Source organism: Hyaena hyaena, unplaced genomic scaffold (genome assembly GCF_003009895.1).
Source record: "Hyaena hyaena isolate Hyena2069 unplaced genomic scaffold, ASM300989v1 scaffold_245, whole genome shotgun sequence".
Lineage (NCBI taxonomy): Eukaryota > Metazoa > Chordata > Mammalia > Carnivora > Hyaenidae > Hyaena > Hyaena hyaena.
The window spans coordinates 1,154,798-1,443,155 of record NW_024080878.1 but is presented as its reverse complement, the minus strand read 5'-3'; the positions used below and the strand labels follow the sequence as shown (position 1 = coordinate 1,443,155).

At 38.7% G+C, this 288,358-nt stretch overlaps 3 protein-coding genes, 1 non-coding gene and 1 pseudogene across 6 annotated transcripts; 3 read left to right on the top strand and 2 right to left on the bottom strand.

Annotated features, from left to right (window-relative positions):
• Window positions 1–4,758: 4,758 nt before the first annotated feature.
• IPO7 (importin 7) lies at window positions 4,759–56,074 on the bottom strand. Its single transcript, XM_039244614.1, has 25 exons — window positions 55,856–56,074; window positions 43,201–43,282; window positions 39,471–39,624; window positions 37,888–38,046; window positions 33,787–33,943; window positions 32,184–32,273; window positions 29,107–29,201; window positions 28,671–28,755; window positions 26,154–26,288; window positions 25,662–25,761; window positions 24,629–24,705; window positions 24,352–24,468; window positions 21,806–21,895; window positions 21,223–21,388; window positions 20,885–21,045; window positions 18,006–18,134; window positions 15,571–15,637; window positions 15,367–15,492; window positions 14,815–14,912; window positions 13,277–13,372; window positions 12,404–12,624; window positions 12,105–12,310; window positions 10,243–10,449; window positions 7,711–7,827; window positions 4,759–6,898 (listed from the first exon to the last, which is right to left on the bottom strand). The coding sequence occupies exons 1-25, from the start codon at window positions 55,937–55,939 to the stop codon at window positions 6,801–6,803; spliced, it is 3,117 nt and encodes a 1,038-aa protein (XP_039100545.1). The 5' UTR covers window positions 55,940–56,074; the 3' UTR covers window positions 4,759–6,800.
• Window positions 21,477–21,660, bottom strand: LOC120240055. The gene has a single exon (XR_005530571.1). It is a non-coding gene; the product is annotated as a small nucleolar RNA SNORA23 (small nucleolar RNA).
• A 64,676-nt stretch (window positions 56,075–120,750) lies between the features above and the next one.
• TMEM41B (transmembrane protein 41B) lies at window positions 120,751–147,673 on the top strand. Of its 3 annotated transcripts, none has more exons than XM_039244623.1 (8): window positions 120,751–120,776; window positions 123,066–123,191; window positions 134,494–134,611; window positions 136,801–136,929; window positions 141,850–141,943; window positions 142,567–142,671; window positions 143,818–143,956; window positions 145,981–147,673. In XM_039244623.1, exons 2-8 carry the CDS (start codon window positions 123,071–123,073, stop codon window positions 146,148–146,150), a joined length of 876 nt encoding a protein of 291 aa, XP_039100554.1. In that variant the 5' UTR covers window positions 120,751–120,776; window positions 123,066–123,070; the 3' UTR covers window positions 146,151–147,673. The 3 variants fall into 3 exon arrangements, with proteins under 3 accessions (XP_039100554.1, XP_039100553.1, XP_039100552.1); XM_039244622.1 differs by lacking the exon at window positions 120,751–120,776 and adding an exon at window positions 122,866–122,941 and having other exon boundaries at window positions 123,069–123,191; XM_039244621.1 differs by lacking the exon at window positions 120,751–120,776 and adding an exon at window positions 122,866–122,941.
• Window positions 147,674–163,211: 15,538 nt separating this feature from the next.
• LOC120240049 lies at window positions 163,212–165,717 on the top strand (annotated as a pseudogene).
• A 6,171-nt stretch (window positions 165,718–171,888) lies between these two features.
• Window positions 171,889–284,660, top strand: DENND5A (DENN domain containing 5A). Its single transcript, XM_039244588.1, has 23 exons — window positions 171,889–172,031; window positions 212,066–212,137; window positions 212,908–213,017; window positions 214,716–215,373; window positions 223,017–223,204; window positions 233,506–233,823; window positions 243,192–243,407; window positions 244,034–244,268; window positions 256,603–256,753; window positions 257,441–257,534; window positions 260,649–260,780; window positions 263,972–264,124; window positions 269,063–269,147; window positions 271,922–272,006; window positions 272,727–272,855; window positions 277,330–277,451; window positions 278,664–278,809; window positions 279,385–279,503; window positions 279,905–280,086; window positions 280,702–280,784; window positions 281,278–281,401; window positions 281,953–282,121; window positions 283,629–284,660. The coding sequence occupies exons 1-23, from the start codon at window positions 171,923–171,925 to the stop codon at window positions 283,810–283,812; spliced, it is 3,864 nt and encodes a 1,287-aa protein (XP_039100519.1). The 5' UTR covers window positions 171,889–171,922; the 3' UTR covers window positions 283,813–284,660.
• The last annotated feature ends 3,698 nt before the right edge of the window (window positions 284,661–288,358 follow it).

Sequence of the window (288,358 nt, the reverse complement as noted above, 5' to 3'; positions counted from 1 at the left end):
GACTGTTATTAGGGTGATGAGAATTAAAATTTGAATGCAGCACTTGGCTGGCTCAGTTGGGTGGAGTGTGTGACTCTTGATCTTGGGATCATGGATTTGAGCTCTATCTTGGGCCTACAGTTCCTTAATAAAAATTAAAAAATAATGAACTAGTAACAACAAAATATGAAAATACAATCTCTAAGACTGTTTCCAATCTCTAGACTATTTACAACTGAATAACAATGAGTAAAACTGTTCTTACTTTAGAAACATCTCATGTTACGTTTTAGAGAACTTTACCCAAATTTGACTTAAGAAGAGGGGTGCCTGGGTGGCTCAGTCAGTTAAGTATCTGACTTGATTTCAGTTCAGGTCATGATCACAGTTGGTGAAATCCAGTCATGCAGATAACATGGAGCCAGCTTGCGATTCTCTCTCTCTGCCTCTGCCCTGCACACACACTCTCTTTAAAAATGAATAAACTTAAAAAATAACATTTTGAAGAAAATGAAAATGGGGATATTTATATAAAATTTGCCATTTTGAGCTACTTCACGAGTAGTTTTTAGTATATTCACAAGACGTGCAACCATCCCCACTGCCTAAAATATTTTCATCAGGGCATCTGGCTGGCTCAGTTGGAAGAGATTTGACTCTTGATCTTGGGGTCGTGAGTTTGAGCCCCATGGGGTTTTTAAAAACTTAAAACTTAAAGAAAAAATAAAACATTGTCATCTTCACCAAGAGAAAACCTTTATCCTATATTAGCATTCTTTCTTCATTCCCTCTTCCACTCCCATGACCACTAATTTGTCTCTGGATTTGACAATTCTAGACAAATGTTCATAAATGGAACATTTTGACTGGACTTTTTTCACTGTTTCAAGGCTCACCCACATTGTAGCATGTTAACAGTACTTTATTACTTTTTATTGCTAATATCTGGTTGTAGGACTGAATATACATTTTGTTCATCCATCAACTAATGGTTATTTGGGTTGTTTCCACCTTTTGGCTATGTTATGAACAATTATGTGCATGTTTTTGTGCAGACTTGTGTTTTCATTTCTCTTGGATATGTAAATCTAGTAGGATTTCTGTGTTCCACTATTTTGAATCTTCTGAGGAACTTTTCTACAACAGATAAGCATTCTCATCGGCAATTTATGAGTATTCGTTTCTCTATAACCTCACCAAACTTGTAATTGTTCACCTTGATTACAGACATGCTAGTAGGTGTGAAATACCTCCTCGTGATTTCCCTAGTGACCAGTGACATTCAGCATCTTTTTCTGATACAGGCCATTCATCTTTGGAAAAATTCATTTTTTTAATTTTTTAAATGAGCTTTATGCCCAATATGGCACTAGAACTCCTGATCCCAAGATCAAGGATCATATCCTCAACCAATTGAGTTAGCCAGGCAACCCATGATTCCCATTTTTCAATTGGGGTTTTTATGTTGTTGAGTTGTAATTGTCCTCTCTATATATTCAGGATTTACAAATATTTTCTCACATACTCTGGGCTGTCTCTTCACTTTGAAGCAGTTAAAAGTTTTGTTTTTTTTTAACATTTATTTATTTTTGAGAGGCACAGAAAGACAGGGCATGAGTGGGGGAGAAGAGAAAGAGACACAGACAGAATCCAGAGCAGGCTCTAGGCTCTGAGCTAGCTGTCCGCACAGCCAGATGTGGGGCTCGAACTGAGATCATGACCTGAGCTCAAGTCAGACGCTTAACAAACTGAGCCACCCAGGCGCCCCAAAGCAGTTTAAAGTTTTGATGAAGTTCAAGTTACCGGTTTTAACCATTTGTTGCTTGTGCTTTGGTGTTAGATCCAAGAAACTGTTGCCTAGTTGAGATCACAAAGATTAATGCATTTTTTCCTAACAGTTTCAAAGTTTGAGGTCTTCTGTTTAAATCTTTGAACCACTTTTGTGTATGGTGTGAGGGTATATACCCAGCTGTCTCAAAACCACTTGAAAAGATTTTTATATTGAATGGTCTTGGGACCCTTGTCAAAGTCAGTTGATGGGGCACCCGGATGGCTCATTCGGTTAAGCGTCCGACTTCAACCCAGGTCATGATCTCAGTTTGTGGGTTCGAACCCGGCGTTGGGCTCTGTGCTGACAGCTAGCTCAGAGCCTGGAGCCTGCTTCAGATGCTGTGTCTCTCTGACTCTCCCCTGCTCATGCTGTCTCTCTCAGAAATAAATAAAATTTAAAAAAAAAGTCAGTTGACCATAATTTAGTTTTATTTCTGTACTCTCAATTTTATTCCATCAGTCAGCATGTCTACATTCTCCCACCATCACCTCACTTTAATGATTACCAAGTCACGTTCACTTTCAAGATTGTTTTGGCTATTTTGAGTCCCTTGCATTTCCATACAATTTTATGATTAGTTTGTTAATTTTTGTGAAAAAAAAGTAGCTGGGGTTTTATAGGAATTACACAGAATCTGTAGATCAATTTTGGGAGTGTTGCCATTATACTTTCATGAATATTGGATCTTTCCACTTAGGTCTTTTTCCAACAGTGTTTATAGACTTCAGAGTATGTTCAGTTTTGTCAAATTTTTTGATGCAATTATAAATGGAATTTTGTTGCTATTGTATAGAAATTTTTTTTTTAATATTAATCTAGTGACCTGCAACCATGATAAAATCATTAGCTCTTTTCTGTGTGGATTCCTATAAACTTTCTATAAGATCATGTCATCTGCAAAGTTTCACTTCTTCCATTCCAATCTGGAAGGGTTTTATTTCTTGCCTGATTGCCCTGGCTACACAACCTCAAGTAAAATGCCAGTAAAACAGGTTACTTGATTGTCTGGTTCTTGATTGTAGTTTTTTACCTTTCATCATTAGGTCCTTTAATTAACTTCTTAAAAAAGGTTTTTGAAGGGCACCTAGGTGGCTCAGTCAGTTAAGCAACCAACTTCGGCTCAGATCATGATCTCATGGTTTGTGGGTTTGAGGCCCACGTTGGGCTCTGTGCTGACGGCTTAGAGCCTGCTTCAGATTTTGTCTCTCCCTCTCTCTGCCCCTCCCCCATTAGCACTGTATCTCTTCTCTCTCTCAAAAATAAAATAATGAAATAAACTTAAAAGGTTCTGGTAGTACCTTTTTTCAGGTTGAGGAATTCCCTTGTATTTCTAGCTTCAGCTTATTAAATGATTTTTTAAAATCTTTTTTGGTAATGTTTAATTTTGAGAGAGAGTGAGCACAAGCAGGGGAGGGACAGAGAGATACAAAATCTGAAGTAGGCGTCTCAGAGCCCCATGTGGGGCTTGAACCCATGAACAGTGAGATCATGACTTCAACCAAAGTCAGACACCTAACCAACTGAGCCACCCAGGTGCCCCTAAAAATCATAAAGAGCACCTGGATGGCTCAGATGATGAAGTGCCTGACTCTTAAATTTGACTCTGGTCATGATCTTACAATTATGAGATCAAGCCCCGTGTTGGATTCTCTGCTGGGCAGTGGAACCTGCTTAAGATTCCCTTTCCCTCTCCCTCTGCCCACTTGCATACACGCATGCACTCTCTGAAAAAGAAAAAAAAATATCTTTAAGACTTAGATAGGAAGCATTTAAATATAGGATTCAAGTATTGACTGTAACTAACAAATTTCAATCTATACATGAAAGCAAAATTGAGACCTATATATGATTGCCTAAGCTTTAAAGCCTAGAGAGGGGGGATTATGTAACAAAGAAGTTACTTAAAAGATACTTTCCCCTTACATATTGATAAAATCCCGGATTTCTAGCTGGGTATCTAGTTTCCTTTTGTAAGAACCACATGCACCAGAGTGGCCAGCTTCATCAAGGGTAAAACCTAGAATTCAGGGATGCTAATAAACAGTCACAGATAATCTTCACCAAAACTTAAATTATATAGAACAAAACTGACATTTTATAACGGATAAGTTTTAATGTAATTTTAGGTAATTCATTTTACAAACATTTATGGAATGCCTACTATGTTTAAGGCATTGTGTTAGATCTTCCCAAACATGTGGTTTAGTCATATTAATACAGTTCTTAATGACTTTTTCTTCATGCTTGCTTCAGGGCCTACATCTGGAGCTGAATAAAGGCATATAGTCATAGGGCTGTGGTCTGGTCATCCCTGCTCTACACTCTAGTCTCTTCCAGAGGTGAGCACAGCAGTCACTAGCTTGATAAGGTGTGTAGCTTAGTAATCACCATTTATACCTGAAGAGAAACAGATTAACTTTAACAGTGATAAATGAATACCTTTTTAAAAAAGATAGCTTAAGTTTACAAAAAGGTGAAGATTCTATGCTTTCAGCCATTAAACAAAACAAAAATTGAAACCCAAACCACCTCATAATTAACTTTCAGAAGTTAAAAAGTTATAGGTTAGTGAAAATGGGAAAAGCTGTGTGTTAAAATAAATAATAGCCACATGCAACCAATACTCTTGAAATTATCTCAAGTCCTACCACCTTATCCAGAAGCACTGACAAATACCAAGGTGCATAATCTGTAAGAATCTATAATTTGATGTTAATTTTAAGGAAATACTGTGAATAACGGAGATATATATATTTGATACATTAGAAACTAACACTGGAATACTATTTAATATTAAATATAATTTAATTTTAAGGTCTTTAATTTCTATTAAAATCTGTAAATGGAGATTAGATTGTATGACAGAGGAGACCACAAAACTTCTCAAAGATGTACCAATACATTTTCTTGGAATAAAAGCTCAGCAAATGAGAATTTTCATACTGTGCATGGGAATAACTAAAACCTTTATTAGATATGGTTTTCCAATAACAATGTGAAAATTGGAATTATCAATTCAAAGAGCATTGAAGTCTGAAATTTAAAAAAGTAGACTAGATATTAAGGGATAAAAGGTAAAGGAAGACGAAAATGTTTAATACTATTCAATATATCCCCTCTGTACACAATGTTGCATATATACAACTACTCCATTTTAATTTTATTGATTTTATATAATAGTGAAATCCCCTTAAGCAACCTAGGGTATACAGATGGTGTCCAACTTGGGGGAAAAAAGTAGAAACACACTTGATTAACAGTTTTCACCCACACATTTTAGACAGACAATTTTTTTCCTTTTTTGCCAAGATTTTCATACTAAATTCATAAATATAGGAAATACTTTCACTCCTTCAGTGTTAAAATAGAAAACCAAACAGTGCCAACTGTAATGGCTTAATTATTGGCATACAAGAAAAACACACCACCAATGGGTTTTCTTCATTATGCGTTTTAAATATCAATATGTGCATCTGTTTCCTTTTTACAGTTATAAATTTCCTAGTCTGTTATAGACAACAGCTTTTAATAGTTTTGAATCCATTGAGATGTTGCTTTCAATTTGAAATATTGTGTGTATACATGTATATAAAAAAATAACCCAATGTATGACTCATCTGACAGATGTTTAAGATCAATAAAGGCTTATTTTTGAACATGCAGTTAGGAGAGAAGGAAGCAAGCCAACCTCTCCACATTGTCTTTGTTGCTGGCTTGTTTCTGCAGTGGTATCATTAGTGGTTTTTGGAGGGAACCGTGTGCCTTCAGCCTATCTATTAACATCAGATACCACAATCAACAAGTGGGGTAGGGGAGATAGGGAGAGGTGGATATGGGCAGGTGTTAAATGTAAATTTTAAAAGTGTGCATTTTGCACTCTTTCCAGGTACAGGATAAAAATAGGCCAATAAGGAAAAAGTTTTATAATTAGGGAAAAAACGGCAATCAAATCAAGACATAATAGCCGAATTAAGTTCTTTTAATAGATTGCATATATAGATGTTTAACCATACTCTTTGATCAACTCTTTAAGAGTAGAACTTTATATCCGATTTACATGCTTCAAATATCACCTTTCTTATTTGATACAGTAAGGTCTTGTATCCAAGTATCCACTTGTACACTGAGAGCTTTAAGAAAAAACAGGACAGAGGGAGTTGCCATTTTTTAGCAGCAATGAAATATCACTAACCCCTTTTAACATACCGAATTCAAGTCACTATCAGAGGTGAGTGCACCACAAAGTCACCAGGTACAAAATTGCTAGTTCATTTTTAAATTAATAACTTGAAATTACCCCTGCCCCCCACCCCATTACATCCCTTCCTTTTATAAACAGCAAACATTTTGCTATTTTATACATAGGCTAGCAGGCTTGTTTCAATATGAAAGTGCTAATTCATTTACAGATTTTTTTTAATCAGTTATGTAGTGCTACAATAAATGTCCAATAATCTACATAGGAACAATCTCTGATGAATGAAAATGATGAAGATTGAATAAGGCTATTGATTACCTTATCTTATTTACATATAAAGAATAGATACCCAATGGTGAGGAAGAGACAGAAAATGGACAATACTCATAGGTGTAAAAATTACATCTACCTTTGAGCTTATACTGTAAATGAGACATTTTAAATAGTCCTGTAGCCCATGCCTATTTTTTCCTCAGAAAAAGAAAAGCTGCCTTCATGACATCCCCTCATTTCAGATTTCCACAGTGTCACTTGAACTTTCAGTCAGAATCTTACTTTCTTCAAAAAATAAAGAAAATACCGCCCCAAATTACCTCCCTCCCCCCCCCGCCGAAATCCCTCTGGTTTCTTTTTCAGTGCCAAGTTGCATGATCAGGTCCCACCTCCTGGGTTTTTTTGTCCATCTATTGATCAATTAGTTTAGAGTAGATAACATGAACCAGTTCTGGAACCGCTACTAGGAGGAACACAAGCTCTTCACTACAATCACACAGCAGGAAAGAAAGTGATAACTCAATTCATCCCTGGTGCCGGGCCTCCAAAATTGAAAGAACTTGGCACAACTGGAGCACTGAATTTGTATCCTCCATGCTTCTCAATCATTTTGGATTCTAAAAAACAAGTAAGTGAAAGTTTAATACAGTATCTGATCTTACTACTTTGGAGAAGAGAAGGAACTGACAGATGTTAACAAAAGCTAAACCTGCTACTATTAGCCAAGACGTTTCAAAGTTGTCCTTGTCCCCCTTCTCTTACATAGGAATAAAAGAGAGGTACATTATATACAGAAGATAATCTTACTAGCTGTATGCTACTGACTTCTTAGCCAACTTTCACTTTCTTATGTTACAAAAAATTTTTAAATAAACCTTTTTGAGTCAAATACTAAATCAGGATTCAGTCTTCAAATCAATCTAGTGCTGGCAAATCCAAACATAAAATACCTTAAAAAGCTATGCTTTCTTTGTAAGGAGGATACTTCCCTGAATATTAAACTAGTCTAATAGTATTAAGACCTATAGAAAATTGGTAGGCTGTCTATCTAAAATGTCCTTTTCTGAAAGGCATACTGAAATGTCTGAAGATGGTAATATGGGATGATATTTGAGATTTCCTTTAATATACCTCCTAAAAAACTGTTTACACAGTAGAATTTTCTACTATCAAGCCATCACCGAAAGCTTGAGCAACTGTATCAAAGCTACTGTGTACTGAAAGTAGTCTTCCATTACACTTAAAATCAGTGAACTATGGCTAAAACCAGAATTCATTTCTTCATTCCTTCAGATTTCCTTCCTTCAGAATTCCTATCACCTGCAACAATTGTAGGTTTTATATAATTTTAAATCATTTAACTTAAAAATTTTAAAGCTCTATTATGTCATTAATTACATTAAAGATGTGTTGTGGTCAATTGACATACCATGGGCTGCTCTTCTTTGATCAGCCAGAGTTGCTATATCCTGTAACTGTTTTCTTTGCTCTTCATTAAGACCATGAGTCAAAGCCTGATACCACACAGGATTACGATTTTGTATAGCTATCAAAAAGAAAACAAGGGGGAAAATGGGCAATTATACGAGAGGCCTGGTAGTTCCTTTCTATTCTGTTCCTTCTAGTTCACCTCCAGTACCGATATTCTGATCTATTTTATATTTTCCCAATAATAATTTAAGTTACTTCTTTGTGAAACAAAAGATATAGGGACAAAAAATTCTGGTATGGCTTTATGTCTCAAAAAAATCTAATCATTCTCATAATTTATATCTCTAAGCAAATAAGGAATCAGAGCTGAAACCAGGTCTTATATAATTAAGTAACAAAGTAGGGAAACCAAAGGCTACTTTGGTTATAATTCTCAAAACCCTTTAAGGGAAGGAAAAATAAGATAAAGACAGAGAGGGAGGCAAACTATAAGAGACTCTTAAATACAGAGAACAAACCAAGGGTTGCTGTAGAGGTACTGGGTGGGGGGATTGCCTAAATGGGTGATGGGCATTAAGGAGGTCACTTTTTGGGATGAGTACTGGGTGTTATAGATAAGTAAGGATCACCAAGTTCTACTCCTGAAACAATTATTATACAATGTTAACTAACTTGGATTTAAATTAAAAAAATAAAAAATTCTCAAAACCCAACATTAAAAAAAATGAGAAACACTGAGTAGATCCAAGAAAGGAGTGAGTAGTACAAAATAAATGCCTTATTTTTTTCTGTACTGCCTCATCAAAAACCTTTTAAAAATATATCTACTATCTTCTTCCATGGGTATCTCTGCAGTACTTAAAACGCTCACATTAGAGCTTAAAATAATGGTCAAACCCAATCTAAGACCAGGTATTAAATTCTCAGTGTTTCATGAAAGCATGCACTAGATAAATTGATGTAGAAGGGTACCAAGTCTGACCATGTATTTCCCTATTTCAGTTGAGTAGCTATACAAAGGGGTAGGTGTGTGCTGAGTTAATCAAAGAAAAAAAAGTTCTCTATATAAGACTTTCCACAAAAGTTTTTACTTTTTAAAATGTTTTTAATAAATTATTTTTGAGAGATAGATAGAGACAGCTGAGCAGGGGAGGGTCAGAGAGACAGGGAGACAGAATTTGAAGCAGGCTCCAGATGTGGCTCCTGGGTGGCTCAGTTGGTTAAGCGTCCGACGTCGGCTCAGGTCATGATCTCACAGTTCGTGGCTTTGAGCCCTGCATCGGGCTCTGTGCTAACAGCTAGCTCAGAGCCTGGAGCCTGTTTCAGATTCTGTGTCTCCCTTTCTCTCTAACCCTCCCCTGCTCACTCTGTCTCTCAGATATAAATAAAACATTAAAGACATTTAAAAAAAAAAAAATAGAAGCAGGCTACAGAGTCTGAGCTGTCAGCACAGAGCCCGACGCAGGCTTGAAACCACAAACTGTGAGATCATAATCTGAGCTGAAGTCGGACGCTTAACTGACTGAGCCACCCAGGCACCCCAAAAAATGTTTTTAGAACAGTAATTCCAAGAATGGAAACTGATTTCCTCAGGTGCCAGGTATTTTGTGGTGAAACCTGACATTCAATCACATGATTTTCTACTTCTACTTTACTGCATTTACTATGCATGGGCCTTCTATTATGAGTCCTCCCTGGGATTAACATGTATTTCAGTCTATAAATTACAAAGTCATAAACAAAAGCAAGTCAGTAGTTACTGGCACCTCAATCAGTTCTTGCTGCCTGCTATGTAGTTCAGAAGCTATTGGGTTTCTCTAACCTCGTATCAAAAATGCTTCATCATGAGATTGGAACACTAATGCTTTGATTACCAGAAAATACTACATCAAAGTTCTCATAATATATAGGACTGATAGTCAACATTGTCATTAACTGTGGGGAAAAGGTGTTTCAAATATAGTGCCAATTTAAATTTCTTAGGCTGGATGGAACTCAGATGTTATAGTTTGTTGAAGTCCAAGTAAAAGATGGTAAAGCCACACACAATGTGTTACAGGAAAAAAGAAAAGGGGTTCTGAGATCACTAATGCTAAAAATGGTCAAATTCTCGAAAGTCAATTGTGGTTTTGGCCAGGGGAAAAAAAAGATACACAAATACATGAACACAAGAAACATATATAAGAGTGGATACTTCAGGAGAATGCTGAAAGGCTAGGAATCAGAAGCGGGAAAGATGAACTGTCATTGTATAAACTTTCAACTGTGCTATTTTCCTATAATGTGCATGTTTCAGCATGACAATCTAATCTAAATAAAAATAATAAAATAAGGAAATACTGTGAAGCTCTATGGTAACAGCAGAAGTAACTTTGGATACTTTAGCTACCAATCCCTAAATTATATTCTAGTTTTGGTCTTATAACACCTAAAATTCCTTCTTTAAGTGACAGACACAAATGAGAACAGATGGATTCAGGGAAATGGATCATATAGAGCTATCTAAGTTACATATAACAAGATGACTTACTTTGAAATATAGCTTTAAATATCTGATACTCATCAACAGGGTTATCTTCATCATCAATGATTGTGGAATAGCCTTCCAGAGCAGTCTCCTCAGCATCATCCTCTTCCCAGTCTTCATCATCTCCATCCTCACCTGCTTGCTTAGCCAAAATCTCCAAATATTCTTGCCCATCTTCATCAATATCATCTTCATCACTCCCCAATTCCTCTACCAAGTCATAAATAGGTACATATGTTAACAGTGAAGTATTCTTATTCTGTTACTCAACCAAGTAACAATGACCACAGTCAGTAAATTACAAATCACAACTGAATAAATTCAAGTTTCAGGATGGGGTATTTAAATACTCAGCAACAGATGCATAGGAGCACATGTACCCCAATGTTCACAGCAGCACTCTCCACAATAGCTATAACATGGAAAGAGCCTAAGTGTCCATCAACAGATGAATGGATCAAGAAGATGTGGTTTATCTATACCATGGAATACTACATGGCAATGAGAAACAATGACATCTGGCCATGTGTAGCAACATGGATGGACCTTGAGGGTGTTATGCTGAGCGAAATAAGTCAGGCAGAGAAGGACAAATATCATATGTTTGCACGTATAGGAGGATTAGGAGGAACTTGACGGAGGAACAAGGGGGAGAAGAAGGGCAGAAATGGTGGGGGAAAAGGAGAGAGGCAAACCATGAGAGACTCTTGAATGCTGACAAAAACTGAGGACTGATGGATGTGGGAGGGAGGGGGGATGGGCATGGAGGAGGGCACTTTGGGGATGAGCACTGAGTGTTATGTGGAAAATAATTTGACAATAAACTATTTGTAAAAATAAATAAATAAATAAATAAATACTCAGCAATAGGGGCACTTGAGTGGCTCAGTTGATTAGGTGTCCAACTCTTGATTTTGGCTCATTATCTCATGGTTTGTGAGACCAAGCTCTGTGTCAGGCTCTGTGCTGACAATGTGGAGCCTACTTGCGATTTTTTTTTAAATGTTTTTTATTTTTTTCTGAGAGAGACAGCATGAGCAGAGGAAGAGTCAGAGAGAGAGGGAGGGAGACACAGAATCTGAAACAGGTTCCAGGCTCTGAGCTAGCTCTCAGCACAGAGACCAATGCTGGTTTCAAACCCACAACCCGTGAGATCATGACCTCAGCCGAAGTCGGCTGCTTAATCGACTGAGCCACCCAGGCACCCCTGGGATTCTTTCTCTCTGCCTCTTCCCTACTCAGAAACACTCTCTTTCAAAATAATTAAACAAATATATATATAAAAAATTCTCAGCAATAGAATAAAAAAATTATCATAGAAATCCAAGAAACCCAACCACAATTCTTAATGCTAGAGGTTTGAAAAAGGAATACGTAATATGAGATTCAGCTCTTATTGTGCTCTGAACCTTACAGTATATACCCAACCAAATACCAATACAAAAATTACATAGTTTATGTTATATCCATAGAGTACCTTTTTTGAGTTTCTTTTTTAAACCATTTAGTAATTTCTTTTAACCAACTTTCTATCAATTTACTCTTACAGTCTATAGTGTTCTACAGGTAAAATGTATTAGCCAACACCTAATTACACTTAGGTGTTAGCACTAACAGAAGATTGATGTTTGCCCACACTCAAAACCATAAATGCCTGGAACTGCTTTACATGTTGGAGATATAGCCAAAGTTCCTGCCTTCATATGCCTTACTCTAGTTGGAAAATAAGGCAATCTTTCTATGAATGAATGAACATGAAAGCATTTGGCTATGATCCCCTATTTCTTTAGGAGAAGGACTAACAAACAAGTCCAATGATATTTCTAAGTCAGTAAGTTTGGCTTACTCCACCACAAATTCCTTACCAGTTTCATCATCATCTTCAGCTTCATCATCGTCATCACTGTCATTCTCATGTTCTGCATGACAGGCATATGCTCTTTTTAATCCATTAAACAAAAGGATAAAAGCTGGCAAAATCTGTCCAGAAACCTGATTTAAAACTTGTGGTATTTGTTCCATATCAATAAGAGCACACAAGCCCAGAACACACATCTTTCTGTCATGAAGCCTAAAAAATAAACAAAACAAAGATTTTCTTTTTTTTAATAAGCAAAGTTTCTCACCAAGTTAAAAAAACAAAGATCGAATGTATGTCACTTACCCCAAGAAACAATCAACATCATTAAGCCACTGTGTAATAAAATGATTTGTAACTGGTTCAACATTATTAGGGAAGCGAAGATTTTCTAAGGTATTCAGAAGGAGGTGTGGATTATAATACAAAGCTGCAATGGCAACTTGTAGGCACATTGTCCGAAGTTCACTTGTCTTCACCTCTCTTGTCAGTCTCTCTAAAGCTGCTTCCACAAATAAGGGAATGCACTATAAAGACAAATAGCAAAATATTCTAAAACCGTAATAGTAGTCTAACCACCCCACCCCTATTAACTTGTTGCCTCAAACAACCTCTTTTTCTCCCCAATGGATACCCAATAGTTTTTATTGTTGAGGCATTCACTGATAACCCTAACTTTAGAGAAGACAAATCTTCACTGAGCCTCATCACAATAAACAACTGGATTCACAATATTCTTACTAATAACCTTATTGTGGTAATCACTTCACAATATATGTGTATCAATTCATATTATACCTTAAACTTACATGACGTTATATTTCAATTATATCAACAGAGCTGGGAAAAAAAAATTCCTACTGAAACTGAGCATGGAAATTTAACAACTAAATCTATCTCACTACAAAGTGATAATGTGGCAAACAATACTCCCGCAGCATACTATAAAAAAAAAGTCTCACTCTGCATAACAAGTAGCCATAAAACTTGTCATATTTTAACACATATTAAACATATGATCATTAATTTTAAACCAATAATTTAAAAATGTTATCTATAATGTCATAATAAACAGTAACATACCAAATATACAACAAATACCCCAAAAGAAAAAAACTGGAGAGAAAGATTCTCTCTCTGAAGCCTCAAACAGGAAACATTAAACATTCCCTCACTGACCTGGTCAATGCCACGCCCTTTGCACTGTAGAATGATGACCTCTAACAATTTTGCTGCATGACACTCTGCATCTTCTCCTGCAACTCCTGTAAGAACCTGATCAACACAGAATATAAAACTGCAATGAGGCATCATGAAACCTTTAAATCAAGGAATTTCTCTGTCCCCTGTCTACAGTCTCTGGAGTTTTTCTTAAGGTATTCTAATTCATATGTATGACTGTAATATTCATTATAAAGACTATAATCTGAAACAACAGGATTTGGGAGTTACTGGTTGGTCTTATTTCAGCAATCTTAACATCCTGGTCTAATCAAATCACTTCCCCTGTAGTGTCATCCTGGACTACTGCATGTTGAAAACGACTATCTTCCCATATAACCATAGTAGCTAAAGCACCATACCTTTCTTAGGGATATCTGGCTCTTATGTAAAGTGATAAACAAACAAAGGAAAAGGCTAGGAAAGCCTTTTCTCTCTACAAGTGTCACAAAATAAAAAAGTGTCATTGAAATGAGAAAGGAGAAGAAAAAGCAGTCTATTGATGGCAAATGCTGCTCCCAGACAAGAAATTTCTGGACTTGTGCTAGTTAACACCAGAGGACTCGAAGTGTTAAGGAAAATAAACAGTATGGATATCAGTGTTCCCAGAGTAGTAACATGAACTGTAATTGGCAATAAATAATAATATACCAGATAATAATTTTGTGACAAAGTGTTCAAAAAGAAAAGGTATCAATGAGACAAACCCATCTTAAAAAACCCATGGAACAAAATCATTTTTTAAAATGCTTGGTATTAAACAGCCTGCTGCCTCTCAACACTGTTAGAAATGCAAATGCTACCCAATTATACTGATTGATATTGAAGGACCCAAATTCAACAATTTTATTCCCTACCGTCTGTTTTAGAAAAACATTATTAAAAATAAATAAATAAATAAATAAATAAATAAATAAAATAACTAGTCTGCTTGGGTGTCTCTGTCAGTTAAGTGTCCGATTCCTGGATTTCAGCTCAGGCCATGGTCTCACTGCTTGTGGGTTCAAGCCCTGAATCAGGTTCTGTGCCTGGAATTCTCTCTCTCTCTCTCTCTCTCTGCTCCTCCCCCATTCATGCTCTCTCTCTCAAAAATAAATAAACATCAAAAAAAATCAGTTCTTGATTCTTTCCTTCTTCTGATCCAAAGCCTAGCAAAGAACTAGGCTAAAGTAAGTAAGCTCCAGGCACTCTAAAAATCAAAAAACATTTATAAGTCCAATTAAATGTCAGGCAGAAAACAAATACGTGTCAAAGCCATTACTGTGGCATCTGGGAATCAGTCTTTTTTAGTTTGTAGCTTTTAAAGCTCTTATTCTGTCAGAACCATATATTTGCCATAATGTATCATGTATCTTCACTCTTTACAATTTCATACTTTTTGTAGTAACAGCTGAATGTATGATGATGTTGTATGTATCCTAACATTTAATTAATGTAATGTATTTAAATTAATTAATCCATAAATTTAATCCATAAATTACTTAAATATGACCTACCTTTTTACACATACTATATATCATTTCAAGATACTTGGTATCCGAGAGAAGTGTGTCTGTATCAACTGTTACATAATTATGAAGCAGAGGCATCATATCTATATTAATAAAAGCATAAAAAATATTTAAAAAATGAATTAAACCAAATAATTAATAAAAGTTAACTATCTTTACTAATATAAATACTTTGTTTCTGAAAAAAAAAAAAAAAAAAAAAAAACTTCTTAGGAAAAGAAAGCAAATATAAGGTTGTTTGGTCCCTAACTAATAATAGGTGGTATATACTATACAAAGATTATTATCTATTATACAAAAAAGACTAACAGAGGACAAGAAGGTGAGACTATGTGTTAAAGAAAACAAACCTAAAAGGATAACTAATCAAAATACAAAATGTAAATCAATGTTATCATCCTTGAGCATTAACTGCTAGTGGTAACATCTAAACAAATGAAGCACTTAGAATATTCAATAGCATATGTTCAGGTGATATACTAAAAATGAGTCAAATTGGGGGGAAATTCTCAGTATTTCTATGCTGACTTGACTTACCTGTAAAGTAATCAAACCCATCTTGCTGAAAAACCTCAAATACCAGAGGTAGTAGCTGCCACATTTGTGGAGATACTTGTTGACATGTCAGACTATGTGCTAAAGAGAAGATCTCCTCATAGAACTCTAAAAGAGAGTATGAAGTCATTAGGACAATGCTTGCTGATGTAAAAAAGCAGGAATTCTAAACACAGAGGTATATACCTAAGACATGTTGTTGTAAAACAGTTCCAATGACCTGTAAGCAGATGCCCTCAAGCTGTTGGGTTATCTAAAAGAGAAGAAAAAAATCTTCTGTAACTGCCTTATATCACTGAATTATTAAATAATGTAAATGTAATTCACTGCTTATTGAAATATAAAGTCAGTATTTTAAGAAATCATTTTATTTTTAATTTTTTAACGTTTATTTGTTATTATTGACAGAAAGAGACAGAGCATGAGCAGGGGAGGGACAGAGAGAGGGGGAGACACAGAATTCGAAGCAGGCTCCAGGCTCTGAGCTGTCAGCACAGAGCCCGACAGAGGGCTCGAACTCATGAACCGCGAGATCATGACCTGAGTCGAAGTCGGATGCTTAACAAACTGAGCCACCCAGGCGCCCCTTAAGAAATCATTTTAAATCTTTGTTTTGAAGTGACTCATTATAAAATTGTGGGTCAATATGGAATTTAATTTAATGAAATACCATTATAATGAAACAAACACAAGGAATAACATGTAGTTTACTTAAAAAGGAAAAAATAATATCCTGGGGAAATGTAAATAATTATGAAAATAAAGGATCCACATCATTCTGTGTTTATATATAATCATTCCAGATGTAACTGAAAAGTCACTGTCAGTGGCTAACAGCAAAATTATTCCAAAGAAGGCATTATTCCTACCATGCCCACCAATTCTTAAGTCACCTCTTATTTATATAATTAACTCTTATTTATATAATTACATTAGATATAGGGAACCATGCCCCAAGCCATATTAAGAAAGACTGAAAATACAAATTTCTCTTTAACTGTCAGTATGGTCCTCAATCAGATCCCGAATCCATGGAAGCCATCAGAATGTTTAAAAGGTGGGGAGGGGAGAAAGATAAAATTTACTAATTGAATACAGAACCCGGACATCCATTTCAAATACTTACAACACTGTCAAGTCTTCAAATATATAGTGACAATTGATTTGTTAACCATAAGGCAGCTACAGAATTCCTCATGGCTTCTGTCTATTTCCAATTATAGTCTAGAATACAAATAGCTTACAAAAAAATGTCATATTGCAAAATGCAGTTTGCAGATAACTTGAAGACAGGATTTGTGGATATAGTATCTGCACTGGAATTCTTTTTTTTTTTTTTTTTTTTAAAAATAGTTTATTGTCAAATTAGTTTCTACATAACACTCAGTGCTCATCCCCAAAGTGCCCTCCTTCATGCCCATCCCCCCCTCCCCCCCACATCCATCAGTCCTCAGTTTTTGTCAGCATTCAAGAGTCTCTCATGGTTTGCCTCTCTCCCTTTCCCCCACCATTTCCGCCCTTCTTCTCCCCCTTGGTCCTCCGTCAAGTTCCTCCTAATCCTCCTATACGTGCAAACATATGGTATTTGTCCTTCTCTGCCTGACTTATTTCGCTCAGCATAACACCCTCAAGGTCCATCCATGTTGCTACACATGGCCAGATTTCATTGTTTCTCATTGCCATGTAGTATTCCATGGTATAGATAAACCACATCTTCTTGATCCATTCATCTGTTGATGGACACTTAGGCTCTTTCCATGTTTTAGCTATTGTGGAGAGTGCTGCTATGAACATTGGGGTACATGTGCTCCTATGCCTCAGCATTTCTGTATCCCTTGGGTAAATTCCTAGCAGTGCTATTGCTGGGTCATAAGGGAGTTCTATTGTTAGTTTCCTGAGGAACCTCCACACTGTTTTCCAGAGGGGCTGTACCAGTTTACATTCCCACCAACATGCACTGGAATTCTTAACACCAAATTCAGGATACTGGTTACCTCTAAGGGAAAGAAGCAGGGAAATGAGACTGGAAAGTGGTACCTCAAGGAATTCAATAACATCTACCTGAAATTATTTTTCTTACTATAGTAGAAATAAAATTTAAAGGATATAATACAAAATTTTAAAATCTAATAAACTTAGGTGATAGTTAAAGGGTATTATTGATTAGAGTTTTCTCTGTTCTTTATCCTTATGTCTTAAGTTTTTTCATTTTAATTTTCATTTTTTAAATGTTTATTTGAGTGGCGCTTGGGTGGCTCAGTCGTTTAAGCATTCGACTCTTCATTTTGGCTCAGGTCATGATCTCATGGTTCATGACGGGTTCCACGCCCACACTGGGCTGTGCAGTGACACTGAAGAGTTTTTCTGGGATCTTCTCTCTTCCTCCCTGACTTGCTTTATCTCTCAAGAAGAAAACTAGAAAGATGACAGTAATGGTAGCAGAACACTGTGTACTTGACACCACTGAGCTATATACTTAAAAATGGCTAAGATGGTAAACTTTATGTTATGTGTAGTATATCATAATTAAGAAACAAAAGCAGTAGTACAGTTGCTGAAGAATGGCTTTAAATTCCCTAAAACCTGCATCAAAACCTTGTAATGTTGGATCATTTTCTTACCTCTTTATGATCTTCAACTACACTAAGAAGTGTGTCAATGGTATTCAGGATTCCCATAGCAGTAACTGCTTTGTCATCACTTCCTTCTTCATCTGGCCCAGTCTGGATTACCTGATTAAATGTCATTGCCTAGGTTCAAAAGAATATAATTTAAGCTTACCATTAAAGCAGTATAAACACATTTTGCTCTAAAACTTCATTTTTAAAATGTTTTCACTGGAATAGCAAAACCAATCTATATCACCAAACTGGTTAATAATAATTAAGAGTCTGGACTGTATAATCAAACAGTACAGCGCTGCCACTTAACTAGGTAACCTTAAAGTTACTTGACCTGTTTCCTAACATCTCACAGAGATACTGTGAGGATCAAAAGAGGCAACGCATAGAAAGTCTTTAAATTGAGAATATTTTTATTAATTTTATTGGCTAACATTCAATAATGCCCAAATACAGGCATATTTTTTTAAATTATTTATTTATTTTTTTTACAAATAGTTTATTGTCAAATTAGTTTCCACATAACACCCAGTGCTCATCCCCACAAGTGCCCTCCTCCATGCCCATCCCCCCTACCCCCCACATCCATCAGTCCTCAGTTTTTGTCAGCATTCAAGAGTCTCTCATGGTTTGCCTCTCTCCTTTTCCCCCACCATTTCCCCCCTTCTTCTCCCCCTTGTTCCTCCGTCAAGTTCCTCCTAATCCTCCTATACGTGCAAACATATGATATTTGTCCTTCTCTGCCTGACTTATTTCGCTCAGCATAACACCCTCAAGGTCCATCCACGTTGCTACACATGGCCAGATGTCATTGTTTCTCATTGCCATGTAGTATTCCATGGTATAGATAAACCACATCTTCTTGATCCATTCATCTGTTGATGGACACTTAGGCTCTTTCCATGTTTTAGCTATTGTGGAGAGTGCTGCTATGAACATTGGGGTACATGTGCTCCTATGCCTCAGCATTTCTGGATCCCTTGGGTAAATTCCTAGCAGTGCTATTGCTGGGTCCTAGGGGAGTTCTATTGTTAGTTTCCTTAGGAACCTCCACACTGTTTTCCAGAGGGGCTGTACCAGTTTACATTCCCACCAACAGTGTAGGAGGGTGCCCGTTTCTCGACATCCTCGCCAGCATCTAGAGTTCTCTGATTTGCTCATTTTAGCCACTCTGACTGGCGTGAGGTGGTATCTCAGTGTGGTTTTGATTTGCCAAATACAGGCATATTAATCAAGGTTTTTTGTTACAAAATTCAATCATTTTCCAAGAAACTTCTGAGAAACAAAGGATGGAGTCAGCTAAATCAGTTTAATATATTATAAACATATAAATATATATAGTCCGTTGAATATTTGACTTTTCTATTATTTTTTTTTTTTTACTTTTGAGAGAGAGAGAAGGAGAGAGACAAGAGAGAGCACATGCACACATGTGCAGGCAAGGGGCAAAGAGAGAGGGAGACAGAAGACAGAACTCGAAGCAGGCTCCACATCGTCAGCACTCAGCACAGAGCCTGACCCAGGGCTTGAACCCACAAACCGTGAGATCATGACCTGAGCCAAAATCAAGAGTAGGATTCCTGAACGACTGAGCTAAGCAGACACCCTGAGTGTCCGCCTCTTGATTTCAGCTCAGGTCATGATTCCAGGGTCATGGGTCGGATTGAGTCTACACTCAACATGGGGCCTGCCTGGGATTCATTCTTTCCTCCCGACCCCGTCCCTCTCCCCTGCTCACACTCTCAATTCCCAAAATATTTTAAAGAGGTCGGGGGAGAGGGGGTTCACCTGGTTGGCTCAGTTAGCTGAGGGTCTTACTCTTGGTTTTGGCTCAGGTCATGATATCACAGCTCCATGGTGTTCAAACACTGCACTGCCAGGGCAGAGCCTACTTAAGATTCTCTCTCTGTGTCGCTCCCTGACTCATGCTATCTCTGTCTCACTCTAAATAAATGAACTTAAAAAAAATTACTTTATATAACACACACACACACACACACACACACACACGAATGTGTGTTGTGGACGTGTACACTTCAAGGGTGAGTCCCAGTTCCACCATTCTAGCTTGGGCAAGTTACTTCACCTTTTTATAGCTTACACTTTCTCTCAGTATAGGAATATTCTTTTTTTTTTCTTAAATAGTTTACTGTCAAGTTGGTTTCCATATAACACCCAGTTCTCATGCCAACAAGTGCCCTCCTCCATGCCCATCACCCCCCTTCCCCTACCCTCATCTTGAATGTGCTCAGTTTGTTCTCAGCATTCAAGAGTCTCTCATGGTTTGTTTTGCCTCTCTCCCTCTTCCCAACTATTTTTCCCCTTCTTCTCCCCCAAGGCCCTCCGTTAAGTTACTCATAATCCACCTATTCATGCAAACATATGGTATCTGTCCTTCTCTGCCTTATTTCGCTCAGCATCACACCCTCAAGTTCCATCCATGTTGCTACAAATGGTCAGATTTCATTCTTGCTCATTGCCATGTAGTATTCCATTGTATGGATGAACCACACATTCTTGATCCATTCGTCAGTTGATGGACCCTTAGGCTCTTTCCATGTTTTGGCTATTGTTGAGAGTGCTGCTATGAACATTGGGGTACATGTGCCCAGTATAGGAATATTCTTGAGGCTCCTGGATGGCTCAGTTGGTTAAGCAACAGACTCTTGATCTCAGCTCAGGTCATGATTTCACAGTTTGTGGGTTCAAGTGCTACATCAGGTTCTGTGCCAACAGTGCAGAATCTGCTTGGAATTCTCACTCTCCCTCCCTCCCTCTCTGTCTCTCTACCCTGTTTGCATTCTTTTCTCTCTCACAATAAATAAACTTTAAAATATTTGCTGTAAGTAATGAGTAAGTGATTGGTTCAAAAAACATACCAAATGTTGTGTCATTTCTACTGCAATAGGAGTAACTTCTTCACTATATTCGCATATCATTTTCTGAATTACATTGGTAAGATCATCATTTTCTGTTTCTCTTATAATATGAAGGAGAGCCTGCATTACAGGTCTGATGAATGGTGTGATATATTCTTTAGCTGTGATAAAAAAAAAAGAGAAAGGAAATTGGAAACAACTAAAACTCCTTAAAACTTGATATATATAAAATAAAAAATAGGTACTTGCACATAAAAGACAAGGTATCAAGTTTCTAGGATGCCTTGTACAATTATGTGTAAAAACACTGCATTATTTTTGAGAGCTAAATTCTTTACCCTTTTCTTGATTGCTGATCAACACCTGAAGTGCAATGGCAGCTTCCACTTTCACAGGCATTTCCCTATCATCAATCAGACATCTTCGAGTCAGCTCTAAGGCTGTTTGTAGGTTCTGGTCACTTTTGAACTTCACTTCACAAAAATAGTGAAGGACCCAGCAAGCCTTTAAAAAAAAAAAAACAATGCAGTGAGTTACTATAAATATACTACATTAAAATGCCCGAAGCTACAGAACCTCTATTCCCAAAGTTGTGTGTGTGGGAATTTGGAGGCTGGACAGTGGTAGTTATGTCCAAAGAGACAACACTAGACCAGTACTATGATCCCAACTTATTCTTTGGCTGCATGATGTTTGTGTGGATAGCAAGATCTGAATGCAAAACACAGGCAGACACTGCTATCAGACACAGATGAAAACCATGCACACATTACAGCAGCCATTTAAATATTTACATGAAACAGAGATAAATGAAATATGGCTTTTAAGGTGAGCATTAAAAAGGTTCCACGTAAAAGTCCACATAAGCAGTTATTCATTGCAAGGCAGAAGTATATAAATTAATACAGCTTCAAAACATACCCTTGCTCTCATATAGCCTAGATCACTGCTGAAGAGAGGGAATACATGATTTTGCAACATGTATTCCATCTGATCTTTGTAGATCTTTTTCTGCAAATATAAAACAATTATTATTGAAAGAATTCCAAATATAACCTTAAATGCCAAATAAGTACACTAATGTTAAAAATCACTACTGATGTCAAAACATACATTTAGTCTGATTCTTTGTACCTCAGTATCCATATCTAATTTTTTCATTCTCAAACATCACCATCAAAAAACATTGAATACCTTTTCTTTAATCTTTTACCTCATTTGCTTAGAAAATAATTACGCCAAATCTTAACAACAATCATGTTTGAATAACGTAAGATTATTCTTGGTTAATTTTATTCCTTACCTTATAATAACTATCACAATGAAAAAACCTCTCTAGAAAAGTTCTTAAAGGAATATAACACAGATTGAGAAAAGACCTTGCTTTCAATGTTAATCTGGTATCTAAAAAGACATTCTCATAAATCTTAAAGTAGGATCTTTTCTATTTAAGTGGTAACAAGCTTTTTTAAGAGTTCCTGGAATTGTATATTTCATGAACATTAAAAATTAATAAACACTTCAAGAACTAAAGACTAAGATATGGGAACTAAATGAAATGTGGGATCCTGCACTAGATCATGGACCAGAAAAAAGGACCTTAGAGGGAATTCTTGCAAAATGTGAAAGGGATCTGTAAGATTAGTTTATAGTATTCTAGCAATATTAATTTCCTGGTTGTGATAATGTGGTACGGCTATCTAAAATGGTAGGTAACAGTAGAGGAAGACTAATGGGAACTATTTTTCCAATTTTTCTGTAAGTCTAAAATTACCTAAAAATAAAAAGTTAAAACAGAAAAATCTGTACTTTTCAAGACCACTCACTCAAAATACAACAAGTAACCACTGTCTTTATAAACTAACAGAAGGATGAATAGACAGGTATAAGAAGAGCTGAAAAATACACAAAATGTACCTACAATGGTGACATGGAACAAAATTCTTGGGAGTTGGATGATTCTGTGACTAAATATTTACTTGTACTTTGGTTACCATTTATTAACTTTTAAGCAAAAACAAATTTTAAATTTATGAAGCCAGACACAATGTATACAATTAAGTTGAAGTTCTTAAACATAAATCTATAACTCAGGGTCATTCTTTACTGGAAAATTTATGTCAAAAAACATGATGTTCCTAGATTGCAAATGGATACATTCATGTTTATAAATTTCCTTTAAAGATAAATTTTTCAAAGAAAACCCCCCATATCTAATAAAAACATGGAAATAATTCCTGCAAAAAGAAGTAACTTCAGCAGAAGTAGCAAAACTAAATATAAACTGGACATAATTTCAAAATCATATCAAAACGTGTACCTCAAAGGACATCAAGTAAAACGATAACCCACAAAACGGCAGAAATACCTGCAAATCATTATGAAATAGGTCTAGTATTGTTTTTTAATGTTTATTTGTTTTTGAGAGAGAGACAGAGCACATACAGGGGAGGGGCAGAGAGAGAGGGAGACACAGAATCTGAAGCAGGCTCCAGGCTCTGAACTGGAAGCACAGAGGCTGACGTGGGGCTCAAACTCACAGACCGTGAGATCATGACCTGAGCCGAAGTTGGATGCTCAACCACCTGAACCACCTAGGCATCCCTAGAAAGGTCTAGTACTTAGAATATACAAAAAACTCTTAACAATTCAACAATGCAAAGACAAATAATCTAGTTAGAAAATAGGCAAAGAATTTGAATAGATCACCAAAGATAAACAATGGCCATTATGCACATCAAAAAAGATTCTCAATATTGTTAGCCATCAGGGAAATGTATATCAAAACCACAATGAAATATCATTTGACACCAATTAGGATGGCTAGTACAATAAAAAAGGTCGTAAGAATCAGTGAAGACAAAGAAACTGGAAACCTCATGCATGGCTGATAAAAACAAAATGATACTACTTCGGAAAACAGCCTGGCAGTTTCTCAAAAAATGACAGCAATTTGACATCTAGGTATGTATTACCCAAAAAGGTAAAAACATTATGTTCACACAAAAACGTGTATATAAATAATCATAGCTGCAAATGGATACAATACAAATGTCCATCAATTGATGAATGGATAAATAAAATAAATATACATCAATACAATGGAACATTATTTGGCAACAAAAAGGAATAAAGTACCGACATGTGCCACAATATCGGTGAACTTTGAAAATATTGTGATAACTGAAAAAAGCCACTCCGAAAGGAGCACTCATTATAGCATTCCCTTTACATGAAAATGTCCAAAATAGGTAAACTTATACAGAAGACAAAGAGTAGATTAGGGGTAGCCTAGGGCTGAGAAGTCTGGAAAAAAATGGAAAGTGACTGCTAACACTTAGGGATGACAGTTATACAATTCTGTGTATATAAACCCCTAAAGGATACACTATAATGGGTGAACAGTATGGTATGTGAATTGTATCTTAATAAAACTGTTAATAACTTGCACACAAAAGAAGAAATACCTTGAGAAGTATTTCAGCTAAAGATCCAATCATATGCAGGGCTCCATCTTTTTTTCGAGGATCAGCATTTGGTTCTGTAAGAATCTGGTAGCAAAATCCCATTGTCTTTTGCAGTACCTAGATTAAAAAAGTAAAGTAATACTTTACTCGATTTACAAACACTCCTTAACAAAATCAAAAAGACAAAATGACTTACATGGCTAACATTAAAAGCTGAGTGTACATCTGAACAAATTTTCAATATTAAAGCAAAAATTATCTACATTAGATAACCTACCTCTTTCCTCTTGCTACAAGCTGTGAACAAAAGTGTTTGGGCAGCAGTAGTGGGAGAAATGAAATCTTCAAACACATCTAAAAGATAAATTTAAAATTAATACAAAACCCAGTAATTTCCATTTCTTCAACAAACATTTTCACATAATTTACAAATGATGCTCTGTACAAAACAGACCTTAAAATTTTTCTAAATCTTCATGCAAGGTATGGAAATGAACCCAGATTCCTATATAATTTTACAATAGCCTAATTTCATGTCTTTTCTGTACAAATTAAAAGGTTAATCCATCAATTTCTCCTAATGATTATTTTCTTTAATACAGAGCACTTCTACTGTGAGAATTTCTACAATATGGTCACAAAATAATCATCTACTGCAAATACAAAAGATTTTGGTAGGAACAAGAACTAATATTCAACATTAGCCAAATTACAATTCCTTAGTTCTATGCGGAGACTCCATGTGATACAGCTTCCAATATGCATCCTCTCAATTCCCGAGCGTATGACTGACATGAGATCCAAAGTATAGTTTAGACACTTAGTATTAAGGTATAATCTTGAATTTGCAACAATTCTGGCATTTGCCAGAAACACATCCACAAACTGTAACTTAATAACACTACTATATTTGTGTCTGTTAAAAATGAAGATCATCAGGGTGCCTGGGTGGCTCATTCGGTTAGCTGTCTGACTTTGGCTCAGCTCATGACCTCACAATTCGTGACTTTGAGCCCTGCATTGGGCTCTGTGCTGACAGCTCAGAGCCTGCAGCCTGCTTTGGATTCTGTTTCCCCTCTCTCTGCCCCTTCCATGCTTGCACTGCCTCTCTCCTCTCAAAAATAAACATTAAAAAAAAAATGAAGATCATCATGCCATAACTAATGAATAGACTGTAAGAAGTCTAAACAATGGATAAATTACATTAAAACAATATTTTTTAGTACCAAAGGTGAGGCCTTAAAACTCCCCTTGGCTTATTATACAAACTTAGTTACTGACATTTTGTTTCTAAGAAAGTGAAAATTTACCAAACTTCATGCGTATATATTCATAAGGATCTTCTTGCCAAAGTTCTTCGTCAGCATCTGTATAGCACATCAATGGAAAAATAACATCTTGGATAATGCCCTGTGATTTAAGAGTTAAGAAAGTAACCTTAGGTCAGTCTTCCAATTTAAATCCTGAATTTTGGTTAAGTGCTAAAGCCAAAGCAACCCTATAATATATATTTTAAAGCTTAATATAGAACTTTAACAATGATTCTCAGATCAACTGTCAAAGTACATACTATTATCCTTTGTGCAAGTAATTATAAAATAAGATATATGTGTCTGTAGGTAGCAATTATGTATTCTGAGAAAAAAACAATATGAAATTTTAGTCCATCAAATCCTAGTTATAATAAAGCAAATACCTTACTCATACATAAGTCAACAAAATATGCATTATTCGTATTTATGATAATTAATGTTATTTCTATTATATTTCCCAGAAAAACATTTCAGATAGAAAATTATTACTTGTATATGAGGCTTCAGATTCTTCCAGGTGAGGGCATGTGAAACTCCTTGATTAATATAATTTAATGTCTGTTGTAAAACTCGAGGAGCCATATATTGCTTCTCCTTGTACTGATATAATACCTTTAATAAAACCTTTGAAAAAAATTTTGAGCAAAAAACAAAAGTTAAATAGAAATTTTAACCACTTATAAGCCAGCAAAAACATCTGACATACATATCTTATAAGTACCGCGTGCTAACCGATTGCGCCACTGGAGCCGTGCTGACATACATATCTTAATACCCAAATCATCATTATAAAATAACCACATTATTTTTAAAATATTTTATTTTTAAATAAAAATAAATAAAAATAAAATATTTTTAAAATAATATATTAGAGAACCATATTTAATCTCAAGGTATTCCTATAAACAAACATAATACTATGTCAAATGACTAGTTTTTGATTAAGTATAGAAAGAGAAAACCATATGTTACTTACTGAACATTATCATAGTTTTCTGAGACAGCCCTGTATTGTTAGTTACCTCCCAAAAAACCTTGTCCAAACCATGTCTGCCATAATTTCTAATTCTACTTGATAGTGTCAAGATTTGGCCCACAGACTTCTCATAGGTCTGTGAGGTCAAAACTATTTTCATAATAATGCTAAAACTTTACTTGCCCTTTTTACTGTGTGACCTCTGCATCAATGTTACAAAAGCAATGGTGGCAAAACTTCTGGTGCCTAACTGAATAAAGGAGTGGCAGGCACCAAAGTGTACAAGCAGCTGTCATATTCTTTACAACCATATTTACTGCATAACAACCTTTCCTTAAGAGCTTTCTTCATGAATCAGAAATATAAATAAATATTATTAAACGAGGAGTATATATGTAGCACTTTTGCTACATATCGAAGTATGGTGGTTGGAAGAAAAAATGAAGCAATAGTTTTTCCCATCAAACACCACAATATACTTGAAAGAAAAAGTGACAAATTATGGTATTATGGTTATTTACTTCTGTGTTTATCTTTCCTCAAAAATGAAAAAAAGAGCTTTTACCCTTCAAGGAAAATAACCAAAAATAACCAAAAAATGTTACTGGTGCTAAAATCTGAGTTTTCAAACAAAAATTAGAATTCTCAAATTCTACACCTAAACATTTAGATCTACTTAATCAGCTTTCCAATATTTAAAAATATCTCCAATGACATCAATGGTGATATTAGCTAATATGATTTTTTAATTTTTCTTAAATGTTTATTTATTTGAGAGAAAGTGTGTGAGTGGAGGAGGGGCAGGGTGAGGGGGAGAGAGAAACCCAAGCAGGCACCGAGCTGTCAGTATAGAATCTGACAAGGGGCTGGATATCAGGAACTGTCAGATCAAGACCTGAACCGAAATCAAGAGTCAGACACCTTAAACAACTGAGCCACCAAGGTGCCCTTGTAATTGTTTTTTAATATGAATAATGAAATGTATTAACATTTCCAATGTTAATTTTCAAAATTTTCCAAATGACCATATATTACAAAATCATGCATGGATAAAAGACTCATTCAAAGTGCAATATAGATCAATAGGTGTTAATGTACCAGAAAATATTTGTTCTTACAAACTCTATATTGCAATTAACCTTTAAGAAACTACCACCTGGGACGCCTGGCTGGCTCAGTCCATAGAACATGCAACTCTTGATCTTGGACTTGCGAGTTCAAGCCCCAGGTTGGTTGTAGAGTTTGCTTAAAAAGAAAGAGAGAGGAACTACCACTACCAAATTTTGATGTGGTATCAAAGAATTTCCACAACGATATGAAAAGTCTATTAAGACATTCTTTCCAGGGCACCTGGGCGGCTCAGTTGGTTAAGCGTCTGAGTCTGATTTCAGCTCAGGTCATGATCTCATGGTTTGTGAGTTCAAGCCCTGCATCAGGCTCTGCACTGACAGTGCTGAGCCTGCTTGGGATTCATTGTCTCTCTCCCCTGCTTGCACTCTCCCTCAAAAACAAATAAATAAAGTTAAAAAAAAAAGGCCTTTCCTTTTCCAACTTATCTCTGAGCACATGCCACACTGTTATTTATGTCCACCAATACAAAACAGACTGATTACATAGGTAGATGAGTATATATCTGTCTTTTCTTAAGGCAGACACTATTAGTAAAACTGTTTAATAATGCCATTTCCCTTTGCTAAAAACTTTTCATTTGGGGAAACAGTTACTTAAAAAAAAAAAAAATCACATGTATTCTGTGTTATAAATATATAAGAAGTTTGTTATTATTTTTAAATGAATTAATGCTCTTAAAAATTTAACTTCTAATATGACAAATACCACTAGATATAACTCACATAAATAGAAGTTTATTGAGGTGCTCAAAAAGTTAAAGAGAATAATGAACACCTAGGACCAAAAATGAGAACTGCTACAGAGTTCACTCAGCTTTGGATACCAATAAACTATAAAGAGCAAGACAGAAATTAACCTAATAATGCCATGTTTCAACTTAGAAAAATTCTTAGACTTACCTGCTGGACACCAACAGCAAATGCCTTCAGAAATACTTCAGCAAATTCATTATACTCCTTGGAAACATTGCCAGGGCTTCCATATCTAAAAGAACATTATTAAAACACTCATTGTTTCTTTTTTTTTTTTTTAATGTTTGAGAGAGAGAGAAACAGCAAGGGAGAGAGAGCATGCGCGCGTGTGTGCAGGCAGGGGAAAGAAGGTAGAGAAAATCCCAAGCAGGCTCCTTGCTGTCAGCATGGAGCCCAAAGCAGGGCTTGATCCCACAAACTGTGAGATCATGACTTGAGCTGAAAAGAAGAGTCAGATGCTAAACTGACTGAGCCACCCAGGTGTCCCCACACTGTTTCTTTATAGTGCTTTATATATCAACACTTATAAAATCAAGAGCTTGAAAAAATAAACTTAAATCATCATATACAGAGAGAAGCTTACCTTTCAAAAAGCCTTGCTAAGATATGTAAAGCCCACTTCTTACATTTCCACCATGGTAACTCAGGTCTATCGTCTTCTTCAACTTGAAGTGTTTCCTTTAAAGAGATATTTATTTAAAAAATGTAAACAGATATATTTTAAAAAAATAAGTCTCTTTTTTTTGTTTATTTATTTTGAGAGAATGGAAGAGGGGCAGAGAGAGCGATGGAGAGAGAAAAAGAATCCCAAGCAGGCTCCACAATGTCAGAACAGGCCCAGGTTGGGGCTCTATCTCACAAACCATAATACCATGACCTGAGCTGAAATCAAGCGTCTGACATTTAACTGACTGAGCCACTGGCATCCTTCAATTTTCAGTTTTCTTAAGTCAAATTTGGGTAAAGTTCTCTAAAAGGTAACATGAAATGTTTCTAAAGTAAAAACAGTGTTACTCATGGTTATTCAGATGTAAAGAGTCTAGAGATCGTAGGTAGTCTTAGAGACTGCATTTACTCAAGAAAAATGAAAATTTGTGACTATAAAAAGATTTCTGTAAGAACATTCATAGCAGTTTCATTTGTCCTACTAAAATCTTAAAACTACTCAGATATCCATCAACTTGTGAATGGATACATAATAGTATACCCACACAACAAAATACTACTTGGCAATAAAAAAGAACAACCTACAATACAACATGAATACATAAGAAACAAACTACTGCCACACAACATAAATATATCCCACAAATACATTATGCAAAACAAGATAAATGCAAAAAATTACTTTTATTAAGTTCTAGTACAGGCAAAACTAATCTATGGTGCTAGAATGGTAATGGTAGGAATGACTAAACTAACTACCAGCAAATATTTTAGGTGATTACATAGATACATATAACAGATAACTCAGTGGACTATTTATAGTATGCGCATATTTATAAATTATACCCAAAAAGTAGGGTATATAAATGAAAATTTTTTAATTATATTTTGTGGGGCTCCTGGGTGGTTCAGTGGGTTGAACAACTGACTCTTGATTTCAGCTTAGGTCATGATACCAGGGTTGTGGGATCAAATGCCACACTCAGGCTACACATGGAGCCTGCTGAAGATTCATTCTCTCTCTCTCTCTCTGTCTCTCTCTCTCTCTCTCTCTCTCGCCCCCCTTCTCTCATGCTCTCTGAAAAATAAAACCATGAGAGATTCTTGAATGCTGAGAACAAACTGAGGGCTGATGCGGGCGGGGGAGAGGGGAAGGGGGTGATGGGCATGGGGGAGAGCACTTGTTGGGATGAGCACTGAGTATTATATGTAAACCAACTTGACAATCAACTATTTAAAAAAAAAAAAAAAGAAAAAATTACGGGGGCACCTGGGTTGCTCATGGAGTTAAGCATCTAACTCTTGATTTCAGCTCAGATTATTAGATATTATGGTTCATTGAGATTGAGCCCTGCATCGGGCTGTGCAACTGACAGCATGAGGCCTGCTTGGGATTCTCTCTCCCTCTCTCTCAAAATAAATTAAACAAAATTATATTTTGTATCCGTTAAAAGTGTACAGAAAAATACACACCAAACTAGTTTCTTGCAGAGTAGGAGAAAAGTCCTATTTATTTCTTCTACACTGGTTTTTTTTTTTTTTTTAGATAAAAATTTAAGCAATAAACACAGGAGGTTGGTCTCACTTATGCCACTAATAAAATTATTTTGGAGAAATTACATAACCCGTCTAGGTCTCTATTTAAAATGAATTCAGGGGCGCCTGGGTGGCTTAGTCGGTTAAGCGTCCGACTTTCGCTTAGGTCATGATCTCGCGGTTCGTGGGTTCGAGCCCCGCGTCGGGCTCTGTGCTGACTGCCAGCTCAGAGCCCGGAGCCTGTTTCAGTCTGTGACTCCCTCTCTCTCTGACCCTCCCCTGCTCACTCTGTCTCTCTCTCTCTCCTAGAAAAAAAAAAAAAAAAAAAAAAAAACTTCAAAAAAAAAATGAATTCAGAGGGTTTTTTTTGAGGATTAAATAATTTAAAGTATGTAAAAGCACTTAAAACACATTATATATTTGGGACTTATGATTCTCCTACCTCTCTAGAAAACTAGATTATAAAAAATGCTATTTTAAAAATTGTGATTAAATTAAAAAACACACAGCTGGACAATTCTTTATGTACTAAAAACCAGTGAATCATACACTTTGAAAAGGTATATCTTATGGAATATGGCTATCTCTCTACAAAGCTGTTATTTTAAAAAACAATGTAACTAACTATAAAGGTTTATTAACTTGCTAATCAAATTCTTCCCAATTCATGAGTGTCTGAAAAATTATTAGGATAAAATCAAACTATGAGTGTCTTAAAAAAAAATATATATATATCACTGTGTTAATTTAACATGTGTAACACAATGATTTGATATATGCATATACCGTGAAACGATTACTACAGTAAATTTAAGGAAGGTAGTCAAAAGGCATAAACTTTCAGTTACAAGACAAAAAAGTTCTGGATATGTAATGTTCAGCATAGTGACTATAGTTAACAATACTGTGCTGTATACTTGAAGGTTGCTAAAAGAGTAGATCTTTAAAATTTTTATCATAAGAATTTTGGGGGCACCTGGGTGGTTCAGTCAGTTAAGCATCTGACTTCGGCTCAGGTCATGATCTTGCAGTTCGTGGGTTCAAGCCCCATGTCCGGCTCTGTGCTGACAGCCACCTTAGAGCCTGGAGCCTGTTTCAGATTCTGTGTCTCCCTCTCTCTGACCCTCCCCTGCTCACGCTCTCTCTTCCTCAGAAATAAAACATTAAAAAAAAAAAAAATTTTTTTTCTAACACTGTGAGATGATGTAATCAGAAGAACATACAACTCTTGATCTATATGTAAGTACCTAAATATATGAAATATATGAAATAACCCTTTACAATTTTTTACTTAGTATATGCATATATGTAAGCAAATAAAATGGTCTCTTTATCTAGAATAATTTGTATTGTGCATTATATAAACTCTTTAAAAATTTACAGGAAAGATCAGTTAAAATTTTCAAAAGATAAAATTAAATATTTAAGTAATATAAGAACACAAAGAGACTTACTTACATTAGGTACATCTCTGTTCACAACAGTCTTTAAAATTTCTATCCATTCTGTCAGGTTCTGTTGATTTATCAGCTCCAGTGGTAATGTATACTGAATGAAAATCAAGAATCAATTATTTTAAAATCCTTACAAAAGAAAAATCTCACTTCCTTTAATTCTTCACAAAACCTACAAAAAAGTATTTCATTTAATTCACTGTTTTTAGTACACAAGCAAATTTCTTATTTAGCTGATTTAGACAGTTATCTACAATGGAGAATTGTGGCAATGACAGTGGGCATCTTTGTCAACGAAATTACTGGGCATATATCTTATTTTTACCACAGGAGTGACATTGTGGATTTCTAATGAATGTCTTTTATCAAGTGAAGAAAATCTCTATTCCAGGACTCCTAAGAGTTGTTTTTCTTTTTTTTTTAAAGGAGAAATGCTTATTAAATTTGATCAAATGCTTTATCTGGTATTCTTAAAAGATGGTTACTAGTCTTTTTTCCCTGTGTAATAGGAGTTAAATCACAAAAACTGATCTGTTGATCCACTCTGTGTTTCTTGGATAAATCCTCTCTTTAATGGGCTCATAAAATCAATATCCTATTTAGAATTTTAGGATATCTATTTTCACAAGTGAGCATACCAGGGTATGCTAGTGTCAAAAGATTAGCTGGGGAGGTAAATATTCTGCCCTATGCCCTAGAATAATTCATAAAAATAACTTAATCTAAAAAAGTTATAATTTTACCAATTAAAAAACAAACAAAAACAGTATAGATAGGATATATCCAAATCACTTTAAAATGCCCTTTGCTTAAGACTGGGAGATAATACATTGTCTCTACAGAGTTAGCAAATGAATGCAAAATCCAACCAAACAATAGAGTCAGTCAGTTACGATCTTTGTGGAAGTAAAAATCACAGGTCTATTTAAGTGATATTTTAAAAGTTAAGTAAGGGCATGAATTGAACCAAAGGTCGTAGTAGATAAGATGAATCCTTCTATGGCTACATGGCACAAAAAGAACCAGACTTTGAATCTTGATCAAAAACTGTTTCATATAAATAATTACAACCCACTGTGAATATACATACAAGTGCTTTCTTAGTGGATATCTTTTATCACAGAAAGATTTAGAATACGTAAAAATGATGAAGCCCGTTATTGTGTGTCAGTCAAGTCAACAGTATTAACATTTTTGTGTTAAGCTTAGGAACAGGTTTTGCAATTACTTGGACAATCTAGGTACATTTGGCATATCAAGTTCATGCTAGATATAAACTGTAATTTCAGTAATTTATTTTCAGACTTGTGAATGCTTAAGGTGAAAGGCATAAAAAATTTTTACTGATTTTGTAAACAGTGTTAGACGGTTTAAGGGAGTTTAAGATTGACCAGTTATAATTTCAGATTTACTGAAATTGTGTATTTAGGGAAGTGTGGTTGGTTAGACTTTTAACATACTTACAATTCTGGCAATTTATATTTGACTAGCAAATGATCCATTTAATCTATATTTTCAGATGAAATTTTTAAGATATGGAAATTCTTTATCTTTTAATGTAGCAAAGATAGACATTTTACATATAAAAACTGCTTTATAAAAATTACCTGAACAAGAGCATAGAAGATCTTGAAAATCTGTTTCTGGATGAGGACAGACTGATCAGACTGATCAGAAAGAAGCTGGATAAAACGGTCCTTTAGAACTGGCAGAAAATGCTGCATTGCTGCTACCAATGGGCTCCGTTCCTCTGGTTTCTTGTACCTTTGGGTAGGAATACAAACTAATTCTGTAAGAATTTATTTCACAATTTGATTTATATGTATAAGTTACAAAATTAAACTGCTTATTTGTTCACACAAATATATAAGGAAATACTTCCTAAGCAACTTTAGAGTCCTAGAAAGAAAAAGAAAAACCAACTATGAATCAAATCACAAGCAACAGCAACCTAAGAAAAACCTGAAATAATAATAAAATGTTTAAGATTTTCTGAGCATTCATTATGAAGCCAATAATCTTCCAGGCTCCATTAGTATCCTTACTTCCATAGTTTGAGAAAACTAGGGCATAGAGAAGTATCCTTCCCTGCACAGTCATCAAGGTATGAGCCTCAGCAGTCAAGATCAAGATCGGCCCTCTTAACCATGTCACTACACAGTCTCTATTTGTGAATACTGATACAACTGAGGAGCTACAATGACTTGACTTTTAAATATTAGCAGCTGATTGGTATAAAATCAATTATATACTATCATCCTTGTTATTTACATACCAAGAGCATTAAGACAGAAATGGCATCTATAAAGCAGAAAATATTCTACTTCTAAAAGTACTCTAGGGGCGCCTGGGTAGCTTAGTCGGTTAAGCGTCCGACTTTCGCTTAGGTCATGATCTCGCGGTTCATGGGTTCGAGCCCCGCATCGGGCTCTGTGCTGACTGCCGGCTCAGAGCCTGGAGCCTGTTTCGGAGTCTGTGACTCCCTCTCTCTCTGACCCTCCCCTGCTCACGCTGTCTCTCTCTCTCTCCTAGAAATAAATAAAACATTAAAAAAAAAATGTATAAGTACTCTAAACAGGAAGATCTTTTGTAACTTATCTGGCAACAAAACCTGACTTAACAGGCTATTTATGACCTTCACTTATCCCATCAGAGTGGATATTCACATATTTTGTAGCAGATATAATAATGTGTGCTTGAAAAAAATACTGAGTGATGGTTCAATTTCAAAGGAAGTGTTTAACATACCTTAATTATGTAAGCCTTGTTACCTTTCTAAAATCCATAAAATCTTGAATTCAGGATCATATTTGGTTAAGGATGTGCGTAATGAATTGCTGATCTGGGGTGCCTGGGTGGCTCAGTCAGTTAAGCATCCGACTTTGGCTCAGGTCATGATCTCACGGTTCGTGGGTTTGAGCCCCACATTGGGCTCTGTGCTAACAGTTAGCTCAGAGCCTGAAGCCTGCTTCAGATTCTGTGTCTCCCTCTCTCTCTAACCCTCCCCTGCTCACACTGTCTCTCTCTCTCTCTCAGAAATAAATAAAACTTAATTAAAAAAAAAAAAAAAGAATTGCTGATCTAAGTGAGAAACTTCCACATATAGATTTCTTAACATTTTAACAGTATTATTTAAAAAGGTCTTTGGCCTATTTCTTAAAAAATTAAATTATACTTCAATTTAAAAAAGTTGTCAAATATGCTTCAGTGAAAAAAATTTTAAGTAACTTAATGGATTAGAAATATAGGAAAGACACCCCAGCTTATTATTAAGGAATAAGCAAAAGCTCTGCAAAATACAGACTAGTTATTATTCTAAAACACACAATTTATCTTTTCAAATTATACTACTTTAAATTGATGTTCCCTACCAGACTCCAGTTTTATCTACTGGTAGCCTTCCTGAAGGAAGAAAATGTATTTAAGAATTGAATATCTGAGCACATTTTTAAAAGGTAAAAGTAAAAAGGTCAGATTCCTTCTTCCCTACTGGATGAAATTAGAACCAAAGTAAACTGTCCATAATAAAAAAACATCAGGACAAATGTTCTCCCTAATAACAGTCGAAGACTATTAAACAATTAACTGACATTATTTTAAGTACTGTTTCCATGTGCTAAGAAATTACTCGTAGCATACATTTTAAAACATTATCTGTACAGTTGAGTAAAAAAAAGAATTTATGAAAGGAAGCCATTTGCACTCTCCAATCTGAGTATACATTCAGTAATTATAGAAAATATTTCCTTTTAACAATAAAGGTAGAACTATGTTATGTGCTTCTATTTATCTAACCCAAATGACCACCCACATTAAGAGTGTTTGAGTACCCATTTCATATTATACATTCTTCTTTCCTATCTCCTTCTCTGTATCAAGGAGGGGGCTACAAGTTAGATGGTACTAGTTGCCAATCTAAGCTAGTTGGTATGTAAAAATAATTATGGTAGGAAACAAATTACTATCCCATAAGACCTGAAAGTTCCTGAAAGCATGAAATTTTGACACCAATAAAATCGGACTACCACAAGCTATAATGTGCCAATGAGCCATGCTCACCAGAAAACCTAAGTACTAGTCCATCACTTTTCTTTTAAAAAACAAAAACAAACAACAAAAAAATTCAATGGTATATCAGTATCTAAAAGAGTCACACCCAAATTCTCCATCATGGCATTCAAAACTCTTTAACATGGACCCAATTACTAGACCAAAATTAGCCCCCACCTCTCAACAGAAATTATCCGTATCATAGCGGTCTCCTCACTACCGACTAAAGACAGTATCTCATTTCCACCTCTGTACCCTTCTTTCTTTGTTCATACTACTCCATATGGTGTGACATGCCTTCCTTTCCAAATGCTCCTTCAATGCTCCTTCAACTGACAATCATTTCCTGAGCCATCTATGCTCCTACAGACCACCACAACATCCAATTTCTCCATGAATTTTCTTAGAACTGCTTCAGTCCACACAGATCCCTTGTGAACACCTTTTGCTCCACAATCAACACTGGCGGAAAAGGAATGGGATGGAATTCCAATAGTGTAGCAGCCTCCTATGTCTCCCATTAAAAATCCCTGTCACACTCTCTCCTGCTAAGATTATAGGACAGGAGAGATTTGAACCTCCTCAATGACAATAACAGATTATTGTTATTCTCTCTCATTTTAGTCACTCACTTACCAGAACTACAACAACTGGCACTTTGACAGAGGTTGGAGCAACAGCTGGAACATTCCTTAGCAGGAAGATGGGTAGCTGGTGGGAACACAAGAAAACACCAGTACCAATGCTGTAAATGGTATTTCTCTCCTGCTCAGAAGAAAAGCAGCAGTTCATCAGCTACTTTGAACTGGGACCCAAAAAGGGTATTGGAGGCTAACTACAAGCCCCAGAATTAGAGGGCTCACAATGGTATCTGTGTAGCTGTTAGGACTGGAAATAAAGCCACCATCATGGTGTTAAGTGTTCCTCATGACTTCCTCATAATTTTCTAACATCAAAACTTTTAAGTGCCTATAAATTTCATTACTTTCACTACACATTTGGAGATAACCCATTCAACATTTGGCTTACCACTTTTGGGCTACGCCTCAACTTCCAAGGTTATACATTTTTTCTTATCCCTAAACCCAGATCTAAAATGATCCCTTGCCCTAATATATTACTAATTACTTATATGAACTATAATTTGTTCAAATATGCAAACACTGAAACAGGATCTCTCAAAATACAATGGTTAAAAATGATCATATGAAATTTCAACACATCCTTCTTAAAGGATCTTATCAAGACTCCAAATTAAGATAAAAAATTCACAGAAAACCAGAAGTTAAATAAAGAGCTCTAATGCTCAAAGTACTCTGCTACCCTTCACATTTTAAAAAAGCTTATGTTTAGTTTAGGCCTTTAACCAGCACAAATTGATGAGCCCATATTGAGAAATTAAAGATAACTCAGTTTTTGAATAGCGAAACAGATAATAAGAAAAAAGGGCATAAGGAGTTTCTTAGTTGAATGAACAGAAGCAATTGTAGAATTAAAATATGAATGCTATTTCAAAAAGAAACTACTGAATTAAAATCAACATATAATTCACTAAGTTTTATATACCAAACGTAATTTAGGATGTTCAAACAGACTACCTTAAAATTTCCAAGCTTTCCCTACTTCTCAAATGTCTGTAGAAATTGAGAGACACTTACTCATAATTTTTCACAAGCTGATAAAGGCAAAGAAGAATTCCTAGCCAACAAGCACTGTTATCAGACTGAAGATAAAAGCCAATTTTGTCCACAATGGCAGTCCAGCGGCTTGGATAATCGTGTTTGATGATATGGTGAATGCATGTAGTAAGCTGTACCCTGAAAGTCAAAAATAAACAATAAAGAGGAAGAAATGCTACCTAGATAAATTCTGCTCAAAGAAAATGGCTGTTTAGACAAAAATAAGTCACTGGGCAAAATCCACCTGTTCCTATTGATTTAAAAGAAACCCAACAAATGTTACAAGTGTAAGTGATTTTGGGGGCCCTGGGTGGCTCAGTTGGTTAAGTGTCTGACTTCAGCCCAGGTCATGATCTCATGCTTTGTGGGTTCAAGCCCCACACTGGGCTCTGTGCTAACACCTCAGAGCCTGGAGCCTGCTTTGGATTCTGTGGCTCCCTCTCTCTGCTCCTCCCCGCTTGCTTATTCTCTCTTTCTCTCTCAAAAATAAAAAAAAATTAAAAAAAAAAAATTTTTTAATGTGGGTGATTTTATTTTTCACCTCTATCATCCTATTATAAAGTGATAAGTTTCATTTAGACATAGCTATTCTCATTAAAAATTCTGCAAAATCATATAAAAATAAGAGCTTTTAAATATCAAGACTATAGGGGCACCTGGGTGGCTCAGTCAGTTAAGCATCTGACTTCAGCTCAGGTCATGATTTCACAGCTCTTGGGTTCGAGCCCTGCCAGACTCTGTGCTGACAGCTCATAGCCTGGAACCTGCTTCAGATTCTGTGTCTCCTCTCTCTGCCCTTCCCCTGCCTCTGCCCAGTATCTCTTTCCTTCATCAAAAAAATATATATCAAGACTATAAAATATGGGGCACTTGGGTGGCTCAGTCGGTTAAGCATCTGGCTCTTGGTTTCAGCTTGAGTCATGATCTTGCAGTTTCATGAGTTTGAGCTCTGCACTGGCAGCATGGAGCCTGCTTGGGATTTCCTCTCCCCATCTCTCTCTGCCCCTCCCCCACTTGCATGTCTCTCTCTGTCTCTCTCTCTCAAAATAAACTTAAAAAAACAAAAACAAAAAAGAACAAGACCAAGACAATAAAATATAAAGTATATGATAGCATTCTAAAGTTTTTGTTTTACTCCTGTTCACCTGATCACTATGTTTCACAAGTTTTACAGGAAGTTTAAAAGCTTTAGGTTTCTAGAACTGTAGAAATTGCAGTAAGAAAATACAAAGAAATTTGCCTGTAACAGTATTTCTTAAGTCTACTGCTATAAAAATGACAGGTCTTTAGGGGTGCCTGTGTAGCTAAGTCAGTTAAGCATCTGACTCCTGATTCTAGCTTAGGTCATGATCTCACAGTTACATTAGATCAAGCCCCAGAGCAGGGGCTTGAGATTCTCTCTCTCCCCCTCTGCCCCTCTTCACTGCTTGCACTTTCTCTCTTTTTCTAAAATAAAGTTAAAAAATAAAAGGACAGGTTTTTATGTTCTGAAAAGACCCCCTCCCAAACTCCACAAATTATATACCTGCAACAATGGGTAGGTTTTAAAAATAAACATATACCTGATGAGCTCAGGAGAGTGGATAATAGCTTCTACAATATTTTCTCGAATACAATGTCGATCTTCTTCTGGAATAGTATAAGGAGATATATCTCCTGGTGCTGTTTCCCGATCAGGCCAATACTGTGTTATCATATTTTTCAAATAGATAACACCTAAAACGTAGATCAATTTGACAAAAGAGTATTTACTGTGAAAGCACTATGAATACCCCTTATAAGTGTCCACACCTCAATTTATTTCTTTCAGAGCAACCACTGTTAGTAAAGCTATCCTTTTTAAAAACAAAATACTGCATTCTATTATCTTAAAAGTTGATAATCAAAATATAAGCTTAATTCTTAGCTACTGTTTTGACCTATAGCCTTAGACAACTCTGCAAATAAACACACTATACAAACAAAACTGTTAAGACTTTTTATATCACATTTATTCCTAATACTTTTTATCCTGTTTTCTGTAGGAAAGCCATTTAGCTTAATTTCACCATATTAATTTTCTAAATGAAGCCTCTAAAGATAAAACCACATACACATACCAATATAGCTTCTACAATTAGTAACACTACTATATACTGAATGTTTGTGGCCCCCTCTCAAGTTCATGTTGAAATCCTAACCCATTATGTGACAGCATTAGGGCTGAGGCCTTTTGTAGGTGAATAATGCCTTTAAAAGAGAAACCCTAGAGGTTCTTCCCCTTCCACCATATGAAGTTCTAAGAACCAGAAAGTGGGTTCTCATCAGACACCAAATCTCCTGGCTTCTTGATCTTAGATTCCTCAGCTTCTAGAATTGTGAGGAAAACTTCTCTCATGCAGTCTATGGTATTCTGTTACATCAGCCCAAACTAAGACACACAAAGGCTGTTATTTTTATAATAGAAAAATTACAGTATAAAAACCTCTAGTCTATAAATTTAAGCATTTCATTAATATATCACAACCATACTACTTCAAATTCATTTTATTTTATGGGAAAATCTGCTATGTTTAAAAATTACAGATTACTATTTTCTGTTACTAATCATACTGCTATCTTGAACATTACTAGTTAACATGAAATGACCTAGATTGCTAACAATGCTTTTTATCCAGTCCTCCCCTTCCCAGGAGAGAACCCTCAATCACAAATGTATAAGATGTATAGGAAAGGGAAAGTACTCAAAATTAATCAATTACTAAATTCTACAAAACATCAACTCTTCTCTGATTAGTAATAAACTCTTACCTGAAGTTTTATACCTACTTGAACAAGGATAACTGATACATCTATGATTTTTATATTCTACTTTGTTTATCTTAGTAACTAAAATAATACCCCACCTTAGAGTATGGCAAAAAGAGATTAAGACAATACATTAAAATGCCCTTCAACAAAGTTTTCAGACAAACTACATCTACAATAAAGAACACTGACTCAGGGAGCCTGGGTAGCTAAGTCAGTTAAGCGTCTAACTTTTGATTTCAGCTCAAGTCATGATCTCAAGGTCATGAGACTGAGCCCCAGGTAGGGCTCCATGCTGAGCGTGGAGTCTGCTTGAGATTCTCTCTCCCTCTCTCTCTGTCCCTTCCCACTCCCTCTCCCTCTCAAAAAAAAATTTAAAAAAAAAAACAAAAAAACAAAAAAACTCTGACTCAGTATATGTAACGTATTTTAGACTACTATTTTCAGAATTTTGATTCCTCTGCTCCAAAAGAGAACAAAGATTAAAATTAACACTTAATACACCCTTATGTCCTCTGCATAGTATGTCTATCACCTAACAGTTGCCACCACCATATGCCCTATACTAAAGAGTAGCATTTAATTACTATTTTTTAAAGTTTATGTATTTATTTTGAGAGAGAAGGAGAGCGTGTATATGGAGAAGGGGCAGAGAGAGAGAATCCCAAGCAGGCTCTGTACTGTCAACACATAGCCCAACATGGGACTCAAACTCAAGAACCGTGTGTGACATCATGACCTGAGCCGAAATCAAGAGTCGGATGCTTAAGTGACTGAGCCACCCAGGTGCCTCAGGATCATTCAATTATTACAAGAATGTAACTTTTAAAGTAATGACTGTATTTTAAAATTTTGACTAACTCCACAGTTTGGCTTCTTCTAGCTTTGTACATACTAAACAACTTTCTGGAACAATTTAATTTTGCTAATGCACATAATCAAGTCTCAAAATATTAAGGTCCCTCCTAAATGCTACTTTCAACATCTTAGTAAAAATCTGAGATTTAAAGGCAAAGATTCTTATTTAAAAGAATAACCAAATGGGAAAATAACTTCATTAGTAAAAGAGAAAGGACGGTTAAAATAATGATTTACTGCTCACCAGGGTCCCATGAAATCACTATATTTTACAGGCATAAAAAATACTCTATTATTGTGCTACTTACATTCCAGTATTATAAAAAATAATAAACTTATATCCATTCATTTAATTTTTTTAGTATTTTTGGTGTATCAGGCAGTATTTTAGGTACTGGGAATACAATTGTTAATGAAACAAATCTAAAATTAAATGCTAACAACTGAGAAATGGTTCATTGCATATGGCACATTATGGTAAATTAGCCACTGAAATACAAATTTTAAAGCACTATGTGAAGAAAAGGGAAATGATTACTATACATTAAATGAAGCAAAAAAATTTTAACAAAACTGATATAGGGAAAAAGAACAGCAAGAAATAATATCACAACAAAACTGGTTTTTCTAGAATGGTGAAATTATTAGTACTTTATATATTTCCTATAACAAAATTAATGTATCTGCAAATAAATTAAGTAACAGGACACTAAAGATGTGAATTCCATTATTTTGCAGACTAACAGGTAAAATCAGAAGTAGTGTACCACATTTTCACAGACTATTTGGTACTGAGAAAACTGCTCAATATCTTGTTGAAACTGGAACTAAGAAATACAGTAGTCCTCCCCATGCACAGTTTCACTTTCTGTGGTTCCAGTTATCCGTGGTCACCCACAGTCAGGAAGCAGATGATCTTTTCTGACGTATTACCATAAGGTCAACAGTAGCCTAGCATCATGTCAAAATGCTTACATCATTTACCGCACCACATCTCACTGCATAGGCATTTTATCTTTTCACACCATCACAAGGGTAGGTACAGGAAAAGACATTTTGAGAGTGACCACATTCACATAACTCTCATTACAGTATACTGTTATAACTGTTCTAATTTTTATTAGTTACTGTAGCTAATCTCTTACTTGCCTAATTTATAAATTAAACTTTATCATTTAGTATGGATATGTAAGAATAAATGTAGTATATATAGCATTTGGTACTATGAACAGTTTCAGACAATTACGGAGGGTCTTAAAATATATCCACCATGGATAAGGGGGGAACTACTATTGTATTTTCTAAATGATTAAAACAGTAAAGGCAAACACTAAAGAAACAACTACATAAAGAGGTTTGTATCTTAGAATCATCTATTGGGCAAGGAAACGGAATAAACACAATCTTTTAATAAATCCTATCAATTTCTCTTTTTAGCTTCTCTTTTAATTCAACGAAATATCACATTCTTTTAACTCTACCACCAAATACCAAGGCACTAGCTGTTTGTAGTAAACACTAGAGGGCAAACCAAGTTTCAGGGAAGAAATTCAATGAAGGGCCATCCCAACATACCTCTGCTATTCTACCATAAATCTTTTAAATAGATGATTTACATAAAACCAAGAAAATAATTTAGTAACTTGCCTGCCTGTCTCACAGGTAAATCCAGTTGTTCCGACATGGTAATCTGAAGCAGTGTTGAAACAAAATTCAGAGACTTGTGTGCCTACAAACAAAAAAAATAGGTTTTAAATTTCTGCAAATAAATATTCTCAGTACTCTATTCCACTGTTTGGCACAAAAGGCTACCCACCTACAAGCTGGTCCCAGCCTTATATCCCATCATTCACCACCTATGAACTAAAAGAAAAATTTAATAGCTTAACTCCTAAAATATTTTGGAGGTTTGTATTTGTCTTCCCATTTATCCTAACTAGCATTCTTAGCCTACACTGGCAGCAAGAGCTCAAAGACAATATCCTCAGTAATGCCCATTTCCCCAATTCAGTAATAATTTCTCAATAGAGATATGTTCTACTGAGTGGCTGCACTCAAACGAAATCAGTAAAAATTAACAGCCTGGAAAGTGGTTTCCAAGGTGCTAATAATGTTTTACTTCTGAATATGACTATTTTACAGAGTGTGTTCAGTTTGTGAAAATTAATCAATTGTACCTTTATAATGACTATTCTGTATGCATGTTACATTTAAATATAAAATTAAAAACCAACAGCTTTGAACATGTTAAACATAGGATACAAACTATAGGGTTATTTAATACATTTATATGAAATTCCAATGCAACATATACAGAAAATAATGAAATATACCCAGAATGCTACTATAGTTTGATCTTGGGTGGTAGGATTATTAAGGAGCTATTCTTCACACATTTTCTATTTTCCAGTTTATAATAACAGACCCTGGTCACTTTCATTAACAGTACAAAAAAGTTACATAAAGACTCCTAAAGTTGTCGTATTTGTTTCCAGGTTTTCTAAAAAAGAAATGGGGGCACCTGGGTGGCTCAGTCAGTTAAGTGTCCAACTCTTGAATGCAGCTCAGGTCATGATTCCAGTGTCATAGGATCTGGCTCTATGCAAGATATGGAACCTGCTTAAAATTTTCTCTTTCCCTCTGCCCATCTCACACACACACACACACACACACACACACACACACACACACACACGCACTCCCTTTCTCTCTTAAAAAAAAAAAAAAGCAAGACTACCTTTACCTGAACATTTATAGCAGCATTATTCATAATAGCCCTAAAGTGAAAACAACCCATGTCTACCAACTGATGAATAGACAAGCAAAATGTGGCTTATCCATACATAATGATAAAATATTATTTGGTAGTAAAAAAAAAAAAATGAAGTATTAATACATGCTACAACATATGTGAACCTTAAAAATACACTGTATGAAAGACACCAATACTCCAGGACTAGGAGGTGGCAGAGGGCAGAAGGGGAGATGGAGAGTGACTGCTAGCAGGCAGAGTTTTTTTTGGAGGGGTCATGAAAATGTTCTAGTTTGTGGTGATGGATGCATAACTGAATATACTAAAAACAACAGAACTGGATACTTTAAGTGGTTGAATTCAAGTTATAAAAATATGCAAAACTGAACTATGAAAATAAGTGCTTACTTTATTATTCTTTTAAGTTACTTTGCCTTCAAAAACACAAGTACAAATCTCAAAAATGCAAGTGAGGAAAAGAAGTGTTACTTTCTTTTTTTTTTTAATTTATTTCTGAAAGAGAGAGATCGAGCGAGCATGAAGAGTCGGAGAGAGGGAGACACAGAATCTGAAGCAGGCTCCAGGCTCTGAGCTGTCAGCACAGAGCCCGACGAGGGGCTCAAACCCACGAACCGTGAGATCATGACCTGATCCGAAGTCGGACACTTAACTGACTGAGTCATCCAGGTGCCCAGAAGTGTTACTTTCAGGCAACTGAGCTAGACCAAGTGGTAAGAAAAAAAGGATGTTTCTGACTACAGAAATAGCACAAGCAAACTCAACCTGGGACATTTGTATACCTGCCCTCATACAAATTTCCAACCAGCTGAAATCCCTAATGTCTGTATTCTCCCAAAGAAGGTAACAAATGGACATAAATACTAAATATCAGACATGAGATTCTCAAGAAAATTCAGAGCAAAAGTAGATTAGCAATTACCCAGACCTAGGATACAAGATTAAAATGGAAAGACAGCTTATTGAGAAAACAAAAATATTCCAAAACTAGACTGTGGTGATAGTTGTACAACTTGCTGAATCTACTAAAAATAAAAACCACGGAGTTTCACTTAAAACAGTTGTACTTTACAGCATGTAAATTATACCTCAATAAAGTTTAAAAACGAAGGAAAAAAGACTATGGATTGGTACCATTATAAAACAGTGATCAAATAAAGATACACAGGGGCGCCTGGATGGCTCAGTCGGTTAAGTGTCCGATTTCGGCTCAGGTCATGATAACACGGTTCGTGGGTTCAAGCCCTACAGCGGGCTCTGTGCTGGCAGCTCAGAGCCTGGAGCCTGCTTCAGATTCTGTGTCTCCCTCTCTTTCTGACCCTCCCCTGCTCATGCTGCTCTCTCAGAAATAAATAAGATCATTAAAAATAAATAAATAAATAAAGATACACATTAACTGTTTAAACAGGAAAACCTATCCTTTTAAGCTCTAGGTTATCTCTACCAACTTTTTGGCATTCTTGGGTATAGCAAACTATAACATTTAAAAGAATTCCTACCACACATTAACTGTTACATTTATTATCGTATATTTAAAAGATCTTTGTATTTATTTCATAGTAATTTAAAAGTAATTTTAAGTAATTTAGAAGACAAATTTAAGTAAAACTATCACTAGCATCATTCTTTATCACAAAGATCCTTTAAAATCTGAGTAATTGGGGTCCATGGGTGGCTCAGGTGGTTAAGCATCTTACTTCATTCAGCTCAGGTCACAATCTCAGTTTGTTAGTTTGAGCCCCAAATTGGGCTCTGAGTTGATGTGGAGCCGGCATGGGATTCTCTCTCTCTCCTCCCTCTCTCTGCTCCTCCCCTGCTTGAGTGTGCTCTGTGTCTCTCTGTCTCTCAAATAAATTTTAAAAATAAATAAAATCCGAGTAATTATGGTATCATTCTCAACAGCTTGGCAAACATTGATGTGGGCCTCAAGATGCAGTATGAGTTAGAGATGCTGGCACTAATTATAGGCCCCTCTTCAAGTTCCTGGTTTCCAGCAATCAGAAAACTAGAAGAACTGAAGGAACAAATGGGTCATCATACATCATTAAGTAGAGCTACAACTGCTAATACTAAAGTTTAAAAGCTGCTAACCACAACACAAAATTACCTTTCTAGACAACTTCTTACCTTCTCATTGTCATCAACCCAGATAATTCGACATTCACCCTTAATCCATTTCATCAAAATTCTTCAACAGTCACAACTCCAACTCCATTTCCTTTAATTCCACTCCAACCTACTTACTGGTACTTACAATGTGTCAGATGCTACAGAGATAAAAGATCACTGTAAGATAGGGTGGGGTATTAATTCTAATTGGACATAAAATTTTGAGTTGGGTCCAAAAGGACTTAAAACCCATACAAAATGGTGGGGAGAGGATTTTTTTTTTTTAAATGTTTTATTTATTTCTAGGAGAGAGAGAGAGAGACAGCGTGAGCAGGGAAGGATCAGAGAGAGAGAGGGAGTCAGAGACTGAAACAGGCTCCAGGCTCTGAGCTGCCAGTCAGCACAGAGCCCGACACGGGGCTCGAACCCACGAACCGCGAGATCATGAGCCAAGCGAAAGTCGGACGCTTAACCGAATAAGCCACCCAGGCGCCCCGAGAGGATTTTTAAAAAGAAAAGTAGAATGGGTTATATTCAGGAGATTATGTAGAATGGGTTATATTCAGATTATTAGGAGAATGAAAGACAATAATAAAAGACAAAAATGAATAGGTAAATTGTGACCACATCAAGATCTAGTTAAGTGTGAACTTTTTTTTCCTCAAATTTTTACACAACCAGATAAGGAAGATGAGGTCTTCAAGCAGTATCAAGGATGTACTTCTAGGATAGATGAACATAAAACATCACAGGTGGAAAGCTGTTATTACAACAGGTAATAATAGGCCTGAAAAACTTCTATTCCAAGGGCAGCTTCCCCCACTCCGCCAAATAAGTCTAACTTTACAAAAGGAAAAATGATTACACATATCCATATCCACATAAACAAATTTCGCCAGACCCTATCACCCTTTAACCTACAATCTTATCCCAACCTCCTTACTAGCATTCTACTCACTAACTCTGTATTCAGAAAATTGTTTTCTGTAATGTTACCAATAGATTAAAAGCTTTTCCCACCAAAAAAAGTCTTAATTTTGTTTAACCTCCCTCACTTAGAAATAACAACCCTTTCTTTTTATAGCTTTTTACTTACTACATAATTCGTGTTGACGAATTCTAACAGAAAATCTAATCATTTGAGTAAAAAGGAAACGAAATTATCCACAACAAACCTTCTTACTTAAAACTCCTTTGCTTGGCTTCCTCCTTTTACATGCAATTCTCCAGTCTCCTTTTTTCTGTTTCTCAAAATTCCAAAAATCGGCATGGTCAAAAGTGAAGTCCTCCAGTCCACCCCACATCTCTAGACCACACTCCCTCCCTCTCAATTCACCAAGTCACCTTTCCATTGTTGCTTTCTCTCCTAACCTTCAATTGCACATTCCCTATTGCTTGCTACACATTTTCCCTCTGATGTTTACCAGCTCCTCTAATTGACTTAAAACTTAAGTCATGTTTTCTCTAGGGCGCCTGGGTGGCTCAGTCGGTTAAGCGTCCGACTTTGGCTCAGGTCATGATCTCCCGGTTCGTGGGTTTGAGCCCCGCTTTGGGCTCTATGCTGACAGCTAGCTCAGAGCCTGGAGACTGTTTCAGATTCTGTACCTCCCTCTCTCTGTCCCTCCTCTGTTCACGCTGTCTGTCTCTCTCTCTCAGAAATAAGTAAAAAACATGAAAAAAAAATTTTAAGTCATGTTTTCTCCAATATCAGTTTCTCCTCTAGACGCACATTTTCCAATGTAATTACCTAATGTCAATATCTTTGAAAGCTAACTCTTTAAGAGGTAACTTTTTATTATTTTTCCCCACTGGAATGCAACCTGAAAGACCTTCAATTAGCTACTGTACTTAACACTATTTACAAGAGAAAAGATGGGCACAAGGGCACTGAATACATATCAGACATCAGAGTACATAAATGAATACAGCCAGATAATTTAAGAGCAGAGGGATTTCTAACTTTTCTGGATTACTAGAGAATTTGACAATTATCATCCCTATTTTGTCTACCCAAAACATTAGGCACAATGAGGTTAAGTCATCATAGTGGTAGAATCAGGACCAGTCTGAAGCTCTTCACTAAGTCTTCCAGCCTTTCAAGAGGAGTAATACATGGGGGCGCCTGGGTGGCTTAGTCAGTTAAGCGTCCGACTTTCGCTTAGGTCATGATCTCGCGGTTCGTGGGTTCGAGCCCCGCATCGGGCTCTGTGCTGCCAGCTCAGAGCCTGGAACCTGTTTCAGTCTGTGACTCCCTCTCTCTCTGACCCTCCCCTGCTCACGCTGTCTCTCTCTCTCTCTCCCCTAGAAATAAATAAAACCTTTAAAAAAATAGCAGTAATACATGAATGCTTTCCAACTAAGGAGTTTAAAAAACTTAATCATATTAGTAACCAAAAGAAAAAAACCCACTTTAAATCAAACATCATTAATGTGCCACTGATAGAAGCAAACAATAAGTAAAATAATATAGGCATTTACTGTATCTGAAAAAAATTTTTCTTATAAACATTAATAAGGCAATGTCTTTCTTTCAGATCTTTAACATGCTGTATCACTAAATAACTTGCTAACAGCCAAACTATCCAGATACTTTCCCTCTCCCAAATTCATAAGAGTATCTACTTAAGAGATATTCCTAATTAAGGAATTTTACCTGCTCAGACTACAGACTCTTCTATCTTCCAAAAATATATATTTTATTTTCACAATATTTTGCTGAATTTCTAAACATGCCAAACTGTCCTTATAAACATGCCATCATTTTGTACTTTTCCAGACCTAAGATTTTCACTAATTGAAAATTTCAAAAGTCCTTTAGTAAAACAATCAAATTCACCATTTATAAATAAAAATGTATCACTTACAATAGTAATTGTGATCATCTGTAAAAATCCTAGAAGTGACTCAGGTAGTTTAAGTATTTAAATGATAAACACAAAGTATCAAGAAATGTATCAAAACTAAGTCCACTTACGTTTTCACATAAAGCATGAGAGAAAGCTGCATTTCTAACTGCATGACCATTTTATAGCACATTAAGCTTAGGAATTAAAGGTTTAAGATGCTCCTAGATAAGCCTTCTAATTCTACTTACAGCATTTTTTCTTGCTGCAAGTATTAAGAGGGGAAGGAATACTGATGCTTAGATCTGATCTGCCTTAACCAAAGTCAGATTTAAAAGCTTCCTTTCCAAAACTTACACATAGCTCTATTATAAGTCCCACCACATGTCTTATAAGGCCGTGTTGACTGTGAAACTCCAGAATGGTAGGATTCATGAATTTCTTTCAATCAATTACTTAACTCAGCACCTACCACAAACACATTTGCTATTAAATGAACTAGACTGGAAGCTGTCATTCTAAATGAACGTTTCAAAAAATTTTTTCCTGATATTATATTTAAAACTCAAGTTCAAATGTGAACTTCATAGGAGTGAGGACTTTGTCTTATGTAGAGTATTAGATCCATTAAAGATAGGATTTGCCACATGATAGTCACTCGATTTTTATTTATTTATTTTTTAAATGTTTTATTTATTTCTAGGAGAGAGAGAGACAGCGTGAGCAGGGGAGGGTCAGAGAGAGAAGGAGTGACAGACTCTGAAACAGGCTCCAGGCTCTGAGCCGGCAGTCAGCACAGAGCCCGATGCGGGGTTCGAACCCACGAACCACGAGATCATGACCTAAGCGAAAGTCGGATGCTTAACCAACTAAGCCACCCAGGCGCCCCAGATTTCTATTTATTTTGAGAGAAAGCATGAGTAGGGGAGGAGCAGAACAGCAGGAGAGAGAATCCCAAACAGGCCCAGCACTGTCCATGCAGAGCCCCAATGTGGGGCTCGAACTAATAACCTGAGCCAAAGTTAGACACTTAACCAACTGAGCCACCTAGGCTCCCCTCAAATACATACATACATATATATATATATATATATATATATATATATAACAATTTATTGATTTATTTTGACAGAGACAGACAGACAGTGGGAGAGGGAAAGAGAAAGAAAATTCCTGACTGAGCAGGCTCTGTCCTGTCAGCACAGAGCCCAAGGTAGGGCTGGATCCCACGACCATAAGAGCACGACCTGAGCTGAAACCAAAAATCGGATGCTTAACCAACTAAGCCACGCAGGTGCCCTTCTTCATTTAAAAAATAACAGCAACAATTATTTGTTGAATGTCTATGCTCAGCTAATACTCCCAAGATAAAAAAAAAAAAAAAAAGTCTTCATCTACAGATTTTATTCCCATTGGAGAGAAGTTCAAAGTGAATGCACTTTTAGAGTAGAAGAGACAGCAATCATCTAGTTCAAATAAAATTAAAATAGTTCAAATTTAAGAATATATAAAGCTAGGTATTAAAAAGGTGAGTTCTGAGTTTACAAAGTACCACAGAAGGTCAGAGTAGGAAAAGATGGCATTTAAGATGGTATTGATGAGATATGTGAATAGGAAAACTTTTATTTTTAGATAATAATAAGAGTTTAACAGGAGGAATGAGCAGCATGAGCAAAGGTTTGTATGAAAGGTTTCCATTGAATACTGGCAGCTAAAGCAGGAAGAACGCGGAGACTACGGTCTATTATAATAGTCTGCCAAAAACCTTCACAGATGTCTTAACTTTATCTTATAAAGGAAGAAACAAGTTTTTCTGAGTGAGTGAGTGACAGTGAGAGTAGGAAGTAGCAAACAGTCTCTGGAAACATAACAATGTTGAATGAATAAATCCAAAATGTCATATATTTTAGACTTCCTAAAAAATTTTAAAATTGTACTTCTAGATCTATAGAAGTCAATTAATCTCAAAGTATATAATTAGATGACAAATGACCATTTTCTGTACACAAATCTACTTTAAAGATGATTTGGGGTGCCTGGGTGGCTCAGTCAGTTGAGCATCCGACTTCAGCTCAGGTCTTGATTCCACAGCCTGTGAGTTCCAACCCCGCGTCGGGCTCTGTGCTGATAGCTCAGAACCCGGAGCCTGCTTCGGATTCTGTGTCCCTCTCTCACTCATCCGCTCCCTTGCTCATGCTCTGTGTCTGTTTCTCTCACGAATAAATAAAACATTAATTTTTTTTTTTAAAGTTGGAAAGATACTTCTATTATTCAAGTTCTTATTTCTCCATGCGTACAACAAATATTTACTGAGAGCCCATTGTGTGTCAGGCACTGTGCTTATAATTGTGCCAATTTTCATGATACAATAATGCTATCCACTAACTATCGCAGCGTCCAAATAGGAACTTGTGTTCTTTCTCCATTCATTGTCCACTAAAATATACAACTACTATAGTTAGACTGAGACAGGAAATAAAATTTATGGTATGGTAGACTTGTTAATCAACTGGCACTGACGCAGTCGTTCAAATAACCTGGAGGGAACTTAGCAGGTTCCAAGCACTTTCCTCATTTTTTACATGCATCATTTCATTCAACCCACATGACACAATGATAGACATACTATTACTACTTTTACTTTGTACATAAGGAAAATGATGCTTAGGGGCGCCTGGGTGGCTCAGCCAGTTAAGCATCCAACTTCAGTTCAGGTCATTATCTCATGGTCTGTAGGTTTGAGCCCTGTGTCGGGCTCTGTGCTGACAGCTAGCTCAGAGCCTGGAGGCTGTCTTCGGATTCTGTGTCTCCCTCTCTCTCAAAAATAAAACATTAAAAAAATTTTTTTAAAGAAAAAGAAAATGATGCTTAGAAGTTAAATAACTTTCCTAAGATCCTCTAGTTAGTACAGAACTTCTCATAGGTTAAGAAAAAAAACAAAAAACCCAAACAACTAAGGGAGTTTTCAATCATATTTCCAAGAATGCTTGTACTTTTTAATGGTTTTCTCCAGTCTTTGAGGCAAAGTTTGTTACATGAAGAAATTTCAAATTGAGACATGACAATGTGGTCTAAAATTATAACAGCAATGAGGAAAAAAAAGATCAAAAGTCATGCCATGCTACAGAGTAAATCAGTGGGGAATACTAAAATATGTCTTGAAAATATCTGCCAAGAGTCTCCTTACTATGGTCTCTAGCAGTCTCATGGAACTGTCTTAATTTTATCTATATGAAATATAAAAAATAGATAAATACTCTAAAAATTCTCTAAGGAGAAGTGGTATAACAGCTAAAGCCTATATTGTTTGTTATGTCATAATAAAGTAAAAAGCCTAACACTGACAAATCAAAGAATTGCAGTGACAAAAGACAAAAATTCCTCACCTCATGAACCTTGAAAATCATACTGGTGAGAATAAGTAAAATATGCATGACAAACCAGTGCTACAGAGAAAAATAAACTAAGGGAGATATAGTGTGCCTGGGGTGTCATAGCCTGGGAAACTCCTTAGTGATATGGAGACAATTCAACCATGATAGAGGGAAGTAAGAGAACAAGTGTGAGAGATAACGGAGAAAAAGAGCATATGAAAAAGTTAAGTGCAATCACTGTGAGGTAAGAGCACTTCGTTTTTGTTTTATCTGCACTATTAATAACTTTGATAACATATACAATTTTTACAGTTTGTGATTACTTCACTTGGCTGAAAGATTCACTCAAATGTCAATGATCTTTTTCTTTTAACTAAGATTAACCAAAATATAACTAGTTGAATAAAATCCGTATGGAATGATTGGATTGCTTTATCCTGTCTTATCCAAAATCAGGAAGAGCCTGATGGAAATAAATGTTAGTTCCTCATTCTTGCTACAGTCAAGCTTCTTCAAGACTTATCTGGAATCTATTTCCTAAATCAAGGTTCTGCCACCACAAAAGTCAAACCAAAAAATATTGAAATGGGACCACTTCATTAAAGTGGAATGAAGACTAGAGAGGAGAATATTCTAATTAAAAGAAAAGTTACCTTGGGAAAATTAGTAAAAAATCAAGGTATAATAATTGAAAGAAATTTGAAAAATGTAAACAGCTAACAATTACAGAAATACAGGCTAAACACCAAATTTTCTTTCACAGAAAAAGTGTTCCCTATTCCAAAGTACTCCAAAACTCTAACAGAAGCTTAACAGTTAAGTAAAAAATGCTATAAATACTATTGTTGATTCATCTTCCAAAAATCACATTGTGAAATATTTATCCCAGGTCTCGTTACAAAATGTCAGCGTATATAACCAGACATTTAATAACTGCCTGAAGAATGAATGAATTTCAAATTTTTCTATAAGGAAATCAACTTTTTTTTCAAAAAGTAATTTTTAAAATTAATAATTACACACAGCATGTTCAGGCAGTATAATAAAGTCATGATAGAAATCACTGTGACTGAACTTTCATTAATACTTCATAAACAAAATGTCCATCTTAACCTGTGTCTATCATAAAAATAAATCAAAATAAAAAATGATCCATAACCACCTCCATAGTTTCATAATGGTTTAATATGGGAATTTGTTTCAGCGCATTATTTTACATCCAAAAGAAATCTAATCTCCTCCCAAGGTGACTCTGAGCCTAAAAATTTGAGCAAGGAGCCCTGACTGACTTAGTGGGTGGAGTGTGGGACTCTTGAGCTCAATGAGGGTGTGGGATGGAGGACCGCCTTGAGGGTAGAGAATATTTAAAAACATCTTAAAAAACAACTGTGAGCATCACTCTTGGTATGATCTAATGATGGTCTCATTCATATATGTAAGATTTAACTTTTTTAGGGGCACCTGAGTGTCTCAGTTAAGCAACTGACTACAGATTTCCACTCATATCACAAACTCACTGTATGTGAGTTCGAGCCCGGCTTCCGGCTCTGTCGGTTCTGTGCTGGTTCCCTCTTTCTCTGCCCTTTCCCTGCTCATGTGCTCTCTCTCAAAATAAACATTAAAAATTTTTAAAAAGTTTTATCTTTATCTTGAAATAATTTTACACCTAATTTGTCTAAACTCTGTGGGTGGTCTTCTTAAAATGTTAAGTTCCTTGAGGGCAGAGATCTCTAAAACAGCATTGTACACTGAAGATGCCCAATTAGGATTACTCCTGTAGCTTCTGGAAAGTAAATATAAATAATGTTTGGGTTTTTAAAAAAATTTTTATAGTTTTATTTATTTTTGAGAGACAGACAGCGCATGAGCGGGGGAGGGCACAGAGAGAGAGGGAGACACAGAATCTGAAACAGGCTCTAGGCCCTGAGCTTCCAGCACAGAACCTGATGCGGGGCTTGAACCCACAAACAGCAAGATCATGACCTGAGCGGAAGTCAGACACTTATTCCACTGAGTCACGCAGGTGCCCCTAAATAATGTTTTTAAAAGAGTTACCTACCAGTTAAGAGAAGTATAAAATAACTGAATTTCTACTTTAAAGAGGGACTTCTTTTTCCACTTAAAAATAAATGTACACTGAACTTCACAAAGCTTGAGCTCAGACGTATACCAAAAGACAATTATTAACTGGCATAGAAAATTGAAGGGGTCCTGTTAAGAAGCCTTTAAAATACTCACTAAAATATGAAAAGCTGCAGAAATTTAGAAATCATAAAACTGAAAATAATACAATAATATACCCACATCTTAAGGCTGTTTTCCAAAGGCGGTCCCTCGAAAATAAAGAGGAAAAAAGGAACCAATCATTAGCGAGTTGATATGGAGCTCGGCACATTTCAAGGCACTCTGCCTTACACTGATAGTCTCACTTGACTGTCACAGCAACCTTGTGGCCTAATTTTATGAATGGGAGACACTCAGCATCAAAAGGTTAAGCGACTTGCCCAAGGTCAGTCAAGAAAATTAGTGGTTCAGCTCTACCTAGAAGGGTGCACTCACCTGACTTTCTACTACACTGTCCTGCCTCCCCGACTGAGGCATTATTAGAGTAAAAGAGCAGTGAATCAAACTGCACTTTGATTCCAGCACTACCCTCATTCTGCTTACGAGGCGGGGGCTTCCTCTGAAAGCTTTCCCTCGCAGTTCAGTCGCAGAGAAGAAAAGTTGTGCCCATCACCGATCAGCCCACTGAAGTGACAGGCTGACAGGCGCAGCCCCCAAAGGACCAGCTTCTGCATTCCCACGAGCCCCTCCAAACCCGGCGCCTGCGAGACTGCTCCCGGAAACGTCTGAAAAACCTTTCAGTGAGTTTCGCCCCCTCCTGGGCGCTAGGAACCAGCTGGGTATGAGCCAGAGGGCGGCCGGCCACCCGAGCCAGCCATGTGTCCAGCCCGTCACGCCCGCCTCGCCTCAGCCGGCTCCTCATGCCTTGACCGCAGCCAGAGGCCCAGCTCAGGATCCGACGCAAAGGCTGCCTTGGCCGCCGCCACCACCGCAGCAGCAGCCTGAGGCGCCCCGGCGTGGCACTCGTAGTTAGGTTCCCGCCCCACCCCTCCAGTTGGGCCCCTCAGCGACGCCGTCCGCGCCTCTGGCCAGGCCCCGAGGGCTCGGCCTGCCACAGTCTGCCGCCCGCCCGGCGTCCTTACTTCATTGAGCTGGCGCTCCGCGGCCTCACGCAGGGCTGGGTCCATGGTGCCCCGCAGGGCCTCGATAATGGTGTTGGGGTCCATCGCGGCGCGGACTCGGTCAAACCCGGGGCTCGGGTGCTACTGGGCCAGGAATAGCGCCGCTCACTGCGCACATGGACCCACCGCGCTCCGCAGCGGCAACCGGCGCGAAAGGAAAGAGAAGCGCCAAGGCCCCGGATAGAACCTCTTCGCCTCGGCGTGGAGGCGGGAGATGCTCCAGCCACTTCCTGTCGGCGCGCCCGCGAGGCGCTTTGGGAGATGTAGTCCACGTGAGCTTTCCGAGCCCACGTGGCTCTGAACTGTCGCTCCTACAGACAACTCTTGCTTTTCAAAAAGGAAAGACGTTCAAACTTCACAGTAAAAAAATTAAAACAATCAGACACAAGGATTTCCCATAATAATATACCTCTGGTGACCGTGAGGTTAATCTAATGCAATGTGTGATGCAATCCATTGCTAGTAGCTCTGTAATGGAAGGTAAGGTAATCTTTTGAAAAGCAGTTTGAGATGTGTTTCTAAATGCCATAAAAGTATTCATCATCTTTGCTCCCAAGTATTCCCATTCATGAGACTTTATCTTAAGGAAATAACACAAAAGATTAAATTACCTTTATGTGTGAAAGATATTATAATATTACATATTTATGATTACCAAATACTAAAAATACGGTTTTTATTGAGTATCCAAATTTTGGTAGGAACTTTCTATATAAATCACCTGTAAATGCAGAGTAAGAGCATAATCCCTATTGGAATCCTACCTACCTTAAAACAGTTAAAGAAATAGTTTCAGAAAGGTTAAATAACTTACCCAAGGTCACTTAGATAGTAAAGTTCATCCAGGATTTCAAACCTAGGATGTTTCTGTTCTAAAAGATTTCATTCTCTTCACTGTATCACTCTACCTTTCAAGAGAAATGTCGAGTGATATGTGAATTGTTAAGCAAATTAAAAGAATTCAGTCAGTTAAATATTTCACAGGCATTAAAAACTACAAATATCATATACCTTGGTGTGCGTGGGTGGCTCAGGTCATGATCTTCCGGTTGGTGGATTCCAGCCCTCGTCAGGCTCTGTGTTGACAGCTCAGGGCCTGGAGCCTGCTTTAGATTCTGTGTCTCCCTCTCTCTCTCTCTGTCCCTCCCCTGCTCACACTCTGTCTCTCTCTTTCTCAAAAATAAGTAAACTTTGAAGACAAAAATTTTAAATATATATATATAATATACCTTGTAACAACACAAAAACAGTTATGTGAGGACACGGCTTTGTAACATGGACAAAGACTGGGAAATAAAGCTGACAAATAAAATTAATTGATTTTCTAGGATGCTGATATTTTAAGTAATTTCCTTTCATATCTGTCTTCATTATAATGAAGTTATATAAACACATATATACTTCAAATGAATCATAAGCTTTAAATGCAACTTGTTAAAAGATCACTTATTGTGTTCAGTTTGCAAGAAGGAGAAAGGGGGCACAAAAGTCTTTCCCTGGAATAGTGAACTTCACAATATTAATATCCCTTATATGCGGACCACTGTGCCTGGAATTGTGGTTTACATAACTATTCCTAATTTACAAATGAAGAATCTAAGACTCACATAAGCTACGTAAATTGTGAAAGGTCATAAAATCTCCATAATATAACCTGTTGTTAGCTCTATCAGGGTACTAATACAATTTGTTTAAGAATTTCTTCTCCCTGGGGCATATGGGTGGCTCAGTTGGAAGAGCATGTGACTCTTGATCTTGGGGTCATGTGTTCAAGCCTCACATTGGGTCTACACACCTTAACATTACTTAAAAGTAAAAATAAACTTAGGGGCGCCTGGGTGGCTTAGTCGGTTAAGCGTCCGACTTTCGCTTAGGTCATGATCTCCCAGTTCATGGGTTTGAGCCCCGCGTCGGGCTCTGTGCTGACTGCTAGCTCAGAGCCTGGAGCCTGTTTCAGTCTGTGACTCCCTCTGTCTCTGACCCTCCCCTCCTCACGCTGTGTCTCTCTCTCTCTCCTAGAAATAAATAAAAAAAACATTTAAAAAAAAAAAGTAAAAATAAACTTAAAAAGAAAGAAAAAGATTTCCCCTCCTTACCCATCCCTCAATAGTGAGGCCCTTGAAAATAAGGATTATGTTTTATTCACTTTTGTATCCTTACCTCCTACCATGAAGCTTGAATGTCTGCTAAAGAGTTCAGTAAATGTTTTAGTGAATAAATGAAAAAGGGAATGAATGAACTCGTAATGACTTATGGTGGCTCAACCAGAATTGAAACCTCAATCTTCATTATTCCAAAGCCGTCTTTATTGCACTACTACGTATCTATTTTAGATTCCAGAATTGACTTGTCCATCATGAAATTGTGACAATTACAGCATAGCACAATGTATGTAAAAGACCTGACACATAAAATGTGCTCCAAAAATATTTCCCTTTCCCCGAAACTGAAAGGGAGAAATGGTGATGGAAAAAATTATTTTTTTTACATTTTTAAAAATATTTATTTCTGAGAGAGAGAGAGAGAGAGAGAGAGAGAGAGACAGCATGAGTATGGGGAGGGTCAGATAGAGAGGGAGATACAGAATCTGAAGAAGGCTCCAGGCTCTGAACTAGCTGTCAACACAGAGCCCGACGTGGGGCTCGAACCCACAAACCGTGGGATCATGACCTGAGCCACCCAGGTGCCCCGGAAAAAATTATTTTTAAGCTATAGTATTGGAAACTGGGAGCCAGCAAGGTTTGCACATGTAAAGCTGGAGTGGGGCCTGTGTGTCATTTCAATTTGCAATATATGTGCTGCCCAAGTGAGCACTAGGCTGTGTCGCATGCTTCAGAGAGAATAGAGTTCATAGATACCATTTAGGGAGCCAGTTCCTTTATCCACACAAGGATTTTGGCTCCAGGATCCTTCAGAAGCTTAGCTGGCAGTGTGATTAGCACACGCAACTTATTTGTAAGTTTATTTATTTATTATTATTATTATTTTGTCAAGCTGTTGACACAGAGAATGTGACTTATGTGACTGGAAATTTAGATGTGAGCTCCTCCAGGGCAGGGACCATGTCTATCTCTCTGTGACAAACACAGAAATGAGCATGTGTTCAATAAATAATGTGAAGATTAAAGAAAGAAGTGCTATGTTAGACCAGTATAAGCATAAATAGATAACCTTACCTCACTGCTCAATCCCAATTCCCAAGCCACTATAGCCAATATAGATATGTAGGCCTTCTTGGGCAAGATTAGCCTAAGGAAATCAGAAAAGTATAAAATGAAAAGTTTTAGAGCTGGTTTTGAACTGGAATGGAATTGGACAAAAATAGAGGTAAGGAACAATACAAGGGGTGATTTGGTTAACTGGGCTTGTAAATGATGGTTTTGTTGTTCAAACAGAAAACAAAAGCAAAAAACAAAAAAAACTCATGTCTTCCTGCAGGTATGAAAGGAAAGGAGGGTTCAGGGAATGACCATACAGCTATACTATAAGGGAATAAAAGAATTAATTTTCCCTGTACACACCTCCTTTGGAGGCTTTCATAGATGAACACTGTGATAAGGTTTTGATGATAAATACCTAGCACCCAAAGTTATCTTAAGGCCTAGACTGATCTGTCTGAGGTGACTGGCTTTTGTCAAGACATCCTATAATTACTGAAACTCCACATCCTATACATCTTATATTAGCCCTATTTCAGATAACAAAAATATTTTAGATAAAATTTTTCATAAAATTTGTTTTTTTCACTAATAATAATCACCATAGCTAAGTGAAATTCATTTTTACATCTTGGTAGGATTTTTACTCTAAACAATTCAAAATGTAGGGGGTTAGAGTGCATGGCTGGCTCGGCTGGTAGAGCATGTGACCCTTGATCTTGAAGTTGTGAGTACAAACCCCACTTTGGGATAGAGTTTACTTTTAAAATAAATAAATAAAATAAGCTTTCCTGTGCCTTATCCTTTCCCAGGTGTCTGCTCACTCCTGGGACCACAATCTGGAAAAAAAATGTAGGGGGCCTAAAAAAAGACCTAGAAGCCAAGAAAAGAGTGATTATGTTCTGAGGCACTGTGCTGCCTTGGGTAAAACTGTTATCTCACTGACCCTCAGTTTGTGTTTCCACCTGTGAAATCAATAAATAATCCTGCCTGGGCACCCAAAATTATTCTGAGAATCAAATGAGTCTGGGAAGTGATTTGTAACTATAAAGTTCAGAACAAAAGTAAATTGTTGTTGGTATTAAAGAAAGGGCTGAGGAGAAAGTCAAGTAAGAGGGTAAAGAAAGAGAGTTAAAGAAAGCAAAGAAATGAGGACTTTCTGTACAGCATCCTTCATAGCAGCTATAATTCTGCACGTTCAGCAACTTGGTATGTATGTATCTAAAAGTATGTGCAAGACAAGGTAAAAGACCACCTTGTACTGAAATTGTCACACGAAGACCATTTTTTATTGTATTTCTTTTAAGTACATTGATCTAAACAAAATTGAAGTTTGTGCCCTAAACCATAGAAAAATTTTTAAAGATCAATTCATCAAGGTATAGTTTACATAAAATTCAATGAGTTTTCATAAAGTTATATACTCATTTCACAGTACCACAGTCTACATATAGATTATCTCCATCAGCCAGCCCTTCCCAGTTAATCCTTAAATGTTCAGCTCTGTGCCATGTACACCCACTGAGGTGCTATCACTATCAATTAGATTTGCCTTTCCTACTATTTCATATAAATGGAATCATTCAGTAAGTACTTTTTGTGTCTGGCTTTTTTCACCCACTATAGTGCTTCTAAGATTATTTCCATGATGTTGAGGTTATCAGTAGTTCCCTCCTTGTTACTAAATGGCAGTCTGTTGCCTGGATATATAACAATTCGGCATCCATCTGTTGGTGGACATTTGAGTCATTTATAGTTTTTTGCTATTGTGAATTAAGCTGATATATACATTTGTGTACAAGTCTGAATATAGATATATGTTTCATTCCTCTGGTAAATAGCAAATAATGGAATGGCTGATTTGTTTTAAAGATTTTTTTTTTTTTTTAAGTAATCTCTACACCCAACATAGGGCTCAAACTTACAACCCCGAGATCAAGAGTCACACACTTTACCATCTGGTAGTTAAGCATCTCTGGAATGGCTGATCTGTATTCTAAGTGTGTATATTACTTTATAAGAAACTGCCAAATCATTTCTGAATTGGTTGTACAATTTTATATTCCCACCAGCAATTTATGGACATTCCATTGTTCCATATCTCCAACAACAGTTTGAATTCTCAGTCTTTTTAAGTGTATATAGTAAAGTGGATGTGTAGTGGTTATATCATTTTGCATGTCATAATGCACTATATGTATTTCTCCGATGACTAATAATATTGAGTTTCTCTTCATTTGCCATTAACCATTTGTATCATCTTCTGAAGTGTCTGTTTTGCCCTTTTTTTTTTTTTTTTTTTACAAATAGTTTATTGTCAAATTAGTTTCTACATAACACTCAGTGCTCATCCCCAAAGTGCCCTCCTTCATGCCCATCCCCCCCTCCCCCCCACATCCATCAGTCCTCAGTTTTTGTCAGCATTCAAGAGTCTCTCATGGTTTGCCTCTCTCCCTTTCCCCCACCATTTCCGCCCTTCTTCTCCCCCTTGGTCCTCCGTCAAGTTCCTCCTAATCCTCCTATACGTGCAAACATATGGTATTTGTCCTTCTCTGCCTGACTTATTTCGCTCAGCATAACACCCTCAAGGTCCATCCATGTTGCTACACATTGTTTTGCCCATTTTTAAAATTTGGTTGTTGCCTTACTGCTACTAAGTTGTAAGATACCTTGGGTACAATTTTGTCAGATTTCTATATTGTGAATATTTTCTTTTAGTCTGTGTCTTTTCATCTTCTTATCTTTCAAAAAGCAGTTGTCTATTTTGATAAATTCCAATTTATATACTGTTTCTTCTATAATTAAGCCTTTGTATTCTATATAAGAAATTTTTCCCACCTAGATTGTAAAGATTTTCTCTTATGTTTTCTTCTAGAAATTTTGCAGTGTTAGCATTTATGTTTTGAACTTTGGTTCAGTTTGAGGTGTGTGTGTGTGTGTGTGTGGTGAGGTAAGGGTTGAGGTTATTTGTTTCTGCATGTGGATGTCCAGTTAGTTAGTATAGCACAATTTGTTAAAAAGTTTATACTTGACCACTGAATTACTTTGGCTCCTTTGTTGAAAATCAATTGACCAAATATGTATAGATCTATGTTTGACTTCTCTACTCTGTTCCATTGATCTATTTATTTATCGCCATGCCAATATCACAATGTCTTAATTAATGTAGCTTTCTAGTAAGTCTTAAAGTCAAGTAGTGTAAATCTTCCAACTTTGTTACTTTTTTTCAAAATTGTTTAAACTATTCTAGGTTATTTGCATTTCAAAATACATTTGGAAAATTCAGCTTGCTAATTTCCAATTTTTAAAAAGTCTGTTGAGATTTTGATAGATTTTTGAAAGATATTGCATTTAATCTACACATCAGGAGAGCTTGGTTGAGTCAGTCAGTGGAGCACGTGACTCTTGATCTTGGGATTGTGGGTTTGAGCCCCATGTCAGGTGTGTAGATTACTTAAAAATAATCTTAAAACAAAATCTATAGAGGTGTCTGACTGACTCAGTCAATAGAGCATTCAACTCTCAATCCCAAGGTCATGAGTTCATGCCCTACATTACATCAACTTGGGTGAAATTAACATCTTAACAATATTGAGTATTTTGATCCTTGAATATGGAATATACCTCCATTTATTTGAATATTTAAAAATGTTCTCTCAGCAATATTTTTAGTTTTCAGTACACACATATTTTCACACACATTTTCTTAAATGTATCCCTAAATGTTTCATGTTATAGTCAATAATATTTTAAAATATTTCCACCTGCTTTTACTTATATCTAGAAATACAATTGATTTTTCACATTTGCCCTTGTATTCTACAGCCCTGGTAAGCTAACTTATTGATTTTAGTAGTTTCTTTTCTAAATTCCTTATTATTTTCTGTGCATATAATCAGGTACTCTGCATATAAAAATGGTTTTACTTTCTTCCCATTCTTTAGCAGTAGGGTTTTCACAGATTCTATGACATTGAAAAGATTTCTTTTCATTTCTAGTCTTCTTTGAGTCTTTAACATGAATAGGATGTTGAATTTTGCCAAATATTTTTCTAGAGCATTGATATCATTATATGGATTTTCTTTATTCTTTTAATGTGGTGAATTATACTGACTGACTTTCACATGTTACCTTCCTAGGATAAGCCTCACTTGGTCATAATGTGTGAACATTAGAGAAAACATTATGTATTGCTGAATTCCATTACCCAGTTTTTTTGAGGACATTTGTATCTATCTCCATGAGGGAAATTGGTCAGTAGTTTTCTTTTCCTAAATGGCTTTACCTAGTTTCAGTATCAGGGTAAAGCTAGTCTCATAAAATGTACTCCTTCCTCCTTTGTTTTCTGAAAGAACATGTGTAGAACTGACATTATTTCTTCCTTAAATATTTGGTAGAAATCATCAGTGAAACTAACTGAGCCCTGGAATTTTCTCTTTGGAAAGATTTTGAATTATGAATGCAAGCTTTAATAGCTATAGGACTATTTAGATTTTGGGGGGAAAGCACACTAAATTTTAATTTTGTTATTATTATTTTTAGTTATTTCTTTAATGCTCTCTCTTTTTTGATGAATTTTTAAAAATTGAAATATGAACTATTGGGGCCTCATCAATATAAAAAGCTTCTGCACACAAAGGAACAACCAACAAAACTAAAAGGTAACTGCCAGAATGGGAGAAGATATTTGCAAATGGCATATCAGATAAAGGATTAGTATCCAAAATCTATGAAGAACTTATCAAACTCAACACCTAGAAAACAAATAATCCAGTGAAGAAATGGGCAGAAGACATAAACAGACACTTTTTCAGAGAAGATATTCAGATGGCAAACAGACACATGAAAAGATGTTCAATATCACTCATCATCAGGGAAATACAAAACAAAACCACAGTGAGATAGTGCCTCATACCTGTCAGAATGGCTAACATTAACAACTCAGGAAACAACAGATGTTGGTGAGGATGCAGAGAAAGAAAAACCCTTTTGCACTCCTGGTGGGAATGCAAACTGGTCTAGCCACTCTGGAAAACAATATGGCCATTCCTCAAAAAACTAAAAATAGAACTACCCTACAACCCAACAATTACACTACTAGGTATTTATCCAAAGGATACACAAATGCTGATTCGAAGGGGCACCTGCACCCTAATGTTTAAAGAAGCACTATTAACAATAGCCAAGTTATGGAAAGAGACCAAATGTTCACTGACTGATGAATGGATATAGAAGATGTGGCATATACATACAATGAAATATTACTCAGAGATCAAAAAGAATGAAATCTTGCCATTTGCAACTATGTGGATGGAACTAGAGTGTATTATGCTAAGTGAAATAAGTTAATCAGAGAAAGATAAATATATGATTTCACTCATACGTAGAATTTAAGAAACAAAACTGATGAACATGGAGGAAGGGAAAGAGAAAACAAGATAAAAAGAGAGAGGGAGGCAAACCATAAGAGACTCTTAAATATAGAGAACAAACTGAGGGTTTCTGGAGGGGTGTTGAGTGGGGGGGAATGGGCTAAATGGATGATAGACATTAAGGAGAGCACTTTTTGGGAAGAACACTGGATGTTACATGTAAGTGATGAATCACTAAATTCTACTCCTGAAATCATTATTACACTATATGTTAACTAACTTTGATTAAAATAAAATTTTAAAAATTAAAAGAATAAATAATAAAATACAGGGGTGCCTAGGTGGCTCAGTCAGTTAAGCGGCTGACTTCAGCTCAGGTCATGATCTCACAGTTCATGGGTTCGAGCCCCACTTTGGGCTCTGTGCTGACAGCTAGCTCAGAGCCTGGAGCATGCTCCAGGTTCGGTATCTCCCTCTCTCTCTGCCCCTTCCCTGCTCACACTGTTTCCCTCTCTCTCTCAAAAATGAATTTTTTTTTTTTTTTAAATATTTTTATTTATTTCTAGGAGAGAGAGAGAGAGACAGCGTGAGCAGGGGAGGGTCAGAGAGAGAAGGAGTCACAGACTGAAACAGGCTCCAGGCTCTGAGCCGGCAGTCAGCACAGAGCCCGACGCGGTCCTGGGTGGCTTAGTCGGTTAAGCGTCCGACTTTCGCTTAGGTCATGAGCTTGCGGTTCGTGGGTTCGAGGACCGCGTCGGGCTCTGTGCTGACTGCCGGCTCAGAGCCTGGAGCCTGTTTCATTCTGTGACTCCCTCTCTTTCTCTCTCCTAGAAATAAATAAAACATTAAAAAAATTTAAAAAAAATAAATAAATTTTAAAAAACATTTAAAAAATTTAATAATAAAAAAATAAAAATTGAAGTTTGAGGCACGTGGGTGGCTCAGCTGATTAAGCGTCTGACTTCAGTTTAGGTCATGATCTCACAGTTCATGAGTTCAAGCCCTACATTGGGCTCTCTGCTGTCCACTTCAGTTCCTCTGTCTTCCTCTCTCTCTCTCTCTCTCTCTCTCTTTCTGCCCCACCTGCACATGCTCTCTCTCTCTCAAAAATAAATAAGCATTTAAAAAATTAAAATTATAAAAATTGAAGTATAGTTGATATACAATATTGTATTATTTGTACAATTCATTTGTACAACATAGTGATTTGATAATTATATACATTACAAAATGCTCGCCATGGTACAATGTTGTTACCATCTGTCACCCTATAAAGTTATTATAGTATTATTGACAATATTCCCTATGCTATATTTTATCCTCATGACTTCTTTATTTTATAAATGGAAGTTTGTATCTTTTGTAAAAAATTTTTAATGTTTATTTATTTTTGAGAGAGACAGAGTGTGAGAGCTGGGGAGGAACAGAGAGAGAGGGAGCTACAGAATCCAAAGCAGGCTCCAGGCTCCAGTAGTCAGCACAGAGCCGGACGTGTGGCTCAAATTCAAGAACCACGAGTTCATGACCTGAACCAAAGTCAAACACTTAACTGACTGAGCCATCCAGGCACCTCTGGAAGTTTGTATCTCTTAATCCTCTTCACCTATTTAACTCATTCCCCCATCCCACCCCTCTAGTAACCACTAACTTGCTCTCAGTATTTATGAGACTGTTTCTGTTAAGTTTGTCTGTTTGCTTTGTTTTTAGATTCCACATATAAGTGAAATCAATGATATTTTTCTTTCTCTTTTTGATTTAGTTTACTTTGCCTAATACCCCTTGCTCCAATCATGTTATCACAAATGGCAAGATTTCATTCTTTTTCATCACTGAGTAATATTCCATTATTTATATAGACAGAAAGGGAGGGGCTCTAAAATTTCTCAGCTTTAACATGAATGAATACTTCAATTTTCTATTCTGTAAAATAGGAACGATAGTAATTGTATCATTAGATTGTTGTAAGATCATGTATACCAAGCAATTACCACAAGCCGTGCACATAGTACTGGAAACTCAACAAGTGGTAATTTGAACAGACACCTCACCAAATTAGATAAACAGATGGTAAATAAGTATATGAAAAGATGTTCCATGTCATGTCAGTAAAGAATTGTAAATTAAAACAATGAGACACCAGGGCACCTGGGTGGCTCAGTCAGTTAAGCATCCAATTCTTGACCTCAGCCCAGGTCATGACTTCATAGTTTGTGAGATCAAGCTCTCTGTCAGGCTGTTGACAGCATGGAGCCTATTTGTGATTCTCTCTCCCTCTCTCTCTGCTCTCTGCCCCTCCCCAGTTTGTGTGCACTCATGCGCTCTCTCTCTGTCTCTCTCAAAATAAAATAAATAAACTTAAAAAAGAAAAAAACAATGAGATACCACTATATACCTATCAGAATGGCTAAAGTAAAGAACATTGATAACACCACATGCTGGTGAGAATGTAAACAACAGAAGCTCTCTTTCATGGCTAGTGGGAATGCAAAATAGAACAGCCGCATTGGAAGACAGTTTGGCAGTTTCTTACAAAACTAAACATATTCTTACCACATAATCCAGCAATTGCATTCCTTGGTATTTACCCAGATGAGCTGAAAACATATTACCATCCCAAAATCTGTAAATGAATGTTTACTGTAGATTTATTCATAATTGCTAAACTTGGAAGCAACCAAGATATTGTTCAATAGCTAAATGGATAAATAAAACTATGTGCATCCATGTAATGGTATATTACTCAGCAATGAAAAGAAATGAGCTATTAAATTACAGAAAGACAGGAGAACGTTACGTGTATGCTGATAAGTGAAAGAAACCAACATGAAAAGATTACATACTATATGGTCCTAACTGTATGACATTCTGGAAAAGGCAAAACCACGGGGAAAATGAAGAGATTAGTGGTTGGCAGAGGTTCAGTGGATGGGAATACAGAAGAACAAGTGGAGCACAGGGGATTTTTAGGTAGTAAAACTATTCCACATGAAACTGTAATAGTGGGTCCATGTTCTTATATTTGTTAAAACCCATAGAATGTACAACACAAAGAGTGAATATATTAATATCTGCTCATCACTTATAACAGATGTACCATATTAAAGAGAGATACTAATGATAGGGGAAACTATGTAGGGAGGAGTGAAGGGACAAATGGAACCCTTTGTACTTTCTGTTCACTTTTTCTATAAACCTAAAACTACTCTGAAGAAAATAAAGTGAATTCAAAAGTCAGTAGTGGTAAAATGATAAAATTATACAAGTGGAGAACAAATTGGTAGTTATCAAGGGTAAGAGATGATAATGGAGAAGGGGGACTATAAAAGAGATAGCACAATGGAGATGTGGTGATCTGTGCATGTGATAATATGACATAGAACTACACACATACCAATTGACACCAATGTCAATTTCCTGATTTTACTATTGTGCTACTTAAGATATAATGGGGGGGTACACCTGGGGGACTTAGTTTGTTAAGCATCCAACTTTGGCTCAGGTCATGATCTCACATTTCATGGGTTCAAGCCCCACATGGGGCTCTGCGCTGACAGCTCAGAGCCTGGAGCCTACTTTGGATTTGATGTCTCCCTCTTTCTCTGTCTCTCCCCCAGTCATGCTCTGTTTCTCTCTCTCTCTCTCTTTCAAAAATAAACAAACATTTAAAAAATGTGTAATGGGGAAACTGGGTGAAGAGTACACGGGATTTCTCTGTACTCTTTTTTTAATTAACAGTGTTATATTAGTTTCAGGTGTACAATATAGTGATTCAACAATTCTACACATTACTCAGTGCTCATCATGATAAGTGTACTCTTAATCCACTTCACCTGTTTCATCCATTCCCCCACCTACCTCCCTTTTGGTAACTGCCAGTTTGTTCTCTAAATTTGAGAGTCTGCTTTTTTGTTTATCTCTTTTCTTCTTGGTTCATTTGTTTTGTTTCTTAAATTCTACATAACGGGAAATCCTATGGCATTTCTCTTTCTTTAACTGACTTACTTTGCTTAGCATCATACATTCTAGATCCATCTATGTAGCTGCAAATGGCAAGATTTCAACTCTTTTTAATGGCTAAGTAGTATTCCATTAAATTATATAGATGATATAGATATAGATGTAGATCATATCTTCTTTATCCATTCATCTATATGAACATTTGGGTTGCCTCCATCTTTTGGTTTTTATAAATAATGCTGCAATAAACATAGATGTGCATATATCTTTTAGAATTAGTGATTTCATATTCTTTGCTTTAAAAAATTTTTTTATTTAAAAAATTTTAAATGTTTTATTTATTTATGAGAGAGAGACAGTATGAGCAGGGGAGGGTCAGAGAGAGAGGGAGACACAGAATCTGAAACAGGTTCCAGGCTCTGAGCCAGCTGTCAGCACAGAGCCCGACCCAGGGCTCAAACCCACAAACCGTGAGATCATGACCTGAGCCAAAGTCGGACGCTTAACAGACTGAGCCACCAGGTGCCCCAGTAATTTCATATTCTTTGAGTAAATACTCATAATAGAATTACTGGATCATGTGGTAATTCTTTATTTTTTTTTAGTTTATTTTTATTTACTTTGAAAATGACATGTATATACACACATATGACAGCAGGGGAGGGGCAGAGAGAGAGAGACAGAAAATCATAAGCATGTTACATGCTGTTAGCATAGAGTCCAACACGGGTCTCGATCTTACAAGCTGTGAGATCATGATCTGGGCCAAAATCAAGAGTTGGTTGCTTAGCCAACTGAGCCACTCAGAAGTACTGGTAATTCTATTTTTAATTTTTTGAAGAATCTACATACTATTTTCCACAGTTTATCTGGACTATGTTTGCAATCTCTTGTGAATCTATAATTGCATAATAAAAAAGTTTTTAAAATAGATATCATAACCAAGAGACATCTAAGTAAATATGAATGTTAAATGCCACTTAGTATCATAGGTGGGATTCTAGAAGGAAAAATGGACGTTAGGAAAAAACAGGACATCTGAATAAAATATGGACTTTAGTTAATAATGATATACCAGTAGTGGTTCATTAATTGTAACAAATGTACCATACTAACATAAATGTTAATAATAGGGGAAACTGGGTCTAGGGTATAGGGGAGCTTTCTATACTATCTTTGCAGTAATTCTTCAAATCTAAAGCTATTTTAAAATAAAATTGTTATTTAAGAATAACAAAGAAATGGTGGCAAGCTAATAAGATACATAAATCTAAATCTGAGTAGGACTCATATCCAGAATATATAAAGAATTCCTATATATCAGTTTTTAAAAAAAGACAACTCAATTTAAAAATGTACAAAAGAATTAAATAGACATCTCAATAAAGAGAAAACCAAAATGGACAAGAAACATATGAAAAGATGTTCAGCATCATTAGTCATTTAAGAAATGTAAATTACAACCCTTAGGTAGCATTACTCATCAAAGAACATCTAAAATTTAAGGACAACTCAAAGTGTTGGTTAAGACGTGAAACAACTAGAACTCTCATGCTTTGCAGGTGGAGTACAATTTCGTTCAATCACTTTGGAAAAATATTTGCCAGTGCCTACTAAAACCAAGTATACAAGGGTATGCCTGGCTGGCTCAGTCAGTACACCATGTGACTCTTGATCTTGGGGTTGTGAGTTTGAGCCCCATGTTGGGTATAGAGATTACTTAAAAATAAAACATTTAAGGGCACCTGGGTGGCTCAGTTGGTTAAGTATCTGACTTCTGCTCAGGTCATGATCTCATGGTTCGTGAGTTCTAGTCCCCCATTGAGCTCTGTGCTGACAGTTAAGAGCCTGGAGTTGGCTTTAGATTCTGTGTCTCCCTCTCCCTCTGCCCTTCCCCCATTCATGCTCTGTCTCTGTCTCTCTCTCAAAAATAAATAAACATCAATTTTTTAATTAAAAAAGAAAACCTTTAAATAAATAAAACTAAGCATACATATGACCCTGGATATACATCATACAGAAAGTAATGTTTATGTACATCAAAAGACCAGCATGAGAATATTGATGGCCATTTTCTTTGTAATTGTTCAAAACCAGAAGTGACCCAAATATCCATTAATAGAACGGATAAATAAATTCATACAGTAGAATGCTACACCACAATGAAAAAGGATAAACTATTGATATACACACAACATGGATGAATCTCCCTGACAATGATGAATGAAAGAAGTCACAGAAAAGACAGTATATATTGTATGACTCCACTTACACTAAAGTCAAAAACTTGTAAAACTAATCATTTGTTGCAGAAGTCAGAATAGCAGCTATCCTTGGGGGAGATACTGACAGAGAGAGGGCACAGAAACCTTCTGGGATGTTTTCTATTTGTCTGGATAGTGATTATAACTGCTATATACACACATGCAAAGATTATCTAGCTCTTCACTCTTAAGTGAATCTTAATTTGTATACTCCATTGTATATGTTATATCTCAATAAAATTTTTTAAAAGAAACAATCAATAGTATTTGCCTATGTCAACCATAACCAACTAGAAAATATAATAGAAAATAAGATACAATTCAGTATAATGCCATATTGATTTCCATAAAACCATAGTAAGTAAAAACATGCATCAATGTCACTGGCTCAGAAACAGATAAATAGGAAAATGGAACAGAACCAAAAGCTATAGACTAGATCCTTACATAAATGGGAATTTCATAAATGACAACATTAACACCCCAAAGTAATGGAGAGGTACAGGATGTGTAGTGGGTTTGGAAAAAATTGGTTCTTTATAAGGAAAGAAAGAAAACTGGCTCCCTACCTTACACTATGTATATAAGTGGATCCCAGATAGATCAGAGACATCATTTTGTAAAGCACAATTCTAACTAATAGAAAAAATGTAACAAAATTTTTTTTTACTTAGAAAAAGGGAAAGGTTTTTGAAATCCAAAACCAAAAATATGTCTACATGAAAATAAGGATTTCTGTCCAATACAAGATAACATAGACAAGGTCAATAGACAGATGCAGGCCCTGTAAAGATATTTACCACATCTAAAACTCACAGAGGATTATTACTGTGGGTCATCGCATATGTGTGGAGGTTTTGAAAATCAATAGACATAAGACCCAAAAGAAAAATGGGAAAATGTTATTCAAAGGCAATTCACGGAAGGGGAGTCTTGAGTTACAAAATGGGACATAAAGAAATGATCAAGGTCACTAGTCATTAGTGAATCATAAAACAATGAAATACCATTTTTATTCTATTAGAATGACAAAAAAGATAAAGTTGTATGATACCAAGTATTTATAAGTATATGAGAAAATTGGCACTTTTGTGCACTGCTCATGAGAATATAAACTGGTTCAACAATTTTGGAAAATAATGTCAGTGCTTTGCAAAATCAAATAATGCTTACATACTCTAAGGCTTGTACTCTCAGTCCTAAGGTTTATATTTGAGAACTTATTCTTCATGGCTTTTTGTTGTTGTAGGGGGAAGTAGGAGGCAACCCAGATATCGATCACTAGAGCACTGAAAAGATAAAAGTAATAAATTCACACCATGGAACACCATGCTGCAAGTAAAAGCAAGAGTCTCTATGTTCCTATCTATAGCCATAGGAACAGATCTTTGAAAACCCACTGTTGTGCTGAAAAGGAAGCAACTCAGTGAACTTTATAGCATAATGACATTGTTATAAATTACAAACCCGTACACATGCCACTTCTGATCATAATGGAATAACTGTAGAAATATCTCTCTCACTATAAACAACTATAAAACTGGACAGGATATGGGAGGTGTTGATTTTTTTGGTAAAGAAAAAGACAGTATAAGACCGTGATGCCCGAGAAAAAGGGAACTTACAAAGTGAGTTCCATGATTGTCCATTTACCTGTCTAAGAATAATTCTTACCTACAGTTCACAGAACTAGGTTCTGACAGAACACAGGGATCCTGTTAACCTGAGGAGGCAGAGATTAGAGTTCAGGACAGGCAAAATTATTAGAATCTTTGGGATGAAATTTCGTGGAGGAGAGAACTTTATGGAGTTCCCTGGAAGTCTGTGTAGGGATCTCCCATGAGAACATGGCTGCTGGGGTTGTACTGTACACACACATAATGAGACCATTGAAGTCTTACCAGATGGAAGCTCCTAGGAGCTTAAGAATGGAACAGAGGTACTAGAGGTTAGGCAGTCTGGGTGTCCCTGGAGTTTTCGCCCTGAAAAAGCGGAGAAATCTCACTAACATTCCTGGACTTCAGCTGAAACACTAAAGAGGATGTGCCTTAGGTGTAACAACCATGTCTTAAAAACCTACACTGGATTCACCTTAACAAAATGTAGAAACAAACCCTCAAAGATGTCTAATGTGCTTTTAGGAAATAAACATGGAAAAATTAGCAGTAAAGAGGTATCACGTCTGCAACTCAATCTCAAACTTTTTGAAAAATATGTGGAAAGAGGATGACAAGGCAAATGTGGTAAAATGTTAACATTTGGAAAATCGGGTAAATGATATATGGGAATTCTTGGACTCTTTACAAAAAGTCTGAAATGCTTTCAAAGTAAAGAGTTACAAAAATAAAAAATAATTTAAAACTATACCACATTGTCACTTAAAAATTTTTTTTCAAATAACAGAAATTTATTCTCTCACAGTTCTGGAGGCGAGAAGTCCAAGAGCAAATATTTGCAGGGCGATGTGCCTGGCTGGCTCAGTCAGGAGAAGCATGCAACTCTTGATCTCTGGTTGGGTGTAGAGACTACTTAAAGAAAAAAAAAAGGGTTTCAGCAAGGCTAGTTTGTCCCAAGGCTTCTCTCCTTGGCTTGCAGATGGCTGTCTTCTCACTATGTCCTCACAGAGTATTTCCTCTGTGCTTCTCTGGCATCTCTTTTTATATGTCCTAATCTCCTCTTCTTATAAGAATACCTGTCAGATTGGATGAGGGCCCACCCTAATGGCTTTATTTTAATTTTGCCTCTTTTAAGGCCCTATCTTCAAATATAGTCACATTTTGAGATACAGACAGAGCTTTAACATATGAACTTGGGGGGCCCCAATGTAACATCTCTAGCCCTCTTCTTTCTTCTAGGTCTTCTTTATTTCTTAAAACATTTTTATCTATTTTTATTTTTATTTTTTTAAGCAGGCTCTATGTCCAGCATGGAGCCATGTTTCTTGAAACTTTTTTAAAAATAAAAATCAACTATGATTGCAGATTTCTTTTTTTTTTTAATACTTATTTATTTGGGGGAGAGTACAATCGGGGAGGGGGAGGAAGAGGGGATAGATGATCCTAAGCAGGATCTGCACTGACAGACTGACAGCAATGAGCCTGATGTGGGGCTTGAACTCACAAACCCCAAGATAACAACCTGAGCTGAAGTCAGATGCTCAACCAACTGAGCCACATGTCTGCCCTGATTGTGGATTTCTAAATCTGTTCTTATAAGTCTGTCAATAAATTTTTACATTACATATTGGAGGCTATGTTATTTTGTGGTGAACTGAAACTGTTTTTTTTTTTTTAAGTTTTATTTATTTAAGTAATCTCTACACCCACATGGGGCTTGAACTCACAACCCCAAGATCAAGAGTTGCATGCTTGGTGCACCTGGGTGGCTCAGTCTGTTAAGCATCTGACTTTGGCTCAGGTCAAGGTCTCACGATTCTTGAGTTTGAGCCCCACATCAGGCTCTGTGCTGACAGCAGAGATCCTCTGTCCCCCCTGTCCCCTTTGTTTCTTGCACCCTCCCTCTGTCTCTCTCAAAGTAAAAAGTAAACTTAAAAAAAAAAAAAGTTCCATGATCTTCCAGCTGAGCCAGCCAGGTACCCTGAACTGAAACTTTTGTCATTATGAAATAAGCCTCTTTATCTCAGTAACTTTTATCATTAAAGTCTATTTTACTTGACATTTAAAAATGCATCCTCAAAAATAAAAATAAAAATGCATCCTCACACAAAATAATATTACATATCCTACAAGGATTATAATTATTTAGGGATACATATCAAACATGTTAAAGTGGTTGCTCATGGAAGGGAAGGAGATGCTAAAGAAAGTCAGAGATGAAAGGAGGAAAAGTAGAGGAGTCTCACATGGAATGATAATGATATATGCTAAGAACTGAGATTATATATAATTAAGTCAACGTTTCACATCTGAGACCCCAAAATTAAAGAATATGAGTAAGAAAGTGAGGTAGGAAGGATAGAAGGAAAAATATTAAGACTAGAAAGATGGAAGAACAGACTATAGTTCAAAATTGTTCATTTCTTTTAAGTTTATTTACTTTGAGAGAGAGAGAGCACATGCCCAAGCATGGGAGGGGCAGAGAGAGAGGGAGAGAAAATCCCAGGCAGGCTCCATGCTGTCAGTGCAGAGCCTGATGCAGGGCTCCATCCCATGACCATGAGATCATGACCTGAGCCAGAATCAAGAGTTGGGACTTAACTGACTAAACCACTCAAGCATCCCCCCAAATTATTAAGTTTTAAGGTGTGTAGGAGGACTTTTAAGATGACTATATGTCATGGTTTCTGAACTTAGAGGATGAAAAAGAGACGCTTCTGCAAATGGAGTTAAGACAAAAAGCATTTCAGGAAGAAGGCATAGTAGACATATGGACATAGAGTAATGAAAGCACAGAGTGTGTTGGAGAGGAAAGGCGAGGACAATAATGAGAGATGAGTTCAGAAAGGTCAGTTCATGCGAAAACGTTAAAGTATCATATTAAACTTCATGCTATAGATAAAAACACTTGTTAAGACACTACTGTTGAGGTGCCTGGGTGGCTCAGTCAGTTGCATAAATGACTCTTGATCTCAGCTCAGATCTTGATCTCAGGGTTCAGGCCCCTCATTGGTCTCCATGCTGGATGTGAAGCCTACTTAAAAAAAAATTAAATAAAAAGACAGTACTGTGGAGTGGTTTAAAAGCTCAGACTTAAATAAAAAAGACTTGGATCTGAATTTGAACTGTCCCATATGGCAGATATATGATGTTGGGCAAGTTACTTAATCTCCAATTTTAGTATATGTGCTGCCGAAGCGAGCACTAACTTGAGTTACTTAATCTCAAGGAGACTCAGTTTCTCATTATGAACACTTAAATAATAATGATATTGGGCACCTGGATAGCTCAGTCAGTAAAGCATCCAACTTCAACTCAGCTCATGATCTTGTGGTTTCTGAATTTGAGCCCTGTGTCTGGCTCTGTGCTGACAGCTCAGAGCCTGGAGCCTGCTTCAGATTCCGTGTCTCCCTCTCTCTACCCCTCACCGGCTTTTATTTTGTCTCTCAAAAGTAAATAACAATTAAAATAATTTTTAAAATAATGATATTTATCTCAGTGAGTTATGAAAAATGAGCAAACGCACATAAAGCTCTAAACACTACACCTGATATATAGTAAATACTCAGGACATGATTGTTATTGTTATGAGTGTTTTGTCATCACCATCATTGTCATCATCATGCTTATTATTTGAACTAGAGAATTACCTTATTTTAGAAAGAGCTCTCTGGTAGTAATATGAGGATTGACTTGGAAGGAGTGAGACCAAGAGCTGATAAACCACATAAAAGTGAGCTGGAGTCATCTAGGTAAGAGATAATAAGGACCTAAATGTTGCTAGAGAGCAGTATTTCAGGAAGTAAAGTGCATGGGTCCTTTATATACCTCTTATGCACCACTTCAAATCCTTATAGCTACAGGTATACTGACCAATTCTGTGCAGCTTTCATCTACCTTTATGTCAAGGTGCAACTTGACAGTATTTCATTTCAAGCCAGCAATTTACCTCTCACTTTCTGCCCTAGAAATTCTCTATTTCCCATCTTGGGATTTTCGGGGCACCAGCTTGAGTATTTGTACATGTGTGTAAACCTGAATTGCCCAGGGGGGTTTAAGCCTGTGGGCAACACTTAACCAATGAAAACAGGAATGTGCAAATGTCTTCTCCTTTCCTCCTTGAGGTGGACAGTCCTGAGATCCATTTCAAATAATTCCTCAGTTGGCCTCATGGGATCTAGTACCCAGTTGTCCAGAACAGTGGCTAACTCCGTAGCCCATTTTGTCTTGATTTCTGCCTCTTTCCATGTTGTCCTTTACATCTGCCCTCTGGAATCACACTCTAAAATAAACACACAAACTGTCGTTTCAGAATCTGCTATGGTAACCCAGGCTAAGAGCATTGTTACATAAAGTGGTCTTCAAAAGCAGACTCTCAGATGGCACCTGGGTGGCTCAGTCAGTTAAGTGTCTTGATTTTGACTCTGGTCATGATCTCATGTTCAAGAGAATGCTGGGCTCTGTGCTAACAGCATAGAGCCTGCTTGGGATTCTCTCTCTCTCTCTCTCTCTCTCTCTCTCTCTCTCTGCACCCTTTCCTTGCTTGTGTGCACATTCTCTCTCCCTCTTTCTCACAAAATAAATAAATAAACTAAAAACAAAAAAAGCAGATCCTCAGGAAAGAATTGTATCACCTAATGAGGACTTCATTGCTGTTGATAATAAGTTTAGTTAGAGGGCTTAGATGACCTCTGACCTGCCCAGGAATCACATTTACTAGGAATCTCATCTGTGGTTGATTGAGATGTGGTGCTGGTGAAAAGAAAGTATTGGCTATATATACAGTGGCTGTGGAACTTGAGAGCATAGGACAGTGATAGCTATGAGACTATGGTTGGAGTTCACTTTTATTAGCACTGGAAGACTGGAATTAAAAAGGAAAAGGATAGGGGTGCCGGGGTGGTTCAGTTGGTTAAGTGTCCGACTTTTGCTCAGGTCATGATCTCGCAGCTCATGAGTTTGAGCCATGCTTTAGACTCTGTGCTAACAGCATTCCAGAGCCTAGAGCCTGCTTAGGATTCTGTATCTCCCTCTCTCTCTGCCCCTCTCCCACTCACACTTTGTCTCTCTCTCTCTCTACCAAAAAGAAACATTAAAATTTTTTTTAAAAAAGGAATAGGACAAACTCCTATAAAACAATCAACCACTCTATGCTATGAAAGTGAAGGCATCTATGATAGCATTTCAGAAGTCCCTCAGAATCGTATTGCTTCAAAGCCTCAACAGATCTCTTACATCAAAGTCAGTCCCTGATAGAAAGTGGAACTCTGATATCTAGGATAAAGATAATTAGATGGATAAGCATTAGAATTTTGAACCCCTGGAATCTCCTAAATCCTACAAGCTAGCAAAAGCAGGAAGGAAGAAGCCTAGCCAGGAGAGGTCCCTCCTTTCATCTGAGGACCCTGTAAAGATCTAACGTGAGGCAGATATCTCATAAAAGGATTCTTTCCTTCTTTTTTTAGAAATTATTTTTATTTTTATTTATTTCTGAGAGAGAGAGAGAGAGAGAGAGAGAGCGCATGAGCAGGGGAAAATCAGAGAGAGAGAGAGAGCTACAGAATCTGAAACAGGCTCCAGGCTCTGAGCTAGTTGTCAGCACAGAGCCTGACGTGGGGCTCGAACCCACGAACCGTGAGATCATGACCTGAGCTAAAGTCGAACGTTTAACCGGCTGAGCCACCCAGGCGCCCCGATTCTTTCCTTCTTAAGATCTAAGCCTGCCACCTTTCACTGCTCCAGACTAATACTGATAACCAGAGTTTAGTTTTTTACAGTTCAGAAGCTAAATGTTGTTTTTCCATATTTTAAAGGGATAGTATATAAAAGAATATGCAACAGAAATTGTATGTTGTCTATAAAGTATAAAATATTTACTATCTGACCCTTTAAATAGTTGTTTGAGAAACAGTTTCTAATGTGTAACTGGGACCCAGTAGAGCCTAAGTGCTTTTCCATGGGACACGAATGACAATACAATCAGAGTTCCCAATCACATGCTGCATGTTACAAGATCTACCATGTCATAAGGTCAAGCATTCTGGGGGACCTGGCTAGCTCACTTGGTAGAGCCTGCGATTCTTGATCTCAGGGTTGTGAGTTTTAGTCCCATGTTGGATGTTAAGATCACTTTAAAATAAAATATTTTTAAAAATAAGGTCAAGCATTCCATTGTACAATAGAAATGCTAGATTTGGATTGGGTCTAAGTAGGATGAGAAGCCATGAGTAAATTACAACAACAAAGTGACCTAAATTCCTGTGTCACTTACCTCTGTAGTACTATTATAAAGCCTCTCTTTTAATTCACTTCGATGATGGGGGCAGGAAATTTAGGCCTGTTTCACAGATAGGTCAGCTACTATGTTGGTTCTAATAAAAAATGGACTATGCTAAACTACAACTGTACTCAAGTGCAGCCCTGAAGAACCCCTTAGTGGTGAAGGAAAATTCTCTCAGCAGGTAGAGTTGAGAATAGTATACTTATTCATTGCTTTACACAGAGGGATAAGTAGCTTGAGATACGGATATATATGGACTCTAGTGGTGAATGTTTTATATGGTTAATAAGGGTCCTGGAAAAAGAAAAATTGGAAGATGGGGACAAAGAGAACTGGGGAAAGGTAAATGGGCGAACTTAAAAAAATAGGCACAAAGTATGTAGATCTTTGTGTCTCATTATTATGTCCACCAGAGACTAAAAATTACAAAAAATGCACTCAGAAACCAGATAGGCAGGATGTCTTGTCTATGGATGCCAGCCAGGCTCTCCTTGGTCACCCCAGTGCTCAAACAATGAGCCTATTAAGGGAGTGGACAAAACAGCAGAGATGGAGACTATACATGGGTCCAACATTATGAGTTCCTCCTAATCAAAGTTGATCTGGCTATATACCCAACTTGCTAGCAGAAGAGACTAGTGCTGAGCCCTCAATATCACTCCATCTCTTGAGGAAACCAGACACACTTGGTAGCAGATTGATCACATAAGATCCCTTCCACCCCGGAGGGGCAGCAATTAGTACTTACTGAGATTGACAGCTACTCCAAAAATGGAGTACTGATACAAACATAAAACTGTTGCTGCCGGGGGCACCTGGATGGCTCAGTCAGTTGAACGTCTGACTCGTGATCTCAGGTCGGGTTCTGATCTCAGGATTGTGAGTTCAAGCTGCACATTGAACTCCACGAAGCCTACTTTCAAAAACAAAACAAAATAAAACATGATGCTGCCTACTGTGTAGTGAGTAATAAATTCTTTTGCTTCTGGCCTAGGAGTTTCAGACCTTCTGTCAGCACCCCTGTAACTGTGGCTTGCAAATACAGCTCTTGACATATACCTATACAACCTATCTGTGTGACTGGGCCTCAACTCGTGCCTGAACCACAGGCCTATCCCTTCCTATGCCAGGGCTTCTGTAATGCCATCTTACAGTATGCCCACAGAAACGTGCTTGGCTCTTATGCATGTGCAACCTGGAGGTGTAGGGAAGTTAACAATCTGTGAGGCAATCCTTGACCAATGAGGAAGGAGAGTTGATTCTTCTCTTTTTCTTTCTGGGTCAGATGGTCCTGAGATACATTTCATAAATCTCACAGTCCCGCAGGCCAGTCTTCCATAGTAGGAGACAACTAAAATCTTTCTAAAATCTAAACTAAAGGCTCTTTCTCCTTCCTAGTTTTACACCTCACTTCTGCTCTCTGGAATTATACTTCCAAATAAATTACTGGCATTATGTCTCAGGTTCTACTTTGGGGGAAACCCAGACTATCACAATGGAACTGTAGATGTAGTAGCAAGACAACTTAAAAAAAATTTTTAAGTTTATTTATTTTGAGAGAGAGAGAGAGTATGTGTGCGAGCTGGGGTGGAGCAGAGAGAGAGAGAGAGAGAGAGAGAGAGAATCCCAAGCAGTCTCCAAACTATCAGCAACGATCCTGATGCAGGGCTCAAACCCACAAACTGTGAGATCATGACTCGAGCTGAAGTCAACAGTCTGATGCTTAACTGACTGAGCCACCCAGGCATCTCAAGACAACCTAAAGTTTTTAAGCCTGAGTGACTTAGAGGATGATAATGCCATTAGAAGAAATCAGCATTGCAGTAGGAAGAACATGCTTGTTACGGAAAACATTAATTTGAAATATTGGGTGTATCTTTTTGATGCCCAGAGCACAGGATGTGATGCTTACCTAGTATCAAGTAAAAGATAGATCTTCCATTCCACTAACATATAAAGGAAATCTGCTATGTGCAAGCCAGTTTTTGTTCAATGCCATGTTCTTAAGGATAGTTGACACCATGAAGTGATTAAGACCTGAGAAACAGGGAGAAGATAAGGAATATATCAGTAGAAGGAGCAGTAAATAATTAAGCACCCACTCTGTGCATGTTTAGCTCTGCTATGAAGGAAACATATATAATAGTCTTTGTATTTACTTCAAGGTGCTCATAATCTAACAGAGACTATGTTCTTATACAGAATTGGGAGTGATTTTCTAAAAAAAAAAAAAAAAGATTTATTTACTTATCTAAGTAATCTCTACACCCAACATGAGGCTCAAACCCCAAGATCAAGAGTTGCATGCTCCTCTGAGCCAGCCAGCTGCCCTCGGAATGAAAAATATTCTTAAAAGCAGCAGAAATGGGAACTCTGAAGAGAGAGGGGGTCTTTACTTGCAGTTGAGAAATTAGGGATGGGTGGCTGGAGGAAGTGGCATCTGAGCTGGACTCTGGATACAGAGTGCTGAAAGGTGCAATAACATGACTGAGGGCAGAACAATGTAAGCAGAGGAGATGACAAAGGCACATAAATGGGAGAGCATGCTTTGTGAGAATGTGGTAGTTAGGATCTTTGATTGCAAAGATCACATTACTTTAAGTGATAACGATTTCTTCCAACGCTATGTGGGAAAATAAAGACAGGAAATCTTACTCATCAGGACTAAGGCCTCACAAAAGATTGAATTCCATCTGGGAACTAGAAGGTATACTGAATCCAATGCAGCTCAAGAGATCGGGTATTTTATCTGGATTCCTGTCTATAGTCTGCCACTACGTAGGGATTCTCTCACTGCATCTACTACTATTTAACTTCTCATTTTGTTTCTGCATACTCAAGACTGTCTACTCTTGGCTTCTGTTGTCCTTACTTCTAGTTACACCTGCTTCTCTATAAGCCTTTCATTTCTGACTCTGCTATTAACCACTTTATTGTCTGGGTCTCAAATTCAGTCTTTGCAAGAGAAAATTTTATTGATCTGGTTAATTATTATCAGTCCTATTGAGCAACTTCCTCGGGCAGTTGGACAGGCTATGAATAGAATGGTCAGTTAGATGTGTCAAAGGTGACAGTGTCCTGTGGTATAGAACAAGATGACCTCAGAGCTGTGGGAGTGGAAGGCATTGCTCCAAAACTAGGCATATCAAGTAAAGCAACTTGGCCTGATCTTAGATAAAACAAAGAGGAATAAACCTGGGACAAGATAATGATGACCATAAGTGCCAGGATAAGTCATTTAGATTGATTTGACTAGTTTAGTAGTTCTCAACCCTATCAGACCCCTTCTCGTAATGTTCTCTCTACTATTCTTACATGGGGTACATAGATACTATAGTCTAACTACACATACACACATTTTCAAAAAAAAATCAACTGTGTTCTATTTTACCGCCCCCCCCCAAAGAAACAAAAAAGAAACTTATTTATAATAAAATAATATGTACTTCAAAATGTAATTGCTCCTGCATGGCTATACCAGAAGTCACAAAGCAGTAGTCATATGCTTGCAACTATACATAGCAAAACTATAAATGTTACAGTTGCAGTTTGAACTGATATAAGCTACTTGTGTTGGTGACTCAGATGCCCTCAACAACACTGCAATCAGCAATGTAGCTTTTTAAAATGGTATCACCAACCCCTAGCATAGCGTCCAATTAAATTTGTGTGTTTTGAGATGAAAAAAAAATCTGAAAGCAGAAGACACTCATTAAAGATTTTAAAAAGACAGTGTTCAGAACAAACTTCAGGAAGATTTAAGACTCTTAAAAGACTATAAGCTTCAAGCTCCGGGTTGTTTTCATCTTTGGCTCAACTCCTACTCTTACCCCAGTACTTATAAGAAGTACTCACTCAATATGTGATTTTGAATTGAATTTATTTGAATCAAACAACTTCTCCAGCAAAGTAACCACAGGGCCCTTTGGCATAACATTATCTTAGGGCACAGCTCCAGAAAGGCAGTATCAGTGGAAGTGACTTCCTCACCACAGGACCCAAAGTCAGTCCTATCTCTATTTCCCACGTGCAGGACCCTGGAGTCTGAAGCAGAATTTCTAGGTCCAGGTCTGTTGAAAACAAAACAAAACAAAACAAATGATCATCTTAAGATTCACTAGCAACCAACCCAAGGACCCACAATAACAGAAGTCTTTAACAAAAATCTATTATAGCTACCCAGCACACGTGTTCCAAATTTTGGTTGATTATTTAGAAAAACATCTTCAGTACATAGTGTAGTGTCTGGCTCATAATAGCCACTTAACAAATATGTGTTGAATGGATGAATGAATAACAGCAGTTGAAAAAGTGCCTAAGAAGGAGAAATGAAAAAGGCAAATTCTAGTGTGTATTACAGCAGAACCAGATCTAGGACTCAGATTAGTTTTGTTTGAAGAACTGTTAGGCTGGCTGGCTCAAAAGCAAGCACTCAGGCCACACATTCAAAACAAAACAAGAGGGGCGCCTGGGTGGCTCAGTCGGTTAAGCATCCGACTTCAGCTCAGGTAATGATCTCACAGTTTGTGGGCTCGAGCCCCGCGTCAGGCTCTGTGCTGACAGCTCAGAGCCTGGAGCCTGTTTCAGATTCTGTGTCTCCCTCTCAGTCTGCCCCTCCCCTGCTCATGCTCTGTTTCTCTCTCTGACCCTCCCCTGCTCATGCTGCCTCTGTCTCTCTCAGAAATAAATAAAACATTTAAAACAAAACAAAACAAGAAATAAGTAGTATATTTGCATAGTTACAATGCGGTATTGGAGAGATTAAGATGAAAAGTAGCAGCTTCTTGATCCCCTTCTCCACCCCCACCTTCAGTCCCACTGTCTCCAATGGGTCCGAGTTTCTAAATACAAACTTTGTTCCAAAGATCTTGTGATATTATATATCTTTTCAGTTTTATCCATTAGCTTTACGAAATCAGAGTTGATAAAAAAGATTTACACATTTGAGTGATTTTTAAGTGGGGTGGGGGAAGTTTATAAGGAAATACTTCTATTATTTCAGTCTTGGTAGCCATGATAGATGTGCCTGTCCCTGCTCAATACAGAGCTATTGTCTTTAGTAGCAAAAAGACAATATTTATAAGAAAACACTGCTGGAGTACTATGTGCAGGCATCATTCTTAGTACTGTACAAACGTGATCTCATCTAGTTCTCACAACAGTGTATGACATACTATTATTATCCCCATTTTTCAAATGAGAAAATGGAGACTGAGATAGGTTAAATAATTTGTTCCAAGTCACACAGAAGACTGTAAACAGTGGCACCTCAACATAAACTGCTTGATGAGAATCTGAAAATGTCTCAGACACAACTCTGAATCCCACTTCTGTCACACTCCTGGAAAGGTCTAGTCTTTTCAAATGTATACCTTAATGTTTTTGTTTTGTTTTTTCATTTATTTCTGAGAGAGAGAGAGAGAGAGAGAGAGGCAGCAAGAGCAGGGGAGGGTCAGAGAAGGAGACACAGAATCCAAAGCAGGCTCCAGGCTCTGAGCTGTCAGCACAGAGCCCGATGGGGGCTCAAATCCACAAGCTGTGAGATCATGACCTGAGCTGAAGTCAGAGGCCTAACCGAGTGAGCCACCTAGGCACCCCACAAATGTATACCTTAAAGCACTAAAGAAAAGCTATGATTATCCAAGGAGGATAAAATATCAAAAGAATATTTGGGGAAATTATGCCGGCTCTTAAAAAGAACATAAACTTTCCTATGGTGCAATGGGCCGCAGACACTTTTCCACATTAGATTCCACCATTTTGCCCAGGGAGGTTTCTTGAAGGAGGACAAACATGGACAATCAGAAACTAGAAAGGAGCAATTCCAGTGAATAATCTACAAGCCCACCACAGGAGGATAATTAAGTAGTGTATGCATAATGCAGTTATTTAAAATAATGATCCCAAAGATCTGTGAGACATGGGCAAATGTTGATACAACATTACCCGAAAACAGTAAAATAGAAGATGTTACCTCTGACGCAGCTATGTAAAAACTTACTGTGAACAAAATGTAAGGGGAGCAAAAGTAACTGTGGCTTCTAGTTTTAGGAACTATGTAATTAGGTATGATTTCCCCCCCAAAAATTTCTGTAATATCCTTTTTGACTAAAAAAGAAAATTGGAATAAAAGCAGTAAAATCTTTTTTGAAAATGGGTTTCTGGCCTCAATAGTGTAGTAGTGGGGAGAAACTGGAGAAAGACCTACGAAGGGAGTTTATCAGGGGCCTCTAGAAAGTCCCTGTGCAATGTTCCCATCCTGGGAGAACTTTATTTTCAGTAAACCTTTATTGCAAGGTTTATCTTCTCTTGGGATTCCGGATTTTTCGCTTTTGCATTAAAAAAATAACTATTCGTATATATTGTTTTAATTACTATTTACTGCATTTTGGAACTGAGTCAGACAAGTCATTTTTGGTCCGGGGCAAGTCCCTTTGATCTTAGAGACAAAGTTTGCCCCCTTTCACAAGGTCAGTAGCTTCCGCTGAAACCTTCGTACAGGATCCGCTGCTCGGGGCCACCTCAAAACTTCAAATCTCAGCCTCGGCTTCCAGCGCTCGGGCGCGATCGCCAAAGCCCTGCGCCTAACCGCGTCTCGGCGGGGCCGGGAGACCCGCAGGCCGGGAGCCGCGCGCAGCCCAGGCGCCCTGGAGCCGCGGCGCGCGGCCCCCGCGGGCGTGCCTGCGCTGACTCAGCTCTTCCGGTCTCCGTCAGTCGCCGTCCGCTGCCCTGAGTGTGCCGACGCCGGGCGTCACGGCTCAGCAGTGCGGGAGCCGCCGGGAGCCGGGCCCTGTCCTCCAGCGCTGCGTTACTGCCCCACCGTGACTCAGCCGCTTCCGCCCCGGGGCGCGCTGAGCCGCCGCCGCGGCTGCGACGCTCCTTCTTCCGCCCTTAAGTGCGGGCCTCCAAGGTTCTGAAAGGGACTGACGGCTCGTTAAAGCGCCCCTGGGCAGTGCTTGGGCCCCCGCAAGGCCCTTCTCGGTAAATAGAGGAGTTGAGGCCTCAGCTCAGGAAAATATTCCTCAGCCCGCAGTGCAGAGAGTGGGCAATCTGGACTCGGGCCATTGAGGTCTAGGTCTTTAGAGCCTGACGACCTATGTTGGAAGTTTAGCACTGGCACTTGCAGGGCGTGTGACACCCCCCCCCCCCCCCAGAGAATCAACTTCATCTAGCCAAATCTCACTTTGCACGTGGGCGAAATGGAGGTGAGTCCATAAGCCATCTTAGTGGTGTTGGCACGGCTAGCTAATCTGGGGAACTCGGCGAATCTCAGTGTTTGTTATTATTTCTTTTGAAATACCTTGTAGATAGATGTAGTTCTTCCTTTCCATCCACCTCAGCCATCTTGCTCTTCTTACATCTCGGTGCTGGGTCACTGCAGTGACTTCCTAACTGGTTTTGCCGCATTCTAATCCAACTCACACAATGACCTGGTACATTGTTACAGCACACTATATTCTTCAAGACGTTACCCTGCTTAACAAAATGTAACACTTACCTATTGTCCATTACCTAGGATTTAAAGCACTAAAGCCTGGCTCATTCACAACCCCCATACCTCCCATAAATATTTTATACTTACTCTTCATAGTACATGGTGGAACACAGATTTTTGTCCTGCAGAAGCTGGGGGCAGGGAAGATAAACACAAACACATACTTAGTGCTCCCATTTAAATACGAGCAGGACAGGGAGCAACTAAGTGAACAGAGGAGAAAGAGGAAAGGTTTCACTGAGGAAGTAACATGGGAGTGGGGTTGGCTTGACAGATGAACAGTTTGCCAGTGTATCCGTCAGTGCCTGATTGGTATACAGCCTGGAGGTTGTATTGTCCTCTGGACTGTTGCTGTTATAGAATGGTTGAAACATTGAGCCCCTTTTCTTGATTTTCTTCAGGTCTAGAGTACTATGGGTAATAAAATTTGGGTTGAGAAATGAACATCTCAGGGGTGCCTGTGTGGCTCAGTAGTTAAGCATTGGACTCTTGATTTTGGTTCAGGTCATGATCCCAGGGATCAAGCCTGACATGGGGGCTCTGCACTGAACATGGGGCCTGCTTGAGATTCTCTCTCTCTCTCTCTCTCCCTCTGCCCCTCTCCCCTGCTCTCACACACACTCTCTCTAAAATATTTTAGAATGCTATGGTGTGTGTTGGGCATCTGGGTGGCTCAGTTGGTTAAGTGTTCAACCTAGGCTTAGGTCATGATCTCATAGATCATCAGTCTCAAACCTGCATGGGGTTTGTGCTGACAGTACAGAGCCTGATTTGGATTCTCTCTCTCCCTCTCTCTTTGCCCCTCCTCTGATCCTGCGTGTGTGCGCTCTCTCTCAAAATAAATAAATAAAAACTGTAAACAAAAAGGATGGTATGGTGTGTATCTCTGGGAATTAGGATTATAGAGTTAAGATTGTGTCAGTTTGGTTCTTTAGGAAGCAAATGTTGAGTTGAAGTTAGTGAAAAAGTTTGTTGGGGAGCTACACCAATGAAAAGAAAGGGGGTGGGTGGGAAGTAGAATTGGGCAGATGTGATACAAAATCTTTCCCAGACCAGCAGGGAAATTTGGAGCAAAGAGTGACAACTGAAGGTGTCCTATGATGGGTAGAAATAAACAGGCCTTTGTACCACCACCTTTCACAGTCATTGGTTGGGGCCACTCTAAGAACAGACTGACCCTGGCTGGATAGCTGAGGATGACCAAAAGGTTAACAGCTGAATGTTGTCATTCTCTGCAGCTGGACAGTACCTTTTTTTTTTCTTTTTCTTTTTTTTAGGAGAGAGAGAGCACACACAAGCAGAGGAGGGGCAGAGAAAAGGAGAGACAATTACAAGCAGTCTCCATGCTGTTGCCATCAGCATAGAGCCCAATGCAGGTCTCCACCACACAAACCATGAAATCATGACCTGAGCTGAGATCAAGAGTCAGGCACCTAACCTCCTGAGCTGCCAGGTGTTCTAGTAAGTCCTTTCTTGAGGGGAAATCTGACCGGTGCATCTCTCTAACTGCAATGAAGGGTGATTTTTTAAAACTTATTTGTATACATTTTTTTGTGATCTAATTTTGGCACCAAATACACCATGTTTTTATAAGACAAATTTTATTTATTTTTATTTTTTTTATTCAAAATCTAGTTTTTATTTTATTTTATTTTTTTTTACAAATAGTTTATTGTCAAATTAGTTTCCACATAACACTCAGTGCTCTTCCCCATAAGTGTCCTCCTCCATGCCCATCCCTCCTCCCCCCCACATCCATCAGTCCTCAGTTTTTGTCAGCATTCAAGAGTCTCTCATGGTTATAAGACAGATTTTAAAATAGTAAATAAAATAGTAAATAGACTCCAAATAAATAAATGTTCAAAAGGGATCTCAGAAGGTAAAGTGCATGTGCTTTTAGAACATTGATTTTTTTTTCTTTTTCTTTTTCTTTTTTTTTTTGGTCAGAGGTCATTACTGTCCCTTTCTGATTTGCAGGCTATGTTCCAAGTAGGTAAAGTTGCTAGAGCTGAGTTCCAGTATCTCATCTGTGTGATAAGGAAATCTTATCTCACTAAAATTGTGAAAATATTATTCCTCTTGATTGATTAGTTCTTTCATTTACTTAACAAATATTTAAGTCTCTACCTGTTAAACTACTGTACTAGGAGCTTTGCTCGATGTAAAAATTAATGAGATATTGATCAAACACCTACAAAGCTTACAATTTAGTAGATGAAATAAATCATGCACTTAATATATTAAAAATGTACAAACCCTTGGAGTTTTAGTTTTGCAAGATGAAGAGTTCTGGAGATTAGTTGCACAACCACTTAATGCTACTGAACTTTATACTTAAAAATGGCTGAGATGGTAAATTTTATGTTATATATATTTAAACATAATTTTAAAAATATATTTTATTTTATTTTTATTTTTGAAAGAGAGGGAGAGAGAGGGAGAAAGAGAGTAAGTGGGGAAGCAGCAGAGAGAAGGGGACAGAGGATCTGAAGCAGGTTCTGCGCTGACAGCAGTGAGCCTGATGTGAGGCTCAAACTCACAAATCTTGAGATCCAGATCATGACCTGAGGTAAAGTTGGATGCTCAACTGACTGAGCCACCCAGGTATCTCTAAAAAATATTTTAAATGTACATACTTGGTAATTATACTTCTAGCTGTGTATTCCAAAGAAACTCACCCATGTGTACAAAGAAACAAATATAAGGATGTTCTCTGCTCCATTGTTTATAAAAAGCAAAAAGGTGGAAGCAGCCTAAATTTTTATCAAAGATTAATGGGTAGGGTGCCTGGGTGGCTCACTCAGTTAAGTGTCCGACTCTTAGTTTGAGCTCAGGTCATGATCTCATGGTCTATATGGTTCTTGAGTTCGGGCCTTGCATTGGGCTCTGTGCTAACAGTATGAAGCCTTTTTTGGGATTCTCTCTTTCTCCTCTCTGCCCCTCCCCACTTGCACTGTCTATGTCTCTCTCAAAATAAATAAACAAACTTAAAAAAAAAAAGAGCAATGGGTACATAAATGTATACTTATATATCAACCTGAAAGTCTCAAAAAAACTTTGGGTAATAAAAGCAAGATGCAAAATGACATACACATCATGATACCGTTAATGTAAATTTGAGGATACATCATACTCCATTGGTGATGGATACATATATATATGCAGATAAAATTATAGAGAATAGAATGGAAGGATTCACACAAAACTAATGGTAGCAGTTGCCACTGGACATTGAGAGGGGAAATGAGGCTGGGAGAGTATGTGGTTAAAGGAAACTTAATTTTATCTGTAATATTTCACTTCTTTTAGAAATATAGAAGCAAATATGAAACTGTTAAAAACTGGTGATTCTAGGGTGCTTTGGTGGCTCAGTCAGTTGAGGGTCTGACCCTTGATTTCAGTTCAGGTCATGATTTTGTGGTTGGTGGGTTCGAGCCCCAAAATGGAGTGTGGAGCCTGCTTGGGGTTTTCTCTTTCCCTCTCTCTTTATCCCTCCACCACTAACACACATGTGCAGTGTTAGTTCAGTAGCGTTAAGTGCATTTATATTGTTGTGCAACAAATCTCCAGAACTCTTCATCTTGCAAAACTGAAACTCTAAGAGTATGTACATTTTTAACTTATTAAATAAATACATAGGTAAATAATTTTTTTTGAAAATTGGTGATTCTGGGTGGTGAGGTTATAACAATTTTTATTTTATTATGCTGTCTTGTACTTGTAAAATTTATTACAAAATTTTTAATTAAAATATTTATTGATTTATTTATTTTTAATATTTATTTTTGAGAGACAGAGAAAGTGCAGAGGAGGGGCAGAGAGAGGAGAGGACAGAGAATCTGAAGTGTGCTCTGTGTTGACAGCAAAGAACCTGACTCGGGGCTCAAATTCACAATCTGTGAGGTCATGACCTGAGCCAAAGTCAGGCACCCAGGCAACCCAAATTTTAAAAATTTTTAGATTTTAACTAACTGAGCCACCCAGGCACCCCAAATTTAAAAATTTTTATTAAAAAAATAAACGATTGCAAATTTTTTGTTTGTTTTAAAGCAAATGATACACTCATAAACAGAGATATAGGTAAAGTTTTGTGAGAGTTCAAAATAGACATTATCAAAGGCAGGATGGGAGAAAGAAGAGATCAAAACATGTGAACTGAGACTTCAAGGATGAAGAAGATGGAGAAGATGGAGATAGATGAGTAGGCGACTGTGGAGTGGTGTTCCAGCCAGGAGGAGTGGCACAAAAGAGGCATGGAGACGGGAAAGCAAGGGACCCTTAAGCAGTCAGATTGGCTGGACCAGAAGATAGGTGACCACATGTAGCAGGAAGTGAGGTCTAAAAGGTGGTCACTTCAGCCTCATCCAAAAGGACCCTTCTATGGGAAACCAAAAAATTTCAGTCTATTCTGTAGGTAGTGGCTTGTGGTTTATCATTAATGGTCTTGAAGTTGGCATGACAAGATCAGAACAGGAAGATTAATCTGATAGCAAAATATACAATAGTTAGAAATAGAGAAGGATCAGAGGTAGAAAGAGCAGCTAGGAGGAAATGATTTTATGAATCCAAGAGAGGGATGAATACAGGCCGTCCCCTCCCCCTCCCCTTGTTTTTCACAGCTTTACTGATCCTGATGCCCTTTTGATCACACAATCTTCTCTAAAATAGGGTGTCTGCCTCTGGGCAGATATTTCCCAACTATTTTTCATGTCCCCACATGTGGTTGACAGTTATAACATGCTCTTCTTAGTTACAGTGGTTCATTGAGGCAGGGTTTCGAGGGACAACTGGTAGAAATGTGCAGTTTGGAAGAGGATCCAAGTGATTTTCTGATCAATCAGAACTTTCATCCTGTATAAACGCTGTCCAAAAACGTTGAAAGGTTCCCATCGCCTGGTTCCATTCAAAGATTCTAAGTCCCTGAGAATAGGATAGAAGCTGGATCCCTCAAACACCTCACCCTTGAAGTAGCAGCAGCAAACTCCTCTAGCTTTAGCTTCCTCTCCTATGTGGATTCTACACTCCAGCCATGTTGCTGTGCCTTGTAAACCCACAGATAGAGCTATGTACTCACTCCTGCTTTAAAAAAAATTGTTTCTAAGTTTATTTATTTTGAGATTAAGGAAGCAGGGGAGGGTCAGAGAGAGAGGGAGAGGGAGAATCCAAAACATGCTCTGAACTGTCAGCACAGAGCCTGATGTGGGGCTCTAATCCATGAACCATGAGATCATGACCTGAGCTGAAATCAAGAGTGGGAGGCTTAACTGACTGAGCCACACAGGTGCCCTGCCTTTTTTTTTTTTCTTTTTGTAATTTTTGTTTTTTATTTTAACTAGAATGCTCTTTCTCCCAATCTCTGCTTACCAAAAATTCTGCTCATTCTAGGGCCCAGATTTGACTTCTTCCATGAAACCTTTTTTTTTTTTTTTATCACCCCAGAAGGGAATTATCTCCTTCCTTTGAGTTACCAAGGCTTCTGCCAATCAGAAGACAGCTTTAACACTGTGTTTCTTACTTTAATGAAATTTTGAATTTCATTAAAATTTGTTTTTATTTTTTTAAAACCCCTAGCCCAAAGTCCTTTCAGCTCAAGATGTTCTATAATTTTTTCTTAATTTTTCAAGCTTTAATTATTTATTTTGAGAGAGATTATGAGTGGAGGAGGCACAGAAGGAGAAGGAGTGAGAGAATCCCAAGCAGGCTCCACACTAGCAGTACAGAACCCAACGTGGGGCTCAAACTCATGAACTGTAAGATCATGACCTGAGCTGAACCCAAGAGTGGTCACATAACTGACTGAACTACCCAGGCACCCCAAGATGTTTTGTAATTAAAATAAGCACCATTTATTAAAAACCTTTTAGGGGCTCCTGGGTGGCTCAGTCAGTTAAACGTCCGACTTTGGCTCAGGTCATGATCTCATGGTTTGTGGGTTTGAGCCCCACATCTTGCTCTGTGCTGACAGCTAGTTAAGGGCCTAAAGCCAGTTGCAGATTCTGTATCTCCCTCTCTCTTTGAGCCTCCCCTGCTCACACTGTCTCTTTCACTCCCTCTCTCTCAGAAGTAAATAAAACATTAAAAAATAATAATAAATAAAAACCTTTTGGTGCCAGGCACCATATACATTATGTCTATTTCTCATAATAACCCTAGGACATAGGTAATATTCCCATTTTACAAAGGGAGAAATGGAAGCTCAGAGATATTAATTAACATGGCCCATATATGTAGCTAGAAAATAGAAGATTTAAGACTGAACAGGGATCTGATAGGCTCTGAATCTTGTTTTGTTATGCTACTATTCTTATGTAATAGTTGAGTGAATGAAAGAATACATTTTTGGGGCACCAGGGTGGCTTAGTTCATTGTGTCCAACTCTTGATTTCAGCTCAGGTCATCATCTCACGGTTGTGAGATCAAACCCTGCATCAGGCTCTGTGCTGACAGCATGGAGCCTGCCTGAGATTCTCTCTCTGTCCCTCCCCTACTCCACTCTCTCTCTCACTCTCTCAAAAGAAATAAATACACATTTTTATTTTTTTTAAAAAAATTTAATGTTTTATTTATTTCTGAGAGAGAGAGACAGACAGACAAAGAGAACATGGGAGGGTCAGAGAGAATCTGAAGCAGGTGCCAGGCTCTGAGCTGGCTGTCAGCACAGAGCCTGACACGGGGCTTGAACCCATGAATCGTGAGATTATGACCTGAGCCGAAGCCGGATGCTCAACCTACTGAGGCACCCAGGTGCCCCAACATTTTTTAAAAAAAGAATACATTTTTGAGCATTTTTTTTCCAACTTGCTTTTCTTCACTATATTTTCAGTCTGGAGGTTTAATCAGCTGGCAAAGCAGAAGAAAATACCAGTCAGTCTTGTCAGATGTATTAATTTAATTTAATTTTATTTTATTTCAGTAGGCTCCATACCCACTGTGCGGCTTGAATTTATGACCCTGAGATTGAGAGTTGAGCATTATAATGACTGAGCCAGTCAGGTGCCCCAGCTTTATTAATTTTAAAATAATAGAAATCCAATTCCTACTGACTTACACACTAAAATATGTTGGTTGATAAACCAAGCAGTCTATTGATGGATTGCTGGCTTTAGAATTGGATCAATGTTGTAACAAATTTGCTTCTCTCTTTCAGTTTTGCTTTCTTTTGAGTTGACTTCATTCTCAGGCAGGCTTTCCCTATGTGGGAACAAAGATGGCCAACAGCAGATCCAGGTTACATTCTATGAATTTAGTAACCCTAGCAGAAAGCGTCTCTATTATTCTCAGATAAGACTGTCATTGGCCCAGCTGGAGTCACGTGCACATTTCTGAAACAATCACTGTGTCTAAAATGTGTTGTGTTGCTCTAGTTGGCCAGGCTAATGCTGGAATTTGGGTCAACGCTACCAGCACTTTATGGATTGAGAATGGGGACGAAAAAGTCATGGTATCAGACAAGAAGGGATGATGGGCAGATAAAATGGATGGATGTCTATCACACACACACATCCATTGAACTAGGACTCAACAGTTTCTGATGCAGGTTGACTTGCCTGAATAGAGACTACAGGTGATTCTCTGGTCTGTCCTCAAAGGGCTCACTACACAGGGCTGTGCTTTCCTAGTTTGGTCTCAAGGGTTTCAGTGTTCTTCAGACCAGTTATATAACAAACCGTTCTGCTCAAGGGAAAGGGCTCATGCCTGGCTTGGGTTCTGTGGTGGCCTGGGGCCAGCTGAGAGAAAGAGACAGGTATCTAATACCACAAGGAGACACAGTGTCAGCTGCAGTAGCATAGGGCAGGCCAAATCTGCCATTGGGAGAGCACACTGACAGATAGCAAGTTGTATCATAGGCAAGCAGTTGGTATCTAAAGTCAAAGAGAAAATGACATGTTGTCTTACTGAGAGAGAATTCTGAGATAGTAGATACTTAGGATAAACAGATAAGTCTGGTCAGCTAGTAGTAGGACCTCAGTCACTTGACTAAAGTTCAGGGACATTCCAGTCCCAAGGAGAGGGTAATTGAAAGGAACAGGCAGGCATGCCCCAGTTGTGGGAGTATCAGGTTTGGATGTAAGGCACTAGGCTGAAATCCATGGACTGGGTCTGGAGTCCCAGGCAGGGCTGAGTCTTAAGAATGAAACTGAGGTCATCATCCCTGATAGAAGTTGGGTATAAGTTCAGACTAGCAACATCCTTGGTAGGAAACCCTAGAGTGAGGGGCTAAAGTGCCATAAATTCCTCCTGCCTCTGTGTAGGATCCAATGACCATAGAGCAAGCCTGAGTCTACAGGTGCTATTGATGGCCTCAGCTAAGGGGAAGGAGGGAGACAGAGGTTGGCCCCAATACAAGGTCTAACAAATTACAAAATGGAAAAAGCATATGTTCTCTCATTGGAATGCATAACTTAATACAAAATTAAATTGAAAATTTTCAGCTGGAATACATTAAGGAACAAAGAACTTGGAAAGAAATAGATGCACTTGTAACAGGCTATTAAATGAGATTTCCCTATTTCCTTAGTTTCAGAACTTAGAATAATAGGTTACAAGTGCCTCATATTACAAGGTGATGTGTCAGATCATTTATGCATGACCTGCTCAGGGGGTAACCCCCTAATTGGTTCTGAAACCCATAGACTGCCACCCACTTTTGTCCTGAGAAAAGAAAATCAAGGGGAAGAGGCTTATTTAAAGTTTATTTAGGGGCACCTGGGTGGCTCAGTTGGTTAAGCATCTGAGTTAGGCTCAGGTCATGATCTCATGGTTGGTGGATTCAAGCCCCGTGTCAGGCTCTGTGCTGACAGCTAGCTCAGAGCCTGAAGCCTGCTTCAGATTCTGTGTCTCCCTCTCTCTCTGACCCTTCCCTGCTCACACTGTCTCTCTTTCTCTCTCTCTCTTTCTCTCAGAAATAAATAAAAAACATTAAACATTAAAAAAAATAAAGTTTATTTATTTACTTTGAGAGAGAGCACATGCAAGCAGGACAGGGGCAGAGAGAGAGAGAGAGAGGGAGAGAGAGAGAATCCCAAGCAGGCCCAGAGCTGTCAGCGCAGAGCCTGAGGTGGGGCTTGAATTTACAAACCATGAGATGTTATCTGAGATGAAACCAAGAGTCAGATGCTTAAATGACTAAGCCACCTGGCACCCCAGGAGAAGAGGCCTAAAAAGCAAGGATTTCTTTGAGGACAACTATCAGAGTGCTATGTTTTTCTCACTCTCCAGTCAAGGGAAGGGAAAGAGTGGCAATCTGCCAGGAAGAGAGACTGACCAACATCTCATGGCCATGTGTGGTGAGTGGAAGAAATGCCCCAAGGTAGCTGGGAGCTAGAGCAGAGGGTATGGAGAGAGAGTTCTTGGGACAATCTGACTTGACTCCCCAGAGTTGTGAGGTAGAGAGGCTGATGTTTTATCTCAGTCCTGAGAGTTGGGTCAGAGGTTGGAGGACAAAAGACTGTAGTTAAAGGAGTAGGAAGGGAGAGTTGACAGAGTGACTTTGAAAGGCAGTAGTAAGAAAGAATAAAGAAAGGATAAGATTGTTCTTTCTTTTGGATAAAAGGGAAGAAGCCTGAGTTTTCTTTTTAGCTCTGCCACACATTAGTTGGGCTAGTGTTGAAAACCATTTGATCTTTCTGGGTCTCAACTTTTTGTTCTATAAAAGGAAGAATTGGATTAGACTGTCTTTTTTTAAAAAAATTAAAAAATGGTTTTTAATTTTTAGAGACAGAGAGTAGAGGAGAGGGGCCGAGGGAGAGAATATCTCAAGCAGGCTCCAGGCTCAGCGTGGAGCCTGATACAGGGCTCATTACCATGACCCTGGGATCATGATCTGAGCCAAAATCAGGAGTAGGATACTTAACCAACTGAGCTACCCCTGGACTGGACTGTCTTTAAGGTACCTTCCATGACTTTCTAGTTCCATGGGTGTATTTGGCTAAACTCTATGGTGACTCCTGGACTAGAATGGATTATTATAGTATACACACATTCCATTACACTAGATGCTAGAAATTCAGGTCTCAAGGGCAGCATTATTTCCTTCCCCACCCTCCTTCTCTTAAAAAGTATTTAAAAGATGAACTAACTTAAAAACTTCATAGTAAAAAGTCACCCATAATACCACTAACCTGTCACATTACTAATTATATTTTGGCACATTCCTTTCCAGATCTTATACATGTACCACTTATACATGTAATTGCCCTGGGTGCAATCACTAGCACACACTTTTTGTGTTCTTATAGAACACCAGTTCAATAATAAACTGTGCATGACTAAGAGGAAATCTTGGGGTGCTTCCAATTATTGCACAGTAAGAGTAAGCAAGGAACAAGCTGGCCTTTGATAGTACAGTATTTTGGGGCACAGGACTACTCTCGTGTGGGCTCTCTTCCTTCTTAAGTCCCCTTCCCCCCATCCTCACCCTCACTTCCTGATCCTTTAGCAACAGCAGGAACTCAAGAGGCCCAGTAGGGCTAAGCCACAGTAACCTGTGATCTACATGACAGTCATTCTGAGGTTGTTTCTGGTTTAGAAATACCAGATGATCCATTTAGCAGACATCACATCAACCACCAGAGAGTTGTGTCAAGCCCCTAAAAGCACAGAGAAAACCAGTATCAAGGGGATATAGAGATGTACCAGTGATTCTGCTGTTGTTAAGGTAGGAATGAGAAGATGTTTGTTGATGATAACACTCCACTCACTTCAGTGCTAACTCTTGTCTCCATCCCTATGACTTCATTCCTACTCACAGGAGCACACCTGAGTCCAGTGCCATCAAAGTCAGGTTTTTGGAGAAGTCTTTGTATTTCCTCACCCACACAGAGAAGGAGATGGCTCAGTTTAAACCTTGAGATGCTGTGTCTTATACCTTAGTCTGGTATTGTGGAAACTTAAAGAGCAAGGTGAGAGGTAAAGGCAATGGGGCTACGGAAGCAGATAGGTAAGGACCGGTTCATGAGTCCCTGGGGCATGCTGTGGCAAAGGAGTCTAAGATAATTTGAAGCAGGGATGTGACATGCTCAGAATTATGCTTTACAAAGATCACTGCAGTAAAAGTATGTGGAATGTTTTGAAAAGGGCAAGACTGGAGGCAGAGACCTGAGGTTATCATAATTCTGTTAAGACATTACAATTTCTAGAAAAGCATAGGATTTCATCATTAGAAGAGAAAAAGGACAAAACGTGCAAGTTGCTAGAGAGAAGACCATCCCCTTGGAGAGCTCCACAGTTGAAATATCTTTCCTGTGAGTTGCCTTTTTATTTGTCATTGAGCATGCTAAGGAAATATGCATTCACATTATTTTCTGATTACAAAAGCAATCCATAGTCATTGTAAATATTTCAGAAATATTTAATTTAAAAGTCCTTCACAATCCACCCCTCCACCCCCTCCCCGCCTACCCCCCCAGAGGTAACAGCTGTTACTAGTAAAATACCTTTCTCACAGTGGGAAATCCTGCTCTTACCAAAGGACCTGAAATGCCTCACAACCAGATCTCAAAAGGCAATGTAATGCTCAGATTCCCTGAAGAGTAAATGATGAAAGAGTATTCAGAGAAGGAAAGCTGTACAGAAATAACTGGGTGAAAAATATTAAATGCTAAAGGAGCTAATTCCCATCATATCTCCTGCTCAAGGATTCACTTGCCTGAAGCTATCTAGGGTACTTGGCTAAATGGGTGACTAATGTTGACTTCAGTGGAATAAATAAGCTATAGAAGTGTACCCTCATTCTTGTTAACTGTTAATGATGTTGCAGTTTACTTTAGCCGTCCTGAGGCCAAAAAGGGTTTTCTATTCCTAGCAGATGTATTGACATGGTGGATAACAATAGAAAATAATTCAGATCACAGGAATCTACCCCCAAAACCAAGAGGTCACTATATATACTGTATGTTAGCCAACTTGACAATAAATTATATTTAAAAAAAAAAAAGGAAAATAACTCAGGATCTTTGTGCCCATGTGTATGTGTCAGGTTGGGATATTAATACTTCCTGACTCCCTAGAGAGGTGATGAAGCAATTGGGTGATTTCTTCTTGGTCACTTGCTTTTGAAATGACAGGAAAAAGATCTAGACTTGAAGCCTTTTTAAGAAAAGAATTGTCCAGGGGCGCCTGGGTGGCTTAGTCGGTTAAGCGTCCGACTTTCGCTTAGGTCATGATCTCGCGGTTCGTGGGTTCGAGCCCCGCGTCTGGCTCTGTGCTGACTGCCAGCTCAGAGCCTGGAGCCTGTTTCAGTCTGTGACTCCCTCTCTCTCTGACCCTCCCCTGCTCACTCTGTCTCTCTCTCTCTCCTAGAAATAAAAAAACATTAAAAAAAATTAAAAAAAAAAAAAAGAATTGTCCATTCTAGACAATTCTTGGATAATTTCTTTAGAAAGAAAGCCTTTCTTTGAACCTATCCTAAGGTTTAACAATTTTTACCATCAGAAATCCTGAACTCTTTCAGGGCACCTGGCTGGCTCAGTCAGTTGAGTCTCCAACTCTTGATTATGGCTCAGGTCATGATCCCAGGGTCATGGGATCTAGCTCCTTGTCGGGCTCTGTGCTGAGCGTGGAGCCTTCTTAAGATTCTCTTTTCCTCTGCCCCCTCTCCCTAACTCGTGTGTGTACTCTCTCTCTAAAACAAGAAAAGAAAAGAAAGAAAAACAAAAATAAATAAAAAATTCTGAACTCTTTCAATTGCTATAACAGAAACTTAATTCAGACAATCCTCTGTGAAAAACAGAATCCTCTGTTTCACTCCTCTAAAGCCTGACAAAGGTAGAGTTGGCTTCAGGTATACAAGCTTCATCAGGAATTATAATTAGATTTGAGAAAATCTACTTCAGTATCTGCATGATGCTTGAGTAGAGGAGGCGCATTCTTAAAAGTTGTGGAATATCATGTTTGGCCATATGCATGGTCAAAATATTGAGAGTTAGTCATTGATGGCAAAGAATGCCAAAACAGCTGTGCAGAAAGAAATAGAAAGATGGTAAGGGAACAGTGCTTTGCTGAAATACCTTTTCTTTGCACTAGTCTGAAGTGAATTTCTCTTACTTGCAACCCAAAGAATCATGATTGCTATGGATTGAATATTTGTGTCTCCTCAAATTTCATATGTTGAAGACTTTAACCCCCAATAGGATGGTATTTGTGGGGGGGCTTTGAGAGATGATGGTGGAGACCCCGTGATAGGTTAATGCCCTTCTAAGCAGCAGAAATGACACTGGAACTCTCTCTGCCATGTGAGGAAAAAAGAAGGCAGCTATCTGCAAGTCAGGAAGAAAATCCTCACCAGGAGCCAAGTCAGCAGGCACCTGGGTCTTAGACTTCCCAGCTTCCAAAACCATGAGAATTAAACATCCGTTGATTAAGCCATCTAGTCTCTGGTATTTTGTTATGGTAACCCAAGCTGACTAGGACAATGACTAAGAAAACTACTGAAGAAAATTAGTAATAGTCTTTGCTGTATACTCTTTACAAGATATAGAGAAAACATCTCTCCTATACTGAAATTTCACTCTCAAAGGTCATCAGTTTCCAGTTGCCAAATCCATTGATTCTCATTCAATTTCCATTCTTCTTTGCCATGTTGACTGTCCTTGCCTTCTTCTTTTTTTTTTTAAAGTTTATTTATTTATTGTGAGATAGAGGGAGAATGAGCAGTGGAGGGGCAGAGAGAGAGGAAGAGAGAGAATCCCAAGCAGGCTCCATGCTGTCAGTGCAGAGCCCAGCCCAGGGCTCAGTCTCACCAACTGCAAGATCATGACCCGAGCCAAAATCAACAGTCTGACACTTAACTGACTGAGCCACCCAGGCTCCCCATCTGTCCTTGCCTTCTTGAATCCCTTCTACTTTGGCCTCTGTGACCCCCCCTTCCATGGATTCTCCTTTTACTTTTCTGACAGCTCTTTCTCTGTATCCTTCAGTCTTGTCTTTTGTCCACTTGCCCTATACAGGAAATCTCTGAGTTTTTGTTCTTGGACATCTTATCCTCTTGCTCTACTCTCTTTGCTGAATGATTTTATCTACTCCAACAATTTTCTGTTGCACTCATAGGCTATTCCAATGTATCATTTCCTCATTTATTATTCATAGCCTTAAAGTTTGCTGAGCTTTAGGTCCTGAGTTTTTACTGTCCTGGTGAATACCTCCACCTTCCTAAGATGCAAACACTGTAACCATGTCCAAAACTGAACTTCTCCTTTCCCTAATCTAGTCCTAAATCACTTTTCTAGCTACCAGTACCTCTCATACTGAGCCTCTCTGGCAATCCACACTTTCTTCCAGGCTCTAGTCCAGTTTTGTAGGCTTCCTTCACCAACACCTTTTCTCCTCTCCCCTAAGCTCCCTTTGTGAGTATCCCATTCCATTCTCACTTTCTTGTCTAAATCCTGCTTTGTCCAATATTCATCTTCCTCCTTTTCCCTTGTTGACTATCACTTCCTCAGAACATCTTATACATTTTTATGCTTCTATGAGTTGCTTATGGTTTCCTTCTCCCTGGAATGCTATTTCCCTACTGTTTCCTATCTAAATGCTACTCATCTTTCAAAATCCAACTCAAATGCTAATTCTTCCATGTAGCCCCCTGACACACTTTGTCAGGACCAAGCATTCACCTCTTTAGGCTCCCACAGAACCACCAGAACAAGTACTATTATCTGATTGGAGTTATTGTGAGTTATGTATTTTCCTTTCTCTCCTGGTAGAGTGTGATTTTGCTTGAGGGAAGGACATATCATAACAGTGCACTGCACAAATCAGATGCTCAGTAACATTTGTCAAACTGAATTGTAGAAGAAACTAATTGAGAAAACTGAAGAGATCTTTAATTAGAGGCAATGTTGCTTAAGAAAGACATTTATACTTCAGGGGACTATTCTCTTATATAAATTCTTTGCTGTTAAAACAATGGAATGAGAGGGGCACCTGGCTTCTCCATCAGTAGAGCATGTGACTCTTAATCTGAGGGTCATGAGTTCAAGTCCCACATGGGGTGTAGAGTTTACTTAAAACAAAAAACAAAACAGTAGAGAGATAGGCAGTAGCACACAGGGCAGATGCCTTCTTCTTATTAGGTGATTTTCATTTAGCCTTTACCCTACAACACAAGTGGCCTTCCCTTTGGAATGTTTGGTTTGAATAAGCTGAGATTTCTTAGAATTCATATCTTGAGAGATTTTATTCTTTAAGTAAGCAGAAGAGAGAACTCTGAACTCATACATTATATGGTTTTGATACATCGTGGGCTCCACATATGAGTAATTGACTTATGATGAAATCTAAACCTATCAGGACAGAAGAAGTAGTAGAGCATATTAAGTGAAAGCTTGACTCTGGAGCAGGACTGCCAGGGCCTGAATTAGGCAAATTAACTTCTTTGTGCCTCACTTCCCTCTTGTGTCCAGTGCAGATTGTAATGGACCTACTTCACAGGGTTATTATGAAGATTAGACAGATTAATATATGCAAAGTTCTTGAACAGGCTAGGCACATGGTAAGCATTCAGTAATTATTAGGTGTTATTATTTTCAATTACCACTTTCAAATCCCCCTCTCCTGTACCTTAAGGACACCCCTGGCAGATTTTGACCTGACTACTATAATTCAGTTCAGTTTGGTTTAAAACATCAGTCTTTGAACATTGGTTCAAAGTTCTCTGCCTCATCCAATACAAGCTAGACTCACTGGCAGGAGGATACTGGTTGACTTTTTCGATTTTCTTCCTGTTCTAGTGCCCTGGAGGGTGTCTGGAGAGTGGGTGGTATTGGATCAGGCTCTGAGGCACTGGGTCCCCTTCCCAGTTCTTGGGACTGCGTCAGGAAGAGAGATGAAGACAGTCAGAGCTCTCCTCACATAGCTAGCTTCCTCTTGTTAGGGATGCATCCCTGAAACTCACTGCTGAGGTTCAGTTTTGTTCTGCTCCTTCTGTGGCATCTGATGAAGTGGTTGCCTCTACCGGATGGGTGCACAGGCTCTTAATGCACACTGTTCAGTTTTACCCTAGATACCTCTTTAGCATTAGATTACTGAAGCACAGTTGATGCTGGAGAGGAGACTAGAAACGATGCTTGATTTTGTTGCTTTATTGTTCTGACAAGAGGGACAGCTTACAATCAGAACACTCTTATTTCCCACAGTGTCTGCTGAATAGGCTTCCAGTGAGGATGTATAATAGAGCTCAGTGTGTCTGAAGCAGATCACAGACCAGAAGCCCAGATGCTACTAAAAGCGTTTCTGGATCTCAAGTATTTTTATATTTTAAATGTTTTTTAATGTTTATCTTTGAGAAAGAGAGAGAGAGAGAGAGTGTGTGTGTGTGTGTGTGTGTGTGTGTGTGTCAAAGGAGGATGGACAGAGATGGGGACAGAGGATCCAAACCAGGCTTTGCACCTGATGTGGGCTTGAATTTATGACCCACGAGACAATGACCTAAGCTGAAGTTGGATTCTCAACTCACTGAGCCATCCAGTTGCTCCATGGATCTCAAGTACTTTAAAGAGAGCGACAACCCAAAATAACATTTATTGAATATCTACTAAAGCTAGGTGCTTATGCCTAAAGCTAGATATACAATATCTATTCTATGTGATAAGGACTACTAGTTCCATTGTACAGAGGAGGAAAATGAAGGTAAGAGGAACGAAATCAATAATTGCCATTATTTCTGACGGCCCTGCTTCTTACATAAACATTTCCACACCAATACAGAAAGTTAGTTAAGATTTCAGAGAGGAGGGGTGTTTGAGTGGCTCAGTTAGTTAAGCCTCTGACTCTTGATTTCAGCTCAGGTCTTGATCTTTCAGGTTGTGAGATGGTTTATGAGATCAAGCCCTGAGTTGGGATCTCTGCTTGCTGTGGAGCCTGCTTGGGATTCTCTCTCCCTCTCCACCTGCCCCTCCCCACTCAAGGATTCATGTTCTCACTCTCTCTAAAAAAAAGAAAAGAAAAGAAAAAAAAGATTTCAGAAACGCAATATTACTAAAGTCCTATTCTGGATGTTTAGGATAAAGCTGTGATTGCTAAATTAATTTTTTTAATGATGCAAATATACATCTTTACTTGGTATTAATTCATTACAAGTATAAAGGCCATAAAATGTCTTAATTTTTTAAGTCTTTTTTCCCCAGTATTTATTTATTTTAAATTCCAGCATAATAAACATACAGTGTTATGTTTCAAGTGTATGATATACTAATTCAACAATGCTATACATTGCTCAGTGCTCCTCACAGTAAGTGTGCTCTTAGTCCCCTTCACCTCTATTGCAAATTCCCCTATATTGCCTATACCCACCTCTCCTCTAGTAACCATCAGTTTGTTCTCTATAGTTCAGAGTCTGTTTCTTGGTTTGTCTCTCTCTCTTTTTCCCCCCTTTGTGAATTTGTTTTGTTTATTAAATTCCACATATGAGTAAAATCCTATGGTATTTGTCTTTCTCTGACTGACTGAATTCAGTTAACATAATACTCTCTAGCTCCATCTGATGCAGTTTTGGACTGGTGGGGGGGGGGGGGGGGGGGCAGGGGTCTGGAGACTACGACCAAGAAAGAATTCTTGAGACATCTTTGGAGCCAAAGGTGGTTTTATTAAAGCATGGGGATAGGACCTGTGGGCAGGAAGAGCTGCACTGGGATTGGGAAGAGTGACTTGTTATATACCTTGGAGTTGGAAGAGGCAAAGACCAAAGGGAGGTTTCCAGAAACTTTGATATGCTAAAGAGGACTCCTAAGATACTGGAGATCTAGCTATTATCAAGCTAAGGTTGTTTTTCCCTCTAGCCAAGCATTAACATTAAGATAGTTGGGAGTTTTTGGAGAAATGTTATACTCCTGCCTCAAGTATTTGCCAATGGGCTGCAGGTTATAAGGAAATTTAATTGTATCTACCATTTCCTTCTTGTCTTTGTTCCTCACATCACTACGGAAGGGAGGGGAGGATGACGTTAGGGCTCCAGAAAGCTGAGTCTATTGATAAGATTGCCTTTTTTTCTGGTAATTTACTAAGACATTTATAAACTGATGAGATGAATATCATACATACCCCACCTGAGAGGGGGGTTGCAGGGTGTCAGCTTGCCTTATGATCCCTCATCACATCCACGTCATTGCAAATGGCAAGATTTCATTCCTTTTTATGGCTAAGTAATAGTCTCTTATATATGGGTGTGTGTGTGTGTGTGTGTGTGTGTATCTCACTTCTTTATTCATCTAAAGATGAATATTGGGGTGTTTCCATATCTTGGCTATTGTATAATGCTGCTATAAATGAAGGGGTATATATGTCTTTCTGAATTAGTGTTTTTGTATTCTTCGGATAACTACTCAGTAAATGGAATTACTGAATCATATGATAATTCTGTTTAATTTTTTTGATGAATCTCTATTACTGTTTTTCACAGTGGCTGCACCAGTTTGCATTCCCACCAACAGTGCACAAGGGTTCTTTTTTCTCCACATCCTCACCAACACTTGTTGTTTCTTATCTATCCTTATAGTCTATTCCCTACAGAGAACTAAAGAAAAGGATGATCTTATTGATACTAAGTTCAGTGGGCACTTCCCCCCCACCGTGGGCACTTTTTCTATCCTTTTAAAATGTGTCTTCTTGGGGCACCTGGGTGGCTCAGTTGGTTAAGCATCCAGCTTTGTTCAGGTTATGATCTCATGGTTTGTGGATTTGAGCCCTGCATCAGGCTCTGTGCTAACAGCTCAGGGCCTGCTTGGGATTCTCTCTCTTCCTCTCACTCTCTGCCCCTGCCCCACTCGCTCTTTTTCTCTTTCTATCTCAAAATAAATAGACTTAAAAAAAGAGTTTTACCAGGGGCGCCTGGGTGGCTCAGTCAGTTAAGCGACAGACTTTGTCTCAGGTTATGATCTCATGGTTCGTGCGTTCGAGCCCCTCGTTGGGCTCTGTGTTGACAGCTCAGAGCCTGGAGCCTGCTTTAAATTCTGTGTTTCCCTCTCTCTGTGGTCCTCCCCCCTCATACTCTGTCTCTGTCTCCGTTAAGAATACATAAAAAACATTAAAAAAAGTTTTACTGAAAACTATAGAAAGCTTATGAAAGAAATTGAAGAAGACACAAAAAATGGAAAAACATTCCGGGCTCATGTATTGGAAGAACAAATATTGTTGGAGTGCCTGGGTGGCTCAGTCAGTTAAGCATCCAACTTCTGCTCAGGTCATGATCCCACAGTTCGTGAGTTCGAGCCCCGTGTCGGGCTCTGTGCTGACAGCTAGCTGAGAGCCTAGAGTCTGTTTCAGATTTTGTGTCTCCCTCTTTCTCTGACTCTCCCCTGCTCACGCTGTCTCTCTCTCTCTCTCAGAAATAAATAAAACATTAAAAAAAACTTAAAAAGTATTGTTAAAATGCCGATACTACCCCAAACAATCTACATAATCAGTTCAATTCCTATCAAAATAACATCAGCATTCTTCTCAAAACAATCCTAAAACTTGTATGGAACCACAAAAGACCCTGAATCGCCAACGTAATATTGAAGAAGAAAACCAAAGTGGGAGGCATCACAATCCCAGACTTTAGCCTCTACTACAAAGCTGTAATCATCAAGACAGTGTGGTATTGGCACAAAACAGACACATAGACCAATGGAATAGAACCCAGAAATGGACCCACAAACATATGGCCAACTAATCTTTGACAAAGCAGGAAAGAATATCCAATGGAATAAAGACAGTCTCTTCAGCAAATGGTGTCAGGAAAACTGGACAGCGACATACAGAAGAATGAATGTGGACCGCTTTCTTACACCATACACAAAAATAAGCTCAAAATGGATGAAAGACCTAAATGTAAGACAGGAAGCCATCAAAACCCTCAAGGAGAAAGCAGGTAAAAACCTTTTAGACTTTGGCCGCAGCAACTTCTTACTCAACGTGTCTCCAGAGGCAAGGGAAACAAAAGCAAAAATGAACTATTGGGACCTCACCAAAAGAAGAAGCTTCTGCACAGCAAAGAAAACAATCAGCAAAACTAAAAGGCAACCAACAGAATGGGAGAAGATATTTGCAAATGACATATCAGATAAAGGGTTAGTTTCCAAAATTTATAAAGAACTTATCAATCTCAACACCCAAAAAACAAATAATCCGCTGAGGAAATGGTCAAAAGACATGAATACATACTTTTCCAAAGAAGACATACAGATGGCTAACAGACACATGAAAAGATGCTCAACATCACTCATCATCAGGGAAATACAAATCAAAACCACAATGAGATACTACCTCACACCTGTCAGAATGGTTAAAATTAACAAGTCAGGCAACAACACATGTTGGCAAGGATGTAGAGAAAGAGGAACCCTTTTGCACTGCTGGTGGGAATGCAAACTGGTGCAGCCACTCTGGAAAACAGTATGGAGGTTTCTCAAAAAATTAAAAATAGAACTACCACATGACCCAGCAACTGCACCCCTAAGTAGTTAGCCAAAGGATACAGGAACCAAACCTCTCTGTTTCAGAGGGGCATATGCACCCCAATGTTTATAGCAGCACAATCGACAATAGCCAAAGTATGGAAAGAGCCTAAATGTCCATCGACTGATAAATGGATAAAGAAGATGTGGTATAGGGGCACCTGGGTGGCTCAGTCGGTTGGGCATCAGACGGCTCAGGTCATGATCTCACTGCTCATGGGTTCCAGCCCCATGTCAGGCTCTGTGCTGATGGCTCAGAGCCTGGAGCCTGCCTCAGATTCTGTGTCTCCCTCTCTCTCTGCCCCTCCCCGGATCACACTCTGTCTCTCAAATATAAATAAGTGTTAAAAATTTTTTTAAAAGTTACATATATATATAATGGAATATTACTCAGTGGTCAAAAAGAATGAAATCTTGCCATTTGCAACAATGTGGATGGAACTAGAGTATATTATGCTAAGTGAAATTAGTCAGTTGGAGAGAAAAACAAATAGATGACTTCACTCATATGTGGAATTTAACATACATAACAGATGAACATAAAGGAAGGGAAGCAAAAATTATATAAAAATAGGGAGGGGGGCAAAACCTAAGAGATAATATAATATAAATGTAGAGAACAAACTGAGTGTTCCTGGAGGGGGTGGAGGAGTGGGGATGGGCTAAAGGGGCAAGAAGAATTAAGGAGGACTCTTGTTGGGATGGGCCTTGGGTGTTATATGTAGGGGATGTATCACTGGATTCTACTCCTGAAATCATTATTGCACTATATGCTAACTAACTTGGATGTAAATTAAAAACAAAGGTTTTACATGGAAAGAGCCTAAGTGTCCATCAAGGGACGAATGGATCAAGAAGATGTGGTTTATCTATACCATGGAGTACTACATGGCAATGAGAAACAATGAAATCTGGCCATGTGTAGCACATGAATGGACCTTGAGGGTGTTATGCTGAGCGAAATAAGTCAGGCAGAGAAGGACAAATATCATATGTTTGCACGTATAGGAGGATTAGGAGGAACTTTACTGAGGAACAAGGGGGATAAGTAGGGTGGAAATGGTTGGGGAAAGGGAGAGAGGTTAACCATGAGAGACTCTTGAATGCTGACAAAAACTGAGGACTGATGGATGTGGGGGGTGGGGGGGGTGGGCATGGAGGAGGGCACTTGTGGGGATGAGCACTGGGTATTATGTGGAAACTAATTTGACAATAAACTATTTGTAAAAAAAAAACAAAAAAAACCCAAAGGTTTTAAAATGTGTCTTCTCTATGGGGTGCCTGGGTAGCTCAGTTGGTTAAGCGTCCAACTTTGGCTCAAGTCATGATCTCATGGTTTGTGGGTTCGAGCCCTGTGTCAGGCTCTGTGCTGACAGCTAGCTCAGAGCCTGGATCCTGTTTCAGATTCTGTGTCTCCCTCTCTCTCTGACCTTCCCCTGCTCACGCTGTCTCTCTCTCTCTCTCTCTCAGAAATAAATAAAACATCAAAAAAATTTTAAATAATAAAATAAAATGTGTCTTCTCTATACATGTGCAATCTCTTCATCTTAGTTGAGCAAACTTTTTCATTATTAATTTGCATGTTCCATTGAATAACAATATGTTTTAGGAAAACTCTTGCAAGAGCTATCGAGGAAAACGTATAATAATTTTTCTAAGATTTGCTAATGTTTTTTTTTATTTCCTCTGATCTCAGATCCAAGTGGTGAAACTAGCACTCTGTGTTATGCACTCATACCATGTATAGAAACTGGGGCCAAGAGCACAATTAGAAGTTGGCAATGGACACAATAATCCCAATTCATTTTTCTTTTTCTTTTTGGCAAGAAGGTAATTCACTGAAAATTAAAACTTTTTCTTTCTTTTTTTAATGTTTTTTAATGTTTATTTATTATTGAGACAGAAACAGAGCATGAGTAGGGGAGGGGCAGAGAGAGAGGGAGACACAGAATCCGAAGCAGGCTCCAGGCTCTGAGCCATCAGCACAGAGCCCAACATGGGGCTCGAATCCACGAACCGTGAGATAATGACCTGAGCCAAAGTCAGACGTTTAACTGACCAAGCCACTCAGGTGCCCCAAACTTTTTATTTTTAAATCCTTAAATAAATCACCCTTCCAAATCTCTTTCTCTTAGTCACTCGCCTGCCATCTATGAACCACCACCAATTTAATAATAAATAAATATTTATAAAAAGCCTGCTGTGTACCAAGCAGTACTGGAATACTATGGTCACCAAGGGAGATGAGGTGTTTGCTTTCATGGTGATTAGGTCTTACCTAGGGAAACAGACAATAATCAGACCAATAATAAAATTTCAGATGATGTGGTATCAGGTCAAGACTAAGTGCCATGAAGCAGAGTGATGAGAAGAGGGTAATAGTAAGTAGGATAGTCAGGAAGGACCAACGTTTGACTGAAACCTGAATGATGATGAGGCACCTACTCAAAGATTTGGGAAAAGAGCCTCTCCAACCAAGGAACTAGCAGGTGCAAGGGCCTGAGAATTATTTGGCAATTGGATACTGAGAGTATGAGTCATCTCTTCATTCCCCTTGGCCCTCACTGACGAGAACTCGACAATAAGTACAGTGTAAGATTAAAAGACTATTTTTAACTTCTGGAGGTCAAAAGGCCTGTAGGGAAATATACAGAAGTCAAGAAGAAAATAAAGGTGAACTGAAGCCAAAATTGTAGCCCAGGCTTACTAAGAAGCATTCCTATAATGAAGGTAAATTCTACAATTTGATTCCATTAAATTGATTTACTGACATTATTGACTAGCAAGGAATCCACCCTATGTCACTCTTCTGTGTCTATTGCATCACTTTATTTATAACTAAATGTTTCCTGAAGTAAAGTAGAAAACAGCCACTTTGCTCTCTGTATTTATATTCCTCAACAGAGATCCCATAGTAGACTTTCTTACATTTGTGGTAAACTACTTTTAGCCATGCATCGAGGCAATAAAAATAGTTTTCGTATGATTATGCCTTTGGAAATCTGGCACAAAATGTGATTTCACTTAGTGAGTATGGTGTGACAGCTGTAAATTGCCACATTCCAGCTTAATGCTTCAATATTGTCTTTTCAGTGTGGCTGAGTTGCTGGTTTTTTCTGGCTTTGACTGCATTTTCCACAGAGAAGCTGGCACTCAGACAAATCCCCTAAGGCACCCTCACAAAGAGATGCTGACAGATCTCTGTCTCTCAGAGGTTCTAACTGGGGAGCTTTCCATCCAAACATGCTGGGCATGAGCATAGGTTATCTGTGTCTGTTGGCCTTTGGGAAGGTCTTCTCATTTTGTCTTACCAACAGCCAAGAGACATAGAGAGCCCCTTGGGATGGGAGTTCTGCCCTGGAGCCAACATGCTCTGGTAGGAAGGCAGTGGACCAGTTTAATGGAGCAAAGAGTCTTATTCAAAGAAACAAGAAGTATTTGAAGAATCAAATTTGTCTCCCCAGTATGTGGGTGGGTCATTGAGTAAGTGCTTAATAAATAATTGATAGAGTGTTCAGGCATTCTCCTCGATACTAGTGGTGTATAGCTGAATACCTAATTTAAAGAAGTCACCCTAACTTGTTTGGGAAAGTAGCCTGTAGTGGCCAACCCTTCTGGCTGCCCCATCCCATCCCTAAGACGGCTTATAACCCAGTGAATTTTCAAGTAGTTATTATCAAGTACTAATTATGTGTCAGGCACTATGGTCTGCCTAAGATGTGCAGAAAATAACAAGACAGATTTTTCTAAGATTAGTATTGTAAACCCAAAAGTGTTATAATGGTTATCTTCAGGGGGTAGAATTAGATGGAGATATAGAGAAGGATCCTTAATTTTTCCTTTTGAACTTACTATTTGAACTTTTTGTCACAAGCTTTCGGCCATGATACTTTTTTGTATCTCAACAGAAATCTTCTGGGTCACATGGGTGGCTTAGTTGGTTAAGTGTCAGTCTTTGGCTTAGGTCATGATCTCACAGTTCGTGAGTTCAAGCCCCATATCAGGCTTTGCACTGACAGTGCAGCCTGCTTCGGATCCTCTGTTTGTCTCCCTCTCTTTCTGATCCTCCTCTGCTCTCTCTCTTTCACTCTCTCTATCTCTCAAAAATAATAAACATTAAAAACAAAAAAAGTCTTCTGAGCAACTGTTTGTGCCACTCTTCTGAGCTTTGAGAACACAGAAATACATGAAACAGAAAAAGTCCCCGTCCTCACGGAACTTCCATTTCAACTGGAGAAGCACCACAAACAAAACAAAAACAGTCCATACAAATATGCCATATAATGATGATTGATGACATGTCCTGTGGAAAAAATAAATACTTTTTAAAAATAAAAGAGTTATTCTGGTTTGTTCATAAACTCTTGACTCTTTAGAGATCAGGATTCTTCACTGGCCTGGGTAAATAGCATTGACAGAAGTGGGCCAGAGGGCCAAACCTCAAAGCCTTGAACCATTTGGACTCATTCTGCACTCTCTCCAGCCAGCATAAATGAAAAGGCAGTCTGTGCTGCCTACATTCTTTGGGCAGAAGAGTGATGTCAATCCAGAGAGTCTGACCTGGCAGGTTGCTCTTGATTGGAGCCCAGGCCTTTCCCCACCCAGTGTGGGGACAGAACTCACTGCTGTGCCAGTATTTGAAGGTGCTGACCCTGCCTACCCCACATTCATTGCCTGCTTCTTCTTTCCAACTTCACCAGCTGGTTTCCAGGGACCTGATCCTGCTGGCTTCTGGCCTGCCCTGACAGCTGCCTGAACACTGGGACTTAAAAATTAGTTCTAAATGCCTGAGTCCAGCCACCACATTCCAATCTATTTTTAGGACAAATCCTCCTTCTTTGGCTCCCTGAAAAACCACTCTTCTTTTTCTGTTTCTAAACTACTTCCATTCCCAGTTCAGACTGAGGTCTCCTCACCTGGGAATACAAAGCTTAGGGTTTCCAGTTTCTGCTTACCAGCCAAGGAGAAGATTCTGTTTTCAGTCAATTCCTCTAGTCAAAGAAGAGGTAAGAGTTGATATGATAGTAAGTTAAAGAAACAGGGCCAAAATTGTATGCACACTGATGTTACTAACATTTAAAAATTATTTTATTTCAATCATGAAAGTGACATAAGCTTATTACAAAAACTTTAGAAAATACAATAAGAATAATTTATATTTTAATGTATTATTTTCTTCTTGATCTGTTCTTGTGCTCAGAAGTTTGTTGTTATTAGTTAAATATATTATTCATGCACACAGGACAAAATTGAAGTAGTAAAACGTCACTGTTCCCCTGCCATCTGGTTCTTCTTTCTGAAGGGAAATGTTCATAATATTCTTTTATAAACCTTTTTATTTTTGTAAAATCTATAGTAATGTTCTACTTTCTTCCCTGATGTTGATAACGTGATTTTTCTCACTTTATATTGCAGTCAACCTAGGTAAAGGTTTGTCAATTTTGTTGATCTTTTTAAAGAATCGGCTATTGATTTGTTGATTTTCTTCATATTGTTTTTCTATTCTCTTGTTTTTGCCTCTACGCCATTATTCTCTTCCTTCTGCTAGCTGTGGGTTCAGTTTGTTCTCCTTTTTCTAGTTCCTTAAGGTGTAAAATCAGGTTATTAATTGACTTTGCCACTCTACCTAATAAATGTGTGTATGTATTATTATTTTATTTTAAAAATTTGCCTACAGTATAATTGACTTTTTGCAATGCTGTTCTATGAATTTTAGCAAATATACAGATTTACATAACTAATGTCACAATCAGGATACAGAAGATCTACTTATTTTGTTAATTACTAAAAAATGAATTGCAAAATCTTCAACTATAATTGTGATTTGTGCATTTATTTCTTTCAGAATTGTTTTCAGCAGGTGTTGATATGATATATAAAGTTGCTTGCTTCTTTTGTAATTAACCACATTTTATGGTATTTTGAAACTATGTAAATATTCTATTTTCATCAAAATTTTAATTTATTCATTGATTTAAAAATTTATTTTTTTTTTAATTTTACTTTAGAGCGATAAAGCACATGAGTAGGGGACAGGAGCAGAGAGAGAGAGAGAAGGAGAGAGAGAGAAAAATCTTAAGCAGGCCCCAAGCTCAGAGCAGAGTCCAATGCAGGACTCAATCCCATGACCCTGGGATTATGACCTGAGCTGAAATCAAGAGTCAGACACTCAACCAACTGAGCCACCTAGGCACCTCTGATTTTTTTATTAATATGAATTCATAATTTTGTATTTTATCTGATGGACTATAGTCTATTAATACCATTATTTTGCAGCTCACATTATATGTGATTTAATCATGGAGCTTCTTCAAGCTTGCTCTTGAGTCCTTTTGATATGTCCCTGTCATTCTTTGTGCACTCCCTTGCTTCTTGCACCAAATGTTCATCCCACTTGTATTTTTTCATGCCCCAAACTTGCAATTACCCATTTCTCTAAGAAGTGGATATTTTTTAGAACCAAGATCTTGACACTAAGTATATTCATTGTTTTTGGGTATCATTGCCCCCAAGCTCTTTTATTTTTTATTTTATTTTTTTTAAAGTAAACTCTATGCCTGTTGTGGGAGGTCAAACTCATGACTCTGAGATCAGAAATCACATGCTCTACCAACGGAGACAGCCAGGCACTCCTACCCCCATGCCCTTTTAGTGGACACACTCATTTACATTTATATTCATTCCTACATCAATTCATCATCTATTGATCTACCTATCATCTATCGATGTATTGAAAACCACATTTCACACTGATAACCTCCAATTTCAATCCAACATCAGGGGTCTCATTCCACTTTTCTACCTTTCTGTGTTTCTAACTCTAATACTGGTAAGAGCATCCAGGCTTCTCTTATCCCTAATACTGTTACTTATTTTTTATCATTCTATTAGTTTGTAACCAATCTCTTATTGCTGTACTGGTCTCTCTCCTGTGCAGATGCCCACCTTATTCCACTTGAACTCCAACAGACACCTTGCACCAGGTTGCCCTACATGGAGGCACTTTCACCCAGTTTTGCCTCTGACTCCTGGTGCCATCATTGCCTTCTGTGGGACACTCTCCTCATCCTTCTTTGGCTTTGAAAATCTGCTTTGAGCTGCTCCGTCAGAGAAGAGTTAATATGGCAGGCCTGAGATTGCTTTCCATCGAAGAGCCTGCTTGCAAGGTTGGCCTGTGGTTAGTCTGGTAACTTGGATTTCAGGAGGGTTTCACCATTCCCAACCTGATAAGGGCAGCTCATTGTGTCCAAACTCTTTGTAAAAATAACATGCTTTATACTGAACAAACTGCTTTCCTTGCAGGTATCTGGGATTCTGGCTAGGCATAGAATGCCTATATGACCAACTTCCAACAAAAACTTTGGGCACTGAGTCTCTAATAGGCTTTCCTGGTAGACAACATTTCATACATGTTGTCACAATTTGTTGCTGGAGGAATTAAGCATGTTCTGTATGATTCCACTGGGAGAGAACTCTCAGAAGCTTGTATCTAGTGTCCTCTGGACTTTGCCCCATGTACCTTTCCTTTTGCTGATTTTGGTATGTATCATTTTGCTGTAGTAAATCCTAGCCATGAGTATGACTATGTGCCAGGTCCTGGTTAATCATTGAACCTGGGGGTAGTCTTGGGGTCCTCTGTCACACCTGGCTTGGGATCTGAAAACCTGGAATGGGCTACCTCTCTGTAAGGACACTCTTTTCACCTGCCTGGGTTTTAAACTTCTATGCTAAGCCAGCCTCCTCATTCTGTCTGGGCTCGGACACCCTATTCCAGGCCACCCCACTTCAGGGACACTGTCCTCACACCATGTGTTTCCAGTGATTTTAGCTACTGTGATTATAGCTGCTATGAATATTTGTGTATAACTCTTTTTGTGAACATTTATTTTCAGTCTTGATGGGTGAATACCTAAGAGTGGCATTGAGGGGTTATAAGGTAGGTCTTTAGTTTTATAAGAAGTTGCCAGGGGCGCCTGCGTGGCTCATTCAGTTAAGCATCCGACTTTGGCTCAGGTCATGATCTCATGTTTTGTGGGTTCAAGCCCCACATCAGGCTCTGTGCTGACAGCTCAGAGCCTGGAGCCTGCTTCGGATTCTGTGTCTCCCTCTCACTCTGACCCTCTTCTGCTCACGCTGCCTCTTTCTCTCTCTCTCTCAGAAATAAATAAGACACTAAAAAATTAAAAAAGAAGTTGCCAAAATTTGTTCTAAAGGAGTAGCTGTACCATTTAAAACTCCTACCAATAATGTACGATTACCAATTATCTTCTAAAAGTTATATGAGGAAAAAGTTATTTTATAGTTACATGTGTTTACCATTTGGGGCACTTCTCATTCTTCTGTAGATCTGCATTTCCTTCTGCCATCATTTTCTTTCTTTTGTTTTTTTGAGAGAGTGAGCAGGGGAAAGCAACAGAGGGAGAGAGAGAATCTTAAGAAGGCTCCATGTTCAGTGAGGAGCCTGACACAGGGCTTGATCCCACAACCCTGGGTTCATGACCTGAGCTGAAATCAAGAGTCGGACACTCAACTGACTGAGCTACCCAGGCGCTCCTCCTGCAACATTTCTTATGTTCCAAGTCTGCTGGTGACAAATCTTTCAGCTTTCATTAAACTGAAATATCCTTATTTTACCTTTATATTTTAAGATATTTTTGGGGTGCCTGGGTGGCTTAGTTGGTTAAGCGTCCGACTTTCGCTTAGGTCATGATCTCGCGGTTAGTGGGTTCGAGCCCTGCGTCGGGCTCTGTGCTGACTGCCAGCTCAGAGCCTGGAGCCTGTTTCAGTCTGTGTTTCCCTCTCTCTCTGACCCTCCCCTGCTCATGCTGTCTCTCTCTCTCTCTCTCCTAGAAATAAATAAAAACATTAAAAAATTTTTTAAAAATATAAGATTTTTGCTGGATTTATTTATTTATTTAAAAAAATTTTAATGTTTTATTTATTTCTGAGAGAGAGACACACACACACAGTGTGAGCAGGGGAGGGTTAGAGAGAGAGAGGGAGATACAGGGTCTGAAACAGTCTCCAGGCTCTGAGCTAGCTGTCAGCACAGAGCCCAATGTAGGGCTCGAACCCACAAACCGTGAGATCATGACCTGAGCCGAAGTTGGACGCTTACCGGCTGAGCCACCCAGGTGCCCCTTTTGCTGGATTTAAAATTCTCAGTTCAGTTTTGTTTTTGTTTTCTTTAAGCACTTTAAAGAAGTTGTTCCATTTTCTTCTTATTTGCATTATGAATTGTAAGAAGTCCACATTTGTTTTTATTGCTGTTCCCTTGAATAATACGTGTCTTTCCCTCCAACCCTACTCTGGCTGTTGCAAAGATTTTGTTTATCTTTAGCTGTCAGTATAGATATAATATAACTAACTATGTTTTTCTTTATGTTTATCCTGCTGGGGGTTCAATGAATTTTTTGATCTTTGGGCTTTTTTTCAACAAATCTATAAAAACATTGGCCATTATTTCTTAAAGTACTTCAGATGCCTTGTTCCCTCTTTCTGAAGTTCTAATTAGGCTTATGTTAGACTCAGCCTTTTTCTTTCTGTGCTACAGTCTGACAAGATTCTTTTGCCCTGTCTTCAAGGTCACTGAGTGGTCTTTTCTTTGATGGTGTCTGATGTTAAATCCATCCAGTGAATTTTAATATCAGATATTGTATTTTTTAGTTTCAGAATTATTTGGCTGTTTTATGGGTTACATTTCTTAATTGATATTTCTCATTTGTTCTTATTATGCTCATGGTTTCCTTTAAGTTCTTGAACATACTCATAATAGCTTTTTAAAAAAAGGCATTTCCAGGGGTGCCCGGGTGGCTCAGTCGGTTGAGCATTTGACTCTGGATATTGGGTCAGGTCATGATCCCAAGGTCGTGGGATCAAGACCCATGTCAGGCTCTATGCCAAGTATGGAGCCTGCTTAAATTTAAAGCTTTACTATCATTTGATAATTAACTTTGTATATAGTATGATAGGTATCTGACTTTTAAAAAATTTGTCAAATATCCCACTACCATTTATTGAATAATCTCTCTCTCTTTTTAAGATTTTACTTTTAAGTAATCTCTACACCAAACACAGGGCTTGAACTCACAATCCTGAGATCAAGAGTCCCATGCTCCACAGGACCAGGTGCCCGTGAATAGTCTTTTTTTTTTTTTTCTGATTTAAATGCTTCCTTTATCATATACTAGTCCTTATAATTATATAGGTTTATTTGATCTCATTAATTTAGAGGAAAAATTACCTTTCCTCTTCTTCCTGTTCCAATACACCCTTTTTAAAATTACTGTAGCTTTAGAATATTTTTTACTTTTTTCTTGTTCCAATACACCCTTGTTTTAATTACTGTAGCTTTAGAATATTTTTTATATCTGCTGGTGCACATCTACTATCCTCAGTTTTCCTTTTTTTCAAAAGTATCAGTATTTTCAACATCAGACTGTTTTAATCTCTGTTGAGCAACAGACTAGTACCTTTATTTATCTAGTGATCATATGCATTTGGAGAGCTTTCATGTATCTCAAAAGCATTCAATGTGTTAAATTGAATGTGCTGGCTCACCAAAGGTACTCATAGTCTTGTGGCAGATAAGTAAACAATTAGAAAATAATTAGATAATTACTAAAATAGAAGAAATCTAGGAGCAGAAGTACCTATCAGGACTGGTACCCTTAGGAAAATTCTTCAAAGATAAGCAGTAGTTGATCATAGGGAAATACTGGGGAGAAGACATTTAAGGCAGAAGGGTAACTTTCGTAAGGACACAGTAGCACAAATGAGTATGGTATGTTCAGGGCACTACATGTGGTTCAGAATGGTTTCTTTTATTCACTGAAGTGCTTTTTCATGTTGGATTCGGAGTCAGCTAGACTATTTGAACTGTGTCAGGTCATGAAGGACTTCAGGACGTTGTCTTAGAGACCACTCTAGTGGTAATGTGGAAAATGGCTTAGAGGTGAATGAGAGGAGAGATCTGAATGAGGTGGGTATGGAGTTAAGAGATCTGACTAGACTCAGTGTTTGACTGGGTGTGAGCGTGAAAGACAAAGAGGAATTGATTGATTCATTCAACAAGTTGAATTTTTTTCTAATGTTTATTTTTGAGAGAGAGAGACACACACACATAGCACAAGCAGGGGAAGGGCAGAGAGACAGAGAAGGAGATAAAGAATCTGAAGCAGACTCCAGGCTCCAAGCCACCAGCACAGAGCCTGATGTGAGGCTCAAACCCACAAACTGTGAGATCATGACCCAGCCGAAGTCAGACATTCAACCAACTGAGCCACCCAAGCACCCCAACAAGTTGAATTTAATGAATGTAAAATGAGAATTCTTGGGTTTTTGGGTTGAGCAAAAGGGGAGCTGATGGTACTCTCTCTCAAGATTTTGAATATAGGGAGTGGATACATTTTGGGAGGTAAGATATTGATTTCAGATTTGGATGTTCTGAGTTTGAAGTGTTTGTGTGTGGTACACCCTAGTATAAACAAGCTTTATGTGTTTTATTCTAGTGTTTGAGATCAATATTTGTCATCTGTGTATGTAAAAGTGGTGACTTGAAGTCATGGCCAAGATTGCCTAGAGAAAGTTTGTAGACTGAGCAGACAGTGAATATCTTGGGGGAAATAACCAGCATTTAAGGAGTGGGGAAAAGAAGAGTTACCTTCAAGAGTTTACTAAGTAGTCAGAGAGTTGTCATAGAAACCAGGAAGAAGGAAGCAGTTAATGTATTAAGCAATGCAGAGAGGTGGCAAATGACTAAAAACTGACCACTGAATCCAATTAAAAGAAGCCCAATGATGACCATAATGAGAGCAGTTAGCTGAGAAAATAAGGAGTAAGGAACTAAGAAAATTTAGATAGAGGGTATCTAAAACAAAATTCAGCATTTTTCCTTCCAATCTGACTCATCTCCTGAGTCTTAGGCACAAATATTCCCCTCAGCCTTCTAAATCAGAAACTTGCTAATCCCTAGTCCCTTCCCTCTCACTTAGTATCCTTATCTAATTAGGGCATTAGTCCCCTAGGTCTACTTCCTTAACATTTCTAATATTGCAGAAGGATAAATCCCAAATATCATGATTATCTGTAGATGACAGTATATCATGATTTTTATGTTTTTCTGATAGTTTGCTTTTTCAATATTTTTCTGGAATGACTATGTAATTAAAATAAAAGTGGTTTTTTAAATATTTATTTATTTATTTTGAGAGAGAGAGAGATTATGTGTGTGCATGTATGCATGTGAAGCACAGAGAGAGCTCTGGAGAGGGAGCATCCCAAGCAGACTCTGGTCTCAAACTCATGAAACCATGAGATCATGACCTGGATGGAGATCGAGAGTTGGACACTTCACCTACTGAGCCATCCAGGCACCCCAATAATAAAAGTTTAAAAGTAGTTTTTCTCATATATCTTCTTATATCTGATGTCAGATCTTTGTTTCCAGTCCATTACCCTGGGTCAGGCCAGTTTTATAATAATTTCTTATCTTCTGGCACAAAAACAGACACCCAGATCAATGGAACAGAATGGAGAACCCAGAAATGGACCCACAAACATATGGCCAACTAATCTTTGACAAAGCAGGAAAGAGTATCCAATGGAATAAAGAGAGTCTCTTCAGCAAATGGTGTTGGGAAAACTGGACAGTGACATGCAGAAGAATGAATGTGGACCACTTTCTTATACCATACACAAAAATAAGTTCAAAATATATGAAAGACCTACGCATAAGACAGGAAGCCATCAAAATCCTAGAGGAGAAACAAGGCAAAAACTTTTTTGACCTCAGCCGCAGCAACTTCTTACTCAATGTGTCTCCAGAGGCAAGGGAAACAAAAGCAAAAATGAACTATTGGGACCTCATCAAAAGAAAAAGCTTCTGCACAGTGAAGGAAACAATCAGCAAAACTAAAAGGCAACTGATGGGATGGGAGAAGATATTTGCAAATGACATATCAGACAAAGGGTTAGTTTCCAAAAGCTATAAAGAACTTATCAAACTTAACACCCAAAAAACAAATAATTCACTGAAGAAATGGTCAAAAGACATGAATATACACTTTTCCAAAGAAGATCTCCAGATGGCCACTGACACATAAAAAAAATGATCAACATCACTCATTATCAAGCAAATATAAATCAAAACTGCAATGAGATACCACCTCACACCAGTCAGAATGGTGAACATGAACAACTCAGGCAATGACAGATGCTGGGTAGGATGTGGAGAAAGAGGAACCCTTTTGCACTGCTGGTGGGAATGCAAACTGGTGCAGCCACTCTGGAAAACAGTATGAAGGTTCCTCAAAAAATTAAAAACAAAACTACCCTGCGATCCAGCAATTGTACTACTAGGTATTTATCCAAGGGATACAGGTATGTTTCCAAGGGGCACATGCACCCCAATGTTTACAGCAGTACTATAGACAATAGCCAAAGTGTGGAAAGAGCCCAAATGTCCATCGACTGATGAATGGATAAAGATGTATTATATATATACAACGGAGTACTACTCAGCAATCAAAAAGAATGAAATCTTGCCATTTGCAACTACATGGATGGTACTAGAGGGTATTATGCTAAGTGAGGACATATGAGGACTTTAAGATACAAAACAGATGAACATAAGGGAAAAGAAGCAAAAATAATATAAGAGGGAGGGGGACTAAACATAAGAGACTCTTAAATATGGAGAACAAACAGAAGGTTGCTGAAGGGGTTGTGGGAGGGGGATGGGCTAAATGGGTAAGGGGCATTAAGGAATCTATTCCTGAAATCATTGTTGCACTGTATGCTAACCAACCTGGATGCAAATTAAAAAATAAATTATTTAAAAAATAACAATTTCTTACCTTCTCTTTCTGCTGCTACTGGGGCACTCCTCAATTCTATCACTGAGAAGTCAGAATAAGATTTGTAAATACAAATCCTAATATGTCCCTTTCCAGTTAAAAGTTCTTCTATGACTTCAGATATCTCCTAGGATTAAGTTCATACTTCCCGCACTTTGTGACAAGTCCTTTATCTTATCTCCCTCATCTCATTTCTTTCCATTCTCCAACTCTTTGCTTGCACTTATTTTTCAGAGATTAGTAGTAGCTTCCAGCCTTTGCAAGTTTCCTTCCTCTTTCTTTTGCTAATTCCTACTATCTTTTATTTTTAGAGAGAGAACAAGCTTGTGAGCAGAAGAGGGGAAGAAGGAGAGAGAGAATCTTAAGCAGATTCCATGCAGGGATTTTATCTGACACCCTGAGCATAACCTGAGCTGAAATCAAGAGTTGGACACTCAAATGACTGAGCCCCTCAGGTACCCTTCCTATTTATCCTTTAAATCATCTTAATATTCATTCTACCTAGGAGACCTTCAATGGAACCCATTCCAATTTAGCTACCCCTCTCTTCTGCTAGCGCATTCTATGTACCTCTCAGTCAGTGTTATCACTGTGTTAATGAGGTTGTTTATCTCCTAATTTGTTGGCTATTTAACTTTTTCTTCTGAGAATTGACTATTCATACACTTTGTTCTTCTGATGAGTTGTGCTTTTCTTATTGATTTTTAGTAATCATTTAATTTTTAAATTAATTAAAGTAATCTCTGCACCTACTGTGGGACTCGAACTCACGACCTCAAGATCAAGAGTCATATGCTCCACCAACTGAGCCAGAGAGGTGCCCCAATTTGTAGTTAAGTCTTATTTATGTGGCAATATTTTTTCTCAGTCTATTCCTAAGGTTTGGAGGTTTTTTTCTTTTGGTGCTTTTGGTATACTTTTAATTTTTTTATGTAATAAAATGTATCAAATGCTAAAAAATACTTGTATCTTACTGAAGACTTTCTCTATCCTGGGATACCTCACCGGCTCTGTGGGTGGAGCATGTGACTTTTCATCTTGGGGTCAGGAGTTTGAGCCCCAAGCTGGGCATAGAGATTACCTTAACGAAATAAGTAAAAATACAGAAACAAAACGAAAAGACTTTCTCTATCCCAAAAATATAAATTTACTTGCTTATGTATTTAATATTTTTGTTTTTTATACTTTTTTTAATTTTTGTCTTTTCATTTTTTAAAAATTTATTTATTTTAAGGGAGAGCGCTAGCGTGAGTGCACAAGTAGGACAGGGACAGAGAGAAGAAAGCGAAGCCCAAGCAGGCTCTGCACTGGGGGCTTGATCCCCACCAACTATCATGAAATCATGACCTGAATTGAAATCAAGAGTTGGTCGCTTTACCCACACGCCCCACTTTGAATTTTAAAATAAGCATTGTCCACATTATTAATCTCTTCACAAATACATTTTTCCATGGTTGAACTAATTCAACGAATTTATTGAATGCCCACTTACATGCTGGCACTCTGTCAGCTGCTGGGGGATACAATGGTGAATAAAAAGACCAGACCCTTACTTTAATAGAGCTCACATTGTCGAAGTGGCAAACAATGAACAAGTAAACAAATAACCCAAATAATTATTGCTTTTAATGACGATCATGAAGGAAAAAAAATGGGGAGCTACCTCCTAGAGTGGTCACTGAAGGTCTTAATGCAAGTAGGCAGAGATTGTGTACATAAAACAGTTCCCTTGAATAATCTCCCATAACTTAACCATTCTTTAGTGTTGGGCTTTCAGGTTGCTTCCACATTTACCATTATACTAATAAATAACGCTGTTAGGAATAACTCCCTGTGTATCTTTATTTCCATGGAATAATTTCCTAGAAATATAATTACTGGATAGGAACAGTATTTTTATATAGACTGCCAAGTTGCTTTCAAGAGGGAATTCCAATACACTCACCTATGAGTAAGATGAACACTGAGATTTAACTGTGGAAAAAGTTAACAGTCAAAAACGACACGTTTGGGCTCAGTTAAAGAAAAAGCTAAATGAGCTGACCTGGGTTTGCTAGCGAAGGGCGGTAGGAAGAGGCAATGGGAAAGCTTCTAAACCCTTTTCCGCCACCCTGTGACCTTCATAGGTTATAGCTCCTCTCTGATCCTCAACTTCACTTAAACGATAGGTTCGGCTCAGGCTTTATATCTTCCAACATCTTCAGCGAAACATCTAAACCCCACAGAGTGAAGATAGCAGCTAGGGGAATTGGTAAAGTCAGTAGGCTGAATCACTATTCGCCGCGAAACGCCGACTGATCACTCGTGGGCACTTCCGGCGGCCGGGACAAAGGGTTTGAAGTCTTAGGGACCGCACTTCCGGATAATTAAAGCTGCGCATTAGACGCCTCTGTCCTCGAGCCACGACCGACTCTGGGGCCGCGACTGCGCATGCTCTGTACAGTCGTGGGCAGGGGCGGGGCAGTGAATGGGGCGGGCCGGGGCCCTGACTTGTCTCGCGGTTACTGGGCGAGCGTGAGCGCGCGAGGCTCGGGGGTGGCGCGGGGCGGAGCTAACTCGGAGTGGGCGCTGTAGGTTTCAGCCGAGCGTCATTGTGCTCGCGGGGCTGAGGTCGTCTCAGGTGAGGTGGTCGCCCCGGAAGTGGCTGTGGTTGTGGCTGTGGCCCCTGGTGTTGTACGGAGCCTGAGGCGGAGGTGTTGTTAAGAGGGGGCGGCATCATCTCTCTTCTTCCACCTTCTCTGCAGCAGCCATGGCGAAAGGCAGAGTCGCCGAAAGATCGCAGACGGGGGCACTCCACACGACCCCTGTGGGGGACAGGGCAGCGGGGACGCGCGGTCTCTCGACGCAGGGCAGCGGAGACTACCTGAAGGGTCAGTAGAACCGAAATCAGAGCTGGGGTTGGCCCAGAGGCAGGAGTGTGCCAGAGGGGCTTCGGAATGGAAAAGACCCCGGTCGGTCCCGGGGATTTTCGAGGGTCCTGCTGGTACCCAGGGGCGCGGGAGCAGAGAGGGTCGGAGACCTGGGCTTGCTTGGGCCGCTGCCCACCACTTACTTAGAAGGTGCCTCGTAAATGCTGTTGTAGTTGAATTCAATTAAAAGAAGTAATGACACTGGCTTGTTTGAAGCTCAGGGAGGTTGTAAGGTTCATAATATTGAAGCTAGATAGAGCTGGAAGGAACTTCAGCACTCCTGCTTTATTTTCACCTATGAGGAAACGGAGGCCCAGAGTGGATATGGAACTTGCATAAAGTCACAAAGCAAATTAGTCGAGTAGTAGAAGAGCAAGGATTTAACTATGTCCAGGTGCCACTCGCTTCCAAGTGGCAGGAACACTTGGGTTTGAATGCCTGCTCAACCACTTATGACTTTGGACTTGTTATCTTTCAAAACTCTCTGTCTAAACTGTACAGTGGAGATGACAAAGGTAATTGTAGTAATAGTATCTGCTTAGCTTGCCCTATGGATTACACAAAATAATTAATGTAAAGCATTTAATGTAATGGCTTGTGTGAAGTGGAGACTAAATACATGTTAGCAATCACTATCATAGCTGAAATCTCTCATTCTCAAGCTTTTTTCCATTACACCATTCTGGCATTTCTCAGGGCTTTAAGTATTATTTTAGGAAGAAAGCATATTTAGAAACTAAATACTTTGATTTCATCTTGTCATAGAGTTTTTCATTGCATTTCATAAGTTAAAATGATTAAATCCTTTAAATGCCTTTTAAAAAGCCCATAAACTTGAAGGGATCCTATCAAATGGACATTGTGTTCCACCACGGGTGATGGGTAGGGAGAGGGTCTTTGAAGATTGCCTAGCAACATCATAAGTATAGTCAACGATAAGGTATTGCACACTTTAAAATGTATCTTTATAAATATAAAGATAATATTTTTAACATTCAGCTGAAATTTAAAATATATTTAAACATTTTTTTTAACGTTTATTTATTTTTGAGACAGAGAGAGACAGAGCACGAGCTGGGGAGGGGCAGAGAGAGAGGAAGCACAGAATCTGAAACAAGGCTCCAGGCTCCGAGCTGGCTGTCAGCACAGAGCCCGCCTTGGGGCTCGAACCCTCTAACCGCGGGATCATGATGTGAGCAGTAGTCTGACGCTTAACCGACTGAGCCACCCAGGCGCCCCTAAAATATATTAAGTTAAAAAAAAAAAAAAGAACATCCTGCAGAAAATGGTATTTTATTCAAATAATTTAAAACATCTCTAGTCTAATTTGGCTTTTTAGGCTTTATGTATTTTCCAAATAACTTCAAAAACCCAGAAATGTTGTTTAAGTATAAATCCACTCTAAATTAAAGGAACATTGTTTTGAAGATGCTGCTATGGAGGGTTGACAATAATCCAAGTGTTTCCTGAAGAAGTATTTTCTAGATAGGGCATTTCTAAAGTTTGTCATCTGGTTTACGTTAGCAGTCAGTTTTTTATTACTGATTTTTTTTTTTTGTGGCTTCAACCTAAAGTTATTCCGAAAATAAAACCTTGAAACCTTCAGAGTGCTTTTATAATTGTTTATCTTATCATTACAATGACCCATTCAACACGATTATTTTTATGATGCTATCAAATGACTTCTGTGGACTACACATCTATAGAAGGATAGAGGGAGATGTGAAGGCATGCCTTCAGGAAGAAGTGGAGTTTGCATTGTTAGAGAGAAGGTAAGGGGATTCTGGATGGGAGAAACATTAAACTGGAAAGTTAGGTGAATCTTTATGTCAGTAAATATTAATATTAATTTGTCAGGAGTGGAGGATTTCTGTTGGGTGTAGTAGGAGATAAGGCTGGCCATAATCAAAATAATGTTGATACAGAGGGATTTCAGTGCAGAGTTATTTTTTTAAATATTTATTTATTTATTTTGAGAGAGAGAGAATCCCAAGCAAGCTCCTCACTGCTACTGCAGAGCCAGATGTGGGATTTGAACTTACAAACCATGAGATCATGACCTGAGCTGAAATCAAGAGTAGTCACTTAACCGACCAAACCACTCAGGTACCTCATTGCAAAGTTAGTTTTTTGATCCATCCTGTTAATTAGTGATTCCCAGTGTTTTTCTTTTTTTCTTTCTAAAAAAAAATTTTTTTTAATGTTTTATTTATTTCTGAGAGACAGAGGGAGATACAGAATCTGAAACAGGCTCCAAGCTCTGAGCTAGCTGTCAGCACAGAGCCTGATGCAGGGCTCGAACCCACAAACCATGAGATCATGACCTGAGCCGAAGTCAGACGCTTAACTGACTGAGCCACCCAGGCGCCTCTTTTTTCTTCCCTGCCTCTCTGTTTCTGTGAGAAACTGTCTATCTCTTTAATTAGTGTTAGAAATTCTTTCTCTGGGCAAAAGATTTTGTAGATCCCTTACTTGATAGGGTTTGTTGTTTATGTTAATATAATCAGTCGGTGGTGTGATGTCATTAGTAACTACTTAGCAACAAATTTTCCAGATTATGAAAAGCAATTTTTGTTAATTGCAGATGGTATCTGGTTTAACATTTCAAAAAATTAAAGGTTTTGGAGAAGAGAAAAAAATTTTTAGTAACTTTTTTTAATAATTTATTGTCAAGTTGGTTTCCATTTAACACCCAGTGCTCATCCCCAGTAACCTTTTTTTTTTTAATGTTTGTATTTTTTAGAGAGAGAGAGAGCAAGTGGGGAGGGACAGAGAGAGAAGGAGACAGAATCCCAAGCAGCCTCTGTACTGTCAGCACAAAGCTTGACATGGGGCTCAGTCTCACGAACTGTGAGGTCATGACATGAGCCAAAATCAAGAGTTGGACGCTTAACCCGCTGAGCCACATAGGTGCCCCAAATTTTAGTAACTCTTGATTGAGAAATACATGCATGTTACTTTGACAAATAATTGTCATTGTGTAATATGCTTGAAATATTTTAAATGCTACATGTAGTGTTTGGGACATTTAGTGGATTCCTTGCCATGACTCTGATCTCTAGTCTAACATGTGAGTCTTATAGACTGAGGACTGCTGTAAAGACTTGAGCAAGATAATAACACTGCATGATGAGGAAGGGGAAGTAAGATAAGAAGTAGAGGCACTCATGAGGCTCTTGATCTGATCTACATGCAAGGGTGCCTGGACCAGGGTATTTTATTTTCTTCTGTGTAATTTGCCTTGTCTGATCTGTTTACTAGCAAGTCATAGAAGTTTCCCGCTTTGATTTGAGAGAACTACTAGGACTGTGTGTGGTTTTTTAATATATATATATATATAGATCATCATCCTGTGAGCAGTGTGAGATCAATTTGATGGGTAATGATGAGACATTTTATTTATTTATTTATTTATTTATTTTATGTTTTTATTTATTTCTGAGAGAAAGAGAGAGAGACAGCGTGAGCAGGGGAGGGTCAGAGAGAGAGGGAGACACAGAATCTGAAGCAGGCTCCAGGCTCCGAGCTGTCAGCACAGAGCCCGACGTGGGGCTCGAACCCACGAACTGTGAGATCATGACCTGAGCTGAAGTCGGACACTTAACCGACTGAGCCACCCAGGCACCCCTGATGAGACATTTTAAAAAATGGAAGAGAAAATAGAGTGCTTCACATATAGTAGAGCGCAAGTGTTCTTTGAATTTTATTTTTAAGTTTTATAGATTTTTTTTGTGTACCAATCATGATATAAAGCTTTCATTATGGTTGTAGCCAAAAATCTTTAAGAAACATTGTTCCAAAGTTGGTTTTACTGTTTTTAGAAGACAATGTTCAAATTTGGATAAGACACCCCTCTCAGATGCCTGTTCCAGATCCTGCCTTGCTCATTTGGTTCCGTAAATATTCTCTGAGCATCTATTATGAGCAAGGTACTGGCTTAGAGGAAGAAGAAAGCTCTGATTACTGATAACCAGGAATTAAAACTAAAATTGGCAATTGGACGTCAACCAAGGTATTAGTATAATTTATTGATGCCAGTCTCAACCCAAATATTATGTATCAGGATTCTTGTGCTTATCATCAATAGAAAATATAATTGAAACCCTTGCTGAAAGGAGATTGATTGGTTTATATAACTAAAAAGTTGTGAGGTTAAGTGGGATTCACTGGCTTTAGTCTGGAACCAGTGGCCCAATGATATCATCAGGATCAGATTTCTTTCATATCTTAGATATCAGCTTTACCTTAAGGTTGATTTCTCTTGAAGATCCAGGTAAGCTAAATGCTTCCTTGATAACTTTGATAATGTTTTTCCTAGCATTGCCAATAAAAATCTAAATATTCACTATGCTTAGACTGTCTCAGATTAAATGCTTGTCTCTGAACCTATCACTGTTATCAGATTGGCTCAACCTGATTCATGTTTGATGCCTAAAAAAATGGGAGTAGGAATGAGGCTAAGTCAGTTTTCCCAAAGGCCGAGCTCTGTCATTCATGATTTTTCTCTGTTTGTCCTCAACCATCGTAGTGAAGAAGGTGAACTGTTATTGGGTTAGATTAGATATAAGAAAAGGATAAGGACTCCAGTCAAAGGTGTTGCTTTAGATACACCATGAAATCCAGGTTGGGCATGGAAGGAAGAAAAGTGAGGAGCCCAACAGAAGGGAGAAAATGGAGGAAATAAACTCACCAAAGAATAAAGGTGATCAAAGAATAGCATATTGGATTTTAAAATGTCCCAGGTAGAGCAGTCTCCGGATGTGAGAACCTAGTGTGTCACTGGAAGTGGGTGGCTAAAGTTGAACAGAAATGAACCTCAAAGAATTTTGAGGCTGGGTGGATCATATAAATGGATGATGAATCTTTTAGGATTATGAAGAAAATTACTATAAGCTTAAGCTCAGGCTTCAGTGAATGGTGGTGGGAAGCATCTGAAAGTGGTTAAATGAGAGTGAGGGTATATGGATTGAATGGCAGCACAGTTGCAGGGTATAAGCATTAGAGAATGTGCTTTCATACAAAATTGGTAGTGCCATTTTGTCTGCTAGCTACAAACATGCTTTGTGTGTGTACTAGTTAGTTATTTGTATTTTATTTATTTTTTTTTAATTTTTTAAATGTTTTATTTATTTCTAGGAGAGAGAGAGAGAGAGAGACAGCGTGAGCAGGGGAGGGTCAGAGAGAGACGGAGTCACAGACTGAAATAGGCTCCAGGCTCTGAGCTGGCAGTCAGCACAGACCCCGATGCGGGGCTCGAACCCACGAACCGCGAGATCATGACCTAAGCGAAAGTCGGATGCTTAACCGACTAAGCCACCCAGGCGCCCCTATTTGTATTTTATAGTTATCTTAAATGTTTACATTTATACTTGATACTGCTACCATTTTTTATTTGATTTTTGTATAATGATTATTGTTTTTGATTTTGATAATTTAATAATTAAATTCTAAAGCCCTTGAAATTAAATTTACTTACGAAAATACTGCAGTAGATTCTTGTGACCTTGAAAACTTGTTAGAGTCCCTATAAAGAGATGAGTGTTTTCCTTCTTCATGGTAGGATCATGTAGGTTTAGAAAACACTAAATGTTGAGAACCAGTGGACTTGATGACTAGTAGAGCCATTCCTAAGATCTTGCAGATTTAGACAGATTTTGCTTTTCAAAAGTTTTTGGTTTATTTTTAATTCTTTAGTTGTTGGGTTTTTTTTTTTTTCCTTTAGAGAGAGAGTGAGTAGGGGAGAGGGGTGGGGAGGGGGGAGAGGGGGGGGGGAGAGAGAGAATATTAATCTAAAGCAAGCTCCACAATCAGTGTGGAACCTAACTCAAGTTTTGATCCCACGACCCTGGGATCAACTGACTGAGCCACCCAGGTACCTCTCAAAAGACTGTGATATGAAAATAATAACGAAAATAGGGAGCTGCTATAGGACCATTAAGGTTATGACTTTTCAGAATGGAGTTAGAGAAAACATGCTCTGAAGAGGAAGAATTGAAGATACTGGGTGAATAGAGAAGAGCCAATTCTTTGAGCAGAATCTGGAAGGAAGTGTTTAGTCATTTAATGCAAAGATAAGGGGAAAGGGACAAGGGAGGATAATTTGGGGAATAGATCTTAAGGTAGATATCAGGAAGCTCACTGAAGTGTGGAGGCAGTGTCATTGTTTTTGAGTAAATGAAGGTAGAATTAAAGGCTTAAAAAGACTTGAAATAGCCCTTTTGGAGAGTGCTGTGAAAGGATTGATGTTTGCTAGTGATAACCTTACTTGAAGATAGAAAAACATGTGAGCTTGTAGGCTAAGAGAACATAATCTTGACTCTCTAATAGTATCTTTGGCCTGGGAGGAAGTCGGAAAGCAGATAATGGGGATAATTCAGATTGGGAATTAGTATGATGGAAGATGTGAAGGTTAATAAATTTATAAAGTACTGTTGTGGGTAGCTTTGAATGCTAATGACATGCCGCATTATAAATATGCGTGCTATACATTTAGATGTAGAATTATCATTAAAACAAGGTTTTATTTGTTTAGAACTCTAAATCAATTACATGCTAGTCTCTGGATTTAATAGAATTATACCCAAAAATAATTGTTGAATCATAATATCTGCAAGATATTGCAGAGCTTCAATATTGAAGGTCATTTAGTTTTTGCATTCTCATCAGTTGTTTTCTGTGTTACTATTGAACACAATGCTTGAAAAAATTTGCCTAATTTTAAAGAGTGCAGAAAATAGGTATCAAGTTCAACTTGGAGGTTAATTTTATTCAAATGTCAATGTGTTTCATCATCCAACTGTAAGATAACAAGTAGAGAGGGGCGCCTGAGTGGCTCAGTTGGTTAAGCGTCCGACTTCGGCTCAGGTCATGATCTCACGGTTTGTGGGTTCGGGCCCCACCTCAGGCTCTGTGCTGACAGCTAGCTCAGAGCCTGTTTCAGATTCTGTGTCTCCCTCTCTCTCTGACCCTCCCCTTCTCATACTGTCTCTCTCTCAGAAATAAATAAAACATTAAAAAAAAAAGATAACAAGTAGAGAAATGTGTACTCTGGGAACATTCAGGGTAGTGTTCTGTAGTCCAGTTAAATGTTGCCTGACACCTTTCTCCCCTCTGACTCGTTACTTAGAACTCACAAATTATAATGGGAAGAAAAATATTATAGTTTAATTTTATTTTTTTTTCAATTTTTTAAAACATTTATTCATTTTTTGAAAAAAAAAAGGGGGGGCGCCTGGGTGGCTTAGTCGGTTAAGCGTCCGACTTTCACTTAGGTCATGATCTCGCGGTTTGTGGGTTCGACCCCCGCATCGGGCTCTGTGCTGACTGCCAGCTCAGAGCCTGGAGCCTGTTTCAGTCTGTGACTCCCTCTTTCTCTGACCCTCCCCTGCTCACGCTGTCTCTCTCTCTCTCTCTCCCCCCCCAGAAATAAATAAAAACATTAAAAAAAAATTTATTCATTTTTTGAGAGACCGAACGTAACGGGGAGAGGGGTAGACAGGGAGACACAGAATACGAAGCAGGTTCCAGGCTCTGAACTGACAGCACAGAGCCCAATACAGGGCTCGAACTCACAGACTGGGAGATTTGACCTGAACCAAAGTTGGACGCTTAACCAGCTGAGCCACCCAGGCACCCCAGTAAAGTCTTTTTTTTAACTTTAGTGTTCACATACTAGAACTTGATAATAATATTGTCTTTTAGAAAGTCAGCTTTAATGAACAGATAAGAATAATTTATATCAAGTATGTCAAAGCACTAACCTAAGCAATGTGTGTTACAGCAGAAATTATGTGCTGATTATAAATAGATGATATTAAAGGGCTTTGGGGGAAATACTTTATGCCATTTGGTTGCTTAGGAATTTTTTTAATAGATAGTGCAACTCTCCTTAGGGCCTCTATTTACTTACCTATAAATTAGGTAAAGTGGCTGGGGCATCTGGGTGGCTTAGTCGGTTAAGCGTCCGACTTCGGCTCAGGTCATGATCTTGCAATTCGTGGGTTTGAGCCCTGTGTCGGGATTTGTGCTGACAGCTAGCTCAGAGCCTGGAGCCTGTTTCAGATTCTGTGTCTCTCTCTCTCTCTGACCCTCCCCTGTTCATGTTGCCTCTCTCTCTCTCTCTCTCTCAGAAATAAATAAAACAAAAAAAATAAATAAATAAAATAGGTAAATTGGGCCATATTGTTTCCTCTTAAGTTTTAATATACATGGAGATCACCTGGGTATCTTATTAAAATGCAGATTTTTTTTTTTTCAAATAGTTTATTGTCAAGTTGGTTTCCATATAACACCCAGTTAAAATGCAGATTCTGATTTAGTAGTTCTGGCATTTTGGCCTGAGAATATGCATTTTTTAAATGTTTATTTATTCTGAAAGACACAGCGAGCAAGCCAGGGGAGGTACAGAGAGAGAGGACTTTAAGTAGGCTCTGCTCCATCAGTGCAGAGCCTGGTGTGGGGCTTGATCTTGCGAACCAGGAGATAATGACCTGAGCCGAAACCAGAAACCAAGAGTCAGACGCTTAACTGACTTAGCCACCGAGGTGCCCTGTGAATCTGCATTTCTGACAAGTTCCCTGGTGACACCAATTCATGTAGTTCACACAGTACACCTTGAGTACCATGGAGCTGGCTGGTTTGTATTGCTTCATGTTTGGGGCGCCTGGGTGGCTTAGTCAGTTAAGCATCTGACTTTCGCTTAGGTCATGATCTCGCGGTTCATGGGTTCGTGCCCTGCGTCGGGCTCTGTGCTGACTGCCAGCTCTGAGCCTGGAGCCTGTTTCGGAGTCTGTGACTCCCTCTCTCTCTGACCCTCCCCTACTCATGCTGTGTCTCTCTCTCTCTCCTAGAAATAAATAAAAAGACATTAAAAAAAAAAAAAGAAGTGCTGTGTATTGCTCCATGTTTAACATAGAATTGAGCAAAATCTTACTAACTCAGTTGTAAAATATATAAAACTACAATAAAATGAGATAAGGGATAAAAATGAAGTTTATCTTTTACTTAAGGCTTTTTGGTTGAAAGGAGCAGAAATAAGTTTAAACTAGCACCAATAAAAAGGGAGATTCTTATAAATATATACGAGACAATCTCAGGGCACCTGGGCAGCTCAGTCGGTTAAGTGTCCAACTTCGGCTCATGCCATGATATCGCCGTTCTTGAGTCAAAGCCTTGCATCAGGCTCTGTGCTGACCTTGCGGAGCCTGGAGCTTGCTTCAGATTCTGTGTCTCCCTGTCTCTGTGCCACTATCCCCTCTCTGTCTCTCTCTCTCACAAAAATAAACATTAAAAAAAAAAGGCAATTTCACTGGCATCCATGAGCAAGAAATGAAATATAGGTAGGTTTCAAGGGAAGTGGAAAGTTAGAAGTTAACAAGTAGGTTGGCTCTATCTCCCACTTCGGCTCTCCGGGTTTTTGTTTTAACTTCCCCTCTTACATTTTCTGGTACATGTCTTTGGCTTGCCTTGTTGTTATCTGTGGCCTTCACTGGTTGATCTTTCAGCCTCAAGACCCACCATCTCTTGACAACAGTATCTCTTTTAGTTCAAATTTTTAATAGACAATTTGGGCAGCCAATAATGAATTGTTCCTACTTGAGTCAGGTGTCCAACCTTGGGCAAGTTAGCCGTCAATCGTTTGGGAAGTTAGAGTGTTGGAATCAAACTGTAATAGGGCTGATAAGATTAGCCGCTTTGAGAGGAAGGGGAACATGAGAAAGTTTCAGTGAGGAGGAGGGTGTTACTAGACTATGCAATGATACCTGTCTAATACATTTATATAAATGTAAATAGAGTACAGGCATTTGTTTAGGATACTTCATAAAATGTATGTATAAAAGTTACACAGGCAGTAGTTAGGGAGGGGCATAGTGGTAGATTCATTCTCAAGAACTAAAAATAATCCTTATAGCATGTATATATTTTTTAATCCCCTGAACGTTAAAAGTATGTATATGGGATAATGGTAAATGTGCAAAATAAAAATTGAGCCACCACTTCTACTTTTCCCCAGAGAGCACTACTGAGGTATCTTGGCCTTGCTACTGACTTTCTGGTAAAAACAGCCTTGCCATTCTTGGGCTTGCTGTTTCCTAGATCTCATTCCATACTTTTACCTCTTCATTTTTAAATTTATTTTTATTTTTAGAGGGAAAGTGAGCATGTGAGCTACATATAACACCCAGTGCTCATCCCACCAAATGCCCTCCCTTTTGCCTCCCTCCCTTTCCCCAACTATTTTTCCCCTTCTTCTCCCTCTTGGTCCTCCATTAGCTTCCTCCTAATATACCTACATGTGCAAATATATGGTATCTGTCCTTCTCTGTTTTATTTATTTCTGAGAGAGAGAGAGAGTCAGCCTGAGCAGGGGAGGGTCAGAGAGAGAGGGAGACACAGAAATCCGAAACAGGCTCCAGGCTCTGAGCTAGCAGTCAGCACAGAGCCTGATGTGGGGTTGGAACCCACGAACCGTGAGATCATGACCTGAGCCGAAGTAAGACACTTAACCAACTGAGCCACCAGGTGCCCCCAGAGGGAGAGAATCTTAAGCAAGCTCCACACTCAGTGAGGAGCCTGACACAGAGCTCGATCCCATGACGCTGGGATCATGACCTGAGCCAAAATCAAGAGTTAGACACTCAACTAACTGAGCCACCCATGCACCCTATTACTTTTATCCTGCGTATAATTTTTCAGATAACATGAAGATTACCTTGTGAGGGAATGTGAACAAATTCTGCCATTCTTGGAGTCCCAGAGCGCCACCCAAAACATTTGAGGCTCAACTATATTCTGAAGTCCTTGGTGTAAAAAGAAAGTACTGTATTAACATTCACCAGTTGTATTAGTCAGTCTCTGGGTTCTTGTGACAGTTGAAGTAATTGCCTTATTACCTCATTTTTCCTAAGAGGCCATTCTGTCTATGCTGTCAGCTCCCAATATAGATACATAAATATGAAAGTCAGTGATAGTAATCTAGAGCAATGGCCTTTTTTCCCCTTCGGCTTATCAGCAAATCAATGCTACAAATTCTGGTGTTCTGTTTTTCATGCTTCTGAAATAGATATATCCCCCAAAAATAATATGCCTGGTTAATTAACAGCAAATAACGTCAGTAGTTAAAATTTTATGTGAAAACTGTTTGGGCAAAAGTATGAACAGTTTATGGGGGAGGAAAGTCTTTAAGGAAATTATTTGCTCACTTGGAATACTGTCTTTTTAAAATATTTATCTTAATTATAGCTTTCTTTTTCTCTCCTTTCAGAAAAAGCATGTGCAGAAGCTGGGTCAGCAAGAATGTCACTTCTTATATTGGTGTCCATTTTCTTATCTGCAGCTTTTGTTATGTTTTTGGTATATAAAAATTTTCCTCAGCTTAGTGAGTAAGTATACAGAAGAAACCCAAAAATTGCCTAGACATTTGTAGATAAAGTGGATTAAAAGTTAAACAAATGTGAACCAACAGAACGGTCATGGTGATTATATATTAGCTTTCATGATTTGTAACAAGTCTTCAGTGACACTGTTAGTTAAGTACTCCTTCCCACGTATGCCTCCTGATTGTCTATGTAGGGTTTTCCTAGCACTGCTTCTCTAATTAAAGCCTCATTTTTCTAATGGCTTTCAAATTAAAAAAAAAAAATGTAACCAAATTAAGAAATAGATTTTTATGTCATGATCCTGTAGGCATGTGCCTGTCTCTTCAAGTTTCCTGAAACAGGTGGTGGTCTCTGATATTTTCTAAATTACTCTGTTTATTTTATTAATGCTAGTAGTGACCAAGCAAGCTTATTTTAAAATCCATAAAAGTTACTGATCTGTAGTTTGAAAAAACATTGATGCTCTTCTCTGCTTTCCCTGCCTTTCCATCCATGTTTTCTCCCTTCCTTCTTGTGATCAGTTTGTCTGTTTCTATTCATCCATTTCTATCCCTACCACATCTCTCTCCTCTACCTCTTTTTCTTTTCCCTGTTTTATGGAAATGATATGATCTGAATGGTAGTTTTCACAGTGAAATGGGCTATGTTTAAAAAAAAAACAAAACCTTGTATTATTTTATCTAATATACATCCAGAATTCCTTAGCCAAAACTTGGGGTGAAATGTGTTTCAGAAGTTAGAATTTTTCCATTTTGGACAGATGACATGGAACAAATACTGTCTATTATGTAGTACCTCTAGCAGGATCTGGGGCAGCATCCCATAATCAAATACATTCATAATTTTTGCAGAGGAATGGGCATCATAAAAGACTATAAATAATTATATCAGTGTGGGTCAATTTTTGCTGGCAAGAATATGAAGAACTTTTTGGTTTTCAGAGTTTTTTGAATTTTAGGGAAGAAATAATGGAACTGAAACATACTTTAAGAAAGCAAAATATCCCAGGGCTGTTTAACCACAGTAATACCACCCTTTATAATCATAAATTACATAAAGGACTTACTAAAATGTAGTTAGACTTTCTATCAGAGTCAGATTAGTGTGGAAATGAAGAACTGTGAAATGCTATTTCAAGGTGTTTGCAAGTTCCTATTTCCTCTAAATTCCTTTCATTAACAATTCCTCATCTAGAAATTTTCTAATTAAATTTTTATTTTTATTTTCATACTTTGATTTCATATGTCTGTGTAAAATGCCTTTGGGAGGCTAGCATGTTATATTGTTAGGATAATATTAGTATGATTGAATTTTAGATCCTTTCTGGTTTTGATCAGGGAGGCAATAAAGATCTGACTAAAAGAGGGCAGGAGTATAGAGTATGGATTAAAGTTGTCTTTGCTCCCAATCTGCCCTAAGAATGGTAACATCACTTGTATACAAGTGTGCTGTTATAAACCTGTTCTGTTCTGCTTATTTCTCTGTGTGTGTGTGTGTGTATACGTATGTGCACACCCCTATAAAGAGTTTTTTGGTTTTTTCATTTATAAATTAGAAAATAGTTTACCTACTATTTTTATAGAAATTAGGCAGCAGTCTATCATTGTTCTGCAAGATCAGTTAAATTTTATCATGTAAACAAATGGGCATAATATACATTAAACACAAATGTAATTATTTGAGCCTTTTATAAGCAAGAAATCATTCAGTTCCAAATAAGACACCAATTATAAAGTTAATAGAAAAGGAAAAATGTTTCCAGAAAATATGTGAACTGTAAATTCATCAAAAATTTTACTTAATTTTAGTTGTAATTAATAATTGATTTTAGCTTATCATGAGGATTACCCAAAATGATGTTAAATATGTTTTGAATATGCTAACATCATTAGTCCAGTTCTTAATTCAAAATTTATACCAGTATTGGTGCAAATGCTTTTAACCTAATTTAGTTTAGTCATTCTGAACTTTCATACGTAGATTACATATCTCAAGAAATTACATTAAATCATTAAAGACAAATAATTTATAGACTTTTGAACTTAAAGCTTAATGAATTTATGGTTACTATAACACAGATCAAGGCGCCAAATCATTTTGGATAAAACTTCATGTTTTGAACTTGATTTTCATATTAATTATCTTGGCAAATTTCTGCTTTAAAATTTTTCACTTTAATTTTATTTCCTTAGAGAAGAAAGAGTGAATATGAAGGTTCCCAGAGATATGGATGATGCCAAGGCTCTAGGAAAAGTTTTATCCAAATATAAGGACACCTTTTATGTACAAGTACTTGTAGCTTATTTTGCTACATATATTTTGTATCCTTTTAACTGAAAAAACTGTAATCTAGTTTTGTTTAAGAAAGAGTTCTTAAAAGGTCTGTTTAGTTATGCATAACTGTTTTTTTCTTTTAGTAGTTATTCTATGTAATAATATTAAATAAAATATTGACAAATTAAAATGGAAAAAAATTCTCATTTTACACCAATCTCCTCAACTCAGTTATTATTTTTTTTTCATATTTACTACCTATTCTTTTGTATTCTGCTTATTTCACTTATAAACATTTTCCTTTCCTCTACATTATTCAAGATAATTAATAATCTATTTAATTTATGATTGTATTAGTTAATTGGTTATTTTAATTTAGTTTAATTATTTGAATAGTCACCACAACAAAATTTAAAAAATATTCCCTTAGGTTTGAAGATATAACTTGTAATTAATTTTTTTCTTTTCTACATGTTGTTATAAATCTTTTTGTTCATGTTTTTTTCTTCCATTTAAGGGTTTCTTTGTAAAAAGATCTTAAGTGGAAAATTAGTCATTCAAAGATATAAATTTTTAAAATAAACCTTGGTATGTATTTCTTTGTTTTATAGAAATATATGTTGTATTAACTAGTCAGGAAAATAGCTTTTTTCTCCGTACATATTTTCAAACTGCTTATGCTACTGATGATTAGTCTTCCAGTTATGGGCTTTAACTTTAATCCGATTTTTGTATCTCTTATTTTAATCCAACCTATTTTCAAATCTTCTCATTTAATGAAACACATTATGTCTTGATTCTGTAAAAGTAATCATTATCCTTTTTAAACCAGCATTTATTTTTAAAAGTTAAACTAGTTACTTTTTAAATTCTCTCAAACTGTTTCTGTTCCTGCTTCCTCTTTTATTTCCTGAATTTCTTTTGGCTATTGGACTTCTCAATTTAAACCTTTTCTTGTAAAATTGATTAGCATTTTCTTTTCTTGGATTTAGATTAAATTAGATGTTACATATTTAACATACATAGTTTTTCTATACTTGCCTCCTTACACAAATATTGTGAGTATATTCTTAAATATCCTGGACCAGTTATTTCTAGCATAAGCAGTTTGTTATAAGTATGTTAACAAAAACTTTTGCTGATAATACAAACATTCCTTTATCTACCTAGTAAGAATACATTTTTATTTAGGCACTTTGTCATTATCCTTCCTATTTATCATGAAAACAATTCAAATTCAGGAAAAATTTAGGGAATAATTATTATGCATTCGTCTTTCAGCAGGTTATTTTGTAGCTATTTGCAAAGTAATTTAATAATGTATAAAGTGTTTTAAGAAATTCATAACTGCTGCCTTTTCCTACTAATTCCATTTTTAAATGTATCTGGGAAAACCATAGTGTTAGACTTAAAGGTTATTTTGCCTCTAAAAACTTTAATTATAAATTAAAATATTTTCTCCAAGTAAGATAAAAATTTGGTTTTTTTATTTGGCTTTTAAAAAGGTTTTGTGAACAAGGCATATAGTTTTTGTTTACTTTGGAAAGTTATCTTGGGTTTTTTTGACCTATTTTGCCTCTTAGCTTTGGGAGGGATACATGGCTGAGGAATAAAGGGGATACCCACCTATAAGAACAGTCAATCAGTTAGCATAAATGGATCTTGACAGTCTCTGGGGTAATAAATGTTATAACCTAGTTGTTTAAATATCCATATGCAAATTAGTAGAAAAGTATAAACTGCCCTGTAGAAAATGAATTTAAAGTATAAGAATGGTTTTATTATTACAAAATACATTTGGTTTGAAGTTTTAAATTTGTTTATTTTTTAATTGTTTTTTAATGTTTATTTATTTTTGAGAGAGAGAGAGACAGAGTATGAGTGGGGGAGGTGCAGAGAGAGAGAGACACAGAATCCAAAGCAGGCTTCCGGCTCTGTGCTGACAGCTCAGAGTGGGGCTTGAACTTAAGGACCGCGAGATCACTATCTGAGCCAAAGTCAGACACTTAACTGACTGAGCTAGCTAGGTGCCCCTAAGTTTTAAATTTTAAATATTGGTTAATAGTAAAAACATATATATTGGGTAATATTGTCAGTTCAGAAGGCTTTATTGCATACTGTTATTGTTGCCTTGATAAGTGATTGTAATGATTTCACATCTCATTTTAGATTTTTATAGTATTTGTTAAATTTATGTTGTCTTATAATTTTCTATTTTCACTTTTGAATCTGAAGCTCTGTATTAAAAAGGTACTTTTTAAAACTCAGTGAACAAATGACAGAGACCTTATCTTAGGGCATATAACTGATACAGTGTTGATTAATAGAAAGAAATATAATAATGTGAACTACATGTGATTTTAAAATTTTCTAGTTGGCACATTAGAAAAAGTAAAAAAAACACTTAAAATCAGTTTAAGTAACACAGTTTACTTGAACGAGTGTATCAAAATAGTATCATTTTAACGCATAATCAACATAAAAATTGAGATATTTTACATTCTTTTTTTCATACTAAGTCTTTGAAATTTGTGTATTTTGTACTCATAGCACTTCAGTTCAGACTACACACATTTCAGTGTCTCCATAGCTACATGTGGCTAGTGGCCACTGTCTTCAGCAGTGTAGTACTAGTACCTTTACTGGTATTATCTAACTTCAAACTCTTGAATATAAATGACTTTTTACATTATAATTACTTATTTTATTCATAATCAGTTTTTTGAGTTACTAATTATATGCTAAGTACAAATCTAGTGAGCATTCAAGGGTTGAGCAACTATTACCGTCTGGGGCAATAGGGAATTATGGGTAGAGACAGTATCATTCTGGTTAGAGCAAATCTAGAACAAAGTTTACAAGCACAGGGTGTGGTTAACGAGTGATCAGTCATCCAGTTCAGTTGGAGTATAGGGAGTAAATAGGGGAGGACAGAGAAATAAGTATAGAGAGATAGGCTAGACACTGCACTCAGACTGTAGTACCAGGCTAGGGAATTTAGGGAATTTAGAATATTCAGTGGTATTGGGGAGTCACTGAAGACTTTTGAGCTATGGATGACATTAAAAGTGTCACCATCATCTCTTTTTTATTTCCCTAAGACTAAAATCACAGAGTAACTTAAAAATTTCTTTCATTAAAGAAAAGTTTAAACCTACACAAAAGTAGAGAAAAATCATACAGTGGACTCCTGTATACCCATCATCCAGCTTCAATGGTTAACAGTATTATGCCAGTTTTGTTCTTGGTGGTTACTTTTATTTAACTTTGTATTTTGGGCCATTTAGAGAAAAAGGGAATAGGCAGAGGACTGTGTTTAGGGTTGGGAAAGGAAAATAACATTTACTTTGATTTAGGACATGAAGAATTTTAAATATTCAAATAGAAGTATCCATACCGAAATGTCAGTAGGGGACTGGTTGAAGAAGCCACGGTTAGTCTAATCACTGCAGTGTATTCTGTAGCTATTCAAAAATGAGAAATGTCTCTATGTGATTAAGGCATTCTTCCCTCCAGGATATAATGTTAAATGAAAAGAGCAAGGTGCAGAATAGTAGGTCAGTATGCTGTGTTTTATCTAAGCAGGGGAGGATGATATGAGTACACACATACATATGGAGATCATTTTGTTATCTTTTTTTGAAAAGAAAGGATATCTTTATTATTTTTTTTAATGTTTATTCATTTTTGAGAGAGCACAAGTAGAGGAGGGGTAGAGAGAGAGAATCTGAAGCAGGCTCCAGGCTTAAAGCTGTCAGAACGGAGCCAGTCATGGGATTCAAACTCAAAACTGATCAGACCTGAGTTGAAATTGTACACCTAACTGACTAAGGTACCCAGGCACCTCAAGAAAGGTTATCTTTAAAAGCCAATACAATGTTTACCTTTGGGGAGAGAGATGACACAGGGTGGAAGTGAAACTTCTCTAGATGTACTTCATTGTGAGGATTTGACTTCAGAACCAAATAAATATTTTATAAATTCAGTTAAATCAGAATGAAAAAATAAACAGGAAAAAATCATTACTTTTGGCCAGGAGACGGGTGGATGAGAAAGGTTGCAAGAAGACAGGGAGAGAATCTCTTGTGAGGAGGTCGAGGTCAAGGAAAGCCTTGGTTTTATGGAGTTTATAGGCATCAGAGTGGGTTTATACAGGAGGGATCCTGTGGAAGAGCAAGGAACTGAAGAGGAAAAGTCAGGAAGAAGAAAGAGGAGATTAAGATGAAAACATGAACTAGAGGGAAAAGAGAGTAGGAGACTAGGTGAAGATGGAATTTTTAAAAGAAGGATAGAGATTGAGGGAATTCACTCTGACTGACTTGTAAGTAAATCATGTTAGGAGTTAGGGGATTGGGGGGATTCCAGACCAAAACTGGGAGCAAGCAAAAAATAATAAAAAAGCATAACCCTGTTTTAAAAATAAGGTTGGTGATCTTTACTCTATTTTGTGACCCCTATCCTTTTTTTAATGAGTAGTGCATTGAGGTAAATGTTTATGAGTTAAATTAGAAACAAGTAATTACTTAAACCCTAGATTTCCAAGGAAACCATGTTTCCTGAACACATTTAGGAGTAAATGCAATGCATTAGAGAAGCATATGATTACTGAAGACTTTTGATCTCTTCTCTCTCTCTCTCTCTTGTTTTCTTTTGTTTCTTTTGCCAAAGTGCCTGATTCTTTATCTGGTCCATATTGGTTATTTGTCTTGGTTTTTCTTTCAGTAACACGTTCTTAACAGCATTGTATTTATAATAATGCTAGAAAATGGTCAATTTAGAGTTACAGTCATCGTAACTGAGTCATAGGTTTTTTAAACTTTTAGATATAATTTTACTTTCTTAATACTGAGATAAGGATGTAATCTTATTAACATGGTAACTTCTGTATTGATACTTTATTCCTGAAATGTTTGTCTTTTAAAAATTCCATTTTATTATGTTTTAATCCTTAACCTAGAAGTTAACAGCTTGCAGACATTTGCCATTCCGGGTTCTATATTTCTCAGTATACTCTCAGGGTTTCTTTATCCCTTTCCACTAGCCTTATTTCTTGTTTGTTTGGTAAGTATATAAAATGAATTTGGGAAACTAGAAAAAAAGTAGCTTTGATAGAATGATAAGGGAGAAGGATGGCATCTGGTCCTACTAGTTTGTGTAAACATAAACTCATTAGTTTTAAGAGGTGATCTTTTAAGTCCCCCAATAAGCAAATGTTATAGTTCGTTTTTTTCCTAGAACAGGAGCACCACAGACTTAATTGCAATTACAGGCTCTGTTTTAGCCTTTACTTCCTATTGTGTTTTGTAATTTAAATAGTCCAAGAGTTTTGGACAGTGAGTTAAGTCCAGGGCTGGAGGTGGTATTTTGAAGCATAGCAATTGAAGAAAGGATTCACTCTTTTGAGTTTTATTCTTAGGCTAGAGGCTATCATTAACTATTTGGATAAATCACTAAGTTTAATCACAAGCGCCAGTTTGTTTTAGCTGTTCTCATTTTAGTTATACTTTTGTCTGAGAAGGGGCTAGATCAAATGGGTTCTTGTTCTCTGCACAAGAGATGTCATGTAGAGTACCCTCCCTTAACCCCCCAAAATATATACTAGTTGAGCTTTTCTTTAAGTGAGTATATCCATGTGACTAAGGTGGAAAAGTACACAATGCTTATGGCTTCTTGTTATTTCCTAGTGTTCTGGACTCGGTGCCTCATTCTGCTATATGCTCTCCTATTTAGTTGGGAGGCCAGTTGTATACAAATACCTAACAGAGAAAGCAGTAAAATGGTCACAACAGGTAAACATGTATTTTTTAAAGTTATTTAGTGTCATTCTGTGGCTAAATTGGGAGGTCAGTGTTTAGTCCCTATATAAATTAACCCAGACTCAGGGCTTTAATAAATACAGTCTTTGGACCGAATAAATTAAACTAGTAGCAAATAATGAATGTTAATCATTTCAAATGTGCAGTTTCTGTACTGTAATAGTAGTTGTAGTTCTTCATTCTTAGTAAGTTTAGTCAGAGCAGAGAAGTCAGCATGTCTGGTGAAGGCATTCACATATTTGGACACCACCTGTTTTGTGTTGATACAGTCCACTGTTGAGGTCACTGAAAAACTTTTATCAACCATCTCCTTGAATGCATTTCATCAGTAGGAATGACTGTTATCTTAAGTCAGGATCTCTACAAAGATATGCAGTGATAAATAAAAGCACCACTACAAGGAAAGGCCTAATATGATATTGCTAAGAAAATCTTGTTTTCAGAAAGAATTGGAAGAAACAACCTGTTAAATCTCAGAGGAATTATAGAAATCATTTTGCCTTACCCTTTTGTTTTACAGACTAGTAAATGAGAAATTAAGCATTTTGCTGCAAATCACAATCATTATTCATAAAGCAAGATCTAGAAGTATAAACTGCTTTTATTTAATTGGCTAAATATCTCCCTATGCTTGTTCAATCTCATTTATCTAATGAATGAATCACTTATGTAATATACATCATAATAACATAAAAATAAAGATTAAATTAGAGACTAAGTTTATTGATGTGCTATACTAGGCCTTTACATTGTAGGAAGTTAAAGGCATTAAAAATTAATCACATGGCATGTATCTTATATATAGTTATAAATTTAATTTTGCTCTTTCAGGTGTAAAGGGTCATTGTTGAGCTATATTATCTTGGCTGATGTAGAACCATCTGTAGTAGTGCAACATTAAGCTATAAGTACAATTAAAAAAAACTCGTTACTTAACTCTGGTAATGAGCATGTGATAAGTAGTTCATTGTCATTTTCAGTGTCCTTTGTTGATCATTTCTGCTGGATAGATTCTGGACTATCAGGGAATGAGAATTTGAAATAAGTATATTAAGGACCTTTTTTTTTTTTTCAATATTGGCCTTATCTTGATCCTAACTGATTTCTTTCTTATGACAGGTTGAGCGTCATAGAGAACATCTCATTAACTACATTATATTTTTGAGAATAACACCATTTCTTCCGAATTGGTTTATTAATATTACATCCCCTGTGATAAACGTGCCATTGAAAGTTTTCTTTATTGGCACTTTTCTAGGTAAGGCCTCTGGTTCACACTGTGTTAGAACTCGTTGTGTACATACCTAACAGTGTCCAGCTGGGCTAGATTCCGTGTTCTTTGCACATATTTCAGCACTGTATATAACTCTTGGGCACAGAGCCCGGCATACATATATAGCTATTCTGAAATGTTTGTTGGGTTGTGTTAAGTGTTTTGTGTTACTTCTTTTAAAGAAGAGTACTTTATTGGATATTTTTTAAATCATACAGTTTTAAGCAGGACTTTAACTCCGTTGTCTCCATTGGTGGAGAGAAAAAAAATCAAGGTGCCCATTTTGAATAATTTACTCCCTTGTCTTGTAATCACATTGAAATATTGAACTTTAATTTTCAATAGAGAGTTGATCCTATTTTTCCTTTTATGGACATTAGTATTTATTATGGGCATTACCAAAAGTATGGGGAAAACAAGGATTCTTGCTTTCAAGGAGCTGGCACTTAATTTTGAAATTAATTAGTGGACATAAAGATTCATTTATGTATTTTGTGAATTCTGATGGTTCTTTGAAAAGAGTATTCTGCTTTTCTTTCAACTTTAATTTGAAATTTAAATTTAATTTAACGCTTACCCGACTGAGCCACCCAGGCGCCCTTAATTTGAGTTGTTTAGATAACAACAAAATGAACAGACCTTTTTTGTATTGAGTATCTGTTAAAGTTTTAAGTTAATACTTACAGATCTTCTTGCAAAGAATAATCAAAATCTGTTTTTTGTTGCTGCTTTTATAGAATTCATTGGGAAACTTAAAAATTTTAGGGATAATTTTGGATTTTGTAAAATAATGTTACAGAATCAGAAGAGAATTTTTGTCCCCATCTCTTTAATTTTACAGTTGGAATACCTGCAGATTTAGTTAACATCAACTTTGGCTTAAGTAATTTTTCCAGTTTGTTCTGGTTTTTAAAAATGTAGTTGTTCCATCCATGCTGTTGTATAAACTGTTCTTATATTTTGAGTATTTTTCCATATCTGAGTATCTCCTACCACTTCATTTTTATTTTAAGTATATTCTGTCAAGGATGAATGACCAATTACTCAATCTTATTTTTGAACATTTAGATTTTTTTCCAGATTTTTGTTATTTATAATGCTTTGATAAACATCCTTGAGCCTAGATCTTTGCTCGTGTACATTAGTATTTCCTAAAGTTGAAATTGCTGGATCAGGGGCGCCTGGGTGGCTCAGTCGGTTAAGCTTCTGACTTTGGCTTAGGTCATGATCTCACAGTTCGTGGGTTCGAGCCCCATGTCGGGCTCTGTGCTGACGGCTAGCTCAGAGCCTGGAGCCTGTTTCAGATTCTGTACCTCCCTCCCTCCCTCTCTCTCTGACCCTCCCCTGCTCACGCTGTCTCTCTCTCTCTCAGAAATAAATAAAAACGTTAAAAAAAATTAAAAAAAAAATTGCTGAATCAAAACACATTCTTTTTTTAAAAAATGTTAAATGTTCTAAATTATTTTCTGGAAATTTTTCTTGAATTTTTAAATTCTTATCCTCCAGAGGTAGTTGAAAGATTGAATTCTTTATATGGAAATAAACTTGAGGGATTTTATTTATTTTTAATTTTTTTAATGTTTATTTTTGAGATAGAACACAAGTGGGGGGGGGGTGGCAGAGAGCGAGGGAGACACAGAATCGGAAGCAGGCTCCAGCCCCTGAGCTGTCGGCACAGAGCTTGATGTGGGGTTCGAACCCACAAAGTCTGAGATCATGACCTAAGCCAAAGTCTCCACCGACTCAGCCATCTAGGCACCCCGTGAGGCTTTATATTAAATAACAATTTACCAAAATGGAGATTACTATATTCCTATAAGAATTTTATACATACAGAGAATTTTAAATTTAAATATGGATTTATTTGAATCAGTTTAAAAGATTACATTACAAAGTGTTAGAATGTCAGTGCTATTTTGAGTTCTGAATAATTTTGTGAATATAAAATGTATTATTCTATTACAAAATTTTATTCTTAAAAATGATTATGTTTTTCTTGTTTCTTTTAGGTGTTGCACCTCCCTCTTTTGTAGCAATTAAGGCAGGAACAACACTGTACCAGCTTACAACAGCAGGGGAAGCTGTTTCCTGGAACTCAGTATTTGTTCTAATGATTTTGGCTCTTCTTTCTATTCTGCCAGCCATCTTCCAAAAAAAACTAAAGCAGAAATTTGAGTGAGAAATCATCTGGGTTTTAGTTTTCCTGTCATCATCATCATCATCATCATCATCATCATCATCATCATCATCTCAGGATTGGCAGGCTTAGGTGTTAAAATCACCTCTTCAGTAACTGAAACGAGTTTGTAAAATAAAATTTCCTATCACACAGTTAAAATAATTCATGTAAGAGGCAAGGGAGAGAAGAAAGTAAAAATGGAAATTGATATACTACGAAAAGTACGGTGGGTAGTTATGATAGACATCTTCTAAATTACTACTCCAACGGTAGCTGTAGATAATCAGAGCAGTGTAGTGGGAAATTCTTGATCCAACTGAATCAATTTAATATGTTTCATGAACTGTCTATACATATTTATCCTTGACTTGAAAATTCAATATTTTCCTCTCTTATCCCTTACTAATAACTAAAATAGGGAAAGCAAATACAAAAGCAGAGATTCTAGATTTTTTAAAATAGTATTGCAGTTCTTGCTATTGTTAGCCTTCTTCAAGAGCATAAACTTGAAAACTAAAGCTCAAAAGGAGATTTACATTTTCTTCTTTTTTTAACTTTGAGGTAATGGATTTATTTAGAAGCTACACCTGGTGGACTACTGAATTTGGAAAGGATATCAAGCTATATCTGTTTTGTAAATTTTATTTTTGTTTATCCCTGTTCTAGATTATCATGGGTTAGTCTGAAATTTAAAATTCTGGCCAGTCTATTTTCATCTTTTTTTTTCCTAGCTTCCACAGTATTTCCACTGTGCATATAAAAATGGCAATTACATGATAATTGTACTATATTGGTGTTGATAATTTATATTCAGATAATATTTTGTTACACAGTTCCCCTTTACTATCTCAAAAGGGGATCAATAAAAGCAAACAAAGTATGCAGTTTTTAGATGATAGATTAATTATATTACTTTGTATTTTGAAACGGAAGCAGCACAACACTTAAGTGGTTAAATATAGTTTATTTGTTTCAATAACTGTAAAATTTACCTCATTTATTTATTGGTCTGGTCATTAAAGTATGTATTATGTAATTATACATAATTATGTATTATGCATGATACACTTATAAGAATGCCTTGTTTTGTTTTTATTGATGGCTTTTTTGTTTGGGGCTGCTTTTGATTAATGCAGTTACCCAATATAGTGTTTTTACTTTTTATAACTCCAAGTTAAATTAAATCTTCACATGGTAACTACTCTATTTAAATGGTCCTAGAAAAACTTAAACAGCTTTTTGCTGCTTGCTTAATGGTAATACTCTTAATTTCCCAATTCTAGGACATAGCTGATCTATAAGGTACTTTGTCAGGTTTACCTTCACCCAAGACTGTTGTGTTGAAAAGTACTTTAGCTGTGGGAGAAATCCTTGTATGTTTTTATTGTGAGAGGAATGGTCATCCTCAAAGCCTGTTTCTACTACATAATGTGGACTGATTATTTTTTCTATCACAGTATTAACAAATGGATTTATTGTAAATACAAAGAAAATATATTAATGAATATACTATTCTTATGTCATCTGGCCTTTTGTGTGAAATTATTTATTGTCATTTCTAGCAAGGTTTTCTTTCTTCCTTATTGACCAGAGATTGAGTGTTAAAGCTTTTGTTATTTTTACAAATGAACTTAAAAACAGAAGTCTTTTTGGACAAGGTTCACTAAATATTAGTTTATAAAATGTAATTGAGTACATTTTTATCAGACTTTTAAAAATAAAAGAACCTGGACTGAGGAGAAGCCTATTTACTCCAGTGTGTGTATATTATGCATATTCTTAGAGTATTATCCCTATCCTTATCATTGATTATGTCCCTTTGCGCATTTTTTTCCCTGAGTTTCATAGAAAACTGAGTTGTCACTTGGATGAGGTATATATTCTCCTAAGAGAATAGCCAGTCTTTTTTAGATGCATCATAATTGACTGCACCCTAAATCCAGTCAGTGGTCTATATTCATGGATTTATGGACTTGGCCTGATACCAGATTCAAGCTTCAGCCACATTCTGAAGACAGTTACATAGTAATGACCACCAGAGAACAAGTATATGTAGTGGAGAGGCGAGCAGGCTAACTAGGAAGCTGACACACTGAGACTGTTCAATCATTAGTTAATGGCCTTTCTCTGGAGTTCTATTGGAGTATATTTCCAAGATACTTAATAAATGCAAATTAAAATGTAATAAAAATAAGAATAAATTATGGGCATGGAGGAGGGCACTTGTGGGGATGAGCACTGAGTGTTATGTGGAAACTAATTTGACAATAAACTATTTGTAAAAAAATAAATAAAAATAAAATAGAAAAAAAAGAATAAATTGTACTGAAAAACTTAAATGTAGTACTTGGGATTTATTTCATGGAAGTATTTATGTTAAAACAAAACCCTTTCATTGAATAAAAATACATTCTCCAATTCTGATGCACATTTTCACCTCTAAGAACAAAGAAAAATTTTAAGACCTTTTATTTTTGAGAATCTTAAGTCAACATTTCAGATTGTAGAGGTGGGGCGCCTGGATGGCTCAGTTGATTAAATGGTTCATCCGTGTGCTGAGAGTGGATCCTGCTTGGAATTCATTCTCCCTCTATCTTGCCCTACCCCACTTACACTGCTCGCTCGCTCGCTTGCTCTCAAAATAAATAAAATAAATAACAAATAAAATTGTGGAGGTAAGTAAATACAGGTAAACATCTAAGTTTCTACTTTACATAATGATTTCTCTATAAAAATTCTTTTTTAAATGGTTAGAATAAATCAAAAGGGCTGAAGCTTTCCTCATGTGTAAATGATCATTCACCACTTGTAGTTTGGAGGTTTAGAAAATGAATCTTAGTGCAATTTTATTATTTGTCATTTTTTCTTCCTTACCTGGGAATAACGTGCTAGGCTGGGTGACATTACGAAGAGATTGTTTAAACTCTAGCCCTCATTTTTCTCATCTGGAACAAGTGACTTCTAAAGTCCAGGTTCCTTATAGCTCAGACATGATAGAATTCTCTGAGATTAATGAAAAAGATTAATATGCCCTTTTTTTTAAGAGGGAGAGAGAGAGCATGAATGGGGGAGGCGCAGAGAGAATCCCAAGCAGGCTCTGTCAGTGTGGAGCCCAAAGGGTCAATCCCACAGCCCTGAGTTCATGACCTAAGCCCAAATCAAGAGTTAGATGCTTAAGTGACTGAGCCACTCAGGCCCCCAATAAGCCCTTCTAAATAAAAATATTTAAGTATAGCTTGTTTTATAATGTGCTTTCATGTATATTATCTCATTTAGACAAATTATTTTATTTGTAATGAAATATTTCAGAAAACAAAACATGGGCTATTTCCATTTGCTTACTTTGCTAGTCACACAAAATAGGGTAAAATGGAAATTGTATAGGGGGCTAAATGGACTCTTCTAAAAAGTCTTTTTGTCCTGGAAATAATTTGGTATGAAAAGCAGAAACCATAACATCAAGTCTTATGATGACCACTATGTATTAGCAGGGACTGTGTTTTGAGAGTAGAAGGTGGACTTACTGAATTCCTAAATCTAAGGTTCAGTATCATCCAGCATTTGGAGCTGTGCCAAATGGGCATTCTTGTCATGATGACTGAACTGCTAGGAAAAGAGGGCTGGGGAGTAGAATTGACCCAGTATATTAACCATGAGAGTTCTGGAGTACCACCTCAAAGTCTGAGGGGAGTTTTAAAAACTCAGATCAACATAACAACATGGAAGTTGAGGGAATATATGGTTCAAGTTTGTACATTTTTCTCAACTTTCTGGAGTTCTCTTCATTAAGTTATAGTCTGGAAGATGATATTTTGTCCAGCATTAACTGATATTTCTTGAGAAAACAGGTTCTTTCCTGGAAAACTAACAGGCCCAAGGCTGACATGAGTGTGGGTTTAAAACCCCTACCTTACTTTCATCTTTGAGACAGGATTTCCTGGTAACTAGGTCAGCGGTTGGACTTGCTTTTGAACTGTTAGAACACCAGTCAAGGTTTGTGATAGCTAATTTTATGTGGCAGTTTGCCTGGCCTATGGGATGCCTCACAGACATCTGTGAGGATGTTTTCAGACTTGAATTGGTGGTCAGAGTAAAGCAGATAGCCATCCCCAAGTCACTGAGGGCTGAGGGCCAGGTTGAATTCATTCTGCCTGACTGTTGAGCTGAGACACTGATCATCTGTCCCCGCCATTCCTGTTTCTCAGGCCTTCAGACCAGGACTAGAAATTGACATCATGACACTCAGACCTTCCAGCTATGCCACAGGCCTTCCTGGGTCTCCAGCTTTCAGACAGCAGATGGTGGGCCCTCTCAGCCTCCATAATCACATGAACCAATACCTTCTAACAGATCTCTTTACATATCTATATATATATCTCCTCTTGGTTCTGTTTCTCTAGAGAACCCTAATTCAAGGTTACAAGCTACTCTTAACTAGAGACAGGAAGTAGCAATAGATATTGCAGAGGAAACTTGAAACTTACGGTTAGAAAATGCCACATGTTATAGAAGTAGAGGCATTGGAAGTGATGAAGGAGTAGTGATTGATACAAAACATTAGAATTTACCATCAAGGGGGCGCCTGGGTGGCTTAGTCTGTTAAGCTTCTGACTTTCGCTTAGGTCATGATCTCGCGGTTCGTGGGTTCGAGCCCCACGTCAGGCTCTGTGCTGACTGCCAGCTCAGAGCCTGGAGCCAGTTTCAGAGTCTGTATCTCCCTCTCTCTCTGACCCTCCCCTGCTCACGCTGTCTCTCTCTCTCTCCTAGAAATAAAAAAAAATAAAAAAAAAAAAGAATTTACCATCAAGAATTATATGTGGTCTCAAAGGTGCAAATGCTCATGTCACTGTAGGGCTATGGAATATAATGCATATAATGCATTTGGTAACGTGGATAATCATCAATTTATACATATAGCTTCTGGCTATGCAAAAGTAGGAAGGAAGAAGATTCTCTATATGTAAGGCTTGGGGGATTTTGCATCAAGTCATGTAATAAGCATGCTATGGGGATGCATCTTAGAACATTAACCCTAGCTGGGTTCAAACCTTACAGGAGTGAAGGGTTAACTGTAGAAACTAAGACCGCCAAAAAACCCGAGATCATCTTTCTTAGGGCTATAATTTGGGTGGAGGAGAAGCAGGATGAGACACTGGTCATCTTCAGATAATAATTCTAACCAGCCTTGTTGGGAAGGAGGTCTCAGTTCAGACTTGAACTGGAATTGCGTTCAGAGGCCCAATGAGTAAGGTTCTGGGCAATAGAAATAACCACATTCCCTTTTGGTCAAAATACTGCCTGAATGCTACCCTGGCCATCAATTTACTTCGGCTAAGAATGTGTGGGAAGGCTTGGTTACAAACAAAACAGAAGCCTAGCAGGCCTTAGAATATATGGGGAAGGTTCTGGAAAAACAAAGGGCTACTTGCGGGTGGGAGGGTGGGCATTGGGATCAACACTAACCTGTTGTTACTGTTGTGGTGAAGCTGGGCATTTGGGGGCACCCTGCATTCATGTCCTGGTACTTCATAAAGTGGTTATTAGGTTTCATTGATTGCAAGCAACAAAAATTGACTCTGGCTTGAGCAAAAGGATTTTTATCAGCATCTCTGGAAGCTGGAACCCAGAAACACTAGAATGGCCTCATAGCAGGATGCAAGTCTGCTTCTGCCGATGAAATGAATAAATTACAACTGTCTTAACCTTGTTTTCAATTGCTCAGCATTCACATTCCAGGGGTCACATGCCCACCATTCAGCCAGGGGAGTGCAAGGTACCTGATTACAGTTCACCAAACTAATGCAAAAAGCAATTAGAATGCTGACAGGAGGGAAAAATGGATTCAAAAGCAACAAATGGGAAATTTGAAAAGAGCTGCAGTAATTGAGCAGAAAGCTTGGAGGTCATACATGCCATGTCATGTCCTTTCCCCTAACAGTGACAGAGACTCTGGAATGAAACCCTGAAACCATCAGGAAGTCCTTATATTATATGCTTTCTTGGTGTGGGACAGAGACAAAAGAGAGACCTGGTTCTGAGGGTGAGGAGAGTGGCAGAAGACCCTGCCTGGCAACTCACCCAATTTGGAGGTTTTGCTATCTTATCCAATAAGAATATGCAATACAGAACCCTTAAAGTGAAAGCCCCCAAATTTTGCCTCTCTGTCAGTCTTTATCCCAAAAATGGCTCATGCATACATCCAGTTTTTTTATGCCAAACAGTAGCCATTCTTTATTCTCTCTTCACCCAAATACAGTTAGTTCATCAGCAAGACTTTTTAATTGTACCTCCAGAACTCTTGACTCTAACTTCTTCTTCCATAAATATTGCTAGCTATCTTAGTTAGTCTAAGTCCATCATTACCCCTGACCTGAAGTACCTTACTAATATCCTAATTTGTCTGCCTTGTCCCAAGCTTGCTTTCCTAAACTCCAGTATTTACACAACAGCCAGCACAATCTCTTAAAAACTCAAGTTACCTTTCAAAATGGTGAACTAGAATAGCCTGTTGGCTTCCTCTCCAAAATCACCCCTAGAGAAACAATGGAAGCAAGAGAAAAGCACAATTCTGAGAAGTCAACAACAAACCACACAAAAGCCCTGGGGAGAATGAAAGGTTTACTTAGTTCTGTGTGTGTGTGCACGCATGTGTTCACTAGAATTAGCAGCTATAGCCATGGTGGAGGTCTAGAGGGTAATGAGACAATGGAGTTTTAAAGTTCTATTTTTCCCTTTCCTGCATTAAATGATAGCTCAGTCTTGCCGTGTCACCAGAATAATTGGATAGTGGAAAAGTCCTGTCGAGGTGAAGAATTGGGGACTATCACTTCTCTCTCCCTGCTCCTCCATCAAGGATATCAAAATCTCTTACTATGGGGTTTCTAAGAGTTTAGAGGTAAATCCATGGCCAGAGGAGTGACCTAATAGAGTGGCAGTGAAAGGAACCTTGCTGTCTGAGGCATTCTACCCTGGAGCTTATTCCATTCACTGTCTTTAAATTCACAGAGGCATTGGGGCTTGGCCTTCAGCCCCTCCTCAACACATAAACAGAGAGTAACTAATATCAGAAGAACATGAAGTCATAAAACAAGATAACTAGACACCTAAGAACAATTACTGTGAAAGAAAATTGAATAACATATAATACTTAAAGCAGAATTATTGGATCAGATAGTTTTGAAAATAAACAATAAATACATTCAAATAATAAAGATATTATTAACATGATGCAAGACAAGCACTTGGATGGCTCAGTTGGTTCAAGCATTGGACTCTTGATTTCTGCTCAGGTCATGATCTCATTGTCCTAGGATCTAAGCCCATGTTCGACCCTGTGCTGACAGTGCAGATCCTGCTTACGTTTCTCTCTCTCTCTCTCTGCTCCTCCCCCACTGTGCATGCTCTCTCTCTCTCTCAAAATAAATAAAATAAAATCTTAAAAATATATGATGCAAGAGCAAGAAATCATAAAGAGCTAAGTATAAATATATTAAGTATGATATAAGTAATCACTGAAATAAAAAATAAAGAATACAGGGGGCCCTGGATGGGTCAGACGATTAAATGTCCAACTCTTGATTTTGGCTCAGGTCATGATCTCACACTTTATGTGCTGAAAGCACAGAAACTGCTTGTTATTCTCGCTCTCCCTCTCTCTCTGCCCCTGCCCTGCTTGCACACATGTGCACTCTCGCTCTCTCCCCCCAAATAAATAAATAAACATTAAAAAAAAAAGAGAATACAATAGATGCATACTTAAAGAAACAAAGTGAAAATGAAAGGACTGAAAACTATACCAGGTAATTTTTATGTATGTATGTATGTATGTATGTATTTATTTATTTATTTGACTTTATTTTTTCCAGATTTTATTTTATTTTTTAAGCAATTTTTAATATATTTTAAAATGCTTATTTATAATTTATTTTTAGAGAGAGAGAGAGAGCATGTTGCACAGGGGAGGGGCAGAGAGAGAGAGAGAGAGAGAGAGAGAGAATCCCAAGCAGGCTTCATGCTCAGCATGGAGCCCAACATGAGGCTTAATCTCACAATCATGAAATCATGACCAGAGCCAAAATTAAGAGTCAGACGCTTAGCTGACCAAGCCACCCAGGTGCCCCTTAAAGATTTTATTTTTAAGTAATCTCTACACTTAAAGTGAGGTTTAAATTGATGACCCAGATATCAAGAATCACATACTGTACTGACTGAGCCAGCTAGGCACCCCTAAACCTGGTAATTTTAAATCAAAAGAAAGCTGGAGAGGTCTCTGGGTGGCTGAGTTGGTTAAGCTTCCAACTCTTGATTTTAGCTCAGGTCATGATCTCACCATTTGTGAGATTGAGCCCTGTGTCACGCCCTGTGCTTACAGTGTGGAGCCTGCTTGGGATTCTCTCTCTCCCTCTTATTCTGCTCCTCCCCTGATTGCTATCTCTCTAAAAATAAATAAATAAACTTTAGAAAAAAAGAAGAAGAAAGCCAGAATAGTATTCTTAACATTTGACAAAATGGACTTAAACACAAAATTATCATAGATAATAAAAAACATGATTTACTGGAAAAAGGAAAATTAGAGTGAAAAAAATAGAGTGGAATATACAATGATTATGACCATAAATGCATTAAAAAACAGCTTCAAAACATAAAACACAGTAACCTATAAGACTGTGGGGGAAAATGGATAAATCAATTGCAGTTGGAGATTTTAAAACACACCTTCAAGAAACTGGTAAGCAGACAAAAGATAAACAGACATGGAATATACAACAGTAAAATAATAAACAAAAGCATATATATGTATGATATACATATAGAATTATTCACCCAAAGAAGAATACTCTTTCTGAACACACACAAATCTTTACAAAAATTGGTGACGGCATAACATATAGAATTATTGAATAACTATGTTGTACACCTGATATGAATATAACACTGTATGTCAACTATACTTCAATAATAAAAATATATATATTTAAAATACCAGAAGAAGCCTAAATAAATCTCAGTTATATCAATCTTTATTCTGTGATCTATACTGCAGTGAAATTAGAAATTAATAAAAGAAGATGACTTAAAATCCTATTTAAGGATTAAAATCCTTTCTAGTAAAGGAAACCATAAAGGATATTATAAAATATTTAAAACTGAATGATAATGAATATCCTACATGTTAAAATTTGTGGGACACAACTAGAGTAGTATTTAAAGTGAAATTGATTAAACATATTTAAGTGTTTTAAATACAACAGAAAATAGAAAAAATTAAAATTTGAAAACCAATCAATGTAATCCCCCATATTTACAGACTAAAGAAGAAAATTCACATATTTATGTTAGTTGATGCATAAAAAGTATCATGCAAAATTCAGCAATCACTCTTGACAAAAACTCTCAGAAAAAACAGGAGAAGAAATTTTTGACTTGATAAAAAGCAACAGCTAACTAAAAAACTATGGTTAATAGTATACTTAATGGTAGAAAACTTAATGTTGCCCCTAGGATCAGGAACAAGGCAAGGATGTCCACCCTCACCACTGTATTCAACACAGTGCTGGAAGTTTTTGCTAGCAAAATAAGGTAAGAAAATGGATCAAAGGCATACATATTAGAAAGGAAAAAATAAAGCTATCCCTATTTGCATATGACATGATTATTTACATAGAAAATACCAAGGAATCAACAAAAAAAACCCTTCTAGAACTAAGAAGTGAGTTCAGCAATGTTTTATTTCTACATACTAGCAATAAACATATGGATATAGAAATTAAAAGTATAAAACCATGTTTAGCCACCCAAAACAAAATGATTTTAGGTGTAAATATAAAATATATATATACAGGACTTGTATGCTGAAAACTACATAGTGCTAATGAAAAGAATCAAAGGAAGAGAGACATAACATCTTCATGGATTGGAAAATTCAACATTAAAAAGATGTCCATTCTCCCCAAATAGATCTATAGGTTTAATGCAGTTCTCATCAATATTCCAACAAGATATTTTGTAGATATAGATAAGATTACTTTATTAAAAAATTTTTAAGTTTGTTTGTTTGTTTATTTATTTATTTATTTAGAGAGAAAACACAAACGGGAGGGGCAGAGAGAAAGGGAGTGAGAGAGAATCCCAAGCAGGCTCTGCATCATCAGCATGGAGCCCGATGTAGAGCTCAGGGCTCAAACCATGAGATCATGACCTGAGCCAAAACCAAGATTTGGGTGTTTAACCAACTGAGCCATCAGGAGCCCCTAGACAATATTATTTTAAAACATATATGGAGGGGTGCCTGGTGGCTTCATTGGTTAAGTGGCCGACTTCAGCTCAGGTCATGGTCTTGGAGTTCGTGACTTTGAGTCCCACATTGGGCTCTGTGCTGACAGCTCAGAGCCTGCAGCTTGCTTCCGATTCTTTGTCTCCTTCTCTCTCTGCATCTCCCCTGCTCACACTCTGTCTCTCTGTCTCTCAAAAATAAATAAACATTAAAAAAAAAAAAAAAGAATGTCCTTGGTAAAGGCAGTAAAAATTATATATAAAAAAATATGTGGAAAGACAAAGGAATTGGAATAGCTAAAATTATCTCAAAAAAGTAAAATAAACTGGGAAGAATCACTCTTCCCAATTTCAAGACTTATTACATAGCTGCAGTAATCAAGACAGTGTGGTGTTGGCAGAGGAATAGATATATAGACCAATGAAGCAGAAGAGAGAACACAGAAAGAGACCCCTGCAAATATGCTCAACTAATTTTTGACAAAGGTGCAGAAGTAATTCAATAGAAGAAAGGTAGCCTTTTTAAACAAATGGTGCTGGAGCAATTGCACATCCATAGGCAAACAAACAAACAAACAAACAAAAACTAAAACCTCAAAAAACAAAGCAGAAACTAAAAACTTTTACCTAAACCTCAAACCCAATACATAAATCAACTCAAAATTAACAATAAACTTAAATGTGAAATGTAAAACTAAAATTCTTAGAGAAAAACATAAGAGAAAATCTTTGGTAACTAGGGGCAGGCAAAGAGGTTTTAGACTTAACACCAGAAGGAAGAATCAATAAATTATACCTTAAAATTAAAAATGTTTGCAGGGTGCCTGGCTGGATCTGACAGTGAAGCATGTGACTCTTGATCTCAGGGTTGTAAGTTTGAGCCCCATATAGAGATTACTTAAAATAATCAAAATGAAATTTTAAAAAATTTTAAAAAATTGAAAATGTTTGCAAAAGATCGTGTTAAAAGGTGACAAGGCAAGCTATAGAATGGGAGAAAAAATTTGCATACTACATATCCAACACAGGCCTGGTATCTAAAATGTATAAAGAACTATCAAAACTGAACAGTAAAAAAACAACAATCCAATTAAAAAAAGGGCAAAAGATATTAACAAACATTTCACTAAAAACAATATACAGATGACAAATTATCTTTTAAAATGGTAGATCCTGTTAACAAGTCTACCATTTCTTCCAGTAACACTGCTAAAGCCTCAATTTAGTTTTAATTTGTTTATTCTGTTTTTTTAAGCAGACGATTACATCAATTTCAAATACTAAAGGTTTTATCTTTCCCTTCCAATCTTTACACCTAATATTTCTCTTTCCTTATAGCGCTTGGCCAAGACATTCACTACCATGCCAAATTGTAGCAATGGTACCCAGAATTGTTATTTATTTCCCATCCTAAAGAAAATGCATCTAAAGTTTCCCATTGAAAAGCATTTGCTGGGAGTGCCTGGCTGGCTCTGTCAGTGGAGCATGTGGCTCTTAATTTCGGGGTTGTGGGGTCAGGCCCCACAATGGATATAGAGATTACTTAGAAATAAAATCTTCAAGGGGCACATTGGTGGCAAATTCAGTTAAGTGTCCAACTCTTGATCTTGGCTCAGGTCATGATCTCATGGTTAGTGAGTTCAAGCCCCACATTGTGTGGTGTGCTGATGGTGGAGATTCTGCTTGGGATTCTGTCTCTCCTTTCTGCTCCTCCCCTGCTTGTGATAGCTAAGTAAATAAATAAACTTAAAAATTTTTAAGAAATAAAATCTTTTTTTTAAAAGAAAGAAAACATTTGCTGTAGGATGTTGGTAAACAAATTTTCAAGTTAAAGAAATTACTTTCAGGGTGCCTGGGTGGCTCAGTCAGTTAAGCTCAGGTCATGATCTCCTGGTTCGTGAGTTCTAGCTCCACATTGGGCTCTGTGCTGACAGCTCAGAGGCTGGAGCCTGCTTTGGATTTTGTCTCCCTTTCTCTCTGCCCCTCCCCCACAAATACTGTCTCTCAAAAATAAACATTGGAAAAAAATTTAAAAAACAAAGAAATTACTCTCTATTATTGACTTATTGGAATTTTTATGATATATAGGTCTTGAACTTTATCCAAAGGTTTCTTGCATCTACCAAAAAATAATATGATTTTTCTCCTCAATATGGTAAATTACATTGATAAATTTTTCTGATGTTGAATCATCCCTATAGTCTGAAAATAAATTCTACTTATTCTTGATGTGTTTTTTAAATATAGGAGATGGATTCAGACATATAATATTTTAGAATTTTTTCTTAAATTTTTTTAACGTTAATTATTGAGAGAGAGAGAGAGACAGAGAGAGAGAGCGCATGAGCATGAGCAGGGGAAGGGCAGAGAGGGAGGAAGACGCAGAATCCGAAGCAGGCTCCAAGCTCCAGGCTGTCAGCACAGAGCCCAACGCAGGGCTCAAACTCAGGGACTGGACCGTGAGATCATGATCTGAGCTGAAGTTGGACGCTTAACCAACTGAGCCATCCAGGCACCACAGAATTTCATTTATTTTACCCAGTTTCCTCCAAAGGCAGTATCTTGCAAAACTATGGTAGAAGATCACAACCAGGCTATGACATTGATGTAATCAACATACAGAATATTTCCATTACCACCAGGATCCCTTATGTGGCCCTTTTATAGCCACACCCATTTTTGTCCTATATCTACCCCTTCCTTAACTGCTAGCAACCACTAATCTCTACTCCATGTCTATTCATACAGTATATATTATGATTTACTTTTTTCATTCAGTATAATTCTTAAGATTCATCCAGGTTGTTGTAAGAAATCAATTGTTCATTCATTTTTATTGCTGAGCAGTATTCCATGGTATGGGTACACCACAGTTTAACAATTCACCCATTGAAGGACATCTGGATTGTTTCCAGTTTGGGATTATCATGAATAAAGCTATTATAAACATTCATATACATGTTTTTGTGTGAACTTAGTCTTCATTTCTCTAGGACAAATGGCCAGGGATGCATTTACTGGGTCATCTAATAGTTGCATGTTTAGTTTTTTTTAAAAAACTGCCAAACCTTTTTCCCAGATGGCTGTACCATTTAGCATTCCCACCAGCAATGTATGAAGGACTGATACAGTTTCTCCATACTGTTGTCAACATTTGATGTTGTCACTATTTTTTGTTTAGCCACTCGAGTGTGTAAGGATCTCTCATTGTGGTCTTAATTTGCATTTCTCTGATGGTTCATGATGTTGAACATCTTTTCATGCTTTTATTTGCTGAGCTCCCGGGTATCACAGGTGCACTGGAATTGTCTGCTCATGGAATATTGCAAATGCTGTATGGGAATGAGGCAGCAAGGAAGAGCAGATGTGCACATTGCTCATATAACATCTGCTCATGTGCACGCTCCTTTGTCCCATCAGACTTCACTTACAAAATAGATATTCAGAGATAAAGTTATTAAGAATTTTAAAACAGCAACAGCAGAGCATTAAACCGAGTTCATGGCTCTTCTGGATACAGAGCTCTGTGCATAGGTGAAATACCCAGGAAGCTGGCCCTGACATAACAAAAAGAGGTAGCAATGGATGTTGACTGTGAACCACTTTCTAGTTTTGCGAAGCCTGGTTATACTTATTGTGTTCTGCTGTTTACTGGCACCACTTTGGGTAATGTAGAGAAAATGCAGCCCCACTGGTAGATCATTCTGGGATTTTGAGTGAACTAGAAAAAGGTGCCCTTTCTTAAGATACTTTACTGCCATCTGTTGGAAAACTGTCATAACTTTATAAATTAATGGTGACTACAATGAACGGTGTCTCTTGGGCAATGCTCAATCTGTAAAAATGTGAGTGGCAGCCCTGCCTGTTACCTTCAGGGTCTCTGAGCACCAGAGGCATACACGCTGACAACTCAGGACCTGAGCTTGGCAGCCTCAGTGGGCAATGGGCAGGGGTCGAGGTGGCAGGCCTACGGTGGCCCAGGCATACCTCTGAATCCCAGCCTCACAGGCATTTGGTTGAGAATCAAGACCAGTAGTTCCTCTTTTTACATTGCTTCGCCCCTTGGTAGCCCATCAAGATTGTCATGGTGGCGGCTTCCAACCACAAAGCCTTGTGGATGGAAATAGCATTTTTTATCTAGAGCAAGCCTATACAGGCAAAAATAAAATTAAAAATATCCTCCCCTCGAGGGTGCCTGGGTGTCTCAGTCAGTTAAACATCCAATTTCAGCTCAGGTCATGATCTCTTGGTTCATGGGTTCGAGCCCCACATCTGGCTCTGTGCTGACAGCTAGCTCAGAGCCTGGAGCCTGCTTCAGATTCTGTGTCTCCCTTTCTCTCTGACCCTCTCCTGCTCATGCTGTCTCTCTCTCTCTCTCAGAAATAAATTAAAAAAAACATTAAAAAATGTTTTTAAATCCCCCCAGTTTTTGGCCTTTGGCTGGAATTATATTAACTCTTTGGGATTCACATATCTTGTTAAAAGATCTTAACATCAGATAAATGTATCTTTTATTTATAAAAAACGGGAAAACTGACTATAAATGCACTTTATTTCAGAGACAAGTTTCTAATTGTAAGGCCTCTGGGATGGGAAAGCAATAAAAAGACTCTCAAAGATGCAGTTATTGGAAACCCTGCTCATGACCAGGGCCCTCTTCACAGAAGTGTGTAAGCTAAAGACTTGAGGGAGCAAAGGGTCTGCCTGAGGTCACGTCATCTGAGTTAACTGCAGAGTTAGGATTCTGACTTGGGTGTCAGAAACAAGTGGCTCCTGAGTCTGTCTCCTTCTCAATCCCCATGAGTGGATAAGTGGGCATCTGCTTCTTTCTTCCTCCTCCCTCTCTTCTTCCTCCTGAAATTTCGTGAACCTTTATCCAGACTCAGAAAGAGCTCAAACCATTTCATTAACATTTGCCAAAAGATTACTGGATATTGTGAATACACTGCATTTAATAGCAGTGGCTAAGAATTATTTTGTAAGCTCCACGCTTACTAGTGACCCAATGATATCTCTTCTTTGTCCACAGAATACATTAAACTGTACTCTTAAAAGTGGAGCATCTCCTTATTCATGAGTAAAGACAAAGCGTTCTCCAAATATGGCCTAGGACATATTGCTCTGAACTTTGGAAATTCAGTTCATTTTGTGACTACAGTTAATTCTTTTTTAGTTTATTTATTTATTTATTTTGACAGGCGAGGAGCAGTGAGAGAGCTCACAAGAGCTCTAGTAGTGCAGATCCTGACACTGGGTTGAACTCATGAACTGAACCATGAGATCATGACCTGAGGAGAAACCAAGAGCTGGACGCCTAACTGACTGAGCCACCCAAGTGGCCGTATCATTAATTCTTGATGTGCTGTTTTAATTCTGTTAATATTATTACTATAAATCTAATTGTCTCAATAATTAAATATCATTAATTTTCTCTATAATAATTCTGTTATGATTTTTCTGTCACACTAAAAGCAGATCGACATAACTTGGAAAACTGATAGTATGACCATATGGTTTTGTTACAGTCAGCTGGGAAAAAAATTCTAAAATATTCAATTATCAATTCTATAGATGTTTTCCCATTTTTTATTAAGGTATCATTTACATATAGTTAAATTCACCCTATTTAGTGTGTGGTTTTGTGAGATATGACAAATACAAACAATTATGTAATCTCCATCACATTAAAGATACATTACAATTCCATCACCCCAAAGAAATTTTTGAGAGTTCAGCCACAGTTAAATATATCTTCCTTTTGGGATTTTGTCCAAGGGCCTTTCAGTTTCCTCACTAGACCATCTGGCCTTTCCCAGGAAGTTCTTAGCCCTCAAGTTGATGGGAATAGTGAGTCGACTGTGTTCACAGTCTAAGGGAAAGGGCTGGCAACAGCATAAATAAGCCCATCCACCCAGACTCTCAGAAGAGTCCTTAACCTAGAGGGATAGAGGGGAAGAGTGGACCACCAGTGAGTCACTCCTGAGTTTGTCAAGAGGCAAAGGTATCCCTATACTAATCTGGTCTTGCCGCTCTGCCCTGCCTCAGCCTCCTCCGGTACACACAACACACAACACACAGTTATTTACATGTGCAAATATACAAACATATCTCTAATATACATAAATCCATATATATACATGATCAACCCTCTACACAAATGTTCACTCACATATAAACTCAGACATGTACACAGACATGCACATGCATGTGCTCACGAGTGAATTCTGGGAAAGTTGCAATATGTGCGGATGTTATCTGCAATTTGCTCTTCCTGTTGCTCAACTTCATACTTCCCCATGCTAGAAGACATCAGATGCTGCTTGATTCTGACTCTTCTTTGGGGCTTCTCTCTATGCGTTATGGTAGCTGAAGCATTATTATTATTATTTTTTAATTTTTTTAAATTTATTTTTGAGAGAGAGATAGAGACAGTATGAGCAGGGGAGGGTCAGAGAGAGAGGGAGACACAGAATCTGATAACAGGCTCCAGGCTCTGAGCTGGCTGTCAGCACAGAGTCCAATGCGGGGCTCGAACCCATGAACCACAAGATCATGACCTGAGCTGAAGTTGGACGCTTAACCAACTGAGCCACCCAGGTGCCCCTGAAGGATGATTTCTAATTTTCAACCAATTCAGGGAGTTTGTGTCATTGAGAGACATAAGGAGCCTGATGCTCATTCTCAATGAGATACCGGAGGCTGGTGGGGCAGTAGGGCATGAAAAAGTGAAGCCTGTGTGACTTCTTTTGTAGAGGTGGATCAGTTTGCAGAAGGAGCTGGCTACCCGAGATGGCTGTGAGGGTATTAGTCTATATCTAGCTGAATTTGGGTTTCTAGTCTTAAGAAAGCCCATATTGTAAAGCTTATGTTTCTCTGTATCATCAGTGGGATTCATTTCATTTTGCACATGGTGAACTCTTCACTGAGCGTTGGAGAGTAAGAGTTGGAGCACCTGTGGGTTCATCAGCTGATCTTTCTTGAATACTGTGCTGTGAGCTGGGGAGTGGGCAGGTTCTGCATGGGTGGAGTCAAGCTGATTCCGGTCTTGCTGGAGGAAGTGCCCCTGCTAGTACAGGCCATAGACTATTTTTGGAAGGATAAACAAAGCATTGCGAATATTGATTGCTTTGGGGGAAGGAAACTTGAGTAGCTAGTATCAAGGCCCTGTGTGATGAGATGGAGAGGGCTCTGGGAGTTCTCAGTTGAGGACCCTTAGAAGAGGTGGGGCATAAGCTCAGCCCCGAATGGGGTCAACAAGTGAAGGACGATAATTAATCTGGTATTAACTTGGAATCTAGCCTTGGCCCTATCTTCTTTTCAGAGGTTCTGCATGGAGCCAAGGTAAGAATGTATAGATGGGAAGGTTAGGGAGGCTGTCCCAACCTCCTTGCCTATCTACTATGTCAGGCCTGTAGAGGGTCCTCATATTTGCCTAACACAGTGTCGCACCACATGCTTTTCCCTTTGGGCCCAGGACAGGCCTAGCTTGGAAGGAGAAGGTTGGGATGCTCCTGATTCCTGAGTTTTTTAGTGGACAAAGCCCATTGGCTCAGGGATTTTTGGACCCACGTAGCTCTTCCTTTTGGAATTACAAGTCTGAGTTGGAGCATCAGAGCCCCATTCTAAAGCCTGAACTGCTAGGGCTGTTATCAGGGTCAGGGAGGAGGTTTTGTACATGTTTGCTGACAAAAAATCAGAGAAAATGAGGTGGGAAAGGAGGTGCAGGGCAGGAGCTATAACCATGTGGCTCACTTTGGACTTTACAAATTCTGAGGTGGGGATGGTTAATGTACACTTTGGTCCCAAGCAGGATGGCTGCTTGGAAAATAGTGAGCAGTAAGGCTTGACTAGAGATATAGATGGTGTGAAGGGAGATTCTTGGAGGAATAATAGGATGAATGAGTTGAGCCTGGATCAAAGAGAGCCTTAACAGTCACACTAGAAAGAGTTAGCATCCTACTAATGGTTTAGCATGACCAGAGCTATATGGATGGCAGATTAATCTTGTGTGAGTGGGGGGGACTGGAGAAGGGCATTTAAAAAGTTTTAATATTATTTATTTTTGAAGAGATAATATATTAAAATGGTTCAAAACTCAAAAAGTACAACAAAAATACGATGATTTCATTACAATCTATTTATTAGCCCAGCCATTCAGTATCCTTTCCTAGGAGCAATCAACTTTAATAATGTCTTATTTTTCCAAAAATAGTATGTGTGTGTACAATAAAGAAAGTACAGGGGCGCCTGGGTGGCTCAGTCGGTTAAGCGTCCGACTTTGGTTCAGGTCATGATCTTGCAGTTCATGGGTTCGAGCCCCACGTTGGGCTCTGTGCTGACAGCCAGCTCAGAGCCTGGAGCCTGTTTCAGATTCTGTGTCTCTCTCTCTGACCCTCCTCTGCTCACGCTGTCTTTCTCTCTCAGAAATAAATAAAACATTTTAAAAAATTTAAAAAAAAGAAAGTACATAGTTTTTTAAGATTTCTCTCTTTTTTACACAGACACTAACATATTATATACACCCTTCTTTTTCTTACATGTTTCATCTCATTTAATTCATGAAGCAAACATGTGAGCCAGGTAATATCTCCATTTTACAGATGAGGCAATTGAGGCATAGAGGGTTAAGAAATTTACCTAAAATTACAGATTTTTATAGGTGGTAAAGTTGAGATTTGAACCTGGAGAGTCTGATTTCAGAGACCCATATTATTATAGGGATATATTATAATACCAATATTTATTGTACCAAAAATCCCACTGGTAAAATTTACACACCAGGAAACTGACCCTTTTCACATGAACTAGGAAGTGCTATGTTAGCCTAAGTGTTTGTAGGGTAATTTTCAGTTATTGACAGAATTTTCAGTTCCAGTAAAAGCTATCTGTTTTCTATCTCACCTGGAGCCTTCTGGTTGCAAACTGCCTCCAAGAAGTTTCCTGTTCACAGCAGAGGCTCTTCAGGTTTTCCTCCATCATTAGGTCTGCAGTCTCAGTCCATTTGAAGAGGAACATTGGTATTGTAGCAGTGGCATTTATTAAGGAACTTGATCCTGTACAGAAACTCTTCATCAATAAGATTAGAGAATACAGAACTAAGCGCAGGCAGCTGGAGGACCTGTTGACCCTGGCCCAGAGTACCAGCAAGAGCTGGAGAGATCGTTTTTCAAACTTAATCAAATGTATGGTCTAGCAGACATGAATATGTTCCCTAACTTCACATTTGAAGATCCCAAATTTGAAGCCATCAAAAAACTCCAGTCCTGAAGAAGTAATGTAAAATTTATTTGGTAATATGTCCTAGATTAGTTGTACAACTGGTCAGAAGTATCAGAATAAACATGTATTTCTCGACTGTCAAAAAGAAAAGAAAAGCTGTCTTTCAATACATGAGTTTATTTTTTCTACATTAAAAAAAATGTTCTGATGGGGCACCTGGGTGGCTCAGTCAGTTAAGCAACCGACTTTGGCTCAGGTCATGATCTCACAGGTCATGGGTTCTAGCCCCGCATCAGGCTCTTTAGTGACAGCTCGGAGCCTGAGGTCTGCTTCAGATTCTGTGTCTCCCACTCTTTGTGCCCCTCATACTGTGTCTCTCTCTCTCTCTCAAAAATAAATGTGAGCAGGTGACACAGAATCTGAAGCAAGCTCCAGGTTCCGAGCTGTCAGTACAGAGTCTGATGCGGGGCTGGAACCCACAAACCGCAAGATCATGACCTGAGCTGAAGCTGGATGCTCAACTGACTGAGCCACCCAGGCACCCCTAACCTTTTCTTTTTCTTTTTTTTTTTTAACCTTTTCATTTTTAAAAACTAGTGTCCAGGAAGTAAGTTCAGAACAACTAAATAATGATGAGTTACCTTGAAATTCCATTATTTTTCCAAATGCAGGATTTTTCTCAATTTAAAAATTTGTGATAAAATAAAGGTACATAACATAAAATTTACTGCATTAATAATGTTTAAGTATACAGTTCAGTGGTATTAAGTATATTTATAATGTGCAACCATCACTACCATACATCTCTGGAACTCTTTTCATCTTGCAAAATGGAAACTCTGTATCTATTCAGTAATGACTTCTCACTCATTCTTTCCCCTGGCAATCACCATTCTACTTTCAGTCTCTAGGATTTTGACTAGTCTAGGTACCTCAAGTAAGTGGAATCATATAGTATTTGTCTTTTTGTGACAGGCTTATTTCATTTAGTGTAATATCCTCAAAGTTTATCCATGTTGTAGCATGTGTCTTCTTTTCCTTCCTTTTTAAGGCTGAAAAATATTCCATTGTATATATATTTTGCCTATCCATTCATTCATGGATAGACACTTGGGTTGCTTCCACATTTTAGCTATTATACACACTGTTTTGCATTTGCTTTTTACATTAACAGTGTATCTTGGATATTTTTCCACATCAGTACACAACGTATCTGCTTTTTTTGTCTTTCCTTCTTTATCATTTTTTTGTTTTACAAATGTGCAATATCTCAATTTTTGCACAAACTATAGTTTCTTTGACTTGTCCCCTACAACTCGATATTTGGATTGCTACAAGTTGGTTTTATTTGTTTGTTTTTTCTGCTACATACAATGATAGATAAAACATACATATAATATATACATACTATACACACACACACACACACACACACACACATATATAAATCCATTATATATATGATCCAAGATATACCAATGACCTCATCCCATCCTTCAAAGCAGGGTTTGGCTCGATGCTTGGGCTGATCTGTTGTGATCATATCCTCCCTCCACTTTACTTTGCTATTGCTTTTTCAGGGTACAGACTCACAAGGTATACACGTGTTGTTCCTACATTTCTCCAGGGCAGAGCCAACATTCAAGGAAGTAATAAAAGGGCAAATTATTTGGTGTCTTGTCAAATTGGTTTTAAAATATTTGTTGAGGGGTACCTGGCTAGCTCAGTCAATAGAGCATGCGAGTCTTGATCTTGGGGTCACGAGTTCAAGCCCCACACTGGGCATAGAGCTTACCTAAAACAAAAGAAATTATTAAGTATATATCAAGCAAAAGGAGCTGATTTATTAATAAAAATGGTATATTTTTATATTAAAATGAGGGATTTATTACATTCATTGTATATATCATTGTGTTTTATTCAATGTGAATTTGTTTTTATTTCCCAGTTTTTCACTATTGGATATCATTATCTAGCAACATTCACTAAAAGTAGAGATAATTTATAAAGTTCCAAAGTATTTTTTGAAATGTTTAGTAATTTTCTGGATTTCATATAACCAGAATGTTTCACACTTTCAGTACTTGTTCTTTTTTCAGTTTCCTGTTATAATTTTCTGAATCAGACAGTTTTAAAGGGATTAGAAGTTAGTACCGTGCTATGCTTTAATCACTGTTTTTCAGAAGTAAGAGAACTTTCTAATGTGTGTGTGGGGAGAGAGAGAGAGAAAGAGAGAGAGAGAGGAGAGAAATCAAGAATGAGTGTGAAGTTTTCGCATGAGCTGAAAGAATGGGGTTTCCATGTACTTAGATGGGGAAAGAGTGTGGAAGGGGCAGCATCATGGGAACAAATCAGAACTCTGATTTGGAATATGAAATGCCTTTTAGACCTCCAAACTGAGATGTTAAGAAGTGAGTTAGATATATAAATATTGAGTTCAGGGACAAGTTCTAGGCAGAGTTAATAAACATAAAGTGCTTAAAGCAAGGCCTTGGATATCTATCTATCTATCTATCTATCTATCTGTCTGTCTATCTATCTATCTATCTATCTATACTTAAAGTTTATTTATTTTGAGAGAGAGAGAGAGTGAGTGGGGGGGAGGGACAGAGGGAGAGGGAGAATCTCAAGTAGGCTCCATGCTCAGTACAGAGCCCAATGAGGGGCTTGATCCCACAACCCTGGGATCATGACCTGAGGGGAAATCAAGAGTCAGATACTCAACCGACTGAACCATCCAGGTGTCCCTCAATCTTTTATTTTATGCATAGTGCTTTCTGTACCTTGTTTACAAAGTCCCTACACAGAGGTTAGAAATGTATTTATTAATATTATCTTTAGAAGATTTAAACTTTAGGTCATGACATTTATAACTTCTTAACCCATCTCAAGTTGATTTTTGTTACGGAGACATTCTTCTACATGCTTGATTCTGAGATCCAGGCTCCTTCTGTCTTCTGTTTCACCATTTCTTAGAACCTCAGAATCCTCTACTTCGAGCTGGTAGAAGGCAAAAAAGAGACTGAAGCCTTGTTTGCTTGTTAAATACCCTGACCCAGCAGTGACACACATAAGTTCCTGCACACATTCCATTGGGGAGAACTAGTCACATGGCCACATCTAGATGCAAGTGGGACTGGGAAATGTTGTCATGACCAGACAGTAGCTTCCTAGGGACAATTCCACACACTATGTTAAGGGGAAACATGATTTTTTTGAGCTACAAGCTAACTCCACAACTTTTACTATCTTCTACCACTCCTCCCACCCCAACCCTTCCCAGCCACCTTAGCCTTCTTATAGCTTCTTAAACACTCCAGACACACTTGTATCTCATGCCCTTTCCTAGAATTACCTTCACTCACATGTTCCATTGCTCTCACATGTTTCATTGTGAAGTGGGTTTCCTGGAATGCCACTTATTAAGAGTGTATTATGTCCCAGATATTTGAAATTCTTTTTTTCATTGATTTTTAAGAATTAATTTAATAATATTCAAATCAATCTTGTGAAAAAGGTAAGAATAATTATTCTTATTCCAGAGAGGTTAACTGATGTGCCTCAGCTCACACAAATAGCAAAAGCAGGAGTGGGGATATAAACACTAAATCTAAAAAGCATCCAACTTTGTTTTCTCTCTGACTCTCAAAAGAAGCCAATCACTCTGCCAAACATATTTCCTACTGGGAAGGAGATCACTTTACAGTTGAGTATTCTGGGACTCTGAGCAGTTATATTTCCCAGGGCAAATTAATATAGTTGGAGTTTTGTTTTGAACTTGTGTTTTATGAGTTGACTTGTTGTGAGAGATCTCCCAGCACCTGACTGAACTGGATGCACTGGATAAAAAGTCTCTGTATTAGAGAGACCGTGCAAGCTGGGAAAGGGCAGAAAGAGAGGGAGACACAGAATCTGAAGGAGGGTCCAGGCTCTGAAGTGTCAGCACAGAGTCAGACGTGGGTCTTGAACTCACAGAGAGCAAGATAACGACCTGAACTGAAGTTGGACACCTAACCAACTGAGCCATCCCAGCACCCCAAAAGTCTCTGCACTTTTAAACTGAGGACATTTAAGCCTTTTTCAAGTCTCTTTTTCCATATCAGCCTAAGTAATCATTTTAAGATGTCAGTCAGATCTTGTCATTCTTCAGCTTAAATTCCTCTAAGTTACCACCTCTCACACACACTTCACAGGATAAATTCTCTAGCCTGGTATTTGAAGACTTTCCTGCTCTGTCCCTCTTTTCTTTCCCTGGTTTCATCCCCCTTTAATTCTCGTTGAAGTGAATTACTTGCTGTTGCTTGAATGTATCATTTTAATCTGTCACTCCCTGTTGTTGCCCTTGCTTTCTGAAACATCTTCTTTGTCTCCCTTTTTACCTGAGAAGTTCCTTTTGATCCTTTGGAACTCAGGTCAGATTATATATCTCCTTCTGGAAGCCTTCCCTGACCATCTCCAACCTTAGGAGATGCCCAGATGCTGTGTAATTACTTAGCTCTCTGAGCCCCCTCTACTGTTTGTGTTTCCAACATACAGGATGGCAGGGAGTATCATCCTGAATGGACTTTGTGAAGCTACTTTCTCCTCCCCACTTTTTGTCCCCTCAGTTCAGCTAGGTTACATACAGGGAGGGGCAGGTGCTATGGTTCCCAGTGATGTTGGCTGTGACTTCCAGGCCACCCTCCCCAAGGGAATCAATGCTTAAGAGAAGTACCCAGGAGAGAACCCAGGAGAGAGCCCAGGGTCAGTCCTTGGGGAAACCAGCTGCCTTCCAGAGTCCTTCGTAGCAGCCTGCCAGATCAAACCTTTTGTTGAATAATAATAATTTATAATAATTATGGAGTGCTTTCTATGTTCCAGGCACTATTCTGACCATTTTACCTGTTTGCACATTTATCTTATATAATCTTCACAAAAACATGATAGCTAGCACCTGGAAAGTGCCCAAGGTCACATAGTAAATGACAAAGTCAGGATTCAAATCTGAGCATTCTGTTTCTAGAGCCCATGGTGGTAACCAAGATACTACATTACCCTCCTGGCTTCTGATCTCCAGCTTCCTGCCTTACCCTTTGTGGGAAACCAAATCAAGGGGGTCCCAAGACAAGGAGCAAGAGGTAAGTTTCTCTCCTCTTCGTCCCTCACTTTCTCTCAGAAGAACCAGCTCAGAGATGGATCTGAGATTTCTCATAAGGAGAAAGGGAGCTCCTAAAGCGGCTGGGGCGTCTGGAGGCTCTGGGAGAGAGAAGAGGACAGCCTGGTGCATGGGGGACAGCCTGGTGCATGGGGGACAGCCTGGTGCATGGGGGACAGCCTGGTGCATGGGGAAAGGCCAGGCTGAGGTGGTGGGTGAGGGAGCCGGGAGCTGACCACCAGCCCAGGATTCTAGTCCGGGTTTTGTCTCTTAGACTCTATATAAAGTTGCGGGAAGACTTTCCTCTTTACTGAGCCTTAGTTTCCCCATTTGTAAAAATAAGGGTAAATATAGGACTGGCTGATCCATCTCCACCAAAAGAGAAGGCATCTTCAGCTCTCCCAAGGGAAGGGAAGGGCACGGAAGCCAGGGAGCAGGGGAAGGGAGAAGGCGCTATCTGGGGTCTAGGTCTAGCCTGGAGATGAGACAAGGTGGGCTGCTGAGCTCAGTCATGCGACCCCATTCCTGTGACAGGGCCGGTTAAGGAGGAGATGTCTGGACCTCCAGTGGGAGGAAGTGGTGGGAGGACAGAAAGTGGGCCAGAGTATCGGCTCTGCAGGATGCGCCCACTCACCCCTCATCTCGTCCTCTCAAAAGGAGTCGCAGCCTCGAGAGGGTAACGGTTGCTGGCGACCCGGCAGTGGCAGACCCGACTGCGCTGCGGCTGCCGCCTGGGAAGCTGCGGCCCTCAGGGCCCGAAGAGCATCACGTCATCCTTTCCGCCAGGCGCCCGCCCCCTCCCCGACGGCGCCTGCGCAGGCGCGGCGGGAGGGGGGTCGCGGTGGGGGCTCTCTCCTCAGCGCTTTTCGCCGTTCTCCAAGCTCGCTCGGGTCGCGGCGCTCTCGGCTGGCGGCAGCGGCGGCGGCGCAGAGAGGAAGGCGTCCAGGATGCGGCGCGGGGCGGCCCGGTGCCCCCCTGACCCGTCACGGCAGCCGCGGCGGCCGCGGGGACCGGGCCAGGGCCGGGGGCGGTGGCCCGAGCCGCGGTAGCGGCGGCGGCGGCGGGAGGGGCAGCCTGAGGGCGGGCGGGCGCCCTGGTGCGGGGGCTCCGCACTCCGCACGGCCCGGCCCGGCTCGGCCCCGGCGCCATGAGCGGCGGCGGCGGCGGAGGGGGCTCGGCGCCCAGTCGTTTCGCCGACTACTTTGTCATCTGCGGGCTGGACACCGAGACCGGGCTGGAGCCGGACGAGCTGTCGGGTGAGTGCGCGCGGAGCCCGGGGCTGTTTCCCTGCGCCCGCTGCGGCCCGGGACCCTCGAGAAACCTCCCCGCTTTGTCCCGGGATCTGGGCGAGGGCCGGTCCGCAGGACCCATGGCTGGCGCGGGGGAAGGGGGCTTCGGGCTGGAGGTGGTGAAGCGGGATGAGGGGCTCTGAGCTGGGAGGGGTCCGAACGACCTCTCTGCGCGATGGTCCTGTAGTAGGGGACGAGGAGGAGGGGGAAGCGTTGTGTGTTTTGTCTGGTGAAGGTAGAGTGACTTAGTACATGATAAAGGTAAGCTTGTTCTCGAACACCCGTTAGGGAGGGAAGAAGATATTTCACGTTCTAGTGAAAGTAAGTTCTACTCAGACTTTAAAACAAACCAAGGAGAGCAAAACAGAAACTTGGTGAGTTTTTCTGGCCTCTTCCCAAGAAGCCAGTTCCTCAAAACCAGCCCTAGGCTGGGTCCCCCGTTTGATAGGACAAGAAGTAAAGTTGAGCCATGAAGTGAAGTTGGCCACACGAAGAAGAGTAAGAATACTCTTAGTACTAGAAAGGGCCTGTACCCCGAGGCCGTGCCTCTTTTGTGAAAAGTAATTGGTGGCCTTTTATGAGACCAGTGTTATTTGTGAATAAAAGGGCAGCAACCCAGTGGGAGAGTCTGGGTTGGGTCGTTGTGCCTCTCAAGTCATCTTTCAAAGAGGAAGTGGTAGGGGAGTGAAGATGGGGCCCAGATCAGATTTGGCAAGAATTGCAGAAGAATGTCATAATTGTAAAGTCCCCATGAATTCCACTGCACTGTCATTGAAGCCTTTGAATTGCAACAGTTTTGAAAAAGTTTTTGTCTGGAGTGTCCAGTTTGCAGGTTTCATGTGCCTGGAGGTTTGTTGTGTCATCCTGATTTGATGAGGGATGCCCCTTTCCAGTGCTTTGTCATGTTGTATTCACTAGGTTTCCTGAAAGTGATTATGCTGTTGACTAATTTTACTTTGTTTCAGAGGTGATGGGACAGGGTTGTTGGTTTATTTTTTTATTAAAAAAAATTTTTTTTAATGTTACTCATTTTGAGAGACAGTGAGAGACAGAGTGTTAGCGGGGATGGGGCAGAGAGAGGAAGACACGGAATCCAAAGCAGGCTCCAGGCTCTGAGCTGTCAGCACAGAGCCCAACTAGGAGCCTGAACTCATGAACAGTGTTATCATGACCTGAGCGGAATTTGGATTCGCAACCGACTGACCCACTCAGCCACCTCTGTTTGCTTATTTTTGCCGTCAGAAAAATCCCAGTGTTTTTTATGAAAAAAAGAAAAAAAATTAGGTGCATACTTCAAGTGACAGAAATAGGTCATCTTTTAAAAAACGTAAATTAATGACCTTTATCAAGGTCAAAACAAATATACTATTTTCTCAAATTTATAGCAGATGGCGAAGAATATCATGAAGCAGTCATGTCATTAATACTAGGCCTTTTGTTGGAGTAGCTTTATTGTTTCAAGTTCACTCTTTTGGATCTTCAAATCCTTATAATAAAGACTTTAATTTTATATCTGTGTTTCATATTTATTATTTTTTGACTTTGTGATATAGTTGTTGGAATTTAGTTCGTGATGTTGGAGTTGGGAGGGACCTCAGAGAGGAAAATGAGCCCCAGGAAGGACAGTAGAGCCTGCATCCTGTTAGTTAATTGCCTGACTTTTGGTTCAGTGCTCCTTTCACTAAGCTGCATCTCATTCCTGGCTTGTTCTTTAGAAAATGCTAATATGTTGAGAAAGAATAAGAATCACAAAGTTGTCCCCAGTAAAAGAAACTTTAAAGTTGTGGAATAAACAAGTGTTATTTTTATGCTGTGCTTTTGAGTGTCTATTAAATTTATAGAAACTTGATTTTAGAAAATAATGAGAATGGTTTGCATATGATAAAACATAAGAACGAAGCCAGGAAGTGATTTGTTAGTGAGAGCATGGGTTTTGTGGTTAAACATTCCCCCTCTGCAATATATTGGCTATCTCGGTGACTAGGTGCAAGTTAGGTAACTGCTGGCATCTTCATCTATAAAGCAGGTAATATAAATAAGAATCTCATCAAGCAGACCCTCAAAAATGTTACTTTTAGGGGCGCCTGGGTGGCTTAGTCGTTTAAGCTTCCGACTTTTGCTTAGGTCATGATCTCGCGGTTCGTGGGTTCGAGCCCCGCGTCGGGCTCTGTGCTGACTGCCAGCTCAGAGCCTGGAGCCTGCTTCAGATTCTGTGTCTCCCTCTCTCTGACCCTCTGCTCACGCTCTCTCTCTCTCTCTCCTAGAAATAAATAAAAATATTTTTTTTAAAAATGTTATTTTAGTGAATATCTGTTAATTATCTGGTTTTTCAGCAAGCTAAAATTATATCTCTGTGAAAGCTTGGGAGAATAAAGAAAAGGCAATCAATTGTATAAAATGTGTGAAGGAAGGGCATTTTTTCTGTCTTTTTAAATGTGGTTGCAGTAGTGGAATGCCAAGACCATTTTATTCAGTAGGTGGCCTTTGTTCGAATAGGCACTGATTGAAGGATTTCTTTTTTCCTTCATTTCATTTCTGGTGAGTTGGTAGGGGAATCTAGACTACCCAGAGGGAATCTGAATAAAATAAAACAGAATACAAATAGCTCATACAGGTCTGTATTGAGACTCTGCAGGGTGCATTTTCTTTCTCTCCTTAGGAGGCCTTATAGCTCCCAAACTGATGATGTCATAATAAGTGAAACTATAGTAAATTGTGAACTGTACCCAGGTTCTTTAGGGAGGTACGAGGAGTCTGTGTTCTCTCCAGGCAAATTAAGTTCTATACCTCACATAGCTTCTATACTTTTAAAAAAGTGAATCTTGAACAGGCAAATCAAAGGCATTCAGTGTTCCTTCTTGTTTTGCGGAGAAGGATTAAGATTCATTCTCTGGCTACAACAATAAGCAGGAAGCTTAGATTCAATCTCTGGTTGCAACAATAAGCATAGAACTTACTGTGTTGAATAAACTCAAAGAATTGGATTTTATAGAGTCTCTGTCACCTCATTCCCTTTCTTGCAAACTTAAGCATTTAGACAAGTCTCTTAGTTATTTGTTGTGCAGGGAACTGAGAAAGGTATGAAAATTGTTTTCTTTCTGGTTAGTTGAGGAAGTATTTTGGGTTGGGAAGAGAGGAAAGTAATCAATGAATGAATCCTAAGTCTAGTCAACTTTAGGAAATAGTTATCTGCTTGTTGGCTTTTTGAGCTTGTCAGATAGATAAGCACATCTGTAAGAATTGCTTCTGATATACGTTTTCATTACTGTTGGCCCAGCTAAGTGGGGAGGCAGATGGTAGTCAAGTCCGGTCCCACTCCTACCTTTAGATGGATGAGTGTCCTGGGCATCTTCGTTTTCCCCTTTTCTTTTTATGGTCATTACCAGTGACTGCAGGAGAAGGCTCACTACGAGATAGGATTTCCGAGTTTACTTTCCCTGTTTGGGCCTGAGAGTTAAGATTCCGGAATACTTGTGACCTGTTTCTTACTTTGTAGTCTTTTTAAGTTCCTCTGAACTACCTGTGCCCAGCATTAAGATGTAAATATTCTTGGTTCTTGCATCCACTACTCCAGTTTCCCAGTCTCTGAGCAAAGGACTTTGCCAAGAATTGAAGAGAAAGGCTTGGGGACATAGATATGAGACTGGTCAGTATCCGGTATGAGCCTGTGAGAATACGCTGAAATCATCTTTTAATGTCACTGTTTAAAGAGAGAAAAAAATGCTTACTGACTAGGAAGGTCAGAGGCCTGGTGAGATCATACTCCTCCTTAACCATATTGAGCAATGAATTTAGAACATAAGAATCATGGCATGTCAAACATGGAAGCACGCTTCAGGAGATTATATAACCTTCTGATTTTACAGATGAAGAAACTGAGGCCCTGAGCAAGCTAGAAAATATTTTCCTCCCTTGCCACATTTCATTCTTCTTTCGCTACTTGAGTGATGATTTGCAGTAATCCATTAAGTAGAGGGGACACGTAAAATATTTGTTTGGCAGGGGCAGGAGCAGACATTATGTCAGTTTTTCTAGTATAGGTTTGTTTCATGTTAAGAAAGAATGCTATGTGTGATTCTCATGAGGGTATCTTATTTTTTTTTTAACTTTTTCTTTTCATATAATTTCACACTGAACATTCACATGAATAGTACAAAGATCTTCTATATATCCTTTTCCAGATTTGCTGATTAACATTTTGTTCCATTTGTTTTGTTTTATCACTTGTATGTATATGTTCTCTCTCCTTAACATATATATATATATATATACATATATATAAGCAAATTGATTGAGATATAATTCACATCGCATATAATTCACTTTCTTAAAGTGTTCAATTCAGCATCCCTGGCTGGCTCAGTTGGAAGTGCATGCAGCTCTTTGTTTCTGGGTCAGGAGTTTGAGCTTCATGTTGAGTTCTTTAAGAGATTACTTAAAGTTAAAAAAAAAAACTATGTAATTGAGTAATTTTTTAGTATATTCACAGAGTTGCTCAAACATCAGTATAGTCAGTTTTAGAATATATTCATTGCTGACACCTCCCTACCCCCCCAAGACCCATACCCATTAATAGTCACTCCCCATTTCCTTCCACCTCTCTAACCCTCAGCCTTAGCCAACCACTAATCTCCTTTTGATATCTATAGATTTGCCTGTTTTGGACATTTCATATAAATGAAGTCATATATGGTCTTTTGTGGCTGGCTTTTTTCATTTAGAACATTTTTAAGGCTTGTCCATGTGATAGCATGTATCGGTATGTTATTTCTTTTTATGGCTAATAATTTCCTGCTGTATGAATATACCATGTTTTATTTATCCATGAGTTCATGGACATTTGGGTTTATAGTTTTTGATCACTATGAATAATGCTGCTGTGAACATTTGTATACTTTTTAAAAAATTAATTTCAGTAGGGTCCACACCCAATGTGGGTCTTGAACTCATAACCCTGAGATCAAGAGTTGTGTGCTCTGCCAACTAAGCCAGCCAGGTGCCCCACATTTGTGTACATATTTATGTGTGGATATGTTTTTTTTTAAATTTTTTTTTAATGTTTTATTTATTTTTGAGAGAGAGATAGAGACAGCATGAGCAGGGGAGGGTCAAAGACAGAGGGAGATACAGAATCTGAAGACAGGCTCCAGGCTCTGAACTGTCAGCACAGAGCCTGATGTGGGGCTCGAACCCACGAACTGTGAGATCATGACCTGAGCCGAAATCGGATGCTTAACTGACTGAGCCACTCAGGTGCCCCTGTGTGGATATATGTTTGCATTTCTCTTGGGTATATACCTGGGAGTGGAATGCTGGGTCATACGGCAACCCTTTGTTTAACCTTTTGAGAAATAGCCAGACTGTTTTCCAGAACAACTGTAGTAGTTTACATTCCCACTAGCAGTGTATAAAGGTTTCACTTTCTCCATGTCCTCACCAACACTTATTATCTATATTTTTGATTATGGGCATCCTACTGGGAGTCAAGATATCTCATTGTAGTTTTGATCTGCATATCCCTGATGGCTAAGAAGGGTATCTTCTATTTAAAAAAAGAAAAAAAAAAGCCTATTTCGTTCTAGAGATGAAGTGGCTATAAGAAGTTGTTTAAAAAATTTTTTTAACATTTATTTTTGAGAGACATAGCGAGACAGAGCATGAGTTGGGGAGGGGCAGAGAGAGAGGGGAGACACAGAATCTAAAGCAAGCTCCAGGCTGTGATCTCAGAGCCCGATGTAGGGTTTGAACCCACAGACCACAAGATCATGACCTGAGCCGAAGTTGGGACACTTAACCAATTGAGCCACCCAAGTGCCACTGAAGTGGCTTTAAGAAGTTTGATGAGCCAGGTTCAATCAGAGAGTCAATATGAGCTAATTTTTATTTTGTTTTTATTTTCCTCTACCAGTCTGTCAATTCTCTGCAGGTTCTCTCATGGTCATTTGTATAAAGGGTTCTCTGCTCTTAATAAACTGAGGACTGATGGGGGTTGGGGGGGAGGGGAAAGGGGGGTGATGGGCATGGAGGAGGGCATTTGTAGGGATGAGCACTGGGTGTTATATGGAAACCAACTTGACAATAAACTATTAAAAAAAAAAATAAGGCTTCTCTGCTTTGAATCCAAGACTCTTAGCCGAAGCAAAACTGAAATCCTGATAGCTTAGTTTAGGCATCTGTGATAACTTGCAGAGGTCAAGGTTGCTATAGCAGGAGGAGATTTCCTAAGTTAGATCATGTATTTCCTTTTATAAAGTAGAGTAAAGGAGAGGTCAAGAGAAGAGACCAACACAGAGAAACAAAGCAGTTACAGGCAGTTTAAAATTACATGCTAAATTTAGTTATAGAGACTGTACATTCTTAAACAGAACCCCCCTTTGCACACCCTCAGATAGGGAGGATCAAATTGAAAGTAAATAGATTTTGCTTGAATGGCACTGGTCCTCTCCTCTCTTGCTCCTCTCTTAGGAGGAAATCCTGAGTCACAGTGTTTGGTGCTTAAACCATATTCTCTTAGACTCTGCTTGGCCCTTCCTTCCTTCCTTCCTTCCTTCCTAGATTAGAAATAAAGTTTTCTTTGCCTAAGGCGTCCTTTGGCAACACCCATTTCCAGTTTTATATCCTTTTGTAAGCTTGTTTTCTTGCTAACTCTGGCAGACAGAATTCTTGGAGTTGGCTTGGCTCCTTAATTCCTGTTGCTGTCCCTGGATACGAATTACTGTCAGGAGGTCTTAGAAGTCTCTCAGGAACCTAGGTCCACATGAGGGAACCTGCTGGATATGGCATAAAATCCAGTGAAAGAAAGAGTTACTTTTTAGAAGCTGGCTACTTCTTAGGGAATTTAGTGTTTACACATAGGCTTTTATTGTCAGATTTTTAGATGTAGTTCTCAAAAGTTAATTGAAAAAAAATTTTAACGTTTATTTATTTTTGAGAGAGACAGACAGTATGAGTGGGGGAGGGGCAGAGAGAGAGAATCAGAAGAAGGCTCCAGGCTCCAAGCCATCAGCACAGAGCCTGACACGGGGCTCAAACTCAAGAATGGTGAGAGTATGACTTGAGCCGAAGTTGGATGATCAACTAACTGAGCCACCCAGGAGCCCCTAGTTCTCCAAAGTTATTAAGTGAGGCAGATATTAGACATATGTCTGTGTTCCAGATGTTCTGTGATGACTGATTTTAGTTTGGAGTACATGGAATCCTGAACTGAATTTTGGATTCTGAGTCTTGTTATGGTAGATAATGAGAGGGTATGCCAGCTCTCAAGCTGTTTTCAGTATCCTCCCAGAGGTTCAGATATGACTCCATGAAGTAAGATGGGAACAGGTATAGTTTAGATTATCAGATTTCTCAGATATTATACTTAGGATATTTGCTTGTGTCATCCATGAGATCTGTAATAATTTCCTGTTAAAGAGAGACAGGTTAGTAATATTTGTTTATTCATTAGTGTTATGGGTAAGCTAGGCCATCTGTTATCTACTGTATGGACCGAACTAGCTGGGTTAGTCTTTTTTTTTTTTTTTTAAAGTTTATTTATTTATTTTGAGAGAGAGCGCGCGCGAGCAGGCAGGGGAGGGTCAGAGGGAGAGGGGGAGAGAGAGAATCCTAAGTAGGCTCTACGCTGTCAATGCAGAGCCTGACACAGAGCTTGAGTTCATAAACTGTAAGATTATGACCTGAGCCAAAATCAAGAGTTGAATGCTTAAACGATTGAGCCACTCGGATCTCTAGCTGGGTTAGTCAAAAATGATGTTTCATGGAGTGCTGAGAGGCCTAAGCAGGGAGAAGGTCTGTGGAAGTTCCTCTTGTAAACTTCATTCCTTCCTTGACTTCTAAACTATTCCTTGTTGGCCCAACACACTAAAAAATGAGTGTGCATTCATTAATATTGGTCACAGAATTTAAAAAGTCAGAGCTGGAAATCAGAGATAGTTTAACCACCACTTGTGGCAGATGGTAATAATAATTAATATTTGTAAGTGACTTTATAGTTTTGCCTTGTACTTTTAAAAAGTTTTCAGCGCCACTTGAAAAACAATTTTTGGTCCATTGTTACCCAGCAAGTTAGAAAGAAGTATTGGAATCCAGGTGTTCTGTCTCCTGTCACATCATTGATGAGATTATTGTTTTGAGTCATAGATTTGGGAAAACTGAAGCAGTGGCTTAATCATTGAATAACAAGTGTGTAGTGTGCGTAGTGTGTATGTAGTGTGACCTCTTTAATTCAGTCCCCAACTCACATTACAGTAGAGGAGCTCTGTTAGGAGAGGAATCAGGTCACTCATTTCCTGAATTTTAGTTAAGGCTCGTTGTTATTTTATATATTTTTTCAAGTCTACCCCACTCTTATCAGATCTGAAAATGTTTTTTTGTAGATCAAGTAGTTACTAGGGCTTTGTTTCTAAGAAGCTCCCTTTTTTGTGTGGCTATTTCAGGATGTTTGATGCTTTTTTGTCTGAAGTTTCTTTTCTTTGAAAAAAAAAAAAGTTTGCATTTGTTAACCACAGAAATCCCTCAGTGTAGGCTGCAGTTTATATATTTTGTGGGTATAGTTTGAGTGCTGGCTGTGACTTTTGGTTTACCATATATATTCATTCATTCATTCATTTACTCATTCATTCATATATTTATAATGTTTATTTTATTTTTGGCAGAGAGAGACAGAGTGCGAGCATGGGAGGGGCAGAGACACAGAATCCAAAGCAGGCTTCAGGCGCTGAGCTGTCAGTACAGAGCCTGATGCTGGGCTTGAACCCAAAGTCTGACACTTAACTGACTGAGCCATCCAAATGCCTGCCCCTTTTTTAAGTTTATTTATTTTGAGAGAAACAGACACAGCAAGAGTGGGGGAGGGGTAGAGAGAGAGAGAGGGAGAGATGGAATCCCAAGCAGACTCTATGCTGCCAACTTATAGCCTGATGTGGGGCTCGAACCCATGAACCATGAGATCATGACCTGAGCTGAAACCAAGAGTTGGATGCTTAACCAACTGAGCCACTCAGGTGCCTTGGTTTACCATATTCTGTATAATGAAAGAGCATGATGGGGTACAGCAAAGAAACTTAAAAAAATTTTAAAGGCAGCAAGAGAGAAGGAGATCATTTAGAAATAATAATCATGAGGCATGGTTTGTAACATAAGTGGATAAAACCAATTTATAACAAGTTACATGCATTTTTGTTATACTTTAGAATTACTTGCCAGGAATGTCAAAGGATTTGGTTCTTTTTTCCATTATCTCTAATGCCCTTTTCTTCTTACTGCTTTTGTACTTTTATTTTTTATTTATTTATTTTTAGACTGTTTTTAACATTTCTTTCTTTTTTTTTTTTTTGCTTTTGTACTTTTAGAATAATGGCCCTCCAACTGTTTTAGCCCAGTTGTGAAGATAGGTATTATTGTTAAATTGTTGAAGAAAACTAGAGATTTTATTTTAGGTAAGTTAGGTGTCTCTTCCTGTTTGTTCCAGAGTCTTTATTTGACAACACCCATTAAAAAATTTCTCCTTATTATTATTTTTTTTTTTTTGCTGATTATAAAAACCATAGGTAATTAGAAAAATTAAAACGTTACAGAGCTATGTTAGTATTGGAGCACCTGGGTGGCTCAATTGGTTTAGTGTCAGACTTTTGATTTTGGCTCAGGTCATGATCTCAGTTTGTGATTTCAAGCCCGGTGTCAGGCTTTGCACTGATGGTGCGGGTCCTGCTTGGGATTCTTCCTCTCTCTTTGCCCTTCCCCTGCTTGTGCTCTCTCTTTCAAAATAAATAAATGAAAACTAAAAAACTAAAAAAAAAAAAAAATCCAAATAAACAAAACAAAATATTACAGAGCCATGTTACAAATTCCTATTGTCTCAGAGTCAGACAAATTTCTTAGCTTTGCAAGAAGACAGTGCTTTTACATAGTAGTTGCTTGATAAAGACTTGTTCTATTAATTATGAAATGATAGAGGCTGCTTATTCAAATTTTTAAAAAAATGTTTATTACTTTTTGAGAGAGAGAGAGAGAGATCATGAGCAGGAAAGGGGCGGGGGGGTGGGGGTTGGGGCACAGAGTCCGAAACAGGCTCCAGGCTCTGAGTTGTCAGCACAGAGCTTGATGGCGGGCTCAAACCCACAAACCATGAGATCATGACCTAAGCTGAAGTCAGATGCTTCACTGACTGAACTACCTTGTGCTGCCACTCACTCCTCTTTTTTTCTGCTATAAAACACAGGACTTAACTTTTAGAATTTAAGCCAAGCTTCCACAACTTTTCTAAGTGCTGAATAAGTGAAAAAATGTGGAGGTTTGTAGAAAAGAGGAATAGTATCGATTGTTTTCCCATACTCAAAAAGTCAAGGGCCAAAGGCAGATGTAGTGGTAAGATGGTGATGGAATAAGCATTTTGTACTTCATTCCAAATGTTTTATAAATTTTAATTTATAAAGCTAAATTTTAGGGGCCTCTGGCTGGCTCACTTGGTTAAGTGGCCGACTTTGGCTTAGGTCATGATCTCATGGTTCGCAGTTTGAGCCCTACGTCAGGCTCTGTGCTAACAGCTCAGAGCCTGGAGCTTGCTTTGGATTCTGTGTCTTCCTCTCTCTCTGCCCCTCCTCTGCTCACACTCTGTCTCTCTCTCTCTCTTTCTCTTTCTCTCTCTCTCTCTCAAAAAATAAGCATTAAAAAAGCTTTTAAAGCTAAATTTTATAATAGTTAAGATGAACCTGCCTATTTTTTTTTTTTTTTAAATGAATCTGGTTTTAATTTGTTTAACCAGTTCTTTTTAACTCAGGATCACAATCTCTTGTTGGGAAAAACCAAAACAGATATCTAGAAGTATCAATTGCTAAACTGACATCTATTCAGTTTGCTAACTCTGAAGTTCTATATGTCCAAATAGTATTTAATCCCTTTCGTGGCTAAATAGTTGTTTAATTCTTCTCCTAGGCCATTTTTTTAAAGTTTATTTATTTATTTTGAGAGAGAGAAAAAAGCATGAATGGGAGAGGGGCAGAGAGAGAGAGAGAGAGAATCCCAGGCAGGCTCTGAACCCCAAGAATTGCAAGGTCATGACCTGAGCTGAAATTGGACACTAGTGACAGCCACCCAGGTGCCCCTCCTAGCCCAGTTTTTTCACAGCATCCATATGAAACACATTCTTTCCCCAGCATTTCTATTGGGTGGAAAGTAGTATTTAAGCACTTATGGTTTTATCTTTTAGGAAGCTGTTTAGTGTTTTGTGTAGGATTGATCTAGCTCTGTTGGCTGATTAGCTCAGTTGGTTATGAGTGTGGTGCATTTAATGAGGCCAAGGTCATTGAGTCATTTTGCATAAGGACCAGTTAGCTTTGTTCTATCTATACCTTTGTGCTAGTCTTAGCCCACCATCCCACTGACAAAGTCATAGGGAACACACTAAGAAAGGTTAGAGTAGCATTTTATCCTTGTTATAATAGATGATAATTAAATTAATAAGTATTTATTGTTTATTGAATATACTTCAATGCCAGGTGTGAGAGGGCATTATCCCCATTTTACAGATTAGGAACCTAAAGTTCAGAGAATTTAAATAATGTGCCCAAGATCATATAACAAGAATTGGAAGCCTATTTTCCCTGTCTCCAAAGTCTGCTACCACAAACCTTTCTCTTACTGAAAGACCAACTTAGTGATGGGACACTTGTTTGCATAGCTGTGTGAGATACAGTTGCTGTTCTTGAGCTAATAGTCTTCTGGAGTCAGGAATGTAAACCACTTAACTGCAGAAAAGGTCAGTTCCTTAAGAGAGAAGCAGATTGTGGTGTGTCCTTGGGGCTCAGGAGAGTTCTATTATATCTTGCAAAATTTACTATGGAGGGCTTAGCCCTGGTGTGACCCTGAACAAAAACATAGTCTCTCTGATTTATTCATTGTTTAATTCAGTGTTCATTTAATATGTGCAAAAACACTTGTGGACCTGTACATAAATGATAGAATCTGAGGGTTGGAAAAAACATGTTTGAAGATCATGGTATTTCTCTCTCTCTAAAAATAAAACTTTGAGGTATAAAATACATATATCTTAAAGGGAATTTAGCAATTTTAGAAACATATAAAAATAAATGACTCATAATTCTTTTATCCAGATTTAAGCTGTTAGTATTTTGATGTCTTTATGTAGTTCCTTCTAGCTTTTAAACATTTTTATTGCAGTACAACTTAAACACAGATCCAAAGCTTGATGTATTTTTATATATGTATGCATGTGTATAACTATCACCCAGATCAATTCTTTCCAGTTTTTACTGTGTGTGGGTGTATGTGTATATACTTTTACATATTGTGATAAAGTGAAATGTAAAATTTTGTGTTTTGATTTTTTTCACTTAATTTTGTCATGAATATTTCTCAATATCATGAAGTATTCTCCTGAAATTTTATTGACCCCAGTGAAGAGTTAATTATAAAGAGCAGAAACTCATTCAGACAAACTGAAGTAAAAAGAGGGTTTATTTCAAATTATAACATGTAATGTATTTATAAATAACATCTTAAAAGAATATCCCATATCAGGAGCACCTGGGTGACTCAGTTAAACATCTGACACTTGATTTTGGCTCAGGTCGTGAGATCTCACGGTTAGTGGAATCCTGCCCCACTTCAGGCTCTGTACTTACAGTGGGTGGAGCCTGCTTGGGATTCTCTCTCTCCCCTCTCTCTCTGCCCTTTCCTGACTTGCAATCTCTGTCGCTCAAAATAAATAAAAATAAGTATTAAAAAATTTAAACTCTCACCACTACTTTTTAAGATTCCAGTTTCTCTACATCTGTAATAAAATGTTCTGGGTTTTTTTAAAAAAACATTTCCATTCTGCTAGGAGGAAAATGTCTTGTTTTAGTCGGAATTTAATTATTTGTGAGGCTGAGCATCTTTTCATATATTTCATGTACGTTTGTATATTCTATGAATTACCTACCTGTTCAGGTCTTTGTTCATGTTTCCATTGTGTTGATTATCTTTTTTTCATTCATTTGTGGAAACTGTATATTAGGAATATCTTGTCATGAAATAAGTCAAAACTTCATGAATACTTGCATTGAAAAATATATATGTACACTAGTATGTATTTATAAATTGGGATCATGAGAGAAGTGCAGTTGTGTATATGCTGCTTTTTGAATTGTATGTCCATCATTTTCCCATGGCAATTAAAAATGTCTTGAATATTCTCATGCCATTAAATATTCTTCATATACATGATTTTATTTTATTTTATTTTTATTTTTATTTTTTTTACAAATAGTTTACTGTCAAATTATTTTCCACATAACACTCAGTGCTCATCCCCAAAGTGCCCTCCTCCATGCCCATCCCCCCCTCCCCCCCACATCCATCAGTCCTCAGTTTTTGTCAGCATTCAAGAGTCTCTCATGGTTTGCCTCTCTCCCTTTCCCCCACCATTTCCGCCCTTCTTCTCCCCCTTGTTCCTCCGTCAAGTTCCTCCTAATCCTCCTATACGTGCAAACATATGATATTTGTCCTTCTCTGCCTGACTTATTTCGCTCAGCATAACACCCTCAAGGTCCATCCATGTTGCTACACATGGCCAGATTTCATTGTTTCTCATTGCCATGTAGTATTCCATGGTATAGATAAACCACATCTTCTTGATCCATTCATCTGTTGATGGACACTTAGGCTCTTTCCATGTTTTAGCTATTGTGGAGAGTGCTGCTATGAACATTGGGGTACATGTGCTCCTATGCCTCAGCATTTCTGTATCCCTTGGGTAAATTCCTAGCAGTGCTATTGCTGGGTCATAAGGGAGTTCTATTGTTAGTTTCCTGAGGAACCTCCACACTGTTTTCCAGAGGGGCTGTACCAGTTTACATTCCCACCAACAGTGTAGGAGGGTGCCCGTTTCTCCACATCCTCGCCAGCATCTAGAGTTCTCTGATTTGCTCATTTTAGCCACTCTGACTGGCGTGAGGTGGTATCTCAGTGTGGTTTTGATTTGTATTTCCCTGATGAGGAGGGATGCTGAGCATCGTTTCATGTGTCTGTTGGCCATCTGGATGTCCTCTTTGGAGAAGTGTCTGTTCATGTCTTCTGCCCATTTCTTCACTGGGTTGTTTGTTTTTCGGGCGTGTAGTTTGGTGAGTTCCTTATAGATTCTGGATATTAACCCTTTATCTGATATGTCATTTGCAACTATCTTTTCCCATTCCGTTGGTTGCCTATTAATTTTCTGGGTTGTTTCCTTGGCTGTGCAGAAGCTTTTAATCTTGATGAGGTCCCAACAGTTTATTTTTGCTCTTGATTCCCTTGCTTTTGGGGATGTGTCAAGTAAGAAGTTGCTGCGGTGGAGGTCAAGGAGGTTGTTTCCTGCTTTCTCCTCTAGGGTGTTGATAGTTTCCTGTCTCACGTTCAGGTCCTTTATCCATTTTGAGTTGATTTTTGTGCATGGTGTGAGAAAATGATCTAGTTTCATTCTTCTGCATGTTGCTGTCCAGTTCTCCCAACACCATCTGTTAAAAAGGCTGTCTTTTTTCCATTGGATATTCTTTCCTGCTTTGTCAAAGATCAGTTGGCTGTATACTTTTGGGTCCACTTCTGAGTTCTCAATTCTGTTCCATTGGTCTATGTGTCTGTTTTTGTGCCAATACCATACTGTCTTGAGGATGACAGCTTTGTAGTAGAGGCTGAAGTCTGGGATGGTGATACCTCCCGTTTTGGTTTTATTTTTCAGTATTACTTTGGCTATTCGGGGTCTTTTGTGGTTCCATACAAATTTTTGGATAGTTTGTTCTAGTTTTGAGAAGTATGCTGGTGCAATTTTGATTGGAATTGCATTGAATGTGTAGAGTGCTTTAGGTAGTAATGACATCTTAACTATATTTATTCTTCCTATCCATGAGCATGGAATGTTTTTCCATTTCTTTGTGTCTTCTTCAATTTCCTTCATAAGTTTTCTATAGTTTTCATCATACAGATCTCTTGTATCCTTGGTTAGGTTTATTCCGAGGTATTTTATGGTTTTTTGTGCAATTGTGAAGGGGATCAGTTTCTTGATTTCTCTTTCTGTTGCTTCATTATTGGTGTATAAAAATGCAACCGATTTCTGTACGTTGATTTTGTACCCTGCAACTTGGCTGAATTCTTGGATCAGTTCTAGTAGGCTTCTGGTGGAGTCTGTCGGGTTTTCTATGTAGAGTATCATGTCATCTGCGAAGAGTGAAAGTTTGACTTCCTCTTTGCCAATTCTGATGCCTTTGATTTCCTTTTGGTGTCTGATGGCTGATGCTAGGACTTCCAGCACTATGTTAAACAACAGTGGTGAGAGTGGACATCTCTGTCGTGTTCCTGATCTCAGGGGGAAAGCTCTCAGTTTTTCCCCATTGAGGATGATGTTAGCTGAAGGCTTCTCATAGATGGCTTTGATCATATACATGATTTTAATTGTTATTTAATTCCAAAATATGGCTGAACTGCAGAATTTTTTAAAAAATTTAAATCCAAGTTGGTTAACATAGTATAATAATGATTTCAAGAATAGAATTTAGTGATTCATCATTTACCTATAACACCCAGTGTGTATTCCAAGTGCCCTCCTTAATGCTGTTGCCCATTTAGCCCTTCCTTCCATCCAACACCCCACCAGCAACCTTCAGTTTGTTCTCTGTATTTAAGAGTCTTTTATGGCTTGTCTCCTTCTCTGTTTTTATCTTATTTTTGCTTCCCTTCCACTATGTTCATCAGTTTTGCTTTTTAAATTCCACATATGAGTGAAATCATAGATTTGTCTTACTCTGACTGACTTTGCTTAGCATAATACACTCTATGAACTGTAGCATTTTTAATGATTATTTGGCACTTGGGTGGTTTATACTTTTTACAAGTAATTTTACACTGTATTACTTTATATAAATCTTGAGTATCTTATTGCTTTTGTTTTTTTAATTTTTTATTATTTTTAATGATTTTTATTTATTTGTGAGAGAGAGAGAGAGAGAGACAGCATGAGTAGGCTCCAGGCTCTGAGCTGGCTGTCAGCACAGAGCCTGATGTGGGGCTCGAACCCACTAACTATGAGATCATGACCTGAGCCGAAGTTGGCGCTTAGCCGACTGAGCCACCCAGGCGCCCTTGCTTTTGTTTTTAAAGTTTATTTATTTTGAAAGAGAGGGAGAGAGTGTGAGTGAGGGAGGGGACAGAGACAGAGGGTGAGAGAGAATCCCAAGCAGGTTCTGTGCTGTTAACACTGAGCCCAGTGTGGGCTCGATCCCATAAACTGTGAGATCCCACGTTCTTGTGAGATCATGACCTGAGCTCAAATCAAGAAAAAGTTGGACAGTTAACTGACTAAGCCACTAGGCACCCTTGCATCACTTAACTATCTATATAATTTTGACATGGATGCAAAGTGGAGATAGGGTAATAGTACTACATACAGTATCTCATTTGGGCCTATTGGCAACCACATGTAGTAAATTCTGTTATTATTGCCATTTTGTATGTGAGGACACTGATGCACCATATGGCTAATAACTTGCCTAAGATTATTCAGCTAATAGATGGAAAGAATCTAGAGTTTACTTTTTTTTAAGAAAGAAATGCTTTTTTGAAATCAATATATAATGCTGGAAAGCGCACATATCAAAGTACACACTGTGATGTATTTTCACAAACAGATCATACCTCTGTTTCTAGTATCCCAAAATCCTTCCCTGTTTTTGCCAGTCAGTATTTGCTGTTTTACCTACCAAACGTAACCGGACTTCTAACAGTATCAGTTAGGTTTGCCTGCCTGTACTTTATTCAGTCAAAAGCTGTGTGCTCTTTTGTGTTTGAACTCTTTTGCACATTATGTTTGAGAGATTCACTCATATTGTAAGTAGTTTTAGATTCTTACCTCTGTATAGTTTTCCATTGCATACATGTACCACACTTTATCTCTTAGTTCTACTGTTGATGACACACTGTGGATAGTTTCTAGATTTTGAGTATTACAGTAGTGTTACATTATGAACATTACCGTATGTGCCTTTTTTATGAACATTCCCTTTGTCCTTTTGCGTGTTTACCTAGGAGTGGAAATTTTGGGTCATAGGTATATGTTCAGCTTTAGTAAATACATGTACTGCCGTATTGTTTTCCACAGTGGTTGTACCACGTTACAGTCTCTCCTCTAGCACAGTAGGTTGCTCCCTGTTCTCATCAATACTCAGCATTTTCCTTCCTTTTTATTTTAGCCATTCTGGTAGTTGTGTAGTAGTATTGCATTAATTAAATTTGCATTTTCTGGATGACTAATGAAGCTGAGCACCTCTCAAAAGTTTATCAGATGTTTGTTTTTTGATTTTTTGAAGTAAGCTTCATGACCATTGTGGGGCTTGAACTCATGATCCTGAGATCAAGAGTCTCATGTTCTACTGACTGAGCCAGCCAGGTGCTCCTATCAGACATTTGTATACTCTCTTTTTAGAAGTATCTAAGTCTTTGGCCATTTTTCTTTCAGGTGTTTTTTTTTTTTTTTTCTTATTGATCTAATGGATCAATACTTTTTATGTTTTATTTTATTTTTTTAATGTTCATTTAGTTTTGAGAGAGAGCATACACACGAGTAGGGGAGGGACAGAGAGAGGGAGACAGAGGAGAGGGAGACAGAGGATCTGAAGCAGGCTCCACTTACAGCAGAGAGCCCAGTGTCTGGCTTGAACTCACAAACTGCGAGAACATGACCCTAGCCGAAGTCAGATGCTCAACTGACTGAGCCACCCAGGGGCCCCTATATGTTTTAGATAGGAATCTTTTGTTAGTTATATGTACTGAAAATATTTACTTTTTAAAACATTTTATTTTTTATTTTTATTTTTATTTTTTATTTTTTAGAGAGAGTGAGGGCAGGGGAGGAGGCAGGGAAGGGGGTGGAGAGAATCTCCAGCAGGCTCTACACTTTGCATGGAGACCAAGGCTGGGCTTGATTCCATGACCCTGGGGTATGATCTGAGCCAAAAATCAAGAGTCTGACACTCAACCGACTGAGCCACCCAGGCGCCTTCTGATCTCTGTGTTTCATTTTCATTCTCTTAATGGTGGCTTTTGAGGAACAAAAGTTTTTAGTTATAGCCCAATTTATCAGTTTTCTCTCTTTATGTTCTTGCATTTTATATTCTGTGATATCTTTGCTCTTGCAAAGTCACAAAGATGTTCTGTGTTTCCTACTAAAAGCTTTATTGTTCTTTCTTTCACATTTAGATTTGCAGTCTCAGAGCTAACCCTCTTAATCACTATGCTGTGACACTACTCTACTGTTTGAAAAAAGCTCTTACCCTGCTCATGCACACATGCTCATATGCACCACTTTTCAATATTCTGCAGAATGGAAGAGAAACATTTCCATTGCTCTCACAGCTGGGCCTGTGGTACAACAAGGCTTTGATATGACCAATACAGTGCTTTTAATAGCTGTTTAGTAAAACAAATGCTTGTCTTTGTGCTTTGATTTAGTACCAGCTGGTAAAATTTTAGTGGGTGGGAAACTGTAAAAAAAAAAAAAAAATACTATAAGAGATAGAGGTCTTAAGGGTAAAGAGAACTTACTTTTGTTATTGAGGGTAACCTGACAGGAGGCTCCCAGATTCTTAAATCTCCTTGTACACTCTAGGAGTACAAGTGAGGAGGTGGTCCTTTTTTATAAACTGTGGGTTGAAATTTGGACTTAGGGATATGTTAGTGTTCTTGATACAGCCATGTTTGCTGCTCTAAACTCTGCTTTGGACAGATATATATGTTGTCACTTTTTTATGCAGTGGAGGCTTCCTTCTTGGGAAGAATTTGGGAATTTCCAAGGCATTTCTGTGCCATTTTCATGGTTACAGATTTAGAAGTGATTCTTGCATGTATGGCTGTCCTTTTGGGAGGAAAGGAGCTAATATTTGTTGGGTAGCTCTTGTATTTTGTACAGGTATGTCCTTTTACATGTGTTAACTCACTTAGTCCCTTAGCGGGCCTATCAAGGTATTATTATACCTATGTTAAAGATGAGGAAGCTGAAATTGAAGAAGGAACTTGGGCAGGTTACTTAAAATTCATCAGAGTATGCAACTAGTATCTGAATCTAGGTTTGCCTGTGTTTAAAGTTTTGTTTCTTCTACCAACCATAGTGTATATGTCAGGATATACTGTACTACCTTCCTAGCTTCATCTGGGAGAGAGGCTTCTGTAGATTTGTAAGCCCCATCTACCCGGAGAAGGAGATATAAACTTACTTCTTTATGAATTCCAGGCGGCGTTGGTTTTTAATGATAAATTTTTATATCTCTATAGCATTTAGCATAGAGTTGTGTACATAGCAGGAACTCAGTCAAGATTAATAAACTGAGCATGGAATAATGTAGTAATGTAGTAGAATGGCTGAGTGTGGGGTAGATTCTCTATCCCATGGTGGCTGAATGGAGAAAACATCACTCTGTGCTTATATTTATAGCTTGGATTTGGTGGGAGGGTGTAAGATAAGAGGTTTTGGGTGAATTATTTTGAATGTTTTGCACATTCAGTAAATATCTATGGGTTGATAATGTTGATGAGTTATGGAGATATTTTCACCTTGAGGAAGAATTTAAATTTTTTGCCTATGCATTTTCTTCTCTCTTTCTCTCTCTGTGGTAGCAGAGGTGTATTCATTTTTAGAATTCTTCTTTAGCCTTATTTTGTAATAGATTGGCGAGTTCAGTTTTTGCTGCTGTGGTAAAAAGAACTGTTACAATTAGCATCTCTGCTTCCTCTAACAGTTTTATGGATTTGTTTTGAAGAACCTAAAAAGAAGCAAACAAAAAGAAATGTTCATTGCGCTAAGCATTTCTTCAAGAAGGGTATTTTATGCTAGGTAGTACTCTAAGTATGAAATCCTAAATAACCACATTTGAAAAAAAAATTCCAAGACCAATGAAATGGCCCCAGAAGCTCCTCCCTGAATTCTCATTGTAAATTATCTATAGATTGGCAAGGATAGAAATGAATTAGTGAGAGGAGACTGAAACCTGAGATCATTAAGCATTTATATTGGAGCATTTACTTCCTCTGAATGATTTCAAGTCTCTTAACCCAAACAAATTATACCCCAGAGTTTGGACAGAGTTTTGGGATGAGATCATGTAGTTGTCAGTAGCATCTAAGGAATATAGAATTACCACAAGATGACATATTTTCAAGACTCAGAAGGTAAGAGTTGACATTTCTAATCAAAATCTAGAATGGCTTATTAAGAATATATAGTATGTGGATTTATTTTTTTATTAAACATTTTTTTTATGTTTATTTCTGAGAGAGAGACAGCATGAACAGGGGAGGGTCAGAGAGAGAGGGAGATACAGAATCTGAAACAGCCTCCAGGCTCTGAGCTAGCTGTTAGCACAGAGCCCAACGCGGGGCTTGAACCCATGAATCGTGAGATCATAACCTGAGCCGAAGTCAAATGCTTACCCGACTGAGCCACCCAGGCACCCCAGTATGTGGATTTAGAAAAGGAAACTGATTATTATTTTTTTAAGTTTATTTTACTTATTTTAAGGGGGAACAGGAGAGAGAGAAGAGAGGAGGGACAGAGAGAGGGAGAGGGGAAGGGAGAGGAAGAGAGAAAGAAAGAGAGAATCCCAAGCAGGCTCTGCACTGAAGTGGGGCTCAAACTCAACTAACCATGAGATCATGACCTGAGCTGAAATCAAGAGTTGGTCACTTAACCAGCTGAGCCACTCAGATGCCCCAGGAAACTCATTATTAAGAGCTAACACGGGGCCCCTAGGAGCATGTTAGGTCAGAATAATCACATCTTCTTCATTAAGGGAGTAGACTGGTAGAAGCAGGGAATAACTCACCACCAGTTTTGGATTCAGGGACTGTTTTTAAAAAATTTTTTTAGTGTTTATTTTTATTTTGAGAGAGATAAAGAGAGAGAGAAAGCACCCACATAGGGGAGGGGCAGAGAGAGAGGGAGAGAAAGAATCCCAAGTAGGCTTCATGCTGTCAGCGCAGAGCCTGATGCGGGGCTCAATCCCATGAACCATGAGATCATGACCTGGATTCAGGGATGTTTTGATGGGAATAATTAGTATACACACGGGGATAGGAGAGAGATTTGAGCTGTATGATGAAGCAGGTGATACAAAAGTAGTAGTATAGAAAGAAGATTTTTCTAAAAAAAAAAAAAAAAAAGGTGTGACTTAATAGCAACACTAAAATGTAAGGCTTTTAGTTGGCTGCAACTTTGATTTATGGCAAAAGTTGTGATTTTAGCTTGTGTTATTAATACAGTATCTATTAGATATTGTCAAAAAAGAGAGAATGGATGTTTTAAATGATGTCAGTTAGACTACACCTAGATTCTAGGTCTAGGAGCCAGGGTAGTGAGGGAATTGAAAGCCATGTTACCTTCAAAGGAGATTTGTTTTATGACCAGTAAACGGCTCTGACAGTAGCTCCCAGGGAAGAGTTTCAGAAGAACTTGGAGCTGCAGAATTGGCAACATTGTTGGAATACCTTAGATTTTGATAGCAGTCACTTGAATAAATGTAGATTGGTCAATCAGGCAAAGAAAGGTTTTGAAGGTCATTCTAGGTAGAGAATAACATCTACAAAAGAATGAAGACATGATAAAGCATGCCAAATTTTAGGAACTACAAGTGAGTTGGTGTGAATAATATCCAACTGGGAAAGAGGGGGTGGGTAGGAGGTAAGACTGGGAAGTTGGCAGGTGCCTTATGGAAGGTGGAGAAATTGGAGCCTAGGAAGATAAGATTTGCAAAATGCTTGATTGTATTGAATAGGATGATTTCCAGGCTTTCATCTTCCCTTCAGTAGCTCTCTCATTCTCTTCCTTCAGGTATGTTGTTTTAGGTCTACTTTAAAATGGTCATGGGATACCCTCTGTTTATAAAAGGATTCTAAATAATTACACAGGACTATCTTTTACATTCTTCAGCAGGGTAAAAGGACTTATCAGAAAAGCTGTGACCTACAAGCGGTAGATTGAAGGGTGTTAACATTCCCAGTTATCATTGCCAGCTGTGAGCAGGGAGTCCAATGCAGGGCTCGAACTCATGGAACCATGAGATCATGGCCTGAGCAGAAACCAAGAGTCCTACACTTAACCAAATGAGCCACCCAGGTGCCCTGAGAAATTGCCTTTTTAAAAATTTTTTTAAATGTTTTTTTTTTTATTTTTGAGAGAGAGAGAGAGACAGCTCGCGTGAGCAGGAGAGGGAAAGAAAGAGAGGGAGACATAGAACCCAAAGACAGGCTCCAGGCCCTGAGCTCGCTATCAGCACAGAGCCCAATGCAGGGCTTGAACCCACAAACTGCGAGATCATGACCTGAGCCGAAGCCAGATGCCCAACCGACTGAGCCACCCAGGCACCCCAGAAATTGCTTTTTTAAAAAGTGTTTTTGGGGTGCTATTTTAGTGGGTGCTAGTTTTTGCTGGTTCCTTTTTGGTGGGATTTAGCAGCAGATTAAAGGGTATGGATTTTTTTTTAAAGCTTTTATGATGTCATGCTAGTTTGGTTGAGCTTCTGTCAAAGGTGTCCTTTGTCGGTTGGAACCTTTTTAATGTTTGATTTCTCTGACTCCCATACCAAAGTTTTAAGGCACATTAACAGGCTGGAAAAAATAATTTTTGTTCTACTCAAAAGACTTGAGCTTTCATTGGAAACTGGTGGAAGAATGGAAATGAATAACTGTAAATCTTGCCTTTAGTGAAGTCAGTTTAGTACAATACTGCCATTTAGATAGGGAGAACAGTCACATATGTTGGCAGTGATCAGGGAAAGCTGCATAATAAAGGTGACATTTGAACAAAGTTTTGAAGGATAGGAAGGCCTTAGACCTAAAGGATATGAATGGGGATGGGTAAAAGGTAGATCAGCAAGGAACTGCTGGGCATGTTTAGGCACTATGGAGTCATCCTGTTTGGCTATTCAGAGGATAGTAATGGGGGCTAAGGTGAACAAATAAAGCAACAAGGGTATATTAGATAGATAGTATGAAAAAAGAATAGTGTGGGGAAAGAAATTAGATGATGGTATTTGAGTATATGAGCTTGAAGACACTGCGCTGCTTCTGTTTTCTCATAAATAACTTAGTTGCAGGAAAATTGCTACCCTGTTAGTCATTCTGCTAGGATCCTCAGCTTAGCATTTAGTAGACCTAATGATTTTCCAGGAAAAGGAGGATCAGTGTTTGTAGGGTTATTGATCCAAATGGAACTGATTCATTTTCAGAATTTGTCCAGACAAGAGAGCAGGAGATTTTGGTTGATTTTAGTTAGGGAGGAACCCTTTCATGATGTGTGAGTTGAGCATACTACTCTGTATTACAGTAGAGAATTTGTGATTTAGGACTTTTTAGACTTTTTGATGAAGATTACTTACTCTTAGAGTGTTTTTTACACCAAAACTATACTTCTTAACTGGTTTAAATTTTAAATTTCTAAGAGACATTCACCCTAGTGTAGTAGGTGAAAAGAGTATTAGACAAGGGTGTTGGGAGGGGTTTCTAATCCCATTTTGTGTCCTACTTGTTGGGTGACTTATTATCTCTCAACCAGTCCCCTTATCTGTAAAATCTCGTTTAAGGTTGTATGGAAGCTTAATGAAATAATATATGTGAAAGTGGTTTCAATAGATTCCAAGTGATACACACACACACACACACATTTTTTTCCTTTTCTTTTGTATTAATATGATTTCTCATTACACATAATGCAAAGAGGAGGAAATGTGCAGAGTAATTGCAGTACAGAAATTAGGAATTAAGTTAGTACTCTAAATCTTTTTCACCAGTTCAAGAAAAATGCATTATTAAATTATTTATATTCTTGGGGCACCTGGGTGGCTCAGTCAGTTAAGTATCTGACTCTTGATTTTGGCTCAGGTCATGTTATGGTCTCACAGTTGTGAGATCAGGCTCTGTGCTGGGTGTGGAGCCTGCTTAGGATTCTCTCTCTCTCTCTCTCTCTCTCTCTCTCTCTCTCTCTCTCTCTCTCTCCCTCTCTCTCCTGCTCCCTCTCCCGCTCCCTCTCCCTTCCCCTCTCCGGCTCCCTCTCCTTCTCCCTCTCCCTCTCCTTCTTCCTCTCCTTTTCACTTTCCCTCTCCCTCTCTTTCTCTCCCTCCTTCCCTCCCTCCCTCCTTCTGCCCTTCCCCTGCTCTCTCTCTCTCTCTCTCTCACACTCACACATACACACAAATTATATATTTTTTTAATGTTTTTTTTTTTAATTTATTTCTAGAAGAGAGAGAAAGAGAGAGACAGCGTGAGCAGGGGAGGGCCAGAGAGAAAGGGAGACACAGAATCTGAAGCAGGCTCCAGGCTCTGAGCTGGCAGTCAGCACAGAGCCTGACGCGGGGCCTGAACCCATGAACCGCGAGATCATGACCTAAGCGAAAGTCGGACGCTTAACCGACTAAGCCACCCAGGCACCCCACAAATTATTTATATTTTTTAGTGTCATCTCTGTGATAGAGATTATATATGATCATAGTAGGTAGTTCAGAAAATACAGAAAAGTGTAAAGAAAAAAAATAGCAGTCACCCATACTTCTGCTTTCCAGAAGTCATGTAACTACATTTAATATTTATTTTAAAAAATCATATATTTTTAAAGAAAGCTATCATTCTTTGCAATTTATTTAAACATTTTAAAAATATTTTTATTTCTGAGAGAGAGAGAGAGAGAGGCAGTGTGAGCAGGGGAGGGGCAGAGAGAGAAAGAGGGAGACACAGAATCGGAAGCAGGCTCTAGGCTCTGAGCTAGCTGTCAGCACAGAGCCCGATGCGGGACACGAACTCACGAATCCTGAGATCATGACCTGAGCCGAAGTCGGGCGCTTAACCGACTGAGTCACCCAGGCGCCCCCATTCTTTGCAATTTATAAGTTTTATGTCAAAGGTGCTTAAGAACATCTGTTTCTTTGCTTCTTTAAAAATGTTCTGATTTAAAAAAATTTTTTGTACAGTTTTTCTTATCATATGTCTTATTTTTTGAGGTAAGTAGGACATAAATTATAAGTTTAAAAAACCACCTTTTGGGGCGCCTGGGTGGCTTAGTCGGTTAAGTGTCTGACTTTCGCTTAGGTCATGATCTCACGGTTCGTGGGTTCGAGCCCCGCGTCGGGCTCTGTGCTGACTGCCAGCTCAGAGCCTGGAGCCTGTTTCAGAGTCTGTGATTCCCTGTCTCTCTGACCCTCCCCTGCTCACGCTGTCTCTCTCTCTCTCTCTCTCTCTCTTCTAGAAATAAAAAAAAAAAAAATTTTTAAAAACCACCTTTCACTTCAGGATTTTATAAACTCTGTGGAATAAGGTATCACGTTTCATCTAGAGTCATTTTCGCTAGGCTTTCACTGTGCCTTTATTTCCTTTTTTTTTTTTTTTTTTTAAATTCCTACCTGATGATATCCAATCAGGAAAACTGTGTTGATCTGTTCATTATTCTCTACATTTCTTCTCTTTGAAATTTGCAACATCTGAAAGATTTTTGTTCTTTGTTTTTTTTTTTTTAATAGGAGTCTTGGGGTGCCTGGGTGGCGCAGTTGATTAAGCATCTGACCTTGGCTCAGGTCATGATCTTGTGGTTTATGAGTCTGAGCCCTGCATCAGGCTCTCTGCCTGCTTTGGATCCTCTGTCCCTCTTCTTTCCGTACCCTTGTACCCCCGTCTCAAGAATAAACACTTTTTTAAAAAAAGAAAGAAAATAGGAGTCTTGTAGTTTGTCCTTTGGGTGGGACTTGTTATGGATACCTTTAAAGCAGTGGTTTATGGAATGTTTGGGTCAGAAATCTCTTTGAGAATCTGATACAAGCTATGGATTCTTACTCTAGCTCCATCAACCTGGGTTGTTTGATATATTGACTTGCTAGGCCTGTTGCACAGTGAACAGCTTGGGATGTTCTTTACCTTATCTTGGAGTTATCCGTTGCCACTCTCTTGTGATGGATCCAGTTTCCTGCATCCCATATGTGTATCTTTCCTGGTTGATTCTAGTTTTGGCAGAGCACCTTTTAAATTTCCACAAGCTTATTGTTGCTTGCCTTTTTATTTTACACAGTTTTATGGACATATAGTTTGCATACCATAAAGTTACTCCATTTCCCCCCTGCAATGAGGGGGTAGACAAAGCTACCTTCTGTCTCTATGGATTTGCTTATTCTGGACATTTTATTTATATGGGATGTAATTTTTAAAGCTTCTTCAGTAACATTTTTAGAATGGTTTCAATTTTACAGAAAATTGTGAAAATAGTATAGGGAGTTTCCATACTTTCCTACACCTAGTATCCCTAGTAGTGACATTTTACAGTAGATGGTACATTTGTCACAAATAATGAACCAATCTTGATACATCATCATCATTGTCATCATCATCATCATCGTTATTACTTTTAAAGTGTGAGTCTGTTTTCATTTACTGTGTTAGATCTTTGGAGACTACTTTCATTTTGGGAATTTATGCCCTTCATTTCTGGGAAGTTTTGTTGAATTATTTATTTTCTCTCTTTTCTCTTTATGGAATAGTCCTATATGGATGTTAGACTTCTTGGACAGTTTCCATACTTCATTCAGATTTTCTTAGCTTTTTGCCCAATTCTTTCTTTCTGTTCCAGGATTCCATTCAAGATACCATATTGCAGTGAGTTGTTATGTCTCTTTATGCTCCTTTAGCAGTACGCTTTTTTTAAATTTTTAAAAATTTAAAAAAAATTTTTATCTTTTTTAATGTTTTATTTATTTCTGAGAGAGTGAGAGACAGCATAAGCAGGGGAGAGTCAGAGAGAGAGGGAGACACAGAATCTGAAACAGGCTCCAGGCTCTGAGCTGGCTGTCAGCACAGAGCCCAATGTGGGGCTCGAACCCACGAACTGTGAGATCATGACCTAAGCCAAAGTCGGACGCTTAACCGACTGAGCCACCCAGGCACCCCCAGCAGTACACTTTCTTAGACTTTCCTTCTTTTTGATGACTTTGGCAATTTTGAAGAACATTGGTTAGCAGGCTTGTAGAATGTCAATCAGGATATGTGTGATGTCTTTCTCATTATTAGATTAAGGTTATGGTTTCTTGAGAGGAAGACTACAGAGGTAAAGGGCCATCCATTCTCATCATATTACATCAAGAATACATGCATATTAGCAACAATATCTCACTATTGATGTTTAAATTTAAAAAAATTTTTTTTAATGTTTATTTATTTTTGAGAGAGAGAGACAGAGTATGAGCGGGAAAAGGGCAGAGAGAGAGGGAGACACAGAATCTGAAGCAGGCTCCAGGCTCTGAGCTGACAGCATAGAGCCTGATGTGGGGCTCAAACTCACCAACAGAGAGATCATGACCTGAGCTGAAGTCCGATGCTTAACTGACTGAGCCACCCAGGTGCCCGCATCACTGTTGATTTTAACCTTGATCATCTATCTAGTGCTGTTCATCAGGTTTCTCCAAAATAAAGTTACTTTTTTTTTTCCCCCTCCTATGAACAGCCCATACTTAAGGGGTAGGGAATTATTTTCCAGCTCTTTGAGAGCAGAGTATCTACATAGGTTGTTTGGTGTTTTTTTTTTCTTTTTTGTTTTTAAAAAAATTTTTTAAAAAATATTTATTATTGTGAGAGAGAGAGAAAGAGAGAGAGAGCATGAGCAGGGGAGGGGCAGAAAGAGGGAGACACAGAATCCGAAGCAGGCTCCAGGCCCAATACAGAGCCTGACATGGGGCTCAAACCCACAAACCATGAGATCATGACCTGAGCTGAAGTTGGATGACCAGCTGGCTGAGCAACACAGGCACTCCTGTTTGGTGTTCTTCTGTATAGGAAATTTGTCTGTTCTCCCCTATTTACTTATTTAATCATTTATTGATATTAGTATGGACTCCTGGATATTTATTTTATACTTTGGGTTATAATTCAGTCTATTTATTTTGTTCAGATTATTCTAGCTTTGGGCATTGGGAATCTTTCAGTTGGCTCTTTGATGTGTCCCCATCACCATGGGTTTTTTGAGTATTTTCTTACTTTTTGGCACTGCAAAATGCTCCAGGCTCCTCCCATGTGTTTGTTGCTCTAGTTAAAGAACCAACTCTTTCTTTCTTTCTTTTTAAAAATTTTTAAAAATGTTTTATTTATTTCTGAGAGAGAGAGAGACAACGTGAGCAGGGAGGGGGCAGAGAGAGAGGGAGACACAGAATCTGAAGCAGGCTCCAGGCTCTGAGCTGGCTGTCAGCACAGAGCCCCACGCGGGGCTCAAACCCATGAACCGCGAGATCATGACCTGAGCTGAATTTGGATGCTTAACTGACTGAGCCACCCAGGCGCCCTGAACCAACCCTTTCTTTAAGCAATCTTGGTTCTTTTTATTGGTGAATAGTATTAGAAACCAAGACCTGGTAGCTAGCTGTGCTTTTCACTTGGGTGTTGTTGCTTCTAGGCCTTAGGATAGTATATATTTTTTAAATGTTTATTTTATTTTTTGAGAGAGAGAGAGAGACAGGACGTGAGAGCAGTGGAGGGGCAGAGAGAGAGGGAGACACAGAATCCAAAGCAGGCTCCAGGTTCTGAGCTGTCAGCACAGAGCCCAACACGGGGCTTAAACCCATGAACCGTGAGATCATGACCTGAGCTGAAGTCAGATGATTAACAGACTGAGCCACCCAGGTGCCCTGGATAGTAATTTTTGGAGATTTCTTTTTTCTGCATAATTTTCTGTTTCCTCAAAGTTGCACTGATTGATTGATTGGCAAGAAGTGTCTTTAATCTTAGAGTCTTTCCCCAAATGTGTCATGATTCTCTGGCTATCCATGGACACTTAAGAATAATGCACCAAGAAGCTGATTGGAAGGAAGCTCACTGTTTACCATAGTGGGGCATTGGTTACTAAGAGGTTCACTATAGAATGATCTGAGAAGAAGGGGGTAAATGGTGGGGGAAAGGGAGAGAGGCAAAACATGAGAGACTCTTGAATGCTGAGAAACAAACTGAGGACTGATGGATGTGGGGGGAAGGGGGGAGGTGGGCATGGAGGAGGGCACTTGTGGTGATGAGCACTAGGTGTTATATGGAAACCAAGTTGACAATAAACTATTTGTAAAAAAAAAAAAAAAGAATGATCTGGCTGCATAGTTTCTTCCCTTTAGTATGAGTATCTCTTGGTCTTTTTTCTTGGACTCGTCAGATTCACATAAAACATTCCTCTAAATTTCTGCCTCATGGGAGTAATTCTAGCTGGCAATTCTAGCCATGTAGTGGAAGAGCACTGGGGAATCTCAACATTCATTATGTTAGATATTTCTTATTTTCTGTTTTTAGAATGAGACCCTTGCTCTTAGCCATGCCCATGGTTTCTTAGCTGTTGATGCTTGATACTTTGACTATAATCCCAAGCATAGATACCCATTCTTAAAAAAAAAAACTTTTTTCAATTGATATACAATTGATGTACAATATTGTATTAGTTTTAGGTGTGCAACATAATGATTTTTGATACATATATATATGTATCATATATATATATATATAATGATTATCACAGTAAGTTTGGTTAACATTGTTACCACATAGCTAAACTTTTTTCTTGTGATGAGAACTTTTAAGGTCTACTCTCTTAGCAACTTTCAAATATATAATAGAGTATTGTTAACTATAGTGACCATGCTGTACATTACATCCCTAGGACTTATTTCATGACTGGAAGTTTGTACCTTTGATCACCATCAACCCATTTTGCTTGAGACCTTACTCATTCTTTCATTTATCCCTGTGGATGTGTACAGAGGTAGGGTGGAGTCTAGCTGGTTCTTTTATTTAAGAAAATGGAGATAGAGTTTGTAAGTTAACCATCCTAAAATGTACAATACACTTCAGTGGTTTTTAGTTTATTCACTGTGTTTTGCAGCCATCAATACTATCTAGTTCTAGAACATTTCTGTCATCCCAAACAGAAACTGCACACTGATTAGCAATTAGTCCCCTGGCAACCACTTTCTCTTCCTCTGAATATGGCTATTCCGGATATTTCATATAAATTGAGTAATACAATATATAGCCTTTTATGTCTGGCTTCTTTCACTTAGCATAAATGTTTTTGAGGTTCATTTGTGTTGTAGCATGTAACAGTACTTCATTCCTTTTTATGGCTGAGTAATGTTCCATTTTACAGTTCTACAACAATTTATATCTTCATGAGCTGATGCCATCTTCAGTAGACTTTCAACCAGTCCTTCTGTTTTTAGTTCCATCTTTATAGCTACTTCCGTAAGTGCCTGATGCTACAAGTTTCTGACCTTTTGGAGGTTGTATTATATCTTAGCTTTCTCTAGTCTGTTGTTAGGAACCATTCATCCATCTCCTTTTCAGCTTCTAGAATTTTGTTGCTATCACCTTCATTTTCATTCTGTGGCTGTCCTCCCCTGACTGCTACCCTTATGCTGTTTTCATGGGGTTTTGGGGAGAGAGGCAGCAGAGGGAACTAAAGCATGCCTTCTCACAATTCAGAGGGTACAGTTTCCATGTTGGGTCAGACTTGAGGCCCAACAGTCATTAAATCATGAAATGATCAAGCTAGAAAAACCTTTACAGATCAACAACTAGTCCTCTACTTGTTTATCTTTCAGGTAAGGAAAGTGAGACCCACAAGACTCAGTAAATTGTTAAGGTTACACAGCTAATGAGTAGCCAAGGTGGGGTCTTAACTTTGTTTCCTGCCTTCTAGGCTAGTTGCTTACAGTTAGTTTAGGCTGATTATTTTAAAATTTGGCAATAAAGAGAGCATGAAAATCGCTCCTATTTGACCTTTGCCATTTCTTACTTACAGATCCCAGTTTATTGGGTTTGCCTAAGCCCATATTTCTGGAAAGACTAGCTTTTAGAGAAAAGTGCCTATGTATATGTATAGCCTTGGGAAATTCTTACTTATTTTAGTAATTCTTACTAAATAGAGTAAGTAATTCTTACTTTCTCTATTTTAGAATTCAGTATAGTATGTACTATATGTAATTCAGTACAGTATATGTATATCCAGCTCACAAGAAGAGTTAGACTGCTCTGAAAGACCATGAATTTGGTAGCTTGTTGCTTCCTATACTAAACAGAGCAAATTATCTTAAGTTAGAGATGTTAGCCCAATGGATGTGTGCCCTGCAGTATTTTTGGCTGGGCTGAAAATGGAGACAGTGTCTACACTTGGCACATTGCTACCAAAGTTTTGCCCAACGTTTTGTTTGGAGCAGTCCTGTCTGGATAGTTTCTCAAACCTCAGACTTTTGTTAAAACTAGATACATGAAGGGTGCCTGGGTGGCTCAGTTGGGCAACTGATTCTTGATTTTGTCTCGTCATGATCTCACAGATCAAGCCCCGTGTCAGGCTTTGTGCTGAGCATGGAACATGCTTGGGATTCTCTTTCTCTCTCTCTCCCCCTCTCTTGCTCACATCCTGTCTCTCATTCTCTCTCTTTCTCTCAAAATAAATAAACTTAATGTCCATCAACGGATGAATGGATCAAGAAGATGTGGTTTATCTATACCATGGAATACTACATGGCAATGAGAAACAATGAAATCTGGCCATGTGTAGCAACATGGATGGACCTTGAGGGTGTTATGCTGAGCGAAATAAGTCAGGCAGAGAAGGACAAATATCATATGTTTGCACGTATAGGAGGATTAGGAGGAACTTGACGGAGGAACAAGGGGGAGAAGAAGGGCGGAAATGGGGGGGAAAGGGAGAGAGGCAAACCATGAGAGACTCTTGAATGCTGACAAAAACTGAGGACTGATGGATGTGGGGGGGAGGGGGGGATGGGCATGGAGGAGGGCACCTGTGGGGATGAGCACTGGGTGTTATGTGGAAACTAATTTGACAATAAACTATTTGTAAAAAAAAAAAAAAGAAAGAAAGAAAGAAAGAAACTTAAAAAAAAAAAGCGGGTACATGAGAAGTTCAGCCATTTTAGAAATATTAGATGCAGGTGTTGGACGAGGTATGGTGCCTGGAAGATGTCAAGCAGGAGCAGGAGGCAAAGCATGAACAAAAGTAATGGCTGTATATCTAAATTGAAAGTTGGGGCGCCTAGGTGGCTCAGTCAGTTAAGCATCCGACTTCGGCTCAGGTCATGATCTCACAGTTTGTGGGTTCGAGCCCCGCATCGGACTCTGTGCTGACAGCTAGCTCAGAGCCTGGAGCCTGCTACAGATTCTGTGTCTCCCTCTCTCTCTGACCCTTCCCTGCTCATGCTGTCTCTGTCTCTTTCTCAGAAATAAATAAAACATTAAAAATTTTTTTAAATAAAAAATATAAATAAAAAGTTATCTGACAAAGAAAATATGTTGAGAAAGAAAATGAACAAATGTACCTCAAGGGGAACACGAAGGAGTAACAGATGGTTTCTTTTGCTTTTATTGAAAAGCCTGGTGAGCAGCTTTTCTGGGTTAGTGCCTTAGAAGAGGCCTTGTTGTGTGTTCAAAGTGGGGGGCATCTCATTTCCTGCATTCTGGGTATTTGTAAATGTCTGACTCTTGAGCACAAGTCACCTGGTGTTGTGGGCCAGGGTACAGCCGGTATCTTCAAGGAGCAGTTACCCTCTCTGCTGCAGGAGCTGTAAATAATACCTCAATTTCATATGTAGAAGACATGAGGGAGAGTGAGGAGTATAGTGTTAAATGGTTTTCTGTAGCTACCAAAACATACCTAGTCTTACTGTGTGTGTGTATGTTTTAAATGGTTATTCATTTATTTTGAGAGAGAGAGAGAGAGAGAGCGCATGCAAGTGATCAGGGGAGGGGCAGAGAGAGGAGAGAGAGATAATCCCAAGCAGGCTCCATGCTTAGCGCAGAGCTCAGTGCAGGGCTCAGTCTCCCAAATCATGAGATCGTGACCTGAGCCAAAATCAAGAGTCAGATTCTTAACAGACAGAGCCACCCAGGTGCCCCCTTACTGTGTTTTTTAAGCTATCTCCATTTACAAAGTACTGATAGTAATGAAATGGTCATGTAAAAGGAATAGCAAGGTTAATTTTTGTTTAGTTAGAAATTTGCATTCCCTTCTCCTACTGCACTGTGTGCCCCATCAGTCAAAGGTGGCAGGAAATGATTTCTGATTTATACAGGGGTTCAGAATACTGTTTTGATGGGTGGTCTGTCTTAGGAATGTTTCTAACAGGGAAATACAGTGACATCTTTTAGTGCCGGAAGTAAACTGTTTATAGCACGAGTGGCCCTGAATTGGTCACCAGTGTCACCAAAAAGATCAATTTCAGGACATCCCAAAATGCCAGTATTCAAATGATGGCATAATAACCTGGTTGTATACATTCCCAGAGGAGAAAAATTCTACTACTCTTGCTGTAGATAATGTGAAGTAGACCTTAAAGGATTGGTGTGGGTGTGATGAGGTGAGGCAGCCTATGTGACACTTCTGTTTTGGGCCTGGAGCAAAAGCTGTATAGCTCAGCTGTCTTTGAAGAGTTTAGTAGAAAGTATAGGTTTGAATGCTTGAATTGTATTGCTTGAAGCCTCTGCTTTAAAACCTTGACAGGTTGTTAATATCATTAAAAATTTAAAAAAAATTTAGTAAAAATTTAATGTTTATTGGATAGAGAGAGAGAGAGCGTGCGTGCAAGCGGGGAAGGGCAGAAAGAGAGAGGGAGGCATAATTTGAAGTAGGCTCAAGACTCCCAGCTGTCAGCACAGGCCTGACAGGGGACTTGAACCCACGAATTGTGAGATCATGACTTGAGCTGAAGTCAGATGCTTAACTGACTCAGCCACCCAAGTGCTCCTATAAACCTTTTTTTTCAAAAAATTTTTTAACATTTATTATTGTTGAAAGACAGAGACAGAGACAGAGTGCGAGCAGGAGAAGGGCAGAGAGAGAGGGAGACAGAATCTGAAGCAGGCTCCAGGCTCTGAGCTGTCAGCACAGAGCCTAACATGGGGCCTGAACCCAAGAACTGTGAGATCATGACCTGAGCTGAAGTTGGTTGCTTAACCGAATAAGCCACCCAGGCATCCCTAAAATTATTTTTTTTAATTAAAGAATGTAGTTTTTAAAAACAATAAACTTTTTATTTGAGGGAATTTTAGATTCACATGCAGTTGTAAGAAATAATACAGAGAGGGCTCTACCCTTTATCCAGTGGTAACATCTTTTTTTTTTTTTAATTTTTCTTAATGCTTTATTTCTGAGAGAGAGAGAGAGAGAGAGAGAGAGAGAGAGAGAGAGAGAGAGGCAGTGTGAGCAGAGTAGGGTCAGAGAGAGAGGGAGACACAGAATCCAAAACAGGCTCCAGGCTCTGAGCTGGCTGCCAGCACAGAGCCCTATGCGGGGCTTGAACCCACGAACTGTGAGATCGTGATCTGAGCTGAGGTCAGAAGCTTAACCGACTGAGCCACCCAGGCTCCCCTCCAGTGGTAACATCTTGCAAAACTATTGGATGCTCTCACAACCAGGATATTGACATTACTACACTCAAGATGACAGAATAATTCTATCACCACAAGGGTTCTTGGGGGTTGCCCTTTTATAGAAATCCCCATTCCCCTTTTCTGACCTGGCAATCACCAATGTGTTCTTCATTTCTAAATTGTTGTAATTTCAAAAGTGTTATATATGGAATCATATAGTATATAACTTATTGGGATGGGCTTTTCTTGTAGCAGTACACTGTGTGATAACAGTGGATTCTCCTAGTTTTGTTTTACTTGAAAATGTTTTTATTTTGCCTTCATTTTTGAAGGATTTTTTTCTGCTGATAGAATGCTGGGTTGACAGAGTTTTGTTTGTTTGTTTGTTTCAGTGCTTGTATGGTGGTGTCCCATGTCTTCTAATCTCTATTGTTTCTGGTAAGAAAGCCATAGTAATTTCAATCATTTCTTTTCCTTAATGTATCATTTTTCTGTCTCCTTTCAAGATTTTCTCTTTAATAGTTTTCTTCTTTTTCCTTTTTCTAAAAAAGTTTGTGATGTACACTTCTTATTTTCTTGGTATGTATCCTGCTTAGAATCCACCAACCTTTTTGAATCTGTAAATCTATGTCTTTTACCCAATTTGGGAAATTTTAAATTATTATTTCTTCAGTTAAAAACTTTTTTGAAAACCTCATTTACTCTCCTTTTCTTTTGGGGCTCCAATTATATGTATATTAGACTTATTGCCCCACAGATATCTGGGGTCCTCTCCTTGACTTCTTTTTCTCCTTTAAAAAAAATTTTTTTTTAAAACATTTATTCAATTTTTGAGAGGGACAGAGTGCTAGTGGGAGAGGGGCAGAGAGAGGGGGACAGAGCTGTCAGCACAGATCCCGACACGGGGTTGAACCCATGAGCAGTGAGATCATGACCTGAGTCACCCGGATGCCCCTCCTTTTTCTCCTTAATCTTTTTTTTCTCTTTGTTCTTCAGATTGGATACTTTTTGTTGCTCTCTTTTAAAGTTCACTAACTCTTCTGCATCTCCAGTCAGCTGATTGTTAAACCCATCTTCTGAATTATAGTCTGTTTTTTGCTTTTAAGATCTATTTTTTTCATTCATTATGATCATTCAAATCCTTGTCTGTTAATCCCAATATTTGGATCAAGTCAGGATCAGCTCCAGTTGATTGGCTCCTCTCTTGAGAATAGGTCATGTTTTCTTCTTTCTTTTTTTCTATTTCTTTATATGTTGAACAATTTCATTGGGTTGTGTCCTTGATATTGAGTATGACATGTTGTAGACAGTGTGGATTCCATTACCTTCCTCCAAAGAACACTGAATTTTGTTTTGTTCCCCTGCAGTGGATGCCAGTTTAAATCTCAGTTCAGTTCTCTTAGCCCTAACTTGGTTGCTTGAGGTCTGTTACATGCATGCATAGTTTAAGGATTAACCAGAGATTTCTGCAGAATTTATACACAGTTTGAGGCACTTCCTTCTGGTTCTCTTTGGAATTTCCCTCCCTCACTTCTCTGTGTTGGTTGCCTTGAAGTCTGTCCTCTAGTTTGTGAAGCTAGTAAGTCTTGAGTTTTTATCTGAATTTTAGACATCTTTCATGGTATAGACTGGGACTGTCCAGCCAAAAACCATAAGAAGGGACACTTGGTGTCATTACCTTCTTCTAAGGTTTAACCCTCTCTTTCCATCATAATCAGCCTGCCCTTTGTTCCGTAGTATCGTCAGGTAGTTGTTTTTTCTATTCTGTCTAGTGTTCATAGTTATATGCAAGAGATTTGGTCTCAGAGGAGCTACTTTTCTATGATTGGAAGCAGAACCTCCATTATGCTAGATATTAATTGTTCTGTTGACAAAGTTAGCTTTTTTCAGTTGTATTTCACAGATATTTGTATTATCCTTCCCATCTCTTCTAAGGGACGAGATACAAAAATGCCCTTAGCTCTTGCTCTGTTTTCTTTTTTTATTTCCAAACTTCAGATTTTATGGAAAGCTTCTTAAGTGTATGTCAACTCTGACCCTGATAGGTTTAGAAATTGAAATACTCCTTTTACTTGGTATATCTTAATCCAAGATGTAGGTATAACTAATGTGTCCTATAGACACTTTACTAAAAAATGATGGTTACTTTTATTTTGCTTGAATTTAAGCTAATACGTGTTCTGGAGAAAATTGGTGTAATTTAACATAAACCAGATGGAGATTTGACTCTATTAGATCTTTCTCACGTTGTTGTTTGGGACATGCCTTTTCATATCTGCTCTACCATTTCAAAACTTTTGCTGTTCGCCACAGACTGAAATTTGGTGGACAGTTTTTGATGATCTTTCAGATGACTTCAGACAGAAGTTTTGAGAATTTTTTTTTTAAACTTGTTCTCATATATGTGTATGTTTAAAGAGAGAGAAATTTGCATCCCTAGGCTTCTTATGATAAAAAAGGAGAAAATAGGGGTGCCTGAGTGGCTCAGTCGGTTGAGCGTCTTACGTCAGCTCAGGTCATGATCTCATGGTTTGTGAGTTGGACCTCCATGAATTTGAGCCCAGCATCCAGCTCTGTGCTGACAGCTCAGAGCCTGGAGTCTGCTTCAGATTCTGTGTCTCCTTTTCTCTCTGCCCGCCCCCCCGCCCCCCATTCATGCTCTGTTTGTCTCTCAAAAATAAATAAAATGGTAAAAATATTTTTTAAAAGAGAAAATAATGTCCCATTTTGGGTCAGCATCAACCCAGAAAGCAGTTATTTAGTAGTGAATATATTTTATTTTAGACTGTATGTAAACCTACCCATTTAGATTAATCTGTAAGTGGTCAAATGTTTCCTACCCAAAATAGAAACACTTGGAGCTGCAGTTTCTGACTTTTTTGGGTCATGAAACCCTTTGAGAATCTGATGAAAATTGTGTTTTCTCTTCAGAAAATGCACATATTTTCATACGAGATTTTATAAATAATTTCAGAGAGTTTAGGGGCTCCTTTGAAGCTTCTCATTTGTAAGCATCCCTCATTTAGGATTATTCAAATCAACCTAGTACCAACAGGCTAATAGCAATACAAATGTCAGTTTGTTTCTGGCTTGGTCAAAGCAGAACAAGTAAACAAAGAACCTAATAGAAATCTTTGTAAGGCATGCAGTCTTAAAAAAAAAAAAACCTGTTATGATTTATCTGAATTGTACTTCCCCAGGGACAGATTCACCAAGTTACTCTTAACACCTAGTTGACTAATTTTTAAGCTGCTGTTAGAAATGGGCTGTAGTTCTGGTATCCAGAATTGCTGACATTTGTAGACTCTGTATGTGTTGGGCAAATGAGTAGTTACTGTTTCAGGGCAATAGGACAGTTGTGGTCGTGATGTCTTATTCCTAATATTGTTTGAATTTCCAAAGGTCTGAATTATTGAGGATTTAAGAGACCTGTGGCATATGTACAGGTCTCAGGAGGTGGCGCTATGTAGGTGTTCCTGTGACATTAAGTCCCTGCTGCTTACTCTCAAAACTCAGCTCTCAGTATATTATGAAAGACTGAATTGTTTTAATAAAAATATCTTAGGTTTGTGAATTCCCTTCCTCTGTGACTTTTCTGACACTCTTTATAGGGTTCTGTAATAAACATAATTTGGTCTCAGGGCTCTCATACCTCTTTATACACCCCCTTTCCCCTTGAAGTGAAAACACTATGCTCCTGATACTGGTCCAGTCTAATACACAGAAGGACTTATGTCTAAGATTGGCACTCTCTTTGGTGCCTTTACTCAGAACCTGACTCTCTAACAAGAAATCATTACTTAGCTTGTTTGAAGGAGAAGCAGGAGGTAGAGAGGTGATGGGGACAGAGGATCTAAAGACTATTCTCCTTCTGATTCTTAGCTTCTTCCTCCTCTTTGTTTGTACTCCAGGTCAGCTCATCATTTTTACCTCTGGCTTCATCTCTCTGGTTGTTTAAAATAGTCCCCTGTTCCGTCCTTTAAATGCTCATCATGTCTTAAGGGGCACCTCACAGCCATCTTAGAAAAATATCTTTGTCTAAAGGCTTTCATTAAGAAGAGTGGTAACTACCCTGATTCCTGTTTATGTTCAAATATTTTGTGGTTTGTAGTGAGGGGATTTTCTGGCCTCATAAGGAAGAAATGAGCGAACTGACAACAAAAGTAAAGAAGCTTAGAAGGAAGACATAGTTATCTTCTTAGAACTGCATACAATTTAAATAAACATTCTGAGACTCTCAGACTGTAGACAAGATCATTATGTCAGCTTCTTGCTGTTTAATTTTTTTGTACAGTAAGTGCAGATTTGCCATGGGTGGGCTCTTTGCAGGTATTACTGTAAGCTTGAGACTAGCAGTATATGGCTATAGGGCTTTGTTACTACCACTGTTACCAGCTGCCTGCTGATTTTGCCAGTCTTCTTTAGTGAAGATTACCAAATGTATTTTGAGAGATGAAATTTGCTGGAGAAGAACTTCAGAAAACTCAGTTAGGAAGAAGGATCAGTAAGTGAGAAGAATTGAAATTGTGCTACTGGCTTTATTAACTGAAGGAAGGTTGAGTCTTGTCAGAAGTTGAAAATTATGAATAAGTGGACTTCTGATTATGATGGACAAAACCTGAGAGAAAGTGGAAGTGAAGGTTTTAGTTATAAAAGATAACTTTCTGACTGGAATCATTATTAATTTCTGGAACAGGCACCTCAGAATTATTATAACATCTTTAGAAACTTGAGATGTTTCTGGGATGATTTAGAGTGAATGACTGTCTGACTTTACGTGTATCCCAGTCCTGTGTTGGTAGAGAATGCATCTTCCTTAATCACCAGCTTTTGGATTCCAAACCAACTTAGAAAAACTGTAGTTGGAACAGAATTTATATTATCAACTAGAACATGTGAACTCCTGTGCAAGCAAGATGTGAATGGTTGGACCCCATAGACTAAAAATCTGGAGGCTCCCAGATAGTAACCTCTCTGTGAAGTGGTTATTTGTGTATGTTCTTTTTCCTATACAGTTAAGGGTATAAGGTCTTGAGGCTAGGTACTTCGTTTGGTTCATGGCTACCTCCCACAATACCTTGGGCCTTTGTATGACATGATTACTCAATAGAGAGAATTCAATTGAATTGTTTTTGATCATGTTTTCTACATATTTTCCCATGACTCCTACTAAATTTATTTATTTGAAATATTTAGGTGTATTTAATTTGTCCCCTACTCCTTAACTCCTTTGGAAAGGTAGTTTTTGGGGCAGAATACTTTTGGATAAAGTACCGGTGACTTTATAGTAATTTGATATCTTTTGAGCTCCTCATCTTATTATGCTGCATTGTAATGTTTTTTTCAAACTATGACTGTGTCAGTAGGTCTGCGATTAGTATATTTGGTTTTAATAATATAGAGTAGAAATTATGAGAGGGCATCCCACAAAGTAAGGTAAGTTATTATTTTGTGAAATTTGTTTTAGGCAAATTTATATGTACACATCATGTATATATTTATTGCTCCATGGTGTGAAGCTTGTTTCATACAGAAGTCATGGTCAAAAAAGTTTGAATAACATTGCTTAATTGTAATACTCTGTCATTTCATTTATCATATAGCATTATGCCAGTACATACAGGCTTCTAAAGCCAGGGATGGTGCCAGCCCTTTCATTTCCAGTACGACTGAAGGTAAAAACAAAACAAAATTGAGAATACCAACACTTTCTGGTGGCTCTTGCATATGTCTCTGCAGTGGCATTTTGTACCTTTTGACCTTCTAACTTTCTTGTGCCTTTTTTGACCAGTAGGTTTTTCAAATTTGTGTCCCTCTAGGTGGTGGGTTCTTTGGTTCTTCCTCTTTTCACTTTAATGTTCTTTATTTCAGTGTATAGTAATGTTTTTAGGGGGAAAGGAGGAACTAGGAGAATTCAGAAATTTCAGATGATTCTAAATTGACCATATGGCTCATTAGATTTATCCTGAAATCTGCTTTCTTAATGTTCTTGAATCTTTTAGTCCCTTTGTGTTTTTTCCAAGATCATAGAAATGCATACTTGATTCTGAATTTAAAATCATTTATGCTTCTATGTTATCAGTTAACTTTAAGCAAACTAAATGTGGTTTTCAGGGGGAAAAAAAGGATGGATATAATCTTTTGTCATTCCTTGCACTTTCTCCACTCTTCCAGGAAGATTAACCCTTGGGTTTGTAGTAATAATTCATTTTCAAGAAAAGAAAAGAAAGCTAGTGGTGTCTAATATTAACCATGCTAAACCTTTTCAGTTTCTTCTCTTACCTAATGACTTTAATACCTTTCCTGTTCTTAGATGGTTGGCATACTAACCTAACCCCTTTGCCTTTACTTCTGTACCTTGCTGGACTACCAAGATCAGACATTCATAACCCTGTGATTTCAAGGGACTTTGTAGAGATGATTTGCTGCACTCTTTTTCTTGCAGGAGAAAATTTTGAGCAGACACCTCTGAGACGAACATTCAAGTCCAAGGTCCTTGCCCGATACCCTGAGAACGTAGAGTGGAATCCCTTTGACCAAGATGCAGTGGGAATGGTTAGTATTTGTTAGCTACAAGTATAAAGTAATTTATAAAGTAATTTATAGTAGAATTGTGAGTCCAGGCTGTGGTAGCAGTGATTCTACCAACTACCAATAGCTTTTGAAGAAGGGGTTATATGCATATATTCATGATTCTACATTTTGATCAACATATCAGATATTCAGAATGTATGAAATACACTGAAAAGTCAGAGTGTGTTTTGTCAGACAAATACATAGTAGCAGATAGTGAACTTTGTGGTACTGAGCTATTTATTGGTTGCTTATAGCATTGAGATTACACAATGAGTGAGATTTAAAGCAGTTTTCTCTCAATCTGGGTTGTATATGTCTGAGTGATACTATGGAAATGGGTATTTTGTTTCATCATGATTTTAGATAGGGCAACATTTTAAATCTCATGTAGAAGAATACTAGTATGAATAATCTAATTTTTATTGAGTATTCACCTTATGCTAGGCAGTGTGATAAGCATTTTACATGAATTAACTCATGTAATCTTCACAGTACCCCTTAATGTAGATCATATTAAATAAATATCCCCCTCCCCCCCCCACATTTATACATGAAGAAACTAAGGTCCAAAGAGTGATGTTTTTAAGGTCACATGACTAAAAAGCAGTTGAGCTATAATTTGAACAGTACATCATAGTCTGGTTCCAGTGCAGTGCTCTTAATCACATCTTTATACTGCCTGTATTAATTTTTGATAGCTTTCTGTACTTTTTAGAGGATGATATTGTTAGATGCATATAATAACCCTGTGAAGTAGGCAGAGTAGATTGTATTATCTTCATTTTACAGATAAGGAAACTGAGTATTAGCCTCAAGTTTTTTGACTCTTGGGTCCAGTGCTTATTTCATACTTGACATGCTATATTCTAGAAACACCTAGGCTTTGGAAAGTCAAGTCTAAAGGTAATGGATATATCCTAAGATTATATGGTATATCCTTTTATTTGTTAACCCAGGCTGCTGGTAGATCATTTGTATAGCCTGGTTTTTGTCAGCCTGGAAAATGGGGACCAGTTGATGTAGGTCAGTTTGATTAGCTATCCAAGTTTCTTTATATAACCCATCTGAGTTAAAGTGAAAAAAAAACTGCATTTTTATCCTGATTATATCATCTCCTTGCTTTATGTGCAATGCTCCCTTTTTTCTGTGAAAAGAGAAGGTTCTCTTGAAATTCTCACAGAATTTTATAAGCCGATAAGAGTCTGAAACTTTATTTTTAGATGCAAAATTGTATCTGTCTAGTTTTTCGGTATATTTCTAGCATCCTCTCCCAATAAATGGTGTCATGCTTAACCACCTACTTAAATTCTCCAATCTTTCTCTTACCTTCTTATCTTTGTGCATTTTCTCCCTGTCCCTGAAATACTCATCAGTCTTCCTGATAAATTCTAACAAAACCTCATCTATCAAGTCTTTTCTGATGTTTCTGGGCTGGGTTGTCCATTCTTTGTTGCCCTAGCACTTTGTTTCTGGATAACCCTGATAACTGCATTGTAATTTTATTTACTTGTGTGTCTTAGAATTGGAGATCTTCAGGGCAGATATGTTGCCATATTGATCTTTATATCCCAAACACCTAGCATGATAGGTACTCTGTGAGTAAATACATAGTAGTGATGGTATTCTGAGGAGGACCAACAGTGAATTCTTAACCACTTGTTTCCTTGTCTTTTGCAGCTATGCATGCCCAAAGGGCTGGCATTCAAGACCCAAGCTGATCCCAGGGAGCCCCAATTCCATGCCTTTATTATCACAAGAGAGGATGGCTCTCGGACATTTGGGTTTGCCCTCACATTTTATGAGGAGGTGACTAGCAAACAGATCTGCAGTGCAATGCAGACCCTCTACCACATGCATAATGCTGAGTATGATGTTCTACATTCTCCCTCTGTTGATGGCCGAGACCACAGTGGCATGGACGATGGTGAAGGCACTCCTGGGACCAAGCTTCAGCGCTTCAACTCCTATGACATTAGCCGGGATACGCTCTACGTCTCTAAGTGCATTTGCCTCATCACACCCATGTCCTTCATGAAAGCATGTCGGAGTGTGCTGGAACAACTTCACCAGGCAGTCACTTCACCTCAGCCACCTCCACTGCCTCTTGAGAGCTACATATACAATGTACTCTATGAGGTGCCACTCCCACCTCCTGGACGGTCCTTGAAATTTTCTGGAGTCTATGGGCCAATAATCTGCCAGAGACCAAGTACCAATGAGCTTCCTTTATTTGACTTTCCTGTCAGAGAGGTCTTTGAACTGCTTGGGGTGGAAAATGTGTTTCAGCTTTTTACTTGTGCCCTTCTGGAGTTTCAAATCCTGCTCTACTCACAGCGTAAGTCAGTGCTTACTAGAGCTATCTCCCTGCATAGGGCCTCCCTTCTTTTCCATATCGAATGCATAGAACTGACAATAAAGGTCCAGGGCTGTTACAAGTTGAGCAAAACTCAGATCTTTTGCAGGTAGGTAAATGGAAAACCAATGAAACACAAGAGGGTCACAGTTTTTAACTGGCTATCATCATGGTCTTTTGCTGGGCACTCTAGTCTAGCAGGGGATCCTTGGTTCTTGATACCCTTTCTAATTGATGCTGAAAAGAGGGGTAAAGGGTGATGGTCCTGGGAAGCTGACTTTCCATCATTCTGCAAAGTTATTTCTGCCCCTTCCACAGCCTGACAGTAAAACTGAGGATTCACAAATGATGATCCTTCATATATTTGAGAAAATGAGGATGTGTTACTTCTTTTTGTTGTTTGTTATAACTGAATTGTTTTTTATAAATGAGAGGTGAACTGAATGTAAGCAGCAGATCTGGACAAAATAGTAAGGTAGATCAGAAGGAAACAGATGTTTATTAAATGAACCAGAAAAGTAACATAAAATTTATTCATTCAGTACATATTTATTGAAAGTCTACTGTGTACCAAACATTGTTTCAGGGTCTAGAGATGCAGTGGTGGACAAAACAGATAAAAATCCTTCCTATAATGGAACTGATATTTTAGTGGGGAAGGATAGGTGATTACATAAATAAAGTTTATAGTGTGTAAGGTGTTAATAAGGTCTGTGAAGAAAAGTAAAACAGGGAAGAGGATGGTATTTGGGGAAGGGAAGTTCCAGTTTTTAATAGAGTAATTAGTTCAAGCCTTCTCCAAGCAACCCACATCATATCTGTAAGAAAAGTATTGTAGGCAAAGGACATAGTGTGTATAAAGGTTTTGAGATACGAATGTGTTTGTTATGTTCAAGAACAGTGAGAAAATTGAGTGGATGAAATGGAGTGAGAGAGCAGGGATATAGAAGCAGATGTTATTAGAGACTTAACAGGAGCCTAGATTTTATAGTTTTGTAAGGACTCTGTTACTCTGAGATGCATAGTCATTGTAGGTTTTAAGTTTTTTGATTCTTGATTTTGAAGTAGTTTCCAGCATGGAAATGTTGCAAGAAGTGTTCAAAGAACTCTTGTATGCTCTCCCACAATTCATCAATTGTTAACATTTGGCCACATTTGTTTTATCATTCTCTCTCTGTATATGAGTACACATAACTGAACCATTGAGAATCATTGCAGACACCATGGCCCTTGACTCCTAAATGCTTCAGCTTTTATTCCATAAGAACAAGAACATTTTCTTACATAACCATAGTCTGATTATCAAATTTAGGAAAGAACTTCGCTTCAATATTATATTCAGGTTCCACCATTGTCCAGTAATATCTGCTTTGATTTTTTTTTTTTTTAATTCCTGATCCAAGATCTACTCAAGTAACATGCATTGCTTTTACTTTTTACTTCTTCATGTCTTTCATGACATGGACATTTTTGAAGTGTGCAGCAAGGCATTCTGTAGAATTTCAATTTGGGTTTCTCTGATGTTTCTTCATGATTAGACTCAGGTTATATATTTTTGGCTGTAATTCACAGAAGTGATGTTATGATTCTCTCAGTGCATTATATCAGGAGGCACATAATTTGTATTTTTATCATGACAGGAGGCACTTGATGTCAGTTCCCAACTTTAGTAATGTTAATTTGATCACTTGGTTGAGATTATGTCTGGCAAGTTTTTTTTCTTTCCTTTCCTTTCCCTTCTTTTCCTTTCCTTTCCTTTCCTTTCCTTTCCTTTCCTTTCCTTTCCCTTTCCCTTTCCCTTTCCCTTTCCCTTTCCCTTTCCCTTTCCCTTTCCCTTTCCCTTTTCCTTTTCCTTCCTTTTTCCTTTCCTTTCCTTTCCTTTCCTTTCCTTTCCTTTCCTTTCCTGTCCTGTCCTGTCCTGTCCTGTCCTGTCCTTTCCAACATTTATTTATTTTTGAGAGACAGAGACAGAATCCAAATCAGGATCCAGGCTGTCAGGACAGAGCCCGATATAGGGCTTGAATCCAGGAACCCTGAGATCATGACCTGAGCCGAAGTCGGATGCTTAACTAACTGAGCCACCCAGGTGCCCCTGCCAAGTTTCTTAACTGGAATGTTATCCTTTTTTCTTTTGTAATTAGTAAGTAATTTGTGTGGTGTTACTTTGAAACTCTGTAAGCATCCTATTCCACTTTGAAGTTTTGCTCAATAGATTTAACATCTATTAATGATTTTAGTCTGATTTAGTTATTACCATGATGGTTACAAAATGGTGATTTTTCTAGCTACATCTATATTTATTGATTGACATTTTACTATAGGGAATAACATTCATTCTCCCTTGTTTCTTTATTATTATATGCACTCATAAATTTTTATTTTATTTATTTTATATATTTTAAAATGTTTATTATTTATTTTTGAGAGAGAGAGAGACAGAGTACAAGCCGGGGAGGGGCAGAAAGAGAGGGAGAATCTGAAGCAGGCTCCAGGCTCTGAACTGTCAGCACAGATCCTAACATGAGGCTTGAACCCATGAAGAGTAAGATCATGATCTGAGCTGAAGTCAGATGCTTAACTGACTGAGCCACCAAGTGCCCTAGATTTTAATTTTATTCAGTAGTTTAGGTACCTGTGGTAAAGTGGGAATGTTAAAGAGGTGGGAAAAGGAGGATACCAGAAATATGACAGGTGACATTTTTCCATCAGTTTCTTCTTACATTTCCAAGAATATGGATTATTGTATCCATAATAAGAATTTTAAAGAGGTTTGAAGGTAGTTGAGAAGATTTGTGTATAAAATAAAATGGAATTCAGGATCTAAAGTTGTGTTTATAGCAAGGTCAAGAAAAAGCTTTTTCCAAAAAATTCCTGGACATTGTTGAGTATGGTTGACCGTAAAATGGAGTGGCCTTCTATTGGATATAGGTTATGTTCTCTATTTTTTTTTTTTAATTTTTATTTTTGAGACAGAGACAGAGCTTGAGGCGGGGAGGGGCAGAGAGAGAGGAAGACACAGAATCCAAAGACAGGCTCCAGGCTCTGAGCTAGGTGTCAGCACAGAGCCTGATGCAGGGCTTGAACCCATGAACTGTGAGATCATGACCTGAACCGAAGTTGGACACTTAACGGACTGAACCACCCAGGTGCCCCGGTTATGTTCTCTATTAATAGAGTACTTTAAACAATTCAGGTTGGCTTTTTTGAAATAGTTTTTCTTTATGATTCAAAGGGCTTAGGTGGATCAAAATCTCTCTGGCCTTCCAAAAACATGTTCCCACTCACAGCTAGTGTTGACCACCGCATGTCCTGCCTTCTAAATAGAAAATAAGCATTACTTAAGGAAAAAGAATGCAGGCAAAATTGTAAGAATCTTAAAGTATAAACCATTGGATGACTGAACTGACATTAAAAAAAATTTTTTTAATGTTTATTTTTGAGAGATAGAGACAGACAGACAGACAGTACAAGAAAGGGAGGGGCAGAGGGAGAGGGAGAACAGAATCTGAAGCAGGCTCCAGGTTCTGAGCCATTAGCACAGAGCCTGACGCGGGGCTCGAACTCATGAGATCATGACCTAAGCTGAAGTCAGATGCTCAACCAACTGAGCCACCCAGGTGCCCCTGAACTGACATCTTTAAGAATTTTTAACTTGTAAAGAACATTTTACCTACTCCTAGATATTTGTTCTTTGGTCCATATATAGTTTTTTAAAATAACTTATTTTTTTAAAAAATTGAATGTTTATTTATTTTGAGAGCTATAGATAGAGTATGAGCTGGGGAGGGGGAGATATAGATGGGAGAGAGAATCCCAAGCAGGCTCCATGCTCTCAGTGCAGAGCCTGATGTGGAGCTTGATCTCATGAGCTGCAAGATCATGACCTTAGCCAAAATCAAGAGTTGGTCACTTAACTGACTGAGCTACCCAGGTGCCCCTTTAATAGCATATTTTTTACCAGTTGGTGCAAAATGGTATATAGAGCAGCAATTCTTTTTCTGATATGAATTAATAGTGTAGTAGATTGGATAATTGAAAAAGTCATTCTAGCCTAAGAATCCTAAAAATGATACATAAATCCATTAAACACTGTATTTTAGTATAAAATGTGATTGTATAGTCACTAGTCTTTTGATGAAGGGTCTCAGTATTCCCTTTGATTATGAGTTCACTGATCAGATGTCTACACTGTTTTTCTTCATAAACCACACCCATAATTCATTCACTAGGTTTTCCAGATACATTTTTTTTTTTAAAGGGAAGTGAGAACTTACTGAACTTTACAAAAGAACTGGAATGGAGATTACCTGTAGATTCTGTAGTTCTCCCTAGTGCTTTGCGCTTAATTGCCTCATGATATGCCTAATTCAGTTATAGTATTTTTTTAGCCACTTTGCATTACTCAGTCTTTTTAAAGCATTTAATTTTGTTCTAAGAGAAAATTCTTTTTTTGTCCTCATATTTTACCATTTATTTACATAATATTTGGTTACATTACATAATCCAGTAATAACTTCACCTAGCACAGATAAGTCTGGTAACAAATGAAACTGACTTTTGATAAGCATACATTACTTTTTATTGCAAAAGTAGTGCATGCTGCTTAAGGCATACAATCAAAACAATTCCAAAGGAACACAGTGAACTGTCCTTCCATCTCTCCCACCAGTGGTAGCCAGAGATCAAGTTTCTTGTATATCCCTAGTGAAAATAATAGTTTTTTAAAAATGTCTATTTATTTTGAGAGACAGAGAGAACACATGTGTGGGCGTGCGTGAGACAGTGTGGGAGGAGCAGAGAGGGGGAGAGAATCCTAAGCAGGTCTGCCATTAGAACAGAGCCTTATATGGGACTCAGTCTTATGAACTGTGAGATCATAACCTGAACCAAGATTAAGAATTGTACATTTAACCAACTGAGCCACCCAGGTGCCCCTTAAATAATAGTTTTCAAAAAAGCAAATAAATGATGTATGGGCAAACAAGATAGTGAATGTTGAAAGTTTCCCTTTTGCACCTAGAATTCTATTTCTATGAAGTAATTCCTTAATTTTTTAGTGCCCCCCCCCAATATTTTAAGCCATGAACTGTTTTTATGTTAAGTGTTGAGTACATATGTATTAATTGTAATGTCCTTTAAAGTATACATATACATTATGATACATGTGTGGTGTATTAAAATTGATGCTAAAATTTAACATCCATACGTATATGTTTTAAATATGGTACATTAAAAGTTAGAAAAAACCTTATAATTATGTGGTAGGAATTTTTAACACATTGCGAAAGGGTGTATAATGAAGTGTAAGACTTCCACCTGTGGTTCCCCTGGTTGTCCTTCAGGGAGATTACCACTGTCTCCTGTTTCCTTCTAGACATAATCATGCATATACAACATACATGCTTTTTAGAAACAACACAAATAGGAGCATGCTAATCATTGTTTTGCACTTTCATTTAATAATGTATCTTGGAGATACTGGGACGTAGAGATTAGGTTATTTCCTAAGAACAGAGATTGTTCATAGAGTTTTCACAGAACTGTGAGTATGCAAGGGTAGTTTATGATTCAGTTTCCAATGTGCAGGTCTTGCCCTGTAGTTTTAGGCGTAGACTTAACTTGGAGAGTATCCCCAAGGCTGTTATCTTTCTCTGCACAGAGACAAGTCATAAAACATTTGGATTCCTCCCTCCTTCCTTACCACGAAGCAGTGGTCATTGTAATCCACTATGCTTTGCATTATAATCTCCTTTTGTTAAAAGTAATTGCTCAGTTAATGTTAGGGGAGCTGTAAGAGAACGCAGTTGTCTAGAGCTCAAGTGTCTCTAGTTGATTTGATTGTTTGACATGCTTTGGATGCACATGACCTTTAGCTGCATCCTACTTATTGGTTTTGTCTTCTTGGAATGATGAGCACAGTCACAGGCAATGGCGAAGGAGGTGCCGATTTTATCATTTTTACTGGTGTACACAAATGAGTTTTGTGCTATTGCTTACAGCTCTTGGAGGTCGACATCCTAGTGTGGGTACCACAGATTACTGGAAACCTGAGGCATTGTTTGTTAGGCCATCCTTCAAGGTGGGATGTTGCTTTTTTAAAATATAAAAATGTAGAGAAAAAGAAACTGACGACTCACATGGACCAGAAAGGCCTTACAATTACACATTTCTAGTATCTGTAAAGTTAAGCCACATAAATGGAAAGCAGCTTAGCCTTGAGAGGAGATTATGTCTGAGTTCCAAAAGTGTTTTGTTTCTAAGAATCCTACAATTTCAAGTACATCACAAGGAATTCTTCAGAGATTTCAATGTGAAGCAAATAAAGTTATCCACTCTTACAAAAATAAGTGGGTTGAGTTTTAGATGCTAGATTAGATTTATCCTGAAGAGTAGGGAAAAACCAGAACTAGATTTCTGTGATATTGAAAAACTTGCTTTGATGGAGCAGAGAAAGTGTCTTTCTTCAGACTCTAGACTTCTCTCTGTTATGGTTATAGAGTAGATGTTCCCAGACACTGCAGCTGGGAACCATACATAGTAGTCCAGTGCCAGGAAGTCTCATGACAGCATTTTTGGGACTCCTTTACTCAGACTGTCTGTTGGCCTTGTGTGAGATGTTACTGTCCCTGAGCAGACATGCCAGGAATGCCAGCCACATAAAACATTTGCTTTACTTACTTTGAGTAAAGGAAAGGAGGAGGATGGTTTTTGGTTTTCTCATGATTAAAAAGACCTCTGGTACTCCTGCTCCCTAAACCCTCCCCACCAAGATTCAGAAATGGTGTGTGTGTGTGTGTGTGTGTGTGTGTGTGTGTGTGTGTACACACAAAATGGAGGTGGGATATTTCAGTGAATATTTATTCAAAATATGTGTTTAAGAGCCAGTGTTCAGACATAGTAATAAGACTAGACCTTCAGCTTTAAATATCACTTGATGGTTTTCTCCCATGCTTTTACATTCTTTTGATTCATCTTAATTTTGAATTTTAAAATAAATTCTTAGGATGTCTGAGATTCTCAAGATTTTTGCTCTTGAGTAGATTATTTACAGACAATGAAATGTAGAAAACTGTAAGAATTGAAGTCTCATCTGGAGAATCATAAGAATTTGTCTTTTTTAAATGTTTTTTATTTGTTTCTGAGAGAGAGAGAGAGAAAGATACAGAATCTGCAACAGGCTCCAGGCTCTGAGCTGGCAGTCAGCACAGAGCCCGATGTGGGGCTTGAACCCCCGAACTGTGAGATCATTACCTGAGCCAAACTCACTTAACTGACTGAGCCACCCAGGTGCCCTGAGAATTTGTCCTAATAATAATGATTGTTTTGGGTGCCTGGGTGGCTCAGTTGGTTGAACGTCTGACTTTGGCTCAGGTGGCAATCTCGTGGTTCATGAGTTCTAGCCCCACATCAGGCTCTGTGCTGACAGGGCGGAGCCTGCTTTGGATCCTCTATCCCCCTCTCTCACTTCAGTCACACTTTGAGCATTCCCTTGCTGAAGTTTATCCTGACTTGTTTCTAAATGTGAAATTGTATTCAAGGTTTTAACTTATTATTTGGCAAGCAAGTGTTTTGTTTTTGACTGGTTTGTTTTTTTTTTTTTGTTTTTTTTTTTTTTTTTGACCTAGATTACCAGAGACTGATGACTGTGGCGGAGACAATTACAGCTCTCATGTTTCCTTTCCAGTGGCAGCATGTCTATGTCCCTATTCTCCCGGCTTCTCTCCTACATTTCTTAGATGCTCCTGTTCCATACCTGATGGGCTTGCATTCCAATGGCTTGGATGACCGGTCAAAGCTGGAGCTGCCTCAAGAGGTAAGAGGAATGGTACCTTGAGTGCTGGTGCCATTGGCCCCAATCCAGGATTGGAGGGAGAATGGCTTTGGGATGAGCCCAGGTGGTGTCACAAAGTTTATTTTCTCTTATTTTGAAGAACATGAATTACTATCTAGGAAATAAGTAAAAATGATGAACATTTAGCTCAGTTTATGTTGTTCCAGAAACACTTGTCATCTTGATTATATGACATACATACGTTGTAATCCCTGTGTTTATACTGTTGTGAATTGCTTTTTCATATGCAGTTTTTCTTTTCTTTTTTTTTTTTTAAGTTCATTTTTATTTTGAGAGAGAGAGTGCGGGCACACGCGCCAGTAGGTGAGGGGCAGAGAGAGAGAGAGAGAAAGAGAATCCCAAGCAGGCTCCATGCTGCTGGCACAGAGCCCCACATAGGGCTTGATCTCACAAAATGTGAGATCATGACCCGAGCTGGTATCAAGAGTCTGATGTTTAACTGACCAGGCCACCCAGGCACTCCATATGTAGTTTTTTAAGCACAATATTTTACATACTTTTCAAGACATTTATTAGAAAATAATCTTATTATATAAAACTTTTAAATATGTACAAATAGCATAATGACTTTTTGTGTTCTTAAAACTTAGCTTCAGCAGTTATAATACATATTTAATTATATTTAAAAAATTAGTTTTCTTTTTTCTTTTAGAGAGATACAGAGCTTGAGTGGGGAGAAGGGTGGAGAGAGAGAGAGAGAGAGAGAAAGAAGGAATCTTAAGCAGGCTCCATGCTGAGTGTAGCTTCATCCCATGACACTGGGATCATGACCTGAGCCCAAATCATGAGTCAGCTGCTCAACTGACTGAGCCACCCAGGTGCCCCTAAATTGCATTTTAATTCTGTACCTCCTGCTCCCTTATTATTTTAAGGAAATCCCACACAATATAATTTCACAATTATTTCATTAGACCAAGTATTAATAAATCAGTGGGTTTCTTTTACAGGCCCAGTTTATCTGTAATAACTGACCTGGTCATAGTGATTCTTGTGGTGCTGAGCCAGCTTTGAAAACTTTCCTTTCAAGATAAGGAAGATCTTGAGAGAATCCTTTTCCTCCCTTGCTATGAAGATGGTCTCCTCCTCTTTCCTATCATTTCAGATACCAAAGAACTGATTAAAAATATGTATTTACTTGTTTATTTCCTATTTTATTCTAAAATAGATTTAAAGCATGATTAAAATAAGATTGTTTTATTTTTTGTTTTTGTAGAATTACCCATAGAACTGGTCTATGTTTTTATGTCATTTTGTGGCTGGTATGAAACTACTTGTGGAAGGGCTTTCATACTCTGAATTTCTCAGTCATTAGAAAGGCCTGGGAACAAGACTTTGGAGTATATATACACTGGTGTTAACATGGCTCTATTTCCTCCCTTCATCAAAATGTTCTTGGAGGAAGATTTTTGCATAACTGAGTAATATTAGTAAGGAGACCTCCAAGGAAGAGAACAGTCTCACAGACTTGGATCTGAGCCTCACTCATTGGGCATGTCTGGGCAGCATCCTTGATGAAATCCTGATAATTAGATCACACCTGTAATACTTAAGTTATAGTCAAATGCATCTCTTTTTCTCTCTCCTTTGGTTTTAGAATCAGAGTCTTCCTTGTAGCTTCTTCCGTTTCCACCTCCTTTACTTCTTTGATTTTATAGAGCTTTGTGTTGTTTGGAGTGGGACAAGATTAAGGAAGAAAAGATCTAAATGATAGAGAAAATCATTGAGTTGGGGTATTGGGTTTTTATGTATATTTGTCTGTTTTACTGATAAATGTAAATGAAGAGTAGATATCAAAGATTGGAGAATGGGGAGCTTCTTGTTTGCTTTATTTTATGTTTTTAAGTTTATATATTTATTTTGAGAGAGAGAGAGAGTGCGCATGTGTTCCAGTGGGGGAGAGGCAGAGAGAGAGAGAGAATCCTGAGTAGGCTCTGAACTGTCAGCAGAGAGTCTGATGCGGGATTCAAACCCCTGAACCATGAGATCATGACCTGAGCTGAAACCAAGAGTCAGTTAGGGTGCTTAACTGAGCCACCCAGTTGCTTCTTGTTGATGCTTTAAACAAATGCGTATTTAAATTGACACCTCTTCATAATAAACCTAATTATAATTTTGTAAAGTCAAAATAAGAATAACAACAAAAAATGGTAAAAGGTGGAAAGCTGAAGAGGCATGCTACCTACCAGTTTAATGAGTAGGTCACTAGGCAAAAAGCCACTTCTCTCAGTTTTATTTTTATCTTTGGTAACAGTTCTCTTCCCTGTAGTATCCCTCAGCATCATTTTTGGTAGCTTCATGTATATGAAGAGGCTGCTAGAAGAACAGAGATTTTCTTAACTAGGGAATTCGATGGGACTGTTTGAGAAATCAGGTGTTGTCTGAGAAACCCAAAAGTTCACTCTCTTCTGGATGTTGTGACTTGCACTATTGCAGTATTCACCATCACTGCTTCAACCTTTGCCTTTTCCTGTGGTTTGCTTGGGAAGGAAAGGTATGTGAAATACCTATGTATACTTAATAAGCAGTTCTAGGGTTTCAGAGTCCCACTTCATCCAGACTGGCCTTCTGAAGGTCATATATTTATGTGGGTTGTTTCATAGCTGGATATTTACCTTGATTTTTAGCAGATAACCTCTAGAATATCTGAGCCTGGATAGTTCCCCACGGGGAACTTTAGGTTGGGGAGAACTGACTTTCTCATGTAGTAAAGCACTATGAAAGGTATGCATATTGAATGAAGACTAATAATCTCTGAAAGACAACTTTGGGATGTCTCACAAATGATACATGGTTGTTTTTTGTTTGTTTTATTTTGTTTTTTAAGATTTTATTTTTAAGTAGTCCATGCACCCACAATGGGACTCAAACTTACAGAGTTGGATGGAGATTAAGAGTCATATGCTCTATGGGCTGAGCCAGGCAGGTGTCCCATAAATGATATATTAAAAAAGGTTTTTTTAATGTTTATTTTTGAGTGAGAGTGTGAGCAGGGGAGGGTTAGAGAGAGAGGGAGACATAGAATTGGAAGCAGGCTCCAGGCTCTGAGCTGTCAGCACAGAGCCTGATTTGGGGCTAGGACTCACCAACCGTGAGATCATGACCTGAGTCAAAGTCAGATGCTTAGCCACCCAGGTGCCCCAAATGATGTTTATAGTAAAAAATTCTAACAAAGCACAAAAGCATGAAGAGTAAAGTAGGAGCACTTGGGTGGCTCAGTCGGTTAGGCATCCAACTCTTGATATTGGCTCAGGTTGTCATCTTGGTGTCATGAGGTCATAAGATCCATGCTGAGCATGGAACCTGCTTTGTATTCTTTCTCTCTCCTTTTCTTTCTCTGCCCCTCCCTGCTCAGGCTTCTGTGCTCCTTCTCCCTCCCTCCTTCTCTCCATCTCTCCTTCTCTCTAAATAAACATTGAAAAAAACCTTCTTTTTAAAAAAAGAATAAAGTAAAAATTACTTTGAATTTTGTCACCCAGAGATAACTACTTATAACATTTTGGTGGACATTCTGGGGTATCTTTACACTACTAGAAGAAATTTGAGACAGAACTAGGGAAATTCACCAGGCCTGTGCAAGGGTGCATCATCATCATTAGGGTAGTGGGGCAAGCTTGATTTTTAAAAGGGACTTTCACCAGAGGGATGGAGATTATACATTTCCTGGATCCCTAAATCAGAATTCATCAGTAGCTGCCTCATCTTGTGACATCAGAAGTCTGTGAAAAAACCCTTTGTTTCTTTTTATACCAACACATGAGCTCAGCTATCCCTGAGCAAGGGAAAGTGCTGAGCTGCCTTTGTGAGGCATTCTTTGTCCCGTGCTTCTCTTTTGGGTTCCATTGTGTTGAGTCCAGGAAGGAGGCAGTTCGTCCATAGTTATGTCAGGGGAAGCAGGGAGAGGATATTAGAGTAAAGGCCAGGGGGTGTGACTTCTTTCTGTCTTGGGTCCTTCTTTTTTTCCTGCTGTTTTTTGTTTGTTTTTTCCTTTCTCAGGATACTTCTTCAATAGCTTTTTCCCAGTAATGTGTGTGTGTTGAGCTCCCCTTCAGTGAATAACATGAAGATAGACTAGAGGGGAGACTGGTTGTGATTTATTGTTGGGAACTCAGGGTGGGAAAGAACATTGTGACCTCGTGGAGGAAAAGATTTGGAAGACTTTTTGGTATTTAGGGGATCCATGTGATTACTACTGCCAAACAGCTAAGTCTGCTCTTGTTGGGAGAGCAGGTTAATTAACTGAGGAAAACTGATCATGTGGGTTCAGTGCCTCTTCTGGGCTACTTTTTGTCCCCCACGCTGTTTTGTAGGACTTGTCCTTTTGGCTGAGGAAAGGGGTACATGAGAAGTTTGAGGTAGGCTTGCAAATTGCTTCTGTTTGAGGAAACAATGTGAGGCTGTTGTATGAGCTTAGTATTTGAATGACCCCCTATTTCACTTTGCCTTCTCAATCCCTACCTCCTTCAGCCTAACACTGCAAAGAATGGCTATAGTGGTGTCTACTCAGAGGCTCCTATCTAATTTAACCCATCTCTGAAGTGTGCCTGAGTTGTATTCTCCCCTGTAGCTACCTCCTACCAGGAGTGTATCTATAATATATAGATACATTTGGAGTTCATAAAATTCTTTACAGACATTCTATATTTGGCTCACAACAGTGGAAGAAAAGCCAACCAAGCATTGTTGAGTGGATGCAGTTATTTTTAGATGCTTCTGTGTTTCCAGTTGGACAAAGTGTTTTGTTTTGTTTTTGTTTTTTTTTTTATAAAAGGAGGAGAACCAGTGGGGTAAATGATTGCATTGTGTGCCTCTGGTGGGTCACAGAGCTTTGTTCTGTTAGTTGTGTGGATGGGACTTAAGAGGCAGGTGATCTCAAACTGGATTTAATTGTCTTTACTGTCTGTTTTAATGGCTTGATGTGAAAACATAATTTTAAGTAAATCTTTTTTAAAAATGTTTTATTTATTTATTTTTTTGAGAGAGGGAGAGACAGAGCATGAGTGGGGAAGGGGCAGAGAGAGAAGGAGACAAGGAATCTGAAGTGGGCTCCGAGCTCTGAGCTGTCAACACAGAGCCCAACGCGGGACTCAAACTGGTAAACCACAAGATCATGACCTGAGCTGCAGTTGGATACTTAACCAACTGAGCCACCTAGTAGTCCGTGTAATTTTAAAATCTTAAAGGCAAAAACAAAAAGTTAAATTTTAGGTGTTAAGCGTTTATTGCCCTTTTTTCTAGGCAGGGCTCAAACTTATTATTCAGTGGAGGAATTCCAGAAAGTGAATTTTAAAGTGGTTCTTCTAATCTTTGTGTCTTAGATAAGAGAAAGTTCTCTCTCTCTTTTTAAAATTTATTTATTTTGAAAGAGACAGAGCAAGCGGAGAGGGGCAGGGAGAGGGAGGGAGAGTCACAAGCAGGAGAATCACACATCAGTGTGGAACCTGACAAAAAATTTGAACGCATTAACTGTGAGATCATGACCTGAGCTGAAACCAAGAGTCCAGACGCTTATTGACTGAGCCATCCAGGGACCCAGAAATTCTCCTTTTTGATTACAGATTGGTAAATTGGATAGTTTCATGCACGCAGCAAATGTTTATGCACGGACAGGTTAAAACATGCAGTTTTAGTAGATTGAGAGTTTGTGGAATAGTTATATTTAGCTAGACTTATGTCACCCTTCTGCCTCTTCTTTTAGGACACAAGACTTACTGGTACAGGGAAAAATAGAAGGATCAGTGGATCAACATTTTGATATACTATAGATATACCACCCTAAAAGGGACTATTTAATAATGAGCCTGGAAAAATTGCTTGTCTGTAAGGGGACAAAATAAAAAAGGATCCCTACATTCCTCCATAACAAAAATCAACTTGACATGGATTAAGAAGTTATACATGTCACAAGCAAAAAAAGGTGTACAGGATGGTTTAGTGTTAATCTGGCTGTATTTCAGGGATGAAATGCAAGAAAAAATTCCACACTGTCCCGTCATCTTGGCCCCTCCTGCACCATCCATAAAAGATTGAAGGGAGCCTGGGTGGCTCATTTGGTTGAGTGTCTGACTCTTAACTTCGACTCAGGTCATGATCCGAGGGTTGTGAGATTAAGCCCCTCATTGGGTTCTGCATTGAGTCTGGAGCCTGCTTGAGATTCTTTCTCTCCCTTTCTGTCCCTCTCCCTCTCAAAAGATAAAAATTAAAAAAGTAAAAAACAAAGATTGATAAATTTGATTTTTTAAATTAAGAGAAAGACATCTTAAAAAGATATGATAAAAACCAGAAGATACATGTAACACATATAACCTACAAAGAGTTAGCGTTAGGAGATTGTAAAGAACTTGTACAAACCAGTAAGGTGATAAGCAACCCAGTAGAAAAATGTGCTAAAGACACAAACAGGTATTGCACAAAAAAATATACATTTTTTTCACTAGCAACCAGAAGTGTAAATTAAATGCACCCAAATCAATGGCAAAATTAAGAAATATGATGATACCAAATTTTGGAACAATTTGGATCAGTAGGATCACTTTAGATTGCTGGTAAAAATGTAAATTGTTATAACCACTTTGGACACAGCTAGGCCTTATAGGGTATTTTTTTTTTTTTTTTTACATAGTAATTGCCAACATTTATTGAGTACTTATTATGTATCAGGCACTATGAAAGTTGCTTGACTGAATTCTTTTTTTCCTTCTTAGAACAAGCCTAAGATGTATATACTATTATGTCAATTTTTCTTTTTTTGTTTGTTTATTCATTCATTTATTTATTTTTCTTTCATAGTTGATTGTCAAGTTCGTTTCCATATAACACCCAGAGCTCATCCCCACAAGTGCCCTCCTCCATGCCCATCACCCCCCTTCCCTCTCCCCCACCCCCATCAGCCCTCAGTTTGTTCTCAGTATTCAAGAGTCTCTCATCATTTGCCCCCCTCCCTCTCCACAACTGTTTTTCCCCTTCTCCTCCCCTATGGTCCTCCATTAAGTTTCTCCTAATCTACCTATAAGTGAAAACAATGATACCTGTCTTTCTCTGCCTGACTTACTTCGCTCAGCATAACACCCTCAAATTCCATCTGCGTTGCTACAAATGTAGGCCTTATCTTATAAAGTTGAACATTTGCATAGCTTACAACACAGCAGTTGCACTCCTAGGATACACCCAAGAGAGGATCTTACATGTGTGTCCAAAAAAACGTATAAAAATATCAAAGCAATAAACAGGAAAAACTTAAATGCCCTTCAGTGGGAAAATTGATAAATAAGTTGTGTTATATCCACATAGTGTGGAATATTATACAAGAGTGAAAGTGAGTAACATATAGCTACATATAACAAAATGGCTGAGTTTTAGTGACCTACTGTTGAGTGAAGAAAAGTAGTATCATAACACTGCCTAAGGAATGGTAATCTTTTCATAAATTTAAAAAATAAGCAAAAACTTAAAGGCATACATGCATGTGATAAATTATAAAACAGAAGGCAAAAAGATAATAGAGAGTTCTGGATAGCGTTTACCTGGGGAATGGGGATGTGTAGGTTGGGGGATGGTTTTGGGGAGGAACAGATAGGTAGATAAAGTATTGGTAATGTTCTAGTTGTTGGATTGGGCAGGAAAAAATGTCTTTAAGATTATCCCCAGAAAGTTTTCAGTTTTTGTTTCATTCCTAATAACAGTGAATGAGATGTTTGTTTCCTATTAATGTGACTGGCATTGGATAGTATAAATCTTGTAAATCTTTGCCAGCACAGAAGGTAAAAAATATTTTGTTTGTATTTCTTAGATTACTAGCAAAATTGAACATCTTTTTATGTATTTGATGTTAATCAGCTGAAAGTTCTGTGTTTGCCTTCCATAACCAATTCCTGCTTTTCTGTTGGGTGAATTTATTTTTATCTCAATGATTTCTTTTGCTATTAACCTTTGACATGTTATATATAACAATTACTATTTCTTAGATTGTTTATCTTTTAATTTTTTAATGGCAGTATTTACCTTTATGGTTTTTAGATTTATATAAGGGTTAGAAAGCCCAACTCCACCTTAATATAGTAATCTTTTATAGTTTCTTTTAATGCTTTTGTGGGTTTATTTAATTTTTTAAACTTGTTTTATGGAAAATGTTGAACACATGTAAGAGTAAAGAGACTAGCATCCATTGTTTTATGATAATCATCAACTCACGGCCACTTTTCTTTCTCTACCCTCCTCCTTCCCACTCATCTTACTGGATTATTTCGAAACAAATCTAACAGCATTATTATGTTATTCAAATATATTCAGTATGTATCTCTAAAAGATACTCTTTTTAAGAAAATAAGGTGGCTTTATTTTTTTATTATTATTTTAAAATATTTATTTTTGAGAGGGAGAGAAAGAGACAGAGCATGAGTGGAAAAGGGTCAGAGAGAGAGGGAAACACAGAATCTGAAGCAGGCTCCTCTGACAGCCCAGAGTCTGACACGGTTCGAGCTCATAAACTGCGAGATCATGACCTGAGCCGAAGTTGGACACTTAACCGACTGAGCCACCCAGGCCCCCCTGTTTTTTATATTTAAAGCTTCAATCTTAAGTTTATTTTTGAGTATGGTATTCTGTTTTAACATATCTAAACATACAGCCATTGTCCCCAAAACATTCATTCAGCAATCCATCCACAATACATGGGTGTGTTCAAGACTCTCCTTTTCCAACAGATTACTGTTTTATGTTTATGTTAGAATCCAGTAAGGTAAGTGTTTTCTTAAAATTTTCTTAGCTGTTTTATTCTTTCTGGCAAAATTCACAATCAATTCATCAGAGACTCCTTTCAAAAAAAATCTGGGATTTTGAAAAAAATTACATTAAATTTACAAATAAGTAGGGGCATTATTAGCATCTTTTCAAAATGGAATTTTCCTATCTAGTGATATTGTTTTCTGTGATACTCATTTATTGAGGTTTTTATTCCACAGTGATAATAACAGTGTTAATTGGCATTTGTTATATATTATGGACCTAGCACATAAATCTTGATATTTATTGTCTCATAAGTCCCAAACTTATGGCATAGGTAATATTATCATTTCTGTTATATGAAGAAAGCAGAAATACTCGTAAGCATTTAATCACTGCAATGAAGGGAATGATAGTTGTCTTGGCTAGACAGGTTCACGGTTATAAATATATACATACTTTTAATGTTTTTTTATTTCTGAGAGAGCGTGTCTGTGTGAGAGCACCAGCAGGTGAAGAGCTGAGAGAGGGGGAGAGAGGATTCAAAACGGGCTCTTTGCTGACAGCAGCCTGATGTGGGGGCTCAAACTCATGAACTGCGAGATCATGACCTGAGCTGAAGTCAGACGCTCAACCAACAGCCACCTAGGCATCCCAAGATAAATATTTTTTAAAAAGCCTTTTCTAACTTATATCTACAAAGAAATTCCAACAAGAACAGGAACTATAAAATATTTAAGTTAAATTGAACAGGAAATGTGTAAGACCTCTAAGGAGAAGAGTGGATGGTTAAGAGCTTTAGTGTATGTCTGAAGTCAGGCTAGAGGAGTTTAGATCCTACTTCTACTACTTGTTAGCTATATGACTTTGGACAGGTTGCTTAACCTCTCTATGTCAGTTTTGTATATAAAATAAGGATAGATGGATATTGCCAAATTGTTCTTTGTTAATCCAGATTGCCTACCTTAGTAGCATTGTATGTGAGCGCTGTCTCTGTAGATCCTCTCAAAAGCAACCTTAAAGCCAGAAGGAATCACAGAAATCAGTAAGTCCAGCCACCAAATCTTACAAATTAGGACTAAGGCTCAGAAAAGGATAATGGTATGGTCAAAGTCATATAGGGAGATAGTGATGGACTGAGATATGGAACCTAGAGTTTTGACTCATTCTTGGTGTTCTGTTTACTATAAGAATTCAACAGACATTTTATGAGCATTTACTATATGTGTGGATTTTGTGCTAGATGCTCAACATCTGTGTCCTCACAGAATCCTTACCACTTTCTAAGATAAGTGTTTTTAATCTCTTTATAACATTTTATAACTGAGGAGACAGAATCAGAAGATTAAGTAACTTTCCCTAGAAAGTGGCAGGGGAAGATTGAAACTTAGGTCTATTTCTTTCCCGAGCCCCATCTTCTTTATATCATATCTCATATATGCCTATTTCAAATATTTCCTCTTCTCTCTCCTGTTCATTATCCTTTCTAAAGCTTCTTCTTAATGCTCTGGAGTTGTTCACACTCATCCTGTTTTGACTGGCAGGCTAACCTCTGCTTTGTGGACATTGACAACCACTTCATTGAGCTGCCAGAGGACCTGCCTCAGTTTCCCAACAAATTGGAGTTTGTCCAGGAAGTCTCTGAGATTCTCATGGCATTTGGCATTCCCCCTGAAGGGAACCTTCATTGCAGCGAGAGTGCCTCCAAGCTGAAGAGGCTTCGGGCCTCTGAGCTTGTCTCTGACAAGAGGAATGGGAACATCGCAGGTTCCCCTTTGCATTCCTACGATCTCCTCAAGGAGAATGAAACTATTGCCCGGCTGCAAGCCTTGGTTAAGAGGACTGGGGTGAGCTTGGAAAAGGTAAGATGCTGTATATGAGTTTGTGACAAGCTTGGTCTGTGCTAGGGGGCTGTCCTGCTGAAATAAAGCGTGAGATGAGAAATCACCTAGTTCAGGGCAAGGCTTATTAGTGAGCAGTGAAAGAAGGCTTTTGTGTGGGCAACTCTGGATTCAGTTCTGGCATATATTAGTAAATGCTGTTTAAATTTGGGAGGCTTCTCACCTGGACATCAAGGAGAACCTACTGTCATTCCTTGTGAACACTACAGCAGAGTGACTTGGAGGGATGACAGTGTGTTCAGACCTCTTTAAAATCCATTGCCCTGTGAATTTCATGGCAACCTACAGCATACAGGGCAGGTATTGTTAACTCTCTTTTATAGCTCAAGAAACCAAGGCTTAGAGAGCCTTAGTGGCCTAAGATTAAATGCCTAATAAGTGACTGAGCTGAGGCTAGATCCTGGTCCCCTTGATGAGGTTTTGTGGTGATGGGGCATTTGTGGGGTCCAGAGCTGACAACCAAGAAAGAATTCTTGAAGGCATCTTTGGTGCAAAATGGTGATTTTGTTAAAGCACAGGGACAGGACCTGTGGACAGGAATTACTGCACTGGGGTCATGATGGGTAACTCATTATATATATCCTCAGGTTGGGAGGAAGTCAGGGTTAGAGTAAGTCTCTAAGGAATTTTGCAAGCAAGGTTTCCAGGACCTTGAGGACCTAGCTGTTGCGAGGGAAACACCATTTATTACTGTTTAATACAACCTCAGTCATGAGACTCTTCAGATGTATATTGAGGGTCAAAAGCTTAGAGTATGATTGCCAACATGTATCTTGGGGCAGTTGAGATAAAAGAAGTAGACTTACAGGATCCTTGAGGTTGGGATATTGTTAAGCTAAGGTTCTCTTTTACCCCCAGCAGAGTGTCATCCTTGAGGCAGCAGAGCTCTTAGAGGGAGATCACTCTGATGGTCTCAAGGACTTGTCAGTGGGCTGTAGGAAGTAAGGGAATTTAATTTTTCATTTGCCTTAGTTTCCCACATTACCACAGCAAGGACTTAAAACCCTTTCCTTTGTTCTTGGGTAGCCAGGAGTGCCTGAGGAATATCACACATATTCCATCTTGTGTGTGTGCGTGTGTGTGTGTGTGTGTGTGTGTGTGTGTGTGTGTGGCGGGGGTGGGGTGGGGGGGAGGGTTCCAGCCTGTATTTTGCTGTCATCTTGCCCCACGCTCCCTCATCATATCCCCCCTGAACAATTTTGACCCTTAAATCTTAAGGTTTTGACCCTTAAGATTGCTGAAGGTGGAAAGTCTCATCCTCTCTAGCTTCTACCTGCTGAGTAGGGGCGTAGAGTTGTCCCTCCCTATATGGGTCCATATTGGTCAGTTGGGAGAACGTTTAGGGAGGGTTACAAAAACATAGAGGCAGCTGAATCCAACATGGGCAACATGTATGAACCTCCTTGAGTAGAAAGGAGCATCTGTTGGCTTGAAGTTATTGCAGTGATGGAGTCTCGGCACCAGGCAGAGAGGCATGGGAGAAAATAGCAAAACATAATTAGAATAACTAGAAAGATGAGCCCAAATGAAAGTTCTTTGGTAGCAGACAAAAGTCCTCCAGTTCAAGAGTTTAACCAATCATTAAACGAAAGAGAGGGATTGTTTAAAGCACCAATTAGAGTATTCATGTCAGTTAGAAATCCAGAAATATTTTTGTGATAATCTGGAATGTATACACAGCATTTTGTTTTTATGAGAATATAAGTTCTACCTTGTGCAGCAGTTAAAACATCTAAATGCTGTTCTATTTTGTAGAACTGTTTTATGCATTTGAGTTATTTTAGTATTTAATATAATGTTATTTTGAGAGTCATTTAAGGCCTTAACTGTGTAACAGGTGGTATATAGCCATCCTATAGACTCTGTTTTGTTTAGTAAGCAATTAGGTGATTAATAAGAGGTACTTTTATAGAAACAAAAATACAGGTTAATGGTTAAAGCAGATTACAAACCCAGTGTCTACTAGTGCTGCCAGTGAGATTTTTAGATGTCAGGCTTAAAGCACCCTCAGATGGGTGTGGGAACAGGCAGCAGTAATCAGGTTGGTCTTTCTGGTTTGTAACTCAGATGTCTGTGGTGATTCTTACAATGGCTCATTGTAAGAAGGAATTGTTAGTGGAAATTGGGGAAAGGAGAATGAAAAAGAAAGGTACAACCATCACAAGAGAAGTTTGAGATCTTCCACAGGGTCACAGAAATAAGAAGGCACATTAGTTTCCTTTCTGATTTCCTATAAAGGAGGTACAGGTTTTGTTTAGATATGGGAGCCCATGAAGAATGCCCTTCTAGTTTTACTGAGGTGAGAATACATAATGTGACCCAGTAGGGGCCTTTTCATTTTGGAATTAAGTCTCCTGCTGTATTAGACTTTTAATCCTTTAACTAAACCAGGTCTTTTGGGTTTATATGGGGTGGGTTTCTAGTAGCTGTCAGATTGGGTTTGGAAAGGATATGATTTGCATATTTAGAGATTTATGAATTAACCTGCCTCAAGTGAATAATGTAGTAAAGCACTATATTCTTTATCTATTGATAAGTTTATAGTGAGAAAAGCCTTTTTATATACAGTTGTTCAGGGAATCCATCCCATTTTCCAGTTGTTTAAATAATATGTTCATGGGGTCATTATTCCCACAGAATGACAAGCAAGGAGATTGTCCATACCTGTGCTATTGTGACAATTTTTTGAAGTTTACCTAAAGTTGTCTAGTTTAGGCAAACAGCCAACATTTAAAGACAGAACTAGAATTTAACATCTATAATGGTGCATTATTGAGACACTGATTTGTTTCTAAAAACCCTCATTTCCAGAGACACCCAAATCAAGACTGATTTCTTTGTAGTACAAGTCCAGTTTTAACAAACTTGACCTAATTCTTTACATAAACTCAGCAAGAATAGCAATTGATCATAAGGATCTTTAAGGTTTGCTTTGCTGGAACCTTTTATAAGAAATCACCAGATTGAACTTTTAGTAGTCTCTCCAGGCCAGAAGCCAAGTGAAGTACTTGCCATCAGACATGCGTGCAGTACCTGTAGATTTGGGCAAATTACTCTTCACGAGGTTCTCAAGATATCCTGAGATTCCTGCACCTGCCAGGAAGTGACATTCTTTACTCAGCTGGTAAGGCTGCTGGGAACTCTGTAAGCAAGGTCAAGCCAACATTTCCAAGGAGCTTTATGATTCCATTTCATAAGGTCAATCTTAGTTCCTTAAAGCTGTAGGGTCCTATCTGAATCTATGCATGTCATTCAAATAGGACATTCTAGTTAAAACCTTGGTAAGATAACCAGTATTTCCAGAGGTGTCATGTTACAAGATGAAGAGATTTCTATTGAATTTATGTAAACAGTTGTAATTGCCATGAAAGAAAGAATACATTCTCAGAGTTTTTGAATTTCAGAGGGTTTAGGTAGAGAGAAAAGATAAATGCTTCTGTTTACAAATGAATACTTTATGTCACCTCTGTATATTATATCTCAAGAGAAAGTTTACTTAATCTGGAAGAGCAAGCATTAGAGAACCAGCAAGATTTCAAACAAGAGTCACAAAAAATTTAATCTTCCTCAGTTTATTTAGCCCCATGTTCCTAATTATTGTTCAGTTTGAATACAGTTTTTTAGTTCTGGAAATCTTAACCCATGTTAGTATTAGTCTTAAAGATGTCAAATATTTGTCCTAAAAGTCCTTTTTATGATTGCTCTTGAAGATGAAATATGTTTTGTTGAGAGAATAAGAGCAATTATAAATGACAAAGTCTCAGAAATGGACATTGTTAAAGATATGATGAGAGTTCATTATGATGCAGTTAACAAGGAAATTCAGTTATTTCTGTGACACATTTCAATAATCAGAATATCAAGTGATAAAGCATTAAAACTTTAGGAATTTCATATATATTTAAGTAGTTATAGCATTTACCCATGCAATATAGCCTAAGGTTTACCATTATTTGACAGTGCTTTTCCAAGTAACTTAGCATACCAAATAAAAAGGACTAATTTTATTTTATTTTTTAAAATGTTTTCTTTTTTTAAAATGTTTTATTTATTTTTGAGAGAGAGAGAGACAGCGTGAGCAGGGGAAGATCAGAGAGAGAGGGAGACACAGATTCTGAAGCAGGCTCCAGGGTCTGAGCTAGCTGTCAGCACAGAGCCCAATGAGGGGTTCGAACCCATGAACCATAAGATCATGACCTGAGCCAAAGTTGGACGCTTAACCGACTGAGCCACCCAGACACGCCAAAAAGGACTAATTTTAGGTCAAAGAGACTTCATTTACCCTTTAAATCCTGGGAAGTTTGTTAAAACTTCAGAAAGTTATAAAGCATGTCCTAAATAGTATTAAAGATCATTACAAATCTTACTTCTTTACCCAAGGTGGCATAAGAGATCCTAAAGACAAATATGTAGTGTTATATAGTTGTTAGCAAAACTTAGCTTCTTTAACATTGAGAAATTAAGTAATCAAAGGTCTGATAAAGATGAAATCTAATGTAACCTTTGTTTACATTTTTTTTTTTTTGGTGTCTATTTTTTATTGAGACAGAAACAGAGCATGAGCAGGGGAGGGGCAGAGAGAGAGGGAGACACAGAATCTGAAGCAGGCTTCAGCCTCTGAGCTGTCAGCATAGAGTCCAACATGGGGCTGGAACCCACAAACCATGAGATCATGATCTGAGCCGAAGTCGGATCCTTAACTGACTGAGCCACCCAGGCGCCCCTGTTTACATTTTCTTAATAAGAGCAGATCAACAATCCAAGAAAACTTTGTCTTTTGTAAAGAGAGAAAAGCAGAATTTCAGCCTTATACCAGTGTACTTTAAAAAGATTTTTGGGGCACCTGGGTGGCTTAGTTGGTTAAGCATCCGACTTTCGCTTAGGTCATGATCTCGCGGTTCATGGGTTCGGGCCCCGCGTTGGCCTCTGTGCTGACTGCCAGCTCAGATCCTGGAGCCTGTTTCAGAGTCTGTATTTCCCTCTCTTTCTGACTCTCCCCTGCTCACGCTGTCTCTCTCTCTCTCTCCTAGAAATCAATAAAAAAAATACTAAAAAAAAAAAAAAAGATTAAAAAAAACTTTTTTTTAATGTTTGTTTATTTTTGAGAGAGAGAGCAAGCGAGCAAGCACGAGTAGGGGGAAGAGAGAATCCAAAGCAGACTCCAGGCTCCTAGCTGTCAGCACCCAGCCAGATGCAGGGCTTGAACCCATGAACCGTGAGACCATGACCTTAGCCAAAGGCGGACGCTCAACTGATTGAGCCACCTGGCACCCCTCAGTGTACTTTTTTTTTTTTTCTTAAAATGTTTTATTTATTTCTAGGAGAGAGAGCGTGAGCAGGGGAGGGTCAGAGAGAGAGGGAGACACAGACTCTGAAACAGGCTCCAGGCTCTGAGCTGGCAGTCAGCACAGAGCCCGACGCGGGGCCCGAACCCACGAACCGTGAGATCATGACCTGAGCGAAAGTCGGACGCTTAACCGACTAAGCCACCCGGGCGCCCCTCCCTCAGTGTACTTTTAAAATACATTCATCTCAACCTTAGTCTATCCTGACCACACATAAAATTCCTTTTCAAAGATTTCCCTTCATGAACCTTTTACAACTTTACTTTGCCTTCAGATTTTGTCCCAAGGCATTTCTCTCCAACCGGTCTCATATAGGACAAAATTTCTTTCTTTTTACCTTCAACGAAAAGTACAATTCCATTCCATCTATCTTTGTTAACGTATCTCCTAGTTTCCTACATACAGAGTTGCTTTCCTTATTTCCATCAGTCTTAAGTATACTTAACGGAATTTTAACTCCTAGAAACCTTAGTCTCCAATGAAAATTTAGTAACCAAACATAAACTATTCCATGAGTTTTCTAGAGGGCAAATTCATGGTCAGTTAAGCACAAAGCATGTTTTCCAATAGACACAAATAGCCTTAGTTTCTCTGCAATAAGAAGTTAAAAGCACAAACCTATGTTCACTAATCAAAGTTTAGCACTCTATCCAATTTGGAAAAGAACTAGATGTCTAATTAATTTAATCTCATTTATTGTGCAAGCAAAACTTTAAAGTTTCAGGTTACCAAAGACTTTGAAAGCTATCTTAACAATTACCCATGAAACAGACAAAATCAACCGTCATTTTACGTTATCTTTTTGCTCACAAATTGCAACAGAGATAACATGAACTTATTGGACCTTTAGTAAATCTTGGTAGAATAAAAATTTCATATTTAATGCTGATAACTCCAAAGACAGGTCTATCCTAATTAAACCAGCAAACTTAAATTAGTTTAAACACTGAATTGTTTCCCCTGTGTCTACTTAAGAGAATGAGCATCACAGGGCGCCTGGGTTGGTTAGTGGGTTAAGTGTCCAACTTTGGCTCAGGTCATGATCTCATGTTTCACGGGTTTGAGCCCTTTGTCGGGCTCTGTGCCGACAGCTCAGAGCCTGGAGTGTGCTTTGGATTCTGTCTCTCCTTCTCTCTCTGTTCCTCCCCTGCATGCACTCTGTCTCTTTCTCTCAAAAATAATAAACATTAAAATTTTTTTTAAAAAAAGAGGGAGAAATAGTGTCCCCTTTGTCAGGGATGACCTGTGTTTCCTCCAGCAACCTGTTCTATTAGGAGGAGGCCTGTTTAGACAGTTATCATCCAGTGTATCAGGAGGGAGTTTACTGGTCTGGTTACTGACCAGACACGTTCCGTAAGGGGCTCTTGGGTCCAGGTAGAGCCATGAAGGCCTGGACCTAGGGTACTTCCATCCATTTGCCCTGTTTACTAAGGCAGTGTTATAGGAGACCAGTCCTTTTCTATATTTTGTAAGCCAGATTATTTCCAGTGGGTTAAAAAGCATCCCGAGAGAGGCCTTGGGGACTAAGGAGAAGCACCTCTGCTCCTCCTAGATGGCTAAGTAGAAAGAGAGAGGAGTAGAGAGAAGATCCATTACCCCTGTGAATTCCCCCGACTCTGGGGTGGTGTCCCATGTACAGGATATGTCAGAGGTTCCTGGTGTCAAAGCAACCCCAGGTGTACCTCGAACAAAATCACTATGACCACCAAGCAACCAATTAAGGGCTCCTGAAGGGGGGTTGCTTGCGTCCGCCCGCTTCTGCATTGCATCCTAGGCTACAGATGGATGCCTGGCATTTGGACCGAGTTTGACTTGCTGAGAAGACCAAGAAGCCACCATTTTTTAACCCATGGAAGACACTGGTAAAGCTTTATAAGGGGGAATTATCGAATTTTGTAATTTAAGTAGTAGTTGATAGAGGACATTGATGGAAAGCAGTACAGATAGAAATTCATCATGATTTAAGCGACATTCCAACACATAGTCTTTATAGCCAGCCTCCCTAGGAAATGGTCCCTGGTCGGGTTTTAATTCAGTCGGGTACTGGTTTTGGCCAGCTCCCAATGTGGATCTCAAGGCCAGAAGCTGCTAGACCATAGATGTGGAGGGGATCATGTTAGACCAATGAGGAGGAAACCTCATACGGGAGTCTTAATGATTGGCAGCCTTCCTGGTGACTTAGGTGGCTGTCCTGTGCCCAAGACAGACAACTTTGTATAAGGACAGGAATAAAGAGAGGGCATCAAGTTTCTGGGTCTTATCACCATTCCAGTCAGGGTACTAACTTACAGCCAAAAGGCAGGCTTTCTCCTCCCCATAGAGTAGCCACATGCTAGAGGATTGCAGCCTGAGCAGTCGACATGAAAGTGTTCAGTAAGACCATACTTTTCAGAAAGCCCCTGAAATGAGAGTAAAGGAGGAAAAGAGAAAGGACTCACCAAATTTGCACTGTAACCCAGAGTCCAGATCAAAAGACTCATCACCTTACATGCTGGGTACCTTATAATGAAGTTTTGGGGTCATGGTGGGGTGGTCCAGAGTCAACTGCCAAGAAAGAATTCTTAAAGACGTCTTTGGTACAAAAAGGTGATTTTATTAAAGCATGGGGACAGGACCCGTGGGCAGAAAGAGCTGTACTGTAAATGTGGGGGGGGGGGGGGGACTGGTTTATGGGGGGTGGGAGGAGATAAAGTCACCAGGAAGTTTCCAAAGAGAGTTTTACATGCTAAAGACTTACTGCAGGCCTAGCTATTGTCAAGCTAAGGTTGTATTTCTCTCTAGGAAACCAATAACATTAAGACAGGGAGTTCTTGGACTTCAGGCTATGATGGGATTGCCTTTTTCTGGTAAACTGGTGGGGACTCTTATCAGTTTAACCATTTGTTTCTTTTGTCCTTTGCTGTTTGGGGTAGCCGGGAGTGTCCAAGGAATATCATGTATCCCCCATGGGGTCGGGTCGGGGGTGGTCAGTGCTGTTAGCCTACACTTTGCCCTCAGCTTGTCTCTCGCTCCCTCATCCAGTCCTCTTTTTGGGATGAAGTTAGTTTTCCATTTCTTGACTTTGATGAGACTATCAGCTTTCTGTAGTTTTTTACTCATCTCTTCACCCTCCTCCATTTCATTGTTAAATTATTTTTATAAATTACATATAAGCAAAATGGGACAATATAATCACTTTGTTGGTTAATTTTTTTTTTATTTCTGAGAGAGAGACAGACACACACAGACACCATGAGCAGGGAAGGGGCAGAGAGAGGGAGACACAGAATCTGAAGCAGGCTCCAGACTCGAGCTGGCTATCAGCACAGAGCCCGATGCAGGGCTCAACCCACAAACTGTGAGACCATGACCTGAGCAGAAGTTGAATGCTTAAGTGACTGAGCCACCCAGGCGCCCCAAGGGCAATTTTTTTTTTCGTGAAGTGTGAAACATTTCATTTTCCCCACTATTTAGTTAGTAGAGGGGAATTTTTTTTTTTTTTTTTTTAAATCATGGCTAGTTAAAGAAGAGCAGGGAAATATTTAGAGACGTTGGACACAGTAAGGAAAAATTCTTAGGGAGAAAGATAAGGACAGTGATGTGGGAGAGAAAATCAAAGAGATGAAGGGAGAGCCAGAGTCTCACTTTGTTGCTTTGCGTTATCATTTTCTAATTGATTTCCCAGCTTTCCTCCGTTCTCTGACCCTCGAGATAAGTAGCATCTTTTCTTCTATTACAGAATCTCTCTCTGCCCATAATCTTATCTCTACTTTCATTAAGTTCCTGGGTACCTGCAAGTGGAACACCCTCATTTTTCTGTTCTACATGTCAGAATCCCTTTCCTTCTTTTTTTCCTTCTGATGTTTTTCTCTTTTGTTTCTTTTCTCTATTTGCTGTGAAGTAAGTGACCACTGGAGGTGGGCAGGAGGGTGGAACAGATGAGTTGCAGTTTGGGGGGAATAAAGAAAAAACTTATATTTTCAACTGTTTTTTCATTTTTGGTAGCTGGAAGTGCGTGAAGACCCCAGCAGCAATAAGGATCTGAAGGTTCAGTGTGATGAGGAAGAACTGAGGATTTATCAGCTAAACATTCAGATCCGGGAAGTTTTTGCAAATCGTTTCACTCAGATGTTTGCAGATTATGAGGTGTTTGTCATTCAGCCCAGCCAAGATAAGGAATCTTGGTTTACCAACAGGGAGCAGATGCAAAACTTTGATAAAGTGAGTAATCCTGTTGGGAAGGTGGTGAGAAATGAGAATATGCCAGATCCTCTTGAAGATTTAACTAAAGATGCGTTTTTCTTTCATTGTATATATGCTGGAAACAAGATAGCTCTCTTAGGTTAAGGTGCCTGTGCAGGTTGAACATCAAGATTCTGGAAAGATTGGTTGCCACAGTAGGTTACCTGAGTAAGTTTGGGGTAGTACGTCAAAATTTCAGGATATCTGAAATTATATGAGTGTTAAAAAACAATGAAGAGGGGCGCCTGGGTGGCTTAGTCGGTTAAGCATCCGACTTTCGCTTGGGTCATGATCTCACGGTTTGTGGGTTCGGGCCCCGCGTCGGGCTCTGTGCTGGCAGCCAGCTCAGAGCCTGGAGCCTGTTTCAGTCTGTGACTCCCTCTCTCTCTGACCCTCCCCTGCTCACGCTGTCTCTCTCTCTCTCTCTCTCCTAGAAATAAATAAAAAACAAAACAAAACAAAACAAACAAAAAAGAGATTTTGCTGTTTGCTTTTCATAAAGACCTAGGAAACTTGAGAGAAAATATAACACTGGATCCCTTCGGTGTGTTGCCTTTGCTGGTCAAGGCTCTCAATGACTGTGTGTTTCTTTTTGGTCCAACCAGGCATCTTTTCTGTCAGACCAGCCTGAGCCATATCTGCCCTTCCTCTCAAGATTCCTAGAGACCCAGATGTTTGCTTCTTTCATTGACAACAAAATCATGTGTCATGATGATGATGATAAAGATCCTGTGCTCCGTGTATTTGATTCTCGAGTAGACAAAATCAGGCTGTTGAATGTTCGGACACCTACTCTCCGTACATCCATGTACCAGAAGTGTGCCACTGTGGATGAAGCAGGTGAGGCCTTCTTATTGCTGTTACTCTTGGATTATGTCGCTAGAGTGTCCCTGTTTCTAAACATGCCAACTTCTTTTCCGCTTTCTGCTTTTGCATAAATTAGTTCCATTGCCTGAAATGCTTTTCCCTTTTGTTTTGCCTAGCAAACATCTCCTTTAACACTGTGTCAGTTACGGGGCACCTGGCTCAGTCGGTTAAGCGTAAGACTTTGGCTCAGGTCATGATCTCACAGTTCATGGGTTCGAGCTCCGTGTCAGGCTCTGTGCTGACAGCTCAGAGCCTGGAGCCTGTCTTCGGATTCTGTGTTTCCCTCTCTCTCTGACCCTCCCCTGTTCATGCTCTCTCGCTCACGCACGCTCTCTCTCTCTCTCTCAGAAATAAATAAAACATTAAAACAAAACAAAACAAACAAAAAAACCCACTGTGTCAGTTAGGAATGGGTCCTGTAGTAATAGAGAATTTAATCAGCTTTGGGTTCGACAGGTAGGGGTTATTTTTTCCAAATTAGCAAGAAGTGCAGAATTGGTGGTTTTTGGTGTTGGCTCAGTTGCTTAACAATGTAATTAAGAACTGAGATTATATATTTTTTTACACAGTTATCCATAGCATATTGACTTTTATATTCATACTTGATGCTTTATGGTTACAAGAGGCTTTTTATGTTCACATTCAGGGCAAGAAGAGGGGAAGGTTAATGCCAGCGGTATTTTCCCTCTTGTATCAAAAGCAAAAGCTTTCCCAGAAATGCCCAACAACTTCTGTTGTCCCATAAGTCACAGCCATGTTATATGACCATCTTTAAGTGCAAGGGAGGCTGTGAAAGTGAGTATTGAACTGGGTGTAATATTACCCTGAATGATCTCAGGGCTCTATTAGTAAGAAAGAAGGGGTGAATGAGTTGTGGTTAGGCACTAGACAGTGTTTACCACAAAAACTAACATGAAATGTCTCTCCCTCTGTGGACCCTTCCCTGAGGACCTCAGGCTGCGTCAGTGGATTCCCCCTCTGTGCTCCTGTGGTGCTTTGTTGTTGCCTCTTCTCTATAATCTCTGTTCCCTTGAGCTATTATTAGTAACAGTTTAAGAGCAGAGACTGTTTACTCATTTTCTTGCCCCTAATCTGCTAGCACATATAGATATTAAAAGTTGTTTGCTTCAAGCATGATTGAAAAGACCTTTTTGTTCACAGAGTCCCTATCTAGATCAGTTTAGCTAGAAAATAGTTTCATTTGAGGTATCAGATTAAGTAGTGTGTTCACTTCTTTGTGGGTTGTTCAGTGTCTTTGTAGCCTTTTTGTGTATTTTGTTCATTCGCTTACCAAAATGTATAGTACCTCTATTACATGTTCAACATATTGTAAGTGCTCAGCAAATATTTACTGAGTGAATGAATGTGCCAAGCATTTTTCTAGGTTTTGAAGATAAAACTGGTGACAATTTGGACAAACTCCTGCCTTCATCAACCTTACATTCTCTAGACTTCTGTCTCTACCTTTTAGCTCTTGGTCCAAGCCTTTCATTAAGACGACAGTCCTCTTGGCTAATGAGGACATGTTGCCTGTGCAAGTGGACTTCTTTAACACAATCATCCTTGCCTCCTGAAATACATCAGGCTTCATATTCCTGAACCCTGCCTAAGGTTTTGGCCCTGGGAAGCTTGACAGATTTTTATAGGAATGTGGGTTTGGAGAAACATCTTTCAGGTCATCAGCTTACATCAGGACTTCCCAATCTTCATGTTTTGCTACCTTTGAAAATGATAGTATTTGTATATGACTCACTGGAATAAAGGGTGGAGTTTGCTTATAGTTAGAGGCTATAAAGCTAAATGCTCTAGTCACTTGAGGCCTTGCCCATCTGCCACAAGTGTTTAGACAATCAGTTCTTAGTCCCTCTCTGATCCATTTGTTGAACACCAAACACTGAAGCATGCTGATTTGAATTACTCTGGTCTCAGTTGTGACCAGGACTTGTGTCTGTTCTCATGGGATATGGAAGGAGGATCAGCTAACCCTCTTTCATACGATTCATTTCAGTAAAATTGGTGTCACAAACCCTTCGGCAGCTCTATGCTCTGCTCCTAGGAATAATGGAAATATCTTGGGTATGCCCCAGAGAGATGATGTACTCCAAATATTCTAAACTTTTTAAAAACTGTTTATTTACTTTTGAGAGAGAGAAGGAGAAAGAGAGAGAGAGACACAGAGGTGTGAGCAGGCAAGGGGCAGAGAGAGGGAGACACAGAATCGGAAGCAGGCTCCAGGCTCTGAGCTGTCAACACAGAGCCCAACACGGGACTTGAACACGGATTGTGAGATCATGACCTGAGCTGAAGTCAGACACTTAACCGACTGAGCCACCCAGGTGCTCCTGTACTCCAGACATTCTAGAGCAGGGTTCTTGCCACTGGACTGAGGACTAGTTCAGTCACCTCACCCCATCTTATACTTAAGCTTCTTGAAGCAGGCTGATTGGAAAATGGTAAACACATAAATAAAGAGATCTTGTTGGAGATCCTTTAAAATGCTACATTTAAAAGAGATCTTGGGGCACCTGGCTGGCTCAGTCAGCTGAGTATCTGATTTTGGCTCAGGTCATGATCTCACAGTTCATGAGTTCAAGTCCCACATCAGGCTTGCTGCTGTCAGCCTGTCAGCATGGAACCTGCTTTGAATCATCTGTCCCCCTCTCTGTGTCCCTCCCCTGTTTGCACTGTCCCAAAAATAAGTAAATATTTAATGGGGGGGGGGGACAGGGGAAGATGGTAGAGCCTCATTGAGACTCTCAGCTTTTCTTGTCCCTGAAACACAGCTAGATCAGCACCAAACCATTTTGCATACCTAGGAAATTGATCTGAGTATTATCACAACAATCTGCATAACTTGAGCCACAGAACTCGGCAGGTACCCGGTATAGAGAGGTGAACTGGGGGAGAGAAAAGCCTTGGAGGGTAGGAACCTGTTTTTGCAGAGAGAGGACAGAGAAAGAGCAAGGGGGAGAGTATGACGAATTGGGATCATGCAAGCAAAGCACTCTCCTGAAAGTAGCTGGAGAGAAAGAGAGAGAAAGAGTGAAATCACTTGCAGAAGACTGAACAAGAAATCTGTTCTCCAGAACCATTGAGAGGGAGAAAGGAGAAAGTTTCAATACTGTTAGGATTTTATAAATAGTGGAGGCGGAGAGTCTGAAGTTCGGGAGCTCAGTGCCTGGCAATGCTCTGGTGAGGAATCAGGGTGAATCCCCAGGAGCAGGCAGTGGAGTCTGAGGGTCCATTTGCTATAGTAGAAGAAGTGGTTCCCATGTGTGAAGAGCATTTGGCCTCCACTCATTAGGCAAAGATCCTAGTGGACGTCAGAGAGCAGTCACATTTGCTGGTATTGGGGCAAAGACACCAGAGTATAGTGAAACCTTGTGCCAGCTGTGTGTTGTGATTTGCCATAATCTCTGAACTTCTTTTCCTGTGCAATTGCACGAACGTTCTCTGGGGCAACCCGGCACCCAGCCATTGCTAAGTGAGAGTCTCCCCCAGAGAATTGGTGAGGGTCCAAGCTGCAGGGGTCTCTGAAATGAGGGGTTTGAAATGCAACCCCATCTGAGATAACTCTGGAGGGAAGGAAGTGCTGTCAGCCTGCCAGGCTGGACAGAGGCCTGAATGAGACAAAGGAAGGGTATGTGATCATAGGTTGGTGAGGGTGCAGAATTCCTGTGGCAGGGACTAGGGAGCTTGGTGAAGCCATTCCATCTCTCAGGTGCATGCAAGTGCACACGTGCCACACTGATCAACCCCAATAAGGTAAGCAGCGCCATCTAGTGGAGAACGGAGCCATTACACCATGCTCTGCCCAACTGCACTCTCTAAGCACATCCCCTAGAAGACCAGCACAAGTCTCTCTGCCTGTTTAGTGTCTGGACTATACAGTGCTTCATAGTTTGAGTTCTAGAGGAAATTGGATATAACTTCATTTGGGTTTTATTCTGTTTGCTGGTTCATTTATTCATGTTTGTTTTGTTTTTTGCTTGTCTTTAAGTTTTTCGTAGTTTTTGTCTTAGATACAGAAAGAAAAATTTATTGTTTTCTTTTTTAAAAATTAAAAAAATTATTGTATTTTTAATTGAAAATGTTTTTGTTCTATTTCATTTTAGTCTGTATTATATAATTTTTTTAATTTTTAAATATTTTCTTACCTTTTCCCCCTTTCTTTTCTTTTTTTCTCTATTCTATCAGGCTTCTTTCAACAGGTAGACCAAAATATACTTAGGATCTAGCATTCTTTATTTGATTTTTTGTTTTGTTTTTAATTTTTTAATTTTAATTTTTAATTTTACTAAATTTTTTCTACCTCTAAAATGATAAAATGAAGTAATTCACCTCTAAAAAAAGAACAGAAAGAAATGACATCCAGAGGCTTAATCAACACAGATATGTCTGAACTAGAATTTAAAACCACAATAATAAGAATACTACTTGGGGTTGAAAAAAGCATAGAATCCCTTTCTGCAGAGATAAAAGAAGTAAAATCGTCAGGACAAAATTAAAAATGCCGTAACTGAGATGCAATCTCAAATGAATGCCACGACGGCAAGGATGGATGAAGCAGAGCAGCAAATCAGTGATATAAAAGACAAAATTATGAAGAATAATGAAACAAAAAGAGAAACAAGCCAAAAGAGCATGATACAAGACTTAGAGAACACAGTGACACATTAAAAAGGAAAAACAGCTGAATTATAGGAGTCCCAGAATATAAACAGAGAGAAAAAGGGCAGAAGGTTTATGTGAGAAAATTATAGTGCAAAACTTTCCTAATCTGGGGAGAGACACAGACATCAAAATTCAAGAAGCACAGAGAACTCCCATTAGAATCAACATATACCCAGGGTGCCTGAGTGGCTCAGTCAGTTAAGTGCCCGGCTTCAGCTCAGGTCATGATCTCGCACTTCGTGGGTTCGAGCCCCATGTCGGGCTCTGTGCTGACAGCTAGCTCAGAGCCTGGAGCCTGTTTCAGATTCTGTGTCTCCCTCTTTCTCTGACCCTCCCCTGGTCATGGTGTCTCTCTCTCTCAGAAGTAAATAAAACATTAAAAAATAAAAACAAACAAACAAATACCAACTGTGATCAAGGCATATCATAGTCGAATTCACAGAATACACAGACAAGGAAAGAATTAAGAAAGCAGCAAGGGATAAAAAGTCCTTAACTATAAGGGAAGACAGATCAGGTTCGCAGCAGACCTATGCACAGAAATTTGACAGGTCAAAAAGGAGTGGCAGGGTGTATTCAGTGTGCTGAATTGGAAAAATATGCAGCCAAGAATTCTTTATCCAGCAAGGCTGTCATTCAAAATAGAAAGAGAGATAAAGAGTTTCTCAGACAAACAAAAACTAAAGGAGTTCATGACCATTAAACTAGCCCTGTGAGGAATTTTAAGGGAAATTCTCTGAGTGGAGAAAAGAAACAAAACAAAAAGACCAAAAAGCAACAAAGACTAGAAAGGACCAGAGAACATCACCAGAAACTCCAATTCTACAGGCAACACAGTGGCACTAAATTCAAATCTTTCAGTACCCACTTTAAATGTCAATGAGCTAAATGCTCCAATCATAAGACTAGGGCATCAGAATTTATATGCTGCTGACAAAAGACCCATTTTAGACTTAAAGACACCTGCAGATTGAAAGTAAGGGATTGGAGAACGATCTATCATAATGGTCACCAAAAGAAAGCCAGAGCAGCCATTCTTATATCAGGCAAGCTAGCTTTTAAAATAAAGACTGTAACAAGGGATGAAGAAGGACATAATTAAGGGGTCTATCCACCAAGAAGATCTAACACTTGTAAACATTTATGCCCCCAGTGTGGAAGCACCCAAATATATAAATCAGTTAATCACAAACATAAAGAAACTCATTGACAATAATACCATAATAGTAGGGGATGTCAACACCCCACTTACAGCAATGGACAGATCATTTAAACAGAAAATCATCAAGGAAACAATGGCTTTGAATGACACACTGGACCAGATGGACTTAAGATACTTTCAGAACATTTCATCCTAAGGCAGCAGAATACACATTCTTCTTGAGTGGACATGGGACATTTTCCAGAATAGATCACATACTGGGACACAAATCAGCCCTCAACAAGTAAAAAAAAAATTGAGATCATACATTGCATATTGTCAGACCCCAACACTATGAAACTCAAAATCAATCAGGAAAAACTTTGGAAAGACCCTGAATACTTGGAGATTAAAGAGCATCCTAATAAAGAATGAATGGGTCAGCCAAGAAATTAAAGAGGAAATTAGAAAGTACATGGAAACCAATGAAAATGAAAACACAACAGCCCAAAACCTCTGGGATGCAGCAAAGAGAGTCATAAGAGGGAAGTGTATAGCAATCCAGGCCTTCCTAGAGAAGGAAGAAAGGTCTCAAATACACAACCTAATCTTATACCTAAAAGAGCTGCAAAAAGAACAGCAAATAAAGCCCAAAACTTACAGCATGGAAATAATAAAGATTAGAGCAGAAATCAATGATATAGAAAAAAAGTAAACACAACAGAAAAGATCAATGAAACCAGGAACTGGTTTTTTGAAAGAGTTAATAGAATTGATAAACCCCTATGTAGATTGGTCAAAAAGAAAAAGGGAAGGACTCAAATAAATAAAACACAAACAAAAGAGGAGAGATCACAACCAACACCACAGAAATAAAAACAGAAGAGAATATTATTAGCAATTATATGCCAACAGATTAAGCAATCTGGAAGAAATGGACAAATTCCTAGAAACATAATTCACCAAAACTGAAACAAGAAGAAATAGGAATGTTGAGCAGACCCATAACCAGTAAAGAAATTGAATCAGTAATTTAAAAATCTCCATACAGAGTCCAGGGTTAGATGGCTTTCCAAGAGAAGTTTACCAAACACTTAAGAAAGAGTTAACGTCTATTCTTTTGAAGCTGTTCCAAAAAATAGAAATGGACGGAAAACCAATATTATGTTGATTCCAAAATCAGACCCTACTATAAAGGAGAACTACAGACCAATTTCCCTGATGAACATGGATACAAAACTTCTCAACAAGTTACTAGCAAACTGGCTCCAACAATACATTAAAAAAGAATTATTCATCACGATCAAATAGGATTTATTCCTGGGATGCAGGGCTGGTTCAATATCCGCAAATCAGTCAATGTGATACATCTCATTAATAAAAAAGAAAGGATAAGAACCACATGATCCTCTTAATAGATGTAGAAAAATCATTTGACAAAATACAGCATCCTTTCTTGATAAAAACTTACAAGAAAGTAGGGATAGAAGGATCATATCTCAAGATCCTAAAAGCCGTATACTCATGACCCACCAATAATATCATCCTCAATGGGGAAAAATTAGAGCCTTTCCCTTAAGGTCAGGAACATGACAAGAATGTGCACTCTCGCCACTGTTACTTAACATAGTATTGGAAATCCTAGCCTCAGCAGTCAGACAACACAAAGAAGTAAAAGGCATCCACATCAGCAGAGAAGTCAGACTTTCACTCTTTGAAGATGAGATGATACTCTATATGGAAAACCCAAAAGATTCCACCAAAAAAAACCTGCTAGAATCCATGAATTCAGCAAAGTGGCAGGATATAAAATCAATGTACATAAATTGATTGCATTTCTATACACCATTAATAAAGCAGCAGAAAAAGAAAGCAAGAAATTAATTCCATGTACAATTGCATCAAAAACCATGAAATACCTAGAATAAACTTAACCAAAAAAGGTGAAAAATCTATACACTGGAAGCTATAGAAAGCTTGTGAAAGAAATTGAAGAAGACAAAAAAATGAAAAAACATTCTATGCTCATGGATAGGAAGAACAAATGTTGTTAAAATGTCAATATTACCCAAAGCAATCTATATATTCAATTCAGTTCCTATCAAAATAACACCAGCATTCTTTACAGAAGTAGAACAAACAATCCTAAATTTGTATGGAACCAGAAAAGACCCCAAATAGCCAAAGCTGTCCTGAAAATGAAAACCAAAGCTGGAGGCATCACAATTCCAGACTTTAAGTTGTATTACAAAGCTGTAATCATCAAGACAGTATACTGCTGGCACAAAAACAGACACATAAATTAGTGGAACAGAATAGAGAACCCAGAAATGGACCCACAAACCTATGGCCAGCTAATCTTGGACAAAGGAGGAAAGAATGTCCAATGGAAAAAGTCTCTTCAGCAAATGGTGTTGGGAAAACTGGACAGTGACATGCAGAAGAAGGAACCTGGACCACTTTCTTACACCACACACACATCTCAAAATGGATAGAAGACCTAAATGTAAGACAAGAAGCCATCAAAATCCTAGAGTAGAAAACAGGAAACAACCTCTTTGACCTCACCCACAGCAACATCTTACTTGACATGTCAGTGGAAGCAAGGGAAACAAAATAAAAAATGAACTATTGGGACCTCATCAAGAGAAAAGCTTCTGCACTGCAAAGGAAGTAATCAGCAAAACTAAAAGGCAACCGATGGAATAGAAGATATTTGCAAATGACATAGGGTAAAGGGTTAGTATCTAAGATCTATAAAGAACTTATCAAACTGAACACCCAAAAAACAAATAATCCAGTGAAGAAATGCTCAAAAGACATGAATAGACACTTCTCCAAAGAAGACATCCAGATGGCTAACTGACACATGAAAAAATGCTCAACATCACTCATCAGTAAAATACAAATCAAAACCCCAATGAGATACCATACTTGTCAGAATGGCTAAAATTAACAACTCAGGCAACAACAGATGTTGGTAAGGATGCGGAGAAAGAGGAACCCTTTACACTGCTGGTGGGAATGCAAACTGGTGCAGCCATTCTGGAAAACAGTATGGAGTTTTCTCAAAAAATTAAAAATAAAACTACCCTACAACCCAGCAATTTTACTACTAGGTATTTATCCAGAGGATACAGGAATGCTCTTTTGAAGGAGCCCATGCACCCCAGTGTTTATAGTAGCACTGTCAACAATAGCCAAAGTATGGAAAGAGCCTAAATTAATGTCCATTGACAGATGAATGGATAAAGATGTGGTTTATATGTACAATGGGATTCTACTTGGCGATTATAAAGAATGAAATCTTGCTATTTGTAACAATGTGGATGGAACTAGAGTGTGTTAATCTAAGAGAAATTAGAGAAAGAGAAATAATCATATGACTACTCATATGTGGTACTTAGGATATAAAATAGAAGGGAAGCAAAAATAATATAAAAACAGAGGGAGATAAACCATAAGAGACTCTTAAATACAGAGAACAGACCGATTTTTTCCCTCTATATTTCTTTCCAGAAGTTTTATATTTTCAGTCTTTATTGGGTCTGTGATCCATTTCTTGTTGTTGTTATTGTTTTTAAGTTTATTCATTTTGAGAGAGAGAACATGAGCAGGGGACAGGCAGAGACAGAGGGAGAGAGAGGATCCCAAGCAGGCTCCAAGCCCTCAGCATGGAGCCCATTGTGGGGCCTAATCACACGAACTGGGAGATCATGACCTGAGCCAAAATCAAGAGTTGAACACAACCAACTGACCCACCCATGCCACCCTAATAATCTACTTCAAGTTAATTATTTTAGATAGTGTAAGCTAAGGATCCAAGTTCATTTTTTCCATTTTTCATCTTTTTAATTGAAATTTCATTGAATCTATAGACCAATTTAGAGAGAATTGACACCTTATATTATTGAGCTTCTGATCCATGAACACGGCATACCTCTCCATTTATTTAGACCTTCTTTAGTTCCTCTCAAAAAGTGTTATACAGTTTTTGTGTGCAAGTTTTGCATATCTTTTGTCAGATCTATCTTTTAAGTATATCATTTTGGGGGTGTTATTTTAAATGGTATTGTAAAACTTTAATATCTGGTTGTTCTTTGCAAATATATAGAAATACAGTAGAGTTTTGTATATTGATGTGTGCCCTGCAACCATACCATACTTATTTCTAATTGCTTTCTGTACATTCTAGCCAATTTTCTACATAGATAATATTGCCTGCAAATAATGATAGTTTTACTTTTTCCTTTCCAATCCAGATGCCTTTTTATTTCTTTATCTTGTCTTATTGCACTGACTAGAACCTTTTCTACAGTGTCAGATAGATGGTGGTAATGGGCAGTGTTGTCTTACTCCTGATTTGGGGGGAAAGCATTCCCCATTAAGTATGATGTTAGCTGTAGGTTTTTCAAGGGGTATCTTTTATTGGTTGGTGTTTGCTTTGTTACTAGTTTGCTGAGAGTTTTTATCAGAAGTGGATGTTGTATTTTGTCAGATGCTTTTTGTGCACCTTTTGGGGGTAATTATATGGTTATTAGATTGGGGTTTTTTAATTTGTTGAATGATATGCATTGAGTTTTGAATATGTAAATCAACTTACATTCCTGAGAGAAACTGTATTTGGTCATGACATATTATCCTTTTTGTATATTATTAGATTTACCAAAATTTTGTTTAGAATTTTTGTATTTTTGTTCTTGGTCTGATTTGGTATCAGGATAATGCTGGCTTCCAAGAATAAGTTGAGAACTATTGTTTTTCTTCTCTTTAGTTTCTTGGATTATTTCTTCTTTAGATATTTGGCAGAATTCATCAGTGAAGTCATCTAGACCTGGAGTTTTCTTCTGAGAAGGCTTTATAAAGCTATTCATTCATTCATTCATTCATGGACAGAGAGCACAAGCAGAGGAGGGGCAGAGAGAGGGAGAGAGAGAATCCCAAGCCCCCCAATGTGGGGCTTGATCTCACAAAATGTGAGATCTGCCCTGAGTTGAAATCAAGAGTTGAATGCTCAACCAGCTGAGCCACCCAGGTGCCCCAAGACTTTTTTAATGTTTATTTATTTATTTTGAGAGAAAGATAGGGAGGAGCAGAGAGAGAAGAAGAGAGAGAATCCTGAGCAGGCTCTGTGATGCTCAACAGACTAGCCACTCAGATACCCTAAGATTTTTTAAAAAATGTTTATTTATTTTGAGAGAGATAGAGAGGGAGGGGCAGAAAGAGAGGGAGAGAATCCTGAACAGGTTATGTGCTGTCAGTGCAGAGCCCAAGGACTTGATCTCATGAACTGTGAGATCATGACCTGAGCTGAAATCAAGAGTTGGACCCTTGGGTGTCTGGGTGGCTCAGTTGGTTAAGCCTCCAACTTCAGCTCATGTCATGATCTTGCAGTTTGTGGGTTTGAACCCCACATTGGGGGCTCTCTGCTGTCAGCACAGAGCCCACTTTGGATCCTCTGTCTCCCTCTCTTTTTGTCCCTACCCTGCTTATGTGCTCTTTCACCTCTCCCAAATAAATATTAAAAAAAAAATTTTTTTTAGAGAGTTGGATGCTTAATCGACAGCCACCCAGGCACCTGTGGGAAGGTTTTAAACTACAGATTCAGAGGTGCCTGGCTGACTCATTCAGTAGAATAAGCAACTTTTAATCTCAGGGTTGTGAGTTCAGGTCCCATAATGGGTGTCAAACCTACTTAAAAAAAAAATAAAAAGGTAAACTACAAATTCAATTTTATTTATTTATTTATTTATTTATTTTTACAAATTCAATTTTAAAAATAGATATAGGGCTATTCAGATTATTTTTTTCTTGAGTGAGCTTTTGCAGTTTATATTTTTCCAGGAATTTCTCCATTTAACCTATTGTTATATTTGTTGACATTAAATTATTTGTGATAGTCTCTTATTAATATATATAGAATTTGTAGCAGTGTCACCTCTCTCATTCCTGATACTGTTAATTTGTGTCTTTTTCATTTTATGCTAATTAGTCTGACTTTTTAAATTAGTTTTACTGATCTGAAAGAACCATTGTTTGGATTTATTAATTTTCTGTCTCTGCTGTTTCACTGACTTTACTCTGGTCTTTATTGTTTCCTTTCTTGTATTTACTTGTATATGGATTTAATTTCCATATCTTTTTCTGGTTTCTTAAGGTAGAAGCTGAGGTCATTAGTTTGAGACTTTTCTTTTCTAAAATAGATATTTCTTATAAATCTCCTTTCAAGTAATATTTTAATTACATATTCTGATAGTTTGTGTTTTCATATTTATTCAGTTTCAAACTTTATTTCTCTTTTGGTTTCTTTTTTGACCCTTGAGTTATATAGAAGCATGCTGTTTAGTTTCAAGGTGATATTATTGATTATTGTGGTTAGAGGGCATAATTGTATGATTCATATTATCTTAAGTATTGAAACCTATTTTATGGTTCAGAATTTGGTATATTTAAAAAATATTTGGCTTATTTCTTGTTGTTGTTCTCATTCAGAGAAAGCAATTGAACTGCGTCTGGCAAAAATTGACCATACTGCGATTCACCCCCATTTACTTGACATGAAGATTGGACAAGGGAAATATGAGCCAGGCTTTTTCCCTAAGTTGCAGTCTGATGTGCTTTCCACTGGGCCAGCCAGCAACAAGTGAGTCAACCCCAGGGATTCCCCGATCCAGCTCCCTAACCACCGTGATGAGGGTTATCCCATATCTGGGCCTGAGCTTGTAGAAGATCCCTGGAATTTTGTAAAGCAAATATGGAGATGACCCAGACCATCCAGGTTGTTCACTTATTTGAACAATAATACAGGTGACAGTTGAATTAGCTCCTGTCTCTACTCTGCAAATTGGGATAGCTCCAGATGCCCAGAAGCTATAAAAAGCCAGGCTACAGATAGGTTGCACTCATCTCTTTACTAAATCCCATTCCACACCTAGCTAGCTATCATTGTATCTTTAATAAGTGGTGGTTGAAATATTTGGAATCTGAACTGAAAGTTAGATACCTTAGTGGGGTTTCTCTTTTTAAGTTACTTTTGGAGATGAGTGTGTCAAAGCCCAGACAGAGGAGTATAGTTTTGGTTCTGCATGTGATGTTTTTGTACGTGTTTTAAGAGAGATATGCCTTTTTTCCCTGGGGAGTGTTCTCTTTCTTCCCCAGTCACTGAGCTCTCAGCTACTTTTCCTCAAGGTGTCTGAGCCATCTCTGGTGACTGTTAGGTAGTTTCCCCGTGCCCAGCATTATCCCCTCGACATTCAGGTTCTCTCTTATCAGTATCTTGACCCTACTTTCTTAGTGCGATGTTCATAATTGCCTGCTTGGATTCTATCAGGTGGACAAAAAGGAATGCCCCTGCTCAGTGGAGGCGGAAAGATAGGCAGAAGCAGCACACAGAACACCTGCGTTTAGATAATGACCAGAGAGAGGTAAGACATCTTAAGAGTGACAAGCAATGGCTCTTGACTATTCTACACTTTACTTCTCTTTCCCATTTCCATGGCCTCTGATCTGATTCAAATGTCTTAGTAGTGACCTCTCCCCATAAAGAAGGATTAATACTGGGGTTAGTTCCTGATACCTGATACTGGGCCTTGGTTATGACAAATCCAGGATGTGAGATGCTTTGCAAGTGACAGCTAGTAGGTCCTCTCTCTGAACTAGGCCCTGTTTGCAGCCCTATCAGGAATGATGTCTGGCCTTAAGACAGTGAAGAAAGCCTTTCACTGTCCTTTCAGTACTCAGTCACACACGATGCTCCCAGAGGAGTGTGACAGGAAACTCAGAAGAAAAGAGTCTGAAATTGGAAGAATTTCTCTTAAAATTTGTGAGATTGTGTGTGTGTAATATGGCAGTAAAAAAGTTAATTCTGTTAGAGTGAGAAGGAAGAAAAGTTGAACTTGGGTTAATGCTGTGAATTTCTGAAACTGGGGAGTGGAAGACTTGTCTTCCTTTTTTTGTGTATCTTAATTTAAAACAGATAATCTTTAAAAAAAATTTTTGTAATGTTTATTCATTTTTTGAGAGAGAAAGTACATGAGTGGGGGAGAGGCAGAGAGAGAGGGAGACAAAGAATCTGAAGCAGGCTCCAGGCTCTGAGCTGTTAGCGTAGAGAACAATGTGGGGCTAGAACTCACAAACCAAGATCATGACCTGAGCCAAAGTCAGATGCTTAACTGAGCCACTCAGGCACCCCTAAAACCAATAATCTTGACTTTTTTCCTTAAAGGAACAAAAGAGGAATGTTATCATTAGGTGCCTGGGGATTGGGTGTTCCTGAATTGACCTCCTGAGTTTACCAGCTGAGTTTCTCAGCTCTGCTATAACTCGTTCTCAGTGAAGTTTCTACTTCTAAACCTCAGGATGGAGACCTTGCCTTACTTAGTTGCAGAAAAGTTATAAAAATGGAGCTTCACCTTCAGAAGCCTATTTCAGGAACTTCTCTTTGAGGAAAGAACCTACAGTTTGCATTTTATACATTTAAAACCTATTAAAGCATATTATTTTCATATGTGTCTGACACCTCAGTGAATTGGAAAATAAGTACAATTTTGTCTTTGCTTTTTTTTTTTTTAAAGAATAAATTAGAATTGTAAGGTATGGCCATGAATTTTTTTAAATGTTTATTTTTGAGAGAAAGTGAGCTGGGGAAGGGTAGAGAGTGAGAGACAGAATCCCAAGCAGGCTCAGTGTTGTCAGTGTGGGGCCTGATGTGGGGCTTGAACTCACAAACTGTGAGACTATGACTTGAGCTGAAATCAAGTGTTGGATGCTTAATTGACAGAGTCACCCAGACATCCCTGGTTATGAGTTTTTAACTGCTGATTTATAGGATCTGATAGTGCTTAGAGTTTTTTTTTTTTAATTTTAATGTTTATTTATTTATTTTGGGTGAGGGGAGGGGCAGAAAGAAACAGGGAGAGAGAGAGAGAGAGAGAGAGAAGAGAGAATCCCAAGCAGGCTCTGCACTTGGCAGCACAGAGCCTAGCGCAGGGCTGGATCTCACAAACTGAGATCATGGCCTGAGCTGAAATCAAGAGTCAGATGCTTAAATGACTGAGCCTGTGCTTAGAAGTTTTGTTTTTGTGAGGGTGGATAAGGAGTGTTGGGTATTGGTATTATTTTAGAAGTGTCCTCTGTGTCTTCCATCTCTCCTTCATATTCTTTCAGCAGTGTTTATTGAGCATGTTTACTTGGTCCAATCATTGTAGTAAGCACTTTGAAATATAAAGATGAGAAGGAGATAGGCTTGTCCTCGGGGAGGACCAGTTTATTAGGGAACAAAGTCAGATACACAAATAACTTTAGTAGAATAGTCTTTTGGAAGGACCCTGTGAGAGGCACATCAGTATTTGATCACTGATTAGAGAAAGCAGAGGTGAGTTCTACCTGGGGTAATATTCAAACAAGACTGATGGAGCCATCATCTCTTTAAGCCTGGGAAGACAATAGGATTTTGAGAGACAGAAGAAGAGCATTCAGATGGAAAAAATGCAGGATCAAACTCTTGGTAGTGGTAGTTGTCCTGTAATGGAGGCTGCAGGCTGAATATTTTGAAGTAAGGAAGTACAGGAGGTAGGTAACAAACTAGGAAGCAGGTAGTCCAGGTGAGAGAATTGAAGCCTAACCTTGGGGGTTGGTAGTAGGAGCAGATTGAGGGACCAGAACATAGAATGGACAGAATTGTACTAGTGGAATAAAGTCTAGGGTAAAAATATTGGTTGTAAACTTGCGATACTGAAAGGATGTTAGTGTGCAGCTCACTGAATTATTGTAGGTTCCATGTTAAAATAAATAGTGGGGCATCTGGGTGGCTCAGATGGTGTTGGGCTCTTGATTTCAGCTCAGGTCATGATCTCATTGTGCATGAGTTTGAGCCCTGTGTTGTGCTCTGCACTGGCAGTGTAGAGCTACTTGGGATTTTCTCTTTCTTCTTCTCTCTCTCTGCTCCTTCCCTGTTCTCTCTCTCTCAAAATAAATAAATAAACTTAAAAAAAAAAAAAAACAGTATATGGAGAATCACCAGCACATTGTAGAGAAGCGGAAAATGCAGTTGTTATTTTAAATGTGCAGTCTTCTTTTTCAGGCTCTAATTTAGCAAGGCTATACTTTATGATAGTAAGGGTAGATACCTTTAATATGGGCAGAGGATTTAAATTCCTCACAGCTTTTTGGGGAAAATGATTTTCTGAGTAGTGCTCTGAAATTTGGGTGGGTTTGTATATTGAGCTATACATGTTGCAGCCATCTGTTAGCTCTGTGTAACCGTGTGTTTTTTTTACCTCCTCTATCATTAAAGCAAAGGTAATTACAGTACTCATAGAATACCTTACATCAGAGAAAACAGAACTCATCATATTGTCTCTTTTTCTCTTTGCTGCAAGAGTTGCATTTTAAACTTACCACTCCCAACTCTGAGCATAGGAGTGATAATAAGAAAGTACAGGTGATAATAGCACCCTCTTCAGGCTCTCATTAGTACTGGTCACCTGTGGTTTGTGTGCGTGGACACAAAGAGCTTTTGATTTTTCCGTTTGCTGTAGAAGTACATCCAGGAAGCCAGAAATATGGGCAGCACCATCCGCCAGCCTAAATTGTCCAACCTCTCCCCATCAGTGATTGCTCAAACCAACTGGAAGTTTGTAGAGGGCCTGCTGAAGGAGTGCCGCAACAAGGTGAGCCATCGTTGCATGTGTATGTGTGCTGTTTCCCTTAGTCACCAAGGAGAGATCACATCTTGGCTCTGACCACTCTTTCTTGGCTTTAAAAATATTGTTAATATAATGGGATAGTACTGATGTTATGATCCTGTAAACTTGGAATTAGGTGTATTTGTTTTAAATAAATACACCATTAATGGAGAGCAAGCACACTTTGATATTAACATATATTTTCTTTAAAACTGAGAGATATAGTTTTCTATTTTAGACATCTTAACTTTATTTATATGAAATTCTTATAGTTGAATTGTCTTCAACAGATTAGTCTTACACACATGAAAATGTTTTTGCCTCTGTTTTAATTTGATAGCAGTGGTCTTATTATCTAGACACAAGAATTTACTTAATGCCTACGATGTGTCAGTCCAAAGTGTTGTTCACGTTAAGCTTGTTGTTGGGATGTCTTTCTCAATTCTACAGACCGTAATTTTTTAAAACTTTTTCTAGGTATATTTGATATACAAAAAAATTACACACATATTTTAATGTATACACTTTGACAAGTATGGACATATGCATATACCCATGATAATATCAACCACAATCAAGATGCTAAATGTATCTATCGCTTCCAAAAATTTCCATGTGTTAGTTTTTGGTTTTTGTTTGTTTCTTTGGGTAACTACGCTTAACATGAAATCTATTCCCTTAACATATTATAATGTGCACAATAATCTATTGTTAATAATAGGTACTGTGTTAAAAAAAAAAAAAGATACATAGGTAAATGGAACAGAATAGAAAGCCCAGGAATAAACCCATGACTATGTGGTTAAGTAATCTTTGACAAAGGAGGCATGAATATTATGCAATGGGAAGAAGTCTCTTCAACAAATGGTATTGGGAAAATTGGACAGCTACATGCTAAAGAATGAAACTAGACCACTTTCTTAAACTATATACAAAAATAAACTCAAAATGGATTAAGCATCAAAATGTGAAACGTGAAACCATAAAAATCCTAGAAGACAGCACAGGCAGAAATTTTTCTGACATTGGCCTTGGCAACATCTTTCTAGATATATCTCTTGAGGCAAGAGAAACAAAACCAAAAATAAACTATTAGGACTACATCAAAATAAAAAGCTTCTGCACAACAAAGGAAACAGTTAACAAAGCTGAAAGGTAACATACTGAATGGGAGAAGATAATTTGCAAATGACATAACTGATCTAGAATATATAAAGAACTTATACAACTCGACACCAGTAAAACAAATAGTACAATTAAAAATGAACAAAAAACATAAACACGTTTTTCCAAAGAAAACATATAGATGGCCAATAGACATATGAAAAGATGCTCAGCATCACTCATCATCAGGGAAATAAATCAGAATCACAATAAGATACCACCTCACACCTGTCAGAATGGCTAAAATAAAAAACTCAAGAAACAACAGTGTTGGTGAGGATGTGGAGGAAGAATAACCCTCACACACTGTTGGTGGGAATGCAAACTGTTGTAGCCACTGTGGAAAACAGTATGGAAGTTTCTCAAAAAATTAAAAATAGAACTACCGTATAATGCAGCAATCGTACTCCTGGGTATTTACTCAAGGAATACAAACTTACTCAAAAGGATATATGTACCTCTTTGTTCATAGTAGCATTATTTATAATAGCCAAATTATGGAAGCAGCCCAAAGGCCCATTAATAGATGAATGGATAAGGAAGTGGTATATATATACACTACTGACTACTACTCAGGCATAAAAAAGAATGAAACCTTGCCATTTGCAGCAACATGAATAGATCTAGAGGGTATAATGCTAAGTGAAATATAAAGTTTAATGAAAAAGCAAATCATAAAAGAATGCATATAGGCAAAACTAAACTACATTGTTTAGCAATGCAATTATAGGTTATAAGAATTTCTTTGCTTTTCTATATAGCTCTGTTGTGTAGGTCAGGATAGTGGGCAGGCACTTCCAGAGTGGGAAGGTGATGAGAGAAGACACACGGGGTGCTTCAAAGATATGGATGGGCAATGTTTCATTTCTTAACTTGGGTGATGGTTATAATAGTGTGTGTGGTATATCACACACACACACACACACACACACACACACACACCATGTATATGAGATATGTTTTATGGAAAAAGCATTGAAAATAACAACACTGGAAAGAAATATGCCAAAATATTAAGAATTGTTGTATCTGAAAGGCAGAATTAGGGGTGATTTTCTTCTTGTTCTTTAGATTTTTGTATGTCACAAGTTTATAACAGAATTAAATAATGTTAGTTAAGGACTTGAACTCGGTATTCAGGCAGAGTTAGATTCAGAGGCCAGATCTTCTTCTTTACTGTGCGATTTTGGCAAGTTCCTCAAGTTCTCTGACCTCAGTTCCCTTATTAGTAAATAGGGAACAATAATAATACTTACCTCATAGAGTTGTAATGCTTAATACAATGCCTGACACATAATAATAAAGGTTGCAATTATCATTATATAGTGTGTGTTTTTTGGGGTTTTTTATAATAAGCATTTGGAAATTTTACTTAAAAGTAAATCATTGTCCTTAATTTTTGATCCCTTTGACAGGTACTTCAGATGTATTTCTAGCATTAAATACTTACAGGTTTGTTTGGTAAGATCGGTTAAACAGTGAGAAACAGACTCTCTGAAGTGAGCATGACTAAAGGGTTTTATTCAACTTTTTCAGCTCCAAAATGCAAAAACTTAACCTAGAATGATGGCATCACAGAAAGAAGGAGTAGGCCCAGGATCATACAGTGATTGCTGTTTACTTATCTTTGTAACTAAACTTTAAAAGAATATATATTAATTTATTTATTGTGAGAGGGAGAAAGAGAATTCCAAGCAGGATTTGTGTTGTTAGCACAGACCCCAACCTGGGGCTGGACTTCTGAACTGTGAGATCATGACCTGAGCTGAAATCAAGAGTCAGATGCTTAACCAACTGAGCTAACCAGGTGCTCCTGTAACTAAACTTTTAAAGAATGTACTCCATCATAACCTGACCTATATGGTGGAGGATAAATATACTCTGTCTCTTGGTCTTGTTCATCTTGTCCTTCCCAGCCCAGCAAATGTACTGTGCAGGTGGCTGTAACCCTCTCTAGTTGCATATGATCCTACTCACTGGGTTATCTAATCCCACTGACTGATTCCTTGTAGACCAAGAGGATGCTGGTGGAGAAGATGGGCCGAGAGGCTGTGGAGCTAGGGCACGGGGAGGTGAACATCACAGGGGTGGAGGAGAACACCTTGATTGCCAGCCTTTGTGACCTTCTAGAGAGAATCTGGAGTCATGGACTACAAGTAAAGCAGGTAAGGAATGTGTAGACTCTCCCTGCTGAGCAAACTGCTTTCTGTTTTCACTTACTAGCTTTCCCATACTTCTCCAGCTGGCCATCTTTGAAGAGTGGCGCATGGCATGGTGGAATGAAACTTGAAATAGTTAAACAAACAAATAAGTAAATCAATGTAATCCAAACTATTTTTTAAAAAAATTTTTGCTTCATAAACTTGTGTGTTTGTGAGACATTTTTAGAGTGGCATCTTCCTTTTTGTGAATAGACCTGAAGGCCAAATTGATAGATTGTTTTTGGCATCTGGCCCTAGTCTGGAAATGGAATACAAAAGAGAACTTGAAGCTCATAAGTACCAGATGTCCTCTAAAGGTCCTTCACTGGTTGTACCTTTCCAGTGGAAAAAGATCTGTCATTAACATTTCTTTTATATGCAGCTAGGTTAACTGTCTAAAGATTTGAGAAAGGACTGTGTGACACTGAGTAAGTTTGATTTTACTGCTTAATACCAGATAATTTCCTTATTTCAGAATATTTGGTTAAGATGGACAGCTTTAATTTTTATGCATTTTTAAATTTGAAAAGAACTTGAAATCTTTTCAAAAGCAGTTTCAATATGGATAAATTAGAAAATGCATGTAAGTATCTAGCAACTATATTTTGAGAGCCAACAAGTGTCCGGCACTATTGTAGGTACTTGAGATACCTAAGTGAACAAAACATACCAAGATCTCTGCCCTTCTGGAGTTTCCATTGTCATGGGTATAGAGACAGTTTACCACATCTGTTCTTAAAGACATTTTTCTGTGCACATATACCCGTATAGAGTGTATATTTAAAAATCCAACCACAATGAGATATCTTTTTACATCCACTAGGATAACTTAAATAAAAGACAGACAAAACAAGTTTAGTAAGGATGTGGACAAATTAGAACTTTCACACATTGCTGGTGGGAATGTAAAATGGTGCAGCCACTTTGGAACATAGTCTGGCAGTTTCTCAAAATGTTAAACATGGTATTATCATATGACACAGCAAGTTCACTTCTAGCTGTGTGCTCAAGAGAAATGGAAATATGACATCTGTATAAAAACACGTACACAAGTATTCATAGCAGTATTATTCCTAATAGACCAGAAGCAGAACAACCCAAATGTCCATCAGTGGATAAATACACTAAATGTGGTATATTTATACAATGGAATATAATTCAGCAGTAAAAGGAATGAAGGATGATAGTTTTCACATACTAAGTGAAAGAAGCCAGTCACAAAGACCACATATTGTATGATCCTGTTTATATAAAATGTCCAGAATAGGCAATTCGTAGTCAGAAAGTTAGATTAGTGGGTGTCAGAGGCAGGAGGGAAGGAAAAGTAGGGAGTGACTGATGAGTGTGAATTTATGGTAATATGAATTATATCTCAATAAAGCTGTTTTTAAAAAATCTAGATGGGATCATACTGTACATGATGTTTTGTGACTTACTTTTTTTTTTTTTTAACTGCATAATACTTTATCTATGTCCTTACCTAATTTTTAGGTGATGTGTAGTGTTTAAGAGTTCAAACTAGGAATCAGATAAGATCCGGGTTTGATTCCTACTTAATAACTTTATAAGACTGATCAAGATACCTAGCTTTTCCAAGCTTCTGTTTAATCCTGTATATGATGGAATTTTTAAAGTACCCATCTCTGTAGGATTTAAGATAGTTCATGTGAAGCACTAAACTCAGAGCCTGGAGTTTGGGAGGTGCTCTATAAATGTTTATGGTCATTACTCTTCTCAGGTCTCAGTTTTAGTTACTGTACTCACTGTATACATTTTTCCATATTTGAATCAGTCCTTTATTACTGGTCACTTATACTGTTTCTGATTTTTTAGCATTATAAACAACAGTGTGATTACAAATATTTTTAAATGCTAAAAATTGTGTATCACCAAATTTCTAACATTTTGAGATTCCTGTAGTACAATAGCAACATTATGAGCTTTAGAGTCAGGAAGACTGAGATTTGAATCCTAGCTCCACTGGATGACTTCCAGTAAGTTGTGATTTTTGAGTCTCATTTTCTTTATTGATACTACAGAGTTAATCAAGTCTACCTTTGAGGGTTATGATAATTAGATATGATAAAAATAACCTGGTGTGTGGTAGGTATATAACATATGAAAGCTGTTATGCTAGGTTCTACATGAAGAGTTTCTGTTTCTTTACTTTTCTTTATAACAAACGAATAGAATATAAATAATCATTTTATCAATTTCCTTGAAGTTGAGCAAGCCTGGCACTATAGTTGAGCTCTTCAGCTTTTTGGTAAAACATATGCCCTCAAAACTTTTTAATATTTGCCGTAAAAATTTCTAGAGAGTTAGTGAGACTTCTGCAGCTTAAGAACAAATACCATACTATTACATGTTCTAAACCTGTCCTCTGAGGCTTTGCAGCCATATTCTGCAAAAATTCTCTTAGTATGAGGAATATCTTTTGGAGCCAATTTGATTCCCTTCTCAGTTTGGACAGAGAGTTGCTACTTGTTTAGTGAGAAACTAATTTAAAATAATGGGGGCTTTTCAGTTCAAGTCCCATTTTGTTTTGAAGCCTGCATTTGGAGTGCTAAAAATAAAGCCTAACAGTGTCACCAGAGGGAAGCAAGGGTGTGTGCTTTTTGGCAGGGCATTTATGCCCTCAGGGACACATGAATGTTCATCTGAGGACTGACAGTGACTATGTTGGGTTTCTACAAAATGTCCTCCTTATGCCTCTACTTGGTTAGCTTGTGTGTAGAGCGCCTCTCTCCTGCTGAGACATTCTTTGGTTATGTTTAGTCCAAAAGCTATAACCTGGTTACATGTCTAAATCATGCAGATTATGCATGATCATGCAGTGACCAAATTCACTGTCAGAAGGTAATCTTACTGTCCCCTTCTGAGGGCACCTTACTGATCAGTTACCTATTTTATCTACTTAGAGAGAATCCAAACAACAGGTTTTGCTGCCAGCTTTCTAAATTTTGTTATTAGCCATGACTGTCTACCTGCAGGGCTGCCTTGAGCAATTCCTCTTCAGAAGCTCTGTTATCTTCACAACTCTCTTTGGCTTTCAGTGACATTTTTCAAGGAAATGGGTATCCTTCTCTAGTATATTCTTCTGACAATAAGAGGTGAGGTTTGGTTTTTCTTACTGGTTTTGTAACTGCTGCCTTTGAGAAGGTCTTGTTTCTTACCTTCCATATATATGACATTCCTGGAGAATCCGGTGCTATTTATATCTTGCTATCTATATAACTACCCCAAATGGGTGGTTAGGCTAAATTGAACCTTGTAGTCTGGATCAGCCTCTGCAAAAGAGAAAAAGAATAATCCATGTCTCCTGAACTAGAAAGACCCCACTGTCTTATCACTAAGCTTCAGCCAAGCTGCTGCTCTCTCCTACCTTTGCTCTCCCTGCTCATCAGTAAAATCACTGTGACCCAGGGCATCCTCCTGGCATGGTGGCCTGGTGTTGCTCTAGCCTTTGGCTCTTCAGTATCGTTGCATGTGAGGGCTCTCTGTTGACTGTCTGTATTTGGTGTGTGTCACATCCACACAGTTTTGTTAAGGGAGGCTGCTTTCCTAAAAATAGATCTCTCTAAAATAGATCAAGTTGGTGAATAGAAACAAAATAAATACTCAGTATACTCAGGGGACAAATCTTGAGACCTTCAAATCCTCACATTCACCTGAGAGCATAAAACTTTCTTCAGAAAGTATGACTTCAGAAGTTAAATGATCTCTTTCAGTCTGTACAGCATCATTGATAGCAGTGGTTCTGACATTAGATAGATTTAAACTTAAATCCCAACACTCTACTTACTAGCTGTGTGGTCTTCATAAGTTACTTAATCTTTTTGATCCTCAGTTTGCTCTTTTCTAAAGAATATCAGGATAGAACTACCTATCTTGTAGTATTATTGAGAGCATTGAATAAAATATATTTGGAACATTTAATGTAGTACTTAGTTTATAGCAAGTCTTAAGACATGGTAACTTATTATTATTAATATTACTTCTGTAAAATACAGAACTAAAGTCATTTGTAAAATTATTATAATAAATCCTACTACTAAAACATAATACATTTATATTATGTCAGCTATATTGAAACATTTACCATGAATCTGATATACAGTTTTTAAAAATCACATAACAAAGGTCACTGTGTACTGCAGGTGGCTAGAAAAACACAAAACATTTACTGGATGGCCGGCTAGCCTCACTGACCACCTAGGCAAATTGTTCCCTCACATCAGGCTTGCAAATGCTAATCAGATTTGTGCCCTGGTAAAATGACAAATTGTTACATGTCTTAAATAGTTTAAACTGCAACTGTTAGATTTCCAAATGCTAAGGTTCTGTTATACTGACTGTAGTTAAGTACCAGCCTACCTTCCTGCAGGCTTCTTCAACTTTACCTTTGAGAGTAAATCTTCATCTTCGTGACAGCTTCTGTCTCCTCAGCCTGCAATAATGGCCATGATGCTTTAAATATTTTAGGAAACTCAGGAGTTATCATGGAATCTTATAGTTTGGGTATTAGCTCCTCTGTACAAAATCCACCATGCTCTACCCAAGCTGGCCTTCAGCCAACTCAGAAGTTGATAGGTTCTTTGCTTTTTTCTTTCTTATAAACCGGTCCATTCATAGACTCTTCGTGGACGCGTCCTCCTCCCTGTTTCAAGTGGTGGACCATTTTTCTTTTCTGTTCCCTTCCATTCTTTAAATTTCTCCTGCATTGTAGTAGGGGGATATATTTGTATGCTTTGCACTGGGTATACATCAAGATAAGACATAGTCTAGATATTTTTTAGTAAAGACCCATATCTATATGTTTTATCTATGACTGTTCACTGGATGCCTTGGCCTCTGAAGTCTAAACTGACAGGTATTTCTTCTCCTTTGTGTTTGTTCCAGGGGAAATCAGCCTTGTGGTCCCACCTGTTACATTATCAGGAAAACCGACAGAGAAAACTCACATCAGGAAGCTTCAGTACCTCAGGTAAGTTGATCTCTGTTCCACTGGGGAGAACACCCTCCACCCACTTTCCCATCTCCTACCGTAGTGACCATCTGCTACGGTAGGTCCACCTGCTACCGTAGGTCCATGAAACCTTTGCTCTGAAATGTTTTCTTTTTTAAATATTAAGCTACTTGGCTCTCTAAACCACAGAGTGTGCCAAAACCAGGGGATTTGCTTTCATTATGTGTTTCTATACCTTTTTTTTTTTTGAGTAAATTATATACCCAACATGGTACTTGAACTCATGACCCCAAGATCGAGAGTTGCATGCCCTACTGACTGAACCAGCCAGATGTCCCTGTTTCTGTACCCTTTTGATCAGTGAGATAGATGATTTATATCAGCAAGAGGCCAGTCTTAAAATGAATTTAAATTTTCAGTGAATTTGTGTGGTACTCGTGTCCTGTGTTTGAAACAGGTTGTCTTCATAGTTTTTTGTTTTATTTCTGGATGGACATTGAGATGATCTATCAGGTAAGAGAGGCTGTTTGTGAATGTGTCCTACCTTGGAGTTCTCAGAGTCAAGGCCTGGTGTGAAAGATCCCTTAACACTTCTTTTCCATTTCTAATTTAATAAAAATATTAGGGTTGGCAGGGACCCCAGAGATTATCTACTCCAACTCCTTTATTTTACAAGAGGAGGAAACTGGGATCCAGGAGGAACTGAATTTATTTAGGATCACACAGGGCATTCATGGAAGAGACCTGATTAGGAGCCAGGCCTCTCGTCTCCTGGTCTGGTGTTCATTCTGTAGTGCCCCTTCCAGGACAGTCCTCTTCCTTCCTTTACATCTTGGCAGCATCTTCCCTTTGCACCATCCTTCATTTTCTTCTCTCTGCCTGGAAGTTTGTTTACTTTTCTTAGATATTCTTATCCTAATGGTAAAGATCAGTTCAAATGGAAGTAAAGGCATGAATTCCGCATTTTCTTTCCTCTTGAGCTAATTGACTTCAGCTACACTGAAAGTGGGGAGAACAGTTGACTGAAAACCAGGTACAAGAGCTTCCTAAGCAGCCTGTTTTAAGGAGTTTTTAGGTCTGCTTTCTGGATATTAGAACAAAAAGTTTTCTCAGAAGGCTATAGAAGTTACTGCTGAAGGATAGACTATATAGCCAAAGTTTTCAACAGTTAAGTGATGAAGATACTAGGTTTTAAGTATTGGAGCAGACATATGTATATAAATATATAAGCATACCTCAGAGATATTGTGGGTTTGGTTCTAGACTACCACAAAAAAATGAATATTATTGTAAAGTCAGGTGACTTTATTTGGTTTTCCATTGCATATAAAAGTTATATTAATGCTATACCAAAGTCTGTTAAGTGTGCAATAACATTAGCTAAAAAAATGTATATACTTTGATTTAAAAATATAGCTAAAAAAATGTTAACGTCAGTTGGAGCTTTTAGCAAGTCATAATTACAGATCACAGATCACCATAACAAATATAATAAAGACAATTTTGATACATTGTGAGAATTACCAAATGTGACACAAAGACATGAAGTAAGCAAATGCCGTTAGAAAAATGGTCTCAGGGCACCTGGGTGGCTCAGTCAGTTGAGCGCCTGACTCTTGATTTTGGCTCAGGTCATGATCCCAGGATTATGGGATTGAGCCCCATGTAGGGCTTTGCACTAAGTATGGAGCCTGCTTGGGATTCTCTCTCTCCTTCTGCCCCTCTTCCTCACTCATGCTCTTTCTCTCTCTCTCTCTCTCAAATAATAATAATAATAGGGGTGTCTGGGTGGCTCAGTCAGTTAAGCACCTGATTTTGGCTCAGGTCATGATCTCACAGTTAACAAGTTTGAGCTCTGCATCAGGCTCTCTCCTGTCAGCATAGATCCTGTTCCTATGCCCCCATCTCTTCCTGCCCTTCCCCTGCTTTCTCCCTCTCTCTTTCAAAAATAAATAAAATCGGGGCGCCTGGGTGGCTTAGTCGGTTAAGCGTCCGACTTTCGCTTAGGTCATGATCTCGCGGTTTGTGGGTTCGAGCCCCGCGTCGGGCTCTGTGCTGACTGCCAGCTCAGAGCCTGGAGCCTGTTTCAGAGTCTGTTACTCCCTCTCTCTCTGACCCTCCCTCTCTCTCTCTCTCTCTCTCTCTCTCCTAGAAATAAATAAAAAACATTTAAAATAAATAAATAAAATCATTAAATAGTAATAATAATAATAATAATAATGGTGCCAGTAGACTTGCTTGACACAGCATTGCCACAGACCTTCAATTTTGCAAAAAACGCAATATCTGTGAAGCACAATAAAGCAAAAACACAATAGAAGTGAGGTATGCTTGTATGTAGAGATCCTAAGCATTCTGAAACATGTTCTTTACACATTTGCTTGGCTCTTTTGTAGCCCATTTTGAGGCAAGAGCAAGTACGTGGATAGTAGCTCCAAATGGAAATAATGCTTCCGTGGATTTGTGGTGAGAAAATGCTGGATTAGGAGCCAGAAGATCTATGTTCCCTCCCATCCTGACTTTGCCACTTGGTGACTGAGGGAAAGCAGTTTTCTCTGAATCAGTTCCCTTCTCTGTGGTACTTCCTTGGCGATCTAGTTGTTAGAGGGTTAAATGAGATGGGTAAAAGTATAACATCTGATACCTAGTAGGCACTTAATAAATATTCATGAATATTTATTTCATGAATGCTAAGTGTTACCAAAGTAACCAACTATTTCCTATACAAATTTGGGTAATCAGCTCTTTGGATAGTCAGATCTCTTGGGACATGACCAACTTTTTTGTTCTAGGAATACTTCTTGATTCAGAACGGAGGAAGTCTGATGCCAGCTCAGTCATGTCTCCCCTGCGAATCTCTCTCATTCAGGATATGAGGTCAGTCTGAGTTCATCTATAATAAGCCACTAAAAGCCTGTTTTCAATTGCTTCTTAGGTATCTAATTTTTTTTTAAATTTTAAAAATAATCTTTATTTTTGAGAGAGAGAGACAGAGTGCAGGTAGGGGTGGAACAGAGAGAGAGGGAGACACAGAGTCCAAAACAGGCTCCGGGCTTTGAGCTGTCAGCACAGAGCCCGATGTGGGGCTTGAACTCATGAACCATGAGATCATGACCTGAGTTGAAGTTGGACTGAGTCACCCAGGCTCCCCAGGTGTCTACTTTAAATAATAGGGTCTCAATGACTTGGCCTTTTGCAGCCTCTTAGTTAACCAAGGAGGCCCTCATCATTGGTCTTGTGCTTCATGATGCAGTTGTGGAGCTGTACAAGCAAGTGGGTTTCCTGACATTTTTGGCAAATTATACCAGAGTATTGCAAGGTCTTAGGGCTCCAGGTCTAGCCTGGCTTTTTGAGAACTGTGTTGTTCCCCTTCAAACCCTGCCCGCGACCTCCCCCCCCCCAGATTATAGTGAGCCTATTTGCAAAGCTACATGGAAACTGAAGATTTAGAGAACAAGAGAGATGGACTCTCACTAGGATGGGATAGAATTGTCTCACCAGACCTCCTTGGCTCTACAGGAGGAGAGGAGGATTTATTAGTGGCAAGTTCATTTTCTACCCCACTCCCCACCTCATTTTTTTCTATTCTCCCTTCAGGCACATCCAGAACATCGGGGAAATCAAGACTGATGTGGGAAAGGCTAGAGCGTGGGTGCGATTGTCAATGGAAAAAAAGTTACTTTCCAGACACCTGAAGCAGCTTCTCTCAGATTATGAGCTCACCAAGTAAGGCCATTCCACCTAGAATAGAACCAGGCTTCCAGGAATGGTGGGGAGGGATTGGAAACTCTTGTGTGGGAAGGGAGAATATTCACTATGTCATTTCTGTTGTATTCAGCTGAACTTAAATTGCATATGAAGGTTTTGTAGCATTTCCTCTTCTCCGTCTTTATCTATAGAAGAAAAATTCTGCTGTTTGTTCTTCCTACCTTCTCAATCTGCATGTCCCCAAATAGCTTTCTTAAAGACATAATGAGAAGGATGGGGTCCTTATTGGGTACTTCAGAGTTTTGGGGCTCCCCTCTTCTTACTACATCCAGGTGATTTGTATACCTCTTAGGCACAGGGCTTTTTTTTTTTGGTCTCTTTCCTATCCTGGGGAGGAAAGGGTTAGAGAGTGAAAAGAAAACTTATAGGATCTCTCCTTATCTAATTTGTTCTCTCCTGAGCTCAGGGCTAGCCCAAGTCCTTGCTCTTGCTCTTTCTCTTTCCACCCTGTCTGAGTCTCCATAGAGCTTAAAAGGGCTTTCAGATGACCTTCCTAGACCCTCTCCCTCCACGCTTTCCACCTAGAAAGAGGAAGGGGAGAGATTCCATGGTTCTCACACATGCAGGGGCCATTAGCCTGCAGTTCCCTTCTCTGGATTTGATATTCCTTGTATACTTTCTGTACCCAGCTACCAGCAGAGTAGCAGGAAGGAGGGCTGTTCCCCTTCTCTGCCTCTCGGACTACCACCTCTCTACCTTTTTCTATGTTTGGCTCTTTCTTCATTGGCAAGCCTGTTGGGCACTTGTGTTTAGCATTTCTTTGGACATTTTTTCATGGTGTCCTTTATTATTTGACTCCTCCAAGGATGCTAAAGCAGAGGAGGGGGCATTGGTGAAATTTTGTGTAGCCAGTGGATTAAACCTGCAGAATCTGTTTTTATTTAAATGAAAATAAAATTTTTTAGATTGTTTATTGTGTATAAAACAATACACAAAAATAACAAGCAAGAATTAGGTTTAAAATTTTGATAGGTTAGAGAGCTGATTTTGAAAGATTTTAAAACAATTCTTAAAGCACTTAAAAATTAAAAAAAAAATTTTTAGTGTTTATGTATTTTTGAGAGAGGAGACAGAACACAAGCAGAGGAAGGACAGAGAGAGAGGGAGACACAAAATCCAAAGCAGGCTCCTGGCTCTGAGCTGTCAGCACAGTGCACAACATGGGGCTTGAACTCAAGAACCGTGAGATCATGACCTGAGCTTAAGTTGGACGTTTGACTGACTGAGCCACCCAGGCCCCCCATTAAAGCACTTAAATTTGATTGTCTATACCTACATAAGTGTTTGGGAATAAAATTTGGAGATTGGGAGAACAACTAAAAGGGAACAAGTGAACATGTAAGCCTGGAATTTGGAAGGGACAAGTTTGCACTCTAGCTTCTAGGGGACAATTTTGCATGGTTTAAAAAAAAATCACTGTAGCAGGACAGAGCAGCAGTCTTTCCTGCTGGGCAGTGTGGGTGTCATCATCAGGAGGACAGAGAGGCATCTAAGAGGAGGGGTCAAGCACTAAAACTTTGTGGAGTCTGGGATAGTGGATAGGTCTAGGGTGTGTTTGATCTTAAAGGCCCAGACAACAGCAAATAAGAAACAGACCTTGGTTAAGAGGCTAAGTTTTCTTTCTTTTCTTTTTTTTTTTTTTAATGTTTTATTTCTTTCTGAGAGAGAGAAAGACAGCGTGAGCAGAGGAGGGTCAGAGAGAGAGGGAGACACAGAATCTGATGCAGGCTCCAGGCTCTGAACTAGCTGTCAGCAGAGCCCGACACGGGGCTCAAACCAACGAACCGTGAGATCATGACCTGAGCCGAAGTCGGTCGCTCAACTGACTGAGCCACCCAGGCGCCCCTCTTTTCTTTTATTTAAGTTTCTTTTCTTTAAGTTTCTTTTCTTCTTTATGTTTTAAAATTTTGATTTCTTTAAACCATAGTCCTATTAGAGGAAATAAGCTCAGAAATTACTCAGTACTAGCAACTTTCCATCTGATATCCTGGCCCCAGTGCTGCTCCAGTGAGTGGAAAATGAGTTTTGCTGCCACAGATTGCATTTTGGATGGGGTATGGAGAGGAAAACCTACTTACTCCTTTATTCTGTTCTCTCTTATCTTTCTCGTCGGTGTGCTTAAAGTTCCAGCCACATCATTCCACTCACCGTTTTTCTCAGGACGTCTTTAGTCCTTTCAGGGCCTAGTCAGAAGTTTTCTTTGCCAGAGTTTGCCTAGATGCTCCAGAGACTTGGTCTGTTCTTCCTCCAGGCACCCATAGCATTTGTCACAGTATTTGTTCAAACCTGCTTCACCCCTCATGGGCTGTATTATTATCTAGTTGCTTGCTGCTTATTACAGTTTGCTTTCGTTGAGGACATGAATGAGCATGTTGCCTAGCACCTAGAAGGTATTAAATTGGGCACATAAAATGTGTGCATAGCTGCACGGATAGGAGGAGGTAGCCTTAGAGAGTATATTTTGATAGAATTTTCCTGACTCTCTGTGATTTCCAGGTAACCAGGCATCTTGGAGTAGGGGGTAAGGTTGAGGCAGGATAAGAGGGCTGTATAGTTTAGGGGGAAAAGTTAGCTCCTATATAGTGAGCTCACACAGTTTCTCCCTGACCTCCCTGCAGTGATGCTGTGTAGTAACCCCTCTACCTTGAAACTCACTTTGCATGGCTGCTGTGGCCTTATACCATCCTGTTCTTTTTCTCTCCCTACCCTTTCCAGGGTGTTTGCTTCCACATTCCTCAGTTCTCTGCATGCACATGCATTCTTTTCACGCTCTCTCTCACTTAGTGATCTCATGCATTCTCAGGACTTCTGTTACCTATCGGGTGACACCCACATCTGAAGCTCTAGCTTTGACTTTTCTTCTGAGCTCCAGTCCTGCACATTTATTTCCATTCAGATATCTTACCTTTAGCTCAGAGAGAACAAAACCAAGTTTCATAGTTTTTACCATAAGCACCTTTCAAATTTTTTGTTATTCTCTTTGAACATCCTTACTCCTCCTTACCTAGTTTGAAATTCGGGGTCTAGTTTGACTCCTTGCTTTGCTTTATCCTCCACATGCACATTTCAGGTCATTAGCCTCTGTCTCCACTTGTTTTCTTATCTAGTGCTCTATCTTAGGTTTACTCATATGCCCCTTTCACCTGTCAGCTGCACTAAATTGAAATTTAGTGCCACTGGCTGTAGCTTTCCCTTTACTTCTAGGGTAAATTGCAGAAACTTACTACTTGTAAGTTGCAAACTCTTTAGCCTGAATATTTAGGGCTTTCCTTCATTTGACTGTAGCCTAACTTTTCAGCTCATTGCTAACTAATCACCTCCCTGTGCCCTCAACTCCAGCCAAACTGGTTTTCACACCCTGTCCTTCTCTTTCTTCTGTCTAAATTCATGCTGTCCTTTAGGCCTCTCCTTTTCTAGGACCACTGAAGCTTATTGCTCTTTAAATTCTCAGAGAGAAACTTTCATTTGCACCTCATTATGGGCAGTCTTATACCATGGCCTTTACCTAATTTATTCACCTGGACTGTATTTGAGGCTAGGTGTTTCCCTCTTCAGCATCTGCATATAGTAGGCCCTGGCTGGTGAATTAATCTGTTGGGTGTACCTTATAAACAGAACCTCACAGATTTACTAAATCCTTACCTCTTTGGCCATGGTGATCGCAATCTTGACAACCAAGATGATTACTTCTTGTATTATCTGTGTGTTTCTCTGTGCTGAAGGCCTGTGCATGTGGCTTTTTATGTCCCCTCTGTTTGGGGAATGTATCATTGCTGTTGCCGAGTGTCTACAATGTCAGGCAAAGGAGTTGGCCTTTGATGAATAAGTGAGGATGGGGATGGGGATAGGAGAAGATTTAAAAAGAGGGGAAGGACATGATGTGCACAGCTCTTCCTTGCCTGTGACCTGGATCATTTCCTTTATTGACTCTGAAACTGTCCTCTGCTTACATTCACATTCAGAAAAGTGTTCTGACTCAGGGGTCTTAGGTCTGCTTAGGGTCTGAGGCTGGCTCTGGTAACGAATGGTGATCACAGACCTCTGCCATTGCTGTTCCCACACCACACACTAGCTAGTGATGCCCTCGCTAGAAGCCCGAGAGGGCCTGTGTCATCCCTGACAGTGACAGTTCCAGCCCCCAGTTTAGGAAAGGAGATCCCATGACCTCTGACACCACATTGTAGTAGCATCAGCCCTTACACACAGGTAGAGTTTGGTTTTTGTTGTTCCTGCTATAGCTTCAGCCACTTTCCCTCTAGCCCTCATTTCCAATGGAGAAGCCAGCTTTGTTCCATTTTTTAGGTGCCTCTAAAGAACATGAAGCTTGACATCTTATTCTTCCCTTAGCTCTCTCCTTCCAGAACTGAGTAATTCTAGCCTCTTTCCCCTCCTTTCGGCTGGGGGGACTGATGTATTCCCTCCTCTCCGACAGAAAGTTGTACAAGCGCTATGCCTTCCTGCGCTGTGACGACGAGAAGGAGCAGTTCCTCTATCACCTCCTCTCTTTCAATGCCGTTGATTACTTTTGCTTCACCAATGTCTTCACAACTATCCGTGAGTAGCCCTGTGTTCCCCAACTAGCCTTCTCAATGCCAGTCTTTATGAGCTTGCCTGAGGCTAGCGCACTGTTCCCTTTTTAAAGAAAGAAGATTGTCTCTTGTACTTTCTATTTGCCTTTTGCTTCTGTGGGAGAGGGGTGCATTTGCCCTCCTTGGAGGTTGTTTTTTTCTCCAGAGCTTCTTATTCTTGTTCTGAATTGGGAAGTTCAGTCTTTTTGGCCATCATGTTGTTACTGTTGTCCTAGGCACTGCTCTGGGGACCTAAGGTGATGAAGGTGGAGTGGAGTTGGGCGGTGGTGAGGTTCACTGCCCTCTTTGCACACCTGTAAAGAAATCTACCTTTTGATTTGGGCTGAGGGAATCATTTAGCATCCTGGGTTTCAGACCAGCCAACAGGGAAAGACAACTCTTCCTGAAGTAGCAGAAAAAACTCTAGGTTGCAGTAGGAGACTTGGGTTCAGGCCTTGCTCTGTCCTAACTCATTATTATTTCTGTGAGCAGAGTCAATCCCTGCTGTGGGCCTAAATCTCTGTTTACAGAGTGAGGAAGAGGGTTCAGTATGGTCTAAGGAAGGCCCTTGAAGCCTTATCTTTCTTTGGTGCCAGGATGCCCTGTTTGGTAGGGGGTAGTCTCTGAATTTGCCGCATGTCTCGTTATGTGGCTGATGACTCAGCAGCTTCAGCAGTATGGAATCTTGTTTCTATATGACACCCATCCTCCATCTCAGAGATGAGGGTTTACAGGCTACAGGAAAAGCAGCACTGGACTGGAGCTTAGGAGATTCAGGGGAACTATCTCCCTCTTGGTACCTCAGAAAAGGCATTGTAAGACCTGCACGGCCTCCCTGGAGATTGTTATTAGAATTCATGGGCTTATAGATTGAAAAGTGCTTTCCAAAGCAATTCGCTACAACATGGAGTTGGTGGTATTATTTAAGGAACAAGTTCACTTAGCCCTGGGCCTGTAGATGGGTTTGGATCTTTGATATTTGGGTGGTAACCCTAAGAGGAGTGAGACTGAGGGTAGGATTAGCTAATATTCTAAGCCAGCCAGAGATTAGGTCCTGGGACCTGCTGCTCCCAGCTCTCCCGGGGCCAGTACAATAGGGGCCACAGTCATGCCAGCACACCTGGACAGGTTAGGGCCCTTCCAGGTATGGGAGGGATTCCTGATCCTCCTTAATGCCTTTGTGGCTTCCCCAAAACAGTGATCCCGTACCATATCCTGATTGTACCGAGCAAGAAGCTGGGGGGCTCCATGTTTACCGCCAACCCATGGATCTGCATCTCGGGAGAATTGGGTGAGACACAGATCCTGCAGATTCCCAGGAACGTGTTAGAGATGACCTTTGAGGTATGTGTTATCCAGGGACCACAACCCTAGGCTCGGTGGGGATCTGAGTTTGTAACAGATGCCCACAGAAGCTTTCTGCAGGGTTTTACGGTGGTCTTGTCCTTATAGTATTATGCTTCAACACAGTTGACCTGTCCTGAGATGGTCAGAGGCCAGAGACAAGGACTGGCCCAAGAACAAGGGAGCCCACCCTGTCTAAGTGGTCTGTGGCTGGAAGGCATTTACTCATCTGGACTTGCGTACCTCCCTGCCCATGGTGTATTGAGAAATCCCCAAGAATTCTTTCAGCTGCTGAGCTTGTGTTCACAGACACCTCTGAATCTCAGACTGTTATCCCACTTTTAGACCCTTTGATACTAGGCCCTATTCTTCCTCTAGGTAGTAGCATCTTCTTTTCAGTCATTTCCACTTCGTGGACTGGCCTTGGTGGTAGGTTGGAGCCATGAGCTCTTACCCTGTAGATGCTGAAGGGCCAGATTGCAGACAACCAGTCAGATCTGTGCGTCTGAGCAATGGCTTTCTTTTCCCTTATTTCTTTACCTAATTGCCTTCTTTATTTGGCTATTCTTTTACAGTGCCAGAACTTGGGGAAGCTCACTACGGTGCAGATAGGCCATGACAACTCTGGGCTCTATGCCAAATGGTTGGTGGAGTATGTGATGGTCAGGAATGAGATCACAGGCCATACCTACAAGTAAGTGTTCCCTCAGCTAAGAAACCTAATATAGTGGTTCAAGGTTTACTGCCAGGGGCTGGATTTGATCTGTGGGTATGTGGAGTTCTCAAGGAGACTTTTTAGGCTGTGGTAGACTGAGGTAACTTTCTGTTTGGCTCTGTTTTATGTGCCTGAAAAGAAATAGGAGGGATTTCTAAGCAAGGCATGTGATGTTGCTGTACACAGGTTCCAAGCCACCCCTCATTCAGGTGGCTTCCCGTTGATGCACAGTGGGATGGATGGGCAGGGCCTTGAGGGATCCCCGACTGGTTTCAGAGCCTGTCTCCAGGAATTGGCTTTTTGATGGCTTTTGCTGAGCAGCAAAGGGAAAGGACACTGAAGGAGCTGGCAGCTCTGACAGGCCATTGCCTGACCCTTAGGTTCCCATGTGGCCGGTGGTTGGGGAAGGGCATAGACGACGGGAGCCTGGAGCGGGTCCTGGTTGGGGAGCTGCTCACATCCCAGCCTGAGGTGGACGAGAGGCCGTGCCGGACCCCGCCCCTGCAGCAGTCCCCTAGCGTCATCCGGAGGCTCGTTACCATCTCACCCAACAACAAGCCCAGTAAGTGGGAGGAGGGCTGGGCCCTCATGCCACCCAGGTGGGGGATGTGGGCAGATCTCTGGAAGCCCTGATATGGGAGTCCAGATCCCAGCCTCTGCAGCTGCCTTAGGAACCAGCTGTGCTGATAAAGCAGCTTTAGGCATTTGTCACCCTCCTCTCATGAATCAGTGTGTGTGTGTTGGGCTGAGGGGGTGTCACACTCCGTAGGGGTCTGGAAGGAGAGGGGAGAGTTCATACAGCCTGGCCTGGGTCCTCTGTACCATTTGTTTTATGATTCTAGAAAGGAGAGGGATCTACTTTCTGACCTTCTCCTTCCTGGTTCCTGGGCCTCGCAGCCAAGTTGTGGCCCTCTTTTGGTTGCCAAAAATTCCAGGGTGAAATGAGAAATAAACTTTACCTGCATCTTTTAGAGATAGAACTCTAAGGCATTAGCTTTTGCTTTTCTCCCAAGATTTTAGGAAGGGCTAGCTTAGCAGAGTTGGATGGGCAAGAGCCACTCTTCCCAGGATCCTGCTTTTCCCATGAGCCCTTCCTATGTCCTCAGTCTTGTGCTCAGTCAGCTAAGCACTGTTGGCCTCTGAGATTGGTTAGGGATGTCTTCTTGATTTTTATCAGAGCTGAACACTGGGCAGATCCAGGAGTCCATTGGGGAGGCAGTCAATGGCATCGTGAAGCACTTCCATAAGCCTGAAAAAGAGGTGAGCCTTCCCGCCCTCCAGCCCAGGGCTTTATATTGAATAAGAGAGAATAACCTTTCCTGGGGCCATGTACTATGGATAATGCAGAGTCAAGAGTGTGTGCCTCAGTTTGACCTTGAGCAGATTCTTTCCTCAGGTGCCTCTGTCTTAGGTTACCCTGTTTTCCTTATACACTGATGGCCCAACAGAGTTCTCAGGCCCCTAATGAACAGTGTGTATTCCTGTCCTCTTCTGTGTTTGCCTGGGACTCCCTGAACAATGGTCACTCTGGCTTTGTCCCTCTTATGAGGACCCAGATCCATCATCTGTTCAGCAGCTGTTCACTGACAGCTGCTCTGTGTCACTCACTGTGCCGAGTATTGGGGGAAATAGAAAAGATCCCAGCCTATCTTCTGCTGCCCTCCTAGCTGTGGACTATGGGTTTGGGGAAGCAGTGGTGGGAAGGCAGCTTGGCTCAGGCAAGCCTGGCACTCTCTTCTGTTTCCTTATGCAGCGAGGCAGTCTGACACTGCTGCTCTGTGGAGAATGTGGCCTTGTCTCAGCCCTGGAACAGGCTTTCCAACATGGATTTAAATCGCCCCGGCTCTTCAAAAATGTCTTCATTTGGGATTTCTTGGGTGAGTTGGGCCCAGGGTGTGAGGGTGGGAGTTGCAGAGACATGGGGACTCCCCAGCATAATGTGGGTGCTGACCACTGGGGTCTGAGATGCAGAAGCCAAACCAGGTGACTCTCAAATTAGATCTTTTGTTTGTTTGCCCTGACTTCTCTTGAAGTTACTCAGTCTTCACACTTCCTTCTTGTAGGTCTAAAAGGCCAATTGATAGCATTTGGAGCCCAAGCACTGTGTTGTACCCACTTGGAGAATTTTTATACAACAAGCTTCTCCCTCAAGAGTTTTTTGGGTTTTTGGGGTTTTTTTTTTTTTGTTTTAATCTTTAGAGTAGAGAAAGGATCATTTTCTATCAAGGGCCACATAAAGAAATTTAAAACCTAGGAATAGGGACTTTACATTTTGAAATGTGACCAGTGATGTTAGAACGTTCATATTAATCACATTAAGTTACCTCAGTCAACATGGAGAGGCCCATGACTAGTGGTCTGCAGGACAGTCATGGATAGGTTGGTTTTGAGAGCCTTTGTCACTGGCAAACTTTTTTGCTCTTCACAGAAAAAGCACAAACCTATTATGAGACTTTGGAGCAGAACGAACTTGTCCCTGAGGAAAACTGGCATACAAGGGCCCGGAACTTCTGCCGATTTGTCACTGCAATCAATAATACTCCCCGGAACATTGGCAAGGACGGCAAGTTTCAGATGCTGGTGTGCTTGGGAGCCAGGTACTGCAGCCTCATGGCCCAGAGTGCACGGTGCCCACCCTTAGAGGTGGTGATGGGATCCTAGTGTGGTGCAGGGTGTGGGAGCAGCTAATGACTAGACGCTGCCCAGCAGGTGAGACCTTGGTGGCCCTTAATTTCCTTCATGTACCAAGCCTCTGTGTGGGGATATGTAGGAGTGGCTATGAGAGTGTGTGTAACAGTAGAGGCCCTGAGAAGGAATAAAGCCATCCCACTGGTAAAATTTAGAGTATATGTAGTCATTCCTTCCAGCAAACATTTGAATGTGCCAGGCCTGATGGAAGACGGTGGGAATGAGCTGAATACAACACGATCCCTACCATTTAGAAGTTTACTTGTCCTAATTAAATACAGTACAAGACAGAAGGTTGTTGAGAGTCCCAAAAGGAGCATTCATAAGGTACACTGAAACTGTAGAGGAGAAAGATCAGAGAAGGGAGGAGGTGGCATTGAGGTGAGCCTTAATGGAAGGGAGGAAGTGGGGAGGGAGTTTGAAGCAGATATAACTAGCAGAGAGGCCCTAAAGGAAGCAAAGGGTGTGGGGTTAGGAAGTAACAGGTAACATGAAAGGGCAGTTGTAGGATACAGTTGAAAGGATGGGGGCCTTGGGGAGCTGTGACAGGGAACCCTTCCATATTAGGACAGAGTTGTTTAAACAGGCAACTGAAATGATATGAATTTGATATCATGGGTGGTATGCATCAGAGTGGGAATGAGCTGAATAAAAGATTGTCAGGGGCTATTCCAGTAGGTCAGGTGAGAATGTGAAAGCCAAATAAATTTAAGGCAGTAGTTTATTTGGGCCAGGGAAGGGAGGGAGTTGGCATTGTAGTGCCAAAAATGGACTCTGGAACCAGCTTCAGTAGGTTCATCTTCTCAGATCAGCCACTTCCTAGCCATATGAACTTGGACAAGCTACTTAACATCTGTTTACCTCAATTTCTTCATCTATAAAGTGGGGCTAATAATAGCACTAATAGCACCTACCTCATATCACAGGGTTGTTATGAAGGTTAAATCTCTTAAAACAGTGTCTGGCGCTTGCCAAGTGCTATGTGGATGTGAGCTCTTAGGATTATTCCTGGTAGTGATAGCTCTGGGGAGGAGCAGTGCTCTGGGACAGATGGGCTGTTGAGATGGAGGAGGTGGTACTGACTGGCCTTGGTCTGGTTGGTGGTGGGCTGGTCTAGGGAGGCAGGTGGCAGCAGGGGAGGAGTTGTGGGCCTTGTGGCAGGTCACTGAGTCAGTTTGGGTCAGGTTGGGTTGTGTCCCTGGGGCTGAATAGTCTCTAGTAGGAGTCTTTTAAAGCCATGTAAGGCCTCTTTGCCAAGCACTGTTAGGGGAGGGAAGGGGGTTGGAGAAGCTATCCACTTCTCCAGCTTTAGACTTTGTTCAAGGAGTGATAGAGCAAGCTTCCTCCTTGGCCTTGTGCTAACTGTCTCCCTTCCACTTCCCTTCTGACCCATCTGGACTGACGCTGCCCTGCCAGAGATCACCTCCTACACCACTGGATTGCCCTGCTGGCCGACTGTCCCATCACCGCACACATGTATGAAGATGTGGCGCTCATCAAAGACCACACACTTGTCAATTCCTTGATCCGCGTGCTGCAGACATTGCAGGAGTTCAACATCACGCTGGAGACATCCCTTGTCAAGGGCATTGACATCTGACCTTCCAGCACCAGCTAGCAGTAGGACCGAAAGAGACTCACCCTGCAGCTCTGACCCTTTTACCCAAAGGGATTTAAGCGAGTTGTGCAGGAGACGGAGAGGAGATGTACACTCACTGTAAAAAGAAAAGTAGAGGATTTTTGGAATAAATAATCTATTTTAGAGTTTATTTGCCGATTTGCTTTTTACACACTTTCATGTGAAAGAGTGATAGGGAGAGGGAGACGAGGTTGGCGCCGCTTATTTTGAAGCTGGTGCCCTCCCTCGCCGTGGCCGCTGCTGGGAGCCTGCGGCCTCCCCAGACTGAGCCTGCGTCACGGGTGGAGCAGTTCTGCTTCCTCGCTGCGCTGGTCATGAGGCCATTCCACGTTGTTTTTAAACTAATGTTTTCTAGATTAACATTGTTATGGATATTTGGCTTTCACAGGCCACACAAGGTGTGCTGAGCGGGAAGCCCCAAGCTCCAATCAAAGGGATTTTTAGTAGTGCCTCTGTAAGCACTGATGAGTCAGCCCCACATCTTTTCTTTTTTCTGTCAGTATTATTTGGAACGGAGACATGCCGGGATGCACCATCGTGCAGAAGATCATGCTTCCTCTTGGCACACAGCTGCACAGAAGTAAACATAAGCATGTCTTAACAGGGTTTCTTTTTCTTTTTTTTCCTATTATTTATTTAATCCTCCATTGTGTGTTTTAAGTCTTTCTTTTCCTTTTTTCTTTTTTTTTAAAGAAGGAAAAAGCTTGTCACAGTCTAACTGGCTATGTTATTATTGTTAAATTTCTGTTGTTTTGCAACCTAGAAACCAGCTACAGTATGGCCCACTTAATAAAACACCTGAAACAAAACTGCATGGATCCCTGACTTTTATGGGGGTTTGTGAGCAGTGGGTGGTGGTGGCTACGGTTTGGTCCCTGTGTAGCTCCTCCCTCCATAGCTGCCCGGGGTGCCCCCTCAGGGCCTGGTATCTCCTGGGTCTGGGTCCTTCCTGCTGCAGCACCTCGAGCTTCCATAGTCGTTAGCTCAAATGGCTGTTTGAGAAGGATGCAAAAAGGGTTATTTTCCTACTCAACAGAGGAGGAGGCTGAGGCACAGAGGGGAAAAGACCTGGCCAAGGTTGCAAAGGTTGTCACTTGACTGAGACAAGAGGAGATATTTCTTGAAGGGTAAGAAAGACCAGGGGTGGAGACAAGGCACACAAGAGAGGCCCTATCTGCCTCAGGAAAAGAAAAACAAAAACAAAACACCTTTTTCTTGAGAGAAGGATTTGTTTGTCCCAGGATGGTAGGTGTTAGAGCTTCAAGAGGGTCCTGGAAACCAGCTTCCTTCAGTTTTATTCTTCAACCAACCTGCTTTTGCAGGAAGTTCCAGAAATGTAGCATGGCCAGGTAGAGGACTCAAACCAATTCGTGTCCTCTCTTATGCTTCCCTGATTTTGCCTGTACTATTCTCTCTGCCTGGAATGCCTCCTCTGGTGCCTACTTCCTTTTCATTGTTCAAGGTCACTTTAGTAGTCACCCACTATGAAGCCTTCCCTAGTCCTCCCTGGGCATAGTTAATCATTTTGTCATTGTGTTCCTGTGGTTGCTTAGATGCTGGCACCTCTCTGGGTTATCGTTGCTGCTTTATGTTGGGCCTACCTCCCTAAGCCATGAGCTCCTGGAGTGGCCAGAGGTTTCTCCTTCATTTCCCTCCCTGGTGACTGGCTGGTGGTGAGTGTCTAGGGAAGGCTTTTTGGAGATGAGTTTTGAAAGGGACTGGAGGCTTTGAGTACAGTTGCAGTGCAAAATCCTGCCAGCAGGGGGTGTGAGCAGGTCACGGGAGTCTTTAGTTTTTTTGGAAGTTGGGGTGGTAGGCAACATTTCTGGACTGGGAAGGAAGATTCCTGGCTGGAAAGAGGGGAAGCATGGAAGTTAATATATGTCTATTGTGGGCCTAGGCCAGAGATGACCTTAAGCTAGGTGCTTTACACACAGACTTACCCTTTTCCTCACAATTCTGCAAGGCAAATATAGATCATCCCTGGTTTATAGGTGAGGAAGTTGAATGTCAGTCTGCAGTTACTAGAACTGTCTCACTCTAGGTTTGTGGCTTTTCCACTGGCAATTACTCTGCTTGATTCAGGTCTCTGCTCAGATGTCCTAGGAGAGACCCACCCTGACCACTCTAAAATACCAACATATCCTGTCAGTCACTTTTATCCCCTTATTCTACTTTATTCTCCTTCTTAATACCTACAACCATTGTACTAATTATTTGTTAATTTTAATGTTAGTTTTATGAGGGAAGGACACTGTCCATTCACAAAGTAGCAACTGGCTAGGTATCCAGTAAGTATCTGTGGAATAAATGAATTCATTGGCAGTGGTTAAGGTGACAGACTATGGAGCCAAAAGTCCTTCAGTTACATCCCTGCACTGCTAATGTGTGCTAGAACAAGCTACTTAATTTCAGAACCTCCATTTACTCCCATATGTAAAATGGGAATGATGATAATAATAGTGCCTGCATCTACTAGAGTTGTGGTTACCAGTTGACTACACATATGTCTGGAACAGGGTCAAATGTGTAGTAAATGCTAGATGAATATTGGTTGTGGTTACGACCCTATTGTATCAAGCCCTGTTGTGGTTCCTGACTGAGACCCGGACCCCCTGTCCTCAAGGAACTCAGAGACAAGTGCTATGGGGAAGTATGACCCAGGGAAGGTGTTGACCATGATGAGTTGTGCTCAGGGTAGGGGATTGTTAGGGGGAGTGGATGTTGAATAGAGAGAAAACAGTGTGAGCAAAGACATGGAGATGTGAAGGAGCCAGCCAGAGTAAGAAGCTTGGGGAAGTCTAGTGCTAGAGTCAAGTCTGAGATGGGGAGGGGAGGATGTCTGGGGGCCCCATATGCACAAAGAAGGAGACAAGGAAAAGGCTGACAGTATCCCACGACCTTGAACTTTGCTGGTGCTCAGTAGGTGTGAACTGAATGAAAACCACAAAAACCAGAGCCATGTCACCTGTATGTGGCCTTCCTAGTGCATGCTGCCACCTGTGAAGAATATTTCTGCTGCTTGGGCCCTCTGTGTGTGATGCAAGACATGGAAACCTGTAGTCAGAGCACAACTGTTGGGTTGAGTCATGAGAACTGTATATCTTCTGGGCAATGTGTGGCCTAAAAAATCACAACACACCGCAAGACTTACCCACAAGTCCCTGTGTCTTAGAGGATAAGGGGAGCGAGTCTCTTAGGTAACCTAGGAGTACTTCTTTATCTTCCAGCTTTTAGGTGCTCATGCCAGTCAGAGTTAGATGACCCTGTACGTGGTGATGGGTCTAACTTGTACAACTATCCGGTCAGTCATGGTTCTATGTGGTGGGTGTACAGCACCCCCACTTGGATATGTGCTTTAAGTGGAGGGTGCTGGTGGCCTCAGGCAGCCAAAGCAGTGCAGGAGTGACACCTTTTCCAGCAGACATTGCTGAGAGAGTGAGTGTGAATCATGTTTTATAATCAAGACTCTTCTGGGACCATCTATCTCTATTCCTTCTAACAGCTGATTCTACTGTGAATGTCTCACTTTCTACTGCATTTTGTTTTATGATATGCAAATCTCTTTTGAAATGATGTGTAATTTAAGAGAATAGATGTGTTTAGTAGCTCAGTATTTCAAGGATACTTGAGTCAACTGCCTCTCCAGTAGCTCTGGGTAGATCAAGTGCATTCAGTTCAAGTGCTGCCTGCTTCCACTTTTGCACCTGCTCTAATTCAGTGCTTTTCAGATTCTAAGATTTCAGGGACTGATAAATAAACAAGCATACAAATGAACTCAGGTGAAGTATTACAGAATGAGCACCCTTGTAACCACCACCCAGGTCAAGAATAGAGCTTTATCAGCCTTCCCAGAGTCCTCCTTGTTCCCAATCTCAGCTCCCTCCTTCCTTCCAACTTCTTCACCTTTATAATAACCACTTCCTCAAGTTTATTGTTTTATCACTCAAGTGTACACCCCTACATGCTATAGCAGTCATATTGTTTTTTAACTTGATACATCTTTAAAGTCTCTTTTAATCTAAGGGGTCCTTTCTACCCCTTTCTTTTCCTTATAGTTTATCTCTTGAAGAACCTGGGCTATTTGGTCTATAGTTTCCCAAAGATTGAATTTTGCTATTTTCACGCTGGTGGTGCAGTTCAGTGTGCTCCTTCATCCTCTGCATTTCCTGTGAATCAGTGGCTAGATCCAGGGACCTGATTTGCCTCAGGTTTGATCCCTTTGATGAGACCCACTAGCTGGTGGTATACTCATTAATCGGAAGGCATATCATATCTGGCGTTCACTTTTTATTATTTTTTTAATTTTAACTTTAGAGAGAGTGAACATGTGAGAGAGGCAAAAGGGAAGAGAGAGAATCTTAAGCAGGCTCTATGCTCAGTGTGGAGCCCTCGGCTTGATCCCATTACCTTAGGGTCATGACCTGAGCCAAAATCAAGAACCAGACGCTCAACCGACTGAGCCACCCAGGTGCCTCTGGTGTTTCCTTTTTTTGAGGTTAGCACC

Bases quoted from the DNA above. Each gene is read 5' to 3' on its own strand.
- IPO7 (XM_039244614.1), bottom strand. From the start codon at position 55,939: ATGGACCCCAACACCATTATCGAGGCCCTGCGGGGCACCATGGACCCA. The intron at 33,944-37,887 runs GTAAGTGTCTCT...TCCTACCCAAAG, and splicing joins CAGCTTGTGAAAAATTATGA to GTACAAGAAACCAGAGGAAC. The intron at 21,046-21,222 runs GTAAAGAATTTA...TTTTTATCACAG, and splicing joins GATCAGCAATCAAGAAAAGG to CTAAAGAATATATCACACCA.
- TMEM41B (XM_039244623.1), top strand. From the start codon at position 123,071: ATGGCGAAAGGCAGAGTCGCCGAAAGATCGCAGACGGGGGCACTCCAC. The intron at 134,612-136,800 runs GTAAGTATACAG...TTATTTCCTTAG, and splicing joins AATTTTCCTCAGCTTAGTGA to AGAAGAAAGAGTGAATATGA. The intron at 142,672-143,817 runs GTAAACATGTAT...TTCTTATGACAG, and splicing joins CAGTAAAATGGTCACAACAG to GTTGAGCGTCATAGAGAACA.
- DENND5A (XM_039244588.1), top strand. From the start codon at position 171,923: ATGAGCGGCGGCGGCGGCGGAGGGGGCTCGGCGCCCAGTCGTTTCGCC. The intron at 257,535-260,648 runs GTAAGACATCTT...CGTTTGCTGTAG, and splicing joins TAGATAATGACCAGAGAGAG to AAGTACATCCAGGAAGCCAG. The intron at 282,122-283,628 runs GTACTGCAGCCT...CTGCCCTGCCAG, and splicing joins CTGGTGTGCTTGGGAGCCAG to AGATCACCTCCTACACCACT.